The sequence below is a fragment of the Aplidium turbinatum genome, chromosome 7 (genome assembly GCF_918807975.1).
Source record: "Aplidium turbinatum chromosome 7, kaAplTurb1.1, whole genome shotgun sequence".
Taxonomy (NCBI): Eukaryota; Metazoa; Chordata; class Ascidiacea; order Aplousobranchia; family Polyclinidae; genus Aplidium; species Aplidium turbinatum.
In genome coordinates, this window is record NC_137478.1 from 29,009,406 (window position 1) to 29,262,884 (window position 253,479).

A 253,479-nucleotide genomic window follows, 5' to 3' on the forward strand; every position below is an offset into this window, starting at 1 on the left:
ATCTTCTCAACGGCTCTGGGCCTGCGTCAGTGGTTCACAGCCTTTACAAGAGTGTGAAACTGCCAGGATTAAGTTCCTAAAAAAGCTTTTTTCATTCGACGATAAAGATTCAATTAAACTTTGCCTCATGCCGAAAATAAGTTATCGTTGCTCGGTGTAGCTCCTGCGAGCTTTACGTACATCGTTTCTACGTTCTCTGACGTCACTCATTATTGACTCTGGAATCTATTCTTTTTCTCACTGCAATAAACTGCTACGCAAAAGTATGGACATTGTTCTCAAGTCGTCCCCATCACTATCGTGTTTGGGATGTCGCTGTAGGCCTAGGCCTACAAACATGTAGCCTATATTTCTGTATAGGCGGATTACTATACTAACTGTGCCGCTAATCTCGACTTTTTTTTTCACAAACCGATTGTTAAAAATATGTTGTTTGGGTGTGATGAATTAAAACAAAGATAGCCCATGCCGGTAGCATAAAAAAATAACTGCATGCTATTGTATGAATAAGAGTTCCGAAGAACCCATCAGAAATTGCCACAGCCGACGGTTTTTCACGTCGTCTAGGCGAGGTATTGGGAATAGTTTTCAACTATAGCAATAATCGCGTCTCAGATAAACCTCATTGACTACGATGTCGTCTCTGCGCAAAGCTAAAATATTAACAATAAGGTTTGCTTTCTATGGGAAAGACTTTACTTTTCGTTTGTGGTCTGACAACAAGTTTTTTTCTTCAGAGAATCAATATATCTCGCTAGGATATGAACCCAGCACTCTGTCACTGCTCCTTTCCACCCCGTTAGCTTAGTGGTTACGCTCTCGACTCAAGATCAAGCGGTGTTAGCTCGGCTCCCGGGGTATGCGCTTAAACAACCCATTTCAAGACTGCTCTCCATTCACGGCACCTAGTGGATGAAATAATTCCCGACAACAACACTTCAACACAACGGAAATTTTACTATGTCGAGGTGTTGACTTCGGTGCCTGGGGCTGCGTCTGTGGTTCAAAGACTTGACAAGTACCTAGGCTATGCAAAATTGCCAGGATTAAGCTCTCAAAAAAGCGTCTTTTCCAACCTGAGGATAATTAAGATCAAATCGATCTATCAATCAATATTTTGCTCATCAGCAACATTTAATTTATTTGTGTTGGCGGAATATTTACTAGCTAAGCCTAGGCAAACTACAAGCACAAACTGTTGTAGTAGCCTAGCCTATTTGTAATAGCCTAATATGCTGGAAGTACTGCTTGTTGCAATCAGCGCGAGAAATGTCCGATTCTTTCGAAGCTACATTCTTGCGCTGACTGCAACGTGTTTATTGTTCAGTTTAATCAGTTCGATTTATGCACTGGTAGACAGTACTTGCGTAGTTCTTTTCCCTCACTTGACTTCACAAATAAAAAGTATTAAACACAAATGTCAAATTTGTAAATTTGATTTAGGTTTAGGCGAGGCTTACACCGAACATGCAAAACTGTCTTCAGCATACAAAGATGGCGCATGTTTGTTTTCTTTTACCATTCACACCAGGAATACAATTTTTGGTGTGAATGGTAAAAGGAAACAAACATCCGCCATTTTTGGTGCAAGTTTTGATTCCTAGTTCTCAAGTAGGCTAGTTGTTAAATCAACAAAAAAACGGAGCCAAGAGTGGACCCAGCAAGTGGACCTTGGCAGAGATGGGTACCCTATGATCTTGATCTTGAAGATCACGAATGATCTCGAAGATCAAGATCGTGATACTGATCTTGAAAATCACTTTCATTTTGGTGATCTTGATCTAAGATCACTTTTTTTGTCTGAACAAGATCACTTTACAATTGAAGTTTACTTACTAAAAAGAGGCATATTTTTAGAACTTGTACTGTAAGCCTACAAGTGGCGATTACTAACATTAAGCCACTGCTATAATATGATATGTGTCCGAGAAAAGTTGATTTAAAGTTTCAATCTAATTTGGTTAGTGTTGCCATTTCAAAGTTTTTCTGTATTAATCATAATAAATAAATCAAGTTCAGTATATACTTTACGATGACATGTGATCAAAAATTATTCAACTTTGTTCATAATTCTGCTCTGTCAATGCTTAAAAATGTTCGCTTTCTTTGACTCAATTTTAAATGTTTTTAAAAAGTTTAAAATAGCGAGCTAACAAAATTGGGTTTTGTAGCCGACTTCGGTCATGTAAAGTGGTTTATTGTAACAAATCAAACAAACCAATAATTGTTTATTTAAGGTCTGAGTATAAACAAATATGTTTAAAAAATACAAGTGTTAATAAGTCATGTAATTTTCACTTTGTGTGAAGCTACATAATATGTAATATATTACACTTGTATATTATATTATAGGCTACTTGTAGTATGCTTGTATACTTGTATTATACTATTATATTACACTTGTATACTTGTATTATACTTATATAGTATATTATACTTGAGAGGTTACCTTTAACCAGGTTACTCACAGTAAAATTTGTTTTTTTGCAATAGCGTTGACAAAAAATTTAATTTTTTCAAGTTTACAAAAGTGATCTTGATCTTCAAGATCAGTTTTGTAATTCAAGATCACATAGGCTATTCTTGGTGATCTTGATCTTCAACATCAGGGCGATTTCAACAAAACACAGTGATGTGTAGGTCTACGAATTCGACCTTGCAAGTGTACCCTGAATAGTATAATTGCAAACAGAGCTCTTCTCTTCCCAAGATATCATGTTTGATCATACCATAGTCCTCATAAGTAGCCTATGCAATTGAATCTCTTCTGCCCAGCTTTATCGGCATTAAGAGAATAGATTTTGAACAATAATGCATAGCCTTCTTGACTGTGATGAATCTGTCCGTCTGGAAAAAAAAGTTTTGAAAACAGCTCACTCACAGCGTATTAGCCTTCTGTTCAGCGATTGGTAGCCTAAAGACTTACAACCATACAACAATGGAAATTCACACAACTATTATTTTTTATCGCACGGTTATTGTTGCGTTTGGCTATACGATCTGATGGTTTTTGACCAAGGACATTGAGATCTTACTTTGGGCCCGCGGCCCGGTAATAATGAGATCCTCGGATGGATGGTCATTTATTTTTGTTTGGATGCGAAACAAAACGTATAGCCTACATAAAACAAAAACGTAGGCTACTGTGTGCATCCAATGAACTTGGGTACCAAATCAAGACATTTTGTAAGAAAAAAAGCACTGTATCCGAAAGATACGCTATAATTTCTTCGTTACCGGCCCCTTGAAAAGACTCCTGGCCCCACAAAAGTATCTCTGGCCCGGGTCCAAAAGTAACCCTTGGACCCTCTGTCAACTTTACTGCTTTTGACTGCATACACTAAAATGACTGCAATAGGATTTAAAAAAATACAATATATACAAACAAGATCGTGGGACTGATCATAACTTATTCAATTCGAATATTTGATTCTTTTGTGCATGTTAAAAACAAATGAGGTACGGTACAGTATTAATAGACACTTAGACAAAGACATGATATAACTTGGTTTAACCGACATAAAAGCAAACGTCTTGATTCAATATAGGCTATAGCAGTTGGTGGGTTGGTTTTGATTTTTTATTCTTAGACTGAGAATTCTAACTGGTTAATCCGGGTGGTTTCGCATAGCCTACTTGTAAAGGCTTTGAACTACTGACGCAGGCCTGGTTTCTGAAATTGGCAAAGTGACGTTTCTGGTTGTCCAAGCATTATTTTCTGTGAGCTATTCCATCCTTTACGTGCCACTAAGTGGAGAGCAGTTCTTGAATGCTTTGTTCAAGTGCACACCGGCAAATCGTCTCAGCGCTGCTTGATCTCGAAGTTTCTTCGTGTAGAAAGTCAGACGTTTAACTTTAACTAACTGAGCAATCTGGGCGGACTGAATTTATTGATACCTCAAGGTGCAAATACAAACACACTTAACAATTACAACCCAGCAGACCACCACTTTATCCGGTCCAGATTTTTACCAGATCGAGTGTAGATCTAACCAGATCTTTATCAGATCTGGACGAGGTAAAATGGCTGTCTGGAAAACAGACCAGCAATTGTCTTACTCTGAGCATCAAATTTGAAAAGCTGTTTACAGTTCTTGTACAGTATATTAATTTCAAAGAACATTTATTTTTACCAAAATTGTAAGAACATCATCAAGGTGGTTTGCATTGTTTGTTACGCTATAATAAATAAACAATGTCAGTGAAACTTGTGGATGATCTAAATTCTAAATGTTAGGTAGGCTACATGGAACAAGTAAATGAAATCACCATTATCAAAATAATCTAAACGGTCTGTTTCACCCTTTCTGGGATTCTCAGAAATTTCACGAATTCATGGACATTGTGTGTCTTTGAACAAAAAAAATAACTTTTTTGATATTCGACGTCTCTGATCGTTAAGTCATTATCTGGATGTGTAAATGATAGCACATTGTCTCCTGATTTGAAAGGTATAGTACGGTATGTATAATTGTATATTCTGCTTGGCTCTACACATTGTGACTTTGCGCTTGATACTTCGCGCTTATCAATTATCCGGTAAATTGAGAGTTGGACACGACAAGTGGCAGCGACGTAGCTGGAAAGAAAATTTCAGGAGAGCAAAAGCAATTATTGGGGAGGAGGAATATTTTAATGCTTTAAATAACAGTTTGTTGAAAATACTGAATGCAGCTAACCATATATGAAACGTCATTCAGCATGTAATGTAATATCGTTAAAACGTTGTAATAGTAGGCTATTAAAAGCATATTTTTTGGGGGAAAAGAAAAAATAAATTTTTGAGCTAGCGAATGCTCCCCAAGCTTTTCCGTTTCTACGTCCCTGACAAGTGGATGAAATCTATGAGGTCCTTGTGGCTACAACAGTAGCGAAAAACATGAAAATTAACAGTAGGCTAATTAGGCTACACTGTGCATGACATAAACGCTGTAGTGTATTTCATGAAACAAACTTAACGCAATAGGTCAATTTAATATACGCCATTTGATGCTGAGAAAAAAGATAAAAAAACTGAGATATAGAAACATGCTCATCAGTATTCAGCACATCAGTACGTGCTCATCAGTACAGGCGGTGACATCATGTACCTTTGACCCCATATTCAAATTGGTGATGCCCGGGCTTCCATAATCTCCAAGGGCTAAACATACACGTTACAATTTAAAAAAGAAAAGAAAAATCGTTTGCGATAAAAATGACTCACAATATTTTTGACCGCATACAGCATAGCCTACCATTTTTGTCGTATCCAGGCTTACACCCGGTAGTTGAAGATTTATATTAAGCAAACGGGTAAGAGAAAACACTAATCTTCGAGTCCACCTTCAAAATGTCTGAGCGTTCTGTCAAAAACACAGCCACATGCTCTTAAGCGGTGTTGAACCTGTGCGCTTTCCAGCGAAACTAATAAATGAAACGTGACTCGTAATTGGTCTAAACCAGTGTTGCGTAACATGAGGCCCACGAAGTTATGGGAAAAGTAGGCTATACATTGATTTAAAAAAAAAATTACAAGAGTTTAAGCAAAATTAATGATAAATTTAAAAGCTGGTTTGAAACTTCTTTTCGCAAAAAAGCTGATTCAAAGTAATATTTTATTTAAATGAAAGTAAAACTTACTCATTGGGTGGTTTATATGACGAATATTGACAAGACAAATACGACTCTGACGTCATAGGTGACGTCATGTGGAGATTCGTGGATTTGAAGTTGTCCTTGACGTCATTTCTTAATGACGTATGAGCACACGAAGCCAATGATTGATCAGAAGAGGATCTGAGATTTGTTCCAGCAGTGGTGAGCCCGCTGCTTATTTTTGTATTGAAGCACTGCTGGTGACCGAGTCCTGCAAAATTAATCGTGAAATATTTACACGGTCATACTGTATTATACCTCAATCGATAAATTGTTCTCACAGGCGTTAAAGACAGGGTTAGGGGTGATTGATCTCTATAAACATAAATTTTGAACGGCACACCAATACCGCTTATATTTTACGTCTAGAACATACGGTACTGACTAAAGTAGCATATTTGCATCAAAATATATGAACTTTTTTCTTTTCTTTTTTGCGCAACGCTCAGAGCTCAAGATGGATACCACTACACCTTGCAGGTTTACAATTTTCCATATGATTTGTTCCAATTAATGATGAGTCAGGTAACAATCCATTATATATGACCACAGTTTGGTCTTGTAGTGAGATTTTTAAATTTTGCATAACTTTTTGGTAAAGTGCTGAATTGTTTGCTTTAGGTTGTGGTACAACTTTAGCTTTTCAAACTATCTTCCCCACTTTACTAAACTTACTACTATGATACATAAACTATAATCTATAAAGCATGGTGTCATGAGAAACTTTTACCCCCTGACTATTGCAACACATACGAAACTAGGTCTGTACTAACTGAAACACACAACAGAAGTAAAATGTTAAAAATGAGATTTTTTTATTTTCTTACCCGAAGAAATATTTTGCTCGATGTTGGATAATGGAGATGAAGATGAATTGAGATCATGTGACTGGGCAAGCTGTGGGGGTATATTGTACTGACCATGAAAATAAGATCTTTGACTAGATGTATCGGATCCGGTATCAGTTGGAGAGGATGGATTGCCTTTTCTTCCTCCAGAAGTAAGGTCCGAGGACATGATGCTGGAGGAGTTGGTGGTATTGTTGTTAGAAGAAGGAGGCATTCCATAAAGCTTAAAAATGAATCCAAACAATTGCATTCCCAATTACTCTTCAAGACTTATTTACTTTAAGCAAACTACAAACTTAGATTGCAAAAAAAACATAACTTGCAAAAAAACAAAAAAAAACAATTCGAACTACAGAATAAAATATGATGATGATTCGGTAGTTTATCTCCAAATTCTGGTAGAAACTTTAGTTGGAAAGCTTTGGCTGTTTCTGTCATTGTCACATGCATACAACACTGTTGGAAACAAAGCTTAGAAAAGGCTTGCTCAGTTCCAAAATAATATAGGCTATATAAAGTTAACCTCAAAGTTTTGGTTAATTTTTATTTGAAAGACAAGCAGTGATACGGCCGGTGTCCTTTTAAAAGGACATCGTTTTGAATGCATCAGTATTGCATCATCTTATTTTGATTGAATCATTTTGGACTTGCTAGTAGTTGTTTAGGGTCTGTTTTGGAAGGTGTTGATAAATATTTGCGAACAACGTACTTTTTCTGAATTTTGTGAAAGTTTGAAAATTGTTGAAAAATGAGAAGAGCCCGATGAAGTGAAGTGAGGAGGAACATGCATGTTTTATTGCCTATTAGTAATAGATATGAATTATCTTTCTTCATAGTTTGGCACTCTATAATATTGTGCTTCTTACTACACTCTAATTTGTGTAAGGTTTTGCTTCTTTTATTTGTTTATTTTGCTTTATATTTATTGTTGCCTTTTAAAAGGACACCGGCCACATGGCCACATTTTTTTGGTTGTTTGTAACACTGTCAAAGGATATTGAACATCGTGTAAAAGCAGCACATTGTGCCTATGGAAGACTTAACTATCGTGTTTTCAACAACCATGCTATATCTATCCGCACAAAAATTATGGTCTTCCGGGCAGTCGTTCTATCCACCTTTCTCTATGCTTGTGAAACCTGGACATTATACCGCCGTGATATCAAACGTCTTGAAAAATTTCAGCAGAGGAAACCGGGTCAAATGCTAGGCACTCGTTGGGAAGATTGTCTCAGCAAAGCTGCAATCCTTGATTGCGCTAGGTTGGTTGCCCAGTTCAAAAGCCACCATATTGCAACACTGCCTTCGCTGGACAGGGCATGTCATGAGAAGGGACAACGAGGAGGGACAACTAGAGACAGGAACCCCCCCCCCCCAGAAGACCAAAAATGAGATACAAAGATCAGCTGAAAGTCTTCCTCAACCATGCAAACATTGATCTGGATTCATGGGAAAACCTTGCTAGTGATAGATTACGCTGGAGAAAAAGATCTAAGGAAGGCACGGAAATTTTCGAAAAAAAAGAATACAAAAAGCCCAAGAAAAACGAACACTAGAAAAGCTAAAACTACCACGTTCCTCCCTCCATACAATCCATAGCCCCCATACAATGTGACTTTTACCCACGTCTTTTCCATCATACACTGGCCTCCAAAGCCACATATGACATCACCATCCAAAGCCAAATTCGATTTGATGACGAAACCAATGCTCGGTCACGAGCTGGAGCCGACGACTGTGAGTGGCCTATCGCTATGGTTTGTGCCGCCCGCGGCGGACCATGATTTTGGACCCCTGAACGCGTGAAGTAGGAGCCAGCAAATAGAATTCGAGCCAAATCGGTTTCAAAAAATATTTTTACTATGCTTTTTCGTTTAGGTTTAAAAATATTCTGCCGCCACAAGCTTCCGACCGGGGGGGGGGGGGGGACTGCCTAATGGGGGGGGGGGGGCACCTTTCCACTAGCTCCGCCGATGGTTATCGTGAATATAATATGTTCATACAATAACTTTGAAACATCCTTCAAAAAAGATCTGACAAATTTCTACCGAAACAAACACCTTCTTATGTTAAGGTATCGCGAGATTTACATTTGACTATGTGGCCGGTGTCCTTTTAAAAGGCAAACAAAAAAATGCATCAAAAAAGCAAAAATCATCAAATTTTTTTAAACTAATTCAAAAGTTATGACAATACAACTTTGTGGCTGAAATATTTCCTAAAACGAGCAATGGGAACTTGTGGCGGCTTTTAATGGGTTAAGAAATTTTTTTTTAAACGTACATGTGCGCCGCTGGATGGCGATCTTGAGCTTTCATAAGAATGAATTGAATAGGTGTCGCTAAAGGTCGTGGCAGGCGGATGTTGACTGTATCGAGCAGCAGCGGCGGCTGCTACCCCCATTAATTCGTAGGCGGCCGCAGCATTATGAGAGACATCTCTTCCGCTATAAGTCAGTTTTTGGACCGATTGGGGAACTGGTTGTGTAAGAACTGTAGGATGGGATCGATGGAGGGTGCTGTTAGTATCTGAAAAAGAACCACGATTTAAGTGACTTGATGTTTCCAAGGCAACGCTAGTAACGTAATAAAGTAACATTTATCCTTTGCTGCCTTTCAGAAACACATTTAGTCGACCCAACTACACTATTATAGGTTCAAATGCTGAAAATGTATCGTGTAGTTTAGCTCTCTGGTTTAAAACAATAAACTTCTTGAAAAAGAAAAGTTATCTTCATAGAAACAAATTTAATTTTCAGAGCATCAAGTTACTCCTAATTTGAAGCTTCTCATCTAAAGAATTGTGACATCATAGATCCCTGAACGGTCTTGACCGTGAGACTACGAGTGCAATTAACAGAGCCCCAAAGGAATTAGATGAACCCCCACTTGAAAATGTGAAATAAATGCTGGGCAGACATTGGCTTATAATTTGCGTAAAAAAATAGCTTATTTATCTTAATAATGTGCTCAGTGATCCACTTTACTTCCTTTTTCATCTTGACATGATGTTTTAATTACCGTCGTTCCTCCTACTTTTTGACTAACTTATTATAATTTTTTTTATATATAAAAGCATTTGTTTCTTTCTAAAAGAGAAATTGCAGTTGAAAAAGTTGAAGCAATAAAAACAGGGCAGAGATAGCAATAGAAACTAAATATAAATTTTTGAGAAAGGCATGATAGGAATTATTTTCTGATTGAAGACGACACCAGTCGAAAAAGATTTAGCTGAAGGACAAAGAACGAAGGATTTAAATAAATTGTTTTTATGGTTTTTGCTTACCACTGGTTGAAGTAGAAGGGTGCAAATCGTGTGCCAGTTGAGATGTTTGAGCGTAACTCTTATTTGATGGCCCCATTCCTGGGAAACCTGGGTGATAGTTGAAATGAGAGGGCATATGAGGAGGAGTGGGCGTGGGGATTCCATGAAATTGTTGAGCGGACAGTTGTTTTCTCCATCTTGCCCTCCGGTTGCTGAACCATACCTAAAAAGGAAATACGTTTAACTGTGATTTGACAGTGGCTTTGTCCACCAAATGGAGCGGTCTGTGCATCTTTAATGATGAGACCAAATGCTATTTCAATTGAAGATACCTCCATCACCTATGGAGTGGTAAAGTAAAATCTTCTTTGAATTCCGCAACGCTAATTTCAGAACTACGCAAGTCAAATGAGGGTAGCAAGTAAAATGCACTGTTTGGTATTGTAGTGATTTTTCCTTCATACAAAACAAAAATACCGGTACATATAAAAAAGGTTATCAACTAGTTGAAAACTTGATTTGTAGTACAGAACTTAAATACAGTGAGGCGAAGGTTTTTCACGTAGCTCGAAGCTGCAGTACTTTTCATTTGGCTTTCTTCAGGCACTTGTCGTCAGAATAAAATTAACTTTATTCTGAGTTCAACTACAGCCAACTACAGGCCTGTTAGCTCAGCGCCTCCAAAGGTAACGTGACCAGCTGTATTAGTATTAGGGACGGTACATTACGGGACGCGCAACTCCGTTGTTCCTTCAACATTAGAAGGGTCAATTGCCAATTTGACACTTTTTTTACGCTTTACTGCTGGCTTGCTTTCAACCAAAAACCTTAAATTACTTTAAAACCAACTTCACTCTTCTTATATAACCCATAAAAGGTAAAATATTTTGTAAATTACAAAAAAATGTAACCCTTCTAGTGTTGCGGATAAGCCAAAAGCGGATGAAGTTTCGCATCCCTATGATCTACAATCCCTAATTAGTATAGTGAGTCATGTGTTTAACTACTAAAACTTTGCATGCTTCACATCATAAATGCATTCGGGAGAGTTTTATGTTTTCATCTTGTCTTTTTCTTGGCATTAATTACTCACTTTGCAGCACCTTGGCAAAACTGAAAATATTTATTGTATTTCAAAAGTAAACATTTTACATAAATAAAAGACTGTTATGAATGTGCAAGAAGGGCTACGATATTTACTGCTCGTTTTAAATTTGCGTACGTCATAATCAAAGCATCACAGCTGTTTGCAATCAGCGATGCTCAATATGTGTTGGATTATATTATTTGATTCAAACTAACATTGCAACTATGTTAGAAAATAAATTAATTGACATGATCATGTGAGATCAACAAATGCTAAAAAGTGGACCTTTCGTGACTGCACTGAAATTATTGTTGTTGTAATTATTTCAAAAGAGATTCAAAGATTTCGGTTGATTGAACAAATCAGGTTTAAACAAGCTTATCTTTCCATCGACGCCTCAAAGCAAAACCAAGATTAGATCTTATTGCAACCAGAGTTATCAGACTTTTTTGCTTGTAAACATTTTCTTGCGAACTTAGTCTATGCTTTGGATCTCCAATGTGAGATATTCAATAGGCGTTTATCAACAGACAGTGATGTGAACTTTAGTCAGTCAGCAAAACGGACCGTTTTTAATTCCTTACGTCTAGCGATGTTGAAACGATGTGAAAAGGGGTAAGTTTTGCAGGTTTGGGTTACCGCGGTTAGATTTGTAGCCTACTACATTATTCTCAAACTTTCTGCTGTGACTAATTTCATCTTCAATGAAATATGATGACTCGGAGAATAATCGCGTTTTTTATCAGCCCTGAGCGCAAAACAGGATCATTGATTGTCATTTCAGATTAGCGACATTAAGTCGACTGGATTACGCGATAATAAGAAACACATCAATTGACGACGACAAGGCAGTTGTATATAGATGACGTCATCAATACATGACGAGTTTCGATGGCAAACAATCATATTTAGGGTTGACGGCTGAATATCATCAATTTATTTAAACGTCATGAATGTCGGTCTGGGAATCTTTAAAATCTTGAAAGTCGATTGGTGAACTACGAATACAAATTCCACAGTTCAGGCCTACTGCAATAATTAATATGACTTAACATTGAAAATTTGCTATTTTCAATTTTAGCTTGGCATTTGCAACCCTACTGTAGTCATGTAATTTATAGCCATACATTGCAAACCTCTTCCAGAATGCAATTTCGACTGTTGTGCGTACTGCGAGTGATGAAATGTCGCCACACCAGACTTACATCTCCCAATGCATAATTCTCCTTAAAACATTTCTTGGACTGGCCTATTGTTCATTTCTGTGTTGCATAAACGCTACGGCTGTGAAATGTGTTGTTACAAGCGTTGCGTATATCACGATCATTGTGTGGTAGACTATGGAGTGAATCGAAAAGGTTAATGAAGAAGATTAGGTGAGATGGTATTGAAGAAATTGATTGAATAACCTACGCTTTAACATTTCGCCAATCAGTGTTTGTTGATGCAGTAACAGTTTGATCATGATAACAAAAAAGGTCTTTTACTCTGATTCCATCAATTGTATTTTGATGATACGATGCTGGACAAGTTCCACATCCATCATGCATAATGTATTTTGATGGTAGGCTATATGAGTGCTTTAATTGTGAGATATTTTAACACTTTGATCCTTGCCTACATCAATCGAATTCTTGTGCATGATACATAACGATTGTGTGTAGCTGAACCGGATGTGACGATGTTTTTGGATTAAAAAAAAATTAAAATTAAAACAATTAAAAATCTAAGAAATAAAATAGAAACAGATTCAAGAAGTTTTATTGCAAAATGCCATAATTAGACAAGGTTTTCCATTAATGACACTCCTTGATCATAGGATTGCAACAGTAACAATACTTGGGCGAAGACCACCTACTCAGTCAAAGACAATTGTCTTTGCGATAAAGGGACATGTAGCCGTCCGGAGCCTATGGTCTGGTTTTGTTTGTTGATTACAGAGGAGTCGACATGAGAAAAATGCTTCACCGCCGTTTTGGTACCTTTGAAGACGAGGTCTTTAGGTTATAACCATGTTTTGACAACAAGTTGCCTCCGCGAGGGTTAAAGTCATTCAAAGATCGTACAGATAACAAGCTTAGGGAACACCTCCGCTTCGTGTGAGCTAAACGCGAGTTTTCAGTATCTCAACCGAAGTGAAAAACAAAAATTAATTAACATGATACGAAACAATTACAAATTTATTGGCAATAATGCTATATTGCAATATTTGGCAATAGAAGTTTTTCAACATTAGACTATAATGCCAGCACGCATGCCTAGTGGCCTGTTACATTCTGAGTCAAGAACTGCTTTACAGTACAGTTACACGTAAAGCAGAAATATCCTTGAAAATTATAAATATGAAAGATCATCACAAGTTGTTTGTAGGTTTTGCAGGCCTGGAAATAAATCGTTTTGTAGTTGCAAGTATCAACGATTTGATTTTGAACTTATTTTTTGTTAGTAACTTGTCGAAATTTTACAAAAACTTGTGACTTGAGGTTAATGACGTATTTTCCGTAAATCCAAAGTATTTAGTGCATGCTTTAATTAAATTTAATTAACACAAATGAAATTTTTACATTGAAATATCACAACAACTTTATTTTTACCGAAGAGCAGATAGCCTATACAGAAGTAAATTGAATAAGTAGATCTACTCTAAGTGAAACTAAGTTTGTTGAAGAATTATAACTATAATTTTATCGTAAAACCTTATTTCATATTTTTGAAAGCTCCTTTGAAGAATTATAAGAAATTGAAATAACTTGGCTGCATGTAGAATTAAATCTGCATGCCTTGCTTTCAGATTTTTGGCGCAATGCTTTATCTGAGGAGGAAGACGAGGCACGTGGCTGTGTCTGAACCTTTTACGCTTTGCGAAATTTGTTTTGGATACTTTCACAAACACAACGTTGTTGTAGCAATAGGTACCTACGCGTACAATTTTAAAATTGCATACGGTTATGGATAATTAGAACTAGTTCCGGCGTGACAAAGGAGTCTAGTTCTCAATGATATAATTGTGCTTATATCAGGTTTTACACAAGCGAGAGGTAATAACTGTATAAACCATTTGATTTAAATTAATAAGTTGGATTGATTTGATTGGTTTTAAATCTTTATCCTCGGACTGACAAAGCCTTGACAGGTTATTCCTGATAGTTTCACAAACTTGTAGGAGCTTTTGACGCGGGGCCGGTCACCGATATTGACAGAGTGAAGTTTTCCGATTGTTGAAGTCTTGTCTTGTTAAAAGCTGCTAAAGGTCATTGTGGCATGTGCGAGCTGTTTTTCTAACTGCTAGTCTTGTTTAGATATCTGTAATTTTCTTGTGTTGTCCTGGTAAGCCATAGAGGTTTCAATCAACTTCAATAGCGACGAAGATAGGTTTGTATTTGCGCCATTTTGGTATCAGTGTTGCTAAATTGCAAGTCTTTGCAAATCAACCAACATACGCCACTGCTTGAGCTATTCATGGTACCGTACACTAGCAACAACAAAAGGTTACTGCGGTTGTCAACTACTGTCAATATAAAATCGGTTTGTTTTATGTGTGGCTAGGTGGGTTTTTGTTTCGATTGGGCGAATAGAAATAAAACGATTGAGTTCTATTTCAGGGAGACGCTAATGAAGACAAAATGTTGAATGTTGCATCCACTGCAATCTGTATGAGAAATGTATATAAAATCTGGCCTTGCAGCTTCATTATGCTAGATAAAAGACTTCTTTCAAGAAACTATTTCACAATGACACAAGGGAAAAAGTATCGTTTGTAGCCTATGAAGCACTATTGATTTTTTTACATGCTGAAGTTTAGTTGACATGCTGAAGTTTAGTTGACATGCTGAAGTTTAGTTGACATGCTGAAGTTTAGTTGACATGCTGAAGTTTAGTTGACATGCTGAAGTTTAGTTGACATGCTGAAGTTTAGTTGACATGCCGAATTAATTGAAATTACCTGCACTCTTGCTTCTGTGAGCTTTGTTCTTTGTGCCAACTCTTCTCTTGTGTAGATATCCGGATAATGTGTCCGCTCAAAACATTTCTCCAATTCATCCAACTGTTCCGCACTGAATGTTGTCCGACTTCTCCTTTGTTTCCGCTTTAAGGATTGGTCTGCTTCAGCTTCTCCGTCTGATCCGGTATCTTGATCTTTCTGATCGGCACTTGAAGATGTTGGTCTGTCACCTTGCAACAGCAACGTCATTTAGATCACAATGACGTCATAAAGAAAAGACAATCAACGTGTTGAAGCTAGCTGGGTAGCCTGCTAGCGAAATTCCACATCATATCCACCGGTTGTCTGCTGTGATCATTATTTTATCACAGTGGATTATCAGTATCCGGATAGTTCAACAAAACGGAAATTTATTGAGTTAACAGCTCATCAAAAATGAATCATATGTTTTAAAATTGACCGAAATATGATTTTACCAAGCTTGTCTCATTCCTATGAATAATATTTCTTACACGTACGTTTTATTTAATTAAAATCACTTAATTGAAATGAAAGAGAAGGTCCTAAATTAATTGACATCTGGTAAATTCAGGTGAACTGAGACCTTACACGCAGAACACATTCGCTTTTTGGCGCTCGTGACAAGCAGTTGAATGATAGGAGAGCAGTTTGCAACAAGAAAATAGTGAAAAGAAAAACTACAAGATAGTTGCTCTGAAAATTTAAGATCAGAGTAAGATTATAGGCTACTTGAACAGTGAAACCTCGAGTTCACAAAAAGGCTAAGTCGGTATCTTTTATATCTGTGCGACAAAGACTGCAAAAAATCTGCAAACAAAAGTTGAAGCGTAAAACTAAACACATAATTTCAAAGCTACAGAATTATAGCAACATCTGTTTTAGTTACCAAGTAAGAGAATATTCACGTTAAAATTAGGTTTAAACAACCATCTCCTTTATCATCATGGTGGTTTACTGCAATAAAATACCCCAAATGTCTTGAAGGGAATTTTATCAAGATGTAAAAGTACCAAGCAAAACAAAGCCAAACCCAAACTACAAGTTTAATTTTTTATCGATTTACTGTATCAAGACGTAGAATTGATGTAAAAACCCTATCTCGTAGTTATCGTAAAAATCTTGTGTTGAACAGGCAGCAAAATTTGAGATGCTTTCTGGACTTTACGAGTGAAAGGAGAAAAGGTAGTTTATGTATGGCAGCACCTATCTTGTTGTTCTTGTTTAATGTTTGTGTTTGCCTTGCTACAAAAAACATTTTCTCAACCGTTAACCTTTGACCCTGCATTCTCCACCATCAAAAAAGGAGTCCAATTAAGGAACGTAAAACTTTCTTTGCATTGAGTCTGAGAACGAAAGATCATTGCAAATAGCCTACCTGCTTTATTCTTTGAATATCTGCTTTATGTCACAGACAGTAATCTCATCTGCAATGACTATATCAAGGCAAGAAGAAAAATATAAAGTGCAATCGCTCACTACGTTGCTCGTATACCAAACTGGATATCAAATATTTAAATGTATATTCAATTGCAGACAGGACGTCACTGTTTCGACCTTAAAGGTCTCCTCAGTGCAGTAAACGTACACTAGACAGAAACATTTCATTTCCGCCCATTAGGTCAATGATTGAGCGCACGACTTTGTAAGCCTCAAAATCAAGCGGCGCTGGTTTGCCTCTCGGAGGAAGCGCTTGAGCAACGCATTTCAGGACTGCTCTCCATTCAGCGGCATCTAGTGGATGGAATAATTCACAGACAACAACACTTCAACAACAAGAGAAAACTTTGCTTTGTCTAACTCGGTGATCGGCCTTGCGTCAGTGGTTCTATCATTTACAAGTATGCGAAACTACTAGGAATAATTTATCAGAAGCTTTGCCAGCCCAAGAATAAGATTCAAAACCGACCAATTTCACTCACTGCGCACCAAGTAAATGGACCACGAGTGCAGAACGGTAGTTTGTTTCTGTGTGGGGTACCCCAAACAATGACTTATCGTTTGTAATCCACCAAACACAACTTATTTTCTTCGTATTTTGCATAAGGAGACCAAAAAGTGGCTGGATTCTATTATAGATTTTCTGAGTAGCCTGGAAAAATAGCGACATCCTCAAGGGGTGAAAGGATAAACTGATTTTGAATGCAAAATTTTTACTTTTTACTGTTAGTGCTCAAGAGTTAAAAAATCAATAAAAAAATGAAGCAAGTTCCTATTAATTCTTTCCAAAAAATGTAGTTGGCTTGCAAACACGATCTATCACAGAAACAAAATGGCGTCTGCACTAAAACTAAAAACTCGCGAAAACGAATCTAGCTATGTTATAACTATACTCCATACACTCAAACCACAGAAGCTCATTACTTTACCCGTTGTTGCGCATAAAACTGAGTCCTTTGCTCACGTTTAATTTTTCACAATCGTTCCACTGTGTATTTACTTCTGAGAACACTGATATATTTCCAGCTTATTTTTCGAAACAAACTGAGGTTACGAAAAGATAATTCTGAATTCAAACAAAGTTTTAATAAATATAGGTACAAAAATTTGAATGATACAACAAAAACTACGTAGCCTAAAGTGACGAACACTAGGCCCACGTCATAAAAAGTCTACCCAAAGCCGTTGAGGGGATAATTTGGGCCTAGAAGGGCCAGAATCAATGAGAAACTCATGGCCCAAATCAAGACACTTCTAAAAAAAGGAATACAAATACACGGTCAAAATACGCTATCCAAAGCAGACGCAGTGTTTTTTCAAGTTCCCTATTCTCTACAGTCATCCCGGGTTAGGGTTCAAAACTACTCCTTTGACTTCCCTGTTAATGTCACTTCTACCACAGCAATCCAGAAAGGCAGAATCAAAGTCTCAATGATCAACGAACCAGCCACCCGTTCTTCAAGTGCACTTTGGAGCATGTCTAAGTGTCTTGCCGAAGACACAGCTGTGTGCACTCGATAGGTGTCGAACCGACGTTCTCGAGTGTAGTACCAGTTGTGTTATTCCCTTGGCAGCCAACAAAAACCTAAATACTGGGTGTGGGGTTCGAACCCACGCGGACATCTGTCCATTGGAACTTAAGTCCAACGCCTTAACCACTCGGCCAACCCAGTGCGTATTAAAAGACGACAGAAAGTATCTTAGGACATGCAGTAACAATATAGTGCTTTTATTGCTGTACAGATGGACATCGTAAAAGAACGTTTTGCCATAGAAAAAGCTAAGCATGATGGTTTTTTTTCAGAGAATATAGGAAAGTGTTTCCATGAAAGATTTTTTTTATGTTCATATAGAAAAGACCAAGGGTCTCAAACACGCGGCCCGAAAGGACGCTTTGGTGCGGCCCGATGCATTTTTGAAATTTCAAATATTTAACAATTAAAATTCACTCTTATTCACTATTTTAACAAGATAAATTTCACTTTGAAATTGCTCAAAAAATCTGAAAAGCTTATCAAACTTCACCCGACTTGCGCTATAACCCATTGTCGCGCAATTGTTACATCATAATCACATTGTTTTGTCACTTTTTGTGCCAATATCATAATGGAAACCGTGGCAGCCTATTTGGGGCCGTTAGTTGTTCAAGGATTTTATTTTTTAGCGCTTTTTGAAAGTCGGTTGCAAGATTTGTGTTCTGCAGGTCCAAGTCGTTCCATTTTCTTTTTCATCTTTCGTTTTTACAGTGTTTGTCTGTCTCTTTGTTCTTAAAACCATTTCTTTTATTGCGTTCTCACTAATCACTATATCATTTTGTTTATTGAACCATGATGAAGATATCCAAACGACAGTTAACATCAGTGGTTGGAATTAGCATTAAAAACTTGATAATTTATTTTTTCTTTTAATTTTTACTACGATTGCAGTTTCTAATATAATTGTTATTATTTTTCATGCAAACTTTGTTTGATTGCTATTGTGAATGTAAGTCTTGGTGGGATAAACAGTAGCCCCAGTGTACAAATCTGGGCTGTGGAATTAGAGTTTGTAGGAAATTGAACCAGAGAAGGTCCATGTTATGCTACAAACTTTTGGTTTCACTACTTGGAAATACCTTAATAATGGACCTCATTTAAAAAGTTTAAATTTTTATTTTTGTTGAAAGGTTCGGTGAAAAGTTTTAGCCTAAATGTCGTAGCGCGAAACAGCGTGAATTCGCATGAGAAAGTGTAAATTGGAATACTTCATGTTGCCTGTACAATTGTTATCAAATAAACAACCATTGTCATTTCCACACTTTCTATTAAAAGCAACAATCATTTCTGGCGGTTCTCGCAACAGGATTCCAATAAGAGTCTTTACCTTTGACCTCGGATTAAATTGAAAGAGCAGGGTGGCAGAGTTTGCTGAATGGGCTGAGTAATTTTCTTTTGTTAACAAGCTAGCAGCATAATTGGCCTTTACACCAGTGTAAAAAAATATTTAGTGTTTTTGACAAAAACCAGCAATATTCTAGACACATTATATTTACCATAAACTACAACCCTCCAACGATCAAAATAACATTTTACTGTGACACTTCAACAAAAATAAATCCCAGATACAAAATTCTAGCATTTCTCGCTTTTGTCGGCTGCGTAGCCGAATGGTGAAAGTCTCTGGACAATGCAGGGGAAGACATCAGTTACTCTTCTATCGAAAGCATGCGATTATATGCTTGAGGTAGACACGAAGATTGGCTTCTTTGCCTTTTTCTCTAATAATTTTTTACCCCAGATATCAGTCAAAAAACTAGTTTTTCAAAACAATGAAACTGAAATAATGTCTTGTTTGCAATAAGCTTGATTTTGGGCTTAGAAAGCGCAAAACCCAAGGTGCAATTAAAATTTTTATTTTACAACGTTTAAAAGTGTCTTGAAAAAACATCTTACACAACCAGTTTTGCTGCTTTTGAGGTGACTAGCCTACAAGCAAATATCTACCTTCTTCTGATTCTTCCAGTTCATTGTCCACGTCACACCCTTTGGCTCTCAACGTACGACTGATGGAGCTCACAGATGGGACACCGCCTCTGTCGCACACGCCGTCCTGTAAAAATTAACCTGGATTATGTTAATATGCAATGGGATGCACTAGCTGTCATTGTTATAAATGTTCCTCACATAAACGTTGCTTACAAAAGTGAAAGTCACTCAACAAATCATAAACAACCTTTCAACGATTTCTTTCGGAAAACTTCGGAAAAAAAACAATCGGAAAACTTCACTCTGCTAATCTCGGTAACCGGCCCTGTGTCAAGAGCCTTTACAGGTATGCAAAACTAGCAGGAACAACCTAGGGATTGTAGATCATAGGGATGAGAAACTTCATCCGCTTTTGGCTTATCCGCAACACTAGAAGGGTTACGTTTTTTTCTAATTTACAAAATATTTTACTTTTTATGGGTTATATAAAAAGAGTTAAGTTGGTTTTAAAGTAATTTAAGGTTTTTAGTTGAAAGCAAGCCTGCAGTAAAGCGTAAAAAATGTCAAATTGGCAATTGACCCTTCTCAGGGGCGCCGGAACGATTTTTGACTGGGGGGGCAAGATTACAAAAAAGGGCACTTTTATTTACTAAAAGGCCAATTTTTTTTAAGTTTTAAGATAAGATATAGCGATAATGCTAATCTATCAGCTCACTATGTAGGCTATTGAGTAATGATAGCCTACAAGTGTCCGGTATACAAAGAAGGGCATCATGCTATGTTATAATGATGTAACCTACTGTTAAGCCTTCGGCCATGGCCGCTAAGTAGTGCTTGAATGACCGCCGGTGCTACCTCCTCAATCAGCCAAGTTTGGCCGCCGGTCTCTTCTAGCCAATTATTTAATTTCGCAATAGAATGATCGTGGATTAACTGTCGAAAATATGTAGTATCAAAGAGTAACGCAAAATTAGTTCAGCGCGTCATAATCGCCACTGTTGCATTGTGCGGGAATATTTGTTATTGATGGAATATATCCATCTGCGATCACCAGCGCTGTAAGTCTTGTTTGTAATCCCGACGTTTATTTTAACAGAGTCTTAATCCGAAGTGCTAATTTTCATCGGCTGGCAATATTGTCGTTTTTATGTCGATTCGATGTTGTCGGACATTGAATCGTTGTTAAAAAGAAGAACTAGGTTAGTTGACATGTGAGGGGAAAAAATTTTTGATCGTAAGTTATTTTGCAAAGATCGTGCTTCTTTTAGTAATGTTCTTCACATCATTGAAATACTTATTTTATTACCTTGCCGTCATCGTCAACACATGTCGAACGTTGTTTTTCGTTGCTAAAAAGAATTCTAGGGGGAGTGGCGAACTTCTTTAAAAATCAGCCACATTGGAGGCACTCGTCACTCGTGCGAGTGTCGTTAGATGGTCCCGCAATCCTGGATTACAATCCCGATAAAGCAGTTACTGCATGGTGCAACGATTCTATTGTAGGACGTCGCCCAGGCCCAGACTTCAACAACGCTAAGTGATCGGCACCATTGGGCACCATTGCCCAAAGGGCACCATTGCCCCCCTGCTCCTCCATTTGCAGAAAAATCCAGGGCAGGGGGGGCATCCGCCTCCCCTGCTCCCCCGCTTCCGGCGCCCCTGACCCTTTTAATGTTGAAGAAACAACGGAGTTGCGCGTCCCGTAATGTACCGTCCCTAGAACAACCCATCAAGGCTTTGTCAGTCCAAGGATAAAGATTCAAAACCAAACCACCATTTCAACAAATGTTTCAAGAAAACGTAGTGTTCCATCAGAATTGTAGCCGGATTGGCGTTTTTGTGTCGAGATAAATTAAGATTGAAATTTTGATTGGACTTGTCCTAAGTTGGAAAACAAAGTAAGGCTTGGACTTAAATTATGTAGATATCAACAGGGAGACATGTACAGTAGGCTATTTGCAATAAAGCCGCGTTTCATTCCGTGCTGCATACCTTTATAAGTCGTTCACGAATCTCCCAACTGAAGATCCCTGGATTTTCCTTTTTGTATTCTTCTATCTTATTATCGACTTCCCCACTCCCCTCTTTAGGTTTGTTACTTCCAACCGCCCCCGGTTTTATGGAACCCGTTTCCTGATACCTAGGATAACAAACGGGCCTAGAGTAAAATGACGTCACGTTGCTCTTTGCTTTAGATGAGTTATTCTTGTAAGCAAAGACTCAAAAGTGCAAGTTCTAATTATCATCGATCTCTTTTTATTCTTGCTATAAATTGTTTGGACGAATTATTAGAAATCGATGTAAATATATTTTGCTGCAATTATCCTAAAGCTGATTAAATACAAAAAGTATTTTAAACAAGTATTTGAATACTAAACTAACAAAAGACATACCGTACGTTCACAGTTTTTAACAATATATAAGCCAAACTTTTCATCACTTAAGACTTTAATTACAATTCAGATGCAGAATGTCTTTAGAAAATATTTCATAAAAGTTACAAAGAAAAACCTTTTCAGAAAAAGACCTTCCACAATATTTTATCATAAGGACTGTTTTCCGTGGAAGATTGTTTCCATGAGAGATATTTTCTCATGGGATGTTTATTTGAAGTATTTTGTGTTTTAGTTGTTCGATCTTTTAGAAAACGAGATCGCCATGGTTTTCACCCAATTATCCAGGAACCACGGTCAGACCAAATGAGATTGAATTTATGTTTAAGCTCACTGCATGTATGTAAAAGTAATAAAAAGTAATGGAAATCTAACCTGCATAGAATCTTACTGACACATCCGTGTGAGACCCTCAGTTGTCGACTAATAACGCAAGGTCGTACTCCTTGGGCAGCCATCTCCACAATCTTATGACGTATATGGTTGGGCAAGGGGCGTCCGTTGATAAACATTCCCCCTAGTTGGTTAACGCGGCCGTGACCTGCGGATAGTTACATTCAATTCACATTATCTTGCAGACTGAAAAACTAGATTCGCTATCAAAACCCGTTTTCTGCATTTGTTTAGCCCTATCCAAGATTTCGCCATGTGGCTGAAAAATTGAAGTAGACAGGAAGGCAAGGACCAATCTTCGTGTCCATCTTCAGGCTGCCTTTAAGTGTCCTGCCAAAGATATAGTCGCGTGCTCTTGAGCGGTGTCGAACCCGCGGCCGTTCGACTGCCGTACCAGTGCTTTGATCATTTGGCAAATTTTACATTGATTCAATGTTTGAAGACGTTTTCAGGATAGCTGGAGAGTGTTGCCGGCAAGTGTCAAAAATTGTTTCTGTATACAGCACAAATCGCGATTGTATGTGTACGGTAACCTAATTGTTTTTGCTAATCTCAATCACAAAAATTGTTATTTTTGTAGCAATAGTTTTATTGTGTGGTAATTCCAAACGGGTACTGAATAAGACGTTCAAAAAAAAACAACCCTGGTCTTCCTTGAGCCGCTTTACAGATTTTGCGACAGTTTTTCATGTACAAAAATATTACTTGTTTTGGACAAGAAACGTTTTTGAGCCGCGTATGTTTCAGTAAATGGCAAGACAAGGAGTCGGGGCGTGTCGTTGCTCTGTTTATCCGATGACTGATCCAGTGTAGCATCGACAATCAAACTTTAACTCATAATCAAAGCGTTTTGTTTTCTCTTAACACAGCTTACGGCTAAAAAAACACAAACAAGATGAACTAATCGACCCACTAAGTATTTGATGGCATTGAATGATGAAAATAAACAAGTGTGTGATTTGGTGCGCTACAGAAATTTTGTTGGTTCACAGATGAACTATCACCCAAACGATGGATAAATCTAAATAGTTAAACGATGCTTAGATGAGATTTTTTGGGTTATCCAATACCCTTCGAAATTTGTTGAATATTACATTGTTTGCTTAAATTATTATCATTGATATTCATTAAACCTACAGATAATACAAAGTTGATTTTGTGAAGCCATCCAATGCTTTGTGTTTGCGTTGAGGATATCAAAATTAAATTTTCCGATTAAATTATCATTAATCTATGAATAATATATCTAAATTGTTTATTAATGTTAAGTTATTGACTTTTTTCAAAAAACATTCCCTTAACAAGAAACTGCAAGCAGTATAGCGCTTCACAAAATGTTGCCGAAGAAGATAGCCTCACCTGTCTCTGTGTTTCTCAAAAGAAGCAAAACTTTGCAATGCCGGTAACGAAAAGCATTGTTGCCCAACTCAACCTCAATGCCCCTCAAATACTTGAATCAGTATTACAGGAGGAGAAACGTGTCAAAATGGCAAGCAAATAAAACATAATTTTATTCATTAAGAAATTAAACACTGTAGATAAGTAAATGAAACAAAAAAGCAACAAAAAGACGAAGGGCGATAACTGTCTGTGGAGAAAGTTTGAAACTACAGCTGTTTGCTTTTCAGTATTTGTAATAAGATGAACAACCATTTGTGGTGGGTTTGAAGATTTTTTTTTATGCATGAGCACAAGGAAAAGGAAATTTATCTTCGGTATAAATTTTACAAACCTTGTGCAAAAACATGGCTAAACTGAACAATCACAAGTAAACAAGGAAATCATGAGAAATCATATTAAACCTATCTGCCACCTACCTTCAAGAGGAAACGAGGAATGAAATGTGGTATTCGGATGCATCATTATGACGCAAACACGTCAGTGATGACGTAGACTTGTATTTTTCTACCTTTTTCAATTGATCTCAAAAAGGTTAAATTAAAAGATAATTCAAATCCTGAATTATTTTACTTTTTAAACTTTTTGCCTTGTAAATGTTTATATTTATTTCTGAAATACATAATAAATTTGAACATGTATTGTGTGCTATTATGAAAGCAAGCAAGATTCAAAATTCTGGCCACAAATTTCATAGAGAACTCTGCATTGTTCGGACAGGCAGAGGTGCAACTTAAGGGTAGGTAATGGTACACATCAATTGCAAGCTATACATTTGTAAACTAGATCCCTTTTTTATGATTGGTCAAAGATTTGCGTTACAAATGTAGTGATTAGGCTCATTTTAGCTATGCTTTACCAAACACAACCCCCTACTTACATTACGTTGCTGCTTGCTGCCATTACGTGAGTTGGGCAGCTTATGTTTTGCCGCGTGATCTGCATGAGTTGAGTATAAACGCGAACATGGCTGAGCAACATAAGAATATATTTTGCATATTTACAAATAGTTTTACCATTTTAACGTTTTCGGCTAACTTAAAGTCATCATCAGGAATCTGAAATATTTGTAAGAAACACTTTACTCATTTTTCCATAAATTTTTACCAAAGGAAAGGAAAATTTCTGTGCTTTCACAAACGTTTTCCCATCTTCAGAAGGTGGTTGCAGTTATAAGCTCATATATCGTAAGCAAGAAACCTTTACATGGAACATAGACCTACTTGCACATTTAAGTTGCTTAGTACATGTCCTGTTTGTATTGTTAATATGGCAAAATCTATTAGCCTACCTTTCATATTTAATATGTCATGCCAAAGAGTTACATTAGAATTGTTGAATCTACTATTGTTGATCTACCAATGTTAAATTTAGGCTACAGATGTTTAATCTTCGGTGCTATTCTGTTTCGTTGCAATGTTTTTGTTACTCCGTGCCAGTGCCTGTCTTGTTTGAGTTTGATTGAATGTCCATATACAAATTTATTCGCTTAAACTTAACTTAAAAAGTTTCTTGTTTGCCATAAAACGTCTTTCAACAAAACAAGGATATCTTAATCGGAGCAATCTACAATCTTGTTGATTTGCCAGGAACTTGTATTCAGATAAAACTGTTATGCAAAATATGTGAAAAGATACCTTTATAAAACTCCAACTGGTTACCTTTTGCATTCACACTGGGAGTAAAAAAATTAATCATTAACATATCCCTTAAGTATAACAATTAATTTAACCATGGACTGGTTTTGAAAGTCTAATCTTCCAAGCCCGACCCTTCCATTTTTTCTTTCAGATCAGTAGCGCTTGGTGTAGTCTGATCTGCATTTCAAGCTATGATTGACACAAGCAAAGGAGCCATATGGTGGTCCGTTCAAATCTCACGACTGTATTTTTGTGTAAACTCAACAACTGTTTGGTGTGCCATCGCTGTAAAAAATGCTGTGGTATTTTACAAAGACATGACTGACTGACTGCCTGGGGTTACAGACGCAACTGTTTTTCACGCTCAGTTCAATCTTTTTCTTATCTGAGTTTCTCTTCTAAAATCGAGTTCTTATGATTGTTATACAATTTGTAAATTATATTTTGCAATAAAACATTAGCCTATAGCCTATAAGAAGATATTTATTTTGAAGTAGGCTATAAGTAGGCTATGACTAAACATTTTATAGTCTAACTGTAAATGTTTTGGTCAATTAACATAAATCTTATTCAGCGGCTGAATTGATAACAATGGATACCGATGTTTCGCTTATTAAGGTACCCTCAATATCTCACGGTCTCACCGCTATTCTACCACGAAAGATTGCATTTCTACTACAACTCTTTATACTGCTCAACAATACCTCTCTTTCTGTTATAAAAATCTGAAATCCCTTACTTTGTGAAATCACTTACTTTTTTCAAAATTGTGACAATTCATGCCTTCCCAATTTCACTAGTGTGGCTTGCGGTTCGGACCAAAAACAAAACAAACACAGTCCGTACTTGAGTAAAGAGCCTCCGTAAAACGTTCGAAAGGACTCCGGTTTGGTACCACTCCAGAACACGCGGCAGTGTTAAGATACTTGAAGGCATGAAACTACTGTAATGGAAGCAGCTACTTTGATCAAAGTATAGTTGGATATCCACTATATTGCATCTGCAGATGGCATTGTGCGTAATAGCTATGGCATTTTATCTTCTTGTGTGCGAATTAAAACGGCCGTTACTATTACTTAAAAGAAGCCAGGTAGACAGGTAGGCTAGTTGACACAAATATTACATCTGAAATTCAAACTATCAGCAACTTGTCGATCCAGTTTACATATTTTGTTTGCCGAGGTCCCAAGTTGCCCTCTTTCATCTACACTTCTAGCTGAATAACTATATGCTAGCTACAGTATCACAGTGATAACCATTCGATATTTCAATGAAAGCTGATCTTAAATTTGCAGGGGTCAGAGCGTATAGTGCCGATGCTGATTTGAGTGTATCATTGATAGGAATACTTTATATTACAGTACAATTTGACAGTCATTAGGGCAGGGGAAAAAACATATAGGCCTAACTGTAATTCTGAAATTACTGAAAGTATCAATGACTCATATTTTGTACTGGCGTGCTTAAAGGACAACTTTTTGAAGTTACCAAAATGATAACGTTAGCCTATATCTTACCGAGTGCAAGAAATAATTGCTTGACACGTCCAAGATCACAGTAACAAACTAAACTGCTGGCCGGGTTGAAAGGGTTCAATCCAGGCTAAACGTGGGCAATTTTCCGGACTCAGGTGCAACAAAATGGTGTTGAATAGGAAATTATTTATTTAGAATCAGTATTTAGCCTGGCTGGAACAACTCCATTTCTATTATGAACTAGCACATATCATTGTATTATTATGATACATTATTGTTACAAAATAATGAAAGTGGAAATATTTCGGCCACACAATATGGCAAAATTTATTGCAAAGATGAAATACGAAAGATAAATGGATAAAAGTCAAGGCAGTGAGAATGATTTGGAAAATCTTACAAAATGGACAACGTTACATTATAAGAATGCTATGAGAACTGCAAGGTGCATGATGGTGGTGCAAGGCAAGGATGGTGCAAGGATGGTGCAAGGATGGTGCAAGGATGGTGCAAGGCAAACGAACAAAAGGACGACAAAAAATGAAATATTTTGACAATATCAAGCAAATTACAGGAATAAAAAGCATGCCGGAAGCACTAATAAAAACAAAAGACAGAACAAAATGGAGGCAGTTCATAAGGGAGATCACAGCTGATCAAACATGATCAATCTGTTGAAGAAGAAGATGAGAACTGCTCATGACTGTTAACAATGACCTATTTTATCCCATCTTCACAACGAAGAAAGAACTTAAGATGATGATGATGATCAGTGTTGCCAGTCGATATATGTGCTGCCAAACGCATTTGTCGTAGGGGGAATGTGTGAAAGTTACTACAACATTAAGAATTGATCAATATATTTTGTTTCACTAATTTGAAACACTTTGCAAGGCTCAGATCGAAAAACAAACATTAGTTTACATTGCAAAATTATTTTGTATTGGGTGCGTTAGTCTAATAGGTTTCTTGATATATAAAGCGATACAATAATGGTTTGCTAAATAAAAGTGCATTTGTTTTTTTAAATTTTGTCAGACGCATAATATTATGAAAAACTAAACTTATCCAAGCAAGGTATAGCCCCGTACATTCTAAACATATTTTTGAAAAAGTCCTGCAAGTCATTTGTCCTTCAAAGTTTATGATTAGATAATTATAATAACAAGCGAATCGAAATTGGCCAAAGTATTCTGCAGAAAGTGCTGTATCATGTTACAAAATGCTAGTGTACTTCATAGGAAACAATATTTATGAATTTTTAACAATTAAGGCAAAAAGCTGCCACTAAAGTTTGAAACGTTAGCCACAGGTGGGCCAAACCATTACCAATCTGAAGCATATCGTCATGTTCCTCTTCGATAAGTTATTATCGTTATTTTTCATAATCTTAAGTAAGTGTATCGAACCAATTTCCTTTATGTTTATATTGACATGAATGTGCACCGTACACATAAGGATGTTGTTATTTTGAGTCATCGTTGATCAATCAATTCAATAGTCGTTAGAAAGTTTGAAATTACTACGGTACTAAAGGAAAAAAAACAATTCACAGCTATGATGATGTTTCGTTGGTGGCACTGTCGCATATAATTTTTTTTCAAAAATTTGAAGCAATTTTTCGTTTAGCAAGTCGTCTTATTTCAAGTACTGATGTTTTTAAAAGTGTAGTTCACTTTACAGTTAGTAATCTGAAAATTTGCAAAAGATTTCAAACTGCTGGATTTGCAAATAAACAGCAACAATAAGCATAGATAACCCAGATAAAATAGCAACCTATGCTAGCCCATGCTTGATTGACCTTATGCGGAGAGCACTTCGTTGTACCACCAACACACGAAGCCAAGTAGTATTATTACCATAATTGCTTAAGCTTCTTACCAATCATAAGCCCTACGATAAAATGTAAATATCTCTGTGACAAAATATCATTCAAAAGGAGAGGGGGGCTTTAAATTACGGTGATGAGCTGTTTTATTTTGATCAACAACGCGCAAGTACAAAGTAATTGACACGGCGAGAAGAACACAATAAACATAGCCAAGTCAGAGACTTTAAAGAACCTTAGATATCAGCCTAAGACTGAGTATGAGATGTATAACGTCATCTCATGAATGAACACACAAGCTCCAATAGTCGCCATATTTGACTGTCTCGTGTGGCCGTGAGAATGTGGAAACAAGTTGATTGATTTGAAGCATTTATGATTTTGCATATGATTCAACATATGGAATTGCTGCTGGCATAGCAAACAGTGATATGTATTTGGCGAGAAGCTTATTCAACTTAAGTATACTATTTAAATTTGTGCAAGGTTTTGTCCGTTTTATATCGTTTATATAACTTTGGTTAAAATTTAGAAAATTGGTAAAATTTTATGTTCCTTTTTTCCAGGGGAAAGCCTCAGCTTGGCGAATATTTTCACACACGATGACTGCCAAAGACAAATTAGTTTTAGGAAAATTATTTCCACTACGTAAACCATTGGATATTTCACCCTACTGTATATCTGAACAGCACAGGGAGATGAAAATGTAGTATCTTTGGTTCAACATGCAGCACTTTGAAATTTTTATGTGTTAAAATATTCAATTTTCTAAATTTTTGATCAATGCCAAGACGTTTGCTTTGGACAATATGTCCCAAATTTGTGTTTTTTCATATTCACATCGGTGAACTTAATCATCTCGAAACACATCGTCAAAAAACGCCTCTGCTTAGCTTAGTGAGTGTTTAAGGTTTTAAAGTAAGTCACCTGACACTACACTTTCACACGCTTTAGGAGTTGACTTTTTATGCGAAAGTTGTAAACCACAAGAAGTAAAAAAGACGTTAAACAACGAAAACCATGTTCACAATCATTTCATATCGTGCCATAATTCTTATTATTTTGGAAAGACTATGATGGAACAGAAATTTTCCTTCTACAGCTGTAGGCCTAACTATCCGTTTGTTGGGGTAGACGTTTAACCCAACTTTTTCAATTTTTTAAAAGACGTACTGTATTGTAAAGTTGTATGATAGTCCAGTGTTGTCCGGAAACATCGTAAATCAGGATGGGAAAAAGATAGACTTTCGGGGCCAGAGGCTCACGCGATGACGACGATGATTGAAAAACAACAGCAAGAGGACTACAAATGAATATTGGCTATTGCAAAACCAAAATCATACAAAAGCTGAAAGGAATCTTTTACAATATTTTAGGAAAATAAATTTGTGTAAACAAAACCTAGTTTTATGTAGGCCTACACAGCTTTTATCACCATAAACAAGCAATTAACTTCCAACAATGTACCACAATAAATATTTTCACATTGTTTCTGTTTCTTCACACTTTTAATGCGACAGAAAAAGAAATAAAAACATAGTTATAAGAACGATGACCAATATTGAAACCATGAATACAAAAAACACAGAAATGTTTGCTATCAACTGCTTTATCTAAACATCTACAACGCTGAACAACTGAGAGACTTTTCTAAAGATAATCGCCATTTTATGCAAACTGTTTCTTTACTCTATTTTACAACTAACAACTTTAAAAAAGTTGTGTACACTGCAACTTTTGTATATTTCATAATATATTTAAAGTTTTTTTTCAAATTAAGTTTACGCTTTTTGTTTACTTTCACTTTCTGCTTAACTTTTTTATGAGTTATATTGAATTGCATTTTTTAATACATAAGAATAAAAGTATTTGGAAGCCCCTTAATATTATCTTTCGCGACCTGACTTGAAGATAGGCATAGCCATGAAATAAGAATATGTCAAATGCTATTCAGCTGAATCAAAGGGGTAGAAGACAGGCGCGGATTTATGGGGGGGGCCCAGGGGGCCCGGGCCCCCCCCGAAATGTTGCGAGGAATTATTGTTGAAATTCTATGTATCCGCATCAAATCGTTTGATATGCGTCTACACAACTGATATTAGTCCCACGGCAGACTTCACTTATCTGGGAGGGGGGGGGGGGGAATTTTTTGTTATTATTATGGTTAAAATCATCCATCGATCAGACTCCTTTATTCCGTTATACAACTGTAAATGCATTTTAATAGCAACATTTGTTGGAGCTGACTCAGCTGAAACCAATGCTGAACCAAATGACGTCAGTTGAAACAATCTGAAACCTTGAATGGCTGTTTTATAGTTTTTAGCCTTCATTATAATTTCAATCAATTGCCGTCTATGCTTGCAAACATACAAACATCCAATTGGTCATGGACACTGCATACAGGGTTTTAAACCAGATTTCAAGTTTACTTTGCATGCTTAGCAATTTTTATTCAAGCAAAATGTATTTTTCAAACATTCACAATTGATGAAATGGCTGTTTCTTTTAATGTATATTTTATTTTATGGCATATCGTATATGTCGTAGTATAGTGGCGTAGCCAAGGGGAGGGGGGGGGTTACAACCCCCTCCCCCTTTGGCACGCGTGTGACATCACGATATTGAGAATAATGCTTTCAGTCTCTGTTTCTCTAAAATAAAGTTTTCCTAATTTTAAACGAAACTGCATTAAAAGAGCGAGTTTTGCCAATACCAAACATTTAAATATCTCAGCCAGGAATTAGCAACAAGAAAACATAGAGACTTAGGTTTATTACCGAAAAATCCGAAGAAAACATGATCTTATCACCATTTTACAGGAATATTTATACCCACATTTTTGTTGAAAATGCTCCCAGAATGCACCAAATTCAAAGCAATTTTTCAAAATTTTCTGGGGGCTGCCCCCCAGACCCCCGCCGCTGGGTGTCGCATTTGGCGAAGACGCCGACGGGCTTCGCCCGCCGGCCGTAAAAACCCCCCCTTTCAAAATTCCTGGCTACGCTACTGTCGTAGTATCATTGTTAATATCTGTTTTATCTTTTTCTTTCTGTTTAATTGATTTTCAAATTTTCTGGCCCCCCCCGAAAAAAACTCCTAGATCCGCGCCTGGTAGAAGATCGATAGCTAGCAGATGATTGAGCTGTCTAACAACAAAACAAAGACAAGCACTGTTGTACTGCCGCTACATAATATGGTAAAATTACACATTATCAAACAGGCTATACAGTATTGTAGGTAGTGGTACCACCTAGGTTCAACCTTAGCTTAAACAATAAATTCTAGTTTACCAGCAAGATCACTCGCTAAGCCAGTGTGGCATATGCAGAATCACAATGACGCGAAAACTCCATTTTGTTTTGCGTGGTTGCAATTTGCAACGTGTTTCATTTTGTGCATAAATTCAAAATGCATCAAACAATTTTTGAAAACTGTTTTTGTTGTTTATTTAAAACAAAAACAGTGTCTGGTCGCATTGCTTAGCTTTGTGTACTTCACTTTGTACTGATGAAAATATTCCAGTATTTTTTGCTTAAACCACAACCATATCATCAAATTGTTGCTTTAGCACATAAGATGATTTGTTCTTGATCAAGACACCAATTTTGCTAAGACAATTAAATAAGTGCAAGGAATAATAATAACAATATGTGTTTGCTTTTATATAGCGCTGTATCCATCGCATACGTGAGTTGCTCCTCACCGTTTTACAAAGCAGACAATGTTAGTACGGCCGTGTAGAAGCGCAACTGAGTGAAGTTTCACAAAAAAATAAACTGTCTGCAAATTAGTAAATATCTTAGCAATAATTCTTACAACGACTTTAGGCTTAATACGTGGTGTACTGGGTGGTATTTACTATCGTCTATTAGTTGAACAATAAGCAACGATAACACAGCATGAACTACGAATGACAAGTTGAATTTGCTTCTCTTTTTGGAAAAATAAAGCAAACAATGGACCCAGATTTAGTGAGCTCAAGCAAGGAAATAAACGGCCAAAATAGGCTACCACTTCAGCATGAGATGAGATATATCTGAATCTTCTCTAGTTTTGTGCGCGGAACTTATTACTTTGGGTATCATTAGTCCTTGTGACTACAAGTATCCCGATTGGATCATAACTATTCAGCCATGACAGCTCTTTAAAGCCCACAATATTTGACTATTGAAACTTTTTATCTTTCAAGAACAATGCCAACAAAGATCGAAGAAAATTAAGAATCATTTATAAAACACTTTGATGATTTTGTGCGTAGTTTTGCTTATTCTCACTTGAGCCAACTAAATCAAATTTCACTAAATATCGATTTACCAGCTCATCACAGACCAAGCTTTACTCTAATAAAATCTACCTTTTTTGTAGAAAATTAAACAGTTCAAACGACACTCAACCACATAAATCAAATCAATTCTTTTAAGACAAAAAACAAATAAACTTGTGTACGGCGATAGTCTACTGCGGTAGCAAGTACTGGCATTTATAGGCTTCATGGTTAATGACATTTACTCCACATGCAACTCCATCACGTAACACTGCGAAGGCTGAGTCGCTGTCTCTGGCCAACAAAATGCTTTTTCGCTCCTGACACTGTTTTCTTTGTAAAGCTCTGAAAACATAGCATGTGTACCAGTAGCGTAGCCAGAAATTTTGAAAGGGGGGGTTTTGACGACCCAGCGGCGGGGGGTCTGGGGGGCCTCCCCCAGAAAGTTTTGAAACATTACTTTGAATTTGGTGCATTCTGAGAGCATATTCAACAAAAATATGGGTATGAATATTCTTGTAAAATGATGCTGTCCGGTGGCATAGCAAAAGGATAAGATCATGTTTTCTTCTGCATTTTGGAAACAAAGCTAAGTCTCTATGTTTTCTTGTTGCTAATTCCTGGCTGAGATGTTTGAATGTTTGGTATTGGCAAAACTCGCTCTTTTAATGCAATTTTGTTTAAAATTAGGCAATTTTTTTTTGACTGAAAGCATCATTCTCAATATCGTGATGTCACACGCGTGCTAAAGGGGGGGGGGGGGGGGGGGGTTTTAAACCTCCCCCCCTTGGCTACGCCACTGATGTGTACAATGGGTATCGCGTTACATAAAACTGCAACATTATTATTAGAACGAATTTTGTTGGAGTAAAAAGTGAAAAAATCGCACTTACTGTCAAATACAGTTGCAATAAAAAGTTGCAGTTGTACACGAGCATTTGAAACCGCAGTAGCCTACTTTATCCGTGTGATTTATTCACACACCGTATGCTACATGTGTTAGAACAGTTTTGATTGAAAAATAACGATTTTTGACAACCGTTTTTTTGGTCTAGCATGGATTGCTGAAGTTTCGCACAACACTGCACGAAGCTGCTTGAGATTTTGAGAATGTAACAATTTGCATAAAATACTGGAGAAATGTTTGGTTGGGACATTTCTACTATCACTGTTAGCTCACTATTCAGTTAAAATCGATTGTTTAAAATACAAGTCTATCCCAATCTGATTGCTGTAAATGTCAATACAAAACATTGGATTCATTACTTTGCTTTTTGAAACAACATTTGGACAAATTTGCAGTTATAGGTTGTAGTTAGAAAAGAAAAAGTTGTAAAAAGTTACATCATAATATTCCAAGAATAAGCTCAAAATACCTTAGTGTAGAAATCTTGTTTATTTTGAAAACTGTTCGAATCTGTAAAAATTTGCATAAATTTGCCCTTATTGTTGGCATTACTTGAATGACACAACCTGCAGCTATTAACGAAGAGCTTAAAATAATAGACTAGGCCTACTCACATGCTTCCATTGGTCAATACGTAGAATTTAAGAAATTCGCTTTCATTACTCTCCAAATGCACCCTGGTACAAACATCACAGCACAAAGCTTAGTTCCAACACCAACCAAGATTTTTTGAACTAAATCACTTTTATTTAAATTTTCAAACTAATATTTTTTTTTATGTTTTTGTAGGTATGCTCAGCTATGTATCACCCGAAGCTAAATGGGACATTAAAGTCGTGTTGACTTCTTGAGTAGTATGTTGACGAGGTGGTCTGTGTAACACTTTGCTATCTAATGTGCTCATCTTTATCATGCAGACTTAGAGTCGCTAACGCCAGGTTCAAATGAATAACATTGAATGAAAACCACGGCACGAAAATATCAAAAGGAATATTTAGCCTTGCGCTAATGTGAGATTTGATCTACAAGATATAAACGTTGCTAACGTGGCTCTAGATGCGATCACCGCTAGTCCAGCAGAACCGTAGTTTTGACACGCGGTCCTTTATGACGTATCGTGTACAAGAAAACAGCAAGGGCGCCACTCATCAATCATTCTAGCAGCACAAGACAAGCTGACACTTTATCGAAGCCAAATCGCGACTTTGCGTCGTTGGCGAGATACAGCGGCCACCTGAGGAGAAGGCTCTTTCATCATCATCGAATTGTTTACGATTTTTCGCGGTGACGTTGGCTACGAAAAACCAATTCTTACACAACTGACAAACGTGCTTTTTACGTTGATTCAATGTCTGTAAATGATTTAATTAATGCAAAAATGTTTTTTTTTATGCGGAGAATGTTTTATCTGGTTTTCATGTATGTGTATCATCATTTTTGTCACAATACTGTGGGTTGAAGTTTAATCAATAGAACTACGAAGTACGAAACGAAGTTATAAGAAGTACAAAAACAGAACTGCACATTTACATCAACAAAACTGGAACTGCTGGAGTGTCAATTAGTAACTTAGTTCATCCATCGACACGGGGCCAGTTGCCTATTTGGAAACGATCACAAATAAAACATAATTGATGTTCAAACTCGGGGAGAATTGGAAAAAGGCGACTGAGATGATCAAGAGGACAACCAGTCAACAATAAATGAACCAACTAAAAATGCTCAACAACCATGTCCGCCCCGGTAGCTCAGTTGGTTAGCGCCTGACTTGTGAACGAAGAAGCTTCAAGATGAAGCGGTGCTGGTTTGACTCTCGGGGTGTGTGCTTGAACAACGCATTCTAAGGACTGCTTTCCATTCAGTGACATCTAATGGATGGAATAATTCTCCGGCAAAAAGGCTTCAAGAATCGGAAAACTTCACTCTGTCAATCTCGGTAACCGGCCGTGCGTCAAGAGCCTCTACAAGTATGCAAAACTACCAGGAATAACCCATCAAGGCTTTTTCAGTCCAAGGATAAAGATTTAAAATCAAATCAATTAAAACAACAAAATTATAACGGTTTTGCCTGCTTCGTAATTCTACAAAATTTTTCGAATTTCCTACTTTTTTCGTTCAGACATGTATGCATCTGATGATTACATACTTGATTAATGAGGGCCAAGGAATCATTGACCATTTTCACCTCGAAGCACGTCACTAAATGTAGTCAAGACACAACCGCATGCTTTATGTGGGTGTCGAACCAACGCTTTTTTGAGGCTCATCAGTCGCTTTCAGTGCTTGTTCAACATTCGCAGTTACTTTCCAGATAATGGCAACGTAAAAGTATCGGATTGTTTTTAAACTGTGTTATGTTTATCGTGGAATCAAGTCCTGGAATCGATTTTAAAACATTCTCTTTGATTTAACGTAGTGGTGGTACTTCTTACCACAAGGGCGTAGTTAATTTAGTGTTGCTTGAAAAAGGTATTTAGACGTTATTTAAAAATCAGCAACAAAACAAAGGAAAGTAGGCCATTTAGTAGCTGTCTACCTTCTATTTTATATGCTATCTTGCTTACGGATTATGCTGGCGTTTGATTTGTCATCTGTGGTTTGGTGTAGAATGTCCGCAGTTTGACACCTTGTCAGACAGAGCGCTTGCTTAATATGGAAATGCACTTTGATACGGTTTTGATAGAAAGCGATTGCGTCCACAAATTCACCATTAGTTTCTTGTAGTGTAATTGATATGGTTGCTAAATATTGTATAAACTGAGAGTAATTGGGCCTGGTGTATATCTGGCATGCTATTGTCACTCATAGGATTAACTGTCATTGTCTTTTAATAATGTTTTTCTTTCACAGATTTTTTTGAAACAGGCCACAAACTCCACCATGTTAAACAAAATTAAATTTTTCCTAATTGAAGCATTCCAAAAGTCATAATATTGCATATGACCATCCGCCGTTATCTTTGTTTGTAGCAGACAGCACGTCATTATGGAGTACACGCTTTCGCAAATTTCACTTTCGTAACATCCCGTTAAAAAATTAGTCAACATGAAGTACACAAGATGCCTGCATTATTATGCTTGCACATAACAAGTACACAATCGTACACAATCAAGCTCAAACACAAATTATTTGCAGTATGTCGTGCTTTCCATCATGCCTCTACTTGAGAGTTCGAAAATCTTTGCAATGAGCCAGAAAAGATCGTATTTTACTAAAACTCTGTTGGGAGTGGAAAAGTAGGACAATTGCTGCTCATAGAGCGGCTTTGTTTATAATTAATCTTGCGAAAAGTGTGAAGTTTCGTAAACAAATCGTTGATCTTGTCAATCAAACTAGCTAGAAAATTTACATGACCACGCCTCCTGGATTCGCTGCTAGTCACGTGATCTTTTTGAAAGATAAAATGAGTTGAAAAGTAGGTTTTTATCATTAATATTTTGAAAAATTTTTTTTTTGTAAACTGGTTGATTAGTTGGTGAGATTTAGTAAAACAGTGAGAAAAAAGATAATGAGTAGCCTAATGTTTTTGTGTTCTCAACGCAATAGGATAGAACAAATCAATCGATCATAGAACAAATAAATCAATCAAAAGCAACCGGTTTTGAAACTTTATCCGCCGACTGACAAAGCCTTGATAGGTTATTCCTAGTAGTTTCGCATAGGCCTACTTGTAGAGGCTTTTGACACAGAGCCGGTTCTATAGGCCTAACAGACAGAGTGGGATTGACAGAGTGAAGTTTTCCGATTGTTGAAGTGTTGTTGCCAGGGAATTATTCCATTCACTATGTGCCGCTGAATGGAGGGCAGTCCTATTAGTAGCCTATGCGTTGCTCAAGCGCACACCCCGAGAGTCGAACCAGCGACGCGTGATCTTCAGCCGGGCGCGCAACACTGAGCAAACGGGCAGACAACAGATAACCAACATTTGAATCCAATTGTGTAGCCAATTTATTATTATGTCTCTTACCTAGCCTACAACATGAGTGAGTACTTAACATTTTCCAAGAGTAAGTTATAGTAAAAGTGGTAAAGAGTCGCTTTCTTAGCAATCTAAACCTTTACAGTTAGTCTCCACATTTCTTCTATTTTATAATAAAAATACATACATTTCATTAACTTATGAATCAAAGGGTCGTTTTGGAGTGATTGCACTGATTGGTACAAACATACAAACACTTGATAAAAACATTCAATTTTCGCTATTAAAGTTTTGGTTGCATTGTATTGTCTACCAGTAGGCTAATAGGCTACCACTGCAATTGTATCACTTTTATTTTATTTTTATATACTTTTATTTTCCCTTCCAGTAGGCTCGTAGGCCGTTGTTTCAAAGAAGTATCGTGTTTATGAAGGTTGGGAATCTCATTTGTTCTGGTCCAAAGTATATTTCCAAACGCCTGGGTTGTAGATTTATAAAGTGAGAGCTTTAAATCAAACGTATGATACATGATGTTGACTTGCTTATTCAGCAAGGCATTCAAATCCGATAGCAGCGTGAATAAACATTCAAAGGACAATGGAAAGTAGCGTCATGTCAGTCAAATTACACTGGAGTTGCGAAATTGAAAGCATATCAATATCAAAACAAGCAAGAAATAGAATTCACGCAACACAGTATGTTGAACGTAAAGCTTGTAAAACAAATCAGACGATATCAAATTGACTCTTTACCTCCATCACGCGATCCTAAAAAGTAAAGTAGAAATGAATCTGCAGCAGTTGAATTCAGTTCAGTTTGTTTTTATTTCTGATCATCACAACGAAAAATAAAAACAATATATGCCAAACATAGCAGAGGTCTAGAAAAAGGTAGAAGCGACAAAACGCGGAAGTTATAACGTGCATGATACCAAAGCAGAACAATCAGTTTAAAATATGGCACGGTCGCAACACCTTAATAGAATTAAAAAAAATTTAGAAATAGAGAAAAAAAAGGCTAGTAATTTTTGTTTTTGTTTTAACAATTTAGATTAGTAAAAAAAAAACAAGACAAAAAGACAGTTGCTATGTTGATCGACCTTGGTGGGTGTGTCAAAAGTGTTGATGGTCCTGAGGGGAACAACTTCAAATCTATCGGGACAGTAAGCAACACATGATAAAAAATTTCAAAATTTTAGAAAGTTCGAAACGTGCACGAATAGTTGCATTTTGTCGCAAGAAATTGTGGTACATGTTTGCGCAGCTAACCCTGGTACTTTGAAAGGCTGGGTATTGGAAATAGTTTTCAACCAGCCTACCAATATTTAGCCTACGTCTTGGATAAACCTCACTGATACGCTACTATCGCCTTTTCGCAAAGCCGAACTATTAGTTCATGGTGTATCACTGTTTGTGATCTGATATTAAACTTTACACCAAAATGTAGTTTCAATATTTTTTCAGCAGATCAGACAAAGTTTTCGATTTTTAGTTTGTGTTCCAGGAATTCAAGAGTTTTCAATCTCTCAATTACTGAAAAATATGAAATATATCTAGGTTGTTATGACCTCTTATAACATGATTAAATAAGTAGTTAAATTTAAAAGAAGTGATAGCAAAAGTTGTTGGCATTAATCTAACCTATTACTGCAGCGAGTTCGAATTGAGTTTGGTTTGCAGTGAATTTAGGTTATCAGTTTTAACAATGAGGCATGTGTACTGTGTAGCCGCAAACAAACTTGGTTCTGTAAACGTGGTTAGCGCGTTGGGCTCGCAGTCGAGAGCCTGCATGTTCGACTCCAGCCACCCGCACTGCTGTTGTTTTTCTGGGCAAGAAACTTTACGATAATTGCCTCTACCCAGTGATCGATTTCGAGTAATGGGTAGTACCAAATTTAAGTCATAAGCAGAGTAGACAACCGGAAACAGACATTGCCGTCGGCTGCAGCGTGGGTCAGGTGTACGTCGGAAGGCGTACACCGATGCATAGCGCTCAAGTCCGCTTTCCCGCAATGCAGGATAAAGATAAAACAAACAAACAATATTCGGTCACAGGTCGTTTGTAAATAATAAAAACAAATTAGGACCTAGTTTTGAACCTTGAGGGATACCATAATCAATGAATTGTTTGTTGCTGTGTAGAAGTATCGCAACATATTGTTTAAGGCCGTTCAAATAACACGAAACAACGTAGTTTGCTATTCCATAGATCAACATTCCTCAGAAGCCGTTAGTGACAGACAGTATCAAGAACCTTTTTTTAATCGAGGAAGACAATCATTGTTTCTTTGTAGGTACTGATAGTCCTCATTATGTTAAGGTTGGCATGTGTAGTCGAGCAATTAGAACAAAACCAATATTGAGTAGGCTAAGAAGCAGTATAGACTTTTTGCTATAAAAACTTGAATTTATTAATATTTTTACTATTTTTGAAACCCACTGATGGCCAAAATAGATCAGCAGTTGGCTATTTCCTGTTTACTGCTTACTGACTTATAAACAGGCATTATTTTGGTCATTTTTAAGTTTTTTAACTCAATACTTTTAATTTTTTTGCTCTTTTGTCAACGTTCGCATACCTTTGAAAAATTGTTGTTACTGTAAAATATAAAGCTGTTAGCCATATTTTGATACTGCACGCACGGTATCAAGCAAGAGTCTTGAACCTTCGATTAATTATTGTTCTCACATTGGAAATATTTCACTTTTGTTTCCAGATTTTATTTCTCAGCAAAATCGCGACCAAATGAATTTTGCACCATAAAATATTACTGAAAGCAACCGCAAAATAAACACATGGAAACTTGAAAGTAGAATAATCTTTAAACGTCTTCCAAAGAATAAACCACTGGTACAAAATGTAGCGTTACAATTCACGACAAATTGCCAAACAAAGGTCAGCCTATCACAAAAGACATCGACAAATTTCCGTTGCGGGATGCGAACCATAAACCTTCACCAGATCGTTTGTTCAATTCTGCTCACACTGCAACGACCAACATGAAAGTTGCAGGCCATACTGGTAACTGCCTGATACCTCAACAAGTTCTTTCAACAGCAACAGGGAGCAAGTCTACATCGGACCAAGCTCTCAACTGATACGGTGAAACGCAGCGCATTATAACTTTATATCATACTCTTACATAGAGTTGGATGTTAGATGCAGTTAAGTCACGCCGGGCCAGCAATAACATTAAAAAAGTGATACACTTCTTCTTTGTCAAACACAGCTACCTCTGTGCTACAAGTAACACACTTGACAGGGTGGTAGGTGTCTTCGGTTGAGTTTGTGGCTGCTGCGCTATCAACCGGTGCGTACCCAGCATCTGCTATGGTGGCTTGTTCGGTCGCTTCTCTTTTCTTGTGCCTTTTAAACTTTTTCTTCTTAGGTTCTTTATAGCGTAGAATCTCATCATTTTGTACTTCACAGTTTAACACAAACATAGCCCGGTACTGACCTTTGTAGAACGCATGCCTAAATGAGATTACACCAGTTAGACTTCAGCGTAAGAAGGTAGCAAAATTCCTGCAATGAATTCCTTGCCTTGTCAAGCCAAGGAAGCCAATTTTATACTTTTTTAAAGAAAGTAAATTACGGTACCTATGGAATATAAAATAAAATACAACGTATAACTTAATCATGGAATATATTTCTAAAACGAGTGTGCTGATCTGTCCATCATATCCCATCAACTTTCAACTCAAACAGAACGCTTTCAATCAGCAAACCATTTAAACATTCTCACCTTTGACAATCCATGCATAGAGTGGTTAAGCATGCTGGGCAGGTAAGCACAACCTCGTTGTTAGATGTGCCGCCATCTTGGGATGACTTTTCTTGCTTCGGATCTTCACTTAAAGAACCCCTGAGTGAAGAAGTAGCATTAGGTGCTAGCATTTGTCAAGGTCAAAACGTAAGTTTTTATATAACGGTAAATACAACAATAAACTGAACATTCAAATACTATTTTGTTTGTATACCAAATAAACCACAGAGGTCATATTTCCAGCGAGCTCCCAAAAATAAAATGAGGTTACAGCATAAATTGCATTCTCAAATGCAGATTAAAGAGCAAACATTTGATTTAACAATTGTATCTGTTCTATGTCAGCCATAGTAAGGCGATGAAAGCAGGTATATCAAGGGCAAGCAAAGTAATCAACTAATCATACCTTCGTTTTTGCTCGTTCACCCATTTTTGATCTCTATCATCAGCACACGGATCATAGAATAATTCATCATCGGTCATTTTCTTTTTCTTTGCTTTACTTTCCTGGTCTGAAAATTCAAAGCCATTGTAACTTTATTAACTCAATCAAGAAGAGAGATACAACTCTGCACCCGACCAGCCAAACGTCCCTTTTCATTGATTGGATTTATATTTTAATTGCCAGTCCTTTTACGTTGAATCAATGTCAAAAAGGAATGATTTACAAGCCGGGTATACAAAGACGTGACATGGAGTTCGGGCCGTCATTGATTGATTGATTGAATCTTTATCCTCGGACTGGGAAAGCTTCTTGCAGAGCGTAATCCTGGCAGTTTCGCACGGAATGGCCCGTTTCGGTGAGTCTGATTCGGTGAGTCCGATCCCTATTAGGTGATTTTTTCAATATTTTTTTTTAAATTATCGGGTACCGTAGCTAATTATCATTGCCGTTTTAGGGTTAGGGATTAGGGGTTAGAGGTTAGGAACTCACCGAATCGGACTCACCGAATAGTAGCAGACCCAGTTTCGCATACTTGTAGAGGCTTTGAGTCACTGACACAGGCCCGGTCACCGAGATTGACAGAGTGCAGTTTCCGATTGTTGAAGTGTTGTTGCCGGGGAATTATTCCATTCGCTAGGTGCCGCTGAATGGAGAGCAGTCCTTAACGTGCGTTGCTCAAGCGCACACCCCGAGAGCAATTCAAAATCTTTTCTTTATCTTATTTTCACCTATGCTTGTGTGGCGCTTAATAAAAAAAGTGTGGCGAAACTCCTCTTTTAGAAAATCCCATAACGTACTTAAAATTGGGTGAAGACCACTAGACCAGTATGAATGCGTTAATGCCTTCTGCTATCTTGGCGATATGATAAGTCAGTCAGATGGAGGTAGGGATGCTGTCATAGCTAAAATCAGGTCTGCATGGAAGAATTTTCGAGAGCTCCTTCCCATTTCGGCAAGCAGCAGTATCCCCTTCCTGATTAGAGGACATGTGTACAACATGTATAATATGTGTCAGCTCAGAAGCGTAATGCTTTATGCCAGTGAGACGTGGCCAGTCATTGCGGAGGACATCAAGCGTTTGAGCCATAATGACAACGCTATGGTGAGGTGGATATGCTCAAAGCGACTGGCGGACAGAGTATCAAGTGAAGAATTGAGAAGGCTTGACATCCACCAAGTAGAAGAGGTCGTACGGTGGAGGAGACTTCGTTGGTATGGCCACGTACAATGAATGGAAGAGGACTCCTGGGTTAAGAAGATTCAATCGAATGAAGTAGAAGAGCGTAATCCACGTGGACGACTAAACAAAAGGTGATGCGATAATGTGCGGAGCGACCTCCGAAAGGGGAACCTTGTGGCGGTCAATGTTCAGAATAGGAGTACGTGGAAAGCCGCTATCAAGCCGGATCGAAATTTACTAATGTGATTATCTACCTTCTGCGTCCTCGTCAGAATCAAAATAGACGTCATCGTAAGAGTCGGTGCGCTTTGAACTATTCGCTTTTGTCTTGGATCCAATTGTTTTATTTTCGTCTGCATAAAAATGAAAAAGCTTCAGTTTGAACAAAAAACATTCAAAAGTTGTTAAAAAATTTCAAAACCAAAAACGAAGCCATTGAAATGCACAAGCCATGAGAATACGTTGTGGTGAGCTTCACTGACCACCATTGACAACTCGTAAACGTTAAATTATATTCTGTACGGTAAGTCTATATGGGTGTAGTGTAGCTGTAGCCTGTACTGTAGATATGTTCGTGCAATGTCACTTAAGCCTTGCAGTATATTACACTTTAATTCTTATCAAAATCTCATTGGTATAAAGCGTTTTGAAGAGTTATATTGACTTGTAAACATTACAGTAATTCAAACACTTTTTACAACAAAGAATTATATGCTTTCAAAACTTAAAAAGTGTTGTAAAACCCTGACTTTATTTGCGTTTTGATATAATTAATTTGCAATTTGGTTAACATAAGTCATACCCTCATTAGGTGGCATCCATGATTTTTCATGTCTCTCCATCGCCTGATTTAACTCCAGGTTCATAGTTTTTTCAAATTCATCCTCAGATGAAGATATTTCATCACCTGGGAAGAAAAATAAAATGCATTGCCAATTTAAATATTGGGAGCTGGTATACTGCACAAGTCTCCCCCCCCTGGTAACTCATGACAAAGACAGGACTCCAAACATACTATAGGGTGAAACTACTTTACCTTTGCTTTACTGCTCACACACTTCAATCCACATGTTTTGGTCAATTCCTCTTTGTCATAAGTTACCAGGGGGGGGGGGGGGGGGGGGGACTTGTATACCAGCTCCAAATATTGATACTAGTTGTTGTTATTTATCACATTTATAACTTATTTTTATAAGTACTATGCGTATACCAAACTGTAAGAACACCTGCCTGGCTGCAGGAAGCATGTTGGGTTACCATTCAAGAAGAGCGATGACATCTGGTTGCAAAACATTTCATGGCATGCTTGAAGAAGAAATGGACAAAAAATTAGCTTCGTTGCAAATCTGTCCCCTAATCTTGAACTTTTAAGTAATAGATGTAGGCTACGCCTGGATATAACAAAAATATGCATATAAATGAACAAAACAAATTAACTAAGTCTATTTAGAGTCATTTTTCAGTGCTGTATCTAGTACCTACCCATAAACCGTTGCAGAGCACGTCGTTTTTGATCCGGCGTTCCTTCCAGAAAGGCATTTACATCATCTAGTTTATGATTTTCCTCATCAGAACTGAGGAAAATTGCAATCTGATTATAAAATTGATAGGCCACTTATATAGCCTACATTAAATTTTCAGCACTATGCAAATGTAGTTGATTAGAATCATAAAACAACCCCATGCGTTATTATTTTAAAACTTGATCATTTAAAGGATTAGTGATGAAACATAAGGATAGTCTTTACCTGTCAGATCCACAAATGTAGTCGTCATCACTGTCATTATCTATATAATAACTATAACCATCAACTTTACCAAGTCTGTTGAACATTTTTACAAAGAGCTGAAAAACATAACACACCAAACCGCAATGTCAAAGCAACACAAAAACATCCAAAGTAAAATGATTGTAATTACAAATAACTGTCATGCAAACATTATTGTTACTTCCCTACTTGCCATCATTGGCTCAGCACCATTACATTATTCCTTGACAAATAGTTTACAAACGAGGACATGCTATTGCATGAAAAACATACACCATGTAAGGTGAAAGTAAAATTTCAGTAAGAAATACGTTGAAAATTTCAGCAAAAAAAAAAAAACGTTCCATAGTTGATTATTTCCATGATATCTATGTAATGGTGATACACAAGTTTTGAGACTAAAGTTGATATTGTGAGTTCAGGATATTTTGTCCTCTGATGCGTATGAAGTCATCTGTCAATCAAAACCAGTAATCGTGATAAGGAATTTTGATATTTTAGCAGTACCAATAGCTAGGGATAATATAGATGTAAAAATCAATTCATTTTACATTTATTTTTTAAAAACATACAATAAAATTACAAATGCAACATTATTATACTGCAAAAAATAAAGCATTGGTTTTAAAACGTTGCATTTGTAATTTTGTGACTTAGACTTTATAAATAATGTAAAAAATACAGCATTGGCTTCAAAAAGTCTAAGTGAGTGTCAAGAAATGGAACATTCCACCACCTTGCTGCTCTCTGTCAGCTAAGCTCTTGAACAGCCTTCTAACTGTTTTGCAATTATTTGTATTGCATGTTCCAACATAGTTTCATAACAAAAAATCTTGACGCTACGCAGTAATAAAAAGGTGATAAAGATGTACAGGGGTCAATGAGGTAGACTGCAGCATCTTACAATACAACAAATATAGGTATTTAATAAAGTGGTCATTATTAACTTACCAAACGGGTGTTCAATGCTTCAAATTACGTTGGTGTGGTGAGTGCTCATATGAACATGATGGAACTTCAACATATGTGGAGCAGTTTCCCGATGTATCTATACTTGCAACGCTTCTAATAAATGTACGCAAATCATAATACATCCACATTAAATTAAACATGCCAAAGCAATAAGTACCACATTCACATTGCACACCACTGTTCAAATATCTGACTAAGGGCCATGATAGACAATTTTCGTAATGTATGTGATGTTTTCGAATGACTCTTGCAGCAATTTCTTGAAGTGAAGTGAAATATAGACGATGTCTATAAAATAAGTGCTGACAGCTGAATGGAACAAATGGATTCAAAAAGAAGTCTACCTCCTCCAAGGATTGAAGTTTTAAAAGAGAATATGGTAGGACTTTAAGGCAATTTTTTGGAGCAAAAAACCGGCGAAGCTTTTTTAGTTCCCCGATCTGTCGTGGTAACGCCTTGATACCATTGTTGCCAAGAAACAAATGCGTCAGTTCTTTCAAGTTGTAAAAGTTTGGTGGTAAAAGTATCAGCTCATTATCAGTCAAATCAAGCGTCTTTAAGTTTCTGCACAAGTTAGATTCAGAACAACACAACGAATTCGGAAACTGAGTAATTTCATTGCCAATGAGAACCAAGGAGCTTAATGATTCCATTTGAGCCAGCTCAGTTGGTATGACTTTGATTTTGTTTAAGGATAAATTTAATGATGTTAGGTTTTTCAAAGCAAATATCCTTGAATCAAACCGGGCTAAGTGACAGTTGGAAACCTCTAACTCTTTTACAGTCGTAGGAAAGGACACAGGATAATCTTTTCTAGCAAGTATCTTTAACTTTGTTGGTGGTGCTTGGACATGCTTTGTCTTAGCTGGTTCCATTGACGACAACACAGGATGACCTGACAATGATTTCCCACTATTACCTACTTTTAGTGCATTTAAAATTAATTTCAAATCAACAGAATTTGCTTTTTTAATGCACAAATCTACTTCTGGTTCTTTAAGGCGAATAGTTGCTTTTCCTTCAGAAATAAACTTGGCAAATATTTGTTGAATATTGTTGATGACTTTGTATTTTACACCAACCCTGTCTTTTGCAGTGCAGTATATTAAAAAAACTACATCACCGGACTTTTTTGCCAAAAACAAGGTTGATTGAACTGATTTGCAATGTCCACCACGAATCCCTTGAGATGCAACACTTCGATTTATAACTTCAATCTGACATTTTAGTCTCATGGTGTTTAACAATAGCTTGCTTTATTACTTAAAGATAGATCAAATCTGAAAGAATAAGACATTAGGCAATTGAATAATATGATACAGTAGATAGGCTACTACTTAAATAAACATATTGCCTAGCCTATTCTTTAACAATAATGTTTTAAAATAAACCTAAAAATTATGTTCCAATCAAATTGCTATTAACATATACAAGCAATTTTTTCATGCCATATTTTTTTACATTCATTTGCTGGTGGAGCCTTCTATCTTTTAACCGTTTTTGATTGAATTGTCACATCTTGAGCATCTCGTATTTTTGCTTTGTCTGTGCCACTATCTCATATTGTGCTTCTGTCCATCTTACATAATCTGCTTGAGTTCTTTTCTGAACAATTAATTATATAATTTTACCTCTCAAATACTTGACCGTTGTGTTGAGTAATTTTTCAGTTATTATTTCATGTGAGCAAGTTTTGCAAATGTTTAGATTTGACCATATTTTTGCTGAGCCAGTGAATGATTCTTTAGTATTTCTTTTAAGGCTGTGGCTATATTTACAACATGTGCCTGAACATGGCTAATTGAGGAGATAGTTACACTATACAATGTATATACAGTGCTTCCACTTTTATAAAGCTAGATTACCACTTGTATTACCACATTTGTCCTCAGATTACCACATTTTTTACTGTGTTTTTTACCCGATCTTTACATTAACACAGTGGCTATTTTTACCCACTTGTTGCCATAGTTACTATCAGGTGTGGTCAGAGTTAGGATTAAAGTTAGTATATAAGGGTTTTAAGGTAAGACTTAGGAATAAGGTTAGGGTTTTGATCTTTACCCAGAACTAAGAATTTTTCTAAAATGCAAGTTTTTGTTTTCAACAGGGCAGTGGCTATTTGACCGGCTCCGGTCTTTGAATCTGAAACACTATTTGACCGGTCATGACGTCACTACATAAGCGCTTTTTTTTTTCTCTTTCAAAGCAACAGACGAAAAGCGCCGATATAACACGTATAACTACAACACGTATTCTCCAACTCAGTCCGTGGCGCGTGCGATACGTCTCCGGCTGCCAATTTAGAGGGAATGAGTTCGATACCATCCGGAAGCATTATTTTTTTTTCATTTTTTTTTATCTAAATTTTGACCCGAAGCGCATTTTTGTGGTCAATTTTTAATTTGAGTAGCCTACAGCCCATTTTTTATGTCTTTTCAAATGTGAGTAATACTGTTAGAGTTTTTTTAATTTGCTGGAATTTGAGAATTTCTCTTGGTAATTTTCCGATCGTCATAAGTGAACGTGTGTTGCCGAACGATCCTACATTTTTCTCTCAAGTTAGTTATATACAATACTTCTTTAAAAAATGGTTTTACCATTATCATTTCTTTTAAAAGAAGTATTGTATATAACTAACTTGAGAACTATACTTGAGAACTATTAACTAACTTGGACTGTAGGCTACTCAAATTAAAAATTGACCACATAAATGCGCTTCGGGTCAATCAAAATTTAGATAAAAAAAAAATGAAAAAAAGAATGCTTCCGGATGGTATCGAACTCATCCCCTCTAGATTGGCAGCCGGAGACGTATCGCACGCGCTACGGACTGAGTTGAAGAATACGTGTTGAAGTTAGAACTTATATCGGCGCATCTCGTCTGTTGCTTTGAAAGAGAAAAAGAAAAAAGCGCTTATGCAGTGACGTCATGACCGGTCAAATAGTGTTTCAGATTCAAAGACCGGAGCCGGTCAAATAGCCACTGCCTTTCAACAGCTTTAAACTTTCTCAAATTACTACAGAATTCCTTATCCGGCAACGCTATTATTTGGTTATATTCACACTATATAGTGTAAAATAAGGCCTAAAACAACTATATACTCAGTTTATTAACAGAACGTCCGAAATAAGAAAGCAAAGTACCAGTAGCTTAGCCAGGAATTTTGAAAGGGGGGGTTTTGACGGCCGCCGGGCTTCGCCCGCCGGCCTCTTTGCCAAAGGCGACACCCAGCGGTGGGGGGCCTCTCTAGAAAATTTTGAAAAATTACTTTAAATTTAGTGCATTCTTTCAACAAAAATATGGGTATAAATATTCCTGTAAAATGGTGCTGTCTGGTGGCATAGCAAAAGAATAAGATCATGTTTTCTTGGGCATTTTTCGGTAATAAAGCTAAGTCTCTATGTTTTCTTGTTGCTATTTCCTGGCTGAGATACCGTATTTGAATGATTAGTATTTGCAAAACTCGCTCTTTTAATGCAGTTTCGTTTAAAATTAGGCAAAATTTGTTTTAGAGACATAGAGACTGAAAGCATCATTCTCAATATCATGACGTCACACGCGTGCCAAAGGGGGGGTTGTAACCCCCAACCCCCCTGGCTACGCCACTGCAAAGTACTGTACTTGACACCGCAGCTAGAATCTGAAAGACATCTTGACTATGAATATGATCACATGGTCACCCTACCTTCAAAGTCAAAAGTCAGGACGAATTCCAAAATCAAACCGAAAACAGCGGAACATGCTAGTCACATGCTGTTATAAGTAGTTTTTTGCATATCTGTTCGATTTTGGAGGACAACAGTTTAAATGCTCTTATTTATTGATAGTATATTTTATGTCAAATTTTCAAAATTTATAATTTCCACATTTTGGCAACATTTCCACACAAAATTTCCATATTACCACATTATTACCACAAATTTTTCATAACCACATTTTTACTACAGTCCACAAGCATGATGAAAATTCCACAATAAAGTGGAAGCGCTGGTATATAGCCTTATAAATAGCGTTGCCAGATAAGAAATTCTGCCCTAATTTGAGAAAAGTTTAAAGCTGTTGAAAACAAAAACTTGTATTTTGGCATCATTCGTATTAACCACGTTATAACGTCTGTGTTTTGTCGCTTCTACCTTTTTCTAGACCTCTGTTATGTTTGACATATATTGTTTTTTTTTTGTGATAGTCAAAAACGAAAACAAATAACAAACTGAAACTGAACTGATCTCTGCTGGAATCACTTTGCTTGCCCTTTGAAATCATGATAAATTTATTCTTTACGGTTGACTTACTTTTTCAGTGAACACCAGATAAAAATAAATAAAAAAGCTTCAAAACATAAAAAAGCAGTGTGTGTTATGATTAACCAGTGGCGTAGCTAGGGGGGCGCGGAGGGGGGTGGCACTTTCAGACTACAATTTTTGATTTTGATTATAATCTGATAAAAAAACGCTTTTCATTTTCACATGCTTTTTCTAGAAGGGGCGGCAAAATCTGAATCCGCACCGGGCGGCACATTCCCTAGCATTCCCTAGCTACGCCACTGTAATTAACACAAGTTTTTTGAGTCGATTTTTTAGATATTTGCAATTTTTTTATTGTTATGTGAATATTTTTTCTGGATTGAGAAAGATTTTTGCAAAGTTACGAATGATTGTTATTAATGTCAGTTACGAATGATTGTAGAGGCTTAGAACCACTAGTGCAGGCACAGTGGTCGAGTTTGACGGAGTGAACGTTCCTTTTGCTGTTGAAGTGTTGGCTTAAGATCAATTAATCCTCTAGCTCAGTGGTTCCCAACCTGGGGTTCGCGGACCCCTTGGGGGTCCGTGAGAAAGCATTTGGGGGTCCGTGATTACCTTGATGAATTTTGGAAAAAAAAACTTTGTTCTAGGTATGCACGGATGGAGCACCAGCTATGCTCGGGAACAAATCCGGATTTTCTGCTTTAGTAAAAAAACGAAGCTCCTCGCGTGGTTGTTACCCATTGCGTCTTGCACAGGTACGAATTAGCAGCAAAAACTTTACTAGCAAGTCTCAAAGAAATTCTGACGAATTGCATGAAAGTCGTTAGTTTCATCAAAAGCAAAGCTGTAAACCACTGTACTTTTAAAGCGCTCTGTCAAGAAGTAGGGTCAGATTACGAAGTAGGCTACTTTTGTATCATTCTGTGGTAGGCTACGTTGGTTATCTAGAAGTTTTAAAACAACTGCAGCAGCTAAAAAATGAGGTATCAACTCTTTTGAAAGCAAAAGAAAGTCCCCTCTCAAAATTGTTCGAGAGTAAAAGTTTTCCATACAGCATGGCCTAGCCTACTTAGCCGATATTTTCGGTCATATTAACAATATTAATCGTGGCATTCAAGGACCAGGTGTGACAATTATAATTCATGCAGCTGAAAAATTGTAAAGCGTTTTTAGCCAAGTTGCCGGTTTGGAAACGCAGATTGGAAGCAGGTAATTACGCTAACTTTCCAATGTTAGAAGATCTTATCTTGATGGATAAAACTCAAAGAGAATGTAGCCTACTCTTTTGATCTCTATGAGAGAAAAATTTTGCGCACGCTTTGAAACCCTGCAAATCTCATTTCAACGTTATTTTAATTTAGAATACCTGCCGAACGAAGTTTAAACATAGATTCGAAATCCTTTTATTTTTGACTTGAACAACATCAGCGATGACAATCTCAGTAAAGATGGCCTAATTGATTTGAGATCAAAAGAGTTATTACCCATTGAGTTTCATTTAAAAACTGTGGAAGAATTTTGGTGCTCACAACTGCAAACCTACCATTCTTGGCAAAGCAATCGATTATTGTTTTGTTATCATTTATAACCACTTACCTTTGCGAGGCAGGATTCTCAGCTATTGTTACAATAAAAACAACATAGAAATCGCCTGGACAGTGGACGTTGAAGAATGAAGACGACATGCGTGTTGCATTGTCAAAAACTCAACCGCAGTTCAGTCGTTTAGTTCAGGAAAGGCAACAACAACCATCTCATTAAATTTGCTTACTTTGAAAAAGTTTCGGCATGGCACTTTGGGTCACCTTAATATTCAAATACTGCTGACATTTCTTGAACAATCCATTCATTTTCTTATATGAGCAACTGTTTAACCTGATATTTGCCGCAGGAGTCACAGCGGCAATGCAATATGACACCGTACAGTAGTTGAGTAGCCTACCATAATTATTACAATAGTCAATAGTACTGTCATTGAACTGACTCGTGTGAAAATAAATTTCTTTGCAATAATCAATAGTATGTTAATTGAGTTTCAGGCAAAATTTAGGTAGGGGTCCGTAGAATTAATAATTTGTCTAAAGGGGGCCGTGACAACAAAAAGGTTGGGAACCACTGAGTCTAGCTGCTGCAAAATAGACAGCAGTCTTTGAACTTAAAGTGGGTTTCTCAAGTTCATACCCTTAGAGGAGAACCATCGTTTTTTAATCGCGATTTCTTCATTCACAAAGTCAGCCACTTAACCGATTGACTTATCTGGACAGACTACAACTTAGAGCAGCCCCACATCAGATTTTACATTTAATAGTAGCCTATCGGCCTATATATTTCTATGTACCGGTACAGTAGGCTAATGAGAAATAGGCCTACTCATCCACTAAGTTTGGTTTTTTGCTATAATTCTGTTTCATATGTCATATTTTCTGTCTCAATATATCCCATTCCAGGAATTTCAATGTGTTTTTGCCTATCTACTTAAAATAAACAAAGGATAGTTTCTATTCAAGCACTCTCTCCTAACCTTGAACACTGTCTTCCAATACAGTGACTACGGTAGCCTAATATAGGCTACAGTGATTAGGCTTAAAACAATGAAAACTATTAATACTACAAAAAGTGCTCAATGCTAAGCAAAAAAGCAAATCAGAGCGAATTAAATCAAATATAGTTATTATTATCTGAATCCTTAACAGCCTGTTTCACCTATAGCCTACGGATCATCAGAATTTCTTATTCAAATAGAATCTATTTGAATTTATTTGATTCTATTTGAATAAGAACTTCTGATGATCCGTATAGGTGAGTAGGCTTATATATCTTCCAATGCACTACACTATACTGAAAGACAGTGACAGTGACACCACTGAAAGACAGTTGAAGGTTAGGTGTGAGTCAGGGGCTCTGAGAGGGGGGAAGTCGGGCAAATTTCTCCCCTAGCATAACATTGTAAAGGAAAAACGAGTAGTTTTTCGTTTTTTTCACGTTTGAGGGGGGCCCACTTTTGCCACTAAAATAATAGTGTAGGCTACCAACTTAAAAAATAAACAAATTTTTGAATGAAATAGGCAGTTCCACCAAGTATTTTTCGATCATGGTAAATGCTACGGTACTTCAGATGTTACTCATCAAGAACAAAGCATTCTTGTATTAAGGTAGGCGATGTTAAACTGCTTCAAGAATTAAGTCCACTGATTTCTGCATCATTAAAGGGTTTCTCTTGTTTTAACTTGAAACCTAGTGCTGCTGCATTTGGGTAAGCGTGCAGCCTACTATTTTTGCTTAACCAACTGAATCTTGAATTCAAAAACTGCGTTGGCCAGGCATATTGATCCAACATGTCTGGAAAGATTAAAAATATTCAAGGCAGGATTCAATTTAAGGGAAGTAAACCCGTTTTGCCTATAGGCTAGTCTGCTTATGGATGTCATTGCTTAAATTTGGTTGGAGATCAGAGTGTTGTCCGGATGTCATATCATTTTTGGAGTAATTGATCGACTGTATGCTAAGCTTGTGTCATTTTTAATTATAACCAGGCCAGATAGGAAGTTCTAAAGGAAGCGCTGTCTCATCCAAGCTGCCTACTTGAGCTTGCTACAGTTTTAAATCTATGCTTTTCTGCATTTTGTGGTTTGCAGTTCTAAACAATGTTCACTCGACTAACCTATTCATATAGCGATAAAGAATTGTTCAATAGATAGTTAGATACTTAATGAATAGATGTCCGCCCCGATAGCTCTGTTGATTAGCGAGTGTGACTTCGTGAACGAAGAAGCTTCAAGATCAAGCTGCGCTAGTCTGACTCTCTGAGTGTGAGCTTGAGCAACGCATTCTGAGGGCTGCTCTCCAATCAGCGGCACCTAATGGATGGAATAATTTCGCGGCAACAACACTTCAATAATTGGAAACTTCACTCTGTCAATCTCGGTAACCGACCCTGCGTCAAAAGCCTCTACAAGTGTGCAAAACTACCAGGAAAATGAATTCAATTTCACGCTGAGGAAAGTAGGCCAAGTTTAGCTTAAAACATATGATGCAGCGCATGATACAAATTCGTTGCTTTTATTTTTGCTGAATAAAAAAATGTTGGGGCCCATTTTACGTATTGTTTCCCGACCCCTCCTGATTTCTCTCGGAAGCCCTGGTGTGAGTAAATTATTTATCATCATAGCTGCAGGAACTAGAAAATGAAGCCGATTCGGTGTGCCACCAAAATTTTGATTTTAGCCTACATGTAGGCCTAACATAAAAGCATGATGAAAAATGACTTGGCTTATTCTAGTCAAACAAAATTTTATTTTACGTTTCTAAAACACAGTAGCAAATCAATATACAAAAAATTGAAGGCAGGGAACCGCAAAGTTCCAACAAAGCAAAACATTGAAAAAGATAAAAAAAAATTATATAAAAGTTCAGGTCTGTCTAAGAAGTAAAAGTGTGCACAGAAGATTAGGAGGGGAGTTGCCTCCCAAACAATTTGACATATTTTACATGGTTTTGACAGAATTTTTACGGTACCTCAGTATCAATTTAATGCCAATGAAATATTTAAAAGAAGCATAATCAAAATCATTTCGCACTCTTGTTGTTCATCTATTATAGCCAACCAACATGGCTCCTGGACAACATAAGTTATTTACTGCTTAGCAATCATTTGAATGTTTTGCATGTCTCAGCACAAAATTATGACAAAAAGTTGAGATGCAGAAATAAGGAAGATGATGAAGATATTGAGCTGGCATCAAGTTGCAGTATTTAAATACACAAATGCACATGGGTATCTGATAGACAAAGTGATCATGTCAAACGAACATATCCCGCATAAGATCTTCAACATAACGTTGGTATGACATACACTTATGTGAACATAACGGAACTTCAACGTATGTGGAGTAGTTTCCAGACGGATCTATACTTGCAGCGTTTCTAACAAATCTACGCAAATCATAAAACGTCCGCAGAAAATCAAACATACCAAAACAATAGATACCACATCCACATTGCACACCATTGTTCAAATATCTGACCAATGGCCAAGGCAGACAAGTTTCGTAAACTATGTGCTGTTTTCGTATGACCCTTGCAGCAATTTCTTGAAGTGAAAGCGGAGTTAAACGGTGGGTAGAAAACTGAAAGTGAGCCCTAAATGGAACAAACAAATTAAAAAACAAATCCAATTCTTCCAAGGATGGAATATTTAGAAGAGATATTGGTATAACTTCCAAGCAGTTTTTCGGAGCAAGAAACTGGCGAAGCTTTGTAAGCTCTCCAATCTGACGTGGCAATGCCTTGAGATCATTATTGCTAAGAGATAGATGTGTCAGTTGTTTCAAATTGCAAAAATTTGGTGGTAAATATACGAGGTTGTTGTTAATCAAATTAAGAACTTTTAAATTTTTGCACAATCTAGATTCAGAACAACACAAAGAAATTGGAAACCGAGTAATTTCATTGTTTATGAGAATCAAAGAGCTCAATGATTCCATTTGAGCCAGCTCAGGTGGTATGACTTTGAGTTTGTTTGAAGATAAATTTAATGATGTCAAATATTTTAAACCGAATATTGTTGAATCAATCTCTTTTAAGCAATAGCAGGAGGAAAGATTTAACCTTTTCAGAGCGAATACTAAACAGTCTTTTCTTGAAAGTACCTTTAACTTTGTTGGCGATTCTTCAACAGGCTTCTTCTGTTTTGAATATTGAACATCACTTGTTTTTTTCATAGACGACAACACACCAGGGCCCAACAATGACTCACCATTGTTACCTGATTTTAACGCACTTAAAAACAATTTCAAATAAAAACAATCCGCATTTTCAATGCAAAAATATACGTCTGGTTCTCTGAAGCGAATAGTTGCTTTTCCAGCAGTAATAAACTTGTGATGTATTTTTTTGATATTTTTGATGACTTTGTATTCTACACATACTCGATCATCTCCAGTGCACCATCTTAAGGAAACTACATCACCAGACTTTTCCAGCAAAGTCAATGTTGATTGAACCGACTCGCAATGTCCTCCACAAATATCTTGAGATGCAACACTTCGATCGATGACTTTTATCCGACATTTCAGTTCCATGATGCTTTAACAATAAAGTTTAACAATTAACAATTTTTCGAAAGATGACTCAAATCTAAAAGTACAAGACATGAGGTAATTAGAAAATGTATGCTGATTCTTAGAGGTGTGAACGCACAAATTGTTTTGTTTTTGTACTATAACTTGCCAAACAATTTTATTGGACATTGTTAATCAGCTACTCAGATTGTCACACAAACTAAGTTGCCAAATAGATTTTAAATTTCTAGCTCATTCGCTACTACAAGTAGTCTTATTATTTACAAGCTGTACAAGCTTAAAAACAGCCCAAAATTTAAAAATTTACGCAAAATAAAAGCAAAATTTAAAGATGTTAAGTAAAAATAATATTTACTCTATTAACGTCAGTTTTTTGTTGTAAACCTTTTAACCTTTGTTTGCCTCAATAGCTCAGTTGGTTGTCCGCCTTGATAGCTCAGTTGGTTGTCCGCCCCAGTAGCTCAGTTGGCTGTTCGCTCCGATAGCTCAGTTGGTTACCGGCACAGACAGTTCAGTATGTTTGTGCGTGAGTTCATGAAGAAGCTTTAAGATCAATCGGTGCTGGTTCGACTTTCGGAATTATCGCTTGAACAACGCACGTTAAGGACTGCTCGTCATTCAGCGTCACCTAATGGATGGAATAATTTCACGACAACAACACTTCAACAATCGAAAAACTTCACTCTGTCAATCTCGGTAACCGGCAACCGCCTTTTGTCAAGAGCCGCTACTCTACAAGTATGCAAAACCACCGGAAATAACCTATCAAGGCTTTGTCAGTTAGATGATAAAGATTCAAAACCAAATCAATCAAAATCATTAGCTCAAGACTGCTAAAATTTTCTTGAAAATCCGAAGCCAAAATAACACAATTTCTTCTTAAAACCGAGTAGCCTACCTGGCAACCATGACTCAAACGAAATTTGTAAGTACGTACCCCTTCAAACTAAACAACCTACTTTAGTGAACTGAGTAATTTGTTTCGACTTCTGCTCTACTCCGACAGCGAAGTTTGTAACTTCATGTTGTCTTACACTATAACTTATACCTTCCCTATCGCTTATCACGAAGCAAAACCATATTTTTAAATGTAAAAATGTCTACTTGGAAAATAAAACCATAGAAATACACAAAAATAACAACTGCACCAAGCGCAGCTTAAAAAGTTTCACACTAAAAGTATCAACTAACGAAAAATCAAACTCTGGCTCATGTGTTTACCAAGAATTTCAGATAGCGGCCGAAACCCGAACTCCTGCTACTACAGCCTACTCTAAAACTCCGGCTTCTGTACACCTCTGCTGAGCAAATTTACTGCCAGCGCTCCAAATTCAGAATCCAATGCATTGTAAGGAACAGCAGACCTCACTTCTCTCAGACTGGACTTGTCAAATGCCAACAACTTTGACGACACAAGAATGTAACTGACTGCAACAAACAAGAGATAAAAAAGTTTTCTCCTTTCTTCTTCTTTGCGCCCAAAGTTTTCCAAAGTGATTTTTGAGAGATAGTTTGTAAATGACATGCATACAACAATACGGCCAATCACGTTTCAACTCGGAATGCTTTGTGAAAAAGGTCAAAGAGAATGGTTGAACCTTTAAATGGGTTAATTTGCCTGCAGGCATCCATTTAATTGTGGGTGGAAAATGTCCCATCCAGCAAAGTCAGTCTATTTTACATTGATAATGATTTAACTTCAGCAGACGTTAGTTCAATGTAAAAAGACGGATTCTTGCGTATTGGAGTATTGAATCTAAACTAATGCGTTTCTATTTTGTTTGTCTGGTGTAGTAGAATTTTGTGCTAATTGTTTATATTTAAATGTCCAGGTGGTCGATTACCTTAATTCAAAGTTGGATTGGTCTGCGAATGATCGACTTGGTTAACAGAGTAATATAATTTTGATTAAGCCAGGTCATCCTGGAAATAATCACCAAAGTGAGAGAATTGATAAATTATCTTTATTGTTCTTGACTGGACTAACGCTTATTGACCTGAAGTGCTGCAATACCTTGGTCAAGACAATTACAACATTCAAGTTTGTTTGTTTGTTTGTTTGTTTATCTTTATCCTGCATTGCGGGAAAGCGGACTTGAGCGCTATGCATCGGTGTACGCCTTCCGACATACACCTGACCCACGCTGCAGCCGACGGCAATGTCTGTTTCCGGTTGTCTACTCTACTTATGACTTAAATTTGGTACTACCCATCTTTTGGTCACCCTGAACGTTTGGTCACCCTGAACGTTTTGGTCACCCTGAACCCTTTGGTCACCCTGAACGTTTGCCACCTACATCATCCTCTACCAAATTCCACTGCCTCAGAGTTTACTACCAGATTACGGTCTGGATGGGAAGGCTACTGCCGTGGTATGGATGCTCTACAGTAGACTGGGGATGGAAAGTAGACAATAATCAGATGGTTCCAATCATGACGGACATGAAAGCTGCCCCGGACAACCTACTGAGAATGATACACTGCAATTGTGAATCGTGTCCACCTCACTACAGTTGCCGGAGATATGGGCTACCATGCCACGCTGGATGTGGACCATGCCAAACTGGTTCATGTGTCAACCCATACAGCAATCACTTAATTACAGACGATGACATGTCGAGTGACAGCGATGAGCTTTAGTAATACTTGATCCATGTGCTTCTTCACGCTGATTATGTCAAGAGTCTATTGTACATGACCACATCGTATGAATTCTTTATGCCTGCTTAGTTTACTCAAATATATATAGAAATTCACAGGTTTTTTTAATAACCAAAACATTGTTATTGTTCATTTTTAATTGTTTTGGCGGCCATCTTGGATTGCCATATTGAATTTATAGGCTATCAGATAATTTAATAATTCTGAAAATGGTCTCATTGACTTCCCAGGGTATAAAAACCTAGATACAGACACCAAAACTACATGTTTTGGTCATATGATGACCGAGTTCTGGTCAATTTACTGTTATTTTATTGGTTTGGCGGCCATCTTGGATTGCCATATTGAATTTATGGGCTATCAGATAATTAATTTAACAATTCTGAGCATCTGGTCTCTTTGACTTCACAAGGTATAAAAACCTAGATATAGACACCAAAACTACATGTTTTGGTCATATGATGACCGAGTTATGGTCGATTTACTGTTATTTTAATGGTTTGGCGGCCATCTTGGAAGCCATCTTGAAAATAACCACTTTCCGGAAGTTGGATACCTTAAGATTTGGAATATGTTAATACTAACACCCAATACTAACCAAATCAGTTGAAAAACCTTTAGTTGCAACTTTTTTGTGGTCAAACCATATATTGCCTTGCCCCTACCTATGGTTGATTTTGGATCTTTATCCTCGGACTGATAAAGCTTTGGTTGGTTATTCCTGGTAGTTTCGCATACTTTTAGAGGGTTGTGACGCAGGGCCGGTTATAGAGATTGGCAGATTGAAGTTTTCCGATTGTTGAACTGTTGTTGCTAGGGCATTATTCTATCACTTGGTGCCTCTGACACCCCGAGAGTCGAACCAGCGCCGCGTAATCTTGAGCGGGACGCGTAATCACTGAGCTAATGTTCAGTGAACACCGAGATAAAAATAAATAAAAAAAACTTCAAAACATAAAAAAGCAGTGTATGCTATGAAAAGGGCTAAAAATTTCAATGCCGTTCACTTTTGTAGTCTTTTGTAATCTCAAAACTCGGTTGTCACAATATTTTAACACAAGCTTTTTAAGTCTTTGTTTCAGAGGTAGGCTACAGTGGTCGAGATTGACAGAGTGAACGTTCCTTTTTCTGTCGAAGTGTTGTCTGAAGATCAATTAATCTTCTAGCTGCTGCAAGACGGACAGCAGTCTTTGAAATTAAAGTGCGTTCCTCAAGTTCATACTCTTAGAGGAGAACCATCGTTTTTTGATCTTGCGATTTCTTTGTTCACAAAGTTATAGTCACTTAACCGATTGACTTATCTGGGCGGACTACAACTTAGAGCAGCCCCACATCAGATTTTATATTTAAAAGTGTGAAGGAGAAATGCTCATCCACTAAGTTTGATTTTTTGCTATAATTCTGTTTCATATGTCATATTTTCTGTCTCAATATAGCCCATGTCTTCAAGGAATTTCAATGTGTTCTCTAACTATCTACTTAAAATAAAAAGGGATGGCCTAGTTTCTATTTAAGCACTATCCCCCAACCACATTCAACACTGTTTTTCAAAGTTCCAATACAGTATAAGCTACACTGTATTGAAGACAGTGTTGAAGGCTAGGGGTGAATAAGTTATTTATCATCATAGCTGCATGAAATATAGAAAATGCGGCTGCATGACAATGAAGCCGATTCGGTGTGCCACAAAAACTTTGATTTTAGCCAATATGTAGCGTAACACAAAAAACATGATGAAAAATGACCTTGCCTAGTCTAATCGAACAAACTTTTATTTTTAATAAAATACGGTTCCAAAACACAGTAGGGAAATAATATACAAAAAATTGAAGGCGGATAACCACAAAGTTCCAACAAAGCAAAACATTGAAAAAGATAAAAAAAATTACATAAAAGTTCAAGCCAGTCTTAGAAGTAAAAGTGTGCACAGAAGATTAGAAGAGTTGCCTCCCAAAAAGTTTGACATATTTTACATGGTTTTGATCGCTGTTTGCAGAATTTGTACGGTACCTCAGTATCAATTTAATGCCAATGCAATATTTAATAATAAGCATAATCAAAGGTCAACAAACATCATTTCACACTCTTGTTGTTCATTTATACCAACCAGGCTCCTGAATCCTGACAACTTTAACTGTTTTGCAATCTTTTGAATTGCATGTCTCAGCACAGAATCATGACAAAAAGTTGAGAAGCAGCAACAAGGAAGATGATGAAAATATTGAGCTGATATAAAGTTGCAGTGTTTAAATACACAAATGCATTAAACATGGGTATCTGATGGACAAAGTGATCATATCAAACGAACATATCCCGCATAAAATTTTCAACATAGTGTTGGTGTGACATGCACTTATGTGGACATAACGAACATAACGGAACTTCAACATATGTGGAGTAGTTTCCAGACGGATCTATACTTGCAGCGTTTCTAACAAATGTACGCAAATCATGAAAGCTCTTCATAAACTCAAACATACCGAAACAATAAGCACCACATCCACATTGCACACCATTGTTCAAATATCTGACCAACGGCCAAGGCAGACAATTTTCGTAAACTATGTGCTGTTTTCGTATGACCCTTGCAGCAATTTCTTGAAGTGAAAGTGGAGCTAAACGGTGGGCATAAAAACGAAAGTCAGCCATAAATGGAATAAACGAATTAGAAAATAAGTCCAATTCTTTCAAGGAAGGAATTGTTAGAAGGGATATTGGTATGACTTCCAAGCAGTTTTTCGGAGCAAGAAACTGGCGAAGCTTTGTAAGCTCTCCTATCTGACGTGGTAATGCCTTGATGTCATTATTGCCAAGAGATAGATGTGTCAGTTGTTTCAAATTGCAAAGATTTGGTGGTAAATATACAAGGTTGTTGTTAGTCAAATCAAGCACTTTTAAGTTTTTGCACAATCTAGATTCAGAGCAACACAAAGAAATTGGAAACCGAGTAATTTCATTGTTCATGAGAAGCAAAGAGCTCAATGATTCCATTTGAGCCAGCTCAGGTGGTATGACTTTGAGTTTGTTTGAAGATAAATTCAATGATGTCAAATGTTTTAAAGCAAATATTGTTGAATCAATCTCTTTAAAGCAATAGCAGGAGGAAAGGTTTAACCTTTTTACAGATCCATGCCTTCTTATAGCGAATACTAAACAGTCTTTTCTTGAGAGTACTTTTAAGTTTGTTGGCGATTCTTTAACAGGCTTCTTCTGTTTTGAATATTGAACACCGTTTGCTTGTTCCATAGACGACGACACATCAGGGCCAGACAATGACTCCCCATTGTTACCTAATTTCAGCACACTTAAAAACAATCTCAAACAAAAACAATCCGCATCTTCAATGCAAAAATATATTACTGGTTCTCTGAAGCAAATAGCTGCTTTTCCATCAGCAATAAACTTGTGATGTATTTTTTTGATATTTTTGATGACTTTGTATTCTGCACATACTTGATCTTCTCCAGTGCACCATCTTAAGAAAAGTACATCATCAGACTCTTTCAGCAAAGTCAATGTTGATTGAACTGATTCGCAGTGTCCTCCACAAATATCTTGAGATACAACACTTCGATCGATGACTTTTATTTGACATTTCAGTTCCATGCTGTTTAACAATATAGTTCAACAATTGAAAATTATTCGAAAGATGAATCAAATCTAAAAGCATAAGACATGAGGTGATTAGAAAGTGTATGTTGATTCTTAAAGGTGTCAATAACGCACAAATTGGATTGTTTTTGTACTACAACTTGTCAATCAATTTCATTGGCAATGTCAGTCAGGAGCTCAGATTGTCACACAAACCAAGTTGGCAAATACGTTTTAAATTTCTAGCTTAGTCTCCACTAAACAAGTAGCCTTATTATTTACAAGTTATACAAGCTTAAAATAAAAGTAGCTAAAAATTTGAAAGTTTGCGAAAAACATAAAGATGTTACGAAGGCAAGGATAAGTTACCGATAAGTTACCAAGGATGTTGTAAAGGTAAGTAAAAATAATATTTACTCTAAAAATCTCTGTTTTTTATGGTAAACCTTTAAACTTTTGTTTGCCTCCATAACTCAGTTGTTTGTCGGCCCCAATAGCTGAATTGGTTGTCTGCTCCAATAGCTTAGTTGGTTACAAGCACAGACAGTTCAGTTTGCTAGTACGCGACTTCATGATGAAGCTTTAAGATCAAGCGGCGCTGGTTCGACTCTTGGGGTTTTCGCTTGAGCAGCGCACGTTAAGGACTGCTCGTCATTCAGTGTCACCTAATGGATGGAATAATTTCACGACAACAACACTTCAACAATCGGAAAACTTTACTCTGTTGATCTCGATAATCGGCACTGCGTCAAGAGCCTCTACTGTCTACAACTATGCGAAACTACCAGGATTAACCTATCAAGGCTTTGTCAGTCCGAGGATGACGACTCAAAACCAAACCAAAATCATCATCTCAAGACTGCTAAAATTTTATTAAAAATCCGTAACCTAACTAACCCAATTTCTCGATAAAACCGAGTAACTGGCAACCATGACTCCAACGAAACTTGTAAGTAGGCTACATACCCCTTCACACTAAACAACTCACTTTAGTGAATTAATTTTTTTTCGACTTCTGCTCTACTCCGAAATCGAAGTTTGTAACTCCAGGTTGTTTTATATTACAACTTATGCTTTCCCTATCGCTTATCACGAAGCAAAAACATATTTTCAAATGTAAAAATGTCTACTTGGAAAATAAAACAACAGAAATAGACAAAAAGTAACAACTGCATCAAGAGCAGCTTAAATATTTGCACATAAAAAGTACCAGCTGTCAAAAAATCAAACTCTGGCTCCTGTGTTTACCAAGAATTTCAGACAGCGGCCGAAACCCGATCTCTTGCTCCTACATACTCCATACTCCTGTAGGCTACACCTCTGCTGAGTAGTGAGAACGAACCACACAAACTTACAGCTTGCGCCCCAAATTCAGAATCTAATACATTGTAAGGAACAGCAGACCTCACTTCTCTCAGACTGGACTTGTCAAATGGCAACAACTTTGATGACACGAAAATGTAACTGACTGCAACAAACAAGAGATAAAAAAAGTTTTCTCCTTTCTTCTCCTTCTTTGCGCCCAAAATTTCCACGTGATATTTGCAAGATAGTTTGTAAACGACATGCATATAACAATACGGCCAATCACGTTTCAACTAGGAATGTTTTGTGAAAAAGGCCAAATAGAAGGGTTGAACCTTTAAATGGGTTAATTTGCCTGCAGGCATCCACTTAATTGTGGGTGGCAAATGTCCCATCCAGCAAAGTCAGTCTATTTTACATCGATTTAACGTCAGCAGACGTTAGTTCAATGTAAAAAGACGGATTCTTGCTTATTGGAGTATTGAATCTAAACTAATGCGTTCCTATTTTGTGTGTCTGGTGTAGTAGAATTTTGTGCTAATTGTTTCTATTTAAATATCCAGCTGGTCGATTACCTTAATTCAAAGTTGGATTGTTCTGCGAATGACCGACTTGGCTACCAGAGTAAGATAACTTTGATTAAGCCAGGTCAGCCTAGAAATAATCACCAAAGTGTGAGAATTGAAAAATTACCTTTATTGTTGTTTAACTGAACAAACGTTTATTGACCTGAATCAAGTGGTGATTGAAAATCTGTATCAGGCACTCGGCTTCTCACATTTCAAATCATTTGATACTTCGACACATCTTGGTGGCCCAAATGATCATAAATGTTGTATACACGTTAATTGCGCATGCGCATATCTTCGTCATAAAAATGAAACCATACTTTGCCACAGAGTCTTGCGTGTTTCATGGCGCATGTTAACAAACAACCTAGGCCTACTTTGCCTGATTTTACTATAGTAGTAATGGTCTTCTTTAATTTTATATGAAGGAGTCAAGCTTGCTAATCTTTAATCCAAATAATTAATTCGACTTGAAAGAGCAGCTTGCATCCTACTTATCTTTAAACATTTGCTTGTGTAATCATAACGTATGGTGACCATATTTTAGTTTCAATTATATTCAGCTGGCTTTAAACACACATTCGGTTTTCAGTTTACTTAATGGCTGTTTAGATCATGTCAAAATAAACTGTTGGAATATGATATAAAAGTCACTGTGCAAATCAAGCATGTGTTTGAAACATTATAAAAAAAAATCGAACACCCAAAAAAATAATCACCGTACACCGCTGCTAGTTCCATCCAGCAACGAGCGATTAATTGAGTATAGTGTCCCTCAAGGGTCAACACTCGGTCCTTATTGGTTTTTATTGTAGCCTATATGAATGTTCCATCAAACGATATGTCAACAATGTCAAAGTTGTTATCTGGCGATAAGCTACAGTACCATGTCTTATTGTTAAAGCTGATAACTTAAATTGGTTGAAAACTAAACTTAAATCGAATGGCCTAAGTGAGTTTTGATCTAGTTCTTTTAGCTTACACTGATAAGATGAATGACAAAAGGTGGATTGCTTTTGGAAATTTGGATTTATTTCTGCATCAGATAAATTGATGATTTCAATAGATATTTACTTAAACTTTTATGGACGTTCAAATTATAACAAATTATTATCCACTATATCTCCTATTCAACGTCATGTTGTACAAACGCAACAACAACGTTACAATCTAACCCTCAAAAAAGTTTATCTTGTTGAGGTCCTTTTGAGTTGTTCAGGCTTGCACTAAGCTGTAAGAGGCTACGCAGAATTTTTTCTAGTTTCTTTTAAGTTTATAGCTCATTTATACACTACCGAGGTGGTCAAAAGCATTCCTTTGAGTTGCTCGCCAAATTGTGATCACACTCAAACTACAACAATTGACCTAATTGCGATCCTTCGGCCAGCGCTCGAGGAGTTAAATCTAAAAGTTAGCAACAGCTTATCAACTGGCCAACGTTTCTCGTAGTAGGGTACTACTAATAATACCAACTACGTTTAACAAAGTTACTTATGTGTAGTTTTTTTTTTAAACTTACTCATTGTATCTACTGCAGATCTCTTACTTACAACCATGCCACAATAACTTACTTACTAAACAAATATGACTTTACTCGCTTTTACAATAATAAATATAATCACCAACTTTGACAAGTATGTTGAACATTTTTAATTAAATTGGTTAGGCTACAGCATTCAAAAACAGAGCACATTAAATCACAATGTCAAAACAAGACCAACACACCAAAAGTGGTTTGGTTACAATTTATCACAATTGGCTGCTATACAAACATTATCGCTATTTTTCTACTTTGCCATCATTGGCTCAACGATATTTATGTTCTTTGACAAATAGATGCCAAATGAAGACATACTATCGACAAAAAAATAATTACAGTAAGGAATATGGAAATATCTTTATATGAAATGAAAGGAACGTCCCATAGTTGATAATTTCCTTTGCATACATGTTCATGTTATGATGATGGGAAAAAGTTGACACTATTTAAAAATGCAATAATGTGTTGAACATCCCTATTTGATTAATGTGCATAGCGTTGGTATAATATTCATCTGTGTGAACATAACGGGACTTCAACACATATGGAATACCTGTAGGGTACAGAAACGTCTCTAATAAATCTACGCAAATCATAACGCAGCCATGTGTAATCAATCAAGCTGAAACAATAGATACCACACTTACATTGCACACCACTGTTCAAGTATCTAACCAACGGCCATGGTAGAGAATTTTCGTATAGTATGCAATGTTTTCGAATGACTCTTGCAGCAATTTCTTGAAGTGATATCGGAGATAAAGTGTTTGTTGCTTTACTAATAGAACATTGCATCACACGAATAAACGGATTTAAAAACAAGTCCAACTTTGCCAAGGATGAAATTGTTATAAGAGAATATGGTATCACTTTCAAGCGGTTTCTCGGAGCCAGAAACTGGCGAAGTTTTGTAAGCTCTCCTATCTGACGTGGCAACGCCTTTATATCATTATTGCCTAGAAACAGATGTGTCAGTTCTTTCAAATTGCAAAAATTTGGTGGTAAATATTTTAGCATGTTATTAGTCAAACTAAGCACTTTTAAGTTTTTGCACAATCTAGATTCAGAACAACACAAAGAAATTGGAAAGCAAATAATCCCATTGTCCATGAGAATCAAAGAGCTCAATGATTCCATTTAAGCCAGCTCAGGTGGTATGACTTTGAGTTTGTTTGAAGATAAATTTAATGATGTTAAATATTTTAAACCAAATATTGTTGAATCAATATCTTTTAAACAATCGCAGGAAAGATTTAACTTTTTCAGAGCGAATACTAAACAGTCTTTTCTTGAAAGCACTTTTAAGTTTGTTGGCGATTCTTCAACAGGCTTCTTCTGTTTTGGATATTGAACATCGCTTGCTTTTTCCATAGACGACAACAAACCAGCAGGGCCCAACAATGACTCTCCATTGTTACCTGATTTCAGCGCACTTAAAAACAATTTCAAACAAAAAAAATACGCATTTTGAATGCAAAAATAAATTTCTGGTTCTCTGAAGCAAATAGTTGCTTTTCCAGCAAGGTATTTTTTTGATATTTTTGATGACTTTGTATTCTGCACATACTCGATCTTCTCCAGTGCACCATCTTAAAAAACTACATCACCAGACTTTTTCAGCAAAATCAATGTTGATTGAACTGATTCGCAATGTCCTCGACTAATACCTTGAGATGCAACACTTCGATCGATGACTTTCATTCGACATTTCAGTTCCATGATGTTTTAGTAATAAAGTTCAACAATTAACAATTTTTCGAAAGATGAATCAAACCTAAAAGTATAAGACATGAGGTAATTGATTGATTAATTGAATCTTTATCATCGGATTGACAAAGCCTTTATAGGTTATTCCTGGCAGTTTCGCATACTTGTAGAGGCTTTAAATCATTGACGCAGACCCGGTCGCGAAATTTTTTTTCCCACGAGATTTCTGTGTCATTGATTCTAGTCACTCTAAAAGTAAGATTTTCCGAAAGTGTTTTGAGAGATTGGTTGATTCAGATTGTGAAATAACTATTTGCCAATAAAATTCTACAATGATAATAAAATATAAGCTTTCCCTAACCCTACTTCTTTTGAAAAGCTCTTGTGCACCGCAAAAATTAATTTAAAGAAAAAAAAAGTTTGACTGCGGCGGGCGTCGAACCCTCGTTCTCACGATCACTAGTCAGAGGATGAAACCACTGAATCAACCGTGCCAACGTGAAAATGAAGCATACACACGGTTTTAATACAAACTTTTACCAAAATATGTAGCCTAAATGAGACAGAAATCTCGTGGGAAAAAAAAATTTCACGACCCGGTCGCCGAGATTGGCAGGAGGAAGTGTCCGATTGTTGAAGTCTTGTTGCCGGGGAACTATATTCCATCCATTAGATGCCGCTGAATGGAGACCAGTCTCGTGTGTTACTCAAGCGCACACCCCTAGAGTCGAACCAGCGTCGATTGATCTTGAAGCTTCTTCGTTCCAGAAGTCACGCGCTAACCAACTGAGCTATCGGCTAAAATTAAAAAATGTATGCCGATTTTAAGAGGTGTAAACGCACAAATTGAATTGTTTTTGTAATATAACTTGTCAATCAATTTCATTGGCAATGTCAGTTAGCTACTCAGATTATCACACAAACCAAGTTGCCAAATAGGTTTTAAATTTCTAGCTCATTCGCCACTAAACAAATAGTCTTATTATTTACAAGTTGTACAAGCTTAAAAATAGCCCAAAGTTTAAAACTTTGCGCAAAATAATAGCAAAATTTAAAGATGTTAAGTAAAGAAAATATTTATTCCATAAATGTCGGTTTTTTATTGTAAACCTTTAAACCTTTGTTTGCCTCAATAGCTCAGTTAGTTGTCCGCTCCGACTGCTCAGTTTGTTGGTGCGTGAGTTCATGAAGAAGCTTTCAAATCAAGCGGCGCTGGTTCGACTCTCGGGGTTTTCGCCTGAGCAATGCACGTTTAGAACTGCTCGTCATTCAGCGTCAGCTAAAATGGATGGAATAATTCTCGGAAACAACACTTCAACAGTCGGAAAACTTTACTCTGTTAATCTCGGTAACCGGCACTGCATCAAAAGCCTCTGCAAGTATGCGAAACCACAGGGAATAACCTATCAAGGCTTTGTCAGTCCGAGGATAAAGATTCAAAACCAAACCAAAATCATCAGCTTAAGACTGCTAAACTTTTCTTGAAAATCCGAAGCCAAACTAGCTCAATTTCTCGATAAAATCGAGTAACTGCCAACCATGACTCAAACGAAACTTGTAAGTACGTATAGGCTACCCCTTCAAACTAAACAACTTACTTTAGTGAACTGAGTAATTTTCAAAACTTATGCCTTCCCTATCGCTTATCACGAAGCTAAAAACATGTTTTTAAAAGTAAAAATGTCTACTTGCAAAATGAAACTACAGAAATACACAAAAAGTAACAACTGCACCAAGTGCAGCTTAAAAAGTTGCACACTAAAAGTATCAACTGACAAAAAATCAAACTCTGGCTCTTGTGTTTACCAAGAATTTCAGACTGCGTCCGAAACCCGAACTCCTGCTCCTACATATTCTAAAACTTCGGCTTCTGTAACTGTACACCTCTGCTGAGTAGTGAGAACGAACCACACTAAACTTACTGCCAGCGCTCCAAATTCAGAATCCAATGCATTGTAAAGAAGTAGTCCAGTCGTTGAAGCGAAAAAAAGGGTCGAACCATGACTTAATTGGTGTAAAGCTGAAACTTTGCACATTGCTTCTGTTGATTATGTACATTGACCAAAAAAAAATCCCCGTGAAAATCTTTTGGTGAAAAAAAGTTATCCGCCTTTTTTGAAAATCCGCCAATTTTTTTCTCAAATTGGCGGATAAACAAACTTTTCAAACAAAAATTTAAAAACAAAAAAAAATTCTACAAAAGGTTTTCCAAAAGGTTTTTTCTAGTAGGCCTATTTATCATCAAGAATAATATATTAAAAATCTAGGAGAAACAGAGCACCGGAAAGTTGTCATTTTCAAGATGGCCGACAAAACAGTGTAATGACAATAATTCACTTAATATTCATGCTAGAGCTTTAATTCTGGCGTCTATCCCTAAGTTTAAGGTGGTAAAGAATTCATTAAAACAATTCAAAATGAAATTAACTCATTAGTTTAATGGAAAGACTTATATGAAACAAAACCAATAACGTGAAACATTGGCAGTACAGGAATGGCAGACCACTTATTAAGTTATATACATTCAGTTGAATACTGAAAAGTTTGGGTGTTCATTAGGACAATTATCGCTTCTAGAAATTGAAAGTAAAAGCTACAACAAACAGGATGGTTTATTGCTTCACTGACGTTTCGCGCACCATGAGAATGCGCATCCTCAGAGCAAATAACATTCAAAATAAAACTTCACAAGGTTATATACTGTAGTGCGGTTGAAGGCAAGAAAAAATAACAGATAACTTAAAATTGAACAACTGGCCAATGATGTGTGAGCGGTTACTTTCCACGTTAAATTACGTAAAAACCTCCATCAATTAGTCCTGGTCATCATCTTCATTCAGTAATGACTGATTGTACGTATTGTTACAGGCATCAAGTTGCACTGTCCACATGATGCGGTACAGGGTAGATTATTCTGCCTACAGCTCCACCTGGCAGTGCTACAGCCAGTTGTACAGTTGCTGTGGGTTCTATAAGAGGGAATCTGGGTCAGCATCCATGTCCGACTCTGTTGTCACAAACTGACTGCCTTCCAGTTTCCAACCCCACCCGTAAGGTTCCATATAACCTCCTGTCCTAGCCAGACCATTATTTGGTAGTAAACCCTTAGACAGTGAAATTTTGTCGATGACTCAGTAGGTGGTAGGCGTTCTGGGCGTTCTGGTAGGCGTCACAAATGATTGGGAAGAGACTACTTTTTTATTAGTAATCTGTAGCAATGACGAGAGGGAATCCGTCCGCGTGCCCCCAAAAATCACAACCATCGCTTGACAATCTTTGTTCACAATGGATGCTGCTGTCTGCTTTGGAAGAAGGAAGTAATTGGCACAGTCTTTCAGAGTAGCAGCACCCTTTACCAGCTTGTGAAAGACAAATTGCTTACCAACACCAAAGATTCTTGATTCTGTGTCACATCCAGTGTAGGCATGTAGAAAAAGTAATTGGGAACATAATTCTTCACCCATCACCATTTTCAGTTCGTTTATTTGATACACTTTGTCAGCATTTTCCTTGTCGGAACGGAAATATAGATCTTTGTTTGCTTGTTGCGCATAATGAAGAAGCAGGACCAACAGATCTGTGTCTTCTCCAATCAACGTTGTCGAGTATGACACTACATTAACAACAGTAGCCTTCACAATCGGAACATCAGCATCCCCTGAGACATTGATCACTTTGCAGCCTTTTGACTACCCCGAAGTGTTTTACTGATCAAGTCGATCATTTTTCGTTTGTTTATGCCTACATTAACGTCATCCTCGGCCACAACACCATTCACAATATTCCTCAGGGTTTGATCCTGAGAAAAAGGTACATAACCAGCCAGTGATGTATTCTGCGCTTCAGGATGCCTTCTGCGCTTCAGGATGTCTTCTGCGTCTTCAGGACCGAGATTGAGTGTCGGTTGCGTAGCGAAGTGGTGAGAACGTCTGCGCGACGTTCGAAAGGATGTGGGTTCGACACCGCTCCAGAGCACGCGGCTGTGTCTAGACACAGACACTTAATGGCAACCCAAAATAAGGAGAGAAGCTGACTCGAAGACTAAGCCTATATGTCACTTCGCTGCCTCCTGTCGTCTGTTGTAGGCTATCACATCTGTGATCGCAGTGTCATTGTATGTTATGTATCGCCTTGGGCGCAAATGAAACACGATTATTATTATTATTTAGGAGTGCGTCTGTGCTTGGATAGTGATCATTAACAGTTGGAACACCATTATTGATGAGCCTTGCCGCAGTTTTAATTATTTCTCTCTTTTGTGACTCTTCATCATCCTCATGTCTTGTTTTTAGGTAATGAGATCGGAGGATTTCGGATGTCTTCTCTCTCATAGTGACAATGCAATGAAGGCCCTGACCTTCAGCTATATAAATAGATTCACCACACTGTTTCTATAATTGGGTCTTCAGATATTTTGATCCTTAAGGAAGGCAATCATCATTTGCTAAAAACTCCTTCATTTTAGATCTGAGGTCTGATATCGTTAACTGTTCTTCATCATTCCGTTCAAGATGGGAACACATCTTTAGAAATGCCTGGTCCTGTTCCTCATCCTTAGGTCGCCCAGATTTTAGACGTTTTGCCTCAGGTACTCTGCCGCATTGCAAGGGTACGTTAAATCCACATATAAAATTAACACTACAAGAATGATGGTATAAACAAGCTGCAACATGCAAATCGCTACCGTAATATTCAATACGACCTTTCATGGCGCATGACCAATTGTCAGAACGTCTCTCACAACACTCTAATATAGTCCTTGCAAAAACATCTGTTTTAACAAAACTAAAGCCAGGTCTGTCCGTGAGAACTCCAGTCCCACAAAACAAACAATGAGTCTTACTGTGGAAATTGCCATCAAAAATTCGAACACTTCGTTTTCCCGTGAGGCAGGACCCACTTTCCTCTTTGTTCGTCTTAAGCTGTAGTGTATATCGATTGGGTTGGTATAACGTTTACGACAGTCTATGTGTACTTTTCGACCAGCTGTCGCAACAGTATTGTCCCCTCTATTAGTACTGGCAGCATTAATCCTATCAGCACCCTTTTGACGCAGTATAGCCTACTGGAGGCTTCAGAAGCTTGAATTTCCTTGTCACAGACCGTAATTTCTTTGCAGGCATTTTTTCTGAACCCTTTTTCCGTGTATCCGTAAACTTCTTACGGCAATCACGGTGGACCAAAACTTTGCCAGTGTGAAATAATTGCAGTATGAAATTTACTTTTAAATGCGCACCAACACTAACAATAATTTCATAAAAATTGAATAATTCAGTAATTGTATATCCGCCATTTTGAAAAAAATGGCGGAATTTCGAAAATAGCGGATAACTTTTTTTCACCAAAAAAGTTTGACGGGGATTTTTTTTTTGGTCATTGTACATAATGAACAGAACCAATGTACAAAATTTCAGCTTTACACCAATTAAGTCAAGGTAAAACCCTTCAACGACTGGACTAAAGACCAGACCTCACTTCTCTTAGACTGGACTTGACAAATGCCAACAACTTTGACGACACGAGAAAGTAACTGACTGCAACAAACAACCGATGGAAAAAAGTTATCTCCTTTTTTTGCTTTTTCGTTGCGCTTAAAATTTCTACATTATTTTTGCAATCAATCAATCAATGGTTTATTTGTCAGTAAAGATAGTTTTTAATTGTAAATGACATGCATACAACAATACGGCCAATCACGTTTCAACTCTGAATGCTTTGTGAAAAAGGTCAAAGAGAATGGTTGAACCTTTAAATGGGTTAATTTGCCTGCAGGCATCCATTCAATTGTGGGTGACAAATGTCCCATCTATCAAGTCAGTCCAGTTCACATTGGTTCAACGTCTGCAGACGTTAGTTCAATGTAAAAAGACGGATTCTTGTTTATTGCAGTCTTGAATCGAAATTAAGCTCTCCCTATTTATTTGTCTGGAATGGTTGAATTTTATGCTAATTGTTTCTATCTGAATGTCCTTCTCCGGCTCTGCAAGAAGCCTTTCCAGTCCGATAATAAAAATTCAATCAATATTAATCTTTTGAAGCTGCCCAGCTTCTATTTCATTGTTATAAACTGAGTTGCCATACTCTCCTTATTTTTAAGATTTGTCGTTAATTTCGATATAGACCTACCAATCGAATCTTAAAAATAAGGACAGTATGGCAACTCAGTTTATAACAATGAAATAGAAGCTGGGCAGCTTCAAAAGATTAATAGCCTATTGATTGAATTCTTATCCTCGGACTGGGAAGGCTTCTTGCAGAACCGGAGAAGGCCAGAAGGGCAGTGTCGTAGAAAAACTTATTGTCCATATTTCTAAGAAATGTCTTTGTTTTTGACTTGTCTTTAATTTATTTTATTTTCAACAATTTGTGAACAGACTTAATGAAATGGCAGTCAAATCCCGGCTACATGTAAAGGTAAATGAAGACCTGAGCTGTCATGAGACGCACGAAGTACTTTTTTACGAACAAGGAATTGCTGGAACAGATTGTTTCTAGCAAAAAATGTGGACTGCAATAATGCAATATGTCATGGCTCGTATGAATGCAAAGATCTTTTTGAGAACATTTGTTTCGTTTTGAATGAAAATTTATTTTCTTAGCTGACTTTATTCTGCGATTCATGTCGATGGCAATCCTGGTTATAAATATTAAGCACGTGCAATTGACAACTATGGAACTATGACGTCACTATTTGCCTCAGTTTTAACAATCCCATTGCGCGTTGTCTTGTCCTCTATGTAGTACGTCACGAGATAATGTCATCGATTGTTTAACAATCATTTGCATTGTATTTCCCAGCACAGTTTTATGAAAAAAGTAGAGAAAAAGCAATAAAAATGTAAAGCAGATCTTGAGGGAGCTATAAGGTTCAAATATTTAAAAATACAATAATGTATGGCCGCCTGGGGATGCGGCCTGATTTGTCACATTTTTCCAGATTTTGATTACCGCTACTGCTAGTGCTTGACTGACATTATGACGGGAAGAAGCAACAAATGAGAAAAAATAAGCTGAAAAACTATTAATCAGACTGTTGTTGAAAAATTGACAGTCTGACTAAAATCTTCGAAATCAAATTGTCTTTGTTTTTCAACATGTGATGATGTTAAAACCTAAAACCTATTGTGTCATCTGGGGAAAACAGTAAAGAAGGCGAGAAAATATAATTTTAAAAAAAATTCATTTAAACAGTTGTCCAAAGTTGGCAAAATCTGGAAATTTCTGCAAAATGTGACAATTAAGGCCCTATTCTTTAGGCAGCCATAATGTAACAAATATTCCTCTCAGTGCTTCCCAACCCGCGGGTCGCGACCCATTGGTGGGTCCTGAAGCTGTTTCAGATGGGTCTCGAAACATTTCTAAATGTTACTGCATGTTAAGTTTTTAAAAACTACCGACATTACTATAGATCTCACAAGCCGCAGTTTGGTCTTGGACAGTACTGCGCCTTCGCCATCGCTACTCTTATCTTCACTTCATTTGTTGACTTTCCATTTTCATGAATTGTGCACCCTGTTTTCTATTAGATCGGGAAATTATTGCATTATCATTACATAACAATTATGCAACAATGTAACAAATATATTTAACAATTAAATGTGTTGTGTCGCATTAACTATTTCAGTACGTAGGCTACGCCGGTAGTAAAGATGCCATAATAAAGATGTCATATCTCATTGTGGGTCGCACAATTAAACTTGCATTAAAAGTGGGTCGCAAACTGAAAAAGGTTGGGAAGCATTGCTCTAATTAAGCGATCGTGTTAAACTAAGTTAACATGTCATAAAATACTTCTAAGAAAACGTTGGTATACTGTGCACCTTGGTAAACATAACGGCCTTTCAGCATACACGGCATATCTCCCAAACGTATCTACACTTTTAACGTTTTTAATGTATTTACGCAAATCATAATACCCCCAATGGTAATCACGCAGGCCGAAGCAATAGGTACCACACTTACATTGCAGGCCACTGTTTAGATATCTGATCAACGGCGGTGATAGAGAATTTTCGTAAACTATGTCATGTTTTCGTATGAATCTTGCAGCAATTTCTTGAAGTGAAATCGGAGATTGATTGGGTAATTTACCAATAGAACGTCGCATGGAAGGAGTAAACGGATTCATAAATAAGTCTAATTCTTCCAAGGATGGAATTTTTAGAAGAGAATATGGTATGATTTTAAGGAAGTTTTTTGGAGCTGAAAGCTGTCGAAGATTTTTGAGTTTTCCAATCTGTTTTGGTAAGGCCTTGATATCATTGTTGCCAAGAAACAAATGTGTTAGTTCTTTCAAATCGCAAAAATTTGGTGGCAAATATATCAGCTTGTTATTAGTCAAATTAAGCACTTTCAGGTTTTTGCACAATCCAGATTCAGAACAACACAAAGACATTGGAAACCGAGTAATATCATTGTCCATGAGAAGCAAAGAGCTCAACGATTCCATTTGAGCCAGTTCAGTTGGTATGACTTTGAGTTTGTTGGAAGATAAATTTAAGAAATTTAACAACGTCATGTATTTTAAAGGAAATACCTTTGAATGAAACGATTGTAAGCGACCATCAGAAAGATCTAATTTTTTTACAGCCAGTACCAAACACTCTTTTCTTGAAAGTACCTTTAATTCTGTTGACGTTGCTTCAACATAATCTTTTTCAATTGGTTCCGTTGATGACAACACATTAGGGTCCGACAATGAGTCTCCAATGCTACCTGATTTCAAGGCACTTAAAAATAATTTCAAATGGAAGGAATTTGCTTTTTGAATGCAAAAATATACGTCTGGTTCTTTAAAGCAAATTATTGCTTTTCCGTCACATACAAACTTATCAAGTATTTCTTGGACATTGTTGATAACTTTGTATTTCATATCACTTCGTTTCCTTTCAATGCAGCACCTTAAGAAAACTATATCACCAGACTTCTTCAGCAGAAACAATATTGCTTGATTTGAGTTACAATGTTCTGCTCGAATCCATTGAATGGCAACACATCGTCGGTTGACAACTTTCATCTGACATTTCAGTCTCATGATGCTTAACAACACCGTGCTTTATTTTTTGAAAAATATATCAAATCTAAAAGTACAAGACATCTGATAATTAAAACATGTAGACTACCGTATACTAATTTTTAGAAGTGTGAACGCACAAATTGCATTGTTCTTTCGCGCAATCACTTGTCAGTCAATGTTATTGGACATTGTCACTCAGCTACTCAGATTGTTACTCAATCTGAAGTGCCGAATACTTTTTGCATTTTTAGCTCAGTCACCAACAAAGTCACGTCACCAAAAAAGTAGCCAATCATTCACAAGGTGTAACTAACTGAAAAGTGACCCAAAATTTGAAAACTTGAACAGAACAAAGTCAAAAAACTAAAAATTTCAGGTTAAAACGATATTTATTCCATAAAAATCGGTTTGAAATAAACCAAAATTATCAGTCCTTAACCCATGACTGTTACTGCCAATTTTCTTAAGTTAAGCCCTCTGCGTTCATTTGTGACTCGTTTGTTAATATTTGGATTTTTTTTCTCTTTTGCCGACCACTGTACTAAAAAAGCCACCTGTTTTTGTTTCTCTTTTATATTGTTTGGCCTCTTTCGCATATGCGTTTGGCACCTGTGGTCTGTTTTCGTTAAATCAGTAACTTATTAGTCGACGATACAACGTCAGTTTTCATTGAATTATACAACCATTATGACCTATTCGTTTTTCAATAATTGTCAATCCTTGAGAAAGGGAATTCGTAAATTGTACTGTAAATCGATTTGTTTCTTTCTACAAAATTGCTTTTCTCTGGACGGTCGCAAATTAAGAAATCTCAAAGTTACCTGTGTTTAAAAGATTGTCTAAAAAAGCACATTAAAAGAACACGTGAAAACCAATTCAAATTCATGTGTCGTGTTGTTGGAAGCAATCTAGACAGAAGAAACTGACCAGGCAGTTCAATAGAGCGAAGGTCAACGACAAACAAAATACGTCACTGTAACGTAGCAATCAAATAGACAAAGCGGACGTTACATTTCAGTTTTTAGACAATCTCAATCAAGAAAGTCGTCGTTGTTGACAGTGAGCGAAGTTGAATGTCAAGAAAATGGCAACAAATTCTGTAAAGGCGACAGACGTGGCAGATAAATCAAATGCCGAAGAATCAACAAATCCAGAACCCCAAACATCAAAGGTGACAACAAGATCACAATCAAAAATGCTCTACCAAGCAGAAAATGGCAGTCCGCACCCAAGCGACAGCACCAGCAAAGTTTCCAGCAAAAGCCGCTCCTCTACAATGAGCGCTAAAATTAAGAAGGCGGTAATATTAGCTCGATTGGAATCACAAAAAAGGATCTGCGAGTTGGAACAAGAGCAAGCGAAAGCAAGGGCAGAATTTGAAACAATGGTCCTAAAACAAAGTCAGCTACGTGAAGAACAAGAAAGAAAATTCCTGCAACAAGTCCAGGAAGCTAAACTAAAGGCAGAGCTCCAAGAGACAATTGCCCAACTTTCGGAAGAATCGGAAGAAGATGCTGGTGAGCGCTATAAAATGTCTAAAGACAATGTTGATATAAACGGACAATTTCAATCGAATTTAGCAACTAATGTAAACAATAATTCTGTGTATCCTATGTTATCCCAATTAACGTTGAGTGGCGTAGAAGCCAGGTCTAACATTCACGAATCTATTGTCGTTTCAAACAAAATTAATCCTTCACAAACAGTAACAAATAAATCGTTTGTGAGACATGAGCCGAGTACGTCGTATGCCCAGACCCCTGTACTAAATCAAATAAACAATAATCAATCAGTAAACTCGAAACAAATTCCAAATATTACTATCAACCCGTCCCCACTGTTGTCTGTAGAACCCCCAATCTTTGATGGAAATTCTGCTGAATACTGTGGTTTTATAGACGCATTTGATACGTTAATTGATTGTAATTTCACAGAGCCTAAACGTAAACTTTTTTATCTGTTGCAATACACCAAAGGCTCTGCGCACACTTTGGTAAAAGGGTGTCAATACATGCTTCCCCACGAAGGTTACACAAAAGCAAGAGCTTTGCTACAACAAACCTTCGGTCAAAAATTTCAAATAGCTCGCGCATGTGTTGATTCCGTCATAAACGGCCCATCTCTTCAAAATTCTAACAAGGATTCTCTAATCAAGTTCTCTTCGGAACTAACTTCCTGCATATGTACTTTGTCTGGCATGAATTACTTACAGAAAATGGACAACATGGATACCATAACAAAAATAATAAGACGCTTGCCAAGTGGCTGGTATTCTGGCTGGTTACGCGAAGTTGACGTAATTTTGCATGAAAGAAATCAAGAAATAAGCCTTTCAGATCTCTCACGGTACGTCTCGCGCAAAACGAGAGAAACGACCAATTTGGCATGCGATATTCTAAAATCTACTAAAAAACAATTCGATGATTCCAACTCCAAACGTAGGAGCAGCGTAACCTTTGCAACGCAAATAAAATCGTCGAACCATGAAAGGACATGCCATCTGTGCAGAGATAAACATTTTCTCAATCAATGCAAACAATTTCGAATGATGAATATTGACCAAAGGCTTAAATTTGTAATCGACAACAAACTCTGCAAGTGCTGTTTAAATGCTGGTCACTGGGCATATCAATGTAAAAGGAAGGACCCTTGCATAAAACTAGGATGCACTGAACGCCACACTACTCTCTTGCATCCCCCAGATGCAACACAAATCACCACAAATATTACACCTAAAGACACAACTCAAAAAATTAATATCAATCAACCTACACAAGCAATACGCAATGGGTTTGTCAACACACGAACAAATTCTCGCAGTCTGCTTCCCATAATCCCAGTAAAGGTTCGCCTGCAAGGAAGTAATCAAACTATCACTACACAAGCGTTTTTGGACAGTGGAAGTACAACATCTTTCATAACAAATGATTTGATAGAAAAGTTGCAAATTGCCGACTGTCAAGAAACTAATATTTGTACCATCACGCTAAACAACACTGGCAAACGTAACAAGGTAAAGGTGGTCACAAATGTCGAAATGTCAGATTTTGACGAAAACAAATACATTTCTAAGCTCTCTTTACTCCACTTTTCAAATTCCTGTTTCAAATACAGATATTCCTACCCTAGAAGACACTAAACACTTTCCAGAATTTGCAAACATCTCGATTCCCGATGTTGACGCAGAGGTAGGACTTCTTATCGGCAATGACAATCCGTACGTTCTCCAACCACAAGAAGTAATACAAGCAAAAGGTGGCTATTATGCCATCAAAACGGCCGTTGGCTGGCTAGTGAATTGTCCTAACAGCAAACAGGATCAAAGTAAAACTAAAAATTTCTTTACCAAAACTTCTACCCATCCAATGTGCGACATGTGCTTTGACGCTGTTGACTCAATTGTTAACTGTAAACCCGAATTATCTGTTCAACAAGCTCAATTCATGAAATCTGTTAACTCTAGTATCAAACTTTTGGAAGACTCGCACTACCAAACTCGACTTGCACCAATGAAGGCAATGACGATTCCTCGATTGGAGTTATCAGCTGCTACAATCTCAATTAGCTCTGAAAAAATACTACAAAGAGAGTTAAAGGTACCTTATCTTAATAAAGAGTCAATTTTTTGGACCGACAGCACAACTGTCTTGCGCTATCTCAACAACTCAAACAAAGCGTTTCATACCTTCGTCTCAAATCGAGTTCAACAGATTAAAGATGCTTCAACAATTTCCCAATGGAGATACGTTCCCACTAAATGTAATCCTGCTGATCATGCTTCAAGGGGTCTCTCAATTCCAAACTTTCTTCAATGCAATCAATGGAAAAACGGCCCTGAATTTCTATGGAAACCACAATCTCAATGGCCTAAGCAACCAAAATTTCTCGAAGTCGTGGACAATGACCCAGAAATTAAACAACCAAAGCAAACGTGTTTTGCAACCCAAAGCGAATCCCACTTTCTGGAAGATCTTTTGGGTAAGTATTCTTCTTGGTACAAGCTGAAAAGAATCGTTGCTTGGCTTTTCCGTTGTAAGCATAAATTTCTGACTTTAAGACTGACTAACCTTGCAAATAAACAAAATGCCCCAGCACACAATCTTTGCTTGTCTCCAGATGAGCTCACAAAGGCACAAGACTTTATTTTTTCCCTTTGTTCAGTCAAAACACTTTGCCAACGAAATCAGCCAACTGAAAGCACAAAAGCCATTAAACAACTGCAGTAGCTTAATAAAATTCGACCCTTTCTTAGAAAACAATTTACTAAGAATTGGTGGCCGCATCAAAGCTGCACTTCTCTCAAACACGATGCAAAACATCAAATTATCCTTCCAAATCGCTCCCAAATAGTTCCTCTCATCATTCAAGAAATGCACGACACATTTGGTCACAGTGGCAGGGAACACGTCCTGTCTGCCCTGCGCGAAAATCTATGGATTATAAAAGCCAATTCAGCAGTCCGCAAGGTTTTATCCAAATGTGTTGATTGCCGCAAAAGAAGCGGAAAACTCAGCACACAAAAAATGGCTGATCTTCCTAAAAACAGATTGACACCAGACAAACCTCCATTCACCTATGTTGGTGTAGACTATTTTGGCCCATTTATTATTAAAAAGGGTAGAACAGAACATAAAAGATACGGTGTCATTTTTACTTGCCTTGTAATAAGAGCCGTACACATTGAAATCGCAAACTCTCTTGACACTTCATCTTTTATACTCGCTCTACGACGATTCATCGCAAGAAGAGGGCAAGTAGAAGAAATTAGATCTGACAATGGTTCAAACTTTGTTGGTGGTGAACGAGAAATGAGAGAAGCCATCAAATCATGGAACAACAGTCAAATCGAAGATGCTTTAACACAGAAAAGCATCAAGTGGATCTTTAACTCTCCAAGTGCATCCCATCATGGAGGTGTGTGGGAAAGACAAATCAGATCCATTAGGAAAATCTTATCAGCTATCTGTAAAGGCCAAACTTTAACAGATGAAACGCTGACTACCTTCATGTGTGAAGTAGAAAACATTATTAACAGTCGTCCACTTACAAAATCGTCAGACGATCCTAATGACATGGAGGCTCTCACACCGAACCATTTGCTTCTTCTAAAACAGCAAATAAACCTTCCTCCAGGCTCATTCACAAACAAAAAAGAGCTTTACTCTCGAAAACGCTGGAGACAAGTTCAATACATGGCCGACGTCTTTTGGACACGGTGGGTAAAAGAGTACTTACCTTTGCTCCAGCAAAAACAAAGGTGGACCAAAAAATCTCCTAATCTGACTGTGGGGGACATAGTTTTAATCGCAGATAACACACCCCGAAACAATTGGCTCATGGGTCGCGTAATTCAAACGTTTCCCGACAAAAATGGCATTGTCCGTAGCGTTAGCGTTCAAACTAAACAGTCCTTGATTGTCAGACCAATTCAAAAGTTATGCTTGATCGTTCCTGCAAAACCAATGTAAATTTGTGCTGATTTTGTTTTCTCATGTTGTTTATACCTGTGTATTTGAACAAATGTACGAGGCCTTAAAGGGGAGGGAATGTTACTGCCAATTTTCTTAAGTTAAGCCCTCTGCGTTCATTTGTGACTCGTTTGTTAATATTTGGATTTTTTTTCTCTTTTGCCGACCACTGTACTAAAAAAGCCACCTGTTTTTGTTTCTCTTTTATATTGTTTGGCCTCTTTCGCATATGCGTTTGGCACCTGTGGTCTGTTTTCGTTAAATCAGTAACTTATTAGTCGACGATACAACGTCAGTTTTCATTGAATTATACAACCATTATGACCTATTCGTTTTTCAATAATTGTCAATCCTTGAGAAAGGGAATTCGTAAATTGTACTGTAAATCGATTTGTTTCTTTCTACAAAATTGCTTTTCTCTGGACGGTCGCAAATTAAGAAATCTCAAAGTTACCTGTGTTTAAAAGATTGTCTAAAAAAGCACATTAAAAGAACACGTGAAAACCAATTCAAATTCATGTGTCGTGTTGTTGGAAGCAATCTAGACAGAAGAAACTGACCAGGCAGTTCAATAGAGCGAAGGTCAACGACAAACAAAATACGTCACTGTAACGTAGCAATCAAATAGACAAAGCGGACGTTACACATGACTACTAAAACTTTTTTACAACTCCAAAGCAAAACCAGCCCAATAAAACCTGTATCTGGCAACCCTGACTCATACTCATCTGAGCGAGCACGTGCTACTAATGAATCGTAAAAAAATATACCTCTTTTCCCTGAGCTTGGGCTTGTCAAATGCCAACAACTTTGACGACGCAGAAACGTTGCTGACTCGATGACTGTTTAGTCTTTTGCTACTTCCTGCTTATCATGAAATATAATGTAATTTTTGTGCTATGCTTATTTTACATCGAACTTGCTTGTGCCATTCTAGCAATAGCCTAGCCAGGGGTCACCAAATGGCGGCCCGCGGGCCGCATGCGGCCCGCCACGCTGTATCGCTTCGGTCCGCGAAAGATATCAGCGTACAAGTATAACCAAAAATACTTTTCTTGAGGAGTTAAAGAGCACGAAGGCAAAAAATACTTTCCGGGAAGCATATTTTCGCTTTGCATACGATTCCACCGACCGACCAATCAGATTATAGTTCTAGGTGGGGGTTGCTTAAAGCTATTCCAATGCGATGTCCAGCCGCACTGTCCCAGTGATTGATTAAAACGTCTGTTTTCGATTTTGAAAATGTCTGTGAGCATAGGGTTGCTTATTTTAAGTTTGCAAATGTCATGTAAGCACTAGTGTGCGTTTCACCGTTATTGTGTTTCACAACCAGTGTTGTCTTTATGCAAGTTTTTGTTGGCAAAATAGGTCGGTGTGCCAACTCAATTTATAATAAATTGGCAAAATATTATATTTAAATTTAAAGACTTTTTCTGATTGTATTACGAAAATATTTAGCTTAGTAGGCCTACTGCAAAATGGTTTTTTTCTTCTTTTTTTAAAGAAATGTGGAACGCTTCACGATTTCGCGTGTCATCCTTGCGCAGGGCCATGCTAATCTTCTCTGTATCGTTCCAATTTTAGTATATCTACTGCCGAAGCAAGTTCTGCAAAATGTTGTTAATCAACAAATTCTTGCCACGCTGATAAGCACCGCAAGTGACAGTTGTCTATAACAAAAGAAAGACGGTTTTATAGACTCTTACAAAAAGGATGAAAAACCAACTCATTGCTTTTTTAAAGCGAAGACTGTTCATAAATTACGATAGAATTACGATTTTTGGGTGATTTCTACAAGCATTTGTTTCATGGTGCCTGGTTTCTTTTTCTCTGTTATTGGAGCCTCTTTTTCGCTGATATGTTTGTAGGTCACTATTGTTGCCTGTATTGCGATGAGTCAAACATTTCCTTGTTTACTAAAATTATTAATTGCAAGATCTTTTGTGAAGCGAAGTGACAACACCACTCTTGCTTGGCGATGAATATCCTGATGAAACCGCTCGCCTCGCTACAAGTGCGCAAAACAAATGGCCTCGTTTATTAGTCATTGTTAAAAAAAAGTCAAAAGTGTTGTCAAAGGAGCTTGGCCTGGAAGTAGCGTTGTTCGATCAATTTTGTTGTTGCAGTATTCCAACATAAATATGAACAACATATAACGCTGGATACTGGGTACGAAATGCGTTCTTTTCTAGCATAAGAGTCAACCTACCTAACATTTTATTAGTGCGGCCCGCCACAGCTCTCCTTAGTGCCAAAGTGGCCCGCATGCAAAAAAGGTTGGTGACCCCTGGCCTAAACAGAAGAAAATTTTTTACGTCCCTTCTTCGTTAGGTCAAAAGTTTTCATATTCCTTTTGCCAATAGTGTATATAGACATTATACTACGACGTGCATATAACAACACTGCCGATTACATTAAAAGTCTATATTGTGCCGCAGAAAGCAAGCATTTTTAAATCGTAAAAAACTTTGAGAAACTATCACATTGCTGATAACAGCCAAACGTTTTTTTCTATGAACGTTTTCTGAAACTAGAAAGAGCCACTGCTACTCTTTTAGACAACTGCCCATGAAATGGTAAAACCTTCAAATGGGTTAATTCGCCTGCAGGCAGCAATTTAATTGCGGATGGCAGATCTCCCGGCTGGCAAACATCGTCCATTTTACATCAGCAGACATTAGATCAGAGTAAAAAACGGATTTTGTTTGCTTTGGTATTGAATTGAAGTTAATCCTTTTTTGTTTGCATGCAGTTGAGTTTTGTGTCCTTTTGTTGGCGATTTCTATCTGAATACCTAGCTGGAGGTGATCGATTTACTCTATTTCCACGTTGCATTAGTCTGCAAAGCACTGATTCGGCTAACTGAGTAAGTTAATTTTGATTACCTCAGGTTACGCTGAAAATAATCACCAAGGTGAGACGATTGATAGATAATTATCTTTCCTTTTTTGTTGGATCAATTCTTGTTGACCAAATCAAGCTGTGATTAGAAATCTGTATCAGGCCCTCGACTTTTCACTTTGCACATCACTTGTCTCATTGTCTCATTCTAACAGCAATGACGTTATACATATTATTTAAAGGACTCAAGCTGTCATCATTAATCCAGATAATGAAATCGATTGAATGAAACGCTCGCATCCTACTTATCTTCCAACATTAGCTTGTGTCCCAATTTCTAATATAATTTTTCGTTCTTCCGAGGTAAGTGAAAATAAATCTCAGTTCATACAGCATAGCCTACAAATATTTAGGTTTCTACAAACAAATCTGACAAAAATTTTCGTAATGTCCAGTATTTTGCCTTATATCACATTGTATCGTGATTGATTGACTGAATCTTTATCCTCGGACTGGGAAAGCTTCTTGCAGAGCTTAATCTTGGCAGTTTCGCATACTTGAAGAGGCTTTGAATTACTGACGCAGGCCCGGTCGCCGAAATTGACAGAGTGAAGTTTCCGATTGTTGAAGTCTTGTTGCCGGGGAAATATTCCACCCATTCGATGCCGCTGAATGGAGAGCAGTCCTTAACGTGCGTTGCTCAAGCGCACACCCCGAGAGTCGAACCAGCGCCGCCTGATCTTGAAGCTTCTTCGTTCCAAAAGTGACGCGCTAACCAATTGAGCTATCGTGACAAAATATGATTCAACCACTACCACTCAACAGTATTTTAATACTTTAGCTCATGCTACTGAGATAAAGGAATTAACATCTCGCCCGCAAAAACAGTTGATCCCAACCCATCAAATCAACCGTTTTCTACATCGATGTAAAAAATGGTTGGTTTGCTGGCTGGGTCCTGTTGCGGTTCTCATATTCGTAGCAAACGGTAGTTTTACTTGAAATCTACTCGTTGTAGTGATTTCCTTTTATTAGGAAGTAGCGTTGGCATGGGGATCCAGGAAGTACTTTTGAACCCGGGCCAGGGATAAATTTAGGGGCCCATAAGTTTTCCAAAAGGCCCAGAACTTGAAGAGACCACCTCATATTAGTCGGATATAGTGCATTTTGCTTAAAATCGTGATAATTTAAGGTCTGAGGATCGCATTAATACCGGGCCCAAATTTTCTTCTCAATGGCCATGATTAGCCTATAGATACGACAGAAAATAAACGTTTCTACAAATTCTGAGAATACCTTACTCTCACGCTGATGCAGCGTCTCAATCATTCATGTCATTAAAAATGGTCCTCTAATTTTTTTTAAAATATAGCCTACAATACCGTAGCCTAAGGGTAACTTATATGCATCTGTAATGGCTAGCAAAAAAAGTCTTCAAATGGCTAGGGGCTATGTTAAATTGAACCGCACTAATCCGTAATTTTTCAATAGGCCAACAGTATTATTGAAAAGAAAAATGGTTGGTTGGTTTTGAATCTTTATCCTCGGACTGACAAAGCCTTAATAGGTTATTCCTGGTAGTTTCGCGTAGGTCTACTTGTAGAGGCTCTTGGATCAGGGATGGTTACCGAGATTGGCAGAGTGAAGTTTTCTGATTGTTGAAGTGTTCTTGCCGGGGAATTATTCCATTCACTAGTTGCAGCTGAATGGAGAGCAGTCCTGAAAGTGAGTTGCCCAAGCGCATACCCCGAGAGTCGAACCAGCGTGGCGTGATCTTGCCGGGCAGGCGCGTAACCACTGGGCGTAACCACGTCGGGCGCGTGAACAAGCCTTGCGCGTAACCACTGAGCCAAAGGGGCGGAAACATTGATTGCTTTTGCTGAAAAATGATGAAATCGCCATAAATAGTAGTCCAATGCTTGAAGTAAATCTGTTCAAGGGATTTCTTGACAAGAAATGTTTTTCAAAAAGAAACTAAAGCAAGAAATTTACTGACGAAACAAAACAGAATTTGTTTTGAAATACCCATAGAAAAACTAGTTTAGGTCTAGGCTATAGGCTATATCTTGACCAAGCACTTAATTTATGCGTAAGCCAGGCCTCCAGAGCATATTTTACTACTTCTTTTCGCGTGAATTTCATATTTCTTTCGAACGCATAACCAAACTAAATTGCTACGATTTCGTAATGAAAAATACAAGAAAAAGTGAAACAATTTTTGTTTCAAAATCTTTTCAACATAAAGCCAATGGCAATGTTCAATTAAACCAAGCTGTTCTAACGAAAAGTGAAAACAGTAGTCGACTAAAAATCAGGTTATAGCCTACATCAGAGACAAACATGGACCTGGATTTTAAGCCTGTCGGATTTGTCAGCGATCAGATTCGGATTTAGGTTTAAGCTATTTTTACAACCAGGTTTGAATTTGGACTTTTAATTTGGATTTTGCCGCAGCCTAGCCTACTTGATATTGTCTTCCTAAAACTGTCCCTTCTATAAACTATCAAAAACGATTGTTTTTCATTTAGAATTGATATTATTCATTGTAAACCTCTAACCATAGAATTTGCTATGGCAATTGCTAATTTCTATTAGTCAAATTGTGCTTGTTTGATAATAACAGTTCGTTTCTTTCCAGACTGCACTGCGTGGTTTGATTAATAGTTAAACTGCAATAGATTGTTTTCAAAATCAAAGAAGCTTAAGTTTACAAAAACTGTAAGATTGTTTAGCTCAAGCTCGTTTAAGCTCTATCTACTTTTAGACTTATAATATTAATTTTGTCCGATTTATAACCAGATCTGGATGTAACAATGCTTTAATTTGGATTTGAACTTCAATTTGAACTCTGGAAGTGGGTTCGGATTTTAAATTCTAAAATCCGTACATCTCTGCTTGACACTCATGTAAAACAAATTGGCTGTTCAAGCAGTCGGTTCGCTTGGGTCGACACTAACTGAACTTTGTTTCAAAAGCCCTAAATAAATTTATAAAACTCCGCCCTTAAAAACAGACAAACAAATTAGAAATTTTAATACCGATTAGGACTAGATATTTATTGCTCATCATTTTTTAATTTTTGGTCAGCATTTGTCGCAAACAATATTTGGGTTGTCATTGCTGTACCACAGCAAAAATACATGTCACTTAGGCTTGATTTAAAACACGAGTCAGTTGCACAGTAATGAAGAAGAATTGGCGACCTTACATTTTGCAAAATTGTACGCTTGAGCACACGACGTCATGCTCGAGTAAAGTCAGAAAGTTTATTTTGGTTGGTGCGCAAAAAACATCAATCAATCTAGATTCTAGGATTTCTAGATGCAGACAATTGATTGATTGAATCTTTATCCTCGGACTGGGAAAGCTTCTTGCAGAGCTTAATCCTGGCAGTTTCGCATACTTGTAGAGGCTTTGAATCACTGACGCAGGCCCGGTCGCCGAGATTGACAGAGTGAAGTTTCCGATTGTTGAAGTCTTGTTGCTGGGAAACTATTCCATCCATTAGATGCCGCTGAATGGAAAGCAGTCCTTAACGTGCGTTGCTCAAGCGCACACCCCGAGAGTCGAACCAGCGCCGCTTGTTCTTGAAGCTTCTTTGTTCCAGAAGTAACGCGTTAACCAATTGAGCCATTGGGGTGAACTAATGCACATCATACTGCAAACATGCAATTCAAACACGCAAATGCGAAGGCTTTGAAACAGCACAAAGTTATCGAACCGAGGCACCTTTTGACATGGCTTAGGGGAAAATTGGAGTAGAGCTATGTCGAAATAAACTTGATTGATTGAACAGTCAAGTAGGCTATCATGTACCGGTACTAAAACTGGCTGACACATAAAAATGTAACAAATAAAAACAACAGCGATGGCAGGTGCAGGGTAATCATAGTTGTAGAGGAAGCGAAGCCCTATACTGCATAACAAACAAGTACTAGACAATATACGTTATTGATATTTCTTTTTTAGTAAATTTACATACGGTAAGTAATTAAGCATAGTCTCAGAGGCTATGGTTACTCGGTGCAACCTAATTCGTACCATGAACAATTCGTACCCTCATTTTGTACCCTGAAAAAATCAAGAAACATTTAAAAACGGAACACCAACATTCAAAAAAAATTAGGGTTAGGAAAAGATCGAGAGAAAAAATTTGAAAAAAGCCGAAGTCACTGATCGGAGTTTCCGCAAACAAACAAACTGAAAAGATCGAGAGCAAAAAAATAGAACAAAGCCTAAGTCGCTGATCGCAGTTTCCGTTTTTTCGCAAACATTTTAAAATTTCCGGTAATGATCCTAAGAGTTTGCCGAAGTCGTTGATCGCAATTTCCGCAAACATATTAAAAGGGTTAGGGTTGAGATCAGAGTTTCCGCAAACATTTTAAAATTTCCGGTAATAATCCTGAGAGTTTTTGTTTGTTTGCGGAAAAACGGAAACTGCGATCAGCGACTTCGGCTTTGCGCTATTTTTTTTCTCAATCGTTTCCTAGGGAAAATTTTAAAATGTTTGCGGAAACTGCGAGCAGCGACTTTGGCTTTTTTAATTTTTTCTCTTGATCTTTTCAGGGTACGAACTGTTCAGGGTACGAACTAGGTTGCATCCAATCTAAACTATGGTACCTAACCCTAGCCAAAATAGGCCTACCATATTTTTATCGCTTAAAAAGAGGACACGCATCGCAAGCTTGTAACATGCAAATATAATATTACGTTTGAAGAATCTTTTTAGGAAAATATAGGCCTATGCAGCAGAAATTACAGCAAAACAGATGCAATAGAAAAGCAATTTGAACAATTTGTTTATCAGATTCGGTTGGCCCATAAATACTTTGCAATTCCTTTAAGCCATGGCTATCTAGAGGTATTGCCTGGTTTGTTACATTCTGCAAGACTTTTATAAATTTTGCCAACTTTTGGTGCTGTAACCTGTGTAAATAAAATTTTTAAAAATTAAATTTTCACATATGTTTGCTTCCTTTCCTGGGTGACACAATGAGTTTCAACATCACAAGGTTTGGGAAAACAAAGCAGGTCTCGAAATTCGTTTTGTTGACGGCGGAGAACGTGTCCGGTCTGAGCAGCTATCTCGGCGGACAAATTAAGTTTCACGCCGGACGCATCAGTTTTAGCGTCGATTGTCAAGCTTAATCACTTTACCTTGATAATTCTTCTCCATTTGAGAATTATAGCTACATAGGCGCCGAGTTTTCAAAATAGCTGGGCGGGCGAACACGCTGTCACATCATGAAGGTTATTTTGTGTGTTTTTCAAAAGGGCGATTTTGCGAGGTTGTTGGGCTAGCCTAGTTTACATTTAAGTATATGTCTCCTCTAACACGATTTGGAAACAAGTACAACGTCTGGTCCTGGTAATTCAGTTCCGCATATTTTTTGTGATTGGTATGTGCGGGTTGCGGGACGAAAACTGCAATACTGTACTAGTTCCATAATTACATTACTATTGTTGATACAACACGATAACACACACACAATACATCGGTGGGTTAGTCGCTCCTAGCGGGCGCACAGATAAGAAACAAGATGCTGTAATGCAATGCAGAAGCGATTTTACGGCAATTCAGCTCCCGAGAAACCATTTAGCAATAAACTGAGCTATTGAATCGAGCTTACATTGAATCTACAAACTACAATTAGAACAGTTATATAACGAAGGAGCTGAATTGCAACTAATGACAACCAACGGTTTCATCCGGCCAAACCAACAGGTGTGCACATTTCATATCAGTGACGTAACAGACGCAACTGTGATGATTGAGATGACAAAATAGAGCATTTTGGCAGCAGAGTTAATTGATAACATCTTTTGAGAGAAAATTACTCCTTTGAAGAACAATGCTACAGTTTTTACAACGATAAAACATCTGGCGATGTTAAAACGATGTAAAAGCAGTGGAAATTGAGGCCAGACGACAGACGTTTGCCGCAAATGAAGTTCCTCGCATGTTTGCGCAATTTATTTGATTTATAGCACTGGGCTACGAGTGGCAGAGTGGAGACAAACGGCGCGGCCGGACACTTTTGCTCGCTTTACGGCGAATCAACGTTGTTTAACGTTGCATGAATGTTACAATGGCAATAATTGACGAAAACTAATAGCTTAATTAGTAGGTTTAGTAGGGCCTATCATATGGCGACAAAACCCTGCGAATAAGGTAAGTAGGCTAGGATCAGAAGGTGGCAGATGGTTACAGAAATTTTGGGACTTAAATTGCATTAATTTTTTTTTAATTCCTGAAATGTCCGGCGGGCGCGGCCCGCCCGCCCGGGACTCGGCGCCGGTGATAGCTACGGTTTAGAAGGCTTTTTAAACTTTCAGTAAAGTCACTCTGAAAGGATTTCATCAGACCAACGACGTGCGCTTGAAGAGTCAAAGCGCGGTATAGCTGCTTAATACGCCGCATAACTGATTAACTTCAACCGAGCGAGGTCGTGTGGCTTCTTGCGTCACAATGCTCTGGGCACGAGTCGAAAAACTTCTACACTAATGCTACTATTTTCTGCTGTGCAAGTTTCACTACACGTTTTTCTTTAGGTTTATTTTTGCGTGTCATGTGAGCGAAAGTGAATTTTCCCAGGGCCTTTTCGTACTGTAATACCAGGGCTTAACAAATTTTGTAACCAATCTTGCCTTATCAATATTACTCGGAGATCAAAGCCAGACATTGTGACGTAAGACTTGAACTAAGTTGCACGTGCTTAGTGTAGAAGTATTGGTACTCCCATCGATTCTTAGCGAAGAATTCACCTTTGTTACGCTGATTCAATGTCATCAATCGTTGAAGCAACGTAAAAATCGGAAGTTTTCCTGCTTAAATGGAAATTAAGGGATACGATACTCGATACAGTATTCACATTTTTTAGATGCGTGCTAGAATACGCGGGAAATTATATTCTCACAGCAATTGTTGGTGCTATGCAATGACGATTTGTATCGCTAGTTCTTGTGTTATTTCTCGGCGGACAAATATGACCGATCTAGATGATACTTCCCGCGGACATCACATGATGTGACGGCGGACATGTCCGTGGTGTCCGCCGTGAATTTTGAGGCCTGCAAAGACAATCTTACTGAAAAAATTTTACTCACAATGATAACTACCGGTACATGCTAAGTCTGATTTACTATTTCCACAAGGCAACAAAAAAACATTATAGGCTACTGTATTATAAAGAGTCAGCAAAAGCGAAAAATTCTGAGTTTAAAGAATTTCAGTCAGATAGCAACGATCGTAAAAATATACAAAATGTGACAAATCGAACAGAATATCGAGGTTGCCATGCCTTGTTTTTTAGTAAGAAAACAATTTTTGAGGTCAGCTTATACGAAATGATAAAACTATTTACTCGGAGTATGATTGAATTTGTACACAATCATTAATAATAATAATCGTGTTTTTATTTGCACCCATTGCGATAACACACAGTACAATACGATCACAGATGAGATACAACCGACTACAGGAAGCAGCGAAGTGACATATAGTCTTTGAGTCAGCTGTTCCCCTTATTTTGGCTTGCCATTAAGTGTCTTCGCCGAGACACAGCCGCGTGCTCTTGGGCGGTGTCGACTGTCGAACCCATGTTCTTTCGAACGTCGCGCTGACGTTCTCACCACTCGGCTACGCAGCCGACAAGATGTTAAAATCAGACTCAACTACTAAAAAACAGTTTCTTGGACTATTGTGTCTGCATCATAGATGATGAAATGTGTTCTATTTGCATCTTCATAAGCTGTAAGCTTCTAAGCCACGCTTTCCTTTTGCAGTAGGCTATGTTCTGCCGGAATAGCCCGTTTCGGTGAGTTCGATCCCTTAACGGGGGATTTTTTCAAATTTTTTTTTTAAATTATCGGGTACCGTAGTCTAATTATCATTGCCGTTTTAGGGGTTTGGGTTAGAGGTTAGGAACTCACCGAATCGGACTCGAATAGTAGCAGACCCATGTTTTGCATAGTGCACTGTTAGACATTCTTTCCCATTCACTTCACATAGCAAATGAGCCAAACTGTTAAGTTAGTAATAAGCAATGTCTACAAGCATTGAATCAATATAAAATTGATTTGGTTAGGAGTAAATTTTTTCTAAAAAATGTAAGGACCGTAAAATATAATACGATAAACTCTTTTTGCAATTTTTTGTGTTTAGGTCATATTTTTCTTTGTGATTTAAGCTAAGCCTAGTATATATTTTTTTTAATTTACCAAATTTCCTTTGTCAAAAATTTGTTGATCACTTTTCTTTAATGAAGAAATTTTTTCACAAGTTAACTCGCAGCTCTGCTCACATTTACCACTGACAATAAACACTCACATTTGACCATTTACAATAACTGCAAAGTAATGGCGTTTAATGTTGCAATGAATGTCTAAGATTGTTTGCAATAACAGTTTAAAAAGGTACTCCAATGTATTGTAGAATGTATGAATCAGCATGTCACATTGATACAAAATTGTTTTGAAAATCAAATAATCTTCAAGTCGTTGCCGAAAAGCATCCGAAAAGTCACATGAAAATTAAATCCTGTTGAAAATATAAGCAAGAACACTCCAAATGCCAAAAAGCTGACATTTTAGCATGTTTGAGTGTCCTCGGAGGACCATTCCTTTTTCCTGAAAAAAGACAATTCCTTTTTAAAAAAGGACATATGGTGGTCCACTGGTCCTACAAAATAGCCTCTGCAAAATAAAGAAAAGTATGAAATTCACCAAATATAGCTTGAGTTTTTTAATACTATGATATATACTGTATAACATAATTTCATGCAGGGATTTTGCTTTGATGATTACTCAATGATATTGTTTCAATTACGTAATTATAATTTAATCTGTCGCAAAATCTTTATCAACCAGAAAATTAAAGCCAATGTGGATCTGCATGTGATTTTTATTGACTGATTGCAAATCATCTAAGGTTATGTTGGTAAGACGAAGCAGGACAAAGAAAAATCGCTTTGTTTTTTCATCTGTGACAACATACTGGCAAAAGTGAAAGTGTTTAATTGAACAATGCAGTAGCTGATTGGAAATAGTTTTATATTCAGGTCACCTATGTGTTGCTCAAGCACATACCTCGAAAATGAAACTAGCGTCGCTTGGTCTTGCAGTTTCTTCATTTATAAAGTCATGTGCTTCAGCAAATAAGATGCCAGGATGATAGTTAATTTAATGTAGTTAATACGTGAAGCAAATTGTTGAATGGCTATCTTTGCTCATTCACTGTCCAGTATTATTGTGTGTTGTACATTGCAACTTGCACTCATTATTCATTCTTGTCATTTGCGATGAAAAATGAAACGAAAATGTGTGGAGGTGGAAGTGACGGATAACATAACTAACTGCTATTGCATCCCTTGAAACACACTTTACAGATTTGAGTAAGAATTAATGGTATGATTAATTGCATGTGAAATTATGAAAAGAGTGCTTGTGTCTAAATCATTTCCTATTGGAATCAACAGTTTACGGAGTGGTGAAAAGATCATCTCACCAGCATGGTCATCTGAGAGCAGAAGCTGTAACCTCCTATTACAAACTGGTATGATAGTACCATCTAGTGCAGGAATGTTTCACTATACACCGCAGATGCTTCGGTCTTTCAATAAACTGGAAAAATTGATTGACAAGCATATGAGTGTGATTGATGGCCAAAAAATTCAGATGTCTTCTATTGGGACTGAAGCGTTGTGGAAAAAATCTGGGCGGTGGAATGAATTTGGTGACGAACTAATAAAAACTCAAATCGGTGGCTCACAATTTTGCTTGTCTCCCACTCATGAAGAGGCCGTATGTAGCATTATATCAACCTATATAAAACAACTTTCGCATGTACATCTTCCCATTCGATTGTATCAGACAACGACCAAATATCGTGGAGAATTACGACCCCATGCTGGTCTGCTTCGATGCCGTGAATTCCTTATGAATGACATGTACACATTTGATACCAGTGAAGAAACTGCTACAGACACATATTATAAAGTTATGGACATGTACGATAAGCTATTTCATATTCTTGGAGTTGATGTTTTGAAAGCAACTGCCAGGACTGGTCATATTGGTGGTGTTATGTCTCATGAATATCATATTCCTTGCCGCGTGGGTGAAGATGTTATCGCTGTTTTTCCTGAAACTGATGAAGTGTGGAATGCAGACCATCCAGAAGCTAAGAAACTCTTGGAGACATCTAATGAAGCAAATCTTTTGAAAGGAATTGAGGTTGGCCACGTATTCCTTCTTGGAAGAAAATATTCCGAAATATTTAAGGCAATTTATGTCAATAAATCTGGACAAGCACAACCATGTGAAATGGGTTGTTATGGGCTTGGAGTGACGAGAATTGTTGGTGCTTGTTTGGAAGTCTTGTCAAGCGATCATGAATTGCGTTGGCCAGACTGTTTAGCTCCATATAAAATCTGTATCATTCCACCCAAATCGGGAAGTAAAGAAGAACTTGAGGTATCAGAGGATCTGGTTAATGAATTGTACACCAGACTTCAAGAGCTCCCTTTTGCTAAAGATGATATTATAATTGATGATAGAACGAAACAGACAATAGGATGGCGACTAAAGCATGCCAGTCTTCTGGGTTTTCCTGTTGTTATTTTGTTAGGAAAAGGCATGAGCAGTGCTGAACCAACTTTAGAGGTAGTTTTTCACGGTAAAGAAACTGTCGTGAAACATATACCGATACCTAATGTGATAGAATGTATTAGCGAACGTTTTAAAAACATTAATCATTTGTAATCCTAAATTTTCTGTTGACCCTAGACGCCTCAACACGTGTGAAAAGCTTTCGAATTGATGATGAGAATTGTGATATCAATCAGTTGTTTATTGAAAAATTCGTTGCTGTGGATGCAAACTGAGTAAACTACACCAACACATCAATTTGGTTTCCTATCATGGCAGGTGTGATACAACATAGAGCTCTTTGCTCCGACAGCTCAGTTAGTTAAGCGCCTGACTTCACGAACGAAGAAAAATCAAGATCAAGCGGTGCTTGTTGGAGTGTGCAACTGAGCAACCTATTTCAAGGACAGCTCTCCATTTAGCGGCAGTGAATGGATTAATTCAATAAGACAACACTTCAACAACAAGCCGAAACTTCACTTTGTCAAACTCGGTGACCGAGCCTGCGTCAGTGGTTCAAAGCCTCTACAAGTCAGTGGTTCTGCGAGCCTGCGTCAGTGACCGAGCCTCAGTGACCGAGGTGACCGAGCCTGCGTCAGTGGTTCAAAGCCTCTACAAGTGTGCGAAATTGCCAGGATTAAGCTCTCAAAGAAGCTTTCTGATTCCGAGGATAATGATTTCCTCAATCAATCAGAGCTAAAACAACATAACAACAACATTATATCATAGTAAATGGGGGTAGGAGGTTAATCGTTTTTTCTTCTCAAATCCAATTTTAGCCTGGTTTTATAATAGCCTACAACAGGACACGTCCCTTTCCTTGAAAATTATTTTTCGCGTTTAATTGCCTAATGTTGTAGCTTATTAGATGTCACTTTTTGGTTTGTGGCAATTAAAATAACTTACAAATATTATTTGCTACTGTACTGAAACACATTAAATATGTTGCAAGACTGCCGTAAGCATTTTTCTGGCCTTAGTTTCATCGTAAAACGCGGAAAAGTGGTCATTTTGATTTTTGCGTATGACTACGCGCATGCGCATAAGTTTGACAATAATGCAAACCTGGCCAGTAACTAGAACTTCTTGGACCGTGAATCGCTCATTCCACTATATACGAAACTGAAGATAGATATTTCATCAGAGGCGGAATTGCAAGTCGCAAAACAATTCCTACATGACCATGTGGAAGTTGCAAAACACCGGAATTCCAATAGGGGAGAACCTCCATCAATGGGACAAGTTTTGCTAATTTTTTTAAATTTTGTAACGAAATGCGGTGCTTTTTTTTTACAACACTAATGCCAATGCATTTTTTTCAAATAACACTTGGTTTGATTTCATTAGGCTATCTCCAGTGGTTTAGAAATAACGCGCAGTTTTTTAAGGTTACTCAAAACGTCCCATTGTTGAATCTGGCTCCACCATTGGGACAGGCAATTTCTAACAATGGGACACAATTTATTATCTGTGTAAATGCATATTATAAACTTGATATTCGCTTTGTTATTGATTATATTTACTGTAGTGCATTATTAAAGTTTTCTAAATTTTTCTCAACTTCATCATTAAAAATCTTTTTGACACCATAATGAGGTTGAAAACTTAGATTGTCTTTAAGATCATTATTTGCTTGGGCTCTTTTGTATGTGTCAACCCAGTTTTTCAATGTTTGGCTTGGTATGTCAAATTCTCTTGCTACAGGTCTATTTTTTCCGGTTTGTAGGCTATTGCTTTTTCAACAGCAGTTTTCATAGTTAAAGGATCTGTGGTTCCCTTTTTACGAATAAGTCGAGATGATTTACAGTGTCCCATTGATGGGCAAGACCTGCTGTCCCATTGTAAGATGCCATCCGCAAATGCAAAAAATCAGCTAATTTCTTAAAGACTACTTCACTGACAACAACGTTTTGTCCTAAGAACTGCCAGACATATAGACTATGCTACCATGCTTTTTCAACCTGCTTCGCCAAGTATGTACAAAAATATCTTCAAGACAAGTGACCTATCTTTTTTTACTCTGGGTATCAAAAAACACACTTTCTTTAACAAACCAGCCATGTATGCAAATTGAAGGATCCCACTGTTGGTACAAGCGAAAGACTACATGGCGAATTGAAATTCGTCATATATGTTGTGCTTGCTTGATCAACCAAGCGTGGGAGACCAAGTGTCCCATTGTAGAATCGTCCCAATGATGGAGGTTCTCCCCCTACAGTAGGCTACGGTACTGAAAGAACTGTAAGTAGCCTACAATCAATCAACGTCTGGCATTCCCGAATGCATATAAACATGCCGCTACTGTGGCATCATTCGGGTCCAGTAGTGTGGTTTGTGAGAGTGGCTTCTCGGTCTTAATCTTAAATAGACAAGCCTACACGCAGGTCTACGTTCCAGATGAACTTGGTTCTGTTGGAGTTTGAAAAGGAAATGACCGAGAAAATAGACCTGGACGTTTTTGTTAATAGATTCAGTGAAGTCCATCCACGTCTTCTGTTGAGGTAGGACCTAACCTATCTATCTATGGCGAGGATACATTTCACTGATGGTGTGAAATAGATTCTCACTATTATCATTAAAGGACTGATCTTGAAGAGATGATTGTTGATTCTGCACTAGACAAAATAAGGTGCGTTGTAAACTACAAATATTTACAAAACGATGAGTGACAGGCAGTGACGTTCGGTGGCTTAAGCCATTGGGAAAGCAACTTGGAAATATGCTGCAGCAAGGTAGTAGGCATGAAGGGCGTAACCGTCGGGCGAAGCCAGAAGGCGTGTTGCCGAAGGCAACACTTCCAGCGGGGGGTCTGGGGGGCTTCCCCCAGAAAATTTTGAAAAACTTTTCCAATTTGGTGCGCTCTGAGAGCATTTCCAAAACAAAATCTTCGGACTTTTCCAGTCCGAGGATAAAGATTTAATCAATCAATCAAACTGGGACTAGTCTAAAATGTTGGCTGCGTTTTTAGACTGAGCACAAAAACTTATTGTCAATGTCATCTGTAAGCATTTAAGACATGCATTGGACTGGTGCACTAGTAAAGAGCAAATAATTAGCCTATAAATTAAGCTAGTCCATTCTTGAAGAACACAAGTAAATTTGTTCTGAACTTGTGATGTTAGTCTATTGACCCAAAAGAATTTAAAAAACACTTGTGCTGTTTCAGTAGCCTACTGGTTGGTTAATGTACCCTTTGGAATTGCATGTTTTATTGTAGAATCTATGTTTTTTTGGTAAGAGAACCAGCTTTATTTTCAGCGTAGGCTACTCAGTAGCCTATAGTTACAAGCGCGTAAATCACTCATGCGTAGAGGTTGTATTCCTTTCGTCTGAAGCCAAAAGCAGCCGCTATGAGATACGCATGACGTCACTGGGAAAGCACAACTAACCATACCATAACCATAACACATCTGATTGGCTAAGCAGCTGGTGACGTTTTGCAAAACGATTGAGGATTGGATAAAACGAAGGCGTTTTTTGACATTTTTGAACCTGGGAAAGCAACTTTGAAAGTTGATTTCCCTGGAGCTTCAGTGATGGTTTCTGACAAAAGCGTTTGCGTTAATTGGCATTTATAGGCAAGACATGCGGTTTGGTGAGGACTTAGACTACTCACAAGCGTTACGAGTAATTCTAGTCACGAACACAGTAATTTTCAAGCTAAATAGACTTGATAAAAATAATAAGAAGTTAAACCTAGAATTCAGTCATTATATTTTGCATAGTTTTCGCTCAGGTAAGCACTGCTTTCCTTGCTTTCCCTCACCGATCGTCACTGGTGACAGGTGCAGCGGCTGCAGCAGCCCTATTTGATCATGTTTCAACGCCTATTTTCTATGTATAGGCCTAGTATATTTTGTGTGATTTATGCAGTGCATTAGAAGAAAATGTAAATAAACTAAAACGAACTCAAAGTTCATGAAAGGCAATGGATTAACTAACAAAAAAATCAACTACAAAATCATAAATTTCGCTGCGGTTTCTATGCCAATTTTTAACCATTTTATCACTAGTTGATGGTGGCATGTTTTAAAAATAATTTTGCTTTTCAATTTCTATGCTGTCGTCATTATAACTGTTTAGGCTACATCATGCAATTCACTCTATAATGCCAGTTCACGCTGCTGTTTCTATGATAATCTATGCTAATGTAAACGCTGTATTACAATGAATGTTTTTGCGTAAATATAACTTAGCCTACCCACATTGTGTACAAATGTCGTTTTCGTACATGATACAGAAGGTAAAAGGTGGCCCCCTCTAGAATACTTATTGCCCCCCCTAGTGCTCCAAGCTAGTTACAGGCCTGATGCAAACAGCTTGCATGAAGCTGGTTGTAGTTGAGTGGCAGTAAATTGAACAAAGCCTATCTCCAAAAACTACTTTTGAAAACATTAAGTCGCTTTTAGCTTGCTTTGATAGCTGATAAAACGCTTTTGACTTCTATCTGCAACAATTTACTTTGTATATATTTTCGATTCAATCCCTCATTCTGAGATTCTCCGCTCAATCTATTTCCATCTATCTGTCTATTTTATCTACTGGTTTCAGTTTAATCACGTAGATTGACTTGCCTTTGATATGCTTTTGTTGCAACAACCAATTGAAAACTTCAGGCTGACAAAACTGCTCAAGATGCTTCTCAACAGCAAGTTGTTGTAATGGATGTTTGTCGACGCGAGGTGGTTAGGGACCGTTCAAATATTACGTAACGCTATCGAGGGGGAGGGGGGGTTATGAAAAGCGTTACGTTAGCGTCACATCGGGGGGAGGGGGTTCAAGCAAAACGTTACGTAACGCACGAGTACGGTAGGCCTACGGTAGTTTATTTGTGCATACTTTCCGAGTCAAGCAGCAAAAAAAGCGACACATCCCAGTAAACATTGATTGTTGGGGCAACATTGGCAAGAAGTTGGCCGCAACATTGGCAAGATGCAGAAGCCAACATTGGCAAGATGTTTTATGCACCATTTGGATGCATCTGGCCAGCGTTGGCGTCTGCATCTTGCCATCGTTGGCTTCTGCATCTTGCCAACATTGGATTATGCATCTTGCCAATGCTGGCATCTGCATCTTGCCAACATTGGCTTCTGCATCTTGCCAACGGTGGCAAAATGTTTTATGCACCATTTGGATGCATCTGGCCAGCGTTGGCGTCTGCATCTTGCCAACGCTGGCTTCTGCATCTTGCCAACGTTGGCTTCTGCATCTAGCCAACATTGGCTTCTGCATCTTACCAACGTTGGCAAAATGTTTTATGCACCATTTGGATGCATCTGGCCAGCGTTGGCGTATGCATCTTGCCACCGTTGGCGTCTGCATCTAGCCAACGTCGACTTCTGCATCTAGCCAACGTTGGCTTCTGTATCTTGCCAACGTTGGCAAAATGTTTTATGCACCATTTTGCTTCATCTTGCCAACGTTGGCATTTGTATCTGGCCAACGTTGGCAAGATGGCTTGTGCACCATTTTGCTTCATCTGGCGCCTAAATTCTGGTTGACTTTTATGCACCATGATGCTGCTTCATCTGATCTATTGACTATTGTGATGCCCGCGCTTTGACCAAGGTTGGCCATGCAAAGCAAGCTGGTGCATAAAACATCTGAACAGCATTGGCATCTACATTTGCCAAACGTCTCTGTACTTAAACCTCGCTCATCACCAAAAGTTTATTGTTGAACCTAGCTAATCCTTGGGCGAAAGAACAGCAGCAACACGGATTTATAAGCAACACTTCTCCCTTTGTGACAAAGCAAAGTAACAGCCGAGCTTCGTATATTTTCACATTTATTAGAAACAAGCCACATCAAATCGTATTGACAGATGGAGATTCATTGCACATCAGCAGCTTTTTCTTGTGTATCTTTATCATTGTGAATTCCTGCGAATGAAACAAAAATATTTAAATCAAGAGGGCTGTTTGGCAACAGTGTAGGAATCATAGGCGTAACCAGGGGGGCAAAAGGGGCAATGCCCCCCCAAATTTTCAAACTTTGGATTCCGAAGTTGAGCCCTTTGTTGAAAATGCAATAAAGTTTGTAGAAATTTATATCGTTTTCCAAGAGATCTGGCTATTAACACCCCCAAGGACTTGTTTTAGACACACAGAAAGACACCAATAAATTTTCCAAATCGTAAATCGCCCAAAATTTACGCGATTTACATTTCTTTGAACTAATTTGTGGAAGCAATTTCAGAATGGCTTACTCTGTTGGGCTTTTGTGTAGTTATTGAGTTTTTGTTTAGCTGTGTTTTTGGTGTTCTCTAATTTAGCCGCAGTTTTTGCCAGTTCGTGTGTAAGAGCTATCTTTAATAAGTTAATAGCTGTTTATCTGCTAATAAATTTCATACAAATATTACCCTAAAAGTGTTTTCAGAAAGCGCTATAATCCATTATTTGAGTGTAATTTTTCAAAAATTTTCCGGGGGAGCATGCCCCCGGACCCCCTTAGAATACGCGTGCCTTCGGCACGCTCTAACCCCGCTACCAGTTTTATTGCTTCAACCCACCAGGATACGCCACTGCACATCAAGTGGCGATGGCTTTAAATCAAACACTTTGTTGTTCTCTTCAATTCATCAAATATTTGGCCCCCCCCAAAACATTTTTCTGGCTACGCCACTGTGTAGGATTTTGATCAGTTGTCGTTCAGGATACTACGAAGTTAATTGACAATCTGCAATATCAATGTAATATCCCTCTCTCCAACGTGCGTGACAAAAAACTTATCATTCGATTCTGCGCCACGCAGAGCAATAATCAAGTTCCAATACATTCTAATTGCGTGTACAGTAGTTATTCAACAACTAAAGCAACACATGCGCTGTTGTCTTTCAAACATATAACAAGCTCACCAAAAGTTAGTTTTTGCCGTTTTCAGCCACCTTGCCTGTCCTTCCAATTTCGAAATCACTCTGAAACTCTTCATCAATTTGCTGCACGGCAGCAGCTTTGTCGTGCGCCATCACCATGTCTAATCATGAAAGTAAAAAAAGAAGTGTTAAATCAGTATATAAATGCCGACATAGCCTACTAACCACCATGTTCGTTGTTCACATCACTGCGAATACACCACTAAAACATTTTCATACATTACTCAATACTCTTCACAATTACATCATACATTAATCAAAAGAACAAAATGGCATAGTTATGACATAATCATTTAGTCGTAGTAAAAACATTTATCCGTACTCACCAAGAACAATCTTTTTCAGATTCTTTTTTAAACAATCAAACGAGTGCTTAGACTTCACGACGTTTTTTTTTTCCTTTCTTTTTTCTCGACATGCTTTGAACTGTGTTGTGTTCGATAATAATAGTTGGTAATAAGTCCACTGATACAATCGCTTGCATTTTTGCCAACAGCTTGTCTTAAATTTGCTACCTGCAAAATGTAAATCGAATGTAATGACAGGGGTTTCATCCATCATATTAAAAAGCTTCAGCACTTGTTACAGACATTTTCGACTGTTACAAATGACAGCCAACGTTTAAAGTTTATTTTGGGATTCCAGTCGTCTGTTTTGTTGCGTATGTAGGTCGCAGTGTAGGCTACTGTAGGCTATGTTGTCGCAATGGGCGCAAAATAAAACATGTTATTATTATTATTATTCAGTTGACGGCAATGAAAGCTACATTTGCAAATACTCTACAACCATCACAGACCTATCCACACGACATAAAAATACAAACACATTCAAGCAGTCAGGCAAACACTGCCGGAGCAGCAAAATCAAAGATTGAGCAGAACCCTACACATGTTGTGGGACATCACAAGCTCTGCTACTTTGCTGATATCTTCTTAGCACTCATCTAGAAGCACTGGCACTAAATTTGTCACGAGAATATTTCATATGAAAGTTTTCCATTGGTCATTGAGTTTTATAACTTTCTCTAAATTGAGTTTTATAACTTTCTTTAAATTGTGTAAACGTAGCCTAGTGACAAAAACGACTTTACACAATTATTTCAGGTTCAATGAATAAAAGACATTCACTTTGTTTGTTTGTTTGTTTATTTTTTATCCTGCATTGCGGGAAAGCGGACTTGAGCGCTATGCATCGGTGTACGCCTTCCGACGTACACCTGACCCACGCTGCAGCCGACTGCAATGTCTGTTTCCGGTTGTCTACTCTGCTAATGACTTAAATTTGGTACTACCCATTACTCGAAATCGATCACTGGGTAGAGGCAATTATCGTAAAGTTTCCTGCCCAGAGAAACAACAGCAGTGCGGGTGGCTGGAATCGAACACGCAGGCTCTCGACTGCGAGCCCAACGCGCTAACCACTCGGCCACTGGTGCCGACAACAACACTTACCAGGTTTTCATAAACATTGTCGTAAGTCATTCTTATAGTTTCATTTTGATCATTTCTAAAACTTCTTTCGGCCGTAATAGGCCTATCTCAATTGAATTCGATTTTTTATATTTTCGATGCAAGAAGCAAAAATTCCTCTTAGCGCTGTTCACATAAGCATTGTGCTTTCGGCTCTCCACGTAATTGTGTATTGAGCACAACCGCCATGCTTGAACAGTCGAAGTGAATCGAGTGACGTCATAATCCCTTTAGCAAAGGATTAAGTCATGGCCTCTGTCTTCCTTCATCAAAACAAACCAAGTTCTTCTGCTAAATTGCATCTCCTCACGTTGATATAACACATCGCCGCATTCTAAAGCTTTGTTGCCTCTTTCACTTCAACGCGTCATATTGCCCAGTCAAAGTTTAAGTAGTGACGTCATAATGGAGTTTTCACAACAATTATTGTGCCTGCAGTGTTGTTCTATGCACCGCGGGAGTAGAAAAAACGATTTGCCGGATCGTTGAAAGTAAAAGTAGCAATCGTTTTGTGAAATCTCGCTTTAAGAAATTGAGGAGAGATTTCGACGCAACATGACTGCTCCTGAAGCTGGCCTATTGTGCAAGCTTTGCTACATTTAAAGTAAAGACGTCCCTTTGTTGGCGACACGAGAATCTCACCCACGTGGTCAAAATCAGACAGTGAGCGAGACTGCTCTCAGAACAAAATCAACAAGTGATACTGCATCAATCGATTTTTTTTTACATTGATTCAGCGTCTGCAGACAGGTCAGCAGCGCGGCGGCAGTGCAGCCGCAACTCAATGATTATACATGATCACCACAATCATGCTGCTGTGTCGAGCGCTACTAAACATCAACAAGTGAATTCGATTAAGCTTACAAGTTGTTTTAAATTTTCTTGAACTGCACGCAAATTTTGAGGTTAGTCCTGAAAAAATGTTTTCAAAAATATTACAAAACATTTTAGTATAGTTAAACTTGAAAATTAAAAAAGCTTTTGTTGAACATAAGAAAAAAATGAAGACCTGGCAACTTGAATTAGCAACCACGTTTTTAAGTTTATCGCTTGTTAGTTACCTTACCAACGTCTGCAGACGTTGAATCAATGTAAACAGAACGGATTATGCTAGTTGGGTATTGGAGGCGCCAAAGCCTAAACTTTCTGGAAGTGTTCTCTGAATCACAAGACATTTATTGCACTAAATTATCTGAAGCAATTGAATATGAACAAACGATTTTTATCATGGCGTTGTTGGTACAAGAATACGGTATGCGAAAGAAACTGTGTTTTTCCACTAAACCACATGAGTCATTTAGTTAAAGAGTCATTTTATTGTTGGCTATTAATATTTTCAAAGAATAAATCCAGTGAAGCTGAAATAAAGTAGCCAACGTTGCAATTGTTTATTTTGTAGAAACGCGTAGGGCGAATGGAAACTTTAAACTGGTTCGGTATCAAGCACGTTATCGCGTTCGCGTTTTGTTGCTCCTACCTTTTTCTAGACCTCTGCACCGTTTGGCATAAACAAACTTGGCAAACTGTTGGCTACACTTCTGACCAACTCTGATCTTAACTATTCATAGTATACTTGTACGGTATCAAAAAATAATAACAGCATTGATAGCCTATTATAAAAATGTAAAATTGTAGCAAAATCATGGTATACATTTGCATAATTTTAAAGAAAACACCGAAATTGTTATGAATTGGCACAACGCTGGCAATGCTTCTGACCGATGTTAGCCAACCACACAACTGTGTTTTGAAGCAATACCACATGAAAAGAGGTTTGTGTTAGTAATTTTAAAGATTAAAACAAATAAACCTGAAATAAAATCTTTGAGACCTTTTTGAACGCATGATAAGAAATAAGTTATTGAAATTGATGGCGTATTGTTGGCAACATGTTGGACATAATTGCCAATCTTGTGCCCTCACATCCAGGATATAGCCGACATTGCAATTGTTTATTTTGTGGAAACGTGTAGGGCAAATGGAAACTTAAACTGTTTCAGTATCAAGCACGGAATCACGTTCGCGTTTCTGTTGCTCCTACCTTTTTCTAGACCTCTGCTCAGTTTGGCATAAACAAACTTGGCAAACTGTTGGCTACACTTCTGACCAACGCTGGTCTTAAATATTCATAGTATACTTGTACGGTATCAGAAAATAATAACAGCATTGATAGCCTATTATTAAAATGTAAAATTGTAGCAAAATCATGGTATACATTTGCATAATTTTAAAGAAAACACCGAAATTGTTATAAATTGGCACAACGCTGGCAATGCTTCTGACCGATGTTAGCCAACCACACAACTGTGTTTTGAAGCAATACCACATGAAAAGAAGTTTGTGTTAGTAATTTTAAAGATTAAAACAAATAAACCTGAAATAAAATCTTTGAGACCTTTTTGAACGCATGATAAGAAATAAGTTATTGAAATTGATGGCGTATTGTTGGCAAAATGTTGGACATAATTGCCAATCTTGTGCCCTCACATCCAGCATATAGCCGACATTGCAATTGTTTATTTTGTGGAAACGTGTAGGGCTAATGGAAAGTTTAAACTGTTTGGGTATCAAGCACGTTATCGCGTTCGCGTTTTGTTGCTCCAGCCTTTTTCTAGACCTCTGCTCAGTTTGGCATAAACAAACTAAAATGAAACTACTTTGTTGGCAAACTGTTGGCTACCCTTCTGACCAACGCTGGTCTTAAGTATTAATAGTATACTTGTACGGTATCAGAAAATAATAACAGCATTGATAGCCTATTATTAAAATGTAAAATTGTAGCAAAATGATGGTATTACATTTGCATAAATTTGAAGAAAACACCGAAATTGTTATGAATTGGCACAACACTGGCAATGCTTCTGACCGATGTCAGCCAATCACACAACTGTGTTTTGAAGCAATACCACATGAAAAGAGGTTTGTGTTAGTATTTTTACAGTTTAAAACAAATAAACCTGAAACAAAATCTTTAAGACCTTTTTGAACGCATAATAAGAAGTATTGAAATTGTTGGCGTAATGTTGGCAATGTTGGCAAAATGTTGGACAAAATTGCCAGCCTTGTGCCAACATACCCAGCATATAGCCGACGCTGGCCCAGCAATCAATGTTTGCTGGGATGGTGATGAACAGGTATGCAGGTGTACCTATGACCACTAGCGTACGCAGGGGGGGGGGGGCATTGGGTCATGCCCCCCCCTCCCTAAAAATGTTTTAGTAGTTAACGACGTAGATTAAAGCATTTAATATGTTTTGAATTGCACTGTCAAAGCAATTAACAATGTTGTTCTATAGACTAAGCTAATACAAAATACATAGCCCAATCCACCTACCCCGCCCCAGGTATGCCAATGTAGCATAGTGTTCTGTAAGCCTATTATAGTGAGAAAGAAATGGATAAAGTCTAAACTAAAACCATACTGGGATATCATGAAGACGTCCGGGATATCAATGGCCAGTGGCGTAGCCAGGGGGGGGGTTGGAGTTACAACCCCCCCCCCCTTTGGCACGCGTGTGACGTCACGATATTGAGAATGATGCTTTCAGTCTCTTTATGCTTGGGAATGATGCTTTCAGTCTAAAAAAACTTGCCTAATTTTAGACAAAACTGCAAGAGCGAGTTTTGCCAATACCAAACATCTCAGCCAGGAATTAGCAACAAGAAAACATAGAGACTTAGCTTTATTTCCGAAAAATGCCGAAGAAAACATGATCTTATCCTTTTGCTATGCAACCTGGCAGCACCATTTTACAGGAATATTTATACCCACATTTTTGTTGCAAATGCTCTCAGAATGCACCAAATTCAACAAAAAGCGTTACGTTGGCGTCACATGGGGGAGGGGGTGTCAAAAATTCCGAAAAACAGCGTTACGTAATATTTGAACGCTCCCTTATGGAAAAAGCTCTATCAATACTATGATAGGATACTGAACAATGCGCTGATCCTGTGAAATGAAGTTTCAGAAGTTCTTCCCGAAATTCCCTTGCAATGCGTGGAATTGCAATCTAGGCAACATTAATGAATGAACTTTTTTTTCTTACGACTTACCGGTATCGTGTTTCCTCGATCGTTTTTGGCCCACAAGCCAAGTATGGGTAATTTTGGCACCACAGTTTTTGATCAACTTGTGGAAGCCCAGCCAGCTTGACCGTATAGCTCACCCAGCCATAGATATTGACTGCGGTACCTTGACTCTAGGCCTATATCTATAGATGCACAATTGCACATCTGGCTTATTTCATAATGACAAGTCGATTGCCATCCAGGGCCTCCGAGAGAAGTCAGCACTGGTCGGGAAACAATACGAAGAATGGGCCTCATAATATTTTTTAGCAAATATAAGTTACAACTAATTTGTATCTTGCGTTGTATGCTCGTGTTAAGCTGAAATTAGCCTACTTTTCTCAGCATGAAAAGAACTTCGTTCAATGTAAAAATCATCAATATAATCACTGGATTTCACTTGCAGCAAAAATGCCATTGAGGCAAACTGTTTTGTCTAGAAAGCTTTGTAAACACACAATACGCCTACAGGCAACGAAAATAGTTCAACCAAGCATTTAATTCAGGAGTGTCCAAACTTTTTCCCGCGCGAGCCAGATTTGATAACAAGTGTTCGCGGGCCAACAGTCACAACAATTTTTCTGAAAACTGCAAGTTGAATTTGTATGATTTTTGTGTGTCTGCAAGCCAAAAATAACACATTGTACAACAACAGGCGCGGGCCATACAAAATACGTCTCGTGGGCCGTCGGCCCGCGGGCCGGACTTTGGACATCCCTGATTTAATTCAGCCCTTTCTGGACTTTTTGCAATGCAAAGTTACGGATCACAGCATCAAATGATAAAATTTTGCGACGTCTGAATCGATGCACAACATGTAGGCTATAGTTAGGCTTTTCAATCGGTTTTGAGTCATAGGGGAGTCTATGGTCATAGGCCTACTGGAGCGCAAACAATTCTTTACAAATTTCAGTAATTGCTAAAACCCCGTTTTCAAAGCGCAACCGTTGGAGGTAGCTACCGGAACACAAAAAAAAATCATAACAAAACTATTCGAAAAAACCTTTCAAAAGTTGAAATCAATGATTCCTTGTGTAGAGATTATGGGGTGGTTCGTTTTGGTTTGCAGTTGAAGTTTGCTGTGTGGCTTTCTGTCAAAAGTACCAACTCATCTAAAATGTCTTGAAAACTGTCATTGTTGTAGCCTACAAATGGTTTAAATTTGTCCCACATGCCCGCAAACTACACAACAGACATACGATAAAATTTTCATGGAACTTCAAACTCATCGACGATATATTTGAGTTTGTTGATACCGTACATTTGTCAATTCCAACAACTTTCGAATCCTTTGCAATGTACGGTAGAATACATTTTCTTCGAATGATTCAGCTAGTTAAGTGGAGTTATAAAAGCGTTCTGTCCTCAGGAAAAGAAAATCATTTTCTTTTAAATTTATAATTGCCACTGCAACTTTAGCTTGCGAGTATAGTAGCCTACTCTTCTCAGCTTTCTCTTACTTAGATTACATCTTCCTTAAATTTCATTAAATTCATCAGTGAATCTTGTTTAGGACCGTAATCCACATAATGCAAAGCAGTCACAAATTTAAAACTGCTAGTTGTAGGCTACTTTAGCATTGACTCAGCTTCCGATCAAGCTCTTGTTGGTTCCAATATGATGCATTTGAGAAACGTCTTTAGAGCTTCAATTGCAAAGGGGTAATGTAAAGCGTTGGGTTTGACTGCACCACGCCTTGATTACCCTCTCGAAGTCAATTTTCTTTGCAAGCTTTCTTTAGATTATTCAGAACTTTTCTTCTGACTGGGCTATAACTTTAAAGATGCCACAAGCTTACAGATAATCAATTAGGCTACTCCAAAAATGATAAGACATTTGAACAACGCTGTCTGTAGGCAACATTATGAATTCCAACTAGACTTAGCCTCAGCAACAACATCCATAAACAAAAAACTCAAATAAAGAAAAAACTCACTACCTTCCAAAATCACATCATGAGTAGCATGACCAATAAAAAGCTACTTGACCACACGAAAACAGAAGACCTTTTAACTATACAAAATTACATCCAATTGCAGCCATAATAAAATCAAAAGTCTTAAAACTGTTCGGCAACACTAAAAGATCACAATTCGGAATCAGCAAAGTTTGCACAGAAGGAAAAGTAGAAGGAAAAAGAAAACGTGGCAGACAACCAAAACGATGGCAAGACAACATCCAATCTTGAACCGGACTCAACTTGGCGACACTGGGCGAGCTGGCTCAAAATCGCTAGGCTACTCTTGGAAGCAAATAACTCATGTTCATGCGCAATCTGCTGCAGGCAGAGATGATGACTGATGATGATACATAAACAAAAAATATACAGGATTTACTTTCTTTAATCGTGCTTGGACTGATACCTTTAAATTTCCCAGATAACTTATGTTGGATACAACATCCTATGCCTGGCCAACGCAGAGTTTGACGTTAAGGTTCAGTTGTCAAGCAAAAATAGTTCCCGCTTAGCTAAAACAGCACCAGCTTTCAAGTTGAAACTATCAATACAATCGAAACCGTTCAGTGATACAGAAATCATTTCAGCTTCAGATTTTACGTCTTGAAGCCGCTTGAAGCTGTTCAACATCGCCTAGTTACATTAACACGAAAATGATTTGTTCTTGATGAGAAGCATCGAGAGTGACATTTACAATTATTGAGAAATACTTGGAACTACGCACTTCATTTAAGAATTTGTTGATTATTTAGTTGGTACATTTTTACTTTAGTACTAAAAATGGGCCCCCCTCAAAAGTGCAAAAACAAAAAACTACCCGTTTTTCCTTTACAATGTTTTTTTAGGGAGGAAACTGGCCCGACTTCCCCACCCCTCTCGGATCCACTGTTGCCATCACTATCTGTTTTAGCAATAGTAGGCTACCAACCATCACTAATTTACGTATTGTAGGCCTACATTAAACATAGGGCTACTCCTGGACATGGCTCAATACATCAGGGGGTGTTGAGATAAGGTCTGTTAAAACGTTTTTGTGCAACAAAACCATTTTTTTGGTTTACGATTTATCATAGCCTAATAAATGTGGTGTTATTTGAAGGTTAGAATCGAGTCCCTCCGTCCCAGACAGAAAAATCATTCATTTTTACATTGATTCAACGTCTGCAGACTGCATTCAGCCGCACCTAGTGAATGGAATAATTCCCTGGCAGCAACACTTCAACAATCGGAAAACTACGGTAGCCACTTTAGCAAGGAAAAATTCTGCCACTGCAATTGACTAGAATGCACTGCCAACCAATCATAAGTTACGTTTTCTATGACGTGGAAAAGAGCGAAAAGAAGATGATACAAAGCAAATCAAGTGATGGATTTTCTGTCAACTGGTTGGCTTAGAGGTTAGGGCTAGAAAGTAGTTATTTCATTGACGCGGGTTCGATTCCCACCACTGCTATTGCCCTTTTTGCTTCTGTAATTAACAAACAAAGTTCAAAACAAGCATTAACTCTCTGGCTGAGTGCTAGAAAGGTCACAATTGCACGGTAGCCTCTTATAACATGTTCTGATTGGTTGGCGGTTGCATTGTAGTCATTCGCAGTGGCAGAATTTCTACTTGTTAAAGTGGCTACCGAAAACTACACTCTGTTAATCTCGGTAGCCGGCCTGCGTTAAGAACCTCTACAAGTAGGCTATGCGAAACTGCCAGGAACAACCTATCAAGGCTTTGTCAGTCCGAGGATAAAGATTTAAAAACCAACCAGCTATAGACTAGCCTATATGGGCTGGTGAAGCAGCATGCTGTTTTTATTCCTGTTTTTAATTTTTTTATTATCCTTTTTATCCTTAATTTTATTGAAGGGGCTGCGACCGTGCCAATTTTCTTTTAACTTAATTGTTTATTTCGGTCTTAAGCTCCATATTACGTTCGCGTTTTGTCACTTCTACATGTTTATAGATCTTTGTTACGTTGACTTGTAATTTTTGCTGTGATGGTCAGAAATAAAAACAGTTGAACTGAACTCCTCGTACTGACAAAGCTTTGATATGTTATTCCTGATTGTTTCTCATACCTGCTTTTGACGCAGTGCCGGTTATCGAGATTGACAGTGAAGTTTTCGATTGAGAAATAAAACAAAGTAACTTCAGCTGGTTTAACATGATGTAAGTTATTACATACACAAACATAACATAATTAAAAATAAACTCTACCGTTTTCGACACGCAGGCTTACGTGTGTCCTCATCAGGAATTACATATCTTTAACTTTAAAGTGTTCGATTGTTGAAATGTTCTTGTTGGGGAAATTTTATTTACGAGGTAACCGTTAAATGGAGAGCAGTCCCCAAAAACTTGTTATTTCAAACACATTGTGTTTTTTTTTATGCATGTCAAATTTGGTGTAATAGCTTATCTCTTTTGCCTCCATCAATCATTTATGTGTTGTATGATAGGATACAACGATGCCTTTCGTATACACTCGACTGCCTAGAAACACATGTTTTTGACAAATAGTTTTGATGGCTGGTGTAGAGGCTACACCGGTATGGTTAGCGAAGCACAATGCTCGCTGTTCCATAGTGAGTAGTCAGGTAGTGCTGATGACGCCAGAAAGATCGCTCCTTCTCACTGTTACCTTGCCATGCTAAGTTAGTGCTCGCACTATTCAAATTGAACAAAATATTTTGACCTTAGAACCAGTAGGCTACTTCGCAAATCTCTTTACAACTTTTTATGTAAATAACTTATTAATCTTCAAAAAACTGTTAGGCCTACATGAAGGCTCCCTACAATTTTGACTCTCGTAGGCTATTTCAATGGTGCTATTCGCAGTTTACTCAGAGCCACTATGGCTCTGGTTTACTCGCTGACAATTTTCCGCAACAGCTTTATCTGTTAACTGGGATATTGTGATTATTACTTGTATTGCTTTTTTGTTTGTTTTTTGCATGTTTGGTACTTGGTAGTATGTATTGACCTATTGGTCTGACGAAAAGAAATAATAACAAATGCGTTGCTTAAACGGACACCCCGAGAAATGAACACAGCAAGACACAGCAAGACACAATTATGAACCCTATAAGACACACCTACTGAAGCTTAAGAAAAAATTATCTGCTCGCAATAACCTTTTGCAAAAGCTGGGAAGCTCAAACTGGGGAGCAGATGAGCACACACTGAAGCAAACAGCACTGGCTCTCTGTTATTCGACCGCTGAATAATGCGCTCCAGTATGGGCTAGGTCAAGCCACACCAAAGTAATTGACTCCGAATTAAACCAAGCATGTAGAATCATAACTGGCACACTCCGTCCAACACCAATCTCCGACCTCTATAACTTAGCAACTATAGCTCCACCTCATATCCGAAGAGAAGCCGCTACAAAAAAGGAAAGAGTAAAACAAATATCCGACCAACGCCACCCTCTCTATGAACACAAACTTATTCCAGCAAGACTCAAGTCACGCAAAAGCTTCATCAAAGTCGGCCCATTGGAACACACAAGCGCGACAGCTGCACGACTAGAAATGTGGACCTCTGAGCCCGATAGGACACAACATTCTGCCATCCCAAGTCCTTCCGAAAGTCTACAACAAACTCCCACCCTTGAGAGAAGCGAGTGGTGCTGCCTAAACAGAGCCCGCTGCGGAGTCGGGAGAAATAAAAGCAATCTTTCCCGATGGAAGATGACTCCTGATCTAACGTGTGATTGCGGCCTAGACAATCAGACGATGAATCACATCCTCACCAACCAGTAGCGTAGCCAGGAATTTTGAAAGGAGGGGTTTTGACCACCCAACGGCGGGGGGTCTGGGGGGACTCCCCCAGAAAATTTTGAAAAATTGCTTTGAATTTGATGCATTCTGAGAGCATTTCCAACAAAAATGTGGGTACAAATATTCCTGTAAAATGGTGCTGTCCGGTAGCATAGCAAAAGGATAAGATCATGTTTTCTTCGGCATTTTTCGGAAAAAAAAGCTACGTCTCTGTGTTTTCTTGTTGCTAATTCCTGGCTGAGATGTTTGAATGTTTGGTATTGGCAAAACTTGCTCTTTTAATGCAATTTTGTTTAAAATTAGGCAATTTTTTTTTAGACTGAAAGCATCATTCTCAATATCGTGACGTCACACGAGTGCCAAAGGGGGGGTTGTAACCCCCAAAACCCCCCCTTGGCTACGCCACTGTCACCAACTGCCCCCTTAGCTCTTCATGTGATGACAACGACCTCAAAAACATCACAAACAATGCTCTTACCTGGCTCCGACACTGGCGTGACAAGCTATGAATGACTGAACACAGCGCCGCTTAATCTTAAATAAACGCAACCACCGAGCTAACGGGGCGAGACGGACAGGAATTTGACAAAGAGTTCAAAATTAAAAGGCCTTTAGTTCGCATGTTAGCAAGGCGTGCCTGACAGGTCTGTGGAGTTGAAGGGGTTTTGACGTACCCTGAATCGTTACAAAAAGACCGATTCCGATTTGACAATGAACAATAAACCTTTGTTTACAATAGTTTTTTAAAATATTGTTTCTTTTTTCAGATTTGTGTTCTACAATTTCATGAAAAAATGTCAGTGTTTTTAGTTGTCAGTTTTTGTGAGAGTCGACGTTTCATTTCGATTACAACTTCAGTAAAATTAAATTTAAAAAAATGTAGACAAAAATTAAAAAAACTCTGGCAACTTTTAAACGTCTGGCAACACTGACGTCAGAGTGGACTAGTTCTAGTTCTGATTTCTAAACAAAATCAATTCCATTTATTTTTGTTTGATGATTGCATTTGCAACAGTTAGCCTACTAATAAAGTTACAAATAGAGCACGGAAACAAAACCAAAAAAGAGGAAGTAGTCTTGTTACTTTTGTGTATTTTTCGAGAGGTTTTGTAGATGTATCTTTTTCCTCTGACTCCACAGCTTAGATACAATACAATTCAAAAGTTTCACAATAATTCAATTCACTATGTACAGTATTATAACAGTGTGGATCGACATATATCAGAGAGTATACTTCAGCATATCTAGATGACAGCATGACTGTTTAACAGTATATCAGTATACTAGCAATTACTAGTCTAGCATGCTTTGGGGGTGCAACCTAATTCGTACCATGAACAATTTGTACCGTCAGTTCGTACTTTGAAAAGATCAAGAAAAAAAATTAAAAAAGGCGAAGTCGCTGATCGCAGTTTCTGCAAATATTTTAAAAGGGTTAGGGTATCGGTTAGTTATCGGTCCGCAAACAAACAAACTGAAAAGATTGAGACTTGAGAGGAAAAAATAGAACATCGCTGATCGCAGTTTCTGTTTTTCCGCAGTTTCCGCAAACATGCGATAAGCAACTTCGGCTTTTTTAAATTTTTTCTCTCGATCTTTTCAAGGTATGAACTGACGGTACGAATTGTTCATGGTAAGAATTAGGTTGCATCCATGCTTTGGTACGGTATGGACATCAATTTAAATTTGATTTCTAGGTACATGTCAGTGTTCTGCAGTTCTGTTCTACATTCTATTAATGAATTAATTTTGGGTGTCAGACCAGTCATCCCCTTTTTTGTTTTGGTGCCGTTAGTTATTTTTGGATGCAACGGAACCTAATTTGTACCATGAACAATTTGTACCGTCAGTTCGTACCTTGAAAAGATCGAGAGAAAAAATAAAAAAAGCCGAAGTTGCTGATCGCAGTTTCCGCTAACATTTTAAAATTTTCCGCAAACACAAAACTCTTAGGATCATTTAAAGAAATTTTAAAATGTTTGCGGAAACTCCGATCAACTCTAAACCCTAACCCTTTTAAAATGTTTCCGGAAACTGCGACTTCGGCAAACTCTTAGGATCATTACCGGAAATTTTAAATTGTTTGCAGAAACTGCGGAAAAAACTTAAACTGCGATCATCGACTTCGGCTTTGTTCTATTTTTTTCTCTCGATCTTTTTAGTTTGCGGAAACACCCTAAACCTTAACCCTTTTAAATGTTTGCGGAAACTTCAATCAGCCCTAACCCTATTAAAATGTTTGCGGAAACTGCGATCAGCTATATGTTCTATTTTTTTCTCTCGATCTTTTCAGTTTGTTTGTTTGCGGATACCGATACTCAGATACCCTAACTCTTTTAAAATGTTTGCGGAAACTGCGATCAGCGACTACAGCTTTTTTAATTTTTTCTCTCGATCTTTTCAAGGTACGAACTAGTAGTAGTAGTAGTAGTCCAGTTTTAATCCGGTGATGTCCCCGTTACCGAGGGTGGCCGGATTCACCTCCAAATGCCGCAATCGCCTTCACACCCTGCCTCCACATCGATTTGTCTAATGCGTCCTCTCTTGTTAAGCCCACCTTGCTGCTTTCTTCCTCAACTTGCCTCTTCCACGTTTTCTTGGGTCTTCCTTGTTTTGCACCCGTTATTTTTTTACTGCAATAAACTGTTTACAAGAGTAGGCTAGACATTGTTCTCAGGCCATACTCACCACTTTCGTGCTCAGGATTACTAACTTGTACTAACTATACCTCTGCATGGGCAGATTAACAGCAATAATAACAATAATTAATAAAGATAATAACCATATTAATAAACTATATGTACATTCCAGTTACCTTAATATAGAGCTAGAGTGTAGGCTTAATGTTTAAAACAAGGCATCCTTGTATCTTGTGAAGTAAACAACGCTTCTAAAAAATTCTGATTGACAAGTCATTATTGAAACACGAACCAGCTGTATGATATGGAAGGAAAAGTAAGATTAGCTTGGAATAATTTACTTAAGCTTTTCATTAAAACTGCACATGAAAGGTTAAATTTAAAAGCAAAATGGTGAAAAAGCCTGGTTAAAAATTAAAGTCCCAAAATGTAGAAATTAATCATTAATCTTATGTTGTGCATCCTCTTTAAAAACTGCAATGTTTTCGTTGATTCAGTTGCACTGAAGATGAGAACAGTTTAGTTTTCGAAACATTTGTTAAACTTGGGCTTAGTTTCTACATTTGGACAATTCATTGTTTGTTTAAAAATTGAGTTGTTCATAAAATGATGTAAGCTGGGTTTTTTTTTTCGGTCATTTATCGGTCATTGACCGATTTTTTAGCAAAATGTCCGAAAAAAATATAGTCAATTCGGTCAAAATGTCCGAAAAAATACGTACGCGCTCAAATCGATTTCAGTGATTGCAAAGAAGCTTCTTGCGCCACTGTACGATTTCTTGTCAATCGGAAATACAAGACGTAGACTTAGTGTTTAAACGTTGATCCAATGTCTTATTATATGTGATAACGCAAATACAGAAGTCAGTCTTCGAAATTAGCGTGGGCAATCGGCACTTGCCGAGGTGATTGCCGACGCAGATGCGTTAGCGTTGGCAGTAAAAATGCTGAGGCCACAGGAGCGCTTGAAAGGACCAAAAGATTACAAAAAAAAAAAAAAAATTTCTTGGACAACTCCACACTCTTACTATTGCTGGATGTTTTATTTGGGTTACTTCCTACTTTGCTGGCACTTAGACACGTGCCCAGCTGAGAGAATTGAATCTTTCATAAAAATATTATCCTATTTGCATTGATTCAACGATGGTAGACGTCAAATTAGTCTAAGCATCTACTCCTTATCGCGCCTCGCGACTTTGTGTTGCTCGCAGTATCTCAATTGTGCCGAAATTATGTTAGTGTAAACGTAAATCGAGGCAATCTTTTCGCAGGAAGCTATTAATTTGTTACTGGTACCTGGTTGAGCAATTAACGTTATTTTATGATAATTCAACGCCACTAGATGTCGAATTAATGTAAAACAAACGTAAATTTCTTATTGGATACTGTTGTTACGCAATATAACCAGCCGGGAAAATTAAATCGATTTGTGTTGCCTCGAACATTGAATCAACCCAAAATTAACTTACTTTCCCCCCGTCAGTTATATAACGTTTATTACTTAACAGCGTGCGTATCGCGTTGCTCGCTTTATCGCTAGTTTTTGGTATTATTACATCACAATAAATCAAACAGTGCGGTCGTGATAGACTACTCTAGTATATATTTTGCTTTTCGCTTTACATGTTTTGGTACAATTTTTTCGTAATAAACGTTCACATGCAATTGCCGAGGCAATTTCAACTTTTGCCGTTTGACCTTGACAATGTTTTTGCAAAAATAAAAATATGTTAATTTCGAAGACTGAAAGTAACGTTTGTCTGTTCTAACTTTTCTCAGATAAAACACGACAACGTTTCTCAGCGAAACTTAATGTTGTAGCTAGTCAGGAAGTGCAAATTTTCGTTTGTATCAGCTACTTCAAAGGAAATATTTTCATCAGAAAAAATGACCGAAATAAATAAAAAATGACCGAATTTTTTCAAGTCATTTCGGACAAATGACCGAAAAGTCTCAGCGAAAAAAAAAACCCAGGATGTAAGACCACATATTATGCAGTTTCTAAATTACTATTCTATCAAACTTTTGATAGTAACCTCTTGAGTACTTTTCATCAGTTTATATTTTATTATTGAATACCCTCTTTAGGATACCTCTAAATCAGTGGTTCCCAACCTGGGGTTCGCGGACCCCTTGGGGGTCCGTGAGAAAGCATTTGGGGGCCCGTGATTACCTTGATGAATTTTGGAAAAAATTGTTCTATATGCACGGATAGAGCACCAGCTATGCTCGGAAAAAATCCGGATTTGCTGCTTTAGTAAAAAGCGATGCTCCTCGCGTGGTTCTTACCCATTGCTTCTTGCATAGGTAGGTAGCCTACGCCTTAACAGGAAAAACTTTACCAGCAAATCTCAAAGAAATTCTGACGAATTGCGTGAAAGTTGTTAATTTCATCAAAAGCAGAGCTGTAAACCACCGTACTTTTAAAGCGCTCTGTCAAGAAGTAGGGTCAGATTATGAAGTACTTTTGTATCATTCTGAGGTACGTTGGTTATCTAGAGGAGAAGTTTTAAAACGACTGCAGCAGCTAAAAAATGAGGTATCAACTCTTTTGAAAGCAAAACGAAGTCCCCTCTCAAAATTGTTTTAGAGTGAAAGTTTTCTATGCGGCATGGCCTACTTAGCCGATATTTTCGGTCATATTAACAATGTTAATCATGGCATTCAAGGACCAGGTGTGACAATAATTGATGCAGCTGAAAAACTGAAAGCGTTTTTAGCCAAGTTGCCGGTTTGGAAACGCAGATTGGAAGCAGGTAATTATGCTAACTTTCCAATGTTAGAAGATCTTATCTTGATGGATGAAACTCAAAGAGAATGTACTCTTTTGATCTCTATGAGAGAAAAATTTTCATTGATTCATACACTAAAGGGGTTTTGACCAGTAATAGGTGGTCAAAACTGCCTAGTTTAAACCAGGTTTTAACCGGTTTTAACCGGGCGGTTTAAACCGCCCCAATTTAAACCGATCAACCCTGCCAAAGCTGCATATATATTTGGCATTATATCGACCATTGACGGCTGTGCAATGAATTTCTGACGTAGCGTATTCACTGCCACAACATCATCGTCACGTTTGCAACAAGCAAACCACTGTTTGCGTTCACGCAGCAAATCCCTGCGTTCTCAGTCACCATCATAAAATTTGCTTACTTTCGTAACATCGGCTTCTTTCATTGTGGGATTCTCTAACAGCTCTCGTAGCAAGTCTGCCATTCGGTATGATGAAGAAGGGAAACGGCTAACGATTGCATCTGACGCCATTTGCAGAATGTTTTTTTAGACGTTTGAGTAGAAAACAGCAATTTCGTCTTCAAGCCAGACAAATTGTTTTCTCTCGAACGGCACTTCTTGACGCAGTGCGCGTGTTTGTGCTTAATTGTTACGCAATAGTACAATCATGTCTGCCTTTGATATGTGTGGCGCTACGTGCCACACATAAATGTAAAGCACTGAAAATATTGCGCTTTGGTGAAACGACTTTCAAGAAAGAAAAAAAAACGTTATTTAGCAATGCAAATTTCCATTTGAATCGGTGTATTTTGTAGGCAAACCAGGGCCCAGGGGTGCTCTCTCATTTATGTTGTTACCTCAGATTTTTATTTTGGGGTGCTTAAGCACTCTTCGCACCCCTGAAATGACGCCTATGTTGGGAACCACTGCTCTAAATACCCATTACGTACTGTCAGTGTTGCCAGATTTTTTTAAACTAAAAATAGTATTCTATTGAAACAAATTAATAGGAAATCAAAGCATTCAATTATACTACACTCCAAACTGTTAAAAAATTTTGCAACTGGGAAGCAGAAGTAACCTAGGTTTTGCAGGCAAAACTTGCGGATTTGGTAACCCTTAAAAATTGTCAGGCCTTGTTGACCAATGCCAGGCATTGTGGGTATTTTCAGTCAGGGTTGTCGGTATTTTACCCGACCCTAAAAAACCCGGTGGGTTTTTTTAAAAAAGCCCACTTAAAAAAACCCATTATAAAAAACCCAGAGCATCATATTTGTCCAGTTTTTATTAGAAAATTAAAAAAATAAACAAAAACACTACAAGGCACTTAAAACAAACTTTAAATTAGGACTTGCGGATGTGATTATGAAGTAAATTTCCAATAATAAACTGAAAACGCAGTGGATATTTTACAGTACGGAAACAGATTCCGGTCTTTGCATGGTAATATGGCCCGCGACCACACTTTGCCGCAATCCCCCACTACTTACTACGTCAAATAATAGTGACTGTTAGTTATTTTTTATAGTTCTTTGTTTTTGGCTTTTAGTCAAGGGACAAGTATGTTATGTTCCGTCATAAACGAGCCTTTCCATCATTTTTTTTTTATCTCTTGTAAGAATCTCCTTCAGTCTCAAGCTCTACAACTGGAATTGATTGATTTGGTTGGTTTTTGTATCTTTATCCTCGGACTGACAAAGCCTTGATTGGTTACCCTAGTAGTTTCACATAGGCCCACTTGTAGACTTTTGACGCACGGTCAGTCGGTCAGTTACCGAGATTGGCAGAGTTAAGTTTTCCAATTGTTAAAGTGTCTACCCAGAAAGAGATATTCCAATTCAAAAACATTGACAAATTTTATGCGTCACTGAATGAGTCCAAGTTTTCCAACTTGAGAAAAATGGCCATGAAACTAGGCCTACTTGTTCTGTTCTGGTCTACATAACATTTTCGACCGTCAATATCAACAAGACAAAGCTGCGATCCAATCTCACTGATGTTCTCGAGCAGTCTTTACTGAGGGTTTCTACGTCTGACATGCAGCCAGAGTTCAAAGAACTTGTTGACAACTTTGATCGACCACAGATGTCTCATTGACTTCAGCAGCTATTGAAGTACATGAAGTTAATTGTTAATAAATTCATGAAATCCTGTTTTTAGTCTCTATGCTTTAAAACTTAAAGTTTACATTACATTAAATACGATTTATTCCTTGTCTACAGTAGGTAGATAAATACGCGATTAATGAATCCGGCCCGCCAAGTACATCATTTTCCTATATCAGGCCCGGCGACTGGAGAAGTTGCCCGCCCCTGGTTTACAACATCAATCAAGTCTTATTCAAATAGAATCCGAGTATGAAAAACAAAAAGAATGGCGGTTAGAAATATATACATAGCACACCCCAGTTCTCTCAGTTAACCAAGTAAATGGATAAAAATTAGTAGTTACTTACAATCTCACTATAACTGCAGAGCTGGGCTAACTGATCAGCTGAATATTTAATCAGGCTAAAGTAACAATTATCCAGTTATTACAGACGACAGATGATAAACGACACTTTTACTCAACTATAACAGAATAATTGACCCTTTTACTCAACTATGATATATACATAAAAGTCAAAAACAGATAAAGTAAGCTTTCCTTTGTCTAGCAACAAGTCATGCCTCAGCTGAAAATGAACTTGGACCAGAGTTGCCAAAATAAAATCACACAATAACATAATAAAATAAAAAGGACCATGATGGGTCACCATAACTGGGCTAGACTGAACGCACAAGCAGCTGAACAATTGAATTTGTGACATCGCCTCCTGTCAAGAACAAAATTCTCAATTTTTGTCAACAACACTAACACAAATTCTATGAGCAAAGTACGAAATCGTACAGGGTACATACACAATAAACCATGCAATTAGTTAATTCTACTCATGCAGTCAGCACCAATATTATCGCTTCCCTTTATACATTGATACCTTATACGATAATTCTGCAAAAACATTGCCCAACGCATGACTCTATCGTTGATGAATTTAGCTTGGTCAATATACTGCAACGGCTGATGATCGGTTTGCAAAATAAACTCAATACCATACAAATACATCATAAATTTCTTAACAGCCCAAACAACTGCCAAACATTCACGTTCAATAGTAGAATAACTCTTTTCAGCATTGTTCAGCTTTCTGCTAGCATAACTAACAGGAAACAGCACATCATCATGCTTCTGTAATAAAACAGCACCCAATCCAATTTTCGAAGCATCAGTACGCAGCACAAAATCTCTGCCCATATCAGGCAATTTTAAAATAGGTTTACAAGATAAACAATACTTCAAAGCATTGAAAGCATTCTCTTGGGGTTTACCCCACTCAACCAGATTTGGATTTTCCTTTCTAGTTAAATCAGTAAGTGGCGTTGCCACCGCTGCATAATGCGGAATAAAATCACGATAGTAACCGGTGAGCCCTAAAAATGACCTCACTTCCTTTTTAGTTTCAGGCCTTTGTGCATCTTTAATTTTTGATACATTGTTGCGATGTAAACCAAGGATGCTGGTCTGAATATTATGCCCGAAAAAATCAACAGTATTGGAACCAATAAGACACTTCGACGGGCGAACAGTAACACCAGCATCTTGGAATCGCTGAAATAATAAACGCAAAGTGCACAAATGCTCTTCCCATGATTTTGTGTGTACGATTACGTCATCAATGTAATGCTGAACATTGTCTAACCCATGTAGCAGTAATCGCATAGCTCTCGCAAAAGTAGCGGAAGAGTTCACCATGCCAAATGGCATCTTGAGAAACTCGTAAGTCCCATCATTAGTAACAAAAGCTGTTTTGTGCACATCACCCGGTGCAACTGGGATCTGCCAATAATCCTTGGTGAGATCCAATGTTGTGAAAAACTGATCATCACAAAGCTTTTCGAAAATTTCACTTGTTGTTGTCATCGGCTCTGGATCAAACACAGTTATCTTATTTAATTTTCTGTAATCAATGCAGACACGGTTCGAGCCATCTTTCTTCGGTACAACCACCACAGGTGAGGCATAAGCTGAGTCCGAAGGACGTATGACACCACTCTCAAGCATCTCATCAATGTCTTGCTTGAGTTGAGCTCGTACACTAAACGGAATCCTGTAAGGCTTAGATCTAACAGGCTTTTCAGACGTCAAATCAATCCTATGTTCAACAAGATTAGTGTTGCCAGGTAAACCACTAAAAACATCACCAAATTCTTCTATCAGTTCAGCAGCTCGATTTCTTTCATTTTTTGACAGCTGTTGACCATAGTTAACTTCATCAGTTGACTCTTTGGATTTCATTGGTATAAACTCCAGCAAGTTCTCATCAGCTTCTTGTTCTGGCATAATCTCAAGTTTTGCAGCACCAACCAACATTTCACTCTCGTCCTCTCGCACATAATACTTCTTCAACAAATTTACATGGAACACTTTCAACTTTCCACCAAGATCAAGTTTGTAGTCGTTCTGGCCAATTTGACTGATTACCTTGAATGGGCCTTTCCACTGCATCAATAGCTTGTTGTTATCAGTAGGTAGTAAGATGAGAACAAGGTCATCACTTTTAAATGTTCTTTGTCTTGTCTTGCGATCAAAATTTCGTTTGTAATGGGTCTGGGCCTTTTCAATTTCATTGCTCACAACTTTGAAGGCTTCCTCCATTCTCTCTCGAAGGTCAAATACATACCGATAGCTGCGCAAAACTTCGGGCTTGGTGCTCGAGCTGGACCACATCTCCTTTAAAATGTGCATCGGGCCTCACACAGATCTGCCATACAGCAACTCGAATGGTGCAAATCCAGTTGTTTCTTGTGGCACTTCTCTGTATGCAAAAAGTAAAGCATTGATGAACCTGTGCCCCTGTGTAGGTTGATCGCTACACAACCGCTTCAACATCATTTTCAACGTGCCATTAAACTTCTCTGAAAGACCATTGCACTGCGGATGGTAAGGTGTCGTTGAAATATGCTTAATTTTTAACAGTTGTTCTACTTCTTGCATGCACTCGGAGACAAATTGCGTCCCCATATCACTCAAAATTTTCTCCGGAATCCCAAGTCGACTGTAGATATCGACCAGTGCTTCAGCGACAACTTCTGTGGTAATGCTTTTTAGAGCGACAGCTTCTGGGTAACGCGTGGCATAATCCACTAAAGTTAAAATGTACCGATGACCTTCAGCACTGGGAAGCTGAATCGGTCCAACTAAGTCCACTGCAACTCTTTCGAATGGAATGTCAATAATAGGCATCTTCTGTAACGGAGCGTGTGGTACCCGACCTTTGGATATTGTCCTCTGGCATATGTCACATGAACGACAGAACCGCTTCACATCATATTTAATGCCAGGCCAATGGAAGTTTGTCAAGATTCTGTCATTTGTTTTCTTGACTCCCAAATGACCACCCATCAAAGCATCATGAGCCGCTTCCATGGTCTTTAATTGCAATAACTTTGGTACCACTAATTGCTGGATCCACTTCCTACCATTAACTTTTGGGTGCTGATACCAACGATACAGCAAACCTCCGTCCTCTTTAAAGTAAGACCTTCCCTGTCCTTTGATTCTTTCTTCAGTCATGGATCGAAGGCAAATGAGTGAATTATCTGCCTGTTGAGCTTCTTTAAACTCTTCTTTGCTGACTGCATACCAAGGGCTACCATCATCAATCTTCAGAGGTTTGAGGTCTTCTTTTTTCTTTCGAGCTTGTATTCTGGTTGTCACAGCAAATGCTTCCTTCCACACTGGGTCCGGATCATCTGGTTGTCTAGCTCCACTGATATTACCAACCACCAGGTCATAAAGAGACTCTTCTAGACAAAGAGCATCCACTTCACCTTTGTAAAACGGAGTGTCAATTAGAATTCTTGCAATTGGAGCATCAAGTTCTGCTTTGTTCAAAAGCTTCAAATGACCAGTTGCTCCTGTCAGTTGAGAGTTTTTCACAAACTCTCGTTTAACAATTACTCGATTGCAGCCAGTGTCTCTAAGCACAGTGACCATTGTTTCCCCAACTAAACCTTTATTAATAGGAAACTTCTTGGATACGGTACACGTTGCCAGACATGCACAGCCATTAGAAGCATAAACATCTTGGGAATCTCTCTTCTCGATTTGTCCTGCAGCTGCAAATTTTCTAGCTGGAACGCGTACTCGGCAGTCTTTTGCCAAGTGCCCAATCTTGTTACAAATGTAGCACTTTCTAGCATTTGGCATGTCTGATTTGAGTTTCGGACAATCTTTGACTATATGTCCAAGACTCTTACAGTTAAAACAGTGTGGGCTTCCTTTCTTGCCTTCATTTTCTGCGTTTGTCTTTCTTGTAACTTCTGATAGGTCGAGACTGTGTGCTCTTGGGAATTGATCAGCAATGGTAGCTAGTGTAAATAGATCTTTCGGGGCTTGCTCCTTCAGATATATGGCAAGATTCTTTGGACATGACTTGACAAACTGCTCTTTTACAAGCAAATCTCTAACACCTTTCCACTCTGTGCCACATCCAGCCATTTCAACCCACTTCTCAATATAATTTTGAATCCGCACTAAAAATTGTTCTGACGTCTCTTCCAGTTGAGGTTTCGCATCTCTAAATTTTGATCGATACCCCTTCTTCAGTCAGCTCATACCGGTTAAGCAAAGCTTGCTTCAACTGGTCATAATTTACCGCAGCCTCATCGGATAAACGCGAATAAACATCCAAAGCTTTTCCCGTCAACAAAGCACTGAGTGACGTTGCCCATTCTTCTTTGTCCCACCGACTAGCTGCAGCGAACCTTTCAAACCTTAACAGGTAGCTATCAAGCTCATCTTTCCCATCTACAAATATTCTCAATTTAGGGGTTTTCCCTTTGTGGGAAAGCACCGAAGCAGTGTCTCCATTGACTTTCGCAAGCTCAAGTTCCAATTCCTTCATTTTTTGTTGAGCTTCTGTCGCTGCTCTCCTCTCATCAGCCAATCGAAGCTTCTCTTCTCTTTCAAAAGCTTGCTGATCTGCCACAAACTTCCTCAACTCTTCACCTTCGTATCCCAGTTGTTTTCCTGCATCAATAAGCTTATCCATTGCAAGCAACTTCTTTTTAAGGCAAAGTACAACAGGTTTGCATATACAGTCACTTTTTTTTGGAATAAAAATATCCCGGACGAGCCCCCAGATGTCACGGTTTGTCTGATTTACAAACGCGCGCGGACTGATATGCAGAAAAGCACTTTTTGTGTAGCCTTAGTCACTTTATTAAATACAGTTTACAACATCAATCAAGTCTTATTCAAATAGAATCCGAGTATGAAAAACAAAAAGAATGGCGGTTAGAAATACATAGCACACCCCAGTTCTCTCAGTTAACCAAGTAAATGGATAAAAATTAGTAGTTTTATTACGCTAATAAAGTATGGATCTAAAAGACTTGCGCCCTAGACTCTTAGCTGCGGACCCGCAAAGTAAAGACGCTAAACGACAATGGGTGCATTGGTACAAGTCTTTTACAATTTATCTAGAAAAGCTCGGAGAAGTTTCAGCTGAAGACAAGTTGAATTTGCTTATAAATCATATAGACGCTTCAATATATGAACTGGTGTGTGAGACAACAAATTATGATGAAGCTATCGAACAACTGAAGCGCCTTTTTGAAAAGGTTTCTAACCCCATGTTTTCTCGATTTGTTTTAAAAACTAGGAAGCAGAAGCCAGATGAATCACTAGACGAGTACATGCAGACCTTAAAGCGATTGAGCCTCTCCTGTGACTTTCGGGCCGTATCGGCAGTTGCGCATAAAGAGGAAGCTATACGTGACTCGTTTATCGCTGGGATTTTGTCAAATCACATTAAACAACGCTTGCTAGAGGACAAAAATGCTTCGCTACAACAAACTTTTGATAAAGCTCGATCCTTAGATGATGCCCAAACGTTTTGCAATCGTGTCGAAATGACTGCGAGCCAGACTCCGTCTTCACTTAATTGTGGCGCAACAGCTTTTGAAACACGTCCTACCTTTAAAATTGAAGATCCTTCAGATAAGGAAGAAAGCTCAGATGTTAGCGCCGCGTTGGTTGAAAAGTGTAACTATTGCGGAAATAGGCGACATAGTAGAAGATATTGCCCTGCTCGTGAAGTTATTTGTTTCAAATGTTCTAAAAAAGGTCATTTCTCAAAAGTTTGTCGTCTTTCCAGGGTAAATCGAAAACCTATTTATTCATCTGCTTCTACTCCACGAGATGTCATTATGAATATGACAACCGAATCTTTCGACACCCACGCAAAGGTCAACGTCCCTGTTACAGTTAACGGAGTTCAAGCCAATGCTCTCATCGACACTGGCTCTACCCTTTGTCACATGAGCGACCGTTTAAGAAAGCGTCTAAAACTAAATCTTGAAGAAAGTGAATGCCGCATTGGTTTAGCTGTGAAAGGATGTTCATCGCAAAGTTTAGGAATCTGTAACGTAAAAGTCGCGCTTTTTGGACAAGAGTATGATAATGTAGGAGTCACTGTTTTGAAAAATTTGCTCACCGACCTAATTATCGGACAAACTTTTATGAAACAGCACAAAAGCGTGAACATTCAATTTGGAGGGCCTATGCCAACGTTACAGATCGGAGCATTAGAAGCTATTAAAACGTCTACTTCAATACAGCTTTTCAAACACTTAAGGAAGGAGTGCCATCCGATTGCAGCAAAGCCTAGAAAGTATTCTCAAGCCGATAGAAGTTTTATCTCTTCAGAGGTGCAGCGACTTTATAAGGAAGGTTTAATTGAGCCGAGTCGTTCGCCATGGCGAGCACAACCTCTTGTGGTCACTCAAGAAAATCACAAAAAGCGTATGGTCATCGATTTTAGCCAAACCATAAACAAATTCACTTGTTTGGACGCGTATCCTTTACCTCTTATGTCAGACGTAGTGAACAATGTTGCTAGGAACAGCATCTATACAACGCTAGATTTAAAAAGTGCGTACCACCAGGTAGAAGTTCCTCTGCAAGATCGAAATTACACTGCTTTCGAAGCCGATGGAAGCTTGTGGCAATGGAAGAGAACGCCGTTTGGTCTAACGAATGCAGTACCTGGTTTTCAACGGATAATGGACAACATTATCAAAGACTACGAGTGCAAAGGTACGTACGCTTATCTTGACAATATTACCATTTGCGGGAAAACCCAAGAAGAGCACGATCAAAATTTATCAAAATTTCTTGCAGTAGCTCGAGAATGCAATCTAACTTTCAATGAAGCAAAAAGTACTTATTCGGCAGATACAATCGACTTGCTTGGATATAGAATCTCTAAAGGTACTTTAAGTCCTAACCCCGAAAGAGTGGAATCTTTACTAAAAATCCCGCCTCCAAAAAGTAGTAAACAACAGCAGAGGATTGTCGGTTTATTTGCGTATTATGCGCAATGGATTTCGCGTTATTCTGACAAGATTCAGCCTCTAATTCGAAACACTACCTTTCCTCTGAATGATGCAGCCCTAAACTCTTTCGCGACGTTGAAAGCTGAATTGGCTCAAGTTACGCTTGGGGTGATAGATGAAGAAATTTCATTTACAGTAGAAACTGACGCATCTGACATTGCCATTTCAGCCACTTTAAATCAGAACGGGCGACCCGTTGCTTTTTTTTCCAGGACACTCAACAAAAGTGAAAAAGTTCACTCAAGCATAGAGAAAGAAGCAACGGCAATTATCGAAGCCATTCGAAAATGGAGTCATTTTCTAGCGGGACGCCGATTCAAACTTGTCACAGATCAAAAATCGGTGGCATTCATGTACAACAGCAACAACCATGGCAAGGTAAAAAACGCAAAAATTTTGAGATGGCGACTGGAACTATCACAGTACGATTATGAAATTGTTTATCGAGCAGGGAAGTATAATACTGCTCCCGACACTTTATCTAGAGTGTATTGTGCAACTATGATGGACAATTCGTTGTATGAAATTCATGCGGCCTTATGCCACCCTGGAGTAACTCGCATGCATCATTATGTTAAAACAAAGAATTTGCCTTATTCTATTGATGACATCCGTAAAATGACATCCGCTTGTGAAATTTGTGCTGAGTTGAAACCTAAGTTCTACAAGCCAATTGAAATTTCATTGATAAAAGCTACGCAACCTATGGAGCGCTTAAGCATCGATTTCAAAGGACCTTTACCTTCTGCTACGAATAACAAATACATTCTGACTGTAGTAGATGAGTACTCTCGATTTCCTTTCGCCTTTCCTTGTAGTAAAGTAGACACTGAAACTGTAATCTCGTGCATGTCTAGTCTTTTTGCAATGTTTGGTAAATGTGGTTATGTGCATTCGGATAGAGGTGCATCGTTTATGTCTAAGGATTTTGTGTCTTACATGTACAGTTTGCGTATTCCTACCAGCAGAACCTCTATATACAATCCACGGGCTAATGGCCAATGCGAAAGATACAACGACGTAATTTGGACTTCTGTAAAACTTGCTTTGAAAACTCGAGATCTTCCTATTTCTAAATGGGAGTGTGTTCTACCTGATGTTTTACATTCTATGCGCTCTTTATTATGTACTGCAACAAACGTGACGCCACACGAGCGATTTTTTAATTTTCAGCGTCGTTCAAGTCTAGGTCTTTCCATACCTACTTGGGTTAAATGTCCTCAAAAGGTTTTATTGAGACGACACGTTCGTGCTAGCAAGTATGAACCGCTTGTCGAAGAAGTGGAAATGACTCATGCAACTCCGAACTACGCGCACGTTCGTTTTGCGAACGGACGCGAAACCACAGTGTCAATTCGTGACATCGCTCCAACTGCTCGTGGTGGCCTTGACGAGTCGACTCTTAGTTTGCCGGATCCCGGGAGTCCAAACGAATAGATAAACAATCCATCTGTGGAATTTCCCGAACAAATAACAACTAATAATGAGTCTGTCAATGAAGATGCACCTGCCCCGTCATCGGAAACTCATATACCGACTGATTCCAGCGAGCGCCCCATGCCCCGGCGCTCATCTCGTTCAAGGCGACCGCCAAACAGATTTGTAAATTAATTAAATGTATTTAATGTATTAGCGCCTTTAATTTTTGTTGATCCCTATTGATAATCTATGGAAGGGGTGAATGACGTGTTATTGCTTTAAGTTGCATTGTAATTTACGTTGTTGCTGATTGCTTCGTTGCTGATTGCTTTATTGTTACGTTGCCTTAAGTTCCTTTGTCGTGTTTACTGGTGTTTATTTTCAGTCTCAATTCAGTTTGCAGTTTATGTCATCAGAGCAACCTAGTTGCATTTTAGCGTAATAAACTTCTTAATAGAGGAATTGTAGATGGTTTCACTACAACTTACAGTCTCATTATAACTGCAGAGCTGGGCTAACTGGTCAGGTGAATATTTAATCAGGCTAAAGTAACAATTATCTAGTTATTACAGACGACAGATGATAAACGACACTTTTACTCAACTATAACAGAATAATTGACCCTTTTACTCAACTATGATACATAAAAGTCAAAAACAGATAAAGTAAGCTTTCCTTTGTCTAGCAACAAGCCATGCCTCAGCTGAAAATGAACTTGGACCAGAGTTGCCAAAATAAAATCACACAATAACATAATAAAATAAAAAGGACCATGATGGGTCACCATAACTGGGCTAGACTGAACGCACAAGCAGCTGAACAATTGAATTTGTGACACTCCCAAAGAAGCTTTCTCAGTCTGAAGATAAAGATTTCCTCTCCAATTGGTTGAAATTGAAAATGATCTCTTGGCTGATGTTATATTGTTGTTCAGGCATTATTATGTGAGGGATGGATTGAAAAACAAGTTGTATTAGATCAAAATCTGAATAGCCAAAGCAAAAGATGGAAGACAAGGTGATATTGATTTTATTTACTTTATTATTGATAAACTGACTACAGGAGATGAAGACGAAAAAATAAGAGAAGTGATGTAGCATTACATTTTGAACTAGGCTGATTGTTGATTGTTAAATATATATAACATGATATTTCAAAGGACATTAGGGCATCACTAAAATATATTTACTATACTGTACAGGTACGCCTTACTTCTACGCAAAAGCACAACCACTTTGGTTCTTCAATTTTATCAAAAGAAGCCAAAAGCACATGCTGATATTACAGATGGTAACAAAAGTATATTTTTAAAAGTGATATTGCTTTACATAAAGAGCCTGTCTTGTTGCTGTGTTGTTCAGTACACTAAAATGTATTGATATAAACTTATCGTATTTAGAGTTTATGACTTTGTATCCATGGCGGTATACTGTTGATATGTTGGCTGAGGGAAAAGACAGAGCTCATGTAATAAGAGTTCAAGCGTATGATCAAGGATACGTTACGCCTGCCTCTGCAGTTATCAAGCTGTCAATGCAATTCAGTGAAGAAGCATTGACATGGGTTCGTTGCATTCAGGTACAACAATATTTTTGGAAAATTGAACATAAATTCATAGTTTGTAAGACATTATAAGACTGAATGTAAGTTATCAGTAAGAGCAAGTGTTGTCAATAGTTGCACAATATAGTTTGTCATCTCAATTTTGTAGTCTTCAATTTATCCTATGTTTTTTGCATGCTTTTCAATGCATAATAGAATCATACAAGCTACAAAACTAGGAATATACTCAACATTACATAAAAATCTTGCTTTTTCTGAACTTTGTTGATTGCATATATTGGTTTCCAGCACAAAAGCGCAACTTATGAGCTAAGCGGCATTTGTTGCAGAATCTCACAAAGCTCACATCAGGCATCCAAGGACACACATTTAGTGCACTAGCCCACATGACTGCAAGCTCACTAAGCATTGGTGTGTCTGACCGTCACTGTATTCTGCATATAGCTGCTGAAGCAGTTATTTTAGCATTGAAGGTAAAATTTAATATTAATTTGGTAAAATTATGATTTTCAATACAGTCTACCTAACTATTTTTTAACCATTTCGAAAATTTCTCGGTTCTGCTTATACATTGCAGTTTTGTATAGTGTAGAGTCTACACTGTAGACAGTAATACTCAATTTTTTTGCTTTGAAGAACGAACATTCAGTGGCAGCTGTGTGGCCTCTCTCCAGCATCAGAAATTACTCAACCAGTGACCCAAGTCACTTCACAATAGAATCCGGCCGGCGGTCTCCCCTTGGTGAGGGGGTTTATGTCTTTCAAACAATGGAAGGAGATGGTGATAAGCTATTCAACCTGCTTGACCATTACACCGGGGTGGCTTCGGTGTCTATAGTAGGTGATCCATAGTGTCAGTTTGAAAGCTTTTTTACAATTATTAAAAAGCCTGATTTTTCTACAATGCCAGACTTGGTGTGTGTGATGCTCAAAGCAATGTCGGTTCGATACTGCTCCAAAGCAGTCTGTGTCATGGCTAAACACGTGTTGGCAAAGTATAAAGTGGTTGTTATTTGTATGGTAATGCAAGTAAGTAATAAGCTTCTAGATATTGCGATTGGCAAGGAGAATTCAACAAATCCTTACAATTAAAATTGCCACAAAAGTATTTTAAGTAAGCCGAAAGCATTTTCTTAATTTATGTTTTGGGATAAAATTAATAGCCCAATTACATTTCCTACGTTTGATGATGAGATTGTAACCAATGGCACTTAATAGAATAATAATGAAGTGAAAAGTTAAACAATAATGAAGCATGAATTTTTAAGTTGTAGGCTGGTTACTAGAAAATCTCTTTTCCATTGTCATTAACTAAAACAATTTGTTGAAATTCAAACAATATTGTGAATTATGACCTCACCAAGCAGTTGGTGGTTTAGGTTGAACATTCTCCTTCCACGGCCGAGGCAAAGAAACATCGGTCAGCAGCCAATGGAAGCCAGTGAGTAAATCTGACATTTTGTTGCTTGCTCTACTAGCAGTCAGTAATGTTTCTCTGCAGCCGATTGTAGCAAGAATCGACAGCGATAGACACCGTGTTTCGACCATGAGGCTGGGCTCGTCTATATCGCACCACTAATTCTGCCACAAGGGTATTCGACCGCCGCTTTTACCAGTCAGTTTAACTCTTTGTGGAAAGAAAAGGGCCAATTTCATCTCCATAAAAGCGTCTAAAAACTAAATTGCAGGTTGATACGTTGAAAAGTCATCAAGTCAAATCTCACGGTTAGGTTGATATGTCAAGTTCTTTGGTCAGAAAGATGGAGCAGTGGTTCTCAACCATTTTATCATGGAGGACCCCTTTTGATGCCTCAAAGTGGTCACGGACCTCCATCAAAATTTTATCTGAAATTTCAATAGATTGCGTTTCGTAACAGAAAAACATGTTTCATAAGTTTTAAATTGACAGATTTGGAAGCATTTGCTAAACTCGCGACTTTGGCCACTTATGGCCGATGGCATTGACAAAGTTATGTTTTGAGCCATACAATATGTTGGCACTCGGGATCAAAAGTCAGTAATCTGTATGCTGATTTAGTGGTTTTCTATTGATTTTATCGAAATTTAATAGAGTTTTGTGACCTTCACGAAGAATTTCTCACTTTTTTCATTTGTAGTCACATTCATACAAAACTGTGAGTGCTACTAGAATGCTGACTAACGTTTGCATTTCAAATTCAAGCTTAAGCTAATTTAAGCTTTGATCAACAATCTGCTGCCTAAAAAGAAGAATCAAGTTGAACTTATATATAATCTTACAAAAAGATTTATAAATTTTTTTTTAGTTAGTAGACCGAATCTTTGTGCGCCCTTTGAAATTTCAAATGACTGACTAGGGCAGAATCACTGTAAATACAGAAGAAAAGCACAAACAATTTTAAATGGCTTAAGTTATCAATCATGGTGCAATTGGGAAACTTTCACCGATCCCCTGAAGACGGTTTGCGGGCCCCTTTGGGTCCGCGAACTGCCGGTTGAGAACCGCTGCTGTACAGTATTGCTATTGTCCTGTTGTGTCCAGTGAATGATGTTGAGTGATATGCCCCTACAGAAATACGTAATATTTTTTTTATACGTATTCACTGGGTTTCTTAATTCTTATTATTTGGTTTATATCCGATAATATCCGAAAGGTTTTGTAATGCTCTAATATATGTTAGAAATTAGAATTAGTGAGTTGCTTTAACATCCTTTTCCAATTACAATAGTATGCATTGTCTTCAAGAATTTTTTTACAATAAACAATAATGCTGCACAATAAGGCGATGTGAAAATCAAAAAATTTAAAAAAATCAAAAATCGAATTATCACACAGGGTGACTATTGCTATGTAGAGCATTTCTGTAAAATTTCACGCAAAAATATTCAGTAACCTTAAACATGTAGTCGATTTTGTCCCTGGCGTTTGTTGCCAGCACAGAGTTGCCAGGTACAAATTTTTTGAAGAAAAAAACTTTGTTTATTTTTTTTAAATTATAAAAATTTCCAACTTTAACAACCACAACAACAATTACGTATGACGCGACTGCTAGTTGCCCTTTTAGTTAAAGGCTGGGGGTGTACGGTAAGATATTAAACAATCACCCGGCAACCCTAATTTTGCTTGGTCAGCAAAAGCTGATGATATTAAAGCCTTTTTCACTTCTATGGCAAGAGTAGGAATGCACTGTGCATAAGATGACACTTTGGTTTTGTTGTAGTAATATGTATTACATAATCCAACAACGCACTGCACTAATATTCGATTGTTTTGGGCGATTTACATTTGTTTTTTTGAGAGATATAGTACCTTCAACTCTACCAATGGTAGCTTACACATCAACCAACCAACTTTATATGTGCTTGTAAAACGTGTACAAACGAATGAACAAGAGTTGCTGCCTTTGGTTTGCGAATATTTTTTAACATGTTCACAGCAAAAGATTGCAGAGCAGGATCATCACTGGATACTGGGGCATTGTCACATTCAGATGTATATACTTGGTGCAGCTGGTTCGAAAGGAGAGTCATTTTCTTCATCAATTGCTGCAGAAAACTTCTGTTTTTTCCAGTTCTCTTCCTCTACCACTTGTGACTTCTTTGCTGCAGCGAAATCATCTACTCGCTGTTGTTTGAGGCTCTTGAAAAACAAGTTTTTTGTGTGAATGATAAATGTAAAGAACACAAAATAATCCATGTAAATCAGTTCAGTTTATTTTTATTTCTGACTGTCACAACAAAAAACAATATATACCAAACATAACAAATAATACTCTTTCGGACAAATGGCAGCAAAAATCAGTGATAGTCAAGAAAAAACTTCTCAACATAGCTCGACTAGCTTTAGTGAAAGCACAACCCTGTCTTTACAGACATAGAAATCAGAACATCTGAATCTCTTTCCCGCGAGGAAATGCTTTAGGAAAAGGAAAAATCCACTACCTACTATCTAGAGTTGGTTGCACTACATCTGCAATGGTGAAGTGGGGTTGTAGAATTGGCAGTAACTCATTGTCTCTCTCATATGGCTCCATTCAACAAATGTTGTTAGAAGAGCCACGTCAATGACAACAACTGACCAACCCCAGCACACAATATGAGACCTGTCTATGCATGACCCGACCCTGTTATCAAAGAATATACTTATACAAGCCTGTGATCGAACAAAAGTTTGGTACATTTCACAGAAAATCACTAGACAAAAAAATTTGTAAGAACTCACCTTTTTGTTAACTTTCTTTTGAAGCGTTTTCGTTGTCCTTTTGTCAAGAGGCCCAATTTGGTATAACGGTGCTTCTACTCCATGATAACGTTGGGAGAGGAGAAACCTCAATTCTGTTTTAGGAATGCGATCTTCATTTGAAAAGAGAATAGTTAGCTTTTTTTCCAGCTTCCTGAAAAAATAATTCCTTATGAGTGCTCTATCTTCGTAAACATGCAATTAATTATTTCAACACATTAAGGTTTTGAAAAGTGTCTGCTATTTGGTTATTGTACGTGTACTGTCCATTCATGCAAGCTATATGTTAGTATTTTTAACAACTACCGATACCCTTCATCCATATGAAAATATACGAGTTGGTCTATGTTTTATGCCTCTACCAAGCTTAATTAAAACCTGTCAGAGATAAAGTACTTGAGTATCACCTTCAACAAAGCACAGAATGCAAGAACATAACGTACCATAGTGTTGGTAAATCAGCAGTGGGAAGCTCCTTCGAGGGTCCAATGACAGAAGAGCTTTCCGTGCTTCTTACTCTTTTTTAAAACTTTTAGGCATGATTTAACAGTTAACAATGCTACCCACAACAAGGTCACCTTTATGAACTAAAGATAATATGTGAAGAGATTAATGCAATTTTTTGAAAACAGATAATCTACATACAGTACAGAGAACTAAGAATTTAAGTGCTGAAAACTTGAGATGTCTGAGCCTTCCGTAATACCTCTGGTAATACTATGAACTTTATTAATGTCATTTTAAAAGCTATATATTATAAACGCAGAAATATCAGAACCACAAACTGCAACTTGACCTGAACAAGCAGTTCTTATTCCAGAAGACCTGATAATTACAGACATTGCCTCCTACTTTACATGATTTGGAAAACCTAGCCTAACCTAACTTTGAACCGAAGCCTGAATGATTTAACAACCAAGCATAAAATTATAGTAAACAGTTCGGCTAAAACAACTTCTTATCTGAATTTTGCAACCTTATCTTCAGTAATCAGCATCAAGCTATAAATCTCTAGTCTCAGGAGTAAGGACTTTCAGCAGCAGACAGCAATCGCTCACGCGCGCGTGTGTGCGGCACACAACGCGTTTTCCCTAACTAGCCAATCAGAGCGCGCTATCTGGATCACGTGGATTGATGCGTTGTGATAGTATTTTTGTGGAATCACCTTGCAAGAATTAGAAAATACTAATCTTAAAATGATTACATGTTTACGGATACTGGATTTTATTGCATAAAACTTCACAAACATACTCTACACAACAGTAGTCACCCTGTGTGATAATTCGATTTTGTCCATTCAAATTTCACATCGCCTTACTGCACAATGTGCAGAACGCGTCCGTCAGTTCGGGACCCCCCCACCAGATGCTTATCCTCATCACAGCCCCCACCGTCGAAGCCGCCAAGAAAGCCCCCTCTTCCTAAAGGCAAGAGTTTTGTGACCCCAAAAAGCACGGAAAGCTTTCCGACTGGTCGCGGTTTTTCAAAAACAACAACCCAACCTGAAGAAAGGAAACCGGATATAACCGGGAAAGCGTCATCTGATCAATCTGCTATGGTGTCACGCGGCCTTTATGACTTAGATAAGTTGCTTTACACTCTGGAAGGGAGTCTCAAAGAAACTAACCCCACTACTAGCGCTGCAATCGAAGAAGAAAATATTGATGAAATTTGCAGAGGCTTAGTTCTAGATCTTGTGGAAATGGTTCACTCCAAAAAGATAGTTTGTTCTTCAACGAAGACACAAAACCTAAATACCGAACCAAACTGTGGCAATGCCACTAAGTCTGTCACAAGACCACGAGGAAAGAAACCGGAGATCCTTCCACCAAAGCCGAAATGTTTGGATCAAGCGAAACAATCTCACCCACAATATTCATCAGTTGATTTCAAGAAGAAGTCGTTTAAAAAGAAATAATTATCGAATGATTGATGTCTACATACTGTAGATATGCTGCCAGACGGGCAAAATTTGTCCGGCGCTATTTCTTCAAATATTGCAAATTATTCTGTTTTACCTTTGCAGTCAGCCCTTGATGCCGATCCAACTGAGGTGTTGGCTGGAACTGTTCAATCCACTATATTTCGCTAGATCTTAGTGGCATAAGCGCATGATCATGATTAGAACTGAACTAAGGTCGCTTGATGTTTAAGAGAGAGAAGTTCTTTTATTGTTTATTTGTCTGCGGTGGCTTACGAAACCGACAAAAGCTTTTTCCATTATTTCAACGTCTTGTGATGTAAAAAACAGCTTTTGGTAGCTTCTTTCTGTTGTATGATTGCTAAGATAGCTGGGTTATCGATTTCTTCATGTAGCTGCTTTGTTATGCAAATGCACTTCATTTCTTGAATGGCTGTGAATAAGATCAAGACGAATATAAGTTATACGAAATAACCTGCATCGCATTTTGTTGTACTTCTGGCCACCATCGTGAAATTTGTAGGGTTCTACTTTACTCATGGTACTTGTGTGGATGTTTTATTAAAGCTGCTTGCACAATCAGCTAAATAGTGTTTAGTAATTATAGAAATGTAGTTTTTATCTCTAACGGTTGCGGTGGAGCTCATCGAATGGTTCATATGTACTTCGTATTTTGCTCGTGCTTCCTTTTTTGTGACGTGTGTTGATATTGTGCGCTATGAATTTATGCAAATTAAAGTTTATTTGGTGCTTTACAAGCCTGTTGCACTTAGCTTTTCCAATCTACAATATAATGCACACACGCTTTCGTTGCTTTCGTATTGCCGTGTTTCTTTTATGGTTTGAGAAACCTTTTAGCCATGATTTGTAGGTGCTTGCAAGTTCTCCTGTTCGAACCACATATTGGTGCACTGTCTATTGTAGCCACTCACCTTTGAAGAATTCTCATCCAGCAAATCAGTTATTTACGTCTGCAGACGTTAAATCAATCGAAAAAAGGACCGATTTGCTGAATTGATCTAATATGACATTTCCAACCAGAAGTCTAGCTATGTAAAAGGGTTGCAAATGTAGCACAGTTTTGGCTCGAACAAAGGAATAGTTTTGATACGGGTTTAATTTGCTTGCCATTTTCGATCATGACGTGATAATATTTTTCAACGAATTTGCGATGTGGAGCACAGCTGCCATGCCCGCAAAACCAAAATATTAAAAGGTAGGATTTTGACACAACGCAATTCGTCTGAAGCGTTTTTTGTTGTTTCTTGCAGTATTCATGTTTAGCGTGTATTTGAGCCGCCAATATTGACTAGTTTTTTTTTTTCGCTTATACTTTGAATACACTATTATTGTTATAACATAATTGCTTTAACATTTGCTTATTCGAGCGTTTTTTCTTTCTCATTACTTATTTTACTCACTTATGATGACAGAAGTAGGCTACCAGTTCATGTCAGGAAAGTCGTTTAGCTAATTTTTAATTCCAATGAACACAATCCAGCAATTACAGTATTTCGTTTACGCAGCAGCAGCGACAATTGCAAACTGTTGTATTTTCTAATAAACCTTCTTCTGATGCGTATTGAGTAAAGCTGTCGCACTGTGTCAACAAGAATTGGTGCTGCACTTCAAAACCTTCTTTGTACAGTTTTTGCCGGGATGTGCTCAGCCCAAAGTAGTTCTCAGCAGCGTTTATAGGGAGATCCAGCGCTTACTTTTGGGTCCGAGATGATTTTAAAGGGCCGTGAAGTTGAAAACAACCACTGCGCATTCATTGAATATAGCGCGTTTTTCTTAGAAGTATCTTCATTTAGATTTCGTGAACATTCTTCGTGAACAAAGAAGCTTCAAGATCAAGCGGTGCTGGTTCGACTCTCGGGGTGTGCGCTTGAGCAACACATTCTAAGGACTGCTCTCCATTCAGCGGCACTTAATGAATGGAATTCCTCGGCAACAACACTTCAACTATCAGAAACTTCACTCTGTCAATCACGGTAACCGGCCCTTCGTCAAAAGCCTCTACAAGTATGCGAAACTACCAGGAAGAACCCATCAAGGCTTTGTCAGTCCGAGGATACTGTAAAGATACAAAACCAAACTAGATGTCGAAGATCATTTTGGCACCGGACCTAAATTATTATCTTAACGAGTCCGTTGGGCGAATATTCACTTTTCACCAAGATCTCACATCGAATGGAAGTTTAGCGATAGTGTTCAGTTAAACAAAATGGCCGCTCCACCCAGGGCAGTGTTTACCGTACCCCTTCGCCCGGATAGCTGATTCGGGGCCCACTGATTTTAGTCTGTTTAATGTTTTTGACTGTTGAAAAAAATGCTACAGAAGCTCGATAAATCAATAGCTAATTTAAATCATTCAAAGCTTTCCATAGCCTATTTACTGCTTTCCAACCCCCCGACTGGGGACCACCTCTAACTAGTGGCCTACTCATATTTAGTTCGTGCAGGGTTTTTCGGCTTGTATTTTACTTTTTTTTTTCATTTTTGTAAAAAAAATTCACTTGCTTAACCACATTTCGTTCTTCTCGGCGATATTGGACAAGCATAGTGGGGGATTAAGGGAGTGAAGTTTTTTGTGTCTAAAAAAGCTAACAAAATGATGCAATATTTCAATGTGAAAATGTTATCTGTGAAGGTGTGGACACCTCAGGTAAAATTTTCGAAGTTCTAGCCTCTACTGAAAGGTTTCAACACACTAGGCTGAACAAACTTTCAAGAAATAAATCATTGAAATCCTTCTGTGGTTGTGAATAAACAATTTTTAAAATGATGCTAAGGGAACGTTCAAATATTACGTAACGCTTTCGAGGGGGAGGGGGGGGTTTATGCAAAGCGTTACGTTAGCGTCACATCGGGGGGGAGGGGGTTCAAGCAAAACGTTACGTAACGCTTTCGAGTACGAAATGGTAGTTTTTTATGCTGAATTCGTAGTGAAAAAGCGTTACATGGGGGAGGGGGGGGGGGTCAAAAATTCGGAAAAAAAGCGTTAGCCTACATAATATTTGAACGTTCCCTAACTTAAATTTTAAATAAAACTTCTACCCTAATCCAATTTTAATTTGATGAATGTGGTTGTGTGTAGGCTATATCTTGGCAAAAAAATATTGCTTCTAAAAAGTGACCAAAACAAGATTGTATTTGACGTAATTTTCTGGGAAGCAAACCCCCCTCGCCGTTTAATTTATTTGGACACTAAGTTTTGCATGGCATTGTTTATTTACGTTATAAATTTTACTTTGTCAAAACTCTGGTCTTTTCCCAACTTTTTTCTAGATGTCTCACTGCATTGTCGGCATAGGCCTAGCCTTTTTTTTTAAGCTGGTTTCCAAGTCTCTGCCCTGGTCAAAAATACCATTAAGTCATACATCAAATTCGACCGAAAAGATAGGGTGAAACTGCTTTACTATTTACCCCATATGTCTTGGTTGATTCCAATCTTTGACATATGCACGCCACACGTCATAGCATTTACGAACAGGGCGGAGACATAGGGGCCCACTAGTGGATTTTTTTTGGGGGGGGAGGCCCGAGGTGGTGCTCCACGGCCCTGACTTTACCCATACCATTACCGCAGGCTTAGAGGTATAATTTCTTATGCTTGACGTATATAAGTTTGCAACATTGTTTTACATCGTACATTTACATGATCTAGCCTAGCGTAATCAATTCCATGGAACCCTTTGGCATGAGCTAGAATAATGAAAATCTATTTACACTTGAACGTCAAAATACTTGGGATCTGATCTGCATGTCAAGATACCAGGTAACTTATTGAATCAACCCCACGAGGAAATCGATATGTGACGTCATATGATAGATTGTTTACCACTTTTCATGCCTAATGCGACCACTTCCTCGACCAGTGATTCACCAACTTGTTTGGCATGTAAATGCACCGTGCCAGTTGGAGTAAGAAGTGTTATTTGCAATACAATACTTTTTGTGGTGTGAATTTTCAATTGAGACTTCCTTCGCGTAATTGGCTCTTTTTAAACACCCCGTGATCAATTAAACATTTAACTGTAAGCTAAGTAGCTGTAAACTTGTGTTGCTAAGGTTTCAGTTTATTTTTTTCCTGACAAGGACACAGTGCTGTCTCGAAAACGTTCGGAATTGTTGATTTTGTCATTAATTGAATACTGTATATAACTGTGTTAGCACAATCCTTCTGTTGTGAGCCATCTATGATGCAGCCAACTGCTCCTAAAGTTTGTAGCTTATAGTTTGTAATCTCACAGTAACCAATACTGCCGATTATAGCTTTCAAAACGACGTGCTGCAGAAACACAACAGTAAATAGTAATATCATGTTGTTACTACACTAGTTTGCTTTCACTTCACTGGGTAAAAGGTAGTGTACAATTACAAAATAATAACATAACAGATCAAACTGGATAGAAATAGCGCTGACTTTGTCAAGGCCAATGCACGCAAGCATGCCGATTAGCGCATTGCTATGAATACGAAAAAAAAAAAAATGAAACACGCCAGATGTATTTACTGATATGAGCACGGGCAATGATGAGTGTCTTGATCAATGTTTAATTCCTGAATGCATGCCTTCCCTAACGTTAATCGTCTGCAGTTAAATAGCGATCAAGGTTTAACAACTACATAAATAATCGCAACAATTTTGATAACATTTGAATCGATCTGGGAGCTCTAGCTGAAATTAAACTCCAATCAGCACCAGCTAAATGGATAAAGATTTCATTTGCTTCTGCAACCTGCTGTGGATATGCAATACATGACCCTATTTGAAAGATGTAATGATTATAAACAAGATAGTATACAAAAGCAAATAGATGGTGAAAATCATTCAGTAAGACAGCAGTTAAAACCACCTAGGGTTATAAAAGCAAACAGTGTAGGAACAGTAGGAATTTCTGGTACAAAGACTTTAAACTATCGACTTTGGTAGTAATGAAAAAACATCAGCAATATTTGGGCAATGTCTTGTAAGCATTTGTTTTAGTGCTATTATGTAAGCATATCTATTAACACTTAACAAGATAAGGAGTAAGGACAGTTTAGTTTTCGAAACGTTTGCTGAAAATGAGTTTAGTGTCTACATTGCGGGCTCTTTATTTTTTAATCATGATATAATTTATCAACTGGTGATGCTACAAAAAGGGTCCAAAGAACACATGCACAGATAAATAGAATTATACTGCATATATTTTGTGATGTGTTCGAATCCTGACCCCCCAGAACACTTCAACGCCCAGAACTCTTTTGGCGAGTATGCTAGAACTTGCAGACAGAAATCATGGGTCAACGTGGCGTTTTAGTTGTTAATAACTTTGTTACATGTGTGGAAACCATACGCTGATCATGTACAAGGTCACTTGAGTTGTTTTATGAATATAAATAATAAAGTACGCTGAACTAACGACAAACTACAGCAAAAATGCAATCTTTCGTCAAATGAAATCCTAAAAAAGGATTTTTATGTTACTCTCCTGCTGATCGAAATGCAAAGCAATTGTGACTGCTTGCTTTCAATTAAAAAACAAAAGTATATGTGCTCGAAGAAAATATTACTGCAGAACCATTCTGATATTTGTCAAACCATTTTCATCATTCAAAGACGAAAAGAGTCATATTGTGATATGAAAAGAAGCAATCGGACAGAAAGGAGCATAACACAAAAAAAGAAACAAGAAATATACAATCTCACTGCATTAGGCTGTCACGCATTTCTAAAAAGAAATTATATTGAAGGTAACAAAAATTGAATATATTTTAGTAACTCAACATTTTTAGGCATGTTTTCCTGGCTGGACTAGGTTTGGACTAGCCTATAAGTTAGAGCTGTGGAGTCGGGGGGATTCTACCATGTCCGGAGTCGGCCGGTTATAAACCGATAAGTCGGAGTCGTATATTTTTGTCCCGACTCCACAGCTCTGGTGGTATAAATGCAATTGATCTTGTATTCAACTTCCAATGATTGTGATATTCGTAAAAAAGTGGCTAGCTAAGGGACATGTGCTAGGGCAAGAAATAACAGGAACATACAGAATTCTAGATTTAAAAGTGACGTAATTTCTTACAACGTATGAACTGACCAACAAAACATTATCATTGAGTTATAAAAATATAAGAAACCTGGGTAAATAATTATAAAAATATAAAACGTTTCGCGTTTCACACTAAATATGCAGCTCATCTTATTTATGGTAGCCATCCGATTATGCAGCAAAGATCAATATTTGAATACCAAAGGCATTGGACAAGGTAAAACACAATATGAGTACAAAATTCAAAGTTAGGAATGGTTATTCAACGATTGCACATATTTTTCGGCATAACACTCTGAACATATTTTCCTACTTGAGTAGCTTGTAGGAAGGTGGAAGTGCCATAATGGCGCTTCACCATACTGCCGAGTGTAAGCCTGGATACGACAAACAAACCATACTGACAACAACCCCAGCAACTATTGGCAAGGTTGACTAAAGTAACCTACCATTTTGTGGATCTTTACCTACCACAAATGAAAAATCGCCACACGGGGTATATACCTTTGTGGCCATACCCAGTGTAAGTGCTGCACTGACGAGGCTCGAAGGCCGGAACGCTGTGCGCTGTCTGCAATCAAAATTTCAAGTAGCTTAGAAGTTAGGTGGCGAACGAGAATCCATTAGAGACGCGTTGCCCCTTTCTTGGTTGAAATACACAACATATTAGTCAAATGACAGCGTATCATAAGCTTCATGATTTAAATGGAACTTTAGCGGTTGAAATCAAAAAAGCGCTTCGGACTAGGTACGGTAATAAATAACATTCAAATTTGATGAACTAATTTCAAAGTATCAAACAGTAAAAATATCCTTTTTTCAAAATAAAACAACCAACAAAAGCCTGCTCTAATAACAGAAATTGTACAATACAATGATGAACACATTACAATCCTCTTCAGGAGGGTAGATTACAATTTACCGTCTCATGGGCAATTATTTTTCTTCGAAAAATAATTTCCAAAAAATAAAACGGTTCTGATGATACAAAGCATCAATGTGTTGGAGCTTTGGAAGGAGGTTTATGCTTGAGTTACAGCAAAGTTATAGTTTCTTGGAAGTTCTGGTATCTTGGGAGGTTGATCAGGTATTGGAATATTTTCAAGATCCAACAGCCGCAGTTTCATTTCCATTGTCATCAGCATCTCTAAATCACTTTTTGCTTTGGGACTTTTCATGGACTTTCCAAGTAGAGCATTAATGCCATCGGTCCACATACACCAGGAGTCTTTATCTGGGGCATTGAAGTTCAAGGTTTCCTCTCCATCAAATAAAATCGAAAACGCAAGATCTGCTGTGCTTTTGTGCGCTCGCGCATTTTTTATGTGAGGACACTGCTTTCCGACAATGAGCTCTTTCATATCAGCAACTGCTAGTTTCTCAGGTAAGGTCTCAACATTAGAGGAAGTAACAGGGTCATCAATGTCACCATAATGAAAAACCTTCATATTTTGTGACAGCCTGCAGTACCATTGTGATTTCTCGCGTCGTTTGTTAGAAATTTTGTGGAAAGCTGTTCCGTCTTTCAAATAATTTAATCTCTGCTTCTTTATCACATCAACAATCTCAGGTTTGACTTCTTGCTGCAGCTCAACCACTGGTTTTGCTTGGGAATCAAATTGTTCTTTGTCAACCCTTTCCTGTTGTCGAATTTTTTTAATTTCGCTGTAACTAAGTCCAGTCAGCTTTTGCTTGAAAGAATCTAACGACGCTGGTTTACCGTTGAGAGCTATGACGATTTGATCACGAACGACACTTAAAACTTTGTCGAAATCATCTTTTATCGCATTCATTTCTTTCCACGTTTTGTTGAATAGCTGAATGCAGATGCAGTAGCATTCTTCAAACGCGTGATCATGCGTAAAAAACATCGGATAAAAATCCTGACCAAACTCTGTAGGCTGCTCTCCAACTTTCAAGATTTCACAGAGTAGCTTGGTAATAAATACAGAACTTTTCCCAAACGGGCATTCGTGTTTATCAAACCGAGAGCTATTCTCAAGAACAAGTCTGATGTAATTGTCCTGCTGATTTCTAGCAAAATACACCATAAAATCAAGAGATAAAAGACCAGGTGGTGTTTCATCAAAGTCCATAAAAGGATTGCTAGAGTTTATAAATCCCAGTTTCTTGAAATCTACAGAATTGAAGCTTCCGTGTCCTTGCGGTCGCTTAGGTGCTTGAAGAGAATTCTGGGAGGAATCAAAAGCAATATTACAAAGCTCAAACAGCTTCTCCCGTTCTTCCTGAGCTGAAGGATCGACTCGTGATAACATTCGCTCTTCCAAAGTGTTAAAAGTGAGAATTTGCAGCACATAAATCTGATGTGCCATTTCCGATCCAATTGCATTTTGTGTTCGGATGACGTTGTTTAGAATAACGCTGCGAAATTGCTTCTGCGCCATTGTGTCAGATATTTTTCTCCGTCCGGCTACTTTTCCTTTATCCAATGGCGCTTTCATAACCAAGCTATTGATCAGAGCGATCGTGCTTTGTTGAATATCCGCAGTGGACCTTTGCAAGTGTGATATAAGATTACCAATGGTAATAGCATCTTGGACAACTGAATAAAAATTTTGACTGTTAACAACAACACACTCCATAACACCTAAAGCACGCTGGAGAACTATTGTATCAGGATTACTGGTTTTATTTATGTCATCAGCCAAAGTTTTGATGAATTTGTTTGTCAAGGTGACATCCCATGAAACAAGGCCATGGTCCATTAACTCTAAAAACGCAGTCAAAGCATAAGCCAGAGCCTCACCATGAAATTCTCCTTTCTCTGTCATTTCTACGATCCACTTTATGCCTTGATGGGTGTGAATAAATTCATTAGAAAATGTTGCATCAGCTGAGTACTGTGACAATTGCTTGAGAGCAGCCAATCTTTCTAAGTCACTTGACTGTTTCAAAGAAGCTACAAGTTTTTGTGCTACCGTCTTAGGCGTGGTTGCTAGCCTTAATACAGCACCGTCTTTCACTTCATAACGAGTAGTTTCAGTGATGTACTGCTTGGAGTCGAAATGCTGCAAGGCAAAAAACTCCGAATTATCAATATTCCATCTCTCACAAAAATCTCGAATGTTATCGCTCAATGACTTCTTCTGATTGATCTCATACAAGTGTGGCTTGGAACCTGGGGCATCAATGGCAACTTTTAGAACATCCTTTCTTGCTCTTGTCATTCTTGTAATTGTTCCAATTCCCCCTTCAACGCCATGAAATTGTATTCCACCAGGCTTGCCATCACCATGTGACATTTGCCTACTAGTCTCAGCATCTGGATTTGGTGATTTAGGATTCATTTTAAAGCAAATGTTTTCATCAACACCTGAATTATAAACAGTATAATTTCATTAAAAAAACCGCAACCAAGAACCAAATTCTTGAAGCATACTTATATCTTTAAGGCCAAATTTGCTATTAAAAACAAGTTATGTATATATATATGTTCTATGATAACAAATTTAACTTGATATAACCAAACTATTGGAGATTTAATAACACATGTTAAGCGTTCTTAGCTTCTTTCAACACGAAACACAATGAAAAATACAGTCCTAGTTGAAATATGTTTACTGTTTAGCACTGCTCAGTTTATTTATTGTTGTATAATGTATATACTACATATTATTGTAAAATTAATTGTAGCAAGAGCAAAAAACTGCTTAATGCAGCTAGCAGAGCTGATACAATTACAAAAAACTAAACTGGCTAAGTCATGCGCTCCCTAAGGTTTCATGTCAGGTGGCCTAGCAATCAGGTGCAACACTTATTGAAATAGAATAAGTTAATAGACTCTATTTGAATAAGTGTTGTGATGATTGCACCTAGCATGAAACCTTTGGAGTGCATGACGGCCAGTTTAGTTTTTTTGCAAGTATACATACTAAATCACTCCTGGTGTAACACAATGAAACCAAATCAAAATGTGACGAGCTGACGATGAAACAGAAAGAATAAGCATAGCATAAATATAGATCAAAGATGGCTTCAAACAATTATTAAAAACCAAAAATTAATTGAATAGGAATGTCTAATAAAAAATACATAACCCAAAATCGTGTTCAGCACAAGTTTTGAAAGCAATAATCGTGCTATGGAATTGGGTGACATCTATAGTAACTGTATTAAAACAATGATAGGTGCTTAAAAATCGTTAACACCAGCAGCAAAACAACAACAGACTTTTTCTTTAAAAACGCTGACATATTGATAGAATGTTTAAAGACTTGGATTTACAAAGTGCAGCTGCTGGCCATGTATTTCAATACGAACAATGAGACACTTCCAAGGCACGAATAGCATTTCAGACCACTACGTAACACAACACTTACAATATGTAAAAATGCTAAATAGCATGTTTATAAAAAAAAACTTTGCGTACCTAGTATTTGTACAAGCTGATATGAAATATTTATGGCTTAGTCTGAAACACACAGGAAGGCAATAATGCTTGATTGCTTGCGTCACTGCAAGTTCATTTGTTTGATAGCTTAGTGAATACAATGAATAATATTGTACTGAATACGCTTTTCTGGCTACTCGGCTTTGCAAAGAAATAAGCGTCTAGTGGGTGGGTTCAGCTCTGTGCTGTGAGACATATACTGCAATGGATAGGTCCTTATTTCACAGCAATTAGAGACATTTACAAACAACAACACTTCAACAACAAGCAAAGCTGTCAAATCAAGTAGGCTACAGATGATCCAGAGTGTCAAGCAAATTAATATCTCACTATCTTTCTTCTTTTTCACTAAAATTAGACCGTTAAAGTCATTTTGGTTAATTTTTGTTTGGTCTAAGCCGTCGTTTTGCCTGTTTAATTGGGCGAGCCTGAAGTGAGGCTTTCTTGCTATCACTACTTTGACCAATATGAAACAATGCACCTGTGTCGTTGTTTCTGGACAAATCCTGCCTTTGTGGAAAAGGGGGCTGACTTCCAGCACTAAATTGACAAGTGGAGTTTGGCTTTGCTTGAAACTGTATCTGGCTTTCATCACTGAACTGAAATGACTGGCCTGTAAACTTTGACTGACCGAAATTTTGCATAGCAGTGCTGAAATTGAAACCAGCTGAAGGGGCTGGGTTATTTGTTTCAGTTACCGTATTTGCAAAAGTGAACCCATGGGGTGGTGTTCTTGCTGCATGAGTAGTTTGCGAAGAACTAAACTGAAACAGACCAGATGGTTTTGGAGTGTCTGTTGAGTTGGATCCAAAAGTAACGTTCTTACTCTGAGAGTTTTTATAAACTGTCCTATTTTGCGGTTGACCGAAGTTTGTAGATTTACTAGCACCAAATGTGAACGTCTGAGACTGCTGAGAGACTGTAGATAAATTTCCAAGCTTATGAGAATTCTCTGTTTGACTACTGGCATGAGCTGCATTTTTAAAGCTAAACTGAGGCTTTGGCAAAGCATTGTTTTTAGCAAACTCTTCAGCTTTATGCATTCCAAATGTAGGAAAGCCAGTTTGAGTGGATGAATGATCAAATTTCTGCTTTCTGAATCCAGAAAAACCAGTAAAGTGCTCATTGCTGGCCGCAGCAGTGTTTTTCAACTCTTGACTCGCACTGTTCTCAACTATTGCAGACATACGTGAACGTGGACCGAAAGAAAATCCATGAGAAGTTGACTCAGAAGCAAAGTTATCTGGTATCGGCTGGGCTTGTGTAGCTGAAAGTTGAAATTTAAATCCAGTTGCAGATTTATCTTCTTTTGAGGTGGAAGGCAGTTGCTGACTAAAAGAAAATGGTGCTTGGGTGACGGGAATATTTGCAGTGCTTTCTACAATTTGTTTTGAGCTAATAATTGAAGCTGCAACTTGATTTTCTTCAGCATTAGCTTGTTGGGGTTGCACAGTAGAAGAAATAGCATTCTCATCCAATTTAGCAACGGAAAACCCTTTAGTGCCTGGCACGGTTGAAAAAGATGCAGGTGTTGACCCAAATTGAAATGCTGTTTTCTCAACTGCTGATGAACTTTTTCCTTTCATTGTAGAGTCTGTTTGAAATGGAAAGCCTGCTTTAAAAGTACGGTCTTCTTCAGATAAACCAATGTACGAGGGTGTTGTATTTCCAAACTTGAAAGCTGAAGAGCTAAATGCATGTGATGTTGATGAAGGCAAAAAGCTGACAAGAGAAGGATCTTTTGTAATCGGCTTCTGTTTGACCCCTTTAAAAAAACTTTTCCAATTAGGAGCTTCAGCAGTTGTTGCTAATGGAGTGGAGGTGATATGTTTTGGTGAGGGTAAAAGCTTTGCTTTTTCGGTATTTTGAATACCAAATTGAAAAACAGAAGAAGATGTGTTTCCATATTGAAAGGTTGATTTATTCTTAACACTGATTAAATCATCTTCTGATTTTGGTTGTGGGCTTTCGCAAGCAACACATTTTGTGCGTTCCTTGTCATTTAGCACCAAGCATACTTGGCATTCCCAAGTAGAACCAGATTTTTTATCTTGAAAGTTTGATTTTGCAAGAGTGGAAGCTGCACTTTTGCTCTTTTCACTATTTACATAACCTAGTGTGATTTTTTCAGATGGAATAGAGACCATTTCCACTACTTTCTTGCTGTTTTTTTCTTGTGTTGAATTCTCTTCAACTGTGCCACTTGTGACATTTTTTGTTTCATTTACAGCTCCAGTTTTTGTTTTACTAGTACCAAATGTTGACAACTGTTGCATGTTGGAAGCTTTTGATTGGCTTGTAGCAGAACCAAACAAAATAAATTTTTCATTTGTAAATTCACCAAATGTGCCATCGTTAATCGAAAACTTTTGTGCTGAAGAAACATGAGTCAAAGATGGCGATCGTTCTGCACCAGGCTTTAGTGCTTTGCAAACAACACACTGTTTCATCTTTGCATCATTGAAAACAAGACAAGAATCACACTGCCACTTTGCTGACTCTGTGCTTTTAACTTTTCCGAGAGGTCTTAGTCCAGGCATTAGGGTTCCACAAGCTTTACATTTTTCAGTATTCTCTTCATTCCAAACCATACAAACATGGCATTCCCATGGTGGCAAATCCAGTTCAGTAGCCTGTGTTTCTTCAAGTAACTCTTCACGTGGTCTTGGCGTCTGGCATGCTTCACAAGAAAGCCTTTTCTGGTTATTTTCAACTAAACAAACATTACAGGTCCATTTGTCAAAATTATGAGAAGCAATTGGTTGTATCTTGTTAGTTCCATCTCTTGGTGAGTGACAAGCTGAACATGCGGTTAAATCGTCAGTGTTTTCAACAGAACAAACTGAACACTGCCATGTAGCCTTTGCAAACGTCTGCATACTCAATGATTCAGGAATTGCAGAGGTTTCTTCATCCACAACCGTTCTTTTTACAAGGCTATCTCTTGGTGAGTGACAAGCTGAACATGTCATCAAATCGTCAGTGTTTTCAACAGAACAAACTGAACACTGCCATGTAGCTTTTGCAAACGTCTGTATACTCAATGATTCAGAAACTGAAGAGGTTTCTTCATCCCCAACTGTTCTTTCTACTAGGCTTTGTGTGTATTTTATAGCTCTGGGACACCGGGCACATGGTTTATCATTCTTTGTTCCATAACATTTAAGTATTGGAAATGTGTGCTGCTTTAATGATTTTTTAACTTGTTTGCGTAGTAGCTTAATTCTCCTTTGTGAATTCTTGGATCCTCTTCTTATGCGAGAATTTCTTCGCTTATTCACTTGCTGAGATGAATTAGAATGAGGTCTCTTGCCAGCTAAAGTACTTGTATTTTTAAAAGAAATCTTTGCAGGAGGTGAAAATGTATAAACGGGTTCAAGAGTTGAATTAGAGCGTTTTTTCTTGTTAGACTTGTTAGGTGAAATTATTTTTGAAAAAGCAGCAGATGTTCTACCAGGTTTATAATGCTTAATTTTAGGTAGAGGGGAGACAATACTTGGATTGTCTGAGATGTTAGCTGTTTCTATCTCTTCATCATCTTTGGAAGAGTGAAGAGCAGCATTGCGTATACTACTTATGCTTCTGTCACTTGAGGACTCAGTAAATTTTTTCAAATTAAGTGTAGAACTTGAGGAAAGAGCAGCTAAAACAGCAGGTTGCCCTCTATACACAGTAAAAGATTGAGAAGTTTCTGAATTTCCAGGTTCATCTTCTGCAACACCAGCTGATGGAATTAAATACCTGGGCACTGTTTGCTTACATTGAAATGGTATTGGTCTGCACAACGAATCTTTTGAAAATGAATCAACCTGTACGATATCTTGATGATCACCAATAGTAGCTGTTACTCCCAATGGCTTGACTGGAAATTTATTGCTCTTTTCAAAAGGTGTTGACATTTTTTCCAGAGTTTTAAAAATTTTTTGAGATGTGGAGCTAAGTGTTGTATTCATTTTTTTGTTGACAGAGTTATGTAGTTGACCTGTTTTGTGTTTCAGTTTTATAATTTTGGGTATGACGTATGGAAAGGTTAAACAACGTCGACATGCAGACATGGCACCACCGTATTGGACTCTACCAGAATAGAAAGCACTTGGAAAACGAAGGGTTGAATAACTGACATTTTGTGATAGTTTGAATGACGGATACTTTCTATTTAACAATGAAGATTGTGGTTTGTTGTGATGAATGGATTTCGGTGACCACAGTTTCTTCATTATATGCTGGTACAACTGTACTTCAATAACTAAATTAAAACTTAAAGTTAACTAATAATTGAAAATCATAAGCATATCGCCATCTTTCTATGTTGTGCTGCCTAAGCTAGCATTGGTACAGACTGCACTACTTCTTATCTGAAACAAAAATCTGTACATCAATTTAATTGCACATAGCATCTAGGCTAAATATATTTAATATCACACCCTGATGAGCTTGCTTGTCTTATAAAGTTCATAAAAAAATTCATCTTAACGAAGATATTCACTAAATTTCTATTTTATCAAATGCCATGCATTGATGATACCTGTTCGTGTTCGACCTACTACTATGGGGCATTTAAAAAATTCCAATATCTACCAACATTCCTGGATGAGGATTTATGCCTAATTTACTAGCTTAGGCTACTCAAATAGTATAAACACTGACCATAAAATGAAAATATTGTGTAGTTTCTAAATGGCTAATCAACAGTTTCATTCCATAGCCTATTGTAATCACAACATACTAAAGTGTTGGATATAAATCAGAACCAGTTCTAGTGTAGGAGAGTATTACACTAAATCAAAAAAATTAGCTTACTTAGAATAAAACAGATATCATACGGTAATATTAATAAATAATTTTTTTTATTAATTTATTTTATTTACAGTATTTGCATCAGACTCACAGGTCTTAAAACTCGTGTTTTTTTCCGGCAGCCATCGTGGCCTACCGAGAGCTCCTTCTCGGCGGACAAATCTGTGCGCTTGGAGGCCAAAATATAAAATGATAGGACAAGTAAATAGAATTAAACTTGCAACAGTGTTACAATGATCACTTAGCGTTGTTGAAGTCTGGGCGACGTCCTGCTATAGAATCGTTGTACCATGCAATAACTGCTTTATCGGGATTGTAATTCGATATTGCAGGACCATCTGACGACACTACATTGTTGCAACTACTCGCAGCTCAGAAGATTGTTTCAACTGCATTAAACCGCCTTTCATAAAACCTGACCATTTATTCCGTTATGATGTTGGTTTTTTTTTTGCTGAGGCTAGGGATGCACAATACAGAATACCTGGCTATTCTAGAATATTCTAGAATACTTAATTTCGAATCCAGAATTTCGAATCTATTCTGAAATTACGCGGCAATTTTTTCCAAATCATATCGAACAAAAAGCAAAAATATTTGTAGGTACATTATTTTGAATTGTATTAGAACATATCACATGTCAAACAGAGTACAACATATGATAAATCAAGCATCATACGATGAGGGTTGCCAGATTTTTTTCTCAAAATAGTGAACATTTTGAAAGCGAGCGACCGCACCCTCTAATTACTACAAAAACTTGGTCATCATACTGCTTAGGCCTATAGTACAATAAACATGCCACAGTCATAGTAAAAAGATTGCAGTACACACAATATAAACCTACTGATGCTAAAATGGCAAGAAAAGTTTGCAAATACAACTCTGATAAACAATCCATTCATACAAACTAATCCCAACTGGATACAAGTGTTGCTGCTCTATTGAATCAAATGACATAGTAATATAGCTCATCAGATTTCTTAAATCATAAATCTAATATTAATCATAAATCGTGCTGGCCAAGCCTGGCTTTGGCGAAATTACACTGGGGTAGCATAGTAAGGGTTTTTCCCCAAAGCACCAGACTCATGTGGTTTTAGTCTCTAAGCAGCAGAAGTGTATGAAATATGTGGTTAACTGGTTAATCCAAAATAAATTTGGCTAAAATATATTGACAGAATTGTTAAGAATAGCAGAATAATGAACATGTTCACTATCACTATTATTAGCAAAATAGTTTACAGTGAACATTTTCTTTTTCACGAATCTCAAGCGCGTGGTGAGTGAATTAATGCGCGCGCGAATGCACCGTACAGCACACGTGTGGCCGCACACACAAATTACTCACTCGTACGGGAACGCAATGCATGTTTGCAATTCTGATAACTGTGTGAACCCTATGAAGGAAGAAAAAAGGCGCTTGGAACAAACACTCCATGAAGAAAAAAGTCGGCGTGCAAGACGGAAAATATCAACTTTACGTTTGTTTAACGTTGCACACTGTTCATTTCACAGAGTTATTTTCGAATCCTGATATCCGAAAAAAAAACTGCAAATGCGATTCGAATACACTGAGATTCGAATCTCTAAGATTCGATATTCTATATTGTGCATCCCTAGCTGAGGCTTTTCGGTCATTTGTCTGAAATGACTTGAAAAATTTCGGTTATTTTTTATTTATTTCGGTCATTTTTTCTGATGAAAATAGTCCTTTAAAGTATATATAACTGATACAAACCAAAATTTGCACTTCCTGACTAGCTACAACATTAAGCTTCGCTGAGAAACGTTGTCGTGTTTTATCTGAGAAAAGTTAGAACAGACAAACGTTTCTTCAACGTTCATCAGCGAAACTCAACCTTGCAACACCCGGCCGCAGCCATCTTTTATTGCACCGAATTGACTATATATTTTTTCGGACATTTTGACCGAATTGACTGCCTTTTTTCGGACATTTTGCTAAAAAAATCGGTCAATGACCGATAAATGACCGAAAAAAACAGTTATGATGTCACCATTGAAGGTGTGAAGTCACTAACCCACAGCCGGAACATTTCTCAACTATGAAGACACGTGTTTTCCCCTCCGATTTCAACTAACCTAGTTCTCTTTTTTAACAACGATTCAATGTCCGACAACATTGAATCGATATAAAAACAACAACATTGCCAGCCTATGTAAATTATCACTTCGGATTAACACTTTGTTAAAATAAAGGCAGTGGCTATTTGACCGGCTCCGGTCTTTGAATCTGAAACACTATTTGACCGGTCATGACGTCAATGCATAAGCACTTTTTTCTTTTTCTCTTTCAAAGCAAAAGACGAGAAGCGCCGACATAAGTTCTAAATTCAACACGTATTCTTCAACTCAGTCCGTGGCGCGTGCGATACGTCTCCGGCTGCCAATCTAGAGGGGATGAGTTCGATACTATCCGGAAGCATTCTTTTTTTATCTAAATTTTGACCCGAAGCGCATTTATGTGGTCAATTTTAAATTTGAGTAGCCTACAGTCCAAGTTAGTTCACAGTTCTCAAGTTAGTTATATACAATACTTCTTTTAAAAGAAATGATAATGGTAAAACCATTTTTTAAAGAAGTATTGTATATAACTAACTTGAGAGAAAAATGTAGGGTCGTTCGGCAACACACGTTCACTTATGACGATCGGAAAATTACCAAGAGAAATTCTCAAATTCCAGCAAATTAAAAAAACTCTAACACTATTACTCACATTTGAAAAGACATAAAGAATGGGCTGTAGGCTACTCAAATTAAAAATTGACCACAAAAATGCGCTTCGGGTCAAAATTTAGATAAAAAAAAAATGAAAAAAAGAATGCTACCGGATAGTATCGAACTCATCCCCTCTAGATTGGCAGCCGGAGACGTATCGCACGCGCCACGGACTGAGTTGAAGAAAACGTGTTGAAGTTAGAACTTATATCGGCGCTTCTCGTCTGTTGCTTTGAAAGAGAAAAAGAAAAAAGCGCTTATGTAGTGACGTCATGACCGGTTAAATAGTGTTTCAGATTCAAAGACCGGAGCCGGTCAAATAGCCACTGCCAAAATAAACGTAGGGAATTGCAAACAAGACTTACAGCGCTGGTGATCGCAGCTGGATGTATTCCATTTACAATATATAGGCCTACAATCAGGGTTGAGAAAAACCCGGGTTTTTTTAAAAAAGCCCAACCCGCCCGGGTTTTTTTGGGTTTTTTTAAAAAAAGATGCAAAAAAAGGTAGATTCATGCTTATTTCACCTCAAAACTACTTTTTACGAGTGAAGTGCCTTTCACTCACAGTACATGCTTGCATAACTTAATAAAATAATGCACTAGGGCTGTTGTTGCTTGAATGTTGCATCATCCATTAGTTTCAAGATCAAGTTGGATGTTGCATCATCCACTGATTTCTATACCAAGTTGATGCTACTGTGGTAGAAATCACATTATTGCATCATTTGTTTAGATTTGAAGGCAAGAAGCATTTATGCCATCATGTTTAAATATTTTTTATCATAAATAAATATAAATTATATATAGTAACGGATGAGCAATTGAGCGATTGCATGGCCAATTAGGCAAATGCTCTGAAACAGCCATGCGTTAGAATCCAGAATCTGTAATTGGTAAATAGCCTCCTAAATTGCATTTCACATCATATATACAGACTACAGTAGAGTACCGTAGTACTTTCACCAATTTAACTATAAGGCCTTCTTGCATAAATGAGTTTTAGTGTAGTATACACAAAGTGACATTACTTGATTTTTGTGTACTGTGCAATATCCACTGCGTTTTCAGTTTATTCTTGGAAATTACTTTACAATCACATCCTTAAGTCCTAATTTAAAGTTTGTTGTAAGTGCCTTGTAGTGTTTTTGTAAAAATTTTTAATTTTCCAATAAAAACTGGACAAATATGATGCTCTGGGTTTTTTTATGGGTTTTTTTAAGTGGGTTTTATTAAAAAAACCCACCCGGGTTTTTTTGAGTCGGGTAAAATACCAACAACCCTGCCTACAATAGCAAATGTTCCCGCGCAATACAATAATGGTGATTATAAGGCGCTGACCTAATTCTGCGTCACTCTTTGATACTACACATTTTCGACATTTAATCCAGTATCATTATAATGCGAAATTTAATAATTGGCTAGAAGAAACTGGCGGCCAAACTTGGCCGACTGAGGAGGTAGCAACGGCGGTCATTTAAGCACTACTTAGCGGCCATGGCCGCGATGGCCGCCGGTTGCTTTAAGGCTTGGGCTCAAGATGGTCCATATTAATAAAACTAATTTATTTATAAATAAACTGAGTTTGTGTACATTGTCTACTTTGTTTTAAATATTTTATCACACTACGCATCCTAATTTGATCATCAGTTAAATCACAAGAAGATGAAAAGTTTAACAACAAATGTTTTGTTTCAGAATTTCCTTAACTCAACCTTAAAATCGAATAATATCCTTTTTATTAGTGATGCCAGGTGATTTATTAAAACAAACAAGTAGCCTAAATCTAAAATAAAAACAAGCCCAAAACAGGCAAATCAGCTCAAAAGCAAGTCCAGTAATTTGCAACCAATACCAGTCAATATCAAGCACGCAGTTTGACAGTTCAAAATTTTAAATACAATTTTTGAAAGTTTATTTTAGGAACTTCTTCTCTCGTGTTGTCGATTGTTTTCAGTAATTAAATTGAATTGATGTTTCTTTGTTAAAACGCAAAAGAAACGACACTGAAGAAATAAAATACTACAACAAAACCAACAGAAGGAAGAGGTGGAAAAGCAGTAATGGTTTGAGACTTGAATCTACAAGACTTAATTTGATGGCATTTGTATGAATTGTGTAATAGATACCACTTTTGTACATTTAATCGTTCAAGTACTACTGTCAATGTCGTGCATCTGCCATCACCACCTTAAACTGTTCAGTTTCAATAGGCTGCTATTAGATACTAATATGTTACCAACGCAATACGCCTTCAATTAGCCAAACTACGTATAATATACTTGTTCACAGAACCTTATAACTCTCTGTTACTTTGTTGTGTAGATTTATTTGGCAAGAGTACTTCAACAATGAAGCTGTAGGCCTATCACTCTCCAGAAGTTTGGTTGGAAATTCATTTCAAGAAACTCCATCCCGCTCCGATACCGAAGTCACCCGCATGCCATCTAGACCATTTTCATAATTATCATCTTCACTACATTTTTCATCATTCATGATCATCAGTGTAATATCATGCTCAAATAATAAGTTAATTAATCTAAAATCCTGTACCCATCAGTTATCAATTCCTATTCAATATCACACCACTGTCGTTGCTGCGAACACTCCATTTTCCTTAAAACGATGTACTGTACATAGTATTTTGTATATGTAATATGTTTAATATGTAAATAATATGTAATATGTTTAATATGTAATAATATGCCGTATGTTCATTATTTATTCTTGAATGCTCGTGTTGTTGATTTTTCTTTTTTATATTGGTTGTAAGGTTCAGTCGTCCCCGCATGGTTTCATCAACTGGCACACCTCCAGTTGCTTTAGGTATGTGGAGCCAACTGGTTCTTCCAACTAATTCATCTACTTTAAACTGTTAGGTTTGGTGGCCGTGCTTAATTTACTTTCGTGTACGTAACCTTTAAATTTGCATCGCATGCACGTTTTAAACTTTTGTAGTTTTGCCACCTTTTCCTTTTGTTGGTTTTGTTCCCGTTCACTATTTGTAACTTTATCATTGCTGTTGTTTTCCGACAAAGAAAAATAAATTGAATTGAATTGAATTGAATTCTACGCAATAATTATCTTGAAAAAAATGAATGCATTGATAACAACAATAAAAAAAAAACTGTTAATTTTATTTTCAAAATCAAAAAAAAAATTAGACTGACAAAAGTAAGCCCTAAAGCAAGCAATCCACAAACTAAAAAAATTAAAGAAAATGCTCAAACTTGAAAAAAACAAAAATGAATTTCCTCAAAAACCACAAGGTTGGCAACACTTTTTGTGAATTTATATCTCAGTGTTGCCATTATGATAAGGACAAAGAAAAACCTTTAATTTTGATACTGTACTTTCATTTTACCACGATAGATCAACATCAAGCACCACATGTTCGATTCTTGAGGTGTGCGCTTCAGCATCGTAACTCAAAGACAAAATCTATTTAGCAACATCTCGCAGATTGAATAATTCACAGACAACGCTTTAATAAGCAAAAATTTTACTCTGCGAATCTTTGGTGATCGGTCCTGCGTCAGTGGTTCAAAGCACCCACAAGCCACAAGCGAAACTGCCAAATTTAATTCTTAAAGAAGTTTTTTCTGTCAGAAGATAGAAATTCCCATGATCAATTAATCTAAAAATAAAGAACCCTGCAATCCCTCAAGATTGGATCGCACAGACGACCAACTTATGATCATGACATGACTGTCATTTTCTAATTTAAACATGGAAGGCTACAGAATTTATTGTGCAAAACCCTGGTCCGTCAGTCTATGTAGGTTGGTCTTTATGAAAAATAATCTGAAACTTCACCATTTTACAAACTTTATTTTGCCTGGTCACCATTCAGTTATTTGAAAAAAATGATTACTATGTAATTGTAAAACAAATCAATTTAGACACATGTTTTTAAGATCAAAACTTTCGAAGATTTAAAAACAAATCCGGAAACACCAAATCCGGTTACATTCCAAATTGTATTCTGCAACCAGAAAGTTGTACTGTAAGACTAAGTTTTGTTTAAAATTTATTTTGAAAAGTAACGTTGAATTTTTGAACGACATTGTTTTTCAAAAGTATTGGTCTTTTGGTTCAAATAGTTTAATTTATATTAGCCTATCTTTATACTATAAAGTTGGGTGCGGTATCCAGCTTAGCCTATTTGGAAAGCTAGGCTAGCCTAGTTATGTAGGCTATAGTTTGAGGCAAATGTCCTTAACTGTTGTGTGGAGTGGTGTAACGAATGAGTGTGAAGGCTACTGTGTGTAAGAGCAGTGTTATATAAGGCTAATCCATAACTAGAACACGCAATCATGCCTCAGCCTAGCCATTATTGGTTAAGAAAAAAACGGGAATCTGAGGCTACTTATTGAATAAAATAAGGTGCCAGTGAAAAATTTAATGCTGATTTGTATTTTTGCACATTATCAATAGGCTGCGTTAAAAATGGCTTACAAAAATAATTTCTGAGAAAAGTAATGTGTTGTTTTAAAACTTAAGTTAAATGAATAAATTGTGTGATAAACTTTGATAGGCTGGGTTATCATTTTTGTGTGGATTTTGATGTTGCTTAATATGAAATGTAGTCAAATTTCGATATAAACATTAAATACCAAAGGTTTTACCTTTCAGTCAATGCAAATACTGATAGGCTACTACACTAATGCATGTTATCATATTTTTTTTATTTATAGGTCATTTTTGTTGACTAAGTTTATTTTTATGGGTTAGTGCATAGCTTGACATGCCCTATTATTATCAAAAGAAAACAGTTCGTAAAAGTGTGGTTCCTTTGGAACGACCTCAATCAGGCTTGTCATCGCACTATAATTCTAGAAACAGCTATGGACGATCATCAGACGAAAAGGGATATGGTGGCAAAAATACTGGTGTTCCACAAAACTTGCCACCTGGAAAACTCAGAAGGTACCAATGCACAGTTTTAGTGTTTAGAGTAGCCTACCATTAAATCAATAACTTTTTGGCATTTAAGTAGCCTACTCGGCTAAGACTCAAGACCAAATGTGGGGAGTTCAGTTGAAGTGTGCCGTAGGTTATGTCTTAGTGTTTGATTGTAATGTCATGATATCAAAGGAAGTGTAAGTTGAATTTTATTAGAGAAAATGTAGCCTAGAGCAAAGTTTAAGTAATGAAAATTTGATGTTTTTTATTAAAAACTTCTTCTTGTGGATATTTTCATCTTTAGTTTCGTTATCAGATGATTCAGTGTAGGCAGGCTATTGTAAGAAAATCAGCCTACCAACCTTTGAGGTATACAGATGTCATTTAAGAATGTTTATTGAAAGTTTTAATATCAACAACTTGCAATACTTCCAGATGACAGTTAGTTAGACCATTGATCTGCCTTATGAATTTGTCTTTCATAAAAGGATTTTAATTAGTAAGATTTGTGCATATTGTACAGTGCTTTGCCATCAAAAGCTTCTACACAATGAACTATCAGTAGTCTATTCACATTTTGTGCATATTTTTCATTATTTTATTTAATATGTTTAGATATCAAACACCGATAAGACGAAGAAATGCCCCTGTTGACGTCAGAAGTAAAAGTTTTGATGAAATCAAAGCAGAATGTCAGAGAAGAAATATTTTATTTGAAGATCCCGAGTTCCCTGCTGAAGATGAATCTCTGCTTTTCAGTGAACGACCACGCATGAACATTAAGTGGCGAAGGCCCCATGTATAAACAACTGTCTCATTTTTCATACAACAATGTAAAAGTAGAAGATAAGTCTGTAGTTTGAATTGATTTAAATCACTGGTTTACTGAAACTAATGTTTGTAGTACTGCATGAGATCCAGTCTTGACTAGCAGAAGAGTTAATGTAGACAATGGTGAACCGAGGTCGTAGCCAAGTATAACAGCACATAGACCATACCTAAAAAAAAGATCTTGCAATTAATCCGCATAATACAGCAGCACCAGACAGGCAAAACTACCCTGACCTGACTTTCTACCACTTGTACTAAAGGTCTGTCCTGATAGCTCAGTTAGTTAAGCGCCTAATTGTATGAAGAAACCGCAAGAGTATTCAAGTGGCGTTTGTTCGTCATTTCAAGAACTGCTTTCCATTCAGTGACATATAGTGGATGAAATAATTCACAAATAACACTTCAACAACAAGTAAAAACTTCACTCTGTCAAACGTGGTGACCCGGCCTGCGCCGGTGGTTCAAAGCCTGTTCAAGTAGCCTATGAGCTACTTCCAGGATTAAGCTCTAAAAAGAAGCTTTCTTAGTTCAAAGATAAAAATTACGACGATCAATCAACTTTGAAATGTTTTTCTTATTTGAATGATTCTTCAATCGTAATTGACGATGGGGTGTTTTCTCACAGGAAATCTGTCCTAATCCCCAACTGTTCATTGGTGGAGCCTCGAGGTTTGACATTATTCAGGGTGAACTTGGTAAGGGTTTATAAATATGCTTTTTTTGCGTTAAACAAGTAAAACAACCTGATCATTTTTTGCCAAACATTCATGTTTCAAGAAGTGCAGTAAGCAGACAGAATATATATATACAGTTTTCGTGCGTTTTATACTTCACATTGCATTTTCGGATTGAAGGTCTTGTGTAAAGAAAGAATATGGCATAGATTGCTCATGGAAAAGGAATTTGTCGTATGAATGTTGTTCATGTATTATTTTGTCATTTATTTACACATTTGGGATTAAAAAGAAAGTATTATATCAGCTAAAATATATGCGATTTGTTTGCAGCACGCCAGTTAACGGTCAACGGTTGCAAAGCTTCGTAGCCTATAATCTAAAACGTGCATAAATAATAGTTTGGGTAGTAATCACATGTATGTAGCTGATAAACTGCCACAGGAATCCTGCTTCGCCTTTGGTTGGTGGCTTCCATCAAACTTGGTGATTTTAAGCTTTTCATCACAATCACTTCGTAATCAGGTGACTGTTGGCTCCTCGCTGCGATAGCATCGCTCTCCCTCAACCAGGATCTCTTGTACAGGATCATTCCTCCTGACCAATCCTTCAAGAAAGGAAAATATGCTGGGATATTTCACTTTTATTTTTGGCAGGTTGGTTAAAAAATCATTTTAAATTGTTCCAGCTGCATGTTGGTTCTACGCAGATGACGGTGGTCCTATGCGTAGACAACGTATTTTTCGATCAGGTATTAGTTGTGTCAGTAATTATATTGTCGATGTTGCGGATCTCTCTATTTCGATTTTGCTTAAAAACAGTCTGGTTTTCATTTTTAAACGTCAGGGTCGACCAGTTGTTTGATTTGTCCATATCTCTATCTTCAATTTTAAGTTTCTTTTTGTCAGATGTCGCGGATGAAGTGCATAATTTTATGAATGGACTCACCAGACTAAGTGACTTGAACTGATTTAAATATTGTGATTAAAACCGACTTGACTGAGAAGTTTTAATCAATTGTTAAAGTCGGTTCGTCACTTGTTTTAGTCTCTAGAGGGACTAACTTAAACTGACTTGATTTTCGTGTCATGTTGCAGTATGGCGAATGGGTTGACGTCATCATTGATGATTTGTTGCCCACTGCCAATGGAAAACTCATCTATCTCCACTCGGCTGAACGCAACGAGTTCTGGAGTGCTCTGCTGGAAAAAGCTTATGCAAAGTGAGTGAAGCTTAAGCAAATGATTGAGGATATTGTTATCTTCAGAGTGGAAAGATTCTGAAGATATTCACCCCGATAGCTCAATTGGTTAACGCGTCACTTCTGGAACGAAGAAACTTCAAGATCAAGCGGCGCTGGTTCGACTCTCGGAGTGTGCGCTTGAGCAACGCACGTTAAAGACTGCTCTCCATTCAGCGGCATCTAATGGATGGTATAGTTCCCCGGCAACAAGACTTCAACAATCGGAAACTTCACTCTGTCAATCTCGGTAACCGGCCTGCGTCAGTGATTCAAAGCCTCTACAAGTATGCAAAACTGCCAGGATTAAGCTCTGCAAGAAGCTTTCCCAGTCCGAGGATAAAGATTCAATCAATCATTTGAAAATGAAGTTCGTTTTCCCGAATCAAATTTGGTTTTGTTTCACTGCAGCCATCAAACGTAAACGTCAACACCCAAATTTACCTGAAAACAATCATTTTGTGTATTTGCTAAAAAGTTGGCTTCAAATTGTTGACCTGTGTTATCAATGAATCAAACAATCAGATCTGGTAACCAGCCATAACGGACGCTTGTAGACACCAGAGTCACTTTATTACTCAAGAATTAATTATCTAGTCGTACTTTGTAGACTAAATGGTTCGTTCGAAGCTCTGAAAGGTGGTAGCACTTCTGAAGCGATGGAAGATTTCACAGGTAGGGGATTGTTCTCTGTGTTAATCTGGTTAATTCATTACCCACGACACTATAGTATTTAGTTGCTCAACCTGTTTATAACAGCACAATCTCTTCCTAGTCTTTTCTCTCCATCTTGTTTCATAGAATCTTTGTCTTCATCCAGAAACATCAAGATTAACCAGTTGTCTGCAGCAATTTATTTCTCTCTTTCCATGTTATTTTCAAAAATTATCTTCCTTTACTCTGTTCGTTAGGCGCTCTACACCTGTCCAAATATTAAGCCCGGGTCTCCGCCACTGCACGAAAGTGGTAAATGGCAGAGCCTTTCGACGGCGTTACGAAGAAGAAAAGGTTCACACGAAGAAGAAAATCTTCAAAAACGGAACATGCATCTTCAAAAGCATCATAATCTACGATATAATTTGTTGCTGCATGATTGAATGGTTCGGTCGATTGACGTGACGTCAACACAACCCATTACGCTGACGTAGACGATCAAAAATGCTGACTGAAACACTTTCCACTTCTAATGAAATATGATGTAACATTCAACACAAGGTTGGTTACATTTCTCTTCCTCAATGACAAACTTAATTTGCAAGACCTTGTTTGGGATAGGAGGAGTCTCAGAGATGTTTGAACTAAAAGATGCTCCTTCCAACCTCTGGAGGATCATGGGAAAGTCGTTGAGGAAGGGAGCTTTGATGGGTTGTGCAATCGAGGCAAGTGTTTATGCGGTGTTATAACATTATTGCGTCACTATCCGTTTCATATTTACAAATCACTCAAGATCCTAACATATTAGGATACAAACAAATGCTGTGATGTGACTGTCCAAGTGATTGAGTTAGAAAGTTGCAAAGTCTCTCAATTACTTTTTTTTACAATAACTGGCAATGCTGACAATCAATAATTGCTTAGTTTGCACGACCAAAAAGGATAAATATGATGATTATTTTCCGCTTCAAGAATCACTTCAGTTCAACAACAAGTCCGTGTTGACGTTGTTAGACGTTTCACAAACTGTTAAAATACATTTACTCTATTCGTACACCTGGTGCAAGGAAGTTTTCCTGTGTTGCGGCCTAATCAATGTCTCCAACAGATGTAGTATCTTAATGTCGTTGTCTGTTTTTATCGTCTTTTCAAGCGACGTGACTCGCTGAACTTGTTCACAGACTCAAAGCGTGTCACAACGTGAAGCCAAGCTAGGCAATGGTCTGCTCATGGGACATGCTTATAGCATCACTGGCTTGGAAACGGTGAGCGACAATTTTTTTAATTATGCGCCATCATAAAAAGTGTACCTTTTTTCACTATTTTCCAGTTTTAAATAACGTTGAACCAACGTAGAGTTTTTTTAATCCACGAGCTCCACTTTTATGGTTTATTTCTCCATACGTGAGAACCATTTATGTTTCTGTCTTTAGCCTGGCACACAAACATTCTATTTTTTCGATTCCTGCAACAACTCAGTCGGCCGTGACAACTGAAGGCTATGATATATCACATTACACTTATACACATTGTTCTGCAAAGATTCACTGCCAACGCACTAAATTGTTAGTTTTGTTTGTTGTGCTACCCAGATAGCAAAATCCGTTTGGATAAAGCGCTGAGGGGTAGTACCAACTTAGGACCATGGTATAAGAACAATGATTTGTTGATTCTAGATACGAACCGGGGAAAAGTTGGTCCGTGTTCGGAACCCATGGGGGCAAGTTGAGTGGAACGGACCGTGGTGTGACCAGTAAGTCACCGTCATAGTGGTTGATGATTGTAATACCAAGCTAATGGCTTTGGCAATCTCCTCAAATTGGAGAAGAACGCAATTTCAAGCTATTTAAATGAACTCCTTGGGAATTGTAATCGTTTAACGATGACCTTTGTTGCCATCGTCTGCAGTATAAAAGGTACCGCTTGGTTTGGTGCCGGTTCCACATGTGTTCGTTTATGCTGTTTATTATCCGATCTAATTCGGATAATAAACAGCATAGAACCAAGTGGAACCGGCAACAGTTTGGTGCCGGTTCCACTTGGTTCCGTTAGACTTGCAGTGCCGGTTCCACATGTGTTCGTTTATGCTGTTTATTATCCGATCTAATTCGGATAATAAACAGCATAGAACCAAGTGGAACCGGCAACAGTTTGGTGCCGGTTCCACTTGGTTCCGTTAGACTTGCAGGGTCTTTAATGACTCTTATTGCAATAAAATCCGCTTAATAAAAACGGATTATAAATCTGTTCCCGCATTAAATCTAATTTGCTATCGGACGAAATTTTCTCTTTTTAAATATGGCATCCAAAATCGCTTCGGGCCAAGGTGGATTTAATAAGCGGATTCTACTGTGTTGGGGCATCCAATGAGCAAACATCCATTGCTATCTAGAGACTGTGAAAAAGACTTTTTTCTTATACCAGTGGTCTTTAAAATTTTAAAGATAAAGTCAAATTGTTGGACAACCTACCATTAAATTTCATTTTTTTTGCTTTTTTGCAGCCGTGTTCTAATTTAAGATAAGAATTTGAAATAAAAAATATTTTCTTTTTTTTTCTGACATGAACACTTAGTTGGCTTGACCTTCTAATCCATTCTTGCAGGTCTTCAAAGTGGTATGAAGTTCCCGCAGAGAAGAAGCGATTGGATGTTGAGTTCTCAGAAGACGGAGAATTCTGGTATTCGCTCTTGTTTGTTTACAATTTACTTTCTGCATTGTCAATTTCTTTAGAAGCTTTCAGTTTTACTTTCCTAAATCCTGTTCCTCCCAGTTAGCAAATTTTGTCGTTGTTTACATCGATTTACGTCTGTAGACGATAAATCAATGTAAAAACAACTGTTTTTTTAGCGGAGCCATAACTTGTCATTATGTTAAAATGTCTACTTCAACATGATGGCTTTTTAACATAACATTCAAGCATTTTTCAACACTAATGCACCAACATCTCATTTATTAAGTAACATTCTTCAAGACTAGACTAATAAACAGCCGCAAAAGGGACACAATTTTGCAAGTAAATCTCCAATCTGGCAACTCTGATCAACATTTAGATTTTGCCTTATTTTCACTTTGTACTTGAACGAGAGTTTTACCACTCAAACTTTGTTCATCCGTGCTTGTGTCGTATCACTGCACAAAACTAAACAAAAAGAAAGTATTTTGAATTTTTTTATGTTTAATCCTTTCTCTACAACAAGACCCTCGGGCAGAACACAGATTAAAGATTTCTGATTTTTGTTTAAGCTTTGGATTAATAATGCAACCTTGGTTACTGAGGGAGATACAGTTTTAATGTGTAATATAAATTTTGCATTGGCTGCTGTTACATTTGCATGAAATAATTTATCTTCCTCTTAGGATGTCGTTTCGGGATTTCTGCCGATCTTTCACCAAACTTGAGATCTGCAACTTAGGTCCGGATGCCCTTGAAGATGACAACGTGAGCACCCAATGGATCACATCTCTTCAGGATGGGAGGTGGATCAGGGGGTGTACAGCTGGAGGGTGCAGAAACTTTCCTGGCAAGTCAGAGATAGAAGTTAATATATTTGTCAGCATAAAATTTCTCCGGTTTTCAAGTTTTTTTGTCACATTTTTGTTCCATTGTATTGTTTGTTACCCTGGTCAAGTGCAAGAAATCCCGAAATTATCCGATTTCATGGTACTGTACTAATATATGAAGCACAAGCCTGTGTTGTGCAAATGAGCATGTATTTTGACACTTTGACAAAAAGGCTGAAATGAAAATCGGTTCCTTTCAGCCCTGTTGCTATTAATAGTTGCTTTGTTATTTGCATTCAATTCAGGTTAATGTCTAGCGGATAATGATTTACATTAAACTAGCGGGAAGGCAACTCACCTAATCGTCGTGTCCATCTTCAAATGTGATTCAGGTCTTGCTAAGAAACAACCGCATGTTTTGGACACATATTGCTCCCAGAGTTATGCAATCACTTTCAGCTACGTAGTGGAAGAGCGTTTTGTTGTTTTTTTTTCAGATACCTTTTGGGTTAATCCTCAATTCCGTTTGATCCTTGAGGAAGAGGATGACGATCCGGATGACGACGTGGTCGGATGCAGCTTCATCATTTCCTTGATGCAGAAAAACAGGAGGAAGCAAAAAGCGAAAGGGCAGGGTCTTCTAACTATTGGATTTGCCTTGTACAAAGTAAGTTCCTGGATGCTGGGATTAAGGGCGTTGCGATTGTTGTATGAGGACAGGAGTGGGAGAGTATAAGACGCGGTAGAGCGCTGTAATGGATAGTTATCAAACACCCCTAATTGTGTAGATGAAGCGATCTTCCTGGCGTCAGCACAAGGCTGAATAGCAAGAATTCAATTGACTGGCAATAGCAACGGTCGAGAAATCTAGCATGAATTAGTGGTGCGATGCTGGGGTGAAACACGTGTCTATTGCTGTCAATTTTATTACATGCAACTGCCGAGAAGCTACTCCTTTTACAAACGTTGTTAAATATGCTGGATTTAGAGGAGTGATGTCAGATTATTGAGAATGCAAAATGTTTGCGTTTAGCTGGGACAGAAGTTTACCAGTTACAGTAGTGCGTCTGCACAACAGTGAGCATATTGGTTAGATCAGGGGTTCTTAACCAGGGGTGCACGCATCGCTAAGGGGTGCGAGACCTGTGCCTAGGCGGTGCGGGGATGCTGAATTATCAAGGTTTGCTATAATAAGACGTAAGAAGCAAAGTTGCTTTTACCAGATTACCAGGTTTTCAGCCAATCCTAGGAGGGGGTGCGAGAACTGGTTGGTAATTTCAAGGTGGTACCGACAAGGCAAAAGGTTAAGAACCACTGACTTAGATGATCATTTGCTTCTAAGCTCTTTGTTTGGCAGCTGAAGAGCAAAGTCCCAAAGAATCACACCATAAAGAAAGACTTCTTCCTCTACAACCAGTCCATAGCACGCTCCAGGCAGTACATCAACCTCCGGGAGAACTCCCAAAGATTCAAGCTCCCACCTGGGGAATATGTGATCGTTCCATCCACGTTCCAACCAAACGAAGAAGCCGACTTCATTCTGAGGATCTACACAGAGAAGCGCAGTGTCATCGAGTGAGATCCTCTTCTATTCAATAATTTCAAATGAGAAAGGTTTAGCAGCCCTATATCTTGATAGAATGAAGATAAATTTAATCGAACACAGTCTTAATCTAAACGACATTAACAAGAACATGGAAGTAATTCATGGGGTGAATATTAATGACTTCATGCGCCATCATGTACCCATGCGATCATCACACATTGTGACGTCATCGACTGACTATAAATTTAAATTAAAACTGACTACAACATAGGTTCATAGCTGATTGCATATGGTGGCTATTTCTGAGCGGCTTTGGATCAAACGATGTGAAATGATTATTCTTAGAATGATATTTTCATTTTCCAGCGAGATCGATGAAGAAACGCGGCAGTATTTCCCAGTACACAGTGAGCTGACCCCTGCAGACGTCGCTGCTGTGAGTGACATCCCAGAGAGCAAAATTTGTCATTTTTACATTGATTTAACGTCTGCAGACGTTGAATTAATATAAAAATGACGGATGTTTTTTCTGGGATGATATATTTAGTATTAGCGTAAGCTGAGTTTTCCAGATCGATTTGACTTGTTCTGTGATGAAAGCTGTCAATGAAAAAAAAATAATTTCTTGACATTTAAACCTACTTCACTTTAACTGCTGTAAGTTCAGTTGACTTTTACATGCAACTAATTGAACAAAATAATTTCGTCTTAACTATCATGTATTCGTTTTAACATTCCACTTCAAGTGTATGACATCCTATTTTATGACGTTATCAACTTTTCCTTTTGTAAGAATTCGAACTCGGCGCCTATATTTTAGATCTTTGCAAATTACAATGCCCTGTCAAGCATAGTCATAGTTGTGTTTGATCAACTTTTTTAGTTCACACCGCTTACTGTTTGTGCAAATTATGTTAATTTTTGAGTAGAATTAGTTTTAATCGTTGTAAAACTCTATGCGAAAGTTCATCGTTTAATTTTGTTGTGTATTGACTTGTATAATCTTTTTCATGATACCAGGGTCAAAAAGAATCACCTAATACAAAGGTATCTACTGCCAAGTTATGTTTCATTTGTATGGATCAGTTATTTTTGGTGTTACAATAATTATTATCAGATAGTACCCAAGACAAGATTTCCAGTTTTCGTCATTTGCATTGAGTTAACTGCCTTGGTGCTGAAACAATAAAGTTATCGTACTTTTTGCGCAAAATAAGCTTTTGTATAACTGCATCGTTTGTTAGTAATGAGGTTGTATTTAGTTTAAGTTTCATTTTCGCTTTTGTTTGCATACTTTGAAACCAAAAAAGAATGTTCTTCTTTTTAAGCTCCAAGATAAATGGCGAGCGATCTTTATATTCAGTGGTGGACGCGTTTATTTTTCGTCGGGTTACCACGGGAAATTAACTAAAATAAAGATAGAATGCAAAAAGTTTATTGTATGATTCCAATAGAGAAAACTTGCCAGACTACGAATACCGACCGCTATGGAGTAGGTAGATATAACTCGATACCCTAGCTGGTCAATGGTCATGCATGAAATCTCATAAAATTGCACTGGATTTCACTCCTGCTCAGCATTAAGAAAACGAAATTTAAATATTCTATTCAACTGCGTCTCTATGTGGCTGCACTAGAGCGCTTGAGAGCAACGCTTATCTGCGATGGATGGAGCGCTAAACAATAAACAATTAAACATGTTGTTACGAATATTGACCGCTTTGTTGTATTGATTGTAGGCTATTTAATTTATTCATCATGTCTAACTGCGCTTTAGTGCAGCCAAGCCGCTCATTTTCAAGCAAAAGCTGCTGTTATAATGAGCTGCTTTGTTTTGTGGCAGGAAGAAAGTAAAGAAAATGACAAAAAGTTTAAGGAACTTTTCAATCAAATCACCGGAGAAGTATTTGTTGCTTTTTAACCTTTTTCTTTTATTTACAAAGCCCTGTATTTCTTGGTTGCTTGCATCGGTGTCGCTTTGAAAGGCGCGCTATCCCAGATAACAAATTCCGTCTTTACATTCGTATGCAGACGTTGAATCAATGTAAAAATGACAGATTTTGCTCTCTTCAGTCATGAGAAATAGCAGACCCCTCATTGTCACTGACCCGGTCCTTTACTGGAGGAGATAAGTAGCTAAGGCTTAATTGGGTCTAGCTGTTTAGTTCAGCAGGCCATAGCCCTAAAATAGGCATTTGTCTTTAGCAGCGTACTCTGCATGAGGGAAATCAAAGGCTATAGTCGAAGAGGCGCCACTCCGCAATCGACGGCATGCCTTTTAGCCGCTCGGCTATGCAGCCGAGCACTGACTGCAGGAAATATGAAACTGCGAATATCATTTCATTATTGTTTTGATGCAACATTGTGGTTTACTTTTCAGGACGGCGAAATAGATGCGTTTGAATTGCAAGATATCATCAATTCCGTAATAAGAAAGAGTAAGTAGTCGACCGTAGTTCAACACGTCTGATATTTGTGTGGCTTATGCAATGAATTTTGATTTGTAATTAACTTTAGTGAAAACTTTTCTTTTGATGAGATGGAAATAGTGTAAAAAAACTATTGGAAGAACTTATTAATTGTTTTTTTTTTAGGTACCCAGTTAAAGTTTTACATGCGTAACCGGCTGTAAACCCCAAGAAGCCCATATAATTCTCACTAAAGAAGTGTATAATTCTCTGTAAAACCGTTTTTTGCACATTTTTTACCTGCCATTGAATTACATATCGTTCACTTATTTTCGCAGATCAGCGACACAACAGTAAGTTCTCCGGGTTCAGTGTGGAAGCGTGCAGGGGTATGGTGGCCCTCATGGACGTATCCTTGTTGTGGTCATGTGGATTGGCAGACGGCGGCCAACACAAAGAATAAAATGTTTTTGACGCAGATGATAAACTAGATGATAAAGAAATACCACTAACACTCAAATTGTTATGCTGTAAGCCTACTGCATTTGTAGTTTATTTTATTTAACACCAATTATGCAAAAGTGTCATTCAGGGCCACTTTTAAATTTAGGGACACGCAAGCTTAATCATTCTTTTTCATTAAAAAGGGTCGTCACTAAAAAGATTGGGAACCACTGTCCTAGCGCGAAAGGGGACAGTCACCTGGCTTATTTCTACCGATCAAGTTCTCTGGTATATGGTCGTCATGACTGACGCTAATTAAAAAACCGCTTAAAAATGTCCGTGTCGTCACTTTGTTGATATCAGGGGTGAGCAACGTTCCATCCACAGGCCGTATGCGACCCATTTCCACTTTTTGTGTCTCTATTTTTTGAGGATTTCCAGTACGGCCCGCTTTCAGAATTACAATTTCCTAACTATCTCTTGTGTTAAGGTTGCCCAGCTCTGTTTATTCCCTTAACTAGCATCCACAGGTAACCAATTCCGGCAAACTTGATTATGAAGAGTTTAAGTCTTTGTGGGTTCGAGTCCGCAAGTGGATAGTGAGTTGGATTCATATTATTTTCCAAATGATTGAATCTGAATATGTTTGTACAATGTACAATTGCAAGCGGTAGATGATGCGCCTTTACTTCATTAGTTTACGATTTGTGACGAAATTTATTTAATGGCTATACAGTAGGAAAGCAGGATATAGGATATATCAGGGTATAGAATAGATGTATAGAAGAAGCAGGGTATAGAATAATCCTCTGCTACCACTTTGCATTAACGCACCGGTCATCTAGCGGACGCACGAAATCTGAATATGTTTCTACAATTAGAAGTGGCTCAGATTCATGTCTTATTTCCGATCATTAAAGCGGAGAATTGTACTTTATATAACGTAGCAAAGTTCTGGAAAAAGATAGAAGCAACAAAACACGAACGTAAATGTGTGTTTGAGACCGAAATGATTTACTAAATACAAGAATTTAATACCTTTGCAATATCTTGAGAAGTTTGAAAATGTGAAAGAAATTTTATAGACTAACATCACCATTGGGCCAATCCTTGTGAAGACACGGTCTTGTGCATTGCAGAATATATTCAAGAAGTACGACAAAGATCAGAGCGGCTGCTTCGACTGCTACGAACTAAGGGAAGCTCTCAGTAACGCAGGTGCGATGGATATTAGCTTTATATGTGTGAATGTTGTATATGTTCATAGTGTAGTCATCTAAGCTCAAAAAAAGGGCCAACCCGGAAAAAATTCGTAACTTAACAGATTTGGTATCAAAAGAAGCGAAATTTTATGTAGATCATCATATCCAAAATCCTCTTCAATCGGCTTTGAGCAAATAGAATGGGGGGCATTTGAAATTTGCGTCTAGCGCCCCCTAACGGAAATGAACTATAATCATCTTTTCTAATACTTCCATACTGATTTCTGATTTGTTTTTTCAAATATCGCAATCTGTAGCTTTGTGAGAACATTTTGGTAAAAAATTATGGATGTGACGTCATGATGACGTCACAAGAATAATTGGAATATCGTAATTACTCTTCAATACTAGGGGATGAATGGAATGCAAGAATACTCCCAGTAAAGCCACTTTTTCTTTTCGTTTTTTACTTTGTTGAATACAATAAGTTTAATGGGGAGTGATGGGCTACTTCAAACACATGTTGCGCCATCTAGTGCAGAAAATGTAAATGTTGACAATCGAGAATTTCCAGTGAATGCAATCGTTGGTTTGTGCAATGTGCATATTGTTTTGTGTTCACTTACTTGAGTAAACCTTTCAGAGCATTTAGAAAATCAATGAAAAATTTTAATACTTGCAGTAGCAATGGCGTCATAATGCACTGGTTAAAAGGAATGTTTTATGGACGATCACGAATATCACTGTTATAGGGTAAATAGTAAAATTCAATATCAATCTTTGCAAATATTTATGAACGATAATCTACATGTCAAACCAAACATATCATATCACTAGAAGGCGTTTGAAATTAAGTAAAATTGTTTCAAAAGTTTTGTTTTCATGATTTTTTTTTTTGACTTGTAAATCGCTTTTTTTTTTGCAACCAACACTTCAAAAAAGCTATAGATTTTGAATAATTTTGACCAAATTTGAATCTGATATTTATTTTTCAAAATCAAATATGTTTCTATCCACTTCCTCGTCACTTCCAACGCTGTCTTCGTCTGATGAAACTTCGCCTTTGTCATGATTTTCACAATCCACTCCATTGCAATTACTACACGCAGAAACACATGGTAGCCCGTGCTGCCTGCAGCTGCAAACGTTGGTACTGCAAGGACTTTTTTTAGTGACGTTACAGTTACATCGTACAAAGCGAAGAATGTTATCAGGAGCTGCACTCAAATCTGTCAGAATAGGATCGTAACTCCGATTGGATAATTTCCAGCCCTCATCGAGCGGATTTAGTTCAACGCTCATCAGTGTTTTCCATTCAATCACCTGCAGATGGATTCGAAGAAAATGATACTTTGCAGCATTTTTGGTTGGAGCGAGAGACTGTGGCTTGATTGTCGTTTTAGATGTTGCTGCTGCCTTCATAAACTGATGGTAGCGCAAATCTTCCATCGCCCAGTTTTCTTTCCCACCATAGCTAAAAAGATAAAAATTGTATATTAAAACTGAACACACTTCTTAAACTTTTATTGATGATTTGGTGGCAGGAACTTGACATTATCGTTATAATACTAATGTAACTTTTTAAGTTACCTGAACATTAACAATTTAAGTTCTTTTTGTTCTACTTCCTCTGCAGTGGCTGTTTCGTCTTCGAATACTTTAGCAGTTTCTTGGAACATCTCCCTTGTCCCAAACTTCTTCAGGGTACTGCAGAGGAAGTAGAACAAAAAGAACTTAAATTGTTAATGTTTAGGTAACTTAAAAAGTTACATTAGTATTATAACGATAATGTCAAGTTCCTATCACCAAATCATCAATAAAAGTTTAAGAAGTGTGTTCAGTTTTAATATACAATTTTTATCTTTTTAGCTATGGTGGGAAAGAAAACTGGGCGATGGAAGATTTGCGCTACCATCAGTTTATGAAGGCAGCAGCAACATCTAAAACGACAATCAAGCCACAGTCTCTCGCTCCAACCAAAAATGCTGCAAAGTATCATTTTCTTCGAATCCATCTGCAGGTGATTGAATGGAAAACACTGATGAGCGTTGAACTAAATCCGCTCGATGGGGTTGGAAATTATCCAATGGGAGTTACGATCCTATTCTGACAGATTTGAGTGCGGCTCTTGATAACATTCTTCTCTTTGTACGATGTAACTGTAACATCACTAAGAAAAGTCCTTGCAGTACCAACGTTTGCAGCTGCAGGCAGCACGGGCTACCATGTGTTTCTGCGTGTAGTAATTGCAATGGAGTGGATTGTGAAAATTATGACAAAGACGAAGTTTCATCAGACGAAGACAGCGTTGGAAGTGACGAGGAAGTGGATAGAAACATATTTGATGTTGAAAAATAAATATCAGATTCAAATTTGGTCAAAATTATTCAAAATCTAGCTTTTTTGAAGTGTTGGTTGCAAAAAAAAAGTGATTTACAAGTCAGGAAAAAAAGTCATGAAAACAAAACTTTTGAAACAATTTTACTTAATTTCAAACGCCTTCTACTGATATGATATGTTTGGTTTGACATGTAGATTACTGTTCATAAGTATTTGTAAAGATTGATATTGAATTTTACTATTTACCCTATAACAGTGATATTCGTGATCGTCCATAAAACATTCCTTTTAACCAGTGCATTATGACGCCATTGCTACTGCAAGTATTAAAATTTTTCATTGATTTTCTAAATGCTCTGAAAGGTTTACTCAAGTAAGTGAACACAAAACAATATGCACATTGCACAAACCAACGATTGCATTCACTGGAAATTCTCGATTGTCAACATTTACATTTTCTGCACTAGATGGCGCAACATGTGTTTTAAGTAGCCCATCACTCCCCATTAAACTTATTGTATTCAACAAAGTAAAAAACGAAAAGTAAAAGTGGCTTTACTGGGAGTATTCTTGCATTCCATTCATCCCCAGTATTGAAGAGTAATTACGATATTCCAATTATTCTTGTGACGTCATCATGACGTCACATCCATAATTTTTTACCAAACTGTTCTCACAAAGCTACAGATTGCGATATTTGAAAAAACAAATCAGAAATCAGTATGGAAGTATTAGAAAAGATGATTATAGTTCATTTCCGTTAGTGGGCGCTAGACGCAAATTTCAAATGCCCCCCATTCCATTTGCTCAAAGCCGATTGAAGAGGATTTTGGATATGATGATCTACATAAAATTTCGCTTCTTTTGATACCAAATCTGTTAAGTTACGAATTTTTTCCGGGTCAAACCCTAATATGACTACACTATCAATGAATATGCTACCGTTTTAACCTATTACACTCCTTCAAGAGTCATCAAAAAGTGTTAATTTCTGTTTTTGTTTTTTTTTTGCAAGAAACTGGCAATGTTTTCACTGCATGTTTGTTACACTTCTTACTCATTCATAAAGAATGCAATCATATTCGCTGTAAAACGCTGAGATAAATCAGATCAGCCTGATTAATGGGCTAGTGTGTCTGCCTCTGAATCGGTAGGCATGGGTTCGATCCTCTGTCGTGTCATACCAAAGGCGTTTTAAAAATGATATTGAATCTTATTCCTACACTGCATTCAGCAATGGAATGGATTGTGGTAATAATGTAATGGACTGCGCCTCTATACGGCTGCATTAACACTGTCTGCTTTGTAAAACGCGGAGGAGCAACGCATATCTGCGGTAGCTATCTGTTATATAAAAACACACCTTGTTATTATTTAAAGTTTCTTACGTTTAAAAATGTAATAGAACATTGAGACAAGTTGCCTCGTCTCCAGGTTACTCGCTGAATAGCGCTTTGTATCAGAAGCTTTGCCTTCGTTACGCAAGCCGAGACCTTACCATCAACATGGATGACTTTGTCCTTCTGTCAGTCAAGCTAGAAGGAATGTTCAGTGAGTTGAGATTATGTTCATTTCACCGATTTTTATGAAGATAGTGAGCATAAGTGCAACTAGAGATTTTAGATCATGGGAATGCGAAACTACATCCGCTTTTGGCTTATCCGCAACTCTAGAAGGGTTACGATTTTTTTTTTCTGATTTACAAAATATTGTACTTTTTATGGGTCATATAAGAGTAGTAAAGTTGTTTTTCAAGTAATTTAAGGTTGTTTGTTGTAGCGAAACGTACAAAACTGACAATTGACCCTTTTAATGTTGCCGGAAAAGCGGAGCTGCGCGTCTCGTAATTTAATGTTCTTTATAGAGTGCAACGCACAAGGATACCCCCTGACAAACTTAACGTTAAAATTGGTCCCTTTTTATATTAGCATGTGTCAATGGTACGTCGCTTGCACAAAAGTGTGGTCAGTGAGCACGTGACACAAGCCTGTGGCCACGTCACTATTCGCCATAGTTGCGTTCTTTCAATTGTTTGTTTATTAATGACGTGATGAGGCGCAGCTTAGCTCAACTTTACCCCACAGATGCGTACAACGAATGGAGTGGCTCGGAGAAGACAGCAACGCTGACTTTGCCTCAAGTAAGTTTGTAATTTTGTTGCGTTCAAACTTATACCCGGTTGCCGAAGACTAAGAATGCAGTTAGGCAAGGAAGTCGATCAGTGTTTATCTTCAATCATCATCTAGCCCAAGGGAGATCCAGCAAGTAGTCTTAGAGCGCGATTTCAACAAAATGCAATGGTGTATAGGTCTGCATTAATTCGACCTTTCAAATACACCGTAAATAAAGTTACTTTTCTGTGTTTTAATGGGACGATTACCCCCCCTGGATCCGCCACTGATCCAACTTCGATTTTTTTCCCTACGAGTGGCGGGGGACGATTCTTTCCTTGCAGCGATCGTCTTCACTGTTATGACTAAGCCGCGTGCTTTCAGCTGGTGTCGAACCGGTAACCCTGTGTACATCGGTTGGACGATCTCACTACGATGCCAAGCAAGCTTGTTGATAGATTTATTGTATCCTTGCTATCACCGAGATAACAATTGCTTATTTTCACAGTGGTTGGTGACTACGATGTACGCATGAGCACAGTTTACAACTTCAGTCTTAGTGCGATGTTGGACAGAGTCTGCTGCGTCCTTATTCAGCCTACCACATCCACAAAGTTCAAAAAGTATTTTCAAGTTGCTTTTGTGAAGAAATTTACATAAAAAAATACCGTTTTGGTTTTCAGACATGTTCATCGGTGCCAGTTTTGTGTAAATGGTCACTTGGTGTCGCTAACTGGTCAAGTTGCTATAACCACAGTCACGTTCGATAAATGATTTGGTTGAAAGACCTTGTATTTAATTCATATTTTGAGTTCATGGCCCCTTCCGCTCATGCATAGTCATATGAGACGTGGAGGGTCATAGTCTAAACGTCCGAGATGGTCGAACCGTTTTTTTTATTCCAAATTCTTGCCATGCGCTTGTTTGAATCCGCTTTTTATCTCATAGTGTCTTATTTTATTATTTTAACTATATAAGTTATATCAACGTAGTTACATCAAATATAATTATTATACTGTTCACTAAAACCGTAACAGGCTGTTTTACAGTTATTTATTGGGATCAACAGAAAGTTCTTATTCAAATAAAACTTGAGCTTAAGCTTTTCTATTTGAATAAACCCTTCTGATGATCTCAATAAATAAGGGAAAAACAGCTTGTTACGGTTTTTCGTGAATAGTAACTGCATTTGGTGTAATTCTCTCTGCTTGGCTTTTTTGCTTGGCATTGAGCACTTTTTTGTAGTATTAACTGTTTAGGTTATAGTCATAAACATACTGCATGGGCTATTGTCAGTTGTGACCTACATGAAATTGATTCTGTGCAAAGTGCGTATTTGCTTGTGGTCTTTACCAACTACACATTCTTAACGTAACAAAGTAACTGCCTATTTTGACGTTATTTTCAATCCCTACGTAACGCCATGTTTTGTAACTGTTGCTTTCATTTATCTTATATTCTTACATAGTTCTATCCGTTCGCATTGCATGCAATAAATTATTTTTCGTCAGGAAAAGGGCGTCATGTCAGTATACAACAGAACTAATCACAGTTGGGTAATGTGTGACTCAATGCTTCTTATTTTTACTCCTTCCAGTACGCTCACATTTGTTTTTTCCTCTAGCTAATGTTCAGGAGGAGTTTTGGATACAATGCCTTTGAAACCTCTCAAAAGGTGGATTATGGTTTCATGTAACATGTTTTTTCATAGCCAAGAACTTCGCAACGGCTTCTAACCTACTGAAGGATTGGTGAATGGTGATAACAATAGGCTATGCGACTTATAGCCAAACATGATGACACGGAATGGCAATGTGTGACTTATAGCCAAATATTTGTTTTCTATGGTAAATTAGTCCGTTTTTTTTCTTCTGTAGACTAATATTTAAAATAAATTGAGTTTCGATTGGAGATCGCTTTTTTTGTTTGGAATTGGTTTTTGTTGAAAAGAATTTCGAAGTCAAAATCGATTATTACCCACTGAAGTATTGATTTCAATTCTTAACTGTTTGCATTCAAACACGACCCATTGAATTTTTGTTGTTAATTTATCGAACGAACTAGCTCGCGTTTGTTTTTTATTTTGTTGGAATGTTGTGACAAACTGAAGTCCTCCTTTCATGGAAACGATTGGGTGTCAGAACACTTTAATTCAACGTCCGATCACTGTCAGAAATAGTAATCTCTTCAAACAATTCTTCAGCAATTCGACGAACCAGGCAGAAAATCAACTCTTTTTGCATAGATTTAACATCTGAAGATGTTGAATCAATAAAAAAGCATCGATTTTGTGCCTGTTACAGTTTTAGATCTAACATCTGACCAACTTCAAAATCACAGCGCAAGTCTATGATTTAGTTGAAGTGGCCACTCCAGATGAAATCGTTTTCCAATACCAAAGTAACACCAGGATTGAAGTCATAAAACAAAAAGATACTTCAAAACCACAAAATCAAAGAGCAAGGCAATGGAGTTAAAGGGTAGGCTACGGTACGTACAGCGAACAACTCTCCGCATTGCAGCAATAGACTTGTGACTTGATCAAAGTGCGCCGGAAAACTTTTGAAGCGAGATAAAAAGTAGCAATGAAAAATCAGTTTGCAAATGTTAAAATTAACCAAATACTTAAACAAAATTACGTAGAAAAACTTGACGTTGCAGTTTGATGCAATAAATCTAAAAAATATACTGACTAATGCTAAATTAAATGCTTATGCACAAGGCCATAGCCTATTTGTGTGGTTGCGGAACCGCCAATCTCCAAATAAAGCTGATTCAAAATAAATAAACTATATTTTTAACGTAGGCTAATAAAAACGATTCTTTAATGATGTCGTTTTGTGTTTCGTAATCAGTGTGACTAATTTGATATGACAACACCAAACCGTGTTACCCCACGTGTGCCGTTGTTTCAGCTGCCCTTGATCGCTTATCTATGGCATTATTAATGTTTGCCGGTAAATCCTTTTGTAATCGCTTATCCTTCATTCTACGTTACTTTGAAGGTAACTTTATACTTTTGAATGGCCAGAAATGTGACTGAACATCACTGAGCATTGTGAAAGGCACTTGTAAGCTTACAGATTGTGAAGTGTTGCTACTTGTGAAAGTGCTAGATTAGTGACTGTAGATGATAAGAATTGTCGCTCACAGCGTGGTAAGAATTGATCTAAGGAAGTGTTTGCATTGGTATAAAACCTTGCCTGGTGATTTATCACAGCATTGACTTATCGAGAAAGTTAACTGAAAACCAAGGCAGCATAAAAAAGCTGCGAAATTTCTTTGGGGTGCTTGTCAGAAGCGAAAAGACTAGTTCAATCTTGTGTAGAACTACAACGATTGAGCAAGGTCATTATAGCGGCTTGTTTGTTTAGTTGTTTTGGAGACAAAACGTAAAATAACAACCTATTACGTTTATTCCCTGAAAGATAACACTACGTTATTTCAATTGAGCATGTTTTTGGGAAATTAAATCGTTTGGTTAACGTTATCGTATGTATTAAAAAGTGTTTGGAAATGTACAGTAGTAGAGTTTATGTAGGAACAAATTCCACAACACGGTTTTGTAAATCCCAGCTTGTTTGGTTAGTTAATGTTTTCAAAACGTAGTCTGCTCATATAACAAGAAGCGCAGATAAAGTATAGTTCAGGCTTTCATATCATATTACTTTTTTCTATCGTGTTCGGCACGAAAAAAGATAATACTAGTGACAATAAATCATATAAGCTACTAGCACGGAAAGGAACGAGAAAAGGTTGAAAAGTCTCGAAGATCTTAAGACGTTTATGAAAACTTGTTTGGGTGGGCTACTGGCTATAGCTCGTGGTAATAACATATTTCATAAATCAAAGCAATTTTATCTAATAGGTTTGTAAAATGATCCATTTATCTTTATGGAAATATACTGTACCGTAGGCTACTGATTAAGATTGCATCAGATTTACGACCAACAGGGTTTGTTGCCGGTGTAAAGGTCTATCGTGCAGCAACGTTTGCATAGCCCTAAGTTAGTTGCCTTACGCAAATATAGCCACCAATAAACTGTGGTTGTGCATTGCAGAAGATACTTTCGTCCTGGGCCTTTCAAACAAAATAACGCTGAGACTTTACCTCAAGGAAGGGGAAATTAGTGGAAAGAAGTTTTTTATGAAAAGAGGGAGCTTTTCCGCTCAAAAGAATGAGGTGTCATAAAAAAATACAGAATGGTACAGACGCATTATATTGCAATAGGATTTCAAAGAATGAATGGTGTCTTCTTTCATGCAAAGATTTTGGTTCCTTGAAATCAGGCTTAATCTAAAAGTAGCCTAAACCTTGCCAACGCTACTTGTAGTTGTTACACCAGCAGCTGTAGAAAAGGTTTTGTAGGTAGGCTAAGTGTGGCTATCATGATACAGTTTGCGTAATAGTCAAAAGTTCTCACACTCAACGAAAACTCTGGTGTTTCATCAGGAAATGAACTAAGGTCGTCGGTATTTTGGCAAGGTAGCCTTGGTCTTTGAACCCAGCATGTATAACTATTGGGCCTTTACCTTCACGTAGTCTACAACGTATGATTGCAGTAGTACTAAATGTAAATATAGACTGCAGCAATGGCGGCTATTCTGTGAGCACTGTCAAAAGCTCTTAAGTATGTCAGATATTGCGGTAGGCTTCATTTCCACACACTGGAGTGAAGTTCAGATACGCCATAAATCAAAACAAGAACTTGCAGTAGCCCTATCCACAAACTATATTAGAAGTTAATTTAGTGACATGATTTATATGCTGTAGATTTGTGTAGACTGTACAAGTGTACAATGTCAGCTGTAGACATAGGCTACGTCGCAGATCAACTGTCTGAGACTGTGTCGTTAAACTGATAATTAGCGATTTGTCTTTTGTCGTATTTCGTTCTTTTTGCTCGTGGCTGTGAACGCAAATTAAAGTTGTCGAAATCACGTAACAACTCTCAAGTGCAAACCAAAAGTTGGCTCTCATGGTCAGGAGCACTTTAAGTGAGTGGAAAGTACTTATGATGTCTACCGCATTTACTACAGTTCTTGAAATAGCTACCAAACTACTGTTGTTACATCAGACGAGTACAGAGACTAGGATGAAGTCAATTGCTATTAGGCTACTCTGTTTAAGTATCTTGCAGAACTTAAGATCTTTTATCAAGCGAGATCAGTGCTAGACTTTCCAGTCAAAAATGCAATTAAAGACCTGCAGCCGTGGCTGAGTGGTTAGCGCGTTGGGCTTGCAGTCGAGAGCCTGCATGTTCGACTCCAGCCACCCGCACTTGCTGTTGTTTCTCTGGGCAAGAAACTTTACGATAATTGCCTCTACCCAGTAATCGATTTCGAGTAATGGGTAGTACCAAATTTAAGTCATAAGTAAAGTAGACAACCGGAAACAGATATTGCAGTCGGCTGCAGCGTGGGTCAGGTGTACGTCGGAAAAGATAAACAAAACAAACAAACCTGAGTGTTAGAATTACAGCACAGTAGCCTTTTTAAGTTACATTGTATGAAAAAAATATGCTGTATAATGGTCAATGCTAGTCTCCGCGTATAATTTGAATCGTGAATCTGGGCCCTCTGGGGTATTAAAAGTATAAACCCTCGGCCCCAGAGGCCCACACGACGACGACGATTCGATTTAAAAAACGATTTAATTTCGCTATAACACACGCTGGTGTTTGCATTAGGTATAAACGAATAAATAACGTTAAAGGAGCTTTAACCAGGGATGCCAGCGACAAATTTCCAATAAACTTAGATCTTGTGTTCAAAAAACCCAGATGAGGCGGAAAAAACCTAGGTCCAAAAATGACGTAGTAAAGCAGTTAAAAGTACCTGCATGTGCTTTTAACACTATACTTTATATCAAAACACAGAAAGCTGCCTCAGAAAGCTGCAAATAAGTTAGTAGCATGTATATAATTAGGCTATACAGATACATGCTTATGTTGGTAGTTATTATGGCATATTATGGCATGGTCTGAGAATCCTGGACGACGAGACTGCTGAGTGGCTGAAGATTTCCTGCCCTCCAATCTAGCCTGGAAAGATCGCTCATACGCCATCATCATCATCATCATCATGGCATATAATTACTGTCCATACAAAAACAAATGGAGTTCCTGTTCCAACTGGGCTATTGTTCATCCACCAAGGTGCACAGCTGACATGTTCCTATGATTTTCAGCATTGCTTGGATCTATTTCTTCTAATTTTTTGTGTATGATGATTAAGTGCTTCTCTGATTAAGAGACTCAAAATATTTCTATATTCTGAAGAAACCATAAAATACAACTTGCGCAGACGAAAATGGTCACAATAGAATTCCAGGTTGATACTATTTACATGTTTAAGAACATATTGCAAAAAAACGAGCATATGCTTTGTTCCACGATTAACAAGTGCATCATAAATCATAATAATTGAAGCATGGTCATGTTACCATTGTAAACAAACTGCAAAAAATTTGCAACAAATTCATAAAAATGATCACTAAGCATGAACCACAATACAATGTCGACAGTTTTTTCACAATTGATAACCTTTATACCATCGAAACTGGCAAATTCATGTTTAAACTAAAACATAATCAACTGCCTAAAAACTTTAACTCACTATTTCAACTTAATAGCAACTTGCATCACATATCAACTAGAAGTAGCAATCGATTTTTTCTCCCCTATTACTCGAAAAAGTTAACCCAACAATCCATCCAATTTAGTGGAGTTAAAGTCTGGAACGATCTCCCTAAACACATTACTGAAATCGAAACCTTTTCAGATTCTATTTGAATAAGGATGGAAGCCTAGGTAGCTTTTATTTAAAAACCGGAAAATTTAAGTAGTTTTAATCTTGCCTAATACTTCTTGCTGCTTTAATTACCTTGCAAAGAAAAATGGATGAAGTTAAATGCATGCTGAAGCAATTGTCTGAAGAAATCAAGGAAATTCAAAAGGAGCAAAAGACAATAAAAGGGAAGTACCAGACTGAAATTTCTAAACCAAAAGCTGACTCTAATGGTACATCCTGTTTTGCAGATTTACAAAAAAATCCTGACGTGGAACGACTTGACAAAAGAATTGACCATCTGGTCAATAAATTCAACATGATGTCTTCTGCCATGAAGAAAATTGAAAATAAAATGGATGACCAAGAACAGTATACCAGACGTGACTGCTTGATTCTTCATGGATGCTCAGCCATGCCTAAGGAATCAATCAGTCGCTCTGCTCCTTCTTTTTTTACTAATTTTGTAATCCAAACCATAAATGAGAAGTTAGATTTAAACATCACAGATTGGGACATAAGTACTTGCCACCCTTTATCTAACAGAACTGAAAATGTACCAATAATTGTGAAATTTACTAGGAGGTCAACTCGAGATCTGATCTTCAACTCAAAACGCAAACTTAAAGGAAGCGGGATGGCCATAACTGAGTCCCTCACCAAAAGAAGGCTAGCATTGCTGAATCAGGCCAAGGAGAAATTGGGAAAAAGTAATGTTTTCTCATTCAATGGAAAAATTTATGCGTATGTCCACGACAAAAAGCATTGGATTCAGACTGAAGATGACATAACAAAGTTAAGCAATTAATATTAATTATTTAAATGATTTCTTCCATACATTAAGCTCCTTAACTGTTGAGAGTTGAAATGTTAAAACCTATTTTAGATGCAGTACTGAAAAGTACTGCTTTTTGATATAGCATTTCTTAAAGTCAGCTAGCAATATGCTGACATAACTTTAAAACCTCCAGTCAACCTCAACTTTATTATATTACCTTAGTTACCTTGTTAAACTACTTTAAACTATTGATAATATACTTTTGATTATTGTTCAAATTTTAGCATATTTTTCTGCTTGTTTGTATACTCAGCAGTAGGCTGTATTTAAATATCATGTTCGGTTGATTTCTTCACAGCTACACAGGTAAGTCCATATTATCTATGCCTACATGTAACATCTGTGATAAAAATGTTCGCAGCAACCAGAAGTCCATCTCTTGCAGTGTATGTAATTTTTCTAATCATTTTAAATGTACAAACTTAACTCAGACTGATAGATCTTATTTCTGTACAAACTGTTTACATAACTCTTTACCGTTTTTCAACTGTAGTGATATTATATTTACCCAACTTTTTTCAATCAAAACAGCTCAACTTCTCAACCAAGAGCCTACATTGCTTAATGAACTTTTTTCATCACTTGAAAATGAAGTTGTAAATACTGAAGAACTTGAACCTTGTTTTCAAGCTAATGATGTGTATATGTATTCTAACAAAGTACATTTTTTGGTAACAAATATGCAAATAAACAAATCCCTAATAACTATGCACCTTAACATTAGATCTTTATCAAACCCAAAGAATTTCTCAAAATTGCAGGCACTTGTAACGTCAATGACAGTTAAACCACATATTATATCTATTAATGAAACATGGCTTAAAGTAAATCAAACTGGTGAATTTACCTCCCTAGAAGGGTATGTTTTTCTCGCAAATAGTAGATGTAAACAAAGGGGTGGAGGAGTGGCTCTGTACATAAAAGATAGCATTATGTTCTCTGTAAGAAATGACCTGACTATTATGAAAGAAAAAATTTTTGAATCCCTTTTTGTTGATATATTTGTAAACAAGAAAAAGTTAACTTGTGGTACTATATATAGATCTCCTCAATCACTTTCTGCTGCCAACTCTGAGTTTCTACAAACACTCCTTCCTACAATAAAAACAATATCAAAATCAAATGCACAATGTTTCATAATGGGAGATTTTAATTACAATTTATTGGACCATAATAATTGTCACACCAGCAACTATGCTGATGCTATGTTTGAACACAGCTTCCATCCATTGGTAACTAAACCAACTAGAATTACTTCATCCAGTACCACATGTATTGATCACGTATGGACAAATGTCTATAATGCCAAAACAAATGCTGGTATAATAGTTGACTGCATCGCTGACCATCTGCCTGTAATACAATGCTCTCAATTAGGTTCAATAGAAGAACTTTCATTAAACAAAGAGAAAAGATGCTACAGCAACATTAACATGTGTCATTTTGTAGAAAAATTATCTAAGCTCAACATTAATAACATCATGAATGAAACCAACACTGATGTAGCTTATAACATGCTTTTCAATAATTACGTTGAAGTATTTAAAAGCAGTTTTCCAGTGAAATCTGTAAGAAATGTAACAACAAAATGCTGGTATGATCATGAACTCAGTGATCTTCACAGAATGAAACAACTGGCATACAAAAAATATCTTAGAAAATCTTCTGAAAAAAACAAATCTAACTACAATGCTCTAAGAAACTTTTATACCAGGTCACTAAAGCTGAAAAAACAAAACTATTTTAAAACTCTACTATTAAAGCACAAAAATAACCTGAAAAAAACCTGGAACATTTTAAATCAATTATTAGGTAAAACCAGATGCAATGAACAGTCCCATCTTGTTAAAGGTGATGAAGTACTTATACAGAATATTGATAAGGCTAACTACTTCAATGAGTATTTCTCTTCAATAGCATCAAATCTGGTGGATAAAATTCCTAATACAAGTAGCAAATTTTCAGATTATCTTTCAAATCCTATCAGTGAATCCATTTTTTTGCGCCCCACTTCTGCTGATGAAGTCAAACAAATTCTTTCTTCTTTTCAATCCAAACTTAGTTGTGGAATAGATGAAATACCAACAAAGATATTAAAAGTTGTACCACAAAACATAATTATAGCACTGACCCACATCTTCAATTTATCCTTAACTAACGGTGAATTTATAACGGCATTTAAAACATCTAAAATAATACCCATATTCAAAAAAGGCAAAACTGAAGACTGTAGTAATTACCGCCCCATCAGTCTATTATCTTCCTTTTCTAAAATACTTGAAAAAATAATGTACAACAGAGTGTATAATTTTCTTGAAAACCATAACTTTTTCTACCCCCAACAATTTGGGTTCAGACAAAATCATTCAACTAACCTCGCAGTTTTGCATCTTGTTAGTAAAATTTCAAATGCATTTGAAAAAAAAGAAACCACCCTTGGTATATTTTTAGACCTGTCTAAAGCATTTGACACAATTGATCACAAAATTTTGTTAAACAAGCTTTACTATTATGGTATCAGGGGGGCAGCCCATGACTGGCTCAGTAGTTACCTACTAAACCGATTTCAAGTAGTAGAAATATCTCAATCAATGTCTACTAAACGCAAAATATGTTTCGGGGTCCCCCAGGGTTCAATTCTAGGACCTTTACTGTTTTTAATATATATAAATGATTTCTGTAACAGCTTACAACACTCTGAATCTGTAATGTTTGCTGATGACTCCAATTTGTTTTTATGTGGTAACAGTATCCCCGAGCTTTATGAACTGGCCAATATGGAAATGTTAAATGTAACAGACTGGCTGGCAGCAAATAGGCTGTCGTTAAATGTAAATAAAACTAAGCACATTTTATTCAACAATAATAATAATACAAAGTGTTTTAACTTCACCCATACATTATCTGTGTACAGTCAACCCATTGAACGTCTTAACACTGTTAGTTTCCTAGGCATTTTACTGAATGAAAATTTGTCATGGAAATCTCATATGATTCACTTGCTACAAAAACTGCGACGAAATTTCGGAATAATCTGCAAGATTAAACCTTACTTAAACACTGCGAATTTGATTTCTCTCTATCATTCTCTCATTGAAAGCAATCTAAGATATTGCATTAGTGCTTGGAAGCATGGTCATGTTACCATTGTAAACAAACTGCAAAAAATTTGCAACAAATTCATAAAAATGATCACTAAGCATGAACCACAATACAATGTCGACAGTTTTTTCACAATTGATAACCTTTATACCATCGAAACTGGCAAATTCATGTTTAAACTAAAACATAATCAACTGCCTAAAAACTTTAACTCACTATTTCAACTTAATAGCAACTTGCATCACATATCAACTAGAAGTAGCAATCGATTTTTTCTCCCCTATTACTCGAAAAAGTTAACCCAACAATCCATCCAATTTAGTGGAGTTAAAGTCTGGAACGATCTCCCTAAACACATTACTGAAATCGAAACCTTTTCATTATTCAGCAGCAAGCTGAAAACCCATCTGCAAACAAAAACTCAAACCGATTAGCATACGTCCATTGTGTAACAGATACCACTTTTGTACATTTAATCTTTCAAGTACTACTGTTTGACACCTAGTATCTGAGCTTATTACAACTGTCAATGTCGTACATCCCGTAACATCTGCCATCACCACCTTAAACTGTTCAGTTTCAATAGGCTGCTATTAGATGCTAATATGTTACCAATGCAATACGCCTTTAATTAGCCAAACTACGTATAATATACTTGTTCACAGAACCTTATAACTCTCTGTTACTTTGTTGTGTAGATTTATTTGGCAAGAGTACTTCAACAATGAAGCTGTAGGCCTATCACTTTCCAGAAGTTTGGTTGGAAATTCATTTCAAGAAACTCCATCCCGCTCCGATACCGAAGTCACCCGCATGCCATCTAGACCATTTTCATAATTATCATCTTCACTACATTTTTCATCATTCATGATCATCAGTGTAATATCATGCTCAAATAATAAGTTAATTAATCTAAATTCCTGTACCCATCAGTTATCAATTCCTATTCAATATCACACCACTGTCGTTGCTGCGAACACTCCATTTTACTTAAAACGATGTACTGTACATAGTATTTTGTATATGTAATATGTTTAATATGTAAATAATATGTAATATGTTTAATATGTAATAATATGCCGTATGTTTATTGTTTATTCTTGAATGCTCGTGTTGTTGATTTTTCTTTTTTATATTGGTTGTAAGGTTCAGTCGTCCCCGCATGGTTTCACCAACTGGCACACCTCCAGTTGCTTTAGGTATGTGGAGCCAACTGGTTCTTCCAACTAATTCATCTACTTTAAACTGTTAGGTTTGGTGGCCGTGCTTAATTTACTTTCGTGTACGTAACCTTTAAATTTGCATCGCATGCACGTTTTAAACTTTTGTAGTTTTGCCACCTTTTCCTTTTGTTGGTTTTGTTCCCGTTCACTATTTGTAACTTTATCATTGCTGTTGTTTTCCGACAAAGAAAAATAAATTGAATTGAATTGAATTGAAATCCGTTTTGCACCATTAACCTTGTCAGTCTTACATTGAGGCTGAAAATACTTCCCACTGCTCTAAGATGTTGCTGATGACCTGTTCTCGAGGAAGCTATCATGTTTGTGCTAGTTTTGGAATTTTATATTGAACTGTATCAGCCACTTTTTGAATCAAAGAAAAGTTACAGTACAAACCGAAAAACCTAGATTTACTCAAATTTGAAAAAAAAACTTAAAACCCAGATGTGGTTAAAAAAACCCAGAACTAGGTGGAAAAATCTAGCGCTAGGATCCTTGGCTTTAACTCTCAAAAGTCGTATTTTGGACTTCAATCTTCAATTGATTTGCAATAATTCTATTCGAAGACAACCACTAGAATGAAAAACGAACGGCAAATGAAATAGGGACAAACCACCAAGAACTTGGACTAATGATATTGAAGACTGGTCAGGACTTGATTACAAAACTGCAGCAGAAAAATCTCACAACAGAGAAACTTGGCCCCTCATTGCCTCCAACCCTCGACGAGAGGATGGAACTTAATAATGATGATGAGTTCTTCAATTACATAGTCGGCGTTAGCTGAGAGGTCAAGCAATGGTAAAATTTGTTATCCTCCCGACTCAAAAGAAAAAGCTCCGGCCACAACTCTAAACGTTCGAGATCAAACTTCGACTTCCTTAGACTTATTTGTCTTTGACCAAGAAATAGAAGAAAAAGCTGTAAGCAAAACACCAAGAAGGGCAAAAAAAATTTCAGAGAGTTAGCTTACATCATAAACATTTTGAAACAACCAGTAATTAAACCTTTGCAATACGAACGATCTGTTTTAGCCTGATGCTGCAAGTTCGCTGTGGTAGTAGCCTACCGGTTTGCACTAGCTAGGCTATCGAAACACAGTTCCCTAGCCATGTGCTATGACAAATTTAACCTTTATTTACTTTAGAAATTCGTGTAAGAAAGTTTAAGAGTTTAAAGCTATCTGGCGTAGTCATATAATCGTTGAGATGATTTCAACCTCATCTCCGTCACAAACGCTGTTTTCAACCATCTACAAACAGAGCTGGCACCCTTTAACATCAACAAAGCATTCCACCTGCAAAGGGTAAGTGAATTAACCAATGCTTGTTGTGTTTGTTGTTAAAAAATACCCAGACAACCACTATTTGATACATATAGGGCCGTTGAGATGATAATTTGGGCCCAGTACCAATGGGATTCTCGGGGCCTAAATTGACATTTCTAAGAAAGAAGCACTATACCCAAAGAATACTCGTTAGTTTTTTTAAGTTTCCTGGCGTCTGGAAAAAGTTACGAGTCCCTAAAATCATCCTTGTTTATCTGGATAATGATCAAAGAGTAGTTGGTTCGATTCTTTCCCCAGTAAACCCCCAGTGTTCACAAAAATGCTTATTGATAAACATCAAAATCGGATTTTTCCTTTCTAATTTGCACCATAACTTTGCATCTGCAATCAGTGATGAAAATGCCGATAATATCGTGCTAAAAGCTGTAACTTTACACTCTGCGAACTAAATATAATCAGAAAAGCTAATTTGTTTGAATAAAGCCAAATATTTTGCAGCGGTTGCTACTCTTCTGGGTTGCTGTATTGTATGTTAACTTTTGTGTTGATCCTAAGGTAAGAAACACTAAACGATCATCACACGGTAGACTCTTTAACATAGGACAGTTTTTCGTGCGAATCAGCTGATTTCAGTCATGTGACTCAGCACGTGATATTCCGATCTTCTCCGATCTTCTCGATCCGATCTTCTCCAAACATTTTTGATACAAAGAAAATTAAGTGAATGTATCGCCACAGCAGCGTGGCCTAATGAGTTAGGGTTAGGGCAAGGGAATAGTCATTTCGATTGCGTGGGTTCGATTCCCACCCTCTGCTAATGTTCTTTTTTCTTCTGCAACTGAACTGAGTGCAAGAAGGATCTTAAAGACTGTAATCAATTGAGTTTATAAGGTTACAATCACAATGGCGTGAGTCACATGACTGCAAACAGCTGATTCACGAGGAAACCTGTCCTACGTTAAAGTGCCTACCTCATCACACAGTCTTCCGTCAAAAAATCAGGGTTTCCACAGCTAAAAAATTAAAGTCTTTAATTAATGAAATTAACTCCGAAGAATGGTCATAAGGTTTTTTACAGTAAGACCTTCTATTCAAGTAATTTTCTTGCTTTTGAGGCCGCCGCAGATGACGTTGTTACATCCAGGCAGCCAATGGATTGTGTGTTTATCGAGCGTTGTGAGGTCTACATATCTGTCCTGGGGTCGATATACAAGACAATGGCAGATAATGTGGTGTGCAGTCGGAGAATCTGAGCCACATGCACAAGATGGTGAGTCGGCGAGGCCCCATTGGAACATGTTGCTGTTGAAACGGCCCATCCGTCCGCAGGCGATTGAGCTTCACCTATTCCTTCCGAGGTAGTTCTGGTCCGGGTGGATTGTTAGTATTGGGAAGGACTGTGAATTGGGTTGGTCTCGAAACTTCTCTTTATTCACTGTTCCAAATTTCGGAAATGTGGAAGTTGGATAGCTGTAGCATGTCGGGAAAAAGAGCACCGAGATTTCAAGCGCTGGGGTATTTGTGAGTGCGAGTTCAGCACAATTTGGTTGAGGAGGTAGTCATCCCTTGACATAGCTTGTAGGACCAGACTGAGTACGTGGTTTTCCCCACGAAGTCTACCTGGGGCGATGCCTGATAGTACCGGCAGAAAGTCAGTGGGAGTTGGAAGCATGCAACCAGTGATTATTCTCGTGGTGGTGTTCAGGGCAGTGTCAATTTTGCTAGAGTGTACGCTGCGGTACCAACTGGGAGAAGCATATTCAAATGTGCTGTAAACAAGTGCAAGAGCTCTTGTAGCCTACGTAGTGTGGATGTACTAGCACCCCAGGATGTTCCAGCTAGGAATCTCAGCAAGTTGTTGCGTGCTGATAGTTTAGCATGGAGGGCTTCAGCATGGTGTTTGTAGGTTAATTGTCGGTCGAGCTTCACTCCTAGGTAGGTGGGACACTCCTAGGTAGGCGGGACACGGGTTGTGTGGGAGTGGGTTTCCATTGAGAGAGACTGACAATTGGCGTGTAGACTCCATGTTGCAAAGGTGAAAAGGTGTGACAGTGGTCTTTGCCAGTCTCAGTTTCAGCATCCACAGCTTCAGGTAGTCTGCGATTTGGGCCATGTCATCTGTAAGTGTGAAAGTGTAAGTAAGTGTAAGTCATGTCATCTCTACCACATGCCAGTACTTGTCAGAATTGAGTAGTGCCAGATCATCAGCATAGCCGTACTGGCGTGACGTAGTCTCTGGCTTGTCACTAATGTAGATGTTAAATAGTAGGAATGATAAGCAATTTTAGTAATAACCAAGTAAGACTCAATTTATTTCTTCATTTCTGATTTAACAATATAGCCAATTAAGACAGTTGTATACCTCACCTACAGGGAAAACTAATTCGTTCAAAAAATACAAATATTTATTTATCACAGATTAAATAAATTTTATTAAAAATCCTGTTTTCAGGAAATTGACTTTTGAAGAAACGTATCGAAAATAAATATTTAGTTTCTTGAAATAAACAAAAGGTGTTTCCATGAAAATTTAGGAATTAAATGTTAATATTTAATTTTCACAGCAATTTAGTTTTAATGTGAAGGCATGAGGACTTTACACGTTTAATAATTCAAGACAACACTCGTTTGCCAAGAGCCGTTTCTTTTTTCTGTGTTGAGAAGCTGTAGGCAAATAACGATTTTGAGAGCAAACAAAAGGTAATTGCTTAGCTTGCAAATTCGCAATTTTTACATCGTTTCGACGCCTGGTGTGGTTGAAATGATGCAAAAAATAAACTCTCCCTATCACGAAACAAATGAAACAGATGAAATAAATGGAGAATGGTCGTTTTGTAATTTTGTATTCCCATTTGAACTTGAGACGAATGATTTACAAATTACATTCTCAAAGGTTTAACAAGTTGATCAACAGTTTCTAGTCCAGCCAAAATCTTTAAAGAAGACAAAAAAACAGAAAAAAAGAAGAAACGAATTAGTTTTACGGAAGACATGTATTTCAGCTCATTCGTTTGTGACAGACTTCAGCAATGCACACAATGATCTCGCGATAATCCGCCATCGAAAGTAAAGAATTTGCTTTGTATTTTTACTTCCAGTTCAAAAGCCTTCAAAACAAACCAATAAGCATTCTGAATGGTCGTTTTCTTAAGCTCCAACAGTCACTTGAGAAACGCGCCTGTTGTAGGAAATCCACTTGAACATTATTTAACGTCCAGGTGAAAGTTCAGCAATAATTGCTTCATACACAATTCAGCTTTTTCAATTGACAGAAGACACGCTCATAACTCACAAGACATACACATAAATTATGTTCCTTCAGTTACAAATTTTAAGTTATGTCGTTTATGTTAGTATGTTGCTTCAGTATACTTAGACGACTTGGAAAATAAATAAATTGCTAATTATTTTAGCAATAGCTGATACATTTATTAAATAAAGAGCTGTTAGGCTATATTGCTTCACTGAATTACGCGCACCACAACACAGGGCATCCACAGAGCAAATACGAAACATTACAAAACTTTAAAACTATGTAACCTACATGTACTCTAGTGCTAGTGAAAGAAAGAGATACCTTTCAAATACACATTTATGTTTTTCGTGTATAGTGACCAAAGATGTAGATTAACGTTCGTGTGCTTTACAACAAGGAAGCATTTTTTTGCATCTACTTTCAAGCAGGCCATTCAATATTTTGCCAAAGCACAGCCGCATATTTTTTATAAATGGCTATCCAGCACGTTTTTGAACCAAGTAGCAATTTATTTGACGAGAAATCATTTTCATTTCGTCACCTGATAAATAAGACAACGAACTAATCAATTGGGATAAAGCCTGGTATATTTTAATTAATAGTGTCATGGTTTTATCTACTGTCGCTCTACAACTTTTAAGGTCTTTTAGCGATAGGGTGCGAGACTACAGTAATTATTTTATTCTCCGGGACTTATTTTTAGTTTTATATTGTAGCCTATTTAGGATGTCATCAATTTATTACCCTACTTATCCTCACTGCGTTCTGCAAGAAGAACGTTATCAGCACCGTTTGAAGTCTTTGGTATGACCCAACCTTGGATCAATCTCAGATCTACCAGCACTAGAGCCAAAGGCGAAACCACTCGGCCGCTGAGCTGGTATTTGCGGTAGAATGATAGGGAAGGCACTTTAACATGCAGATATCCAATCCATGGACTTCTGTCCAATCCAACCACAAACCAATTAGATGTTACGTTGTCTGTCTACTTGTTGACCATTCCAGTATTTAGCCAGAGAATTGATTATTATTATTACTTTGAACTTTATCTGGTAATTACAAAAGAAAAAAGAGCTATAGCAGAGGTGGTAATCAAACCCACGTCAATGTGATGACTACCACCGCCCTAACCCAATGCGCCGAGTCATCCGATGGCAAAGCATCGATTTAATTTAGCTAGAATTTGCGTTTTTCCTTTATTCTTCCTAAACGCAACCTTGATGACGTCAAGAACAACGTAACTTCTGATTGGTTCGTGGTTTATTAGAAATCTGCTTGTTAAAGTGCCTACCGAGTGATAGCAGCACGATTGAACTAAATTATCGGACTTTGTTTGAGGCGTAAACACAAGACCAAAGATTAATACCAGCTCAGTGGCCGAGGGGTTTCGCCTTCGGCTCTGGTGCTGGTAGATCTTAGATCGATTCCAGGTCGGGTCACCAAAGACTTTAAACGGCACCGGCTGCATTCTTTCTTGCACAGCGCAGTGAGGATAAATCGGGTTATAATGTGATGACAGTGTAGATGTGATATAAAACTAAACAGAAAACCCTGTCGCAAAAGACATTAGCAGTTGTGGAACGACAATAAATGAGCTATAATATAAATACTATCGCCGACATGTAGTGGGAGAAAAAAAAACTTTAGCACTTGAGGCTTAAACGACAACGACTTGATGTAGCACAAAGGTTTGAATTCCTAGCAACTTATAATCTTCACGTGTTGTCTCTTTTGATGTCACAATACAATGCCGCGACTCGCTTTACAAACAACGTCACAAACTAAAAGAAGTTTGATTATTATTCATCACAAAGACAATGCACTTTGTTAGAAAAGCGAAAACAGAGTTGTTATTATTAGCTAACACATGTTAATATTGCCAAAACTTTTAAAGGGATACTAAAGGAAAAACCTGACTTGGCGTTTTTCCACGTTCTTTGTGTTTAACTTGCTACCATAAAACGATTTTCAATAAAATTTTGCCCCATTGCGGTCTGACCATCATTGCGCGCGTGCTTTTGTCAGAGCTTTCAAAACCAGAATGGGCCTGAGCAGCGAAGCGTGCGACTGTACAGTCTACGTAACAAAAGACGAGCAATCAGCTGATCACGCAACAGTTGTTACTGCCGGCGATTTAACTGTAGGCTATGTATGTATGTACATCAAATTTCAACGTCAAAACATCAGACAGTTTGCTCAAAACCTCAGATCTGATGTTGTAACGTGGCTTTTGTTATTGCTGTCTTTTGTGACGTATTCTCGAGCTGTGTTTGCACTTTTTGGTCATTTTGAAAAAAAATGAAAATAAATGCAACATTGGACTTTGGGCCTTGTCAGCGCCATTAATAACAACTTTTTTTCGGTAACTTTTTTTGAAATGTATTCTTGAATGTTAAGTTTACGCATTTTAATGCTTAATTCCCGTTTGAAAATTTCATTTAGTATGCCTTTAACACCTGTTGAAGTTGTTTTTCTTTCAATTTCATCCATTTCTATTGTTTAAAATAACATTAAAGAACATTGAATTTATGTAAAAAATTCTCTTATAAAATGGAGGTTGATTGAAAGATATGTTGGAATTTTTGTACCTGTTTTTTAGTTTGATGTGATTCATGCGGAAAATGTTGAAGTCTTGTGTAGCTGTTGTTGCTCAACAGCTAAAGTTATAAACACCCAATCTCATAAAACCGACTAACATTAAGCTACCCGAGTAGCCTACATTACTTGTGATTGGCGACATGATTGCCAAACTAACTCGCAGCGAAGCTGAAAAAATTCCACTGAGTGTTGCCCGATCTTCACATTATAGCATTTATAAAACTATCTAGTTCAGTTCAGTTTATTTTTATTTCTTGCTATCACCACACACTCGAGACTAAAATTACCAACAAAAACATTAAAACTAACTCTAAAGTATTATTATGACATTTAGAGGGATCCTGTATCATAGCATTAGATTTTGATGATTGACAATAAGTCTATAAACACTTTGACTGACAATTAAGTTTCTTGTTTAGGCCAATGAACATCACAAACGGTGCTGGAGAGCCAACGTTTTACCAAAGAAACTCCCCCATACAAAGACCCACTCCAGTGCCTAAAGGATCAACGAAAAGAGGCAAATCTCCGATTCAAAAAGAGACAAAAAAGCATCTAGTAACAACATCCGGATACGTTTTGAAAAATGGCCGCTTAACTGTGTGTGAAACCTCGTATACAAAGGCATTTGGTAACACAGCGGATATACAAAGCATTCATCACCCAAAGATTCCAGAGCCAGTGTTGAGAACGTGGCGAAGAAGATTAAAAACTTGTTTAGAATCCAACTCTAGAGACTCTTCACTAAAGAATACAAGTGTCACAGCAAACAAGAAAAGTAAGAGAATCAATTCACCTACTCGAACACTTGCACAACGACTCTCGAACGATACAATGCCAAAGCCGTACAAAATCTTAAATTACCAAAACTCAACTTTAGCCTCTATTTGCGTACAAGGTAAAGACCCACCCAAAAAACCACCGTTGTTACAAACAGCAGCTTCTTTTCGCAGAAGAACTCAAAGTAATTGTCTTCCTCGTGGGTCAACATCTCCTCCAATAGACCATCTTGATAGCAATCCGTCTTCTTCTTCCGAAGAACAGTCTTCTATTTCATCGCAAGAAGACTCAAGTCTTCTAAAACACTCAGAACCGTATTTGGAAAACGAGAACAAATCCCTTTTTCGTTTGTCTCCTCGTCCATTTATAGAAATTAAAGATGATGTCATGATAGATGACGTATTTCCCGTTTCTCCCGAATCTGCAATGACAAAAAGATTGTTTAAAGACGATGACGATGCGGAAGATTTTAAACGTGATTTTGTAGCTGGAGAAGATTACGGTTGCTTGGATGTAACACCAGATTTAGAAATGATAAATCTTGACTATGAGAATGAAGATGACTCTTCCTTGGATGACTGTGACATCTCGGATCAAGAAACTTCCGATGAAGATGAAGATCATGAAGATGGAGGTAATGATGAAGAAGAAAGCCGTCTCGTAGTGGAAAAATACAAGCATCTGTATGAACATGAAAACATTTCAGAATCGCTCTCTCTATGCGGTGAGTACGAATTTGATAAAAGCGATGAAGAGACTTCGTTGAAAACATCAATAGCTGAAGATTTTGAGTCCAACGACAATTCCTTAGGGCCGCTGAAGTACGAGTTTGCTTCAGTTGTTCCGAAGAAGTTTGAAAAGTATAACTTAAGTGAACTGTCAACTCTCCCACCTGACGTCAATTGGCGAACAATTGTCAAAATGTCGGACTTGACAAACGGTCGAAATGCGTGGTCAAAAAATCATTATTTTGCCAAAAGCGCACAAAACCGAGCCAAGAAAAATATCGACGATAAAAAGAACTTGGAAAGTCTGGTTGACCGACTTCTTGCGCTGGAGAAATTGCAAGCAGCAACGGAACAAAGAGAAATTATTCGAAGATTTCATTACCAACACATCCGAGCTACCTCCATGAAACAAAAATCCTTACAAAATAAACGAAACTCCTTCAGCTATGGCACCAATGAGACCAAGCAATCAGAAGTATCTAATGAAACCAATCCACCAGGGACAAGGACTCCATCAAGACGTCGCTCTTCCATAACAGCGTCTTTGTCGCGACGAGCTTGGGTAAAGAATATGACGGAGGAGGAGCAAAATGAAGTCCAGGAAGCTTGTCGGAGTGGGGATGTGAGTGTGTTGCTTGACAACTGGATGACTAAGAGTAAAAATACTAAAACTCCGGGAGATACTTCCAGGCGAGCATCAGAGTCCGGAAGACTAATAAAAAGACCACGAACAAGATGGAACCGAGGGAGGATTTATGATTATACCTGTAGCGAACGATATCAGGAAGACAAAGTGCAATCGAAGCAGCCGTACTGGAATACAAACAGATCGCAGCCAAATTGTCAAACGTGTAGAGAAAAGCTACGAAAAATGAGCCATAACAATTCACAGACTCAAGAACGCCGAAGAAGACCAAGGTAATGATAAAACTTTTGCTAAGATTAATTTTTGCGAAAGCTAGTTTGCAAAACAATGTGTCATTTTCACAAATTTAGATTGTTTCTAAACCCTTAAAACGTTGTCTACCATCGTTTCTAGCACTAGTGGCAACGTTCATCTGATGAAAGTGAAAGCAATAACAAACAGGTTGATTTATTGCTTCACTGACGTTTCGCGCACCATGACAGTACGCATTGCGCATCCTCAGAGCCAGGCCTGGATTAACCATTGTGCTAGGGTATGCTAAAGCACAGGGGCCCCGCAGACAGAGGGCCCCACGTTTCCTAAAAATGAAATAAGTAAAATAAAATAATAAGTTTTTCCTGAAAAAAATTTTCAAGAAAAAAAATTAAGAAAAGTGGGGCCCCTCTGTCCAAAAAAAGTAACACATTCATCAATATATCTCCCCTTCACGTGAAATAAAAATATGGTTTTTTGTATTTTTTCTTTTGCAACAAACACTTTGCAGCAAAGAAAGCCAGAAAAAAGTCGTTCGACTCAATTTCATTTTAGTTTTCTAAATACTATTGGTAGTTAGTAGTGAATGAAAGAGCAGTTTAGAATAGAAATTCAGAACAACCTTTCATTGTGATTTGCAGTGTAGTGTGCAGTACTAACAGTGGTCCCTTGCTACAATGTTTTCCCTTGCACGGTTTCGTTGATTTAATGTGTGTGATTTTGCATCCATTATAACGTAAACATTGTTGACTTTAATTTGCACATGCTTATTTAATCATCGATCACGTGCTATTTCAAAGTTATCTAACTTACCTAAGCAACGCTCGGTTTCCTCTGCAAGCAAAACCAGCTCACTTCCATTACGCTCCACGTAAGCTGGTAAGGGCCCCCATAAAATTCATTAGCACAGGGGCCCCATTTGACCTTAATCCGGGCCTGCTCAGAGCGCATTGTTATGGGGCTCTGATGATGCGCCATGCGCATTGTCATGGTGCGCGAAACGTCAGTGAAGCAATAAATTAACCTGTTTGTTGTTACTTTTACTTTCATCAGATGAACGCTGCAACTAGTGCTAGAAATGATAACTGTCCTGATGAACACTAAAGCTTTTCAGTATTCAAGTTATCTACCAATGGAATACATTTATAAATTTTAACGCTAGTTAAGAATTTGCCCAAACATTACAGATGGGATCAAATCTGTTCTGTAATTTAGATATATAAATTGGCTAAACAATTTATTACTTTCACAATTTTGAAACGTTTTTAAGCGAAACACCGAATGATCACCAATTTTGAAGTTACTTTTCGTGCGATGAAGCTTTTCATAACTAAACAAATGAAGTCGAAGACAGGAAAAGCTTAAATTAAACTAATGATTGGTAGTCTATTGAAGTATTTAATTTTCCAAGACACATCTAAAAGTAAGAATTTTAACCGTGATGTTAGTGATTTCACAGCAAGAAATCAATGTCATTTTATATTGATTTAATGTCTTTTTCTTGGCAATATTGCACATCTTCATAATTTAAATTTTCACTTCATTTCATATTTGTAAGTTACTTACGACACTATTTGTTTATCAGCACTGCTAGCTCCTGCCAATCAACAAGTCGCCAACAACCAATCACAGAAAAGAATCAAGCTGGTTTGACTCCGCCTCCAAAGGCAACGTTTCGTTCTACAAACACGTCACAACCTGTCTCAAGTGTGCCATCTAACGGATGGCAACAAGTCGCAAGAAGTTTACCCTCCACCGAAATTGGGCAACTGATGGAAAAGAATATCAACTTGATTCCTCAGTATCCGCGTCGAAGACGAAGCACACATGTTTATCCTGTCTTAACAGACAGAAAAAGTGTTGGACAAAACACTCTTATACCTACCTTGAAAATATTGCCTGTACCGTTCAACAGCAGACCAGGACATTGCAAAGCGAAAATTCAGAACATAAATATTTATTAAGCTTCAATTGTATGCTTGTGTTAACGTTTTAGGTTTGCAGTATTACTCTATTCAAACAATGTTTGTGTTTCTAATTAACATTGCTAATACAGTTACCTTTAATGCGATAACGTACAGTGATAGGCTACCGTAGGCTATCAACACCTTATGCTCCAAAGATCAGTAAAACAATGTGGGCTGTTTATTTACTGCCAATCATTTAAAATTTCCATTTGCTAAACAAAAGTATGCATTGAGAATGTGGCTGAGTTGATAAGACTTCTTTTACTGGTTCAGTGGATAAACATCTAGTTTTGCAAGCTAGCAAGATCAGGTAACAGTGGTTCAATTCCAAACATGAGCAGTTTTTTTGTTCTTTTGCAAGAGCCGATTTTTTCATATTCAAAATGTAAGTGCTTCAAAGCCTGCTCAGGGTAGCCTTGTCCAGTGCTGCTATCCCAGAATGCAAATCAGGCGCTTTTACATTGATTTAACGTCTGTAGATGTTGAATTAATGTAAAAAGCCCCTGATTTGCTTTTTAAGGTATCTATGCATTCCATTTGGTGCTGATATAGATGGAAATGGAGCAACACACTGCAATGACAGACTTTTAATCAGCAACAGCTTATGAATAAAATTATTTGCAAGCAACATCACTTCAACACATGGAAACTTCTAATCGTTGACCTTAATGACTACCCATCCCGAAAATTAGTCATTTTTACAGTGATTCAACGTTTGCAGAAATTGAATCAATCTAGAATGATTGATTTGCTGGCTGGGAAAGATCTGCGTTGTTCAAAACCTTTAGTCTACGTGTATGCCAAACTGCCAGAGCTAAGCTTCAAAAAAGGTTTTCTCACAGAAGACATCCAAATCAAATCATATACTCTTTCAATTAAGTCACAACAACTATAGTCGCATCACCCTATGAGCGGTACATGCATGAGCTTCCAGTGGCTGCTCAAAATCAAACGAAACATTTGCTTGAAAATTTTAAAAGCAAACGGGTAGAATCAGTAAATTTTTTAATTTATCTTAATGCTAAGATTGCGTATGTTCAGTTTCATAAACGTACAGTACCGGTAGTCGTTTCGCGGAAAAGACAGTAATCAGTAATCGTTAATCAGTAATCAGTAATCAGTAATCGGACAGTAATCGTTACTGAATGCTAGCAGCGTGGGGTCAAAAGCTTCCATCTGTTTCCAACTTTTCTTAAAATTGTTAAGTATAAGTTGAATATTCTTCGGTAAAGAAACTTCACAGCATTTTTTAATGGTAAATCTTCTGTTTGCTTAAGTTGCTATAGTACCAACCGAGTAGGCTACTGCTCCAATTAGAAGTATCCTACTATACCACATTTCCGAAGCAAAAAGGTCTTTAGCAATGCAAATAAAACCATTGAAGTCACAATCCTTGCAGTGACTTCATCAGTTTCCAAACAAACTCATTGCATCGAACTTAAAACAACTTTAACCGTAAATTTGCAACCGCCAAACAATCTAGAAAGATAGTGTTGCCACATCACGCTACTTTTTACTCAAAGTGCTCAATTGATTTGCTAATTGTGAGTACAATATCGATTATACTCACAACAGACAAGGATGGAGAAACCACGTGGGCCTCGTGGGCCTGGGCCCACCTACTTTATTTTCTGGGTGGGCCTGGCCCACCCACTTTTGAAAGCCAAATTCCTTTGAAAAATGTAGTGAAAACGGCAAATTAGAGAAGGAGTTCCAAAAAAAGCTCTTCACTCATTTGGTACACACTATAGTTTGATTGCACAGGCCAACAAAAAAAAATTTGGCACAAAAGGTGAGAGTCATTTTAGAGTACCGGTACCTCAGGGCCCCTGATTCCAAAAATGCACTTAGTTTTTTTGAATTTTCGAAACTATAAGGAACTGAATTTCGAACCAAGATTACATTTTTCCGTAACAAGGATAAAATTTTAAGCAGCTACTTTATTGAAGAACACAACTTTGTATTCTGTAATTATATAAATGGCCTTCGTACCTTGATGGGTGTTGCTCAGTATAGTAAGCATGATAATAAAGAATTGCGTTTGTTCATCGATGGCTTTGTATTGCTTATTCGTCTACTATAGTTTGTTATGCAAAACAATGTATGTATTTTATTTGTACTAAGTAGCTTAGTTAGTAAGTCTGATATTGTTGAAGTCAACAAATATAGGCTATTAAGGCAAAGCACAAGTTATATAATCTACATCTTGTATCCTAAGGCTTGCTTCACGTCGTATTTTGATTGTTACTAGGCCAGTAAACGTTAAATAGCCGTTTGTTTGGGTTGTAATCAACGTGATTGGTTTCAAATGGCGTTTATACAACTCAGAAATGTGCCTGGGATTACTTTCAGTTTTGTCTAACAGTCTATGTAATAAACGACACGATGTTAAATCTATAGGGGCTCAAAATTGCAAAAAAAAAGGTTTTGCTGTAGGCTATCTTAAAAACTAGAGCCAATTCGAAAAAAACAAGTGCATTTTCGGAATCAGGGGACTCGAAATACCCTAAAATGACTCTCACATGCCGTGCCCTTAAAAAAAAAATTTTTTTTTGTTTGCCTGTGTTATCTTTGATAGCTCAATGATGAAATCTAATCTTCAAACTTTTCTGTTGAGCCCACTGTTGATGGGCAGCACGTGTGGGTGTGGTTGCGTGTGATTGGTGGAGTAATCTATAAATCAATCTAATTGTTCTCCAAGGTTAAAACAATGATATCATTACATATTATGCAGTGCATGCACGTAGGCCTACTGTATAATGCTGCAGATTATTTCTCCCAGGTTGGTATTATAGCCTAACTGTGTGTGTACATTGCCTTTTTATTTGTGTGCACATCGCCATATTTTGTACAGCGCTGTAGAGCAATTTGACAATTTTGTAATTTGTTTGGCCAAATCGGGTCCAAAAACGGAAATTTTTCGCTGGTTGGCACAAAAGGCAATCATGAAAACACAATGTATAAGCGATTTGAAGTATTAGGAATGCAGCAATGTTATGGGGGGTCTGGGGGGCTTCGCCCCCCAGAAGTTTGATTAACTTTGACTGCAAGGCCTTTGGGCCCACCTACTTTTAAAATGGTTCCTCCATCCCTGACAACAGAGTAGACCAACTTTTCCTTAAATTTTATTCTGATAATTTCGCATACTTGTAGAAGCTTGATAGAATAAAACTTATGACTAGAATTGCTGTTATATCACAACAAACCATTCGTTGGGTGTCCTTGTCTGAAGACCCTGCTTTACCTGTAGTCAAACGCTCACAGGAATTGCGTAGACATGGAGGTGTAAGCAGTACTTTTGGATTCGGCTGTGAATAACTTTATCAGATCGGAAGCTTTCCAAGGGGCCCAGAAAGTTTAGAAAGCACTGGATATTTTATAATGCATTTGCATCAAGTCTAATTAATCAATGATTTTATTAGAACTTCCTCCTTTAATTTTTTTAAGAAGTGTTTTTTAATGGTGTCCTGTTTTAGGAGCCCGGGAATGTCATTAATGACGGGCCAAAATTAACCTCTCAACGGCTCTGGATACTGTTGTTGGTATCTGAGACACTAAACCAAAAGCGAATTGACAGTTGCACTACATAACAGTGAAACGAAGGTAGAATTACAAAGGCATCAGACATAAGAGAATGAGAATGAAAAAAGGAAATGCGTTAGTTTCACCTTGGAAAGTGTTTCACTTTAGTTTCAATAGTGGTGTTAATAAAAGTATTGCATTAGGTGATGAACTGTTTTATTTTGATCAACAGGGCAAGAGTACAAAATAAAGGACAAGGCGAGAAGAACACAATAAACATAGCCAGGTCAGAGACTTTAAAAATTCGGCCTGCCACACCGGCGGCGGGGAGCGACGTGATTTAGGGTTGGCGATGCACCCGGAAGAGAAGTCCACCAGCTTAGGTTGCGGAGGTACCTGTAGAAGGAAATTGTGGATCGAAAATTTTGTGCCACTTGTCCGCAAAATTTAGAACGGCGGAACCGGCCAGGGAGACGGGCTAAGCTTTCCGCAAACGCAAAAGGTCGGCTCACGACGGGCGGGCGGCATATCGTGTGGGGCGACTGGTACCGACAGAACTTTTGAAGCCGGACAGCGCCCATGTTTCCATCACGTGACCGTAACACAGGTACGTTTGACTCGTATACCCGGTCTGCCGTAAGCAGAGCGGATATAGGAATCAAAATGATTGATCTGAGCGGGCAAGAGCAGCATATTATCAGGACAAGGTAGTGTGTGATATTCCAAAATATGGAAAGATGAGAATACAAATCCAGTGTTGTTGATGATGTTACGTAAATGATTACATTGATTTAAAAGAAAGTAAAACTAGCCAGGTTCGGTAACTTGTATATTTTATTGGTGAAGCATTCTCCACCGTAATGTATTTTGTTTGAATAAGATACTGAAGTAGCCGTTGTCCAGGTGGCGAAAGCTTTATCAATAAATTGTATACAAGTTTTCTGGCTAATTTTGCTGATTCTAGTTCCTTTAAAAAGTACCTTCAATCATATCAGCAATAATTCTATATTATTGATATTACATCATCACTGGCTTAAAATTGCAAAAAATTTCATGTAACTAAAATAGAGAAGAAAATCAACTTCACGGGTTTATGAATGAAGTCATCAATGCCGCCAAGTGTCACATCAAATAATTTCATTGTCATCAAACAATTGAAATTTCCGGTAACACAACCAGACCAAACAATCCGAAACAAAAGACAGCGTTGGATATAGAAAATCCCGCTCCACAACTCTCATATTTTTATTCATGGCCTTTATAAACTAAAACTCGTTACATGCTAAATAAACACAAAATTGGAAAGATTTAGAAGAATTGCCAAACAACAGTTTGTATCGCGCTAATTCAGTTTGGCTTCTGTTTTTGTGTTCTCACAAAGACGTGAGGGTTTATTGGTTTTCGAATTCTCTCAAGACGAGTGCAGAGAAAAAAAGAAATAATTTTGAAACTGAAGTAGGGGTTTTCCGAAGGGACAATATAAAAGCATCAAGCCCCTTCGACAATTGCATCCATTTAATTTGTAAATTCAAAGTTTAGACTTTTACAGTGTGAGTTAAGCAGCTATTTTGAAAATAAGAAGCTTTGATTTTAGCTTGAAAATTAAAAAAAAGTTAAATTTGAAATAAAATCTGTTAATGTAAAGTTGGACAGAAAGGGAAACTTTTGAATGAAGATTTGCATTAACCTTCTTAAAATGGTAAAAAGAAAAAAGTTGTGCTGTTTCGATATTGACGATACGTTGATCAAGTCTGACATCCCCACAACCGAGGGGGTACTATATGCTTTGTCAGAAGGCTTCAATTGTCAGTTTAAAAACATAGAGGTTCCAAGACACGGTAAGAAATGTTTTGTTTACAATTTTGACAAGACATCTCAAATTAAAAAAATCATATTAATCTTAACGCTCTTGGCTTATGCCGATTGAGCACTTTACTGGAGGCACCTTGCCATGCATTTCGAGCAAAGCTCACTGCTTGCAGTTTGAGCACTTTGGCAAGGTTGGCGGTAGTACCACTTTTGGAGCTTAGGTTCCACAAATGAGAAAACGTCACACGGAGGTATATCTCCGTGGCCATAACCAGTCTACCTACTGCGCTGAGGAGTCCGCAAGGCCGAAACGGTGTGCACTGTCTGCAGTTATATCTTTAATACAGTTTTTTCAGAATTATATATTTGATATTGATAAAATTGAACTTTTTAAAACCTAAATATTGAATTAATTACCTTTAACCAAAGTCAATCAGGGCTTCATGCGAAACATCTGAAGATCCATAAACATTGAGAGGGGGAGGGCACCAGGGTTTTAACGACGCAAAAACTACAAGCAACATCAACGATATAAATATTAATATAAAAAAAATTGAAAAAGTTGTGGGAGCATGCCCTTTAGAAAGTTTTGGCAATTTTTAAGTTATTTTGGTCGTTTTTTTGTGCATTTTGTGCTCTAAAGTTCAGTGAAGGTGATTAAGCGGAGCGAGCGATCGAGACAAATTATTTGTTTTTTTTCTTCGGTTTGGAGCGAGACACGTGACCAAGAAACGCCCCTGGATCTGTTACTGGTGACCTAACTATTCTTAGGTCTGTCAAAACCATTTCGATATTTTCTTTCAACAATTTTTTTTACTGTTTGCTGGCAACATTTTACACAGTTGAAAAGCCATTACAACACAAATTACTTTAAAAATTTGACGCTACAAGTTGTAAAAGTTACAAAATTTTTATTGCATTTCTTTTTTTATTGTGGTGCATTTAAAAAAAATCAGCACACATTGAACTTTAAAAGGCGTATGAAAAAAACACACAACTCTAAATATTAGAATTCTCGTAGTAAATGGTCGTTGTACAATAGCTGCCCTTTCAATGAATCGAGGGACAACTGGCATTTCAAAAAGTGTTTCAACTAAACTTCGAGTTGACTAAAAATAAAAGTTTCAAAGACAAAAAGAATTTTGTTTATCTTTGCTGAGAAGGGTTTTGTCTCTTGCTTTCACAAAAGCAAACCAAATTTGAACTCTTATTGTTCTACAGTACAACCAGAATAATCGTGGTTAGCAATGCGGAAAGAGCAGCAAATAGTTCGTCTAGATTTTCAAAGTAACAAGTTTGCAAAGTTGTTTGTTACTATTTACAACCTTTTGAGGAGCATTTGAAAAGAGGACAATGACTTAACCTTATAGGCTACTCTGCAATAGACTTGAAAACAGATCTTTGGATTTCTTTTATCTACTGCAGTTTCCTCGTACCTTCCACTATATTTGTTCTTTCAAGCAAGAATGAGTTAGTTGGTGTCAAGTAGACATCCTAATGCCACGTTTAAAGTCTCGTGTAACGCTGCTCCAGTTAAACAACAAACACAATCTTTTGTCTCTTCTACCCCTCCTAGGCAGGCCATACTTTTCGCTTTGATGTTAAAATTTAAATATCTGAAATTGTATCGTTTTTCAATGACTATGACTTGGTAAAAAGAATGCTTTTATCAATCAAATCAAGAATCCATGCACTACTTAGGCTGTTTTTGCGAAATGTTTTAGCGAAAGTAATGACTTTTCTGCTGATACCTGCCTAGTATTGGCTTGCAAGTGACAGTTTGTTTTCCATGACTGTCATCTTCGAGATGCATGAAATTTCACTTCCCTATACTAACATCATATTAACATCATTTTTCGGTTACTATTGAAAACTTGTTACTTGTGATAGTGACGTGAGTTCTGTTCTCTCATTTTTATCACACAAGAAAAGAATTTCAACTTTTAAATACTTTTTTATTGTTTATGTTTTATATAACATTTAATTTGATTTTCACTCCCAAAGTTAGCCCTTAAGAAACCAATACAAAGAGACAAAAAAGCATTAAAATTATTTTGAAATTTGATATTACTGTAATTCTACTTGGAATAGCATTACAATACTGTAGAGCAGGGGTCACCAAATGGCGGCCCGCCAAGCTGTTATGTGCGGCCCGCGGAAGGTATCAGCGTACAAGTATAACCAAAAATACTTTTCTTGAGGAGTTAAAGAGCATGAAGGTAAAAAATACTTTCAAAATTTCACGTTTTTGCTTTGTCGTTTTTGGAAGCACATTTTTGCTTTACATACGATTCCATCGACCAATCAGATTGTGGTTCTAGGTAGGAGTCGCTTAAAGTTATTCCAATGCGATGTCCACCTACACTGCCCCAGTGGTTGATTAAAACGTCTGTTTTCGAATTTCGGAATTGTCTGTGAGCATAGAGTTGCTTATTTTAAGTTTATAAATGTCATGTAAACACTACTGTGCGTTTCACCGTTATTGTGTTTCACGAGCAGTAAGTTTTTTTTTGGCAAAATAGGTCGCTGTGCCAACTTAATTGATAATAAATTGGCAAAATATTATATATAAATTTAAAGACTTTTTCTGGTTGTATCAAGAAAATGAAATATCTTCTGACAGGTGTTGGTTGTATTACTTCTGGTTGTATTTTCATAAGACAACTTCTGGTTGTATTATGAAAATATTTAGTTTAGTACTGCAAAATGATGTTAATCAACAATTCTTGCCATGCTGATAACCACCGCAAGTGACAGTTGTCAAATCAAAGAAAGACGGTTTTATAGACTCTCACCAAAATGATGAAAAACTAAATTGCTTTTTTAGAGGGAACACTGTTCATGAGCTACAATAGAAACGTTTTTTCGGTGATTTCTACAAGCGTTTGTTTCATGGTGCCTATAGTTTCTTTCTCCCTGTTATTGGAGCCTATTTTTCGCTGATATGTTAGCAGGTAACTGTTGTTACCTGTATTGCGATGTGTCAAACATTTCTTTGGTTACTGGAACTGTTATGTGCAAGATATCTTTTGTGAAGCGAAGTGACAACATCACTCTTGCTTGGCGATGAATATTCTGATGAAATCGCTCGCCTCGCTACAAGTGCGCAAAACAAGTGGCCTCGTTTATTAGGCATTGAGAAGTCAAACGTGTTGTAAAAGGAGCTTGGCCTGGCAGTAGCGTTGTTCGACTAATTTTGTTGCTGCGGTATTCTAAGATAAATATTAACAACATGTAACGCTTGATAGTGGGTACGAAATGCGTTCTTTTCTAGCACAAGAGTCAACCTACCTAAAATTTTATTATTGCGGCCAGCCACAGCTCTCCTTAGTGCCAAAGTGGCCGCATGCAAAAAAGGTTGGTGACCCCTGCGCGTAGAGTTTGAGTTAAATAGTTTGACAGGTTCAGAGTCTTGGACTTTAAAATCATCATTATTAATCATGATTTTTTTTCAGTTATTTGATCTTTATCCTCGGACTGAGAAAGCTTCTTTGAGAGCTTAATCCTGGCAGTTTTGCATCCTTGTAGACTGTAGACTTAGAGGCTTTGAATCACTGACGCAGGCCAGATTACCGAGATTGACAGAGTGAAATTTCTGATTGTTGTAGAAATGTTGTTGCCGGAGAAATATTCTATTCACTAAGTGCGCTGAATGGGGAGCCGTTCTTATATGCGTTGCTCAAGCGCACACACTGAGAGTCGAACCAGCGCCGCTTGATCTTGAGTTGGGCGCGCAACCACTGAGCCAATAGAGCGGACTTTGAGGTAACGAGGCAGACCAAATTCATCGAGTGTTTTAGTCACATTTGCCACTCCTAATTGTGTGCTTCAACATGTCGCATTCACTGTTAAAAAATAATTCGTTAGTGAGATAAAAGCTAATCCAATTTGTTTTTCAGTTGGAACGGCAATGGGGTTAGCGAGGGAGTTCTTACAAGCTAATAACATCACAAAACAGACTTACGCCGATTATGATGAAAAAATCAAAAAGTCAGAAGAAGTGTTTAACAGTTATCTTGAAAAAGGAATAAATGATAAAAGGTACCGGTAGGTTAACTTCAATCGTATTCATTTGATATTTTAACTATCAAATCACAAGTTTCTCTACGACAGATTGTAAGAAAAAATTCCTGATCCACTGAGGCAACCTACTTCTGGGTGTTGCTCCTGAAACCAGATCGAAGTATTTCTATGCAGTTTAACTTTTTAACCAATTAAAATTTAAACATTGAAATATGAAAAGATTTTTTAGCAATCACATTTTGCTTTAAATCACTGAAACTGGATGCATTTAAAATGGCCTCACATAGAAAATTATATAAAATCACTAGATTATGGCAGATTAAAGGAGTCTACATTGTCAATATTGGTGATACTAACTCCAGGTGCATACTTTGCATACTCATATATTGTATCTTTATTCCAGTACACTATTTCGAAGGTAGATCCAGACAGGAAAATATGTTGTTTTTACATTTTGTTTACGTTCTGAAGCTCTTTAAAAAGTTCACCGCCCCTAAAATCACTCCGGCCCGGATGCCCTGTCAACGCTACTGCTAGGATGCAATGGCGAGGAACACAAATTCAGAATCAGAACTGGAGCCCAGCAAAAAAGCCTAGCAGAATCGCTTTGGTCTCTCGATTAACCCGCGAAAACGCACTGAGCCCAAAAGAGTTAAGAAAACTGTACCTACTACAACTGGAGGTACTTAAGCAAAAACTTAGTCAATGCTTATTTTTCTTTTCAGGTTTTCGTGGAGACCTCTCCCACACGCTCCCGAATTGTTGGAAAAACTGTCAAACCATAATGATGTTAAGCTTGCGTTGCTGTCAGGTAAGTTGTTTAACAGACCAACAAATGATGTACAAAGTCAATTCAAGAAAAGAGGAACTGGCAGAATGTTATTATTATTTTTTATGACACATTTGACAAGTTAATAGATTGCTCACAGGAGCAACTCTGACGTTTTAAAACCCTGTTTAAAGCCTCCATTCGTTGTTTGCTCTGAGAAAAATATTTTTGAAAAAGCAAGGTCACTGGCCTAAAGCTTCCATCTTAATTTCAATTATATTTGATCAGCGTTTACTTAAAGCGACAGTATTGGTCGTAATTTTAAAGATTAAGCCGGAATTCTGCTGAGGGTAGGCTACATTTTCTTCAAATATTAAATCGTTGGAAGATTCATTTCCTAATTTGTTGTTCAACAAACTATAACCTGGTTCCAAAGGTTAACAATGTGCAATCTTTTATTGCTCGGTGACTAAAATGCCTTGTTGACGTTTACATACATATTATAAATGTAATCTTTATTATGTCCACAATTAGTTTAAATACCGTCACAAAGAAAATATATTTGATGTTTACTTTGGACACAACAAACTGCAATCTAGACCTACCCATGGCCACCTGGAGATGCGGCCTGATTTGTCACATTTTGCAGATTTTAATTACAGCTACTGCTAGTGTTTGACTGACATTTTCTGAGATTTTTTTAATTTTTAGCTGTCTCCTAATGATATAAAAGCTTTTTGTTGCCTTTGGAAAGCAGTAGCAAATGAGAAAAAGTAAGTTGAAAAACGCTGAATCAGACTGTTATTGAAAAATTAACACTCTGACTAAAATCTTCGAAATCAAATTTTCTTTATTTTTCAACATCTGAAAATATTGAAACCTATTGTGTCATCTGGGGAAAACAGTAAAAAAAGCGTAAAAATATAATTTTTAGAAAAAACTATTGAAATATTATTCGCCAAAAGTTAGCAAAATCTGGAAATTTCTGCAAAATGTGACAAATCAGGCCGTAGGCTATCTTTAGGTAGCCATGGCCTACCCTATGCATATTATTTAACCCATTAAAAACCGCCACAAGTTTCCATTGCTTTTTTTAAGTGATATTTCAGCTACAAAGTTGTATTGTCATAACTTTTTAGGTATATTAAAAAAATTTGGTGATTTTTGCTTTTTTGATGCATTTCTTTGTTTGCCTTTTAAAAGGACACCGACCACATGGTAAAATATAAATCTCGCGATACCTTAATAGAAGTAAGTGTTTGTTTCGGTAGAAATTTGTCAGATCTTTCTTGAAGGACGTTTCAAAAATATTGTATAAACATATTATATTCACGGTAACCATCGGCGTAGTTAGTGGGAGGGTGGTCCCCCCAGTGAGCAGTCCCCCCTCGGTCGGCAGCTTGTGGGCGGCGGAGTTTTTACATGTAAACGAAAAAGCATAGTAAAAAATCTTTTTTTAAACCTTCGACTTGCATTTTATTTGCTGGCTCCTACTTCATGCGATCAGGGGTGGAAAAATCATGATCCGCCCCGAGCGGCACAAACCCTTGCTATACGCCATTGATAGTAACAACACATTTTCTCGAACAGTTTGGCAATTAAATTTAAATTTTATTAAAATTAGCAAGCATCATATAATGCGAATCAAAAACCTTTACTGTGTAATCACAATGATACGCTTGTGCTGGTAGCACAGTAGCCTATGCTTTTATTTGCTGTGATAAGGTACAAAGCTATCAATATGTAAACCAATGTCACACTTTCTACACTTCCGCTGCACTTTCCCACTGCAGACTGCACAAGGCACTTGAGTCTTACAGGATATTACCAGAGGATGCCGCTCATCATAACGGATTTCTAGTAAAACCTTTGATCTCACCGCAACACTTCTCTTGTTGAACGAACGGAAAGCTAGATAAGAATGATAAATTCTGCGTGTAAAGTGCAGTAAGTCCAGTTTTTCAAGTTCTTGCTCGTCACTGATTTCACGGTACACTTGCATCACGTTTTGCACTAACACATTGAGTAACCACGAAAACAGTGGCCACCACCATTTTTTTATGCGGATCCCGATTCGGAGTTTGGCCATGTTTTGATCAATGCGATCGACTCCGCCCATGTACTTATTGTACATCTGAATCAGATAAGGTTGGGGATATCTATCTTCCTTTTTTCGCTTTGGCTCCATCGCTGTGCCATACAAAGCGGAGCAAAACCTATACAGTTGGATGCAAGTGTCACTATACTGTTGCAGTGCCACCTCGCAAGAAAAATTCCTGATGGATCGGATGCATAAGAATATAACCCATGTGGCATTTTTTTCAACTCACTTTGATCGGTCAGTGTTGTTTTGCCAATACGGTTACTCCGAATGGTTCCTGTTCCACGTATATTTTTTCAGACAGGTAGTCAAGCAATGGCATCAGACCACTGACGTGAGGTTGCACATTACTGCGTATTGAAGCGAGGGCCAGCGCAGAGGTAGTCTAGAGTCTTAGGCACTCTTCTTTATTGACAATAGAAAAGCTGAAAACAGCCAAAAAACATTGGCCATGTGGCCGGTGCCCTTTTAAAAGGCAACAATAAATATAAAGCAAAATAAACAAATAAAAAAAGCAAAACTTTACACAAATTAGAGAGTAGTAAGAAGCACAACGTTATAGAGCGTCAAAGTATGAACAGACGTATTTCATATCTATTACTAATAGGCAATAAAACTTGCATGTTCCTCCTCACTTCACCACTTCCGGCTCTTCTCATTTTTCAACAATCTTTAAACTTTTACAAAATCCAGAAAAAGTACACTGTTCTCAAATATTTATCAGCACCTTCCAAAACAGACCCTAAACAACTACCAGCAAGTCCAAAATGATTCAATCGAAATAGGATGATGCAATACTGAGTCATTCAAAACGATATCCTTTTAAAAAGACACCGGCCGTAAATGGGTTAAAATGGTCTAAAACGATCGTAGGCTACAAACAACAAGAGCCATTATTCTTAAACTTTTTTGTGGTTACCTAGCAAATATCATGTAATTTGCTTTGATGTGAGTCTTGTTTGTGATGAAACTGCGAAGTGTTCACCAAATTCAAAACTTATTTGCATCTATGAGCAATTTGAGGCTGCAGTTTTAAACCATCGAGTGGTTTTTCATGAATTGACAAAATAATTGTAGGCCTAATTGCAGATTTTCATAGGATTGCAGCTTGCCAGTATGAAAATTTCAGCTTTTCATTCATACTAATATTAATACTTTTGATCCTATTAATAATGTGGTGATTTAATACACAAAGTTGGAACAGTGGCTCTTTTCAGATATTTTTACCTCTTCCTCCAAAAATCTTTCGTTTTATTACCGCTTGCAATTATTATGTTGCTACACTACACTAGAAAAGTTATCTAGTTTTTATTGCATAGGCGTATGCAAAGAATTGAGTTAGATTCGAGACCTCTTTTGAAAGCGCTTTATCGCTATTTTTCTGTTTGTCCAGACCGGGTAATAGCTTTTAAGCGTCTTTGCAAACCACTGCAAACAAGGGGCATGTCTTCATCTTTTCATACTTCTAGTTTTTAATATAATCCTTTTCAGCAAATCCACGGAGAGTGGCCGAAATGAAACTTTTCAGTGCGAAAATTGACATCAAATTGTTTATGGAGGATTCTCAACTGATTGGAGCTTTTGGATGCGAAAATGAAGACCGAAGTGAATTGGTGAGGATACTATGGAGTAGATATTGCAACATCAGTCGTCTGGAAAACCAGGAACTAGATCCGAGTGCCATGGTGATCATTGGTGACACTCCTAACGACATTAAGTGTGCCCATGACAACAATGTGCCGTGTGTTGCCGTGGCAACGGGAGATTTTTTACCTCATGCTCTTCAAGAAGCAGACCATGTTCTGGAAAACTTTAAGAACGTTGAGAGGACAGTAGAGATTTTGCTGCAGGCTTCGAGAGGACCGTTGTGATAATTTTGTGAAAGTTTCCTTTCCGTTCGCACTTTTTTGTTTGCTTATTAACATTATTACGTTTTTTGACCTTGTTTTGTATGCTATGGTTATCTAAAGCCGCCATTTTCACATTATCTCAGCAACTAGTCTCTACTAAGTGGATTTATAAAATGTGAAGTTAACTAATTTTATCAAACAAATTGTTTGTGATTTGAATTTTTGTTTTAAACCACAACTAGGCCAAAACTTATATTTCACATTCTTGCAAGATACACCTTGGCGTTTAAAATGATTTATGTTTTAAGAAGTCTTTCATTTGTGAAACCGACTAAAAAGATTATAAATGAAAGAAACTGACGAGAAAATGACATAGGCTACGTTTGAAACGGTTTGCTGGACCACAACTTAACATCAGGCAGTAAGAATGAGAAATGTTATATCACTATGTACTTAACTGCAGACAGTGGCACACCGTTTCGGCCTTCCGGCCTCCTCAGTGCAGTAACTGACACAATAACAAGCAGTTGTCTGTCGAGAGAACGATTATTGTATTTGAAATATATTGCGGCTCTAAGCATTTAAGTTCAAACTCAGATTTAGTCCAGCTTACTTATATTTGAACTAAACAACCAAACCATCGAAGCGTTGCTTCAAAATTGTACAAATGAAATATATATTTTTTGACTGCACTTTCAGTGGAAACAACAAAAACTATCATCAGAAACGCATCTGTTTTGGAGAAAACAAAGCAAAATTTCATTTTACAAAAGTGGTTTGAAACGAAATAAAAACTACTCACAAAGGAAATTAATTGTTACAAGCTGCCAAAATGTCCATTGATTGATTGAATCTTTATCCTCGGACTGGAAAAGCTTCTTGCAGAGCTTAATTCTGGCAGTTTCGCATACTTGTAGACTAGAGGCTGTGAATCACTGTCGCAGGCCCTATCACCGAGGTGGCCAGAGTGAAATTTTCCGATTGTTGAAGTCTTGTTGCCGGGAATTGTTCCATTCATAAGATGCCGCTAAATAGAAAGCAGTCTTTAACGTGCGTTGCTCAAGCGCACACCCCACTGACCAGTCCTCAGACCACATTACAACGCCAACGTCATATTTTTTGATTGATGGAAGAAACGAGAGGCGATACTTAGTTTTTTCGTTTATTATTATTATTTATTTACGTCAGACAAAGCTGTCCATATCCAAAACAAAACAACGAAATAATATACGAACTGCAAATGCACCAAGGTCACAGTGAGCCACTTTGGATGCCGTCAATTTAAGAGCTCACTAATCGCAACTGCTCGCTGTACTAGTGAGTGCTCAGCCTTGTGCTGATAGCCCGGAAGAACGCCCCTTTCTTCATAAATATCTACTGTTACAAATCTACATACAATGAGCGTTTTAGTGTTTAGCTTGCCATAAAACCAAGTTACATCTTAGGTCCCCAAGTCAGTTGAAATCTTGGACAAAACTCCATGTAATGCCTTGCTGGAAGTCAATATGACATAGTTAACCAATTTAAACAAAAATCGTTTCCAAACTTTCTTGCTTTATTGACTGAAGTGCGCCTACTAACGGCAATTGAATGTTTGGTTGAGCTAATTTTCTGATGCAGTATTTTTAGTGTTTTTCATCAAAATTGATCTGTTTTTCATTCCCAAACATAAAATTATCCTACCCTACAATACAAAATAAGCAATTTCGATAGCTATAAAATAGCAGTGGTTTAAACGAATGCTTAAAATACAACTGGTCAGTTTAATATTGTAAACTGTGCCAAGACAAAGCAGAATCATCGTATCATAAAATATCACAAAACTGCAGAAAAATATTTTCTAGTGCAACAAAGATTAACCCGTGCATTGTGTCAGCGTGTGTCTATTTCCAGCGTAGTTCGGGGGAGATAGTGGTAAAAAAATTGAACCTTGGACACAAACTCTTACAAAAAACCCTTACAAACTCTTACTGATGTAAAATTTGCATTTAATGTTTCAATTTTAGCACAAGTGGCAAAGACCTGCACTAGATTGATGCAAATATTAATGATGTTTGCAAACATAACCAAGAGATGTGATGGAAGTTTGCGTTTTTTTCAAATCCCAGTAGACAGACAAATCGTTTTATTTTTATTAGTTTCTTCAACATGGTTGGTTGGTTGGTTTTGAATCTTTATCCTCGGACTGACAAAGCCTTGATTGGTTATTCCTGGTAGTTTCGCATGCTTGTAGAGGCTCTTGATACAGGGCCGGTTACCGAGATTGACAGAGTAAACTTTTCGATTGTTGAAGTGTTGTTGCTGGTGAATTATTCCATTCACTAGATGCCGCTAAACGGAGAGCAGTCCTGAAATGCGTTGCTCAAGCGCACACCCCGAGAGTCGAACTTGCGCCGCCCCTCACGGGGCGGACATATTAATTAGGCCTACATATAACATATAAACTGCAAGTGACACGGTTATGATAGCGTAGGAATAGATAAAAGCACGCAGTGGCGAGTGCATAGACATAGACAAAGCCAAAATGTAGATAAACTATGGTCAAACAGGTCAATCGAGTTATGACCAGTGCTATTGTCAGGAAAGAACGAATGGGCTATTGGTCATGATTAGGGTTGTAAAAATACATTTTGTGTAAAATACACATGTGTAAAATACATGTAAAATACAAGAAAAATACATCGACGGAAAAATACATGTATTTTTCGTATTAAATTAAAGCTTATTAAAAGCTCGCGTCATGCTCCGGCAACAGCGTAATGGAAGGGAGCATCCGCTCGCTACGCGATGTTCTTGGTCCTTGTAGGTCAGTGGTTCCCAAACTCATTGTCGCGACCCAAACGAGGATCGCAAGGATGCTTCTGAGGGTCGCGGAATGGTAGGCCTACATAACAACGTATACAAATGAGGACTTTTACACAATCCAACCATTCCAACTGCGGATTTTAGAGCCCTGTATACTCTTTTTTATCAACGTTTAGTGATTGTACTTAATACCTTACTTGCAATGGCCTTATAGTCTTCTACAGATATTATATATTGTGATGTCACAGGCAATCTAGGTCACAATTAGGTCATTGTTCTATTGCGGACAATCGGACATGTGTAACCGCCCACCACGTTGTTCTGAGTGACCCGCGTAGTAGGCTACTCAGCATAATGTTAGTTCACTTACATCAAAGCAAGTTTAAGGTTTAGGGGGTTTATGTAGAGCTGAAGCTTTGTGATGTAAGAATGCTGCCTTGCAATTTCGCAATGCGAGGTTAGTACTTAGAAGCTGTATGGAGTTGTACAGTACCTACAAAACTGTACAGTACGTAGCTAGAGATTTGTTGGTGTTAATTGCTAAATAGGTGCTGTTGGATTTGATTTCAGCTTAAGTCTCGTAGGCTACTCGCAAGTAGACATAATTTTCACTGTAAGTAAAAGCATCATCACGGTAAGTAGACAAAATTTTCGGTTTATTTAGTTTATTTAGTTATAAAATACAAAAAATACAGAAAAAATACGAAAAATACATGTATTTTACATTTGTATTTTACGCACAACCAAAAATACAGTATTTTTACAACCCTAGTCATGATACATACACGTACGTAGGCTATAATTGTACGTGTGTATTTTTGACAATAAAAGCAAATGGAAGTTTCAAGCGTTTCATATAGTTTGTTAGTGGTGGCCATTAGTCTTTTCAGCTTTTGTCATTTATGTCCTCATGTGAAGTTGGGCACGTGGTTTATATTTCAATTCACATAAGTACGTACAACCAAACGTCATCAGTCCTTCGTTGGATGCATGAAATATTAGCCCCTGAAAAATTTGACTGATTACAGCTTTGAATTATAAGAGTGTTAGGCATATAGATGTCGTTAGATTGCTACACAACAAATTTGTTCAAGGAGTTTTTTTTACTGGGGTTAGGCTGCACGATGATATATACTTGCTTGTAATACTTCCAAGGTTTGCTCTCAACACATAACCAGATGTTTTACATCGATTACTTCTTCTTTTTCTTCTTTAAATACTGAGTGTTACAAACTTGCAAAATGTTTTCATTATTACTAAATATTAAATAAACATAAAAGTGTTCTGATGAATTCTAAACATTGGTTTATATTTTGTTTAACATCCCCGTTCAATGAATCTTACAGACCTTCTTGCATTTGAGGCTGTCGCAGGTCACGTTATTATATTCAGGCGCAGCAGCCAATTGGATTGTGTGTTTATCGAGCGTTGTTTGGTCCGCATATCTATCCTTGGGTCGATATACAGGACATTGGTAGATAATGTGGTATGCAGTCTGAAAATCTGAACCACATGCACAAAATGGTGAGTCAGCGACGACCCATTGGAACATGTTACTATTAAAACAAGTCAAGCAGCCCACTCCAGTTCGTAAGCGATTGAGCTTCACCTATCCCTTCCGAGATAGTTCTGCTGCAGTTGGTGTATTGACATTGTGAAGGACTGCGAATTGAATTGGTTTTCCGACTTCTTTCCATTCATTTTTCCAAACTTCGGAGTTGTGGAAGTTGGAGTTGCAGATAGCTGCAAACAATTATTTTTGTTAAACGAATAATTATAAAAAATACTTTGTGTTAACAAGGGTGGAATGTTTAGCTAAAGCTTAAAAGCCTCATGTTGGTTGTCAACTCAAGAACCGAGCATTTGTGATATAGCAATGTTGCCCTACCCAGCGCTTGTATCCACAATCAAATGACTGGAGATTGATTGTTAAACCTGAAGATAAAGTTTTTTCAAACTACTGTATCTTTGGTTTAAGCATTTATCAGGCTGAGTAGTTTACATTGTATGGGACAAACTAAATGGACAAATGGACAAAATTAAGTTATGAAAATGCAGTACGAACAGCTCATGGTCGAGAACAATGGCGCATTGTATCCAACCCCCAATACGAGGAAGGAACGTAATGATGATGATGATGCTCACGGCAAAAGGATTAATTCAAAAGTGCTTTTTATGTTTATTTTGCGGAATGGTTATAAATCGATTAAAACCAAATGAAAAGATTCACTTTAACTCTTCTTCAAGTTTTTTTTACCGTAAACTTACATAAAAATAACGTTCGTGAGATGAATGAGACGGTGAGCACTGACGAGAGCATTTAAAATTCACTCATGCGTATCAAGTGCGCAATTCAAAACTCCAAGAAGATTTTCAAGGTTATTTGAAACGCAACCACAATTTTCACATACAGAAAATCAAATACTTCAAGGCTGTTCTAATTTCTGACATTATTTCAAATGCTGAGGAAGTAACTTTATAATTAGTAAGTGCCTTTAAATTACAATTTTGGTAGAGAGGTGATTTTTATTACCATGGACAAACCTTTAAATTAAACTTTTTGTCTACATTTAAACTAGCTAGTAACTTAATGTTTTATGGTCAGTTATGGTCAGTTTTGATGTACAATCCCTATTCACTAAGGTAAGTCGATTTTGAAACTTATTTATAGCAAGTATGATAACTTAAAGTTGACAATCAAGTTATCAATTAGTAGGTCTCTTGATAGTTAATATGTAAATTAAATCTTGTAAATTTTAGCACCTACTGTATATCGTAAAGGTGAGATATTCTAAATTTGTGAATGGAGATGTTCTTAAACTGTTAAAGACTTTTGAGTGACTTTCGTTATATTTGATGACTTTGTTAAATGTATTTGTTGTTTTTTTCATTTTTGCAATAAAATAAGTAATAAGCTGCACTATACAACAATAACATTAGCCTATACAAGGGAAAGTTTGCATTTTTTTCGAAAAAAGATGTAATGTAAATTTTTTGCCTATTTGCAATCACAGCATTGGTTCATTTTCAGTTCATTTCACACATTGGTAATTTTTACACTCTGGTAATTTCATTATCAAAAATGTAACAATGCTGTTTTTTATCGAAAAACTAGCTCCATATATTCTATCAAAAACAAAGCGATCTATCGTTTAATGTTTGCATAAGCTGATTATTATCATTTAACAACATAATATATAAACTATTTTATTATCAAGAACCCATCAAAACACTAAAATATGTGACCCCTAGACGGCGCCATTGTATTTGTTAACCTACAAAAGGTATGAGCGCCTGAAACGCGAAGATTCGATTAAGTGGAAAAAGATTTTGCAGAAAGAAGTCAATCAATTTTTGAAGTGTAATAAATAAGACGAATTGCAGGAAAAAGTTTTTTAAACTTTCATGAACACAAGATAGTTTTTTTGCAGATTATAGTTGAACGATCCATGTTCATGCATGATCATCATGATCCGGTTTAGTTTATAATATTTTGAAGACAATTGCTGATCTCTTATAGCTTTCTTCAGATAACCAAAGAGTTAGCTGATTAATTTTTATAAAGTAAACGCTGTAAACATTAGCCTGCAAGATCTGCAAAGGTAAAAGGCTAAATCAAGTCCCATCTGTTGGTACTCACAGCTATTGCAAATCTCAAGCAAGTAAGCTTGCCAACCCTAACATCGCTAACCTTAAAATTGCTGATACTTCGAGTCAATACAAAACAATGGTGTTGTGGTCATTTTTTTTTTTTTGTTCTAGGGAGAATAGAGAGAAAGAAAACATAAATTTCAAAAACTAGTAAAAGTTATTTTACGCTTAGTGCGTTGATCATACAACGTATATTATGATGTCAACTTTTTGTTTATGTTTTAATGCTTTACATAATCAAGTTCATTATCTTTACCGTCGCTTGGAATGTGTTGACCCATAGCCACAGTTGACTTTTTCCAAGCAAGTGTGCAAGCTTTCCTTTTGTAAAATTCAACAAAGACAATACTTTCCATTGTAATATGATTCCAAAGAACAAATTGAAACACAGACGAAAAAAATTCGTTAAATCCAACGAACTTTTATTACTGTTTATCGGTTTTTATTTTGATATCTTCTTGTTGGTTGACATTTGGAAAACTTCAGCATCCGCTGCGCCATCCTTCGGTATTCTTAAAAAATTGCTAGTTTTAAATCGATCAGTTTCTTTGAATTGATTGATGGTTGTGATCACTAATACGTTGCTGCTACAAAAAAGCTCTTCTTGGGTGCAAGGACCGCTACCTTGATCTTCATTGCATCTAATAACATTTCAGCTAAGTGTTTGTATTAACTGTTTGTACATACGAAAAAGACTTAAACACCAGTGTTGCCATCTTTCTAGTTCAGGTCACACGCACGTTCTTTCTTGTCAGAACTTTAAATCACAATTTTTGTGTTTCCAACAACTTTGAAACTTCCCTAAAGTTTGCCAAATTGACGACAGGATTCACCAACTGGAAATATTGAAACACAACCCAATCAATGGAGGATCTTAACAGTCTGTTTGGTGATAATACGTAAATTATTAATAATGTTGCCATTTAAATGGAGTTTTACAGTAATTGCTTTGACTGTGTACTTGTGTCTATTACCTGGGCGGTTGAAAGGATAATTCATGCATGTTCCCACTGTCACCCTCACATCAAAGCAACTCACAAAATACGAGTAAAATTATCGAGAAAAGGGGTGATTTTTACGAACATGCAGGGGTTTTTAGACCCCTGGAAAGGTTACAGATCCTTAAGATCATCCTGTACCCGGCTTCAACAGTATCTCTTGGACTCTGTGAGCTTGACTGCAATTTCACCTCTCGGTCACGCAGCCAGGTTTTGCTAAAATGAAACACTTAAATCTTTTACTCAATCTTCGTGTTGATTTTTGTACGATGCCATAACAAATTTAGACCTTATGTTTTTTAAATTGTTTTGAATTTTTGAAGTCAAGAACCATCTATTTCTTTAACACCTTTAAAAAAGTGTTAAACCAGTTACATAAAAACGATCTCCCAAGGCGGTTCTTTAGTCTCAAGTCATATGGACCTTTCATGTCAGTCATCAGAAAAGTTTATTCAACCAAAAATGCATTTATCAGGTAAATTACAGTTGAGTTTAAGCTACTGACCCTTCTGACTTGCGTTAATGTAAGCAGACTGCGTTTGTGAAGCAAAATAGCCTATCGCCTACAGATGACCTTTCGTGGAGTCAATATTGAACTTGCCTGCACTTGTCCATGTGGTCTACTTGAGAAAATAAGTAACAATACTGCGATGTTTAGGGAAAGAAAACTAGAGGTTTTATCATAATCTTTTGCACCTGTGTCTATTAAACACGGATTTGGAAAAAAATGTAGACATCACTGGTGTTAATCCACCTTGAGAATAAAAAGAGTACAAAGAGTACAAAACGTTAACAAAACACCACAATTACACGCTATGGAAGAAGGGGTTAGTGGCTTAACGAACCAGTCAACAGCTTAGTGTGGCGAAAAGCTTCGCTGGGAAAATTGCTGACACGATATGCAAATTATTGTGTGTTATTTTCAACACAAAAGTAAATGCCCAAAACTCACTTATATATAAAGAAACACGAAGAAATACAAAACTAGATGAAATCATGGGCTAGAGTGCTAGACACAGCAGAAAATTGATTATGACGCTATCTTACACTTTGTTATGGGGAAATACTGATCTATTGGTCCTCAAGGGGCGAAGGGGTGAACATTGAATAAACAAATTGGTTCAATGGAAAGCAAACTGTGGGTTTTCAAAATATTTTTTCAACTTGTAAATTGCACAGTTCGTGTTTGAATAATCGCGCGCTTTACTGTAGTCCTATTGCTCTTACCTGTTAAAAATGGACATATTAGGGCTCAAAAGAAAAAAAAAACATACAATCTCTATCACAAAACAACAAAACGTAAGAAAGTATTGGAAATAGAACTACAATGAAAAAGTAGCCTACTGTGAAATGAAAAATTTGTGGAGAAAACAGGTTTGTGACAAACTTATAAACTAAGTTAAATTTTTGATGAATTATTTAAAAATGGAAACGTGCCTCCAAAATAATGAATGTGGGCAGTAAAATGTGGCAAAGGGTTTTCAAGAAATACCCTAGTTGGGTGTCGAACCAGCGTTACATGTTCTGAAAATGAAGGGCCTTGACCACTCGGCTGTGCCAACGTAGTTCAGATTTTAGAAATGCTAATTTGTGACGGAGGCATAGCCTTTGCAAAAGTTATTCCAGCCTACGTTGCTTTATAGACGAAAGTCGCTCTGGGGATATAGTGGTATAAAACAACATGAATAATAAATGCCTTGACTTGAGTCAGATTAATAGCTTGACAGAGATTCATACGCAAGGCATTTGTTTTCTTAAGACAAGAAATCTTGTTTTTCTTGTGGTTATTTTTTGTTCATGGCCGATGATACGACTGATCACAACCTACAAATTTGAATTTCATATTTAATATTGTTGTTTTAAAAGTGGTTGAAAGTTGTTGAAGTCATCCACATTCCATACATATTGCCGCAATGCCACGTTAAAGTTACATTAATGACGTAAGATCACGTGTTCTGTTTATCGCAAGTTTGTCTGAAGATCCATTAGCGTTCATGACGTCACAGAAGAACTTAGAGTTGTAATCGATTTCCGGGAAAAAGGGTGAATTTAAATTGGAATAGACAAAAGCAGAAAACTGTGGAGCATTGTTGATTCTCAGCAATGTTTATTTACAAGACATTCATCGACAGAAGAAATTGTCCATATTTGACAGAGAAAATGGAGTGAAAACAAATTACGAAGAGCGTCAAGGTAAAAAGCAGATTTGCACTCGTCAACTTACGTTGATGGAACATCAGTTTACTTTTGGAGACTTGTAAAAATGTATTTTTTTCTTACGGCATGCTGAGGAAAACGTAATACAATCGGTCTTTGTTGTCAGCTTATACCGACTTACGACGTGAGTTATCACGACAACTTTTCAAGCAGTCAGGTTGAGTTGTCACTCGTTTAGTGTAAATAAACTGGAGGTTGATGAGGACGTTATCATTTGCAACTGTTTTGTAGTTCAGAAACTTGTCCAGAAGTGCGTTAAATATAATGTGTTGTTAGTGTCATATTTAACAAGTACATTTCTGTTAAGTTGCATTGGAAGCTTTTTATAATAGTTCTATAGTAATGTAAGCATGTATACAAAGAGTAGATAGATATACAACACAATATTGATCTTTTCAAGTGTTAGATTGAGTTGGCTAGGCTGTTGTAAGAAAAAGTATTGGTGGGCTACTCAAGTTTTCAGACTACTGACAAAAACAAATTTTTGCTCTCTCTGCAATGCGTTGCGAGCCATGAAGTTACAGTAAATGAATTTACACAATTTGGTTGAGGCCCAGTTTTCAATTAAAAATTGTATAAGCCAAGTCTGAGGCTATTTTTGTATTTGTTTTGCAATAAGAAGCGGTTTGTCTTTTCTCATCTCAGACAGTGATGAATGCTTTCATACCCGTTGTAGTAAACAAACTGACAACAGTGGCTAAAATGACTGCAATGAAACACTTAAAGTATCGCATGTCCATTAAAGCAACAACATACCGCATTGATTCAACATCTGCAGACATAGAATCCACATGAAAAAGCATCAACTCACTTACAGGCGTTTAATGTGTTATACGTTTATCAAAATGCAAATCAATTTTTGTTCTGAAATCTTGATGGACAGACGTGCATTGTGCAATGTGCCTTTATTCTTTGGCAAAAGCATTTGACTGCTGACAATAGTCATGTTTTTAATAATTGATTTTATTCGTTGTTATGTGAGGTTTTCTGATCTTTTTACTTGAGACTGTAATCTTTTGCGTTATTTCCAGAAGGGACTGCACGCATCTCAATGGCTGACCAAAAGCAGTGAAAAAGAAGAAAAACAAAGGAAAAAAATTCATCAAACGAATGTGTTAGGTTGAATTGATAAGGCAGGAAGACTTGCAGATAACAGATGGCAAGGAGTTTGTCAAAACATGAGCTGCAGCGTTCATACCAGTTTTTATTTTAACGTTGTCGTTGATGTTGATCTGACATTTAGAGATAGTCAATTCTTGCTAATATGCAAATGAAGAAAGCCATTGTTGTGAAAGTGAAGATACGACTCATACGTGTTGGTGAAAATTCAAATTCGTATTTTCACTTAGATGGATTTATTTTGCGCCTGTTAGTAGGCTACTGTACTTGCGTGAACTTACTTGGCGAAGTCATCTCTCCTTGCATGAGAAGATTTAGTAAAATACTAAGTAACCGAACTTAATTTTTTGTAGCCAAAAAATTGTAACACCTGTCAGATCTGAATTAAAAATACAGTAAAAACTTATTCAATTTAAAACTAAAGATAAAAACAGGGCGGTTTTCGAAACGTTTGCTGATGATGCTGCATTTTGAGCTCTGTATTTTTTATGTTTATTTACTTTTATTTTTTAGTTTTTTAACTGATTAAACTGGAAATGACGTGTACGTCGAGTAAAAGCAACTGCACCTCACCCAATTAAAAAGACAGTTGGAAATGGTCTACATGAAATGCTGAACATATTTTTTTGAAAAAAATGGTGTCAAAGTTTTTCATCTTTGAAACGTTTTAATCATTACCAAAAATATTTAGATAAATTTACTAAACGCACCAAATATAAAAACAATGGATTTATAATTTCCAATTTTCAAATTGAACTACATTGTTGTAAAGTGGACCGACTTAATAAAATATAGAACATTTTCTTTGAGAAGAGGTTGGGCTGTTGCTATTTATGAACCAACTGAGAAGCAGTTAAATCCATTAAAAAGTCACAAACAAGAATTACGACGCTTTCAGTGGGATTACTTAAGTAGTTCTACTGCTGGTGTTTTCCAATTAGTTAAAGATGACAAAAGTAGCCCCAGGTGTAGTTAAATTTAGCGTACGAAACATAAACATTTGCTTTAGCCAGAGCAAGTCCGCCTTAAATTTAGAAACTGTTGATTTGTACCCGGAATTCTTTTGTTTAATTTTGGTGGTTGTCACAAGCGTAACGCATGCTATGAATATTCTAAACTACGACGTCTATTTAACATTAAATTAGAGCAATTCGAAATAAAAATAAAAAAAATAAAAAACTTTGTAGGCTACGAAGAAACCCAATAGCAAAACGACAGGGAATAAGAAAAAACATTTTGTGTCAAAACAAAATTTTAAATTCTTTTCAAAATACGTTATGTTGTGCACATCTAAGCTGTAATAATTAGTAACTATTTTAACAAGGCGCGATACTACATGCTTGTCTACTTAAATTTTTTTTTCAAGTTTCCACTTTTCAATGGTCTACTTTTCTTCTACAATCCCCCTTACTTTAAAGCTTAGGGACTTTCTGAGTTCTGAGATCGGTTCGCCTTTCAAGTTCACATCGAAACCGAGTTGGTTTTGCTTTGAAGCGAAACATTTTACTAGGAAACTTAATTCGAAACGAAATCCTGGCAAAAAATGGCGACGAAACAATACGAAATATTTTTACTCTCACTGTAACTTTCGATTAAAAATATTTTGATTCCCCAATAAAGTTTTACTCAACCTGCTTCAAAGAGAAATGATTGATTCTTCTGGTCCACTCAGTAAATCAGTCCTCTTTACGTTGTTTCAACGTCAGCAAATGTTTTGATTTTGTTCCGAGTTTTAATATCAACAAACGTTGAATCAATGCACAAAGAAATGGTTTGTTGGCTGTGAGAAACCATTATGAACCGAAACAGTTTAATACATTTCTCATGGAATATCACATTTTTGTCTAAATTTATCCAAAATCGTTTAAACTTCCTGAAGTGTTGATTCAGTTTGGTCGGCCACACCGAAAATTAACGTGATTAAAACTGTTTTGCTTTTTGTGATGTTGTTTATACTTGCAGGAAGCGCGTGCCTCGATGTCTCACAAGCTGAAGTGTTTCTTCATGTTTGCCAGGCAAACCGCATTTTACAGTAATATCGATGTAAGAAGGTTGAAGTTAGAAATGAAAACCTTTTTATGAATGTTCTTTTATCTTTTTGTTGTTTTACGTTTTCTGTTATTTTTTGTTCAAGTGAAGTTAAGTGAATTGACCTGTTTCCATAGAAAAAGATGTGAGAGCGCATGAAATTATTATAACTAGGGCAACCAAAAGTCAATAAAGTCAAAATTTTTCTGCCTTGTTCAAAGTTTATAAAACGTCCATAAACTAAATTTAAAGCTGACACAAAGAGAAGTTTCAAACTTATTAAGTAAAAAAAAGTCAACTTTTATGGTTAGGTCAAAATTTTCTTTTAACTTAGTTTTTCTTCTCTCTATTGATATTTTATTAAAGCTACACAGATACTGATTTTTTGTTGCAATTTCTGTTGCTATTCTGACGTAATAATCCGTAATGAGGCGATAATGTGAAACATTACTTGATGTTGAAGTATAATACTGCAGAACGCTCTCAGTAATTTCGAGATATTTAAAGACACTCCATATTTATCTTTTGCAGTTTTTCGAGTTGCTTTCGTTACCTGTTCGTTAGCTGTGGTGTCGTTGAGTCTCCCACAATTTTATCCTTACCTAACGGTTTGATTTCTAATATGCTTTGTATTTGGTATTTGGGTTGCAACGCAGAAAGTTATTGGTCAAAATTAGGTCAAAATTTGTAAATTATAAAGTCAAATTTCAAGTTTTTAGGTCAAAAAGTTGGTTGCCCTAATTATAACAATATGTCGCGTGTTTGCACGCTACACTATGACTCAATCGACTCAATCAGGATGATGGTGATCTACTGGAGTCAGCCACTACCCCATAACGACAAGCTTACTTGCACACCCTTCCTTGGGTTACATGCATTGGCGTACGCAGGTGAAGCTTGGGCAATAATCTCCTGTTCCAAAGTGTTTTAAAAATTTCAGTAATTTAACTGAAGTAGTTATTCTTTGTCGAAACAAAGTCAAATTGAATCGAATGCCCCCCGTTTAAAATCCTGCGCACCCCTCTGCTTATATGCGTGCAAGGACAGATTAATTTCTTGAATTAACTCATCGTGATGGATGTTGAGGTCACTTTATGGAGAATTAGCAATAAGCCGATGGATAAATTCATGTGTTTTTGTTAGAAAGTGAACCTTTTAACTTTTTCCGGTGCTACAAGATACAAATTTACAATGGGGAAGTAGGGCTAAGTGTTCATTTGATAAGTGGCATGGAGATATATTTCTTTTTAAAATGTATTTTGCCTGAAAATAATCTTTTATTTTGTATGAAGACATATGCGTTTGCTTCAGTTAAGCTTGCTTCTTGGTAAAGACCTTTACTATCGCATGTGTCATTAGATGACAAACTATTAAGTGGGAGCTTAACACTGTTGACAAGGTGAACGTTTACCGCTGGAACAACGCCGTGGCTTTAAATTAATTACTCTCCCCTGTACGTGACACAGAGGCTAAAAAATAAATCTTCTTTGAGAAGCTAAGACAAAAATCGGGTTTGTGTAATGCTTCTTCTCAATCCATTATGTGCAACAGAAGACTGCTTATCCTTTGCGGGTTGAGATTTACTCTTGACCTGCTCATCGTGGCATTGCGAAACTTCAAACGCTCGCATTAATGGAATGTATTTGTGTGCTAATGTTCTGTTTTGTCACAAGCTTTGCCAAGTTGCATTAACTTGAAATTGCGGTTGAAGTTGTGCGTCAACTATAGGCTAAGTCACGTGATCCGTAAAACGCAATTCAACTTCAAAAATTCATTGGAGTTGGTTTCCTAAATGATGACGTCATTCAAAAGTTAAAACAGTGTTTCCAGCAGGTTATGTATAAAACATTGTGGGGTTTTCTACAGCTTTCTTTTCAAATACGTGTTGCAAGACAGGGTGAAAGAGAAAAAGTTAGTAGCACCAAAAAAAAAGGCAAGAGCAAGAATGGTTTAGCTTGAAAGTGTTTTCGGGTCTTCAAACTTTTGAAAATTTTATCTTGTTTTGTTACAAAATACAAACCTTTCCTAAGTTTCAAGGGAGCAGGTAATCATTTGTTCTTTCCAGATGCACTGCTAGGTGCTGCATGACAGCTCACAAATCTTCGTAAAGAAAAAGGTTAATTCCCATTATTGTTTTCAAGAAACTTTTTCAAAAAAACAGATTTAGCGTGTGCCAAGCATAAGCGCAGCATACTGTGCAACAACGCTAAGCTTATGTTGGAATTTTGATAAGAATTAATAATTTACCAGTTTTTTTTCTAATGTTTTTTAACGAACTGCTATCTTTAAAGTCTTTTTATTTATTTTGTTTAAAGATGCTGTTTTCATAGCAAAATCAATTTTTAATATAGGCTTACAGCCTAACATTAAGAGATTAGCTTATTGAACAAGACTCGAGCATTTAGAACCAACTGATAAACGCAAAACAGAACAAGCATTAGAATAATTCTTGTTCTTGACTAAGTTTCGTGTCAGTCAATATGATTGGCATCTTGAAATGAACACGCATTTACAAATGCACAAATGACTTAACTGTGAGATTCCATGTCGCTATCGCACATACCAATTGCATTAGAAAAGTTCAGTGAGCAAAATCTCACTATGTGACATTGATTTCATCTCCCCAGACGTTTAATCAATGTAGCAGAACTGCTTTTGCCAGCTGGGAGATAGTTGTGTTATAGGCTACGCGGTCCAGACTCATAAAGATATTTGGTTTAGCACTATACAGCACGTATACAGTACATTAAATTAAAAGCTCACTGCTTGCAGTTTGAGCACGCAGGCAAAGGTTGGCGAAAGCACCAATTTTGTGGCCACTTTAGGCACCAAAACTCCTCGGGGTTTATAGCCCAGTGGTTTTACTCAGTGTATACCTACTGCACTGCTAAGGCTGTAAAGCAGAAACGGTGTCCCACTGTCTGCGGTTAAATACATAGTACCGTACATTGAATGTGGTGCAGTTACTAGCATGACAGCTGAAGACCACAGAGTCAACGAAGTTAGCTGCCACCCTCATATAAACAAACAAATCACCAATGGTACTATAGGCTAAACAAGATAGTAAATAAAATTTCCACCCCTATAGTTGTTGTATTGTGAAAGTGTTTTTTTAATTTGGTTTTAAAACATCTAAAGGTAGGCTATTGGTTTTAAGGTCTGTGGTAATAGGGCTCCAGAGTTTTACAGCTGCATATTATTCAATTTTTTTTCTTAGCCTATCTGTGTTGGATTTTCAATTTGGTAAATAAAATTTCTGTATAATTTTCTATCGAGTGTTGTGGTTATGAACTCACAGCATGAACTTCATTTAGGTTTTTAAAATATTTGGAGAATTTATTAGGCAACATATTGCGAGTAGATTATATATAAAAACAGCGCATTAAAGGTTAAATATATCGTTTAGTTTAAAGGACATTAAATTTAGAATATAAAAAGTTTGTTGTGGTGTGTAGAAAAGAAAATAAGCACAAGCTCTAATAAGGTATTTTGCATTGTTCGAATTAGAGCAAGTGACATTGTGGAGACTCTACCCCAGTTAAGAATGGAATGTTGTAGTTTTAAATGAAATAAAGCGAAGTATATCATTCGAAAAGTTTCGATAGGCACGCCTTGGTTTGTAAGCAATTCCGCAAGCAGCTCTGGACAGAGTAATCTTCAAATTAGGCAAATGCACGTCACACTTAAGTCTGTTGTCAAAGTAGACTCCTGGATATTTGATACTTTCAGTTTTTAAAATGTTGCTTCCATTCATGCATAGATTAAATTTATAGTTTTTGTTTGGGTTTTTGCTCATGACCAGTAGCGCACCCAGAAAAAAAGTTTGGGGGGGGCTAATTCAAAAATGTCGGCCGAGTGATTTGCGACAATAGTGACAGTGACAATAGGCCAATACCCATCCCTTGATTATATTTAAAGGCACTCACAGCCAGTAGTGTAGCCAGGAATTTTGAAGAGGGAAAGGGTTTGACGGCCGGCGGGCGAAGCCCGACGTCGTGTTCGCCTAAGACGACACCCAGCGGCGGGGAGTCTGGGGGGCCTCCCGCAGAAAATTTTGAAAAATTAGTTTGAATTGGTGCATTCTGAGAACATTTTCAACAACAATGTGGGTATAAATATTCCTGTAAAATGGTGCTGTCTGGTGGCATAGCAAAAGGATAAGATCATGTTTTCTTCGGCATTTTTTCGAAATAAAACTAAGTCTCTATGTTTTCTTGTTGCTAATTCCTGGCTGAGATATTTGAATGTTTGGTATCGGCAAAACTCGCTTTTTTAATGCAGTTTCGCTTAAAATTAGGCAAACTTTGTTTTAAAGACATAAAGAAACTGAAAGCATCATTCTCAATATCGTGACGTAACACGCGTGCCAAAGGGGGGGTGTTGAAATCCCCCCCCCCCTTGGCTACGCCACTGCTCACAGCCCACAACCCACCGGTGTGCCGATACATCAGGATTCGTTCTCTCAATCAGATTAGAAGTTGGCCTAGTGAACCCCATGCTACTAGCACCATCAGCCTCCTCATCCCTACGTCCACTCTTGCAATCTTCTATAGATCTCGACGTTTTCGTCATGTATGACAAAATAGAATTAGATTTTCGTTTGCCAACACAAATAAGTGCGAAAACAACAACTAGCACGAAAACACTTTGAAACAAAACACTAAATTTGTAAACAACAAATTTGATATGGACGTTTTTTCTACTTACAAAACATTCAAATTTAGTTCGTATTTTCAACTAAAGTCCCAGACGCCTTCGTTTTTCTGCTCAAACGTCGTAAAGAGTTTTACATGTCCGTGTGATTCGGCATTGACGTACCGTACGGTACATCGGTACGTATGTCCACCAGACATTTGACCACGAGAGTACAGGAGCATCTGAACTTTATAGGGAGTTAAAGAAAAGTGCCATCAAAGACCATATCATGGAATGTTCTTTTTGCTCTGATCGAAAATTCTCTGCCGACTCATTTAAAATTTTACGCAAAGACAAATCCCAATTTGACACCAAAATTTAGGAAGCACTGTTAATCAAACGCTATAACTCAAATTTAAACAAACATTTATTTGCTGGTCGAGTCCATTCTCTTCAACATTTAGCCTACTTGATGTATCACCTTCCCCGTGGAGCAAGTTTTTTCGTAGGTAGTTATTTATGTAGTTGCCTTTTCCTAATGTAATTTTACCTTCAAGAAGTTGAAATTTATTGCATTTTTATAAATATTTTCAGATTCCTGATGAGGGCTCAAGTTAAACCGAAAATGTTCAACTGTTAAAACTATTTTTAAGTTAAATATGTAAAATATATTGTTATAATGCTCAGCCCTGTTGTATTGTTGTGTCTTATTCATACCTAACCTGTAAGCAAAATGTATAGGCTAAATGAGAAACATACAAAAACTTCATTTTTAGTGGCGGGTTTGGGGGGGGCTTGAGCCCCCTTAGCCCCATGCTGGGTGCGCTACAGCTCATGACCATGTGGTTTGTCTTGAGTTTATGTCTTTAGTTTAACGTAAGTTTGTTACATTTCAACCAAGTGTCAATTTTTTGTGTAATATTGGTGATAAGTTGAAGAGTTTTTAAATTTTTGTTTGAAATTGTTAGACTTGTATCATCTGCAAAATTTGTTGATTTAAATTTTCAACAATGCGGCATCAGGTATTTCATTAGTATAAATTAAAAATAATAAGGGTCCAAGAATGGATCCTTGTGGGGCACCGCAATTCACGTTAACTATTTCAGACTGAATGCTGTCGATTCTAGTACATTGAGACTGAGTTCCCTTTTCAAGATATGATTTTAAGATGTTTCAAAGTTTACCACGGAAGCCGTCAGTAGTAGGCTATTGCTTAGTAGAACACAGGAAAGGAAACTGCTGGATCTTTGTTTGAATGTGTTTGGCAAGTTGATGATTCAGAGACCTAGAATTAAACTATTTCTAGACTAAGGCTAATAGTTAGTCTTTTATCACTAAAGAAGAACGTATTCAAGAAGCCTCAACAAAGTAAACTCTTTTATGCTGCTTTCAATATTGCAAGAAGAGCAATTTGGATTCGTTGTCATCTCGAAACCAAAACAAAATGCACAACGAAGATTTGTCAGCTATTTGAAGTTACGAGAGTTTACAGATAAGGCATAATAAAATATCGAAGCATCTAGCGCAGTTAATAAGAATATAAAAAGGGCTAATTCTTCTGTTTTGTTCTTATCCTTTTTTTACAGATGACTTACCTACATAGTTGTGTAACATTTTAAAAATTTACTGCAATGTCTTTTCCTTTATCAAATATGTCTTTTTCATCCAACAGTTCAAACATGGAAAGGAGTAAGTGAACTTGATCTATCTCACGTAGGCTAGTGTTTACTCTCACTAGGCCAAACAGTTACAGCTACAAAATAATTATCTCTATGTGTCTACATAACTACACAATGCAAAGATTTAATTGCATAAGCATTTTTGAAAAGCTTGGGTGAACAAATTAAAAACATTTCAAGTTGGATTTATTTTTATTACATGTGATGTTTGCTTGAATAGAATAGCAAAAACGTTTGCAACGACTTAAAGTCTTAAAAACATTTTTAGATTACAGCTTACTTTAACGAAATAGAGAATTAGTTTGCTATGGTTGGTGTGGATGGAGGTTGCAAACATGTGTGGGAAGAAAAGCTAATCCTCTAAACTTTAAAAATAATTTTTTTGAAGTGGGAAATTTGCTGTAAGGTTTAGTATTTTTATTCTAGATTCTAGAATAACAATAGTCTGCGTTTACATTATTTAAGTTGGTTGTAAAAACGTTGGAAGTGTAAAAAATAAATGTTTTACAGTTTTTTAGGCTTTTAACATGCGCTATGCGAAGAGACATGAAGTTGAAGTGTTTTTTTTGGCAAAGTCAACTGCTTGCCGATTATACCAATGATCCCAAACGAAACTTTGAAATTTGATGCTAAAACAGTAATCTTGTCTTATTGAAGAGATGAACCCCTTCAAACAAACATTTAGATATATTGTACTTGTTCTATGTAGCCTAATGTTCTTAGAACTTGCTTCTACTACTACGTCACCGTCAACTACTACCACAACCACTACTTTAAGGTTTTCGATCTTTTGTTTCCCGTTCTGCGGGTACTACGACGGTTTTTCTTCACAGTTTTTCTTCCTCCAAATTGTCACCATCTTAGTCTAATTAAAAAAGATTTCTTAAAACGTTATCAAAATGTAATGCTTAAAATCGGTACCAGTAGCTCACTTCATCTGTCAAACAAATTGGTTTAAATTTTAAATATGATTTTAAATCAGAGCATTTTAATTTAAAAAAAACAGCTTTTGGTTTGAAGATTATGATTAAGTCGAAAGCGTAAGTCATAAACAAAAAGCATTTTGGAGTCAAAAAGTACCCAACAAGTGACCAAACAAAAGCAAAATTTATCGATTTCTTCTAACCAATATTCTTGGTAATTTCTTTATAATCATTCATACCGGTACCCCAAACTATTATTTTTTTTATTCCGAACTTTGGTGCCCAAAAGTGTTTTTCTACTGATAAAGCGACTTTAAAAATATGTTTTTTGAACATTAAGGAAAACCGAAATGCATCAAAACTTTGCTTTAAAAGTCTAAAACATATGTTTCGATTGTGCTTAGTTTTTAAAATACTAATATTCTTTTTATGTGACTTGAACCGCCCATGTGCAAAATGCAAAATTTGTTTTATAGTTAGCTACATCACAGAATTGTAGTGCTGCGTATAACACTTGCTGTTGGACTTTTAACTGAAGCTGAGTTCTCTTCTTAATAGATTTCATTTTAAGTGCATACTTTATCTAAGTTGGTTAGTCGATACACTAACGGTTTTTTTTTTCTGCTTTGAAAATATGCTGGAAAACGTTTAATTGAATTAGCTTCAAACTCTAGTCAGGCTACATGGAAAAGATATTTTTTACCTATTTTTAAGTTATATTTTACGTTATTGTAATGTGAGTTAGGTCTCCAAAGACATAATTGGTTCTACAGTCCATATTGAATTAATAATCTTAAACAAACGATGCTCTTCAGCTAAGTTCAAGTTTGGGCTATTGAAACGTTTTGAAAATGAATATGAGATTATTTAACAAATCATTGGAAGGCACGGCGATTGAGTGACTGCCAAAAGCATGCAGCTGTGTCTTGGCAATACCTAGACAGCAAAATCCGTCTTTTTTAGGCTGGTTCAACGTCTGCATTTGCATTTTGGCGTTGCAGGTTAAAACAACGTGAGTTTCAAAAAATGAACCGGATTCTGGGGAAAGGGAAGAAGGCGATCGCCTCTTCCAATAAATTTCTTAAAACATAGAAAACTTTAGCTTTATTCACGGAGAATTTGCAAGATCGGATTAATATAGACCTACACATTATTGTGTTGTGCTAAAATCATTTCCCCCTTAAGAATATTGCTGCCTGCTGGATAGGCCTGTGTTTCTTCACTTCGGGTTGGGTGGTGTCAAATCATACTATCAGGAGGATTGAAAGGGTATAAGTTTTACTTATTTCTTCAAAAAATCTCTTAAACGCAGTGGGAAAGAGTAGGCTTTTCATACCAACCTCACTGAGTAAAGGTAAAGAAATCCCACGAGGCTGGTCAAATAATTAGATTTGATTTTCAAAGTCTTTTTTACCTGTACAAAGTTGATTAAACATTAAGTAATAAGAATAGATTAAAACTCAATAAATCCAATCATAATTTTATTTATCTTTCCTGCTCTTCGTGTAAAATATTTAATGATATTATCGAGGCAACTTCTATTAGCGTTCTCACAAGATATTAACATTGCAAACACTCAAAGTTTGTTTGGTAACATAGTTTTAGCTGCAAACTTTATCGAGAGTTTATAAAAAATAGAAACTACAGCTCTTTCGTTTCTGAATGGCAACTTTTCAGTCCAACTTTTATCAAATATTGAGCATTAATAAAGGTTCATTAAAAGCAAAAAAAAAATTTTTTTACTTCTTTTGCTTATGGAATAATTTGATCAATTGATAGGAGCAGTGACGTAATTACAAAGAAAATGTTAGGGGAGTAAAAACAGCTGATGAGGGGAAGTATTTTAATGTGGAAATAAAGAGTTGGTTGAAAGATAAAGCTACTGAATGCAGCCTAAACATTTATGACACATTATTGAACATGCAAATACAGTGTCATTGAAACATTGTGATAGCATTAAAAACATATTGTTTTACGGGAGGGCTATTGCTCTCCCAAGCTCCCTTGTGGCTACGCCCCTGGATGGAGGGTTATCATTTTCTGTTTGTAAGTAACTAATTATATTTATGGCAATGAAAGTCAACGCTTCTTTATGTTTTTAGTTGAACTGGTCAAAAGCATAAGAAGAGTAGCAGAAATAACTAAAGTTGTGACACCGGTTACTATTGCTTTGTTGTTCATCATTGGGTTGGTTGGGAATGTTCTTGTCATCAGCATAACCTTGAAAACGAAACGTGTTGTCAAGCATCCGGTTCTCAGCATCCTGGTCTTAAATCTAGCTGTTGCCGATTTAATTTATTTGCTAGCGAGTGCCCCCTATCAGGTAAGTTGAAAGGGTTTTGTTTCCATTTTTGCTAAAACTATACTTTCTGTAGTCATTTCTGTTCAAAGCATGAGACAGAAGTTGATATTTAATAAAGCTGGCAATGGAAATACATTATTGAAACTTACCTACTGCAGCACATTGACTATATCAAGCGGCAAGATCAAGCGGCACTGGTTCGACTCTTGAGGTGTGCGCTTGAGCAACACATTTCTGGGCAGTTGTCTGTCTAATGGCACCTACAGTATATGATATAATTCATAGACAACAATACTTCAACAATAATCCGAAACATTATTTTGTGAAACTTGGTGACCGGACCTGAGTCAGTGGTTCAAAGCCTCTACAAGTATGCGAAACTGCCAGGATTAAGCTCTCAAAGAAACTTTCTCAGTGTCCGAGGTTAGAGAGTTTCTTAATCACAATCATCACTTCTATTCTTTCGGTAGTTTTCCTTTCAGAGCTACGCCTGCCTAATTTATTAAAAGCTGAGTAAAGATATAGTAAATTGTGGTTGTAAATGTCCAACAATGCCGGAATTTGAACCAAGTTCATCCAATTAGATGCCAAGCGCTTTATATTCAGTGACACGTCATATAGACGACAAATGAATGACACGGGTTGTGTTCAGGAAAAAATAAAGTCACAAGAAAATGCCACAATGTTATTCTGTCGGGCATTAGTGTCTACACTCTACAGGAAAGGGCAGGGCTGCTTTTAAACCCGGGATGATTTTAGAGGTCCGAAACTTTTTCAAAGAAAGCGAGAAGCTTACGAAAATACAGTAATACATATTTTTATTAGTATTTTTGAAGAAAAACTTTATATTTTTTTGAGACATTTTTTGACTTTTTGGGAAAAAGTGCTTCTCTTTTAATGATTTTCTAGCATATTAGAATATTCACCTATTTTTGAGTTTCTTTTTTATTTCAAGAAAGTGTCTTTTATGAAGGAAGTGTCTTGTTTTAAGTGCCTGGAAATTGCATTAATACAGAGCTCAAATTATCTTATCAATGGCATCTTAAAATATTTTGCTTCCAAAGCATGGTAGCCCATTATGTAGCCTACGCTGTTTAACATTTAACATTATCAATGTTATGATATACTTTACAGGCCATCTATCAATCTGTTTCTGGCTGGATATACGGAGAATTCTTTTGCCCGGTTCTTCATTTTCTAAGCATACAAACTATGGCTGTGAGCATCATTACTATGTGTTCATTGGCTGTGATGCGATTCATTGGCCTGGTGATGCCATTCGAGATGCAACGCAGCTGTGTTTCAACGTCTAAGAAGCTTGTGGGTTGCGCTATTGTTGGAATATCGTGGTTGCTAGCATCCATCATTGCCCTTCCGAATCTTATCTACTTCAGAGTGACCCCTAGAGAAGGTGAGACAAGCCAGGAGCAAAAGGGTTGGAAGACCTGGTCAATCTAATTACTAAATAAAGAATCCAAAATGTAGATGCTAAACTCATGTTCAGCAAACAATTTAAAACTGAACTGTTTTTGTCTTTAATGGTTTCTTTCAATACCACTCAAGATGAAAACAGTTTAGATTTCGAAATGTTTGCTGAAAATAAGTGAGACAATATTCGGTCATTAGTTAATATCTGGATATGAAGCACCTTCATCTCTCAGTGATACGCATGTTACAGGGAGACGTAGCAAACACATTTCGTAGGCTTAAAATTAGCAGTGAAAAAATGTAGTTTCTAAATGTCTAAGATATTTGTGTAGTCTTTTACTCATTTTCCTGTTTTTGATAAAACCCCAAGGTAATTGGACAATCAAAACTACTAAAAAAACAACTTTTTAAATGGTGATAGAGCACAACTCTTCAAAAAATAAATTACGTGTTTATTCAAACCTGACCTGACATTAAAGTATATAGGCTAACATTGATATAAATATGTCCACAGCCGATGAAGAACATAAGGTTTTTGGAAAAAAATTCTAAATCATTTTCAATTACTGTATTGAGTATAGATTTTATAATCCAATAGATCAATAAGGCTTCGTAATGTTAAATATGTATTAATAGTTTCTCTCGTAGGCAATATTTGGTTAAATAGACCAGAACATTTCTACATATAAGCATTTTATTGTCGTTATGCTTCAATCCTCAATCACATTTGCGTCATACAAATCCACCGGAAATGATTCAAAGATTTTCCCCATTTTCCACATCTTTACACAACGTTTTTTTTGTCCAAGCCAAAGGCCATGTTTTATGTTTGGTCTTTGCGAACTTAATGAAGCAAAAAATGTTTACACTTTCACATAATTTAATGTATTTCCCAAGGGTGCACTGCCAGAAAGCGTGTTAATTTTTGATTGACAGATTACTTGAACCATTTGAACACAAACGTTATTTATAAAATCAGTAAGTTATATTACAAGAAGACACAAGAACTTGTGAAATATTAAAAGTTTGTCAAACCAGGCGATATACATAGCTTCAGTAAATCTTTTGAAAATTTATTTTACATAAAATGCCAATCGTAATATACAGTACAAACAAATTTATTTTCACACGAGTCAGTTCAATCATAAACAGCTAAAAATCGATTTCAATCAGCTAACAGCTAGATCATCTTCAGTTAAGCTTATTCAAATAGAATCATTTTTATTTTATTTAGATTTTTTTATTCTATTAATAACCTTTTTTTTAGTATTTTTCGATTTTTAGTTGTTTATGATTGAACTGACTCGTGTGACAATAAATTCGTTTGTATTACAAGACATGTAACCGATTGGTTCATAGCAAGCATTGTTGTGGGTTTGACACCTGTCAGAAAATATTTCATTTGCTTGATTGAAGTACCAATCGTAATTTTTTTAATTTCTGATGTAGTTTTCGAGGAACAAAAATAGCCAAATCCTTGTGGGACTTAGTGGGCGGGAAATAAACTGTCACCATTTTTTGGCAGACAATTTTACTTTGATGTGATCTAGCTGAGACAAAAGCCAGGTGGTGGTGATTGTGAAATCTATATCCTCGGAAGCAGAAATTATCTTATGCACCTAAAGCTTTGTAGTTTTTTATGCTTGTAGAGGTTTTGTACCACTAACGGAGGCCCGGGCACCGAGGTTACAGATTTTAAGTTTTTGCTCATTGAAATGTTGTTGTATGTAAATGATTTCATTCTCTGAACGTAGAGTTATTTTTAAAGTGGATTGTCCCACCGCTCACTCGGAGAGTTGAACCAAAATTGCTTGATGTTACCGTTTCGATGTTCTCAAAACATGATATTTATCCATTGAGCTATCGGAGCGGTCAGAACCTTTGTGTAGAATATCAAGTAAAATCCTGGAGCCACAATAGCCTACGTCATATTGGCAGCTCTGTTACACGTGTCATTACACCATCGCTGAATTTGGAAGTGCGATTGCACAGAGGTCGTAACGAAATTCTGCTTATTCTTTCTAAAGTTGCGAGTTTGTGAATAATGTGAGGTCTGTCAGAATAAGTCCTCTTGTCGGAGAAACATGAGAAGGTCTGATCTAATACCTATACTATATCAACTTGTCAGGATTTTTTTTGAATGTGTTGTTTTTACTAGGTCCATCGAGATCAGTTGATGAGTGTGCGTGGCAAGACGAGAAAGCAGACACAATAAACAGCGTCCTTCTCCTTGTGTTTACTTACATCATTCCATTCATTCTGGTCACAGTTTTGTATTCTATCATTGCAAGAAAAATCCGAATCGAGATGTCGTAAGTTAAATCTGCTTCTTCGTTCAATTGTATAGACGTTGAATGAATGAAAAAACAACCAATTTGATACTTGCCATTGCGCTGATAAACACATAGAAAGTTTAAAAATCATTCTGGTGAACGATCTGTCTTTTCGCTTACAAGAGTCGTGTGTATATCCAAAAGTGTGTGTTTCCTGAGTGTATATCTTTTGTAAGAAAGCGGTGTGTGATATGTATATTTTGTGTGTGTATATTCTTTATGCGAAAGCATTGTGTAATGTGTGTAACCGTGTATTCTCTGTGTGTATATTTTTTATACGAAAGCACTACATGATGAGTGTATTTTGTGTGTGTATATCTATTATATGAAAGCATTGTGTAATGTTTGTATTTTGTGTGCGTATATATTTTATACAAAAACGGTGAGAGATATGAGTATCGATCTTTTCTCTTCAGCTCAAATCAAGACAGGGACCGCTCCGAGCACATCAAGATGACAATAATTGTCCTTTGTCTCATCATCGCCTTCCTCCTATGTTGGTTCCCCCATCATCTCTATACAATGATGTTGGTAAGCAGCGGTAGGCTCGGAAGCGATTCTTCTAAAAATATGCTGGTTTCATAAACGTCACAATAAAGTGATCTTTTGAGTTGTGACAACACATTGTATGCTTCATTACGTCACATAAAAGCGTTGGGGGCTTATTACTGTGATCTTGCTCGAGTCACAGCATCTGCTCGAAGATGGTAAAAGCAGAAACGCTGGACAATTAGACTGGCAAAGAAAATGGTTCAAACGTAGAAGAGAAGACAGTTGTTGTTGCAGTTAGTTACAACTTTAGTTACATGCTCCCTCACAAAGGAGAGTTCTCCAATAGGTTAATTGCCGTTAATTGATTTACAGTGGTATGATAACTGTCTTACTTTTGTTTTGGTAGGCTTCCAAAGTCTATGGCCACACTTCATACGCGATCACGAGACATATCATCGATGTTTTGGGATACTGCTGCGCATACGCACACGCATCCGTTAATCCGATCATTTACACTTTTGCTACGCCAAATTTCAGAAGACGCGTATGCAACATTTGCCGTGGAAGCTCATGCAAACGTGTTTGTGAAAACGTATGCTTTGACCGGCAGAAAAGAAACGCTTTTGACAACAGATCCCCAAGATATTTCAAGGATAGTAGGAAAAATCGTTTGATTCCGGAGCGAACTTTAACTACAAAACTGGCTTCTCCAATTATGGAACACAACGGCAATGAACACATCCAAGTTCTTCAAAAGCTTAATCCCAATTCGAACAACAACGTTGAAAATCGACACAAAGAGTTAGAAAAGGTTTGCTCCGATTTAAATGAGTCCTAACTTAGTTCAGAGCCTTGCACAACTTTTGTATGGAACCTCAGTTTTTGCTTTAACTAGCTTACAAGTATGACGTAAGCTAAAAACTAAGCCTCTAAGAGTGAAACCTTGGACTAAAGGTGATCTGGAAGCGTGGTTTAAGAAGGTTTTGTCAAGATTAGTCTCTCTTGGTCGCAAAAAAAGCGTCTCTCTTCAATTTCATGAAGAAGTATTACCAAGAGTATGGGCTATCTCTATTATTCCCTCAGATTTCCCGCAGTCTCAACTTCTGGCAAAGAATTTCCAATACACAATATCTGTCGCTTTTTTGCAGCATCAGCTTGCGGACCGAACGCGATCACCCGAAGTGTGTTGAACTGCGTAATCAAGAGTACAGTATTCTTGCTAATCAGAGAAACCACGCCATTGTGGTAGCATATTTGTGCTACAAAAAAAAGAATGCTTGCAAGCTCCCTCACTACTTGTATTTATTGATTTTTGTTGCCAACCTTAGCTAAAACATTTGATGTTGCTGTGCAAAAGATATGGAAGTTCTTTGAGCTCAAATACTGTAGTTGGTTTGAATTTTTTTCCTCGGACTGAGAAAACCTGATTAATTAGATTGATAATTTAGAAGTGATAAAGAATTGGTCTGCTTTTCCAATACTCGAAAAACTTTGATGCCAAGTTTTTCGAAGCCTCCTTTTCGATTAAGTATTGCGTGACCCCTCTAACTTAAGCTCATATGAGTGGTCTTCAATTTACATGGCTAGTATCGTTAGGTGGTTTTTGTTAAAAATGCATGGAAAATCAGCAGAGCCCTATTTATGGCATTATTATGCATTTCGCTCTACTACTGTAGAGCATCATTAATGTCTTATTCAAACAGAATCTATTTAAATAGTTAACAATTTATGAATAATTTGAATAATAATTGATTCTATTTGAATAAGGCATTAATGATGCTTTACAGTAGTAGAGCGAAATGCATACGCCATAAATAGGGCTCTGCTGATTATCGTAGTCAGGAGACCCCCTATCCTTAATCGAACTCAATAAATGTAGTATCGTTAGGGTATTGTTGATGTTGGCTAAATTTAACTTGATTTGAACATTTGCTTCATTATGTTAGAAAACTGGATACCACAAACAATAGATTCACAGCATTTTCAATGTTTTTTAAAAACTGCACGATTTATGAAAATTGGAGCAGCCTACTCTAAGGATTGAAAGGAAGGACTGTTTTCTCTATGAAGCCAGTGGGGTTACAGAAAATTAGGATTGAATAATAATAATTATACAGTAGGCTACTTCCAAGCAACGCGTTTTGTCTATTGTAGTTATTTTATTTCGATTTGAGCAGAACTTTCAGACGCAGGACCTGGAATATTTAAGAGTCAGTAATCTGTATAGGGATCCGAAAATAAAGAAACACTGCATCCTCATTGGAGTCTTGTTGTTTTCTTTGAAGGTGTTTTCTACGGGAAGCTTACTATTCAATGGCTGGGGCTCTTACTGGTCGCTGATTGCAAATTATCCTCTCAAACGGGTCTGCAGATTTATACATTCAATATACGAAAGGGATACATTTGGTGTACGTGTAGTTGTGTCCCACATTCAGTTTACTACACTACAGAAACACGTCTTATTTTCATTGCTGAATCATTTTTATATTTTATGCTTTGTCACTGTGTTCAGCAGAATTGCACCTGCGGGTAACAAAGATGTATTTTACGTCATAATGCTGTAGAAATGATGTAAGTGATTAAAACTTGCTTCCAATCTTTTATGTATTGTTTCTGCATGTCGTACACTTGAACGTGCGTTGATAAGTAGGTTACAACACTCGTAGCATTTGCCGGACTGATCGGCTATGTTAGGGTAGGGGCTCAATTACAGAAGTTCAAATAGTCAAACGTCAAAGTTTAAAATGTCAAAAATAATAAAAGTTAAGCATAATTTGAAAACAGCCTTTTACCATTGTCATGATTTTCATGGAAGGGAAGAGCAAAAACGTTATGGAGCTTAAGTTATTTGGCCCCTTTTAGCTAAACTCCTGATAACTCAGTTCCAGAACAGACTTTATTACAAGATCAGTATGCGCTAATACGTCGTTCTTAAAAGATTTTCTATACTGACTTTGAAAATGCTACTAAGTTTTTGAGAATCCAATTAAATTTTCTTTAACCTTGCTAGTGTTACGTTACAAAACGTAGGTTTCTTTTTGTTGCACAAGGTGCATGTGTGGTTGTCCTGCATTATCTTTGAATATCAAAATCACAAAATCATGTGTGATTTCACAAACCACCGGACATCTCAAAACTGCAACGTGATAATGAAAATCAACTATGTATTGGGCATAAGCACAAGAAGAATATCGAAGTTGAGTAGTTTTGTTGTAATCTTGAGTATTTTTGAAAGTTGGTGGCTTGAATATAACAAATTTACGCTATGCTGATGATACTGTTCTGTTGGCTGAATCACAAGAAGATCTTCAAGAAATATTGGACAATGTTAACTCAATTGGTAAAAAATTTAATATGAAAATTAACGCTAAAAAGACCAAGTCAATGATAATCTCAAAATCACCAGACACTCCAGTACTCCAAATTATAATTGACAATGAAATTATACAAAAAGTAAAATCTTTTTCATATCTTGGTCATTTAATAACTGAAGATGGGAGGTGTGACCATGAAATTCTTGGACGGATAGAACTTGCAAGAACTACATTTGGAAAAATGAAAAATATTTTAACCAATCAACGTTTAAATTTATCAATTCGTCTCAGGATCTTAAAATGCTATATCGGGTCAACCCTTTTATACAACTCTGAAACCTGGACAGTGTCACAAAAAATGGAAAAACGGATCGATGCCTTCGAGCTCTGGTCATACAGGCACATGTTAAAAATTTCATGGAAACAAAAGATCACTAACGATGAAGTACTCTCCAAATTCAATTCAAGCAAAATGCTCTTACAAACAGTCAAAAGAGGAAAATTGAAGTATTTCGGACACACAATAAGGCAAAATTCATTACAAAGATCATTAATAGAAGGGAAGATAAACGGTAAAAGAAGTAAAGGCAGACCAAGAATGATTTGGACAACAAACATCACAAAATGGACAAAATTAACTTATGAATGTGCAGTACGCACAGCTCATGGTCGAGAACAATGGCGCATTGTATCCAACCCTCCATACGAGGAAGGAACAAAATGATGATGATGATGATGTCCTTAACTTTGCGCTGTACTGACGCTGCGCGGATAGAACGATCTTAATAATTTCTACAAAAAAAAATACACCATCAATAAATCTCGATATAAAGAGGTTTTTTGTCACTTTTGGTCTTGATTAGAAATACTGTACATTTAAAAAATAATTAAAATAATAAAAAATAATACTGAAACTAATTGGTATCTGTATAAAAAAAATTGCAACATTTTTTTCCAATTTCAATTTTGTAGCTGAAATCTCGCAAATAAACTTGGTAATATAAATAATAGTTTTTAATAACGAAAACAGTTTTGAGTACTGAAAACTTTAAGTGTTCATCAGGAATATCATCATTTCTAGCCGTAGTTGTAACGTTTACCTGATGAATGCGGAAAGTAAAAGCAGAAACTTACAAATTGCTTTATTGCTTCACTGACGTTTTGCGCTCCGACCGTCAACTACTGCAGTGGTCAATACAACTTCGTATTTTTTGTATGTTATTCGCTCTTAGGATGTGCATTTGTGATGATGATGAAGTAATAAGTAATAAAACAACTTTTAAGTTTTTGCTCTTAGTTTAGCACTTAAAAAGTTTTATAATTTAGAATTACAATTCATCCTTTATAGTGTCCGACAATCTGTTTGAATAATCAAAGTGATTACACGACGCAGGGAAGGCCGTGAGTTCGACTCCTACCGTGAGCACGGCACTTTGTCCTTGCCAAAAAACATGAAGGTTAATAACATACTTAAAGATTATACAATAGGAACAGGTCCTTACTCAAGAGTCAAAAGCTTGAATATTGTAAAAGTGCATTAAAATTATGTAAGAACAAGGTTAATTCAGTTGGATTCTTTATGCGTTTGTAGGGTTAAGACAAATTAGACAACAAAAGAAAATTGATTTAATAGTCTCTTCTGTTCGTCTAGTAATTGCCACTGAGGTTACTGCAAGAAGTTGAACATAATGACCAGCTTCATGCCGATATTGAAATTGAATATCACCTTAAACTTCAATATCGATGGAAAAAGTTTCATCTACATTTAACATTTAAAACCAAGGTTACAGCTATAGCTCTTTTTCACATTGATTCAACGTTTGGAGACGTTGAATCAATGTAAAAAAGGACTGATTTCCTGGCTGGGTATGTTTTAATTGGGTCTAGCCAAATCGCCGTCCTATGTACATGGCCGAGACATCCAGACGGCACAACACCTCATTAAGCACTGCTCTTTTAAGTTGCAGGAACTTAAAAACAAATTTGGCATATGACCTAGTTAAACATTTGCCTACGATTTTATTCGCCGGACACTTATCGTTTACTCAAACTGGTGCCAACGACAACGATCAATATGTAAAAGAAAAGTCTCTATGTTTACCTTGCTGTAACGTATATGAACCAGTCAGCATCTGGCATCTTTGGTAAATAGGTCAACTCTGTTTATTCTGGAGCTTGGTAGGTCATTCGCTGTGATACCACGCTATTATGGCGACGCCCACATACCAATAAGCAAATCAGTTCTTCCTTTAATTTGCAGACATTGTATCAATGCAAAAACCAATTTGCAGCTTGGATTAGCAAACAGCTCATGTCAACTAAAAACACTCAAAAAGCTTAAATAAAAAATTGATGACCACATTAAACTTTTAAAGACAGGTGATTATGCTGTACATCGTGGTTCTCTGTTAGTGAGATGCCTTTAAAAGGTAGAACAGTAAAAATTTACTGCATGTTACAAAGACAATAAATGGATAAAAATAGTTTATAAAAAAAAAATAGAAAAGTTTGAAAACTACGCTCAGTATTTGTTAGAATCAGCAAACTTTTATTCAGTTACTCAAACAATAAAACACTTTATTTCAAAGCAATTTGAAAAGGAAAGATAAGCATTTCTAGTTGAGATAAACTCAGTGCTGGTGTACAATCCATCAAAGAGTTTGTATTGCAAACTGAGGGCATAATTGACAAAGGAGATGAGGCTAACCAGCCTTTGCAAGATAAATGCAAAGACCACCTTCTTTTAGGCTGATACCTTTCCATTCTACTGTGCAGAGCTGTTTAAAATGTCTTTTTTAGGTTAAATGAAACGAAATTTTATTCTGTGAAAGGAAATTTGAGATGTATTGAAATTGTTCGCTGAGAAATGTATTTCGAAACTAAACGAAAAGATTTTTAAAAGGGGAAACATTGTTTGTGTCGTTTCAAAAGTACGGCTTTTCCAGCAACAACTGTGGCCATTGGCCGATAGGTTTTTTCTGTGCATAAAGCCAAGTTTGGTCACGTTTTCTCCCCTTCAAAAAAAAAAAACGGTAAAAAGGCATGAAACTTTTTTCCGTTTTTGTTTAGCTTTCTTGCTCACTGACGTTACATTGACGTATAACCAGGGGCAAGCCCAAGGTTGTTGAGAGAATAATTCGGGCCCGGTACCATTGAAATCCTCGGGCTCCCGAATCCAAATAGTTCTCAGAAAAACGCACCATATCCAAGAAATACTCGGTAGTTCCTTTAAGTTTTTGGGCCCCATAGAAAGATTTCGGGCCCCTAAAATTATCCCGGCCCTGGTCAAAAAGTACCTTCTGAACCCTCCCTGCCAACACTACTGGGCAAGCTCCTGAGAGCCGATCAACCTTTTGACGCTTTTTAAGACCTCAAGCTTCACATTGTCAATTCCGATTAAAAATTTTGCGTCGTTGAAATTTTGGTGCTATCAAACCAAATTCTTCCTAGATTCGTTACTGGCTGTACCATTCGGTCCCCATCTGACTAACGCCCACAGCCCACAATTGGACTTCCATTGGTATTTGTTATATGTATTATCTGTTTTGATTAATCAAATTTACGTTTGAATTAGCTACAAAAAGAAGCAACTGAATCGTTAAGCCCAGAGGATATTCCGTAACCTACGACCAGGGGCGTAGCTATGACAGAAGTTGGGAGGAGGATGGGCAAATGGATATTATTGCACATCTCTCAGTGAGCCCGGGGCACGTCGTCTGGTGTGAGGGACTCCTCCAGAACATTTTGAAAAAAATACCCTGAGTTTGCGCATTCTGAGAGTACTTTGATCCTAAATCGATAGTATAACTTCATTAAATGATGTTGCAATAAAGGGGAAAAGTTTATTTAAGTTACATTAAACCAACACAGCTGAAAAAATAAATTTGCATCATTGCAAAACCTGACACTGACGGTCTATCGATATCTATTGGCCAGTAGCTTAAAAGTTTGTTTGGAGGTGCAATTACAACATTTTTTCGGGAGGGGAATTGTCTTCTTTGACCCTTTTCCCTTGACTACGCCCCTGCCTACGACTTTTGGCATATAAACTCATGCGGCATAACCTAAAGTAACCTAACAGATGAACAGTGCTGAGGGCGAGAGAGCGATTTATCATAAAATGCATTGCAAATATCTGTATAATTAATTACCGCCAGGAAGAGCAATTAGGGTTGCTCATACAAGAATGACGTCATAGATTAGTCATGCGAGCTTGCAGCGTTCAATTATGTTTCTGAGCAAGAGCAACACTGCATCGAAAACGGAGTAATATGTGGAAACGTGTGGATAGCAGCATGCTTGGTGTATGTGCTGAAAAACGGCAGGGCTGCTTGAGACAAAAAGTAATCGTGTCTTTGGAGCTTGTGGGATAAGCAAGTATCGATGTCAAGCGCAAAACGAAATGCACTGAACGCTACAGTTTTACATGTTGTTGTTTCGCCTGCGCTGTGCAGCTTTTAATGGTTATTTCGTAACATTTCAGCTTCGTTGGAAAATATCACGTGGCCAGCAAGTTCAACATGTTGCAAAACAATTTAAAATGCGAATCGATCTTGTGATTTATGTAACAGCTCCAGCTAACTACGCGACTGGGAAACATTTTTTCGTTTATTCAACACCATTTGACAATATTGCTGGAAAACGCTTGCTGCTTTTCTCTCGAACAACTTGTGTCGTAATTTGAGAAAATTAATCGCCATCTAACTGGTGCCTTTGAAAACCCTGTTTATCTGCACTTTAGGCAGTAGAACATCCGACATTAATAAAACCAAATTTTAAATCGAAGTTACGCGAGAAATGAACCATTTTGGTTCTACACAGCAACATTTCCTCATCTCCATAATGGATGCAGAGAATCCAAGTCAATACAGCCGGCTTGCAGTGAACGATTGGGATTAAGTGCAGCCGACCCGCGCAATAGAAAGATGACAAAGGCAGGTGGAATGATGTACAGTGAAATTACTTTAACCGAAATTTGAAAGCTGAGATTCTTCACTATTCGAAACAATTTTTTAGATAATTTTTTTTTCGACTTGTTTGAATTATTTTCTTTTGTTGCCCAATAGATTAATTGGACAATCTCACAAAACCGCTTTTATTTAAGAAAACGCATTTGGTCCGGCTAACCAGGTTGGAAGGTGTTTTGAGCCATAGTTAACTTGAAATATAGCGCTTATGGTGCTGGTTTGAGGATTTGAAATTATTTCAACCCATCGTGTTGTACCAGAGTTGTCAAATCGGCTCCAAAAATCATGACGCTTGTTAGTCTGAAGAGGCAAGAAATTTAAGCGATGATGCTTAATGCTGATACACGATATGACGACAATATAGTTAACGCAGCTCTAAGAAAGAACTATTCAGCTCTTAAACTGGAGATAACATGGAATGACTAAGAGAGGTACGGAATTTTTTGTAACATTAACATCAGGCATACCAGTCAGAAAATTAGCCTATTTTACATTGATTCAACATTTAACAAATTAAATTAATTTGCGTTCTTCTGGTGACTATTTACTAGGTTACAGTACCTCGTGATGTTAAAGATGATAACTAGCTTTTTTTTTTTCCGACGTTTCGTCAGTCAGCACGACTGACTTTATCAAGGTGGCTAAAACAGGTTAATACAACCTGTTCAGCAACGATGGCACAACACAAAAACATACTGATAAAATGAGTAAAGTAAAGCAGCAAGAATCAGAATTAAAACACGCAACAAGATACCTAGAGGTTAAACTAAATGCAGTGAATGCCTAAAACCAGTAGGCTACTTCCCGCAGCGTAAATTTATCTATCTATTGGGCCACTGTCAAGAAACGTTGAAAAGACATCAGACAAGACAGAAAGCAATTATTACCAAATGCCTGGTGAACAGTCTCTCTCTGTTTTTATTTAACAAATTATTGCTTTGCAACTTATTAAAAACACTGGAAAATGTCCAAATTGATATTAAAATAGGTTGAGTGATTGCATGCAAGAAAGTATGATCAAATTGACTTGAAAGTATGGTTAACAATACACTTTGCTTGAAACTGTGCAGCACAGAATTTACTAAACCGCAAATAGTGAATGGACTTTGCAGTCGACCACTGTTTTCCAATTCAAAAAATAGGCCTATTCTATTTTTTACATCGTTTCAATGTCTAGGCACCACAAAACTACAAGGTATTCCCATCTGGCCATGGTAGCGTGTACTGATGAGTTTTTATTAAATCTCAAAGCTGATAAGGCGATTCAATGAAAACCTTATCAGACAATTGTAAAGGAAGTTGTCGAAAAAATTGATAGGATATCTTTTTATATCAGTTTAACTCTTGGAATTGTTGAATTGCGGTTGAATTGCGGTTTATTGCAAACTGGGTGTGACAAAACAAGAGTCGTTCTCTTGATGTTTCAGCCAATCCTGAGCGTTATATATGCGGTTCTCAACCAACCTAGCTCGTCTTGTCAAATCAGAATAGCTTTGATTTAATTTTTTGTCTAGTAGGGTACTATGGTAGTAACAGCAGCAGTAGTATCAAAGTAGTAAGAATTTACAATAAGTCGTAAGCTTACATGGATAGCGTAAAAAAAAACTTTCGCGATCGAAGATAATTGAATGTGAAGTTTCTTAAAAACTTGAAGTTCGTGGTTGATTTAAATAATTTAAAATTTTCTTTGTCAAATAAAGATTTTAATTTATGTTCAAAATTACCCGACGAGTGTTTTCTACTTGTGATTGACATATCATGTCTTTAATTAATTGAAACAAGCACGTAACATGCACAAGTATTAATCAAAAGCTTTCAAATACAACTTAAATGCAGCCTAATCCAAGTTTCTAAGAAAAATTTACTTTTTAACATCGTACACAAATATTCAAAATTCCACTGTCTTAAAGTAAAATTCCTTTAAAACTGGAAAAACAGCAGCAAAGAAAAATTGTCTAAAACACCTCCGCTTTTAAACAGTGAGTGTTCAGTGTTAATAGCTACGACAGGTCCTCAGATGAAGTGATACGTGCAATTCTGTGTTCTTTGTTGCTTAATCCATTGAAATACACATTTGTTGATACTGAAAGTATAGGATTGACATGAAGGAAATCTGTATCAAAATATTCTGAGGTTTGCACTGTTTTTTTTTTGTCTGTTTTTGTTATCCGAATCACGGATAATATACTGTAATTTGAAATCACGATAAGTTTATAGGTAAGGACATTTGCAGAAAACCTTAAGCGTGACAGTTTTGAATCTTCAATGAAATTATATTTTTAATTTGGAAACAGCAAAAGGTTATTAATACAAATGACTTTATACAAATATTTTAATTTTAAAAGCAAGTGCTTTGTTATAAAACTTTGAAAAAATGATGTTTTAATATTAGCCAATGGCTGCTTGTGCATTATGAGATGACAATTAGATATATTACCATGACTCAAAGCAGATCCGTGCTTGGTAAAGGAACATGTGAGAGAAATTTAACTTCAGAACAACTTATGCAATTTTAATGCAGTAACAAAGATGTACTGTATATGCATGTTATTATGATCATGTATTTGATACAGTTAACCATAAGTAATCGATTTTACTGTTTGTTCAACACAGACAAGAATGGCAAAGGCCTTCGTTGAGTTATAGATTTGTGCTTGAATTAAAAAGCAACAATTTGTTCCATGTAAAAAGATGTATGTAATGAAATTAATATTAAGCGTGGAGTACGCCAAGCATGATCACTTTCTCCATATCTTTTAATTTACATGCAGAAGTGATCTTTCGACGCATTGTTGATATACTGTACAATGAAATGGATAAAAGTCGGCAGTTTAAACATAACAAATTTATGTTATGCTAATGGTAGGCCTACTGTTCTGTTAGCTGGATAGCACAAAGATCTTTTAGAAATATTGGACAACATTCAGCTCGGTGGCTAAGCGCTCGATTCAAGATCATACGTCGCTGGTTCGGCTCTCGGGGTTTGATTGACTGATTGACTGATTGATTGATTGGTTGACATTTTATTTTGTTGCGAGTATAAACACACATATTCAGCAAAGTCAGATAAAACAAACGGTAACGTAGAATGTGTGGATACTGCAACGGGTGGCTGCGAAGTGACCTGGAAGGTCTTCTAGTCAAGCAGCCACCCTCAACAAAAAAAAAAGTTACAAATTAAACATCAAAGGAGTATGCGCTTGAGCAATGTATTTTAGAACTGCTCTCTATTCAGCGGCACCTGGTGAATGGAATAATTCCCGGCAACAACACTTTAACAATCGGAAACTTTACTCTGTCAATCTCGGTAACCTGCCCTGCGTCAAAAGCCTCTACACGGATGCGAAACTACCAGAAATAACCTATCAATGCTTTTGTGAGTCCGAGGATTGAGATTAAAAA

General features: G+C 37.2%; 13 protein-coding genes, 1 long non-coding RNA gene and 3 other non-coding genes across 20 annotated transcripts; 7 read left to right on the top strand and 10 right to left on the bottom strand.

Annotated features, from left to right (window-relative positions):
• Positions 1–512: 512 nt before the first annotated feature.
• Positions 513–655, bottom strand: LOC145774905 (U4 spliceosomal RNA). The gene has a single exon (XR_014290079.1). It is a non-coding gene; the product is annotated as a U4 spliceosomal RNA (small nuclear RNA).
• A 5,780-nt stretch (positions 656–6,435) lies between these two features.
• LOC145773910 (paired box protein Pax-7-like) lies at positions 6,436–24,403 on the bottom strand. Its single transcript, XM_082585034.1, has 8 exons — positions 24,305–24,403; positions 22,470–22,635; positions 21,694–21,841; positions 19,720–19,825; positions 14,780–15,009; positions 9,771–9,972; positions 8,769–9,013; positions 6,436–6,708 (listed from the first exon to the last, which is right to left on the bottom strand). The coding sequence occupies exons 1-8, from the start codon at positions 24,348–24,350 to the stop codon at positions 6,436–6,438; spliced, it is 1,416 nt and encodes a 471-aa protein (XP_082441160.1). The 5' UTR covers positions 24,351–24,403.
• Trnal-uaa (transfer RNA leucine (anticodon UAA)) lies at positions 17,828–17,910 on the bottom strand. The gene has a single exon. It is a non-coding gene; the product is annotated as a tRNA-Leu (tRNA).
• A 16,182-nt stretch (positions 24,404–40,585) lies between the features above and the next one.
• LOC145774163 (E2F-associated phosphoprotein-like) lies at positions 40,586–46,026 on the bottom strand. Its single transcript, XM_082585334.1, has 7 exons — positions 45,061–46,026; positions 44,795–44,886; positions 44,115–44,219; positions 43,567–43,665; positions 42,094–42,199; positions 41,667–41,786; positions 40,586–41,395 (listed from the first exon to the last, which is right to left on the bottom strand). The coding sequence occupies exons 1-7, from the start codon at positions 45,144–45,146 to the stop codon at positions 41,092–41,094; spliced, it is 912 nt and encodes a 303-aa protein (XP_082441460.1). The 5' UTR covers positions 45,147–46,026; the 3' UTR covers positions 40,586–41,091.
• On the bottom strand, positions 45,159–47,326 carry LOC145774162 (uncharacterized). The gene is made up of 2 exons (XM_082585333.1): positions 46,033–47,326; positions 45,159–45,535 (listed from the first exon to the last, which is right to left on the bottom strand). Exon 1 carries the CDS (start codon positions 47,286–47,288, stop codon positions 46,044–46,046), a length of 1,245 nt encoding a protein of 414 aa, XP_082441459.1. The 5' UTR covers positions 47,289–47,326; the 3' UTR covers positions 45,159–45,535; positions 46,033–46,043.
• A 30,531-nt stretch (positions 47,327–77,857) lies between these two features.
• On the top strand, positions 77,858–82,241 carry LOC145773911 (uncharacterized). The gene is made up of 3 exons (XM_082585036.1): positions 77,858–79,778; positions 79,888–80,751; positions 81,124–82,241. Exons 1-3 carry the CDS (start codon positions 77,858–77,860, stop codon positions 82,239–82,241), a joined length of 3,903 nt encoding a protein of 1,300 aa, XP_082441162.1.
• A 1,502-nt stretch (positions 82,242–83,743) lies between these two features.
• LOC145774937 (U6 spliceosomal RNA) lies at positions 83,744–83,845 on the bottom strand. The gene has a single exon (XR_014290108.1). It is a non-coding gene; the product is annotated as a U6 spliceosomal RNA (small nuclear RNA).
• Positions 83,846–94,475: 10,630 nt separating this feature from the next.
• On the top strand, positions 94,476–95,981 carry LOC145774640 (putative proline--tRNA ligase, mitochondrial). Its single transcript, XM_082585930.1, has one exon. It carries the CDS (start codon positions 94,512–94,514, stop codon positions 95,841–95,843), a length of 1,332 nt encoding a protein of 443 aa, XP_082442056.1. The 5' UTR covers positions 94,476–94,511; the 3' UTR covers positions 95,844–95,981.
• A 5,306-nt stretch (positions 95,982–101,287) lies between these two features.
• Positions 101,288–103,698, bottom strand: LOC145774703 (uncharacterized). The gene is made up of 3 exons (XR_014290047.1): positions 102,930–103,698; positions 102,586–102,704; positions 101,288–101,611 (listed from the first exon to the last, which is right to left on the bottom strand). It is a non-coding gene; the product is annotated as an uncharacterized LOC145774703 (long non-coding RNA).
• Positions 103,699–116,689: 12,991 nt separating this feature from the next.
• On the top strand, positions 116,690–158,844 carry LOC145774590 (uncharacterized). Of its 2 annotated transcripts, none has more exons than XM_082585863.1 (8): positions 116,690–116,825; positions 131,035–131,117; positions 131,302–131,390; positions 131,500–131,678; positions 131,993–132,136; positions 132,300–132,500; positions 133,043–133,104; positions 158,113–158,844. In XM_082585863.1, the coding sequence occupies exons 1-8, from the start codon at positions 116,814–116,816 to the stop codon at positions 158,249–158,251; spliced, it is 909 nt and encodes a 302-aa protein (XP_082441989.1). In that variant the 5' UTR covers positions 116,690–116,813; the 3' UTR covers positions 158,252–158,844. The 2 variants fall into 2 exon arrangements, with proteins under 2 accessions (XP_082441989.1, XP_082441988.1); XM_082585862.1 differs by lacking the exon at positions 158,113–158,844 and adding an exon at positions 137,215–139,377.
• LOC145774438 (uncharacterized) lies at positions 124,033–126,334 on the bottom strand. The gene is made up of 2 exons (XM_082585689.1): positions 125,939–126,334; positions 124,033–125,883 (listed from the first exon to the last, which is right to left on the bottom strand). The coding sequence occupies exons 1-2, from the start codon at positions 126,332–126,334 to the stop codon at positions 124,033–124,035; spliced, it is 2,247 nt and encodes a 748-aa protein (XP_082441815.1).
• Positions 142,094–147,038, bottom strand: LOC145774290 (engulfment and cell motility protein 1-like). The gene has a single exon (XM_082585493.1). The coding sequence runs from the start codon at positions 147,027–147,029 to the stop codon at positions 144,864–144,866; it is 2,166 nt and encodes a 721-aa protein (XP_082441619.1). The 5' UTR covers positions 147,030–147,038; the 3' UTR covers positions 142,094–144,863.
• LOC145774817 (uncharacterized) lies at positions 147,182–152,600 on the bottom strand. Its single transcript, XM_082586132.1, has 2 exons — positions 147,743–152,600; positions 147,182–147,558 (listed from the first exon to the last, which is right to left on the bottom strand). Exon 1 carries the CDS (start codon positions 152,467–152,469, stop codon positions 148,630–148,632), a length of 3,840 nt encoding a protein of 1,279 aa, XP_082442258.1. The 5' UTR covers positions 152,470–152,600; the 3' UTR covers positions 147,182–147,558; positions 147,743–148,629.
• Positions 158,845–160,494: 1,650 nt separating the features above from the next.
• LOC145774857 (calpain-9-like) lies at positions 160,495–179,369 on the top strand. Of its 2 annotated transcripts, XR_014290067.1 has the most exons (24): positions 160,495–160,716; positions 161,308–161,491; positions 162,149–162,218; positions 162,723–162,853; positions 163,295–163,419; positions 164,048–164,112; positions 164,713–164,816; positions 165,273–165,356; positions 165,768–165,844; positions 166,696–166,770; positions 167,451–167,614; positions 168,092–168,261; positions 168,952–169,169; positions 169,507–169,576; positions 170,161–170,187; positions 170,984–171,043; positions 171,521–171,578; positions 171,887–171,957; positions 172,523–172,591; positions 173,132–173,210; positions 176,969–177,085; positions 177,619–177,674; positions 178,154–178,268; positions 179,270–179,369. XR_014290067.1 is itself a non-coding variant. In XM_082586189.1 (23 exons), exons 1-23 carry the CDS (start codon positions 160,535–160,537, stop codon positions 178,178–178,180), a joined length of 2,283 nt encoding a protein of 760 aa, XP_082442315.1. In that variant the 5' UTR covers positions 160,495–160,534; the 3' UTR covers positions 178,181–179,121. The 2 variants fall into 2 exon arrangements, 1 of the variants encoding a protein (XP_082442315.1); XM_082586189.1 differs by lacking the exon at positions 179,270–179,369 and having other exon boundaries at positions 178,154–179,121.
• A 17,793-nt stretch (positions 179,370–197,162) lies between these two features.
• On the top strand, positions 197,163–201,295 carry LOC145773912 (uncharacterized). Its single transcript, XM_082585037.1, has 2 exons — positions 197,163–199,165; positions 200,731–201,295. The coding sequence occupies exons 1-2, from the start codon at positions 197,163–197,165 to the stop codon at positions 201,107–201,109; spliced, it is 2,382 nt and encodes a 793-aa protein (XP_082441163.1). The 3' UTR covers positions 201,110–201,295.
• A 4,895-nt stretch (positions 201,296–206,190) lies between these two features.
• Positions 206,191–215,762, top strand: LOC145774786 (uncharacterized). 2 transcript variants are annotated; one of them, XM_082586096.1, is made up of 4 exons: positions 206,191–206,472; positions 210,343–210,490; positions 211,192–211,277; positions 214,828–215,762. In XM_082586096.1, exons 1-4 carry the CDS (start codon positions 206,304–206,306, stop codon positions 215,205–215,207), a joined length of 783 nt encoding a protein of 260 aa, XP_082442222.1. In that variant the 5' UTR covers positions 206,191–206,303; the 3' UTR covers positions 215,208–215,762. The 2 variants fall into 2 exon arrangements, with proteins under 2 accessions (XP_082442222.1, XP_082442223.1); XM_082586097.1 differs by having other exon boundaries at positions 206,193–206,472; positions 210,343–210,484.
• An 18,461-nt stretch (positions 215,763–234,223) lies between these two features.
• Positions 234,224–243,423, top strand: LOC145774821 (galanin receptor type 1-like). The gene is made up of 6 exons (XM_082586139.1): positions 234,224–234,328; positions 237,344–237,564; positions 238,678–238,954; positions 241,130–241,283; positions 241,721–241,835; positions 242,203–243,423. The coding sequence occupies exons 1-6, from the start codon at positions 234,271–234,273 to the stop codon at positions 242,632–242,634; spliced, it is 1,257 nt and encodes a 418-aa protein (XP_082442265.1). The 5' UTR covers positions 234,224–234,270; the 3' UTR covers positions 242,635–243,423.
• The last annotated feature ends 10,056 nt before the right edge of the window (positions 243,424–253,479 follow it).

Excerpts from the sequence above, each read along its gene's own strand:
- LOC145773910 (XM_082585034.1), bottom strand. The coding sequence starts at position 24,350 with ATGATGCATCCGAATACCACATTTCATTCCTCGTTTCCTCTTGAAG. Across the intron at positions 22,636-24,304 it reads TTCCTCGTTTCCTCTTGAAG|GTCACGGCCGCGTTAACCAA; the intron begins GTAGGTGGCAGA and ends AACTATCCGCAG. Across the intron at positions 6,709-8,768 it reads CGCCATCCAGCGGCGCACAT|CTTTATGGAATGCCTCCTTC; the intron begins GTACGTTTAAAA and ends TTCATTTTTAAG.
- LOC145774163 (XM_082585334.1), bottom strand. The coding sequence starts at position 45,146 with ATGTTCAACAGACTTGGTAAAGTTGATGGTTATAGTTATTATATAGAT. Across the intron at positions 41,787-42,093 it reads GTGAACGAGCAAAAACGAAG|GGGTTCTTTAAGTGAAGATC; the intron begins GTATGATTAGTT and ends TTCTTCACTCAG. Across the intron at positions 41,396-41,666 it reads CTATGCATGGATTGTCAAAG|GCATGCGTTCTACAAAGGTC; the intron begins GTGAGAATGTTT and ends AATCTCATTTAG.
- LOC145774162 (XM_082585333.1), bottom strand. The coding sequence starts at position 47,288 with ATGAGACTAAAATGTCAGATTGAAGTTATAAATCGAAGTGTTGCATCT.
- LOC145773911 (XM_082585036.1), top strand. The coding sequence starts at position 77,858 with ATGGCAACAAATTCTGTAAAGGCGACAGACGTGGCAGATAAATCAAAT. Across the intron at positions 79,779-79,887 it reads GCTAAACAACACTGGCAAAC|ATATTCCTACCCTAGAAGAC; the intron begins GTAACAAGGTAA and ends TTTCAAATACAG. Across the intron at positions 80,752-81,123 it reads CTTTCTGGAAGATCTTTTGG|TTCCTCTCATCATTCAAGAA; the intron begins GTAAGTATTCTT and ends GCTCCCAAATAG.
- LOC145774640 (XM_082585930.1), top strand. The coding sequence starts at position 94,512 with ATGAAAAGAGTGCTTGTGTCTAAATCATTTCCTATTGGAATCAACAGT.
- LOC145774590 (XM_082585862.1), top strand. Across the intron at positions 131,391-131,499 it reads ACATGCTGATATTACAGATG|AGTTTATGACTTTGTATCCA; the intron begins GTAACAAAAGTA and ends TATCGTATTTAG. Across the intron at positions 132,137-132,299 it reads CAGTTATTTTAGCATTGAAG|AACGAACATTCAGTGGCAGC; the intron begins GTAAAATTTAAT and ends TTTGCTTTGAAG.
- LOC145774438 (XM_082585689.1), bottom strand. The coding sequence starts at position 126,334 with ATGGATAAGCTTATTGATGCAGGAAAACAACTGGGATACGAAGGTGAA. Across the intron at positions 125,884-125,938 it reads GTTTATCCGATGAGGCTGCG|AAGGGGTATCGATCAAAATT; the intron begins GTAAATTATGAC and ends AGCTGACTGAAG.
- LOC145774290 (XM_082585493.1), bottom strand. The coding sequence starts at position 147,029 with ATGACAAGAGCAAGAAAGGATGTTCTAAAAGTTGCCATTGATGCCCCA.
- LOC145774817 (XM_082586132.1), bottom strand. The coding sequence starts at position 152,469 with ATGAAGAAACTGTGGTCACCGAAATCCATTCATCACAACAAACCACAA.
- LOC145774857 (XM_082586189.1), top strand. The coding sequence starts at position 160,535 with ATGCCCTATTATTATCAAAAGAAAACAGTTCGTAAAAGTGTGGTTCCT. Across the intron at positions 162,219-162,722 it reads CATTATTCAGGGTGAACTTG|GTGACTGTTGGCTCCTCGCT; the intron begins GTAAGGGTTTAT and ends CTTCGTAATCAG. Across the intron at positions 173,211-176,968 it reads GGAAGCTCTCAGTAACGCAG|GTTACTCGCTGAATAGCGCT; the intron begins GTGCGATGGATA and ends CCTCGTCTCCAG.
- LOC145773912 (XM_082585037.1), top strand. The coding sequence starts at position 197,163 with ATGAACATCACAAACGGTGCTGGAGAGCCAACGTTTTACCAAAGAAAC. Across the intron at positions 199,166-200,730 it reads GAACGCCGAAGAAGACCAAG|CACTGCTAGCTCCTGCCAAT; the intron begins GTAATGATAAAA and ends TTTGTTTATCAG.
- LOC145774786 (XM_082586096.1), top strand. The coding sequence starts at position 206,304 with ATGAAGATTTGCATTAACCTTCTTAAAATGGTAAAAAGAAAAAAGTTG. Across the intron at positions 210,491-211,191 it reads ATAAATGATAAAAGGTACCG|GTTTTCGTGGAGACCTCTCC; the intron begins GTAGGTTAACTT and ends TTTTCTTTTCAG. Across the intron at positions 211,278-214,827 it reads TAAGCTTGCGTTGCTGTCAG|CAAATCCACGGAGAGTGGCC; the intron begins GTAAGTTGTTTA and ends AATCCTTTTCAG.
- LOC145774821 (XM_082586139.1), top strand. The coding sequence starts at position 234,271 with ATGTCTTTTCCTTTATCAAATATGTCTTTTTCATCCAACAGTTCAAAC. Across the intron at positions 234,329-237,343 it reads CAGTTCAAACATGGAAAGGA|TTGAACTGGTCAAAAGCATA; the intron begins GTAAGTGAACTT and ends TTATGTTTTTAG. Across the intron at positions 238,955-241,129 it reads CAGAGTGACCCCTAGAGAAG|GTCCATCGAGATCAGTTGAT; the intron begins GTGAGACAAGCC and ends TGTTTTTACTAG.